General features: G+C 43.2%; 10 protein-coding genes, 1 non-coding gene and 1 pseudogene across 18 annotated transcripts; 10 read left to right on the top strand and 2 right to left on the bottom strand.

The window, feature by feature from the left end:
* Positions 1-8214: 8214 nt before the first annotated feature.
* LOC118096412 (lipase member M) lies at positions 8215-23044 on the top strand. Its single transcript, XM_035138223.1, has 10 exons — positions 8215-8355; positions 11239-11347; positions 13265-13382; positions 14446-14644; positions 17269-17378; positions 17875-18011; positions 19133-19279; positions 20196-20267; positions 21010-21075; positions 21845-23044. The coding sequence occupies exons 1-10, from the start codon at positions 8342-8344 to the stop codon at positions 22076-22078; spliced, it is 1206 nt and encodes a 401-aa protein (XP_034994114.1). The 5' UTR covers positions 8215-8341; the 3' UTR covers positions 22079-23044.
* A 14205-nt stretch (positions 23045-37249) lies between these two features.
* On the top strand, positions 37250-47981 carry LOC118096413 (lysosomal acid lipase/cholesteryl ester hydrolase-like). Its single transcript, XM_035138224.1, has 9 exons — positions 37250-37351; positions 38048-38168; positions 40335-40533; positions 42846-42955; positions 44727-44863; positions 45687-45833; positions 46514-46585; positions 47146-47211; positions 47748-47981. Exons 1-9 carry the CDS (start codon positions 37250-37252, stop codon positions 47979-47981), a joined length of 1188 nt encoding a protein of 395 aa, XP_034994115.1.
* A 9903-nt stretch (positions 47982-57884) lies between these two features.
* On the top strand, positions 57885-75769 carry LOC118096646 (lysosomal acid lipase/cholesteryl ester hydrolase). Of its 2 annotated transcripts, none has more exons than XM_035138708.1 (10): positions 57885-57978; positions 60999-61132; positions 62905-63022; positions 64138-64336; positions 66568-66677; positions 68009-68148; positions 69100-69249; positions 72166-72237; positions 72545-72610; positions 75162-75769. In XM_035138708.1, the coding sequence occupies exons 1-10, from the start codon at positions 57921-57923 to the stop codon at positions 75393-75395; spliced, it is 1281 nt and encodes a 426-aa protein (XP_034994599.1). In that variant the 5' UTR covers positions 57885-57920; the 3' UTR covers positions 75396-75769. The 2 variants fall into 2 exon arrangements, with proteins under 2 accessions (XP_034994599.1, XP_034994600.1); XM_035138709.1 differs by having other exon boundaries at positions 57912-58040.
* A 27820-nt stretch (positions 75770-103589) lies between these two features.
* Positions 103590-124282, top strand: LOC118096648 (lipase member M). 2 transcript variants are annotated; one of them, XM_035138711.2, is made up of 10 exons: positions 103590-103801; positions 104927-105034; positions 109011-109128; positions 109816-110014; positions 113651-113760; positions 114947-115086; positions 117656-117802; positions 119776-119847; positions 122641-122706; positions 124017-124282. In XM_035138711.2, exons 1-10 carry the CDS (start codon positions 103799-103801, stop codon positions 124248-124250), a joined length of 1197 nt encoding a protein of 398 aa, XP_034994602.2. In that variant the 5' UTR covers positions 103590-103798; the 3' UTR covers positions 124251-124282. The 2 variants fall into 2 exon arrangements, with proteins under 2 accessions (XP_034994602.2, XP_034994604.2); XM_035138713.2 differs by lacking the exons at positions 103590-103801; positions 104927-105034; positions 109011-109128 and adding an exon at positions 109150-109387.
* Positions 124283-139857: 15575 nt separating this feature from the next.
* On the top strand, positions 139858-154898 carry LOC118096649 (lipase member M). The gene is made up of 10 exons (XM_035138715.2): positions 139858-140016; positions 140591-140699; positions 143158-143275; positions 144222-144420; positions 146391-146500; positions 147498-147637; positions 149262-149408; positions 151051-151122; positions 151882-151947; positions 153532-154898. The coding sequence occupies exons 2-10, from the start codon at positions 140598-140600 to the stop codon at positions 153763-153765; spliced, it is 1188 nt and encodes a 395-aa protein (XP_034994606.1). The 5' UTR covers positions 139858-140016; positions 140591-140597; the 3' UTR covers positions 153766-154898.
* A 791-nt stretch (positions 154899-155689) lies between these two features.
* On the top strand, positions 155690-155937 carry LOC118096650 (ATP synthase subunit f, mitochondrial-like; annotated as a pseudogene).
* Positions 155938-169406: 13469 nt separating this feature from the next.
* On the top strand, positions 169407-185865 carry LOC118096647 (lysosomal acid lipase/cholesteryl ester hydrolase). The gene is made up of 10 exons (XM_035138710.2): positions 169407-169613; positions 170608-170734; positions 175709-175826; positions 178141-178339; positions 178490-178599; positions 179828-179964; positions 181103-181243; positions 181917-181988; positions 184256-184327; positions 185040-185865. The coding sequence occupies exons 2-10, from the start codon at positions 170615-170617 to the stop codon at positions 185271-185273; spliced, it is 1203 nt and encodes a 400-aa protein (XP_034994601.1). The 5' UTR covers positions 169407-169613; positions 170608-170614; the 3' UTR covers positions 185274-185865.
* Positions 185866-185906: 41 nt separating this feature from the next.
* ANKRD22 (ankyrin repeat domain 22) lies at positions 185907-203828 on the bottom strand. Its single transcript, XM_035138716.2, has 6 exons — positions 203650-203828; positions 193621-193812; positions 191085-191192; positions 189912-189989; positions 189109-189207; positions 185907-188450 (listed from the first exon to the last, which is right to left on the bottom strand). Exons 1-6 carry the CDS (start codon positions 203668-203670, stop codon positions 188373-188375), a joined length of 576 nt encoding a protein of 191 aa, XP_034994607.1. The 5' UTR covers positions 203671-203828; the 3' UTR covers positions 185907-188372.
* A 9740-nt stretch (positions 203829-213568) lies between these two features.
* On the top strand, positions 213569-240003 carry STAMBPL1 (STAM binding protein like 1). 4 transcript variants are annotated; one of them, XM_035137513.2, is made up of 11 exons: positions 213570-213848; positions 225309-225377; positions 226460-226677; positions 227681-227756; positions 228275-228370; positions 229346-229679; positions 231717-231841; positions 233009-233146; positions 235257-235369; positions 236856-236955; positions 238310-240003. In XM_035137513.2, the coding sequence occupies exons 1-11, from the start codon at positions 213846-213848 to the stop codon at positions 238364-238366; spliced, it is 1329 nt and encodes a 442-aa protein (XP_034993404.1). In that variant the 5' UTR covers positions 213570-213845; the 3' UTR covers positions 238367-240003. The 4 variants fall into 4 exon arrangements, with proteins under 4 accessions (XP_060130859.1, XP_034993404.1, XP_034993401.1 ...); XM_035137510.2 differs by having other exon boundaries at positions 225309-225389; XM_035137512.2 differs by lacking the exon at positions 213570-213848 and having other exon boundaries at positions 219348-225389.
* Positions 238757-257697, bottom strand: ACTA2 (actin alpha 2, smooth muscle). Its single transcript, XM_035137514.2, has 9 exons — positions 257567-257697; positions 251371-251541; positions 249313-249441; positions 248022-248132; positions 243002-243086; positions 242748-242909; positions 241386-241577; positions 239821-240002; positions 238757-239090 (listed from the first exon to the last, which is right to left on the bottom strand). Exons 2-9 carry the CDS (start codon positions 251497-251499, stop codon positions 238947-238949), a joined length of 1134 nt encoding a protein of 377 aa, XP_034993405.1. The 5' UTR covers positions 251500-251541; positions 257567-257697; the 3' UTR covers positions 238757-238946.
* Positions 257698-264611: 6914 nt separating this feature from the next.
* FAS (Fas cell surface death receptor) lies at positions 264612-281939 on the top strand. 3 transcript variants are annotated; one of them, XM_060274875.1, is made up of 10 exons: positions 264612-264967; positions 267402-267576; positions 267969-268109; positions 269556-269667; positions 271084-271148; positions 271707-271796; positions 273137-273192; positions 274811-274835; positions 277062-277237; positions 278792-279009. In XM_060274875.1, the coding sequence occupies exons 1-10, from the start codon at positions 264908-264910 to the stop codon at positions 278870-278872; spliced, it is 981 nt and encodes a 326-aa protein (XP_060130858.1). In that variant the 5' UTR covers positions 264612-264907; the 3' UTR covers positions 278873-279009. The 3 variants fall into 3 exon arrangements, with proteins under 3 accessions (XP_060130858.1, XP_034994349.1, XP_034994348.1); XM_035138458.2 differs by lacking the exon at positions 277062-277237 and adding an exon at positions 265226-265424 and having other exon boundaries at positions 264616-264967; positions 278792-281939; XM_035138457.2 differs by lacking the exon at positions 277062-277237 and having other exon boundaries at positions 264616-264967; positions 278792-281939.
* Positions 281940-285744: 3805 nt separating this feature from the next.
* Positions 285745-285817, top strand: TRNAT-UGU (transfer RNA threonine (anticodon UGU)). The gene has a single exon. It is a non-coding gene; the product is annotated as a tRNA-Thr (tRNA).
* The last annotated feature ends 1270 nt before the right edge of the window (positions 285818-287087 follow it).

Here is a 287087-nt window from a genome sequence, read left to right as displayed (position 1 = left end):
AATAAAGGTGCAGGACACCATGCTATGGGATTCAAATTGGCCACAACTTTATTAAGATTCAGATGTAGGGAGACCTTGGTTCAGGCATTGGGCGTTATCCTTCCCAGTCCCCAGCCGGGGTTCTGGGAGTCTTCGGGGTTAACCACATGTATGGGGGTTGGGGCTGGCTCTGAAGAACATATGTTCAAGCAGAGAGAGCCCGCCCCTCTGTTCGCCGCCACTGGTAGGGGGAAGTGATGACTATTGGCATGGTCAAGGCTTCCCCCAATACCCTGATCTTGTTGCTGCAAGGGGGGTGAGGTCCCCGCCTCACGCCCCTCCCTCTAGGAAAATCGCCAAAGAATTCCGCCCAAGGCCTGACACTGCCAAAGTTGTGACGTATTGCTACGGGAAAGGCGAAACCTGCCAATGCAGGAAAATTCCTTTCTGGCCCTTCACCAGCGGCCTTCACGTAGCAGTGCCTATGTACCTGTAGGGAAAAGGTTAGCCTGCAAAAGAACTTGAATGAGGGTGTGGAGGGTGGGAGAAACTCTGGAACCAACTGGTGCTTGGAGGTAAGATTCAAATTCTATTGTGTGAGCCGGACAGTCCCTCCCCTTACCTGGCCATCCCCTGGCAACACCTCCCCAGGCAGGATTGGACGCTTGGCTTGGGTAGGCAGAGACCCCTGGCATCCTACCTGGGAAGGTGGTGCCAGCCCCGAACTACCAGGGAGTCACCCTCTGGGATCAGTGGGCTGCGCGCAACCATGCAAAAGTTGCCCCCCATTGATGTGTGGAGCGGCCATTACTAGGATAGTGAACATTAAGGATTGATTTTTGAAATGATTGTATACGGGTTCCAATATCATTTACTTTTTCATTTGCAAAGTATGCAAAATATTGGTAAAAACAGATTGTATTTTTTTAAAAAAACAGATAAATATGAAAAGGTTTCAGGATAAAATAATATATTTTTACAAAACCACACACAAATTTATGAAAACAGTCTAGGAATCCATTGTAGACTACCTTGATTGGCTGCAGTCTTTAAGTGTACAAAGAAATTCACAACAGTATAGTTTATTTATATTTCAATTGCTCAAAATTTATAGCAAGATCTTTGTTGACTATATAATCATATTATACCATATAATACATTATCATCATCATCATCATCATCATCATCATCCTTCCTCTTGTAGGAACCTAGGATGGCTATGTATAGCCATGAAATGCAACCAATATAATCACAACCAATATACAGTAATCACAAGAATAAAAGTTCACATCTATCTATTTAAAGAAATGTTTTCACAATTTTGAAGGGATTGGGGACAGGGTTCTAATGTATGTGTATGTTATAAATATTCCTGCATTAAAAATTTGAAAATTCTGTACTTTCCCCTTTATTGTATAGGTTTTTAAATCAAGAGAACTGAAATATTTTGACTATGGCAGTAAGAACAAAGCTATATACAATACGGTAATTATAAGGGTTGTGGGTTAAAGCTGCATATTTATTTGGGACTAACTCACTGAAGAGTTAAAGAAAATAAAAGTTTAAGGAGTAAACCCTGCACAAATCTGGAGACGGTTGGGCGGGGCCTTGTATGCCTCCTTCCAACAACTTCTTCAGCCAAACTGGTGCCAAATGCATTGCTCTGCTTCCTTGGGACCACATCAGTGGGAACGAGAAAATGGTCTTGTTGTCTGGCCAGCCCAGGACCCCCAAACCCACCACCCAGGCCTGCACCCCAGGGAGGTCACTTTGGCACTGCTAATGCAGTGGTTGGACTTCATCTCTGGAAACGCACTCCATTCTCTCCCAAGACAGATGGATACCAACATTATAAACCTAGATCCCATCCCTCCTGGTAAACCCTTGATGCTTCCCACTATTCCTTCTGCAGCCATGCCTGGACCACATGGCTGAGGTCCCGGATTCCACAGCCCAAATGATCACCTAAAGAGCACCTGATAATGCTTGGCTACGGCAAACCTGCCTGACTCCAGCACCTCGGCCAGCACGCAGTGCTCCAACGAAGCTGATGCTGGTTCCCACAGCATCTTTCCTTGCTTATTACATTTATAAGATTTTATAGTCGGGGTGACCTCCCTGGCATTTATGTGGTTGGAGATCTTCTTTTCTTTTCTTTTACTTTGAAACCATATTACCCTTTTCTTACATCAGAATGTTGCTTATTCCCAAGGAGATATGTTTAGCCTCAGAGCAGCAGAAGCAAACTCAGGTTTATTCCTATAGTCATGGCGGTGCTATGTTTGAAGTGCTTTAAAAAATATTCAGCATGTGTGTGTGTGTGTGTGTGTGTGTGTGTGTGTGTGGTTTCAAAACTTTTATCTTGTTTGTAGAAGCATGAATGTAGAAGCAGCTGTGACGCCAAGCAATGGCAGTAGGAAAGAAGTATTCTGAGAACTTCCAAACTGAAGTCATATGGGCTGCTTTCTAAAGCCTGCTCCCTGCTCCCTGAAGGACGATTAAGTCTAGAGCCCAAATGTGCTAAGTTGAACCATTGCTCACTTTAGCAGATTAATCCTGATACAGATCCTCAATGTCATTGTACATCCCACAATATTGGTATATCCTATGCTCAATCCAGTCACACATAAATCAAGAAGGCACAGTAAACAATTAAAACATGACAGACTCATTAATACAATGGAGAAGAAAATCTGATACTAATGCTCAAGGAAGCATTTTCCAGAAAGATAGATCATACATCCCAGAGTTTTGATGGTCCTGCATATGAACCATCAGATAGCTAAGATAACAGGTAAAAGTCTAAGATTGGTAGGTGAAACCCATTTTAATCACTCTAATCTTTTCATCCACAGACCACTCCTCCATTCTATAAAATCGAAGACATGGTTGTGCCAACTGTTGTGTGGTATGCTGGACATAATATTGTAGTAAACAGAAAGGATATTCAGCTGTTGCTTCCTCGGATTGCTAATTTAGTTTTCCATAAGTATATTCCTGAATGGCAGCATGCCGATTTTTTATGGGGTCTGGATCCTCCAAAGAAACTATATACTGATATATTCTATTTTATGCAGAAGTACAAATAAAATGTTATGAAAGTCACTAACTGCTTATATTCCCTGTGACTGTAGACGCTGCATTGGGTCTGTTTGACTTGTATTCATGATCAATTTCTTAACTGATTTTTGTTTCTATTACCTATTGCTCATCATCTAATAAAATCTACCATTTGGCATTGACACAATTGGTAGTGGAATTCATTGACCTTGCATTGCAAAAGTATGCTTCTCTCTGCAAAGGCCTCATCTTTTAACCACAACATAGATGTTCCTTGTTCCTTGTAGATCAGTGGTTCTTAACCTTTGAGCACAGGTGCTCATAGGCGCTTTTTAGAATCTGATGAAAGCAGTGGAGCCCCTTTGCAGAATTCTTTTCACAAAGACAATTTTCTAAGGCACAAGAAGGAAATAAAGAGAGGGAGAATAATTTTTGATGGCTGGTTCATGGGGCCCCTGAAGTTCACACATGGAAGCCTAGGGGTCCATGGACACAAACACAATTGGTACACTTTGAGCATGAAACTATAGGTAAGCTGTCTCTGTTTGTTATAAACTGTATAATTGCCTATGTATAATTTTCTATGTAGAGATGATAAAATGTATCATAATGCTATAAGATATATGTCTAAGGTAGGATCTTTTAATATATATTCCAGCTGATGAAGAATAAACGAAACAGGGCCTTGTCCTGGATTTAAAAATAATTTCAACTGGAATTTGTCTCATTACCTTAAGCAAAAAACAGTTTGAAGAATTCATAATTTATCTCCTTCCTGGCCCGAGTTCATGAATCATTGTCCTGACAAGGAGATAATGAGGCTAGGGGTGGGAGATGGTACACAATTTTCTCCAGCAACTCTGAGATCACATCCAAAAACTTATTGTGTACCCTTGGATGCAGCTCATCAGGCCCTGGAGATCTGAATTCATTTAAAGTAGCTATGCTATTGTCCATGGAGAGTCACGAAGAGTAGGACACAACGAAATGACTAAACAACAACAAACTAGCTAGCTATTCCCTTACTACCTCTTTACCTATCTTGGGCTGTAGTTCCCGTCCTTATATCATTTATTCTGCTATCACCAGGTGGCCATGCAGGAATTCTGTGTGGAAGGGGATTGTACAAAAGGCGGGGAGGTAGGACTTGTGCGTGTAGGTGAAAATGGGTGCAGAATAGAAGACATAAGTGGCCTAAAAAAAAAAAAGTTGGGAAGGCCAGATGTGAGCTTAGAAGTTGCACAGGGTGGGAAAAGGAAGCACTAGGAGGTTAATGTGAGGGGAGGTTAATGTGGCGACTGGAGTGAGTAGGGTGAGCCGGGAAGCAGAGCCCCCTAGTTAGGCAAAATTGCATAGAAACATGTCAAGTCCAATTGAAACTTAATCACTGAAGAATGTTCAGGAGCATTTTTTTTAAAAAAATGCAAACTGATGTGAAGAATTGAAATTGAGACTTTTAAAAATGAGAAAATGAAAAACAATCTATCCCCTTGGCAAGGATTCTCTCAACCTGTGGTCTGTGAGCTTTATTTAGGTGGTCTGCAGCAGACTGGAGCACTTTATCAATTGAATTCTATGGCATACAACTGTAATATATTAAAATGTGATATAAGGAATAAACGAAGCCATCAAAATATAACGAACAACGTATCACAGCACAGTACAATTGCTATCAGAGGCAGGAAAAATATAATTAAATGGTCCACCAGAAACCTCAGCAATTTTATTTTTTATTTTTTTCCCTTTATTAAACCATTCAAAAGTAAAATATATAAAAGAAATACAAAAATTACTTCCATTTACATCACATTGCATTGAACTACACAGATTTATTTAACAAACCAAAAATAAATCAATACCGATTTCACATAAATATTTAAACACAAACTCATACAAGTAAAAAAAAAAAAGAATACTACCAACACATTTTAAAGTTTACCGTCCCATAATTATTTCCCAACTGCACAAGCCTACTAGGACTTCCTACCAAACCCAGATGTATATTCTGCTCGTTCCTATGAGCATGTTTCAACTCAGTCCGCTTTATCTTTAATTTTTTCTATATACTCTTACTTAACTGTATCTGCATCGAAGTTCAGACTTGTTTTAAATCTTACTCAAGATTATTCGAATGCTGATGTGACTAACCGATTCTTGCTATATTTTTGTACATATACTTTATATCTTGTCCATTTTTCTTGAAATTTTTGCTTCGATTCTCCTCTCAGACTGTTGGTTAGTTGGGCCATTTCAACATATTCCTGAAGCTTGCTTTGCCACTCAAGTACTGTTGGGGCTTCTACTTCTTTCCATTTTGTAGCTATTAGAGTACGTGTTGCAGCCGTTCCATAGAGAAAAATCTCTTTTAAATTTTTTGGAATTTCTTTATTAAAGATACTCAATTAGAAGATTTCTGGCTTTTAATGAAGGGTGATTCCTCATCATAAATCTGGCCCCAAAATATTTTAACCTTCTTACACACCCACCACATATGATATAGGTCACCATTGTTTTCCCCGCATCTCCAGCATACATTGGCTATATTTTTATACATTTTTTTATAATAAGATAAGATATCTTTATTGTCATTGTCCCCTTGCAGGAACAACGAAATTACTCGGTTGCTACATCCACTCCGATAAAGCATTCCGCATAATCCAAAATCTTGCTGGGGTAAGGTACCACCTATGTTGTATTTTCATCATGTTTTCTTGTATGTTATATGATGTTGTAAATTTCATATTTATCTTCCAAAGATGTTCCCACTCAAAAAAGAAAGAAAGAAAGAAAGAAAGAAAGAAAGAAAGAAAGAAAGAAAGAAACCTCAGCAATTTTCAAGCGGTCCATGGTTGGGAATTTTGAGGAACCACTGCGCTGGGATTTATGCAGATTTTGAGAGGCTTTACATTACTGGTACCAAAACAGGTGAGGATAAACTAACTATGGTCTTTGTACGAATACCTCCCCCTCCCCCTGTATTTCATAGAAAATAAGTTTTAAGTTTGACAGGTCCATTTGCCCTCCTAGGCAGGCGGTTTTGCAGATGGGCTCTGAGCCGCTCTAGGTAACAAGCAAATCAGGCCAGATCATCTGCCTGCCGCATATTGGCCTATGGTGGCAGGAGGTCTCGGGCATTCCCTTGGGCAGGGGACCAACTGACCAATAGGGGCACTTGGCCCTGTGCCCAGGGACAGGATAAATTGCCTCTTCCTTTTGGCTTTTGGTTCAAAATTTTAAAAATTCCCCCCAGGTGGCCAGGATTTCCTGCGTGTATGGCAGCCCTATTAATCACTGAAAACCACATTCTCAGTTAAAACCACATGTTGATAAACAATTTATATACCACTTAATATAAAAACAAACCTCTAAGTGGGTTACATTAAAACAACAACAAGAAGAAGGAACAAAAAACAACAACAATATACATTATAATGTTTAGTACAGACTTGTCTTATCATTAGGCAAATGTTGGGTGTGTGATAATCCTTTCTTTCTCAACTGTTTTCATTGTTTCTAGAAGCTCCTGGCTGGTTGCCCAGGAAAGTATAAAGACAAGGAAAAGTTTCTTACAGTCCTTTTTCATTTCAAAGAAACAGAGAGAGGCTATAGAACCCAGCCTCTTGGATAATGGTGTTGTCCTCAGTTAATCTGCACCTCCCCAGGATCAAAACCGGGGGGGGGGGGCAAGCCATGGTCGTTCAGGTTGTGACATTTCAGCACAGAAAAGACGAATGAAACCAAACTTTTAAGAAAATTATATATACCGTGTTTCTCTGAATATAAGACACTGTCTTATATTTCTTTTCCTCAAGGGGGATGTCTTATGGCGATTCCTGCCTAAAATAAGCAGAGCAAAAAATGCCTGACCACGCACTACGATGTACTCTTAAAGCAAACGATTTAGGCTACCACAAACAATAATACAAACGCCTCCCTCTAGAACAGAGAAATAGCCACAGATCGCAGCGAACTGCGCCAACTGCTGCCCCGGGAACAGAACACAATTATTAGATGTTATAACGGCTCCCACCAGGGAGCTAAGGACCTTCAGGTGCTTGCCCCCACGCCAACCAAACACCCCTTTTACTTACACCAAGCCCCAAAACCAGCAAATCAAAACAATGGCAATGAACAAATGTTGTACAGCAAATACCAGTAGCAAGGAGAAACTCGGGCTATGATTTAGAGCAGGGGTGGCCAACTTCCAGGAGACTGCGATCTACTCGCAGAGTTATAAACTGGAGGTGATCTACCCCGTTTTAGTGGGGTTCAGTGGGCTTTTTTTAGAGAGGGGAAATGACCTGTTTCACCACCCATTTTATTGGGGTGCAGGGTTAAAACTTCAGTTTGGGGGGCCGCCTAACTTTCAGGGGCAAGGGGGTTACTTGCTCACCAAAATATCACTGCAAAAACTCCGTTCTTCATTCCACGGAACAGGATAAAATGCAGGGAGGGGAGAGGGGGTGGGGCCAGGTGCTCTTAGACAAAATCAAAGGAAAAGGAGCCCGCAATCTAGCCAAGAGCGATGGGAAAAGATAAGGGTCGGGGAAGAGATGGAGGGGAAGGTCAGAAGGGAAGGAATGGGAAAGGCAACGGGTGGTGGGAAATTGGATCGGAAGACAAAAATAGGGCGATAGAGTGAAAGAGGAAAAGGCTAAGAGAGGCTAGAAATCAAAGCAGGGGGGACTTCGACTGCTCAGGACAGGCTAGCAGTTAAAGCCTGAAAGGATTAAGATCGGATTTAAAGATAAGGAGTGAATGAGAGGGTGGGGGAAAGAAGCGAGGAGGAGTGCATGCCTTGTTGCAGGGGAAAAAAATATTAGTCTCCTCGTTTCATCACTTTATAGCCATTTAAAAAATTTTTTGCTTTAGGGGGGGCAGCTGCCCCCCTGCCCCTCGCTGGGTATGCCCATGACCCCCCCCCTTATCTCCCACTTCCTCATTCGTCATCATCATCACCTGTTGTATGGTTGCGGCTAAGTGCCCTCTGTCTTTGAGATCGTGCTCTCCTACTTTTAAGGCTCACTGCGTTCTCGGAAATTGAAGGTCTGGAATGCTTTCTAATAACATGTCAGCAAGGTGTTCCTCCTCCTCTCCCATCTCCCATCTCTCCCATCAGCAAGGTGTTCCTCATCTGCCTCTGAGCTGCTACCTCCCTCAAAGCCCTGTTGTAAATCGATACTGCCTTCTACATCCTCCTTCCTGGAAGGGTCAGGATGCAGATGCCATCTCCACCACTCCTCTGCTCACTCCCTGACACAAAGGTCTTCTGTTGTGTCTATTCGAGATCTGGTCACTACTGATGCACAGCAACAGGTAAGCAAAAATAGTTTCTTCCATGCATCTTTTTAATTTATTTTTCGGTGGCATAATTTTGGTCTTGCATTTTAATAGCTTGCTTTCTTAAGCTGTACATTTAACAGTACTTTTTTATATAATATAATTTTTATTGGTTTTACAAAAAAACCACAACAAATACAAACAGAAATAACAAGAAAAAATAACATTACAAAAATAACAATAAAAACACAAAAATCAAAATACCATAATCCTTTTCCTTTAACATTGTAAATGGGGACTTCCTCGAGTTCCCTCTATCTGCGGTTCATTTCTCATTCATCTTTAGCAATTTCCAATTCATTATTTAAAACTCCTTCCAATTTCAGATCTCTCATACAACAATTTATTTAACATAATTCTCAAACCCGCAGTTTCTATAAACTTCTAAATCTAATCTCAATATACAAATTTACCATATTTTTTTACATAAACTTTAAAGTCTTTCCACTCTTCTTCTGTCGCTTCTTCTCCCCGGTCGCGTAGTCTCCCAGTCATCTCAGCCATCATTTTCATTTGCCAATTTTCCACTGTTGGTAATTCTTTGGTCTTCCAGTTCTTGGTTAATAATACTCTTGCTGCCATTGTAGCATACAGAATTTTTTTTACGTTTTTCTTGGGAATCTCTTTTCCAACTATACCCAATAGAAAGGATTCTGGTTTCTTAATAAATGTATTTTTCAACACTCTCTTTAGTTCGTTATAAATCTTTTCCCAGAAATCCCTTACTAGTGGCCAAGTCCACCACATATGATTAAAAGATCCTTCCTCTTTCTTACATTTCCAACATTTCTTATCATGATTATGATAGATCTTAGCTAGTTTAACTGGTGTAAGATACAATCTGTACATCATTTTCATTATATTTTCTCTTAATAGATTACACGCAGTAAATTTCAAATTCTGTTTCCATAATCTTTCCCAATCTTCCATCAAAATATTATGTCCCACATCCTTTGCCCACAATATCATAACATTCTTTGTTTGTTCATCTTTCGTATGCCACTCAAGCATTAACTTATACATTGTGGAAAATATTTTTGTTTTTGGTTCTAACAATTCTGTTTCCAACTTTGACTTCTCTGATTGAAAGCCAATTTTCCTATCCAATTTATATACTTCATTGATCTGATAATATTGGAGCCAATCATCAAACTTATTCTTTAGCTGTTCGTATGTTTTTGACTTAAATTGGTCTCCTTCTTCTATCAACATATCCCTATATTTTAACCAACTGGTTTCCGTATTCAATCTTTTATGAGCTTTAGCCTCCAGAGGTGAAATCCATTTAGGTGTTTTTCTTTCTAACAGATCTTTATATCTAATCCAAACATTATACAATGATTTTCTGATTATATGGTTCTTAAAGCCTTTGTGAACCTTCACCTTATCATACCACAAATATGCATGCCAACCAAATGCGTTATCGTAGCCTTCCAAATCTAATACATCAGTATTTTCCAACATAAACCATTCTTTCATCCAGCAAAATGTAGCCGCTTCATAATATATCTTTAGGTCCGGCAGGGAAAAACCCCCTCTATCTTTACTATCAGTTAGAATCTTATATTTAATCCTGGGTTTTTCCCCCTGCCATATAAATTTCGAGAGCACCTTTTGCCGATCTTTAAAACAATCCATCTTATCAATTATAGGCAATGATTGAAACAAAAACATTTAACAATGTTATACACTGCTGTATTGAAGTACAATCAATATATTTTTTTTAGCAGACTTGCATACGATTGTAAATAATGGTCTGTTTTACAAATTACCAAAGCAAACAGGTTACACACAGTTTAATGAGGTGTTGCAGACCCCATTTCCCAGTATCCCAGTCAGCAACAGCACCTTCTGAGCCAGTGGTCCTGGGAACAGGAATTCCCAGCATCTCCAGACTCAATATTTTAAACTGGGAGATAACTCTCTATCCCAGCTAGAATTGGTGTCTGAAGGGTGCAGCAAGAGACTTTTAAAAAGTACTGGGATTAGGAGGGCATGCTATATGAATCACTTGGCACTGTTGGGTCTAGCTCTAGCATGGCAGATACTGGAGGAAGATGAGGAGGAGGAATGAAAGAGGGAGGCTGCTCCCACCTCAACCCCACCTGGCTGTATGTGGAGATAGGACTTCCAGCTATGTTCCTTCCAGAGGGAGAGAGAGTATTCTCACAACCTGGAGAGGCCAAGCAGGCTGGGTAGGGAGGAGGTGGGTACAGCACTCTCTCCTAGAACATCAGGAGAAGGGACACCGCGTACGCCTGCAGGTTCACACAGGCTCATTAGTGAGGGTTGCGCTCAGGTTGGCTTTTAGCTGGATGAGTGGGCATGGAGAAGTGGTTGAAACAACTACTCAGCAGTCTTGAGCTTAATGTAACTGGCCCTGAACCCATGCCAACCCTTTGTCCTGTGGGAACTCTGAGACTGAAATAGCTCTTTTCCTTGTGCTTAATCTGTACCATTGCTCTCCCTTAAGGAAGAGCAACATTTTCCTTACTTACAAGAAAGAGAATCTGAGGACATGTTTTGGGATGGGAGTCAGGACATTTTGGCTCAGCTTCAAGGAGCAAAATCCCTCGGGACAGTACTTGGGAATCAATTGGAGCACATTGAGCAACAACAACCAGTGTTGTTCTTGGGTAATGCCACAAGTTCGCCACAGCAGTCCTCCCTGCTGCAAGTATAAGAAGAACACTGCTGGATCAGGCCAAATGTTCATCTAGCCCTTTTATCTCACCTTTCAACAACCATCAGGTCCCCTCAATATATTTCTTCAATATATTGAGTTTCTCCCCTGAAATCTTTTTCGTTAAGGACGCATGTTTTCAGACTAGAGACACTGTAGTTCTGTTTTATACACAGGTCCAAGATGTGGCTGTTTTGGGGAGTGGCCTGCTTAGTCCAACTGGCTCTGACATCTGAAGATTTCAAAAGCAGAAGACATCTGAATCCTCAATCATTTATGACTATTGTAAGTTAATAATTCAGATGGCCTTGAAAACAGTGGACCATGATCCTTATAATTTCATTTTTAAAACAGTTTTCAAGAGCACATGCATTTCCAGGAAGAAACTCCATGCTTGGTAGGGTTATTTCAAACTGCAAATTAATTCTGATAGTGTTTGAAACAATACTCTCTTGGGTAGATTAACTGATCTAGAATGCATAGTTAGCTTTGATAACTCCTTCTTGGAGCAGAGTTTTAGGAGCCTGGCTCCATGATGTAAATGTTGACATTTGCTGCACATGCATTAGCTGAAGCATTAGGCGGCAGATTCATTATATTTCTCATGGTGAGACATTTCTTTGTGGTGGCTTACTATACTATACTATACTATACTATACTATACTATACTATACTATACTATACTATACTATACTATACTATACTATACTATACTATACTATACTATACTTGGTGTTTTGCATCATATCAGTACAGACTTCCTTTTTCTCTTTGTTGTGGAAAGGAGAAAACCACAATCAATCTGTGGTTATGTACACTTTACACAAATATACCCAGTTGCGTGCCGAGGTACTAAGACATCCCCCCAATAACTCACACCTCACACAATATTTTAAGTTTAAAGGTTTTGGGCATTAATTTGGCCACAACTTTATTTAAATACAACTGAATGCGACTGGTTGCTTAGGCATTGGTTCTTGCCGTCTGTCCCCCGCCTGGGACAGATCTGACTCCCACTAGCCTAGTAGGGGAGCCAGTAGGTAAGCACCCTCTGGGAGAGATCGGGGCAGGGGTCCACGCCCTTGACCTCATCCCTCAGATGCTCCCCGAGGCTCATGCCTGGCCCTGGCCCCTGGCGGGGATACGCGGACTACATGTATAGCCCCAGGATTCCTTTAGAGGAATACCCCTAAAGGCAGCAGCAACCATGAGGGGCAGGCCCAACCAAATCCGTACCCCTCCACCATCCAATTTGAACCATTGCCTAACCGCCAACCTTACAAGTTGTGACTTATTGCAGCGTAGTAGGCAAAAACCACCTGGCACCAGCCAATCAGCCAAGTGGCAAAATTCCTACCAGGCCCCTGATCCAAAACAGGTGACCCCATGAGAGGCGCAGCAAGGTCAATGCAAAAAGCACCTAAAATTAGAGGGGGGGGGAGATTTGTTGCGAGCAGCAAAAGTGGAACTGAAAGCTGCTCTCTAAGCATATATAGGGTAAGGCTGTCAATCAATCACTTGCTACACGCAAATTTCCCCAGCAACAGCACACCCACCAATCACACATGTGGCTATCCAAACTGACCCACCTCTCCCACCCTGGGATGTCTTGTTAACCCTTCCGCAACCCATGCTCTCCTTAATGGGAGAACCTGCTATGGGGGAAAGGGGGAAGAAATTTGATTCATTTTGCTTTTCAAGCTGAATCTACATGATTTGCATTTTCTGGAACAATACGCAAACCGAGACAAAGCCATCCTTCAAAATTGGCACTACTCCAAACTTTGCAGTTCTGTTCTCCAGCCAAGTAATGGAAATGGAAATGAATATACCAGGGTAAAGTGTTTTTTTTTAAAATGCATATACGATCGAAAATAGCATACCAAAAATTCATTTTATTGGGCAAAAAAAGGATGTGTTTTGGGCAAACTTACATACAATCATGTGTACATTATAAGAGTTTAGGGGAGGCATGGGGAACCTAAGGCCCTCCAGATGTTGTTGGACTACAACTCCCATCATCCTTGACCATTGGCCATGTTACCTGGGACTGATAGGAGCTGGAGCCCAGCTATAGCCACAGGCTTCTCATTCCTGGTGTAGGGCTAGTAAAGTCATTGAACAATGATCCTGGCTCTGAGAATTGTCCCAGAATATTTTTTTTTATCAAGCTTTTTAATTTCCATCCCTCTCCACTCACAGCCTGAAATCATCCAGTATTGGGAATATCCCAGTGAAGAGTATACAGTCCTGACAGAGGATGGCTATTACCTGCAGGCAAACAGAATTCCACATGGAATAAACGGTTCTGGGAAGACAGGTAATTTTGAAATTTAGTAGTAAATGCAATAAAATGCCACATGCCATAACTGATGTCCAACTTTAAAAATGTTACCCTGACTTCAGTATTTTTTCTTTTATTCAACTTTATTTCGAAGCAATATTATAAATAAGGGTAGAAATTGTTGCAAGTTGGGTGAAATTACTTGAGTTGTGCTCCGTTATACCTGCGCAACAAGGTTTCCCAGGTTAACCAATAGTTCCAAATTATCAACAGTTAGAATAATTCTTCTATTCATAGCAGAACACTATGAAGTATCTTAAGTGGCGTGGAGTTTGGTTGAGTGGCTTTTTAAATGCCTTTTTGAAAATCAATGCAAATATTAAGTATCTCCTGATTCTTAGGAGAGTTGTTCAGAAATAGCCTCAGCAGTTGTGGCCAGTCTTCAGTGGCAGACGGCAGTCACCTCAGAGGCACAGTGTGCCACCCACAGGAGAGGCAAGACCCGCCCACCTTCTCACCTCACCTACTTCGGCTAACTTTTGCCAATACTTCAGCACCGCCTCTCTGGATTGCCTGGGAAAAGTAGGTGGTGACATGTTGGCAGAAGTGGAAGTGGGTGGGGAAAGAAGTCTCACGGTGTTTTATATAGGCTTACACCAGGGGTCCCCAAACTAAGGCCCGGGGGTCGGATGCGGCCCAATCGCCTTCTAAATCCGGCCCACGGATGATCTGGGAATCAGCATGTTTTTACATGAGTAGAATGTGTCCTTTTATTTAAAATGCATCTCTGGGTTATTTGTGGGGCATAGGAATTCGTTATTTTTTTTTCCAAACTATAGTCTGGCCCCCCACAAGGTCTGAGGGACAGTGGACCGGCCCCCTGCTGAAAAAGTTTGCTGACCCCTGGCTTACACAAAACATCGTTGCTAAGTCTTCACACAATCTATGAAAACATTTTCTGAGGCCCTAGGAAACCTCTGGCTCACCTCCTTTGTACCCCCTGCACCCTACTCTGCTTGGCCTTGGGCTAGATACTAGTGGGAAATTTTGGTGCTCTGTGAGTGCCCATTCTCTATCTAATGTTGTCTTTGTTTTCCAGGGCCAAAGTCAGTTGTGTTATTGGTACCTGGTGCCATTTGTGAAGGCAGGTGCTGGATTTCAAATCTTCCCAGCAATAGTCTGGGATTTGTTCTAGCAGATGCTGGTTATGATGTCTGGATAATAAATAACAGGGGGACCTCCTGGTCTAGAAGACACCAGCACTTCTCAGCAGACCAAGAAGAATTTTGGAATTTCAGGTAGGTACAAGGGACTATTGTTGCTTGGATGGAAGGGATGCTTTTCCTGAGAACTTTCCCAGGACTCAGCTAGATTGGTAAAGAAAAAGCATTTTAAATGCATTGTATATGCAATATAAGGGACCCAGGTGGCGCTGTGGGTTAAACCACTGAGCCTAGGGCTTGCTGATCAGAAGGTCAGCGGTTCGAATCCCTGCAACGGGGTGAGCTCCTGTTGCTCGGTCCCAGCTCCTGCCAACCTAGCAGTTCGAAAGCACATCAAAATGCAAGTAGATAAATAGGAACCGCTACAGCGGGAAGGTAAACGGCGTTTCCGTGTGCTGCTCTGGTTCGCCAGAAGTGGCTTTGTCATGCTGGCCACATGACCTGGAAGCTGTACGCCGGCTCCTTTGGCCAATAATGCGAGATGAGCGCGCAACCCCAGAGTCGGTCATGACTGGACCTAATGGTCAGGGGTCCCTTTACCTTTTATATGCGATATAACACTGTGACACCAGATGGCACCGTGGAGTTCTGTCGTTCCCAACTGGATTTCCCTGTATGATTTTACAATGCGTTTAAGTGCAATGCTTCATAGATGTGTTTATTTTTATCTCATTATTGAAAATTTTATTAAACAAACAATTTCTTAAAATACATACAATCCTGACAAAATAACATTCACTATGTTATAAGGATTATAAAGAATATAAATATATATAAAAAGAAAAGAGCAAAAAGAAAAAAAGAAAGAAAAGAAGAAAAAGAAACAAAGAGAAGAGAAGAGAATGAAGGTGTGAATAAAAGCAGAGACATGATGAAATCCAATATTGGAATCAGCAGAGAAAAGAAACTTCCGACTATACCTGTTGTACTGATTTACAATTAAACTATTGATTACACAGTTGCGTGAAGTTCATAGCTGTCAAGTTCGCTCTTTTTTAAAGGGAAATTCCCTTATGCTGAATAGGCTTTCTTGCGAGAAAAGGGAAAACTTGACAGCTATGGTGAAGTTGTTTTTCGTTAACTTAATTTAACTTTATCTAACATATACTTTATATTACATGGCTCATTCAATATCTGCCAGATAACTTTTATTATCACAATACCCTTTGAGATTTTCCTTAATCATTAACCATTCCTTGTTTACTTCTTGTGTTGAATTTCCTCTCACTGTCCCCGTTCTCCTTGATTTGCTTATCAATTTGGCTTGTCATTCGATTTTTGAGGGGGTGGTTTCACTTTTCACTTTTCTTGCTATTAAGATCCTTGCTGCAGTTGAGGTGTACATGAATAGTAGTCTGTGTTCCTTTTAAATTTCTGGTGTCATAAGTCCTAGTAGGAATGCCTCCGTTTTTTTAGGGAATGAAATCTTAAACATTTTTTAAAACTCATTATAAATAGTAGATGTGTTTATATCCAGCCCCAGACTGTAAGCATCCACCTTGAGTCCTTAATCATTCCTTATACACATTCCTTCATTTTATATTCTTTCTTCTCTCTCTTTTTCTTTTGTTTTCCTTTGGTGTTCTCTGTTCTGGGATTATACACACATGAAAGTGGACTGTGGGTGAGAGGCAGGGCAGGGACGGCCTCCCAGGTTGAGAGACTGGGGGAAAGAAAGAAAGGGAATCCACTACTTTCTGCGTGAGACAAGGGTTAAGAGCTATGTTTGAGAGAGGACTCTGCTCCCCCCCCCTTTTATTCTTCTGGTTTTGTTTTTATCTAAATCAGTTTCATTTATTTTATCTGAAGGAAGCTCTGTATTGGGAAGTTTTTAATTATTGATGTTTTGTTATGTTTTTATATTTTGCTGGAAGCCAGCCAGAGGAGAATTTTAATTTTGGCAAATTTAATCATGGCACCGCACTCCACATAGCATCAGAAGGTAGTGACCCCCTAAAAACATTTCCTGCTCTTGCCTCTGCACTGTGGAATGCCCTTTCCCCTTCCGTATGTAAAGCATCATCAGTGTGATTCTGTGCATCGTTCCTGATGTAGATCTTCATTCTCTACTTGGTCATAATTGAAGACATTTATTGCCACCTTGTCCCTGGTGTAGATCTTCACTCACTGCTTCCTCCCTGGAATGAAGTTCTCCAATTTTGGGGTTCACCTCCAGTGCCAGAATATCTTAGGCCAGTCCTAAAACAAATAGCATATAAGACCCTGAACAATTTGGCATTTAGATTACCTGATAAATGGCCTGCTCTTGTACAGATCTGTTAGTTCCTCCAGACATATTATGAAGACACACCATTTTGCCCAGATGTTCCAAGATGTACACCTTTTAGACTGTGTAAAGGGCCTTCTGAATTACCATTTAATTTTAACACAGTTGAGCGATTTCATATAATTTAATATTTAATTTAATAATTTAATATAATTCTTTAAGATTATCCTTTAACATGTGGGCAATGTACATATTTGAGAACCTATCCGGACTAGTTTAAGATATAAATATTTGAATAAATCATAAATATATATTTACTCTTTCTCTCCTTACTCTTTCCATGGGACAATAAATTTACAATGTAAGGTTATCATACCTAATATGGTACCTTTTGTATTTATACATTAATGTCCACAATTGTATGCAATTGCAGACAGGCAAAGTTCACCTATATTCTGTGTTTGTCTTTCAGCTTTCATGAAATGGCAATTTATGATATTCCAGCAACCATAAACTTTATTCTGCAGAAAACTAAACAAAAAAGCTTGTATTATATTGGCCATTCCCAGGGAGGTACATTGGGTAAGTTAAGAAGAAAAGAATGAAATACCTTTTATTTTCTTGTCTTCTTGCATTATCAGGGACTTACTGGGGATGTGGTCCAGTCTCAGGACTATTGGGAAGACTAGTTCAGAAAAGAAAAAGACAGGTTAAAACATAGCTTTTAAAAAGAAACAGAAAAAAGCAGAGTTCACATACGTTCCATGAGAAAGTCTTTTCAGGACTTCAGTATACAGGATCAGGCAGCATATACAGCTGTTATCAGTTCCACGGCCATGAAGAATGTCCGTTTGTGGTGCAAATAAATTCGTTGAATGACAGGCATTTCAAAAGAAGAGAGATGGGAACCTTTTGACCTTGCAGATTTTGGAACTCCAGCTTCCATCAGCCCCAGCAAGCATGGCTGATGGGCGCCAGGTCCAGCAACACCTGGAGAGCCACAGGTTTTTTTTGAATCTCTTATTTGTTTGTTTGTTTGTCTGCAAGTGCTATGTTTAGAATTGTTTCCTTTTCCCAGGTTTTATTGCCTTTTCAACCATGCCACAGCTTGCTCAAAAGGTTAAACTCTTCATGGGCCTGGCTCCTCCCTACACATTGGAAGGCTGCAAGGGACTCTTTTCTTTAATTCTACGTCTCCCTCAAGAATTGATAAGAGTAGGTATTACTCAAGACTCATAATTTTAATATATATTTTTATTTTGCATCTTTATGGAGAGTTAGCCTTCCTGCAATCCACTTTTTTTCTTTATCTCAGTGTTGAGTGTGAGATTGAAGAATTACAAGGTTTGGATCACATGGACATTTGTGGTATGATGGGGTCAGAGCCACCGTGGACTTTAAAAACAATTTCATCAAACATATTATATTGAGAATCTGGAATATATATAAATATAAGTTATATATTAAGATTGTTCTCGAAGCTACGAACATGAGTTTGACCAAACTGCGGGAGGCAGTGCAAGACAGGAGTGCCTGGCGTGCTCTGGTCCATGGGGTCACGAAGAGTCGGACACGACTAAACGACTAAACAACAACAACATATTAAGATACCCTCATGGATCTCAACACTGGAAGCATTTCATATAAAAGTGTCTATAGGCAAAGAGAAATGGTTAATGGAAATTATTATTATTATTATTATTATTATTATTATTATTATTTGGCGATCTTTAGCAGAGTAAGATTGCCTTCCAAGAACATGGTCTTAACAGTGAGTCCCTAAGTGACTCTGGAGGCCAATTCTGGATCCACACATCCTTCCACAGTGCTTATTGGTGGCTGCTCCCAGACAGGATGAAGACTCTGTCACAGTCAGGGACGCTAGAAAGGAATGATTGACATTCCAACCTGCATGCGTCACAACCAGCACCATTTGCATTCTGCTGCTGTTCATCTTCTGCCAAATACTCTGTTATTCATCTTACTGTTCACTATTGAGAATGCCCTTTGCTAGGCCACTACTCCCAAACTTTTTAGGAATTATCAAGAAGGCCCCATCTGCCAATCTTAACACATGAGAAGTTGTGTGGGAAGGAGGTGGCTGGATTGCACCCCCTTAGAAATGTCTCTTCAGCTATCCAGAGCCAGGCCTACATCAGGACCTGGAGGCAAAATTGCCTAGAAAGCCCAGGCATATCATCTTGAGCATGCTTGAAGAAAAGTGGTATATAACTGTAACATAAAGGAGATCTATTCCTAACAGGAACCTCAATGTTTCCTTCCAAGAAAGGATGATTATTTAGTAATGCTTCAGATTTTTTATTTTGTTTTTACAGCTTACATGCGGCAATAAAGAACTATGCTTTTTCTTTAACAAACTAAAAGCCAACAATGCCAAGTTGTGCAGCTATCCAGGGATTGACAAAATTTGTCTCCAGATCATGTCCTTGATTCAAGGAAACAATGAGAAAAACCTAAATGTGGTAGGTAGTTTTATTCTCTATCATTTATTCATGTATTTCTTTTTGAACGATCTTGCTGTGTACATATACAAAACAACAAAGGAAAATCAATCAAACAAAATATAGTATTTGCCATAATTTTGAGTTCCTTTATACAGTACTTCCATGGTGAAATTCTAGAGGCCTCTTTTAATATATGTTAATCTAATTTAACAACAACAACAACAACAACAACAACAACAACAACAACAACAACAACTTTTATTTATATCCCGCCCTCCCCGGCCGAAGTCAGGCTCAGGGCAGCTAACATCAGCTATATAACATTAGTATAAAATCAGACAATAATTACGTAAATTCCCTCTAAAAACAGGTGGAAAACAAATTATAGTCTAATTAGATAATTTAATAATTATCCAATTATTTATTAATAATCTAATTAATTATTATTAATAATGCAAACAATTATTTTCAAATTTGACTTCACATCGAGTTGGTAGTTGGTTACTTATGTGTTGCCGTAGAGGAGGAAATGTACTACACTTCAAAAATCCAAGAAGTCTCAGAGTTGCATATTTTTATTGATTATGCTAATTTCCAGATCCAAAGTTAGAAGGAATTACTACTGTAGGGCAGGCTGTGACCAGGTGACCTCTCTGCCTGAGCCATGTGCTGTCCAGGTCCTCCCTGTTGAGAGGCAACTTCAAGGCCCCTGTTCTTCCTTCTTATGGCTCTTTATCAGCTGGACTCACAGCTTGGGAGTTCCTATCTAGGTACCCAGACATCTTTTCATCAGAAAGCTGCTTCCTTGTGCAGCATGCAAGTGTCTGTATGCTGTACTGCCTTGAATGCCATGACCTTGTGAATGTGGGTGTTAATTGAAAACCCTTCAAGAATGTGGTTATAAAAAGCATTTTCTTTCCTATCATTCTTCCAGAGTCGAGCAGATGTGTATGCTGGAATTTACCCCGATTTTGCTTCTGGAAAAACATTAGTACATTGGAGTCAGGTACATTCTAACAAATACCTTCTCAGCATGGGAATCAAAAGTCTGACGTTTCGACTTGCCTATTTAGTTTCTCATGCTTGTGTTTTCGTACTAAGGTTTCCATTTCATTTTATAAAAGTGTAGTTTTCAAGATTACCAGACCACTCAAAAGTTATATTCTAGATACTTCAATATTCAAACATGAGCTGTAACAACTCTTCGAATTTCGTGGGAGGAACACAGGAAGCTGCCCTTTACTGAATCTGACCGTTGCTCCTTTCACTTCAGTATTGTCTACTGCAACTGGGAGCAGCTGTCCAGGGTTCCAAACTGTACTATCTTCCAGCCCTACCTGGAGTTGCCAGGAATTGAATCCAGAACCCTCTGAGTGCAAGGCACTGATCTATGGCTCTTTCAAGGAATGTACATATTCCTGAATATTTAATTTTGACATTATAATTCTTTCTTATGTTCTTTCACCAACATATGTGGGAATGGGGCTGAACCCCCTCCATCTTGAGAGGCCAAGCTCAGTTCTTTAATATTTTCTCACAAATGTTAATACCTGACTTTCTAGAGTCACCACTGTTTTAACCAGAGCTTTTGGTCCTATCATTGGCCAGGGTGGATGGGTGGGAATTCTGATAACCGAGATCCCTAGAGTTTGAATTTTTTATTGTGTTTTCCATCTTTCAATAAGATTTTGTATTTTGAACATGCAAACAAATTTCAAATTGTGTATAAGTGTTTTCCATCTTCCTAGGTTGCTAAAACCATCCAATTTAAGTATTTCGATTATGGATCAAAGAACGAAGCTGTCTACAACATGGTAAGTGTTTTGGATTCTGATGAGAGATTTTGGCGGTAGGTTAAACATTTAATGTGAACTGTGTTGTGATTTCCGAGTTCTTATCTCACTCTTTCCCAAAGTAATTATATAACACCAATGACACAGAACTGGTTGTAATTATGGGTTTATCTATGAAAGTGCATGCATTTAATGAGTAGGAGCATAGAAAATGCCTTATCCCAAGTCAGACTATTGATCCATGTATCTGTCTATACTGATTGGCAACAGCTCTGATTCCAAGCCCTGCTAGAGAACCTGAGGGACCTGTGACCTTCTACACACAAACCAGATGCTCTACCAGTGAGCTACCACTCCCCTCTAGATTTTGCCTTTTGGGATGCATTGAGAGCCTCCTTCCGGGCCGGATGTGTAGTGGGGCTTAGCTGAGGCTGCTCCGCTGATATGTGCGGAAGTGGCTGCCTCTGCTATGTTACTCCACCTGTCAGCTGTTGGGGGGGGAGGCTGAGCAACATCATCAAAGCCCTACTGCCCCTCAGGCTCACAAGGAGACCCTCCCTCTGTCCTGAAGAGCAAGTCCTCCTCATGAGCCATGAGGACTCTTATTGCTTTTGCTATTCTTACTGGTCCAGAGTAAGGAGTTGGATACTGAATAGACAGTTAAAGAATGATTTTCAAAGGAGATATGTTAGACGTTCAATATATTTGAAGATCCAAAATATGTCTTTAAAAAGAGGAAAATAAATAAAAGTGAACCTAATTTTCATATTTCTGTTCTTTTTATCAACAGAGTACGCCCCCATTTTATAAGATAGAAGATGTTATTGTACCAACAGCTGTGTGGAGTGGTGGGAATGACATTCTTGTAACCAAAAAGTCTATTGAACGGCTGCTCCCTCGAATCCCTCATTTAGTTTTCTATAAGAATATTCCTGATTGGCAACATTCAGATTTTATCTGGGGTCTTGATGCACCAGACCAGTTGTTTAAGGATGTGCTTTCTCTGATGCAAAAGTCCAAATAATGTCTTAATATGAGGGGCAAACTATATATTTAAAAAGTTTTACATTGATTTTTTTCTGTACTTATGTTCTTCCTTTCTGTCTCAAATAATATTAAAGGTTGGCTAGCAATAACAAAAGGATCTAAGGAAGAAAAACACACAACAAAACTGATGGTAAAAATATAACAACAAGCAGGGGTACAGCTTCTAGCACTACTACTACTACTACTACTAATATATATATATATTTATATTATAATGTGTAACCATGCATTATAGAATAAATTTGCTTCTGTTCTGCAGTAAATCATGTAATTCCTTACCAATACGAAGGGACCCTCAAAAGACCAAAGAATATGCAGCTCGGAATAACTGGACCTCAAAACTGGACCAACAAACACTGTCCAACTTGCCCCAGATCAGCCTCAAACTCTCAGCAGTAATAGGCTTCCTTGTGTGTCTGGCAAATCTGGGTGTACAAAATGCCAGCCAGCGATTAGCTTCTTTCATGTGGAAGGTATTACAGGGGTCAGGCAGTTTAAAACATTTGCTAAAATAAGACACAGCCGCCCTATGGGGGCTCATGGTCCTGATAGCCAAACCTGAGCAATATGTGACATTTCCCTCACTGAGTTCTGGTTGGGTGGGTTAGTCAGAATTGGATTACCTTCCGCTGGAATACAAAAACCTTCATGAAATCCCCCTCCGAGAAGCTACGAACATGAGTTTGACCAAACTGCGGGAGGCAGTGCAAGACAGGAGTGCCTGGCGTGCTCTGGTCCATGGGGTCACGAAGAGTCAGACACGACTAAACGACTAAACAACAACAACAACAATCCCCCTCCAAGTATTTTGCCGTCTCCCTTTTGGGGTATATGTGCAAAAGAGGTAACATAGCTACAAGAGAAACTGGGGAGGGAGCTAGAGAGAAAGGCGTGTTGGCTTCCGGTTCCACTCTGCCTTAATGGAGGCAGACCCCATGACAGCGGAACATCATTGGCGAAGGGGGGGGAAAAGGATGATTGAGGGCAATTATCATTGCACACCCACCCCCACCCCCCCAGGATGGGGGGGGAATGGGCTTCACTTACAGTTCATCTCGGTACCTGGCTCTTGCTCCAGCATGGAATAGGGGTGGGCGAGGAGGCCTGCCGATAACTCTCCAATGCCGCCATTAAGAAGCGGAGGCTCTCCATATACAGTGGTACCTCCGGCTGCGAACGGGATCCATTCTGGAGCTCCAGGTGCATCCTGAGAAATTAGCAACCAGAGGTGCCGCTTCTGCGCATGTGCGTGGTGCAGTTTAGTGCTTCTGTGCATGCGCACAGCACATAGAGCACTTCTGCGCATGCGCGCACAGCAAAACCCAGAAAAATACTTCTGGGTTTGCCGCATTCACATCCTGAAAGATACGCAACCAGAGGTGTGTGTATCTAGAGGTACCACTGTAATTGGATCTTAGTTGGACTAAAGTACTGGCGTGTGCTAGAAGAGATGAGATCACATACTGTGGAACAAAACCAACTAGGGCAGTGGTGGTGAACCTTTTAGAGACCGAGTGCCCAAACTGCAACCCAAAACCCACTTATTTACCACAAAGTGCCAACACGCCAATTTAACCTGTGTATCTCATTTTTTCTGTGTTTAACGTTTCTTCATGACTGCTGTTGTAATAAATAACCCTTCATAAACATTATTGCATTACACTCTTCATTAAATTATCTTTCCACCAGTGGTACCTCTGGTTAAGAACTTAATTTGTTCCAGAGGTCCGTACTTAACCTGAATCTGTTCTTAACCTGAGGTTCCACTTTAGCTAATGGGGCCTCCCTCTGCCGCCGCACCATTTCTGTTCTCATCCTGAGGTAAAGTTCTTAACCTGAGGTACTATTTCTGGGTTAGCGGAGTTTGTAACCTGGAAGCTACGGCCCTGCTGGGGCAACGGCGTACATGCCCACAAGAGGGCTCTGAGTGCCCTCTCTGGCACGCGTGCCATAGGTTCGCCACCACTGAACTAGGACATAGTATAAAAAGGCAATGCCAACAGGCCACACTTTTTCCACAATTGACTGTGCAACACTTGAAAATTAAGCAGCTCATTAGTTGAGGAGGAACAAACACATTAACTATATTATTCAAAAATTCTATGCATGTGCTTACACAAAGGTATTGCTGTTCCAAAATCGTGTGTGAGAGTGTGTGTGAACAGGGCCGGTGCTGGGGGTTTTTGCGCCCTAGGCGAAATCACATTCTGCCCCCCCCCCCCAATTTCCCAGAGTTGTTGACCTTTTTTTAGAAAAAATAAAAGTGGAATTAAAAAAAAATAGAAATAGAAAATAGAAAAAATAGAAAATAGAAAAAAAATTGAGCCCAGAAGGTAATTGGTATCTAGAGCCATCATACCATAATTGGTTTTATATGTTCAGACCATTGTTCCCTGGTCAGCAACTTGGCCACTGAATTCTGCACCACCTGCAGTTTCCAAACCATCTTCAAAGGCAGCCCCACATATAATGCACTGCAGCAATCTAACCAGAGCCTAGACAACAGATCTTAAACTGCGCTTGTCCATGCAGGGTGCCTGGTGGAAGGCACCTCACTGCAAGGCTTGAGCTTTGAGCAACAGTATTGGATCCAAAAGTCATTCAGAGGTAGTGTAACCCAATCCAGAGCAGACAAAACCCACTCCATTCACTCAGGAACCACTCCTTACAATTGCCTTAGTCATGTATGGATTAAGCTTCAGGTTATTGGCTCTCATCCAGCCCATTTACAGCAGCAATACATCTATCTGCCTTGCACATCCACTCCTACACCTGCATGTGTCAAGAAGACGAACTGCATATGACTATGCATATAAAGGTGCTTACCTTTATAAATCAAGTTATTATGGCAGCTGTGGCATAAAATCCCACAAACACCTCTCCTCCCTCCTTGGCACTAAAATAAAAATAAAAAGTTAATGAATTGCTGCTTTTCCATGACACCCTTAATCAATTGTGTGAGGTAGTGCCTCTCTGCTTGGTAGGGAAGGTCCTATCCATTAACCTGGAAGGCACTAAGGCACCCATGGACTCTATGCAGGAGCAGCAGGAGTGGCACAGGAGGAGGGGCGCAGCCGGAAGGCGCCGTGCCAGCCCCATCCCGAGCGCAAGCGAGGCTGAGGCCCACCGAGCCGCCGGGGTGTGCGTGCGCGCGCTCCTGCTTCGCACTCCGTCTCGTTGCGGCGGCGGTGGCGGCCTCTCCTGAGTTGGGGAGCCGGACACCTAACCCACCTGGGCTCATGGCGCTCGGCCGGCCGGGCGGCGCCGTCCCTGCTGCTGCTCGTTGTGAGGAAGGGGAAGGAGCTGGGCGCGCACGCGCTCAGTTTCCACCACCTCCCCGCCTGCGGGGCCCTGCACCCCCTGCAGGCATTGCAGGGCATTGCAGGGAAGCGTGTCTGCAGCCAGCAGCAAGCAGAGGGAAAGCGGCGAGCGGGCAGGCAAGTGGGTGGCAGGCTGGCAGCGCCCCTCAGATTATGGCGCTCTAGGCCGTTGCCTAGCTTGCCTTTATGGACGCGCCGGCCCTGTGTGTGAATTACGTATAACATATATGAGAATATGTATATGCATATATCTACATATATGATACAAGTGTACCATAATTCCCATGCCTTCAGCGTAAGTAACATAACTAAACAATACATATGTGTACCCGCATGTGTGTGCATGGCTATATCCCTATGTATAGAAACAGCTTAAGAAATCAGTATCCTCTCGTACTGTAATATTACCACGTTGAGGTTGGAAGGGGCCCTGGGTCATCTAGCCCAACCTCAAAATGCACAGAAACCCGCATAATAAATTCGCAGCAAACTCACATAACCAACACTATACATACATGCCTGCACACATGTACACACACACATACACCCATGTACACCCATGAAAACATACTGCAAACGTAGTGATTGACTCTCTGTACTTTCCTTAAGAATATAGTTAAAGTCGAGAGAAGCCCCTGGTCATCTAGCCCAATCTCCCAGCATATTTTATAGTTGAAGAAAACAAAGACCATTCTAGTCCAAGCCACTGCAATGCAGGAATATGCAGCTAACCCATACAGGGAAGTTAGTACCCTGCTCTAACTACTAAATTGTGCTGCCTCTAATGCCAGGTGTGCAGTTATTCCATATGTGGTCAATTTCTATACCACTTAATAGAACAATAAATATTGGGTTACAATTTTTTTAATGGAATGAAGTGCAATATAGTGGTACCTCGACTTACAAATGACTCGACAACCGGATTTTTCGACTTACGAATGGGGGTAATGGCCGCGCGCTTACGAATGTCTCGACATCCGGAAAAAACCGTGGCGGTTTTAGATAGGGATTTTTTGACTTACGAATTTTTAGATAGGGTTGCTTCGACTCACGAATTTTTTCGTTTCCAATGCATTCCTATGGGAAATCGCGTTCCCAATGGCGTTTTTCGACTTACAATTTTTTTGACTTACGAAGGTGCCTTCGGAACGGATTAAATTCGCAAGTCGAGGCATCACTGTATACAATTTCATGCTTTATACAGACCTGCCTTGCCATTAGTCATATGCTGGGTGTGTAATTCTTGCTATTTCTTAACCATTTTACTTGCTCTATATGTGTTCCAATATTTAAAATGTGTCTATATGATGTAACGTAGTATCAGTAGTATCAGTGTATGATGAAACTGATCTTATCATCTGAAGTTTATTAAAACCTATAATAACCTATATAGGTATATATAGGCAGTGTGTATTTGAGATCTGGTCACTACTGATGAACAGGAACAGGTAAGTTAAAAATATTTTCTTCCATGTATCTTTAAAATTTATTTTTGGGTGACCTGTCTTCAGTCTTGTATTTTAATAGCTTGCATTCTTCAGTTTTACATTCAACAACGTTATATGTTACTGTAATGAGGTACAATCCTGTAAAACTTAAGCAAACTTCCATCCCATTGTAAATAATAGTACACCTTGCCAATGCAAGTTGAAATTGTATTGTACCTTTTAAAAATATATTGGAAACAGTTTAGCTAAGCCCACACTGTTTCAATGGATTGAGTCATGAGGTGTTGCAGACCCCATTTCCCAGTACCAGAAGTAGGAATTCCCACATCTCCAGACTCAGTCACCTTCCTTAAAAAAATTTTTATGGTGGTTACCGATGCTTAGTTTTTTATTTTTACTTTAAAAGGTTTTTTTAAAAAAAAATTAACAGCAGAATGTTGCTTATTCCCACGTGAATGTACCGTAGTTTTATTCCTGTAGTCATGATGGCTCTATGTGTTAAGGCCATTTTATAATATGAAACCACACATGCTCAGCATATGTGTGTTTGAGAAGGTGTGTGTGTGTGTGTGTGTGTGTGTGTGTGTGTGGTTTCAAAACTTTTATTTTGTTTATAGAAGCAGGAATATAGAAGCAGTTAAGCAGTTGTGACACATATGAACCATCAGAAGGTTAAAAAAAACATGTAAAAATTTAAGACTGGTAGAGGAAATCCATTTTTTATCATTCCAATCTTCTCATCAACAGACCACTCCTCCATTATATAAAATTGAAGACATGGTTATGCCAACCACTTTGTGGTATGGTGGGCAGGATAGCATACAAAACATAAAGGACGTGGGGCCGTTCCTTCCTCAGATCTCCGATTAAGTTTTCTACAAGTATATTCCTGAGTGTCAGCATTCAGATTTTTATGGATTTTCTTCGATGCTCTGAAGAAACTATTCCATTATATTTCATCTTATAAAAAAGGTACAAATAAAGTCTTAGTAATGTCACTAACTGCATATATGCATCCATACGTCGGAGTTTTCTCGGATACATCTGGGAATTGGACTGTCAAAGTGGCGTTTGGGTGGATTTTTCCTGAATCGGCAAAATGTCAGGGAAAACCCAGCTGAATAGCAACTAGGGCAATTTATTTTTTAATGCTTTATAAATCCCCAACAACTTTGTCCGGATTTTCACTTTTGGGAATATGGGAGACCTATACAATGACTGTAGACACTGCATTTGGTCTGTATGCCTTGTATTTATGATCAATTATCTGGCGCTGTGGGTTAAACCACAGAGCCTAGGGCTTGCCGATCAGAAGGTCGGCGGTTCGAATCCCCACGACGGGATGAGCTCCCGTTGCTTGGTCCCAGCTCCTGCCAACCTAGCAGTTCAAAAGCACGTAATAGTGCAAGTAGTTAAATAGGTACCACTCCGGCGGGAAGGTAAACGGCGTTTCCATGTGCTGCTCTGGTTCGCCAGAAGCGGCTTTGTCATGCTGGCCACATGACCTGGAAGCTGTACGCCGGCTCCCTCGGCCAATAAAGCAAGATGAGCGCTGCAAAGCGCTTTATATCATCCAATATAAAGCAGATTGTGGTAGGGCTGTTAGGAAATTAACTTTAGGGTTTGGGTTCTGGCCTAGGCCACAGGTCATGCTGAGTAATGGGGGCGTGGGTATGTAAATCCCTGAGTTCTGATTGGTTGAAGGGTCCCCTTTTAAGGTCTTGCCCTCCATTTTGCAGTCACATTTTGCCTTAGCGTTTGAATCCCCTCCCACCCGCCCTTTTTTCTTGCAGGTTAGCACGACATTGCTATTGCCTTCGGGGCCGCCTGTATTCAGGGGCCAGTAGGAATTTTTCCAATTGGCTGATTGGCTTTGCCTTTGGTTTTCGCCTACTGCGCTAGCAAATTGTCACAACTTGTTAGGTTGGCGGTCAGGCTTTTGGTTGGTTAATCGGTTGGTAGAGGGGTGTGGCACCCAGATGCCTACCCCCCACCTCTGTTTGCTCCATATAGAAGTATTCCGTTAAAGGAATCTCGGGGCTTACGCTCTTGTCCTTACCATCCCGCCATTGGCGGGGATGGTGGGCCCAATTATAAGAGTAAGAGCCTTGGGGAACATTCTTGGGAAATGATAGGAGGGAATGACTGGGCTCAGCCACCTCCTCTCCCAGGTACTGTCCGAGCGGACAGTGGTGAGTCCTGTCCCATGGTGACAGCTGAAGTGAGTCCTGCCCCAACTGGGCAGATGAGGTGAGTCCTGTCCGAAGGGGACAGCTGAAATGAGTCCTGTCCTAAGTGGACAGATGGGGATAGTCCTTCTTAGGAAGGATGAGTGGATAACCAAAAGCCTAAGCCAACACTCGGATTAAAATTTGGTGTAATTAAATAAAGTTGTGGCCCTAAATTAATTGCCAAAAACCAAACCATAATTCTGGTGTCAGTTGTGAGTTATTTAAGGTAATTTCTGGTAAGCCTCGACACACAACCCCAGAGTCGGTCACTACTGGACCTAATAGTCAGGGGTCCCTTTACCTTTATCTTTACTAAAAAGTAAGCCTACCAGGATTTAGTGCTATGTAAATGACTATACGATTCCAACTTAAATCTTTAATAAAATTAATTTTGCTGGTCCAGAGAACAGAATTAGGTACTGAACAGACAGTTAAAGAATGATGTACAAGGGACAGATGTTAGACATCCAATACATTTGAAGACCCAAATGATGTCTTAAAAATGAGGGAAAGATGTGAAAGGTGAACCTCATTTTCATTTTCATGTTTCTGATCCTTTTCCTCAACAGAGTGCACCCCCATTTTATAAGATAGAAGATATTACTGTGCCAACTGCTATGTGGAGTGGTGGACATGACATTGTTGTAACCACAGAGGCTATTGAACAGCTGCTCCCTCGAATCCATCATTTAGTTTTCTATAAGAATATTCCTGATTGGCAACATTCAGATTTTATCTGGGGTCTTGATGCACCAAAGCGGTTGTATAAGGATGTGCTTTGTCTGATGCAAAAGTTCAAATAAAGTCTTAATGTGAGGTCCAAACTACGGTATATATCTGATATTAATGCAGACTATGTTCTTCCTTTCTGTCGCAAAAATATTGAAGGTGGCTATCAATAGCAAAAGGATCTAAAGAAGAAAAATACATAACAAAATGGATGGTAAAAATGTAACAACAAGCAGGAGTCCAGCCTCTAGTACTACTTATTATTATATTTCATTTTATATTTAGTGACCATGCTTTATAGAATAAACTTGCTTCTCTTCTGTATAGAATTATGGAACTCCATATCCGAAGTCCCCCCCACCCCCTTTAAAATGCAATCAGAAAATTAACTGCAAATTGAAATATACTCTGAATTTAGTGGTTGATGTTTAGCTGCTGTATTCTCATATTGAACAGGATCCTAATTCTCTAAAGTGATTTTGAGATCCGCTCTGCTTTTTCTTTGCAACACTACGTTTCATAATCAAAGAAAGTGCTGGCAGATTCTGTGAGATATAAAAAGGTAAAGGTAAAGGGGCCCCTGACCATCAGGTCCAGTCGTGTCCGACTCTGGGGTTGCGGCGCTCATCTTGCTCTATAGGCCGAGGGAGCCGGCGTTTGTCCGCCAGCATGACAAAGCTGCTTCTGGCGAACCAGAGCAGCGCACGGAAACGCCGTTTACCTTCCCGCCGGAGCGGTACCTATTTATCTACTTGCACTTTGATGTGCTTTCGAACTGCTAGGTTGGCAGGAGCTGGGACCGAGCAATGGGAGCTCACCCCGTTGCAGGGATTCAAACTGCCAATCTTCTGATCAGCAAGCCCTAGACTCTGTGGTTTAACCCACAGCGCCATCTGTGAGATATACTCCCTATAAATTCCCCATTTTTTAAATCGAGGTTGTCCAGTTCATACCATACATTACAAACTTTCAGTTTTCTTTATAGCCATCTCAGTTTCCCCCCAAGCTTGTTTGCTGTGATATTGCTTTATTTTCACAAATGGTGGCCTCTTTCACTTAGGGACTCAGCTTTAATTAAGAGTCCTTGTCAGTGTTGGTCGCTTTGAACCAGTCCTGCAACTACATTAGCTGACGGAGCATTTCCACCCACATCGTTCAGCCCAAACACTGAGGTCCAGCTCCAAGGGCCTTCTGGCAGTTCCCTCACTGTGAGAAGTGAGGTTGCAGGAAACCAGGCAGAGGGCCTTCTTGGTAGTGGCGCCCATTCTGTGGAACGCCCTCCCGTCAGATGTCAAGGAATTAAACAACTATCTCACTTTTAGAAGACATTTGAAGTCAGCCCTGTTTAGGGAAGTTTTTATTGTTTGATGTTTTATCATGTTTTTAATACTCTGTTGGGAGCCGCCCAGAGTGTCTGAGGAGACCCAGCCAGATGGGCAAGATAGATAGATAGATGATAGATAGATAGATAGATAGATAGATAGATAGATAGATAGATAGATATTAGTACCCCATGATTTGCAAACTATGTGAGCTGAACTATCTTCCAGCAGTCAGACTGGGGAGATAAGGCTAATGTTTCTACTCTCACAGGCTCAGCTACTCAGCACAGGTTGATAGAATGTGGGTGCGCTACCAGGTCAATGGGGCCTGGGGCAAAGCGTGTGTGAAGAACGCAACAGGCACGCACTTTTCTATCCCAGCCTTGTAAAGCAGCTCAGGGCTGGTGTCGCTCTGGCCTAACAAAATTATAACCTGGCACTTTATAATGGCTTTCATCCACCGCCGCAGCCCCCCACCCCCAATCACCCTGACTCATTTTTTCCATTGCAGGCATAAAATGGAGCTCACTCAGAAAAAAAGAAGCTTGTCCAGATTAGATTTATATGAAACCCAGAGAAGAAATTGCAAGAAAGCAATGTTGGTATTAACTCTTTGTGAGGATGATACTATTTATACAGTGTATACGCCACCTAATTAAAAAAAAGGTTCAGTAATGATAAACAAATTTGAAACCACAGAATTCTAAAAACAGCATCAAACCAGCATCAAAGGAAAAACCTATATATATATATATATATATATATATATATATATATATATAATGTAAAATGTTTGTGTGTGTCCACGTTTCTCTGAAACTGCTTGACCGATTGCATTGAAATTTGGACACAACATCACATGTGAATACACGAGTGTTTGCATACACTTTGCATAGACAGATTTCTCACCTGTGGCAGGTAAAACTCCATTTTTCAAAAACACAACTCCACACAGCGGCATCTATTGGGCGTCGATGTAGCAGATGCTATACTACATGCATCACACAGCGGAGGCTGCTGGGAGCAACTACTCGGCAACTCCTTCTCTGAGGGCGGGGGCTGGATCCTGATGTCAGCAAACACAGCATGCTGGAACCACCACCATGGCGACTAATGCTCCAAGGGCAATGGCCGGATCCTGCCCCTTCTCACCAGGTCCCGCTGGGACCATGAGGTATGTGAGGGAGGAAGAGGGAACTCTGATGGAGACTGGGTGGTTCCTGCTCCAAGGCCGACACCCGGATCCTACCCCATCGACCGCCGGGCCATGCAGAGAACATGAGCTATATGAGGGGGGGGGAAACGCCAGCGGATAGTGGAGGACTCCTGTTCCGAGGTCAATGGCCAGATCCTGCCCCTTCGCCTGCCTGCCCCGCCAAGAGCATGAGGTATGCAAAGGGGGGGGGGAGAAGGAACACCGACGGAGAGTGCAGGAGACCCACGGCTTTCGGGGACCCTCAATGGGTCGGGACGGGATGGGGGGATTTATCAGAACGCCCTTGGGGGACTGTGAAATGGGGGGCAGGGGTACCTTCTCTACTTTCACTACAACCCTCCTATCTGTGTCTTATCTACAGACAAAATGCACGTCCATTCTTAGCCTCAGCCACAGCAACGCGTGGCTAGTACAATAGAAAAGACTTTGGTTTTGTGCGCTTCTTTGGATGCTATGTAGCTATTTAATGAAATGAAGTAAATGACTGTAAACCACAGTCATTATATAATAATAAATCTCTGAGTTACATTTTAAAAAATACAGGGAAGTGTAATATAAATTTCAATGTTTTGTACAGACTTGCCTATGCCACTAAGCATATGATGGGAATGTGTATGATCTTAACCATTTTGCTTGCTCTGCATCTCTTCTAATATTTAAAATGTACCCGCAAGGGCACCTGATGCACCTTTATATAGTGCACCATCAAAGAGATCTTATTCTCTGCAGCTTGTTACAAACTAGGTCTTCTGCAGTGTCTATATGAGATCTTGTTGCTACTCACAAAGAGAAACAGGTAAGAAAAAACATTTTCTTTCATGTATCTTTTTAATTTATTTTGGGATGACATGTCTTTGGTCTTGCATATTAATAGCTTGCATTCTCAGATGTACATTTAACATTAGACATTACTGTCATAAAGTACAATCCAGTAATCTATTAAAAAGTGTTATGTACTGAGCTTGGATATACCTGCATCCCATTGTGAATAATAGCAAGTTTCACTCTTTACAAATGCAAGATTAAAGCATTTTTTACCATATTTTTTTTTTTAAAATGCAAAAATGTTAGCAGTTTAGCTAAGCCCACACTGTATAATGGATTGAGACATGAGCTGTTGCAGCCCAGTATTTGGTGTCACAACTCGCTTGGCAATGGCTCCAGCATTGGAGATATGATACCCTCTAATATTCTTCAAATGAAAATGGGAATGTTCTATTCTACATCACAAAGCTTCTCCCCTGTTTGATCTCGCCACACATGTATGCATCATATATTCATATACAATTGTCACTTAGGCCCACTTACAGCCTCTTAGCCTCACGGGATTTTTGTAAAGAAACAAATGTGTTGATCCCAATAAGATACACCTTCAATGGATAAATGAAATAACATTTTAGCTATAAGCTGCCTTGAGTCCCTGTCAAGGAAAAAGATTAGATACAATAATGAGAATGAGAATGAGAATGATAGAAACTGTGAGAATGATCAGGAACATATCAGAGAGTAAATCCTATTGATCTCAGTGGGACTTACTTCTAAGTAACAATGCTTAGGATTGCAGTGTACGACTGCACAGTCTTTACCCATTTACCTGGGAGCAAGCTTCAGATGCCCCAGCTTCCAAAGGAGCGAAGCTTGTGGGTTGGAACTCGTGGTCTCTGAGCCTTGATTTAGGAAGTCCCAGTTGAGTTCCAAGGCCTTTACTCATGTGACAGTGTACATAGGGGTAAAGTCTCTGCACTGATTAGGAAATGTATAGGATCTAGATAGATAGAAATGCTGTGCTATATTTTGCCTTGCCTATGAAATATAATTTAACTGAAAACGGTCGCTGTAATTAGAAAGGGAAGAAAGAAAGGAAGAATCAGGAAAGGAGAGAAAGAACAAAGGAAGGACAGAGAGAAGAAAGAAAAACAGGAAAGGGAAAATGGGGGGGGGGAGAGAATATGAAGGAAATGAAGAAGAGAGAAAGAAAGGGAGAAAGAAAGAGTAAAGAATTGGGGAGAGAAGGAAAGTGAAGCGGGAGAGGAAGTAAAGGAAGGAGGACTGGGGAAAGGGGGAAAGGAAGGAAGGAAAAGTAGGGAGAAAGTGAAGCGGGAGAAGAAGAAATGAGAGGGAAAGCAAGAGAAAAGGAAGGGAAATTGAACAGAAGGACATATTTGGAAAAGGAGGAAAGAAGAGAATATGTAGGGAAAACCTCTGCCTGACCTCTCCTTCCACCCACCCCCATGATGCCCTTCATCTCCACCACCGCCTTCTTTCTCTTGGCTGGTCACACATTCCTTGGATCTGTTTACTGACAGTGTGATCATAGCTGCCAAGTTTTCCCTTTTCTCACGAGGAAGCCTATTCAGCATAAGGGAATTTCCCTTAAAAAATGGGATAACTTGGCAGCTATGAGTGTGATGCATGTGTTTAATTGGTAGTGAGTGGGAGCCTGTGTTGGAAGGGGGCCAGCACATGCTGCTGGGGTGCAAAGAGCAGAATGGGAAGGACGAGAGACAGACAGACAGAGAGAGAGTGCAGATAGGAAAGGAAGGGGAGAGGGCAAGGGCACTTCACAGCAGAATAGACACGTATTTTGAAAGCATCCTCTCCCCTCTCCTCTCCTCCTCTGCCAGGTTCTGCAGGCTCCAAAAACATCTTCACTCACATATGACCTCCACTGCTGATGTTTGAGCCCCTCCCCCCCATTCTTTTCCTCTGCATAGGGCATCCATGGATGGGGCTGAAGACAGGGAGGCAAGCTATTCTTAAAGGGGGCGATGGGCAATATTGCAGCTACACTAAAAATGCAAGCTCGCTGCGAGCACAGTGCCCCTTTAACATTACCTCAAATTAGAACTCTCTGTGACGAAGTAAAAATCCATGATTCCCCTACGGTTTTCATGATGGTCTCGGAATTTTCGGCACAGTAGAAGGATATGCTATTGTTCTTTCTGGAGAATACCCCTGCCAGAGCCAGCGGATAACATCAAACTTATTCTTTTGAAGAACCATTTCTGTAGAACTTATAGAAGCTTTGCCAGCAACGTGAAATGATTATAACTGACCTTATTTTGCTGCGTTCAGATGGGCCTCAAGCTGCCATCAATCTTGGAACACAGTTTGATCTCTGGCATGTTCTCAGTCCTTAATTTTTCTAAGCAAACACATTTGCCTTTGGCCACTGTCAAAACAACCCCAACATACCTGGCAAGTTTCAGATCTGAGAGACAAGTATTCATGATGTGGACAAATTGCATTGCAAATTACATGGCATCCTTTTATGATCAGAATGTGTGAATAATGATATATAATGAGCAGTTGTCACCAAGAAAGAGCAATTATTTTCAGGCAAGTTGGGGTTTTTCAAACAGATGCTCCTTTGGGACGCAGAATTTAACTTTTTGAAGTCTTTCACTTTCATGCTTCAGACAAACACATGAGTTGCTGAGTGGAAGAAAAAATCTAATTAACTGCCCTTAATTACAGCTGCATAAATATGATACAATGGTACCTCGGTTTATGAACATAATCGGTTCCGGAAGTCTGTTCATAAACTGAAGCGTTCATAAACTGAAGCGAACTTTCCCATTGAAAGTAATGGAAAGTGGATTAATCTGTTCCAGACGGTCCGCGGAGTACTTAAACTGAAGCGTTCATAAACTGAAGCGAACTTTCCCATTGAAAGTGATGGAAAGTGAATTAATCCGTTCCAGATGGGTCCGCGGCGTTCATAAACCGAAAATTCGTAAATCGAGGTGTTCATAAACCAAGGTTCCACTGTAAATCACTTTATTTCATCCCACATTAATTTTTTCCATGATATCTCAAGAGATGAACTACCAATGCTGCTTGAGAAGTGAATGTTCTTATGTATAGGTCTTGTGTATCTACTGAGGTAAGGGAGCACTCAACAATAGGGTGATGACTTTTTCATTTTTTTTCTCAAAAATTATTTCCTGTAGCACAAATGGATGAACTTTTGCCTATTAATGACTAAAATGAGGTATATTCTATTGAAATATTTTAAAAGGTTACGCACAAACCGTGTTAAAAAATTTTTGTATGCCGTTTTACCATTTCATAAAATTGTATTAACAATTCTATATATATTTCGTATCAAATTTGGACACAACACCAGATTCCACAATGGGGAGTGTTCTTAGCAACATAGGGTATACAAATGTCACACCTGTGCAAGGTAAAAGCCCCTTTTTGGGACCTCAAAACTCAACCAGCAGACCCTGCCGGACACGCTGGGAAAAGAACCTACAGGAGAGGTAGCAAAACATTGTCCTCTAGCGGCGTCTATACTGTTACTGCAGCTAAAAAAAGCTTCCTTGTGTTTTTTGATGACCCTATATAATGTTGTGTACATGTGGCTCTAAAGCTTGGGTTCAATTTTATATCTGCTTACAGTGACTTCAAAAATGGTCAAAAAACTGATAAATAAATTTTTTTAAATCATCTTGTGCGTAAGGTTTTTTTAAAAATCAAATCTCTTTGAAAGTAAGATTGTATCTAATCTTTAATGAAAGCTCATCAAATTATGATACAGGGAAATGAGGTTGTAAAAAAGTCATCACCCTACTCAACAATTGTGAAGAGGATTGCATAAAGAAATTGAAAATTGTTTTTTTTGACCCATTAAAAACATTCTGAGAAATGAACACACATTTATCAGCATATCATTTGATATTCATTTGTACTTCTCATCCTCAGAATCTACTAATATCAAGGACCATCAAGGTAGCATTTAGCATTAATAATTCTGTTGCATCACAGCCTTCAACACCTATCAGATCTCCTTAAGACCTTTCTTCAATTCAGTGTTTTCCCTGAAACATTTTCTATTAAGGAGATACTGTAGTTCTGTTTTATACACAGGCCCAAGATGTGGCTGTTTTGGGGAGTGGCCTGCTTAGTCCAACAGGCTGTGATGTCTGAAGAATTCATAAGGGGAAAACATTTGAATCCTCAAGAATTCATGGAAATTGTAAGTTGATAATTCAGGTGCCCTTGAAAACAGTAGGTTGTAATCCTTACAGCTTCCCTTTTAAACCGTTTTCAAGTGTGCATGCATTCCCAAGCAGATTCTCCATGCTTGACAGGGTTATCTCGCACTGCAAATTTATCTGAAAGTGTTTTAAACAATTATCCTCCCTTGGGGAGAAATTTGATTCCGTTCACATTTCAAGCTGAATCCACTTAATTTGCATTTTCTGAAACAATTATATATATTTAAAAAATCATTCAAAATTGGCATTTCCCAAATTTTGCAATGCTGTTCTCCAATCAGGTAATGGAACTAGAAACACATATGTCAGGGTAAAGTGTGTTCTAAAATGCAAATATGGGTGAAAACAACATACAAAAAAGCATTTTGTCTGGCAAAATTGGCTTGCAGAAAGGTGTGTTTTGGGCAAACTTGCATACAATCATGTGTACATTATAAGAGTTTAGGGGAGGAATGGAGAACCTAAGGCCCTCCAGATGTTGTTGGACTACAACTCCCATCATCTTTGACCATTGTTACCTGGGACTGATAGGAGCTGGAGCCCAGCTATAGTCACAGGCTTCTCATTCCTGGTGTAGGGCTAGGGAAGTCATTGAACAATGATCCTGGCTCTGAGAATTGTCCCAGAATATTTTTTTATCAAGCTTTTTAATTTCCATCCCTCTCCACTCACAGCCTGAAATCATCCAGTATTGGGGATATCCCAGTGAAGAGTATACAGTCCTGACAGAGGATGGCTATTACCTGCAGGCAAACAGAATTCCACATGGAATAAACGGTTCTGGAATAAAGACAGGTATCTTTGGAATGGTGTTTTGTATGGTTGTTTGAGGTGCTGTTCATACCTTTTCTGCGAAAAATATTAAATAACAGCATGGACATTTCACCCAAGTGTGTCCTATGTTAACAGGTTCCACGGATCTAATGGCTTTAATTGTGCCTTTCCGAAATTTGCTTTATGTATTGGGGGTAAATGTTGTATTTCTGTTTTCAGTAGTCAGTAGGCTATTTGATAAAAATAAAGCTTTTCTCTCCACATCCCTTTTGGATATGGTGGGATATATCCACAAATATCTCTTCTTGAGTATCATCTCTGCCAAGTTTCTTCCAAATTAGCATCAGGTGTGCTGTCAACATGTGGCCCTGCCCTCTTGCACCTAACTCCATCACATCTATATCCAGTGTTGCTTTTCCAGAAAAAGAGGTGCCGGAACTCACCAAGAACACACCCCTCTTTCTCTTACAATGCCTGAAAGGTGCCGGAACTGAGTTCTCTCTGAAAAAAAGCCCATAGCTGCCAAGTTATCCCCTTTTTAAAGGGATTTTCCATTATGCTGAATAGGCTTCCTCGCGAGAAAAGGGAAAACTTGGCAGCTATGAAAAAGCCCTGTCTATTTCTGTTAGGTTTGATGCAGCCAGTTTGGATTCATTCCACAAGCATTTCCAGTTGTTTCAAAGTTTGTCAGCTCCATGAGGAGAATGTCTATGTTTGCTACTTCAGCTTCCAGTGATATATCTCTAGCTGGGGTGACCTTGTTGCAATTATCTATGCCAGCTAATATTTTGTACCACATGGCTGACGTTAACACATAGGGAAAAGATGTCATGATAAATTCCATGGGCTTCATTTCTTGCTTTGGCCAGCAAATTAAGATCTTCTAGTGCTAATTTAATTCTAGGCAAGTGAGCTGCAAAAGGCTTTGCACATTCAACATGTTCTGATCATTTAGTTTTAGACATACCATGGAGACAACAACCACACATTTTTTTTAGTTCTTCCCATTGCTTAGGACTGGAACCAAACAGGTGGTACACAGCTTGAATTGTTCCCCAAATGGTGTTTCTTCATGTATGCAGCATCATTTCCACATAAGTTGGGTGTGGGACAATTGCAAAGTGAAAAAAAATTCTGTTCTTGCTTGCGTGTTGTTGTATTTTCCAGCCATATTTGCCCCATTATTGCAAGGCTGAGCTGTACTTTCACCGAGAGGAATAGTTTGTACTTTCAATGAACAATTATCAACTGAGCAATTTCTCTCCCTCTTTTGTTGCTACAATCTGCAGACTTGAGAATTCTGTGTTTCTTTTAAAAGTATGTTTCTCAAAACAAATGTTGTTTGTTCAATATGGGAAGAATCTGGTGTGGCATCTACTATTGCGGCTAAGTAGGCCTACTTTGCAATTTGCCTCACAAGCAAAATGTGTTGTTTCACACGATTCAAGCATTCTGCAATAAATTAATTTTGTGAATCAGGGACAGATAATGAACTTGAAACTGCCCGCTCCTTTTCTGTGACTCCTATACTACTTAGCACGTGTTCCAGAAGGATGGGGTTCAAAATGGAGAGCAGTTCAAAAAAGTTCCCATTGTTTTAATCACCAACTCGATGGGATGAACCAGTATATGCTAGACTATGTTATTCTAAGAAGAGTACAACATCATACTCTCCAACATTTCTCCAGTGAAAATAGGGACATCCCATTCCATAATGTCAATTTTACTATTTATACCCCATACATCTTACTGGGTTGCCCCAGCCACTCTGGGCAGCTTCCAACATATATAAAAACATAATTAAACATTAAAGAAATTCCCTATACAGGACTGCCTTCAGACAGCTCTGGAGTTGGATAACTCCATACGTTCTAACATTTCTCCAATGAAAATAGGAACATCCTAAGGAAAAGCGGGACATTCTGAGATAAAATCAGAAACTGGGACAGCTGCTTTAAATCAGGGACACCCATTTGGAGCGTTTGCAACATTGATTAACCACTTTAAAAGGAACATTCTGGCTCCCCTTCTTTGGCTCCCAAGCCACACTTTTGACCTTGGGCAGGTGAATGGTGTACCCACTGCCCCCTGTCTCCTGGCCCCGAGTCAGATACCAAAGGGAAATGTTGATGCTCTGTGAGTGAGCATATCTGGAGTATTTGATCCAATATTCTCTTTGTTTTACAGGGCCTAGGCCAGTTGCGTTATTGGTAGTTGACCTTTTTTTGGAAGGTAGGAGCTGGATTGCAAATCTTCCTAGCAATAGTCTGGGATTTGTCCTAGCAGATGCCGGTTATGATGTCTGGATACTAAACAACAGGGGGACCACCTGGTCTAGAAGACACAAGCACTTCTCAGTAGACCAAAAAGAATTTTGGAATTTCAGGTAAGTACAAGGGACCAATGTTGCTTGGATGGAAGGGATGCTTTTCCTGAGAACTTTCCCAGGACTCAGCTAGAATGGTAAAGAAAAAGCGTGTCCCAGACTGTAACCATCTAACCTGAATGGTTAAGCATTTTACTTTGTCCTGCCTTGTAGCTTCTTCTTCTTCCTTGGTGATCATTCATAGCCGAGTAAGATTGTCTTCCATGAACACAGTTTTAACCATGGGTCCGTAAGTGACGGTGGAGGCCAATTCTGGATCCACACGTCCTTCCACAGTGGGGACATTGGTTTCCAGGTGGGAGTTGATCACGGGGTAGATTTGCCAAGCTTGCCTTCCTCTTAGCATGTTTCTCCCTTGTGTCCTGAGATCGAGTTTCTTCAAAGCCCATGACACCTTTGGACAAGCCTAAACTATCTTAAGTAAGAGTGGAAGGGCATCACCGAAACCACCAAATACTGCAGGAAATGTTTCCTTTGCTAGAAAATTAGAAGAGGGGTAGACTTGATCTGCAGAAGGAAAGGTGTGTTTAAAGTGCACATTGCATACACTGAAAGCTGAATGAAAAACAAATTGATATACATTCCAGAGAGGAATATGTGCATCATAACCACTACTATGAGGGCGTGCCATACGTGAGGCAAAGTGAGGTGGCAGGCTCCAAAGGGATAGCAGATCCATCCTCTAAGGAATAGCCGTTTACTGACTTTTTCTCCTGGTGAGCAACAATTGCGGCCCAGCGCCTTCCTCAGCTTGCCCCACTGTGCAGTGCCATTTTCTGCATCCCTCTTGGCTGCTGTGGTACCTCATGGGTTTCCACCAAACCCGGAGATTCAAACGGGCCAATCCGCAGCGGTCTGGGGGGCGTGGCTTGGCGAGCAGGCTTCACTCAGGTCCGCCTGCCAACTATTTGCCTGGCCGACCCTGTGTGCTGCAGTCCAGTCGGCCGGGAGCATCATCCACTTTGTCCCTCTCTATAATATAGTTGCTATTTCTCTAACCATTTCTTCTTCAGCTAGGAGGGCTTTGCTGTGGTCTTTTGATGGTTGCCGGGAAGGAATTTCCCCAGCGTCTCAGGTTTTGCGCCTTCCCCATAGCACTAGTCAGAACTTTGGCCTTGGGCGGAATCCTATAGTATTTCATCCAATAGGGGTGTGATGAAGTGGTGACTCACCCTCCCCCCCTTTTCACTGTGGCAGCGTTAACAGGGTACCCCATTAGAGGGGCCTGGAGGGAAGTCTCTGTCCAAAGAGCCAGTTGCCCAGGGCTGGTGGGCCATAGAGCTTCCCTCAGCATTTGGGGACCATCCACATAAACCTGTGTTTTGCGATGAATCTGCCCCCCAATAGACGCTGTCATTCCTCAGTTGTTCCACCAGTTGGGGGGGGGGTGGCTGAGAGGGATACATACCCAATGCCCATGCCAAGGCTTTGAACATCTGAAATCAATAAAGTTGTGGCAAATTTTAAATCCCAGATGGTTGTCGTGTCCATTCATTTTACCCCCCTTTTTAGATCAGGCACACTGGGGCAGGGGACTCTGCAGCTGGGCACGCAATGCATCGCCTGTTGCTGCCGCCATGGTGGCAGCAATGGCTGTGGCATGCTACTTAAGGGCCAGGATTGACAATTCCTTGGCAACCCCTCCAATGCTGCCTCCACAGCAGCCTCTTGGTGAATAGGGGGTGCTGCAGGACTCCTCTACTGCCCAGGAAAGAAACAGTGGGGGGCTGCCCTCTGGGGTTTCCTGGGCTTGGCACTTGCCCAGCATGATTCAGAGAGGGCTGCTTTCTGATTCCCACTTCAACCATAGGTAAGGTTGATTTGATTCCCTCCACAATTGCTCCTGATGTAGATCTCAATTCACTCCTTCCTCCCTGGTGGGACATGGCACAATTTTGTGATTTGACTCAGGTGCCAAAATGTCTTCGGCCTACCTTGACTACTACTGACAGATAAAGCCCTGAAAAATTAGGGATTTGGATTACTAGACGGCCTGTGGACAGTGTATATATCTGAGAACCTAACTGGGCTAGTTTAAGTGAAATAGAAATATTTAAATAAATCATAAATATATATTTACTTTTTGTTTCCTTACTATTCCCACTGGACAACTTGCAAGGTTATCCTCCAAATGTCAGGGTTACCATGTCCGATGTATTGTATTTTTTAATATTGATACATCAATGTACACAATTGTACACATTGCCAGGTGGGCGGGGTATTATTATTATTATTATTATTATTATTATTATTAATTATTATGCAAATGCAGGTGGTCAAAGTTTCACTGGTATTCTGTCTATGTCTTTCAGTTTTCATGAAACGGCAATTTATGATATTCCAGCAGCCATTAACTTTATTCTGCAGAAGACTAAGGAAAAAAGCTTGTATTATATTGGTCATTCCCAGGGATGTACATTGGGTAAGTGAAGAGCAGAATGAAATGTCTCTTACCTTCTTGCATTCTTGAGGAACCCACTAGGGATGTGGTCCAATCTCAGGACTCTTGGATAGACTAAAGAAAAGAAAAGAAAAGAAAAGAAACAAGTTAAAGCATAGTAGCTTTTTTTTTTTTTAAAAAAAAAGCAGCATTCACATATGTTCCAAGAGAAAGTCGTTTTTCAGTAGTCAAGCTGGGACTCAAAACATGGTCAGGGGAGGAGGGCTGCAGTAATGGACAGAGGCTTGGTGACCTTAAGGTATGAATGGGGAATATTTGGCACTCCAGATTTGGACTCCAACTCCCAGCAGCCTCAGCAACATGGTCAAAAGGCAGGGATTATGGAAGTCCAACAATATCTGGAGGGCTACAGCTTCCTCACTTCTGCTTTAACAGCATGAGAACACAAGCTTTGACTTATTAGATCACAGTTAGATCCATCCTCTTTAATATTCTGTGTCCCAGAATGTATCTGGAAGCTTAAAAGCTAGGCATGAAAGTGGTGGTCACCCCTGTTGCCTTGATCAGCCACATACCTGAACAAACCCACCTGTGCATGGTGGGTTCCATCACGTCCATCACTGCCTTCATCTGCCTCCTGATGTACTTCTTAGAAGCCAGGTCTTCCAATGTAGCTCAGTGCTGGGAGATTGTGGTAAGGTTACCAGACATCCCTGTTTCCCTGGGACAATCCCTGGATTTACAAATCAGTCCCCTGAAAAAATCCATCTATTTAGTAGGAAGTTGAAAAGTGTCCCCAGATTCATTGAAAAAAATATATCTGGTAACCTTAGTGATGGGAAAGAAAAGAAAGTACTTAGTCACATGGTGCATTGTATAACGATGAAATTTGCTACCACTTAAGTTGGTGATGGGCTAGCTACAAATGTAGATGTTTGCAAAATGCTTGCAAAATGGGCTTGTAAAAATCCATGAAAGTTAAAGCTATTAATGGCTACTAGTCATGATGGCTATATACTGCCATCATGGTTGGAGACACCATATCTCAGAATGCTATGCGCTAGAGAAAACATTTCCTTCATGTCCTATTTTCCTATAAGCATCTTGTTGGCCACTGCAAGGAACAGGGTGCTGGACAGGTCAGGGTCAGAGTGGCTGACTAGGACAGAGAGCTATAATTACATCCTGGACTCTCCACGTCTGCCTGCCTGTGGTTTTGGCTGTGCAGAATATACATGAATAATCTCCATTTCTGGTGCAAGTGAGCAAAGTCTGAGAGAGAGACCAGCAGGCATGAAAGAACAGGATCCTGCTCAGCACTTATATGTGACAGATTCTCTTCAAGACTCCAGTGCCTAATTTAAGACACATCCAAAGAGCAAACCAACCTGAATTCGTTGTATGACAGACATTTCAAAAGAAGAGAGATGGAAAACCTTTCACCTTCTGCCGGGGCGTAGGAAGATAGGGCAGCGCGATCCCAAGGGCGCCATCGCGGCTGCCTGCCCCACCCCCAAAATGCACGCCCTGCCCCCAAAACGTGCACTGCGCCCCGCTCCCAGAATGTGCACCATGTCCCTGGGGGCAGCGCGCCTGCTCTCCGCCCTCGGTGGCGGAGCATGAAGCTCCGCCGCTGACCCTCTGGATGCTTATGGACCCCAGTTCCCATCAGCCGCAGCAAGTATGGCTGATGGGAGTTGTAGCCCAGCAGCAACTGGAGAGCCACAGGTTTCTTATCTCTGATTTGTTTGTTTGCAGGTGCAATGTTTTTAAAAAACTTTCTTTTCTCCAGGTTTAATTGCCTTTTCTACCATGCCGCAGCTTGCTAAGAAAGTGAAACTCTCCCTGTGTTTTGCTCCTCCCTATGTATTGGTAGGCACCAAAGGGCCATTTTCATTTCTTCTACGCTGGCCTGATGCATTGTTAAGAGTAAGTATGACTCAAGCATTTGCAGATCCATAATTTTAATATCTATTTTTCTTGTGAGTCTTAACAGAGAGCTACCCTTCATGCTGTCCACTCTGTTTCTTTAATTCAACATGGAGAAGAACTCCACCCTGCTCACCCACTCAGGTCTCAGTGATGAGGTCCAGATCGGCCTCCTCATCCACAATCAAGTCATGGCTGAGGGAGGCCTCACTTCGAGCTGACCTGCATTCAGCAACAGCATCCACAGACCCAAGGGTTGGCTGATAGGACAACCACAATTCCCTAGGTTGGAGGAGGGGCTGGCATACGGCATAGTCACCAACTCTACCTGCATTGTGTGCCCCTTACATTGCCTGCCCCACCTCTCACACCACACTTACTCGTACTCTGAAATGCTGTAATTGCCCCCCATTGCACTCCCCAGCTCCTCTCCTCCCAAGCACATTTTCAGATAAAACAACACCCACCCTGTATTTTATGCCCCCAAGTTAAAAACACCATCCCCATTAAAACAAAACAAAAATTACCCCATCTTCATTCCACTAACTTACCACCTGGGAGGTTCTTTGGGAATGAGGTAATCCTTCAAGTGGTTGTAGGGCATGCCCCAAAAATCTTGCTGAAGCCATGCAGAGCCAGGCTTGCATTAGAATCTGAAGGCACAATTGCCTAGAAAGGCTAGGTATATCACCTTGATTGTGCTGGAGAAAGGTGGTATATGACTGTAACATAAAGGGGATCTATTCCTAGCTGGGGGCTTAATGTTTCCTTCCAAGAAAGGACTATTATTTAGAAATTTAGAGATTTTTATTTTATTTTACAGCTTATATTTGGAAATAAAGAAATATGCCTTCTCAGTAACGAACTAAAAGCTATCAAGGCGAAGATATGCAGCAATCCATTGATTGACAGACTTTGTCTCGAAGTCCTTTCCTTACTTCAAGGACACAATGAGAAAAACCTAAATGTGGTAGGCAGATTTATTATATATCGCTTATGCATTTACTTCTTTTTTTAAAAGAACTAGCGATGTACATAAACATAACGACAAAAGAAAAGCAATCAAACAATCTATCACTTGCCATAATTCTGATTTCCTTAGCACAATTATTCTATAGTGAAATTCTTGAGACCTCTTTCAATAGATGTTACAGTAATCAATCATCGTTTAAAATGCATTTTCAAAGTTGAGCTCAAACCTAGTAGGTAGGTGGTCACTTACACACGACCATTGAAGACAAAATGCACCACAGTCAAAAAAACCAAGAAGTCTCAGAGTTGCAAATTTCAATTGCTTATGCTAATTTCCAGATGCAAAGTTAGAAGGAATTACTACAGTAGGGCAGGCTGTGACCAGGTGACCTCTCTGCCTGAGCCATGTGCTGTCCAAGTGCTCAATGTTGAGATGCAATTTCAAGGCCCCTTTTCTTCCTTCTTATGGCTCTTTATCAGCTGGATTCACTATGGGTGGGGGATACCCATCTAGGTACCCAGACACCTCTTCATCAGAAATCTGCTTCCTTGTGCAGCATGCAAGTGTCTATATGCTGTACTGCCTTAAATGCGAAGGCCTTGTGAATGTAGCTGTTCCTTGAAAACTCTTCAAGGATGTGATTTTAAAAAGCATTTTCTTTCCTATCATTCTTCCAGAGTCGAGCAGATGTGTATACTGGAATTTTCCCCGATTATTCTTCTGTAAAAACATTCGTACATTGGGGTCAGGTACTGTATAATAAAAACCTTCTCAGCATTTCAAAATTCAGGAGTCAAAAGTTGGACATATTTACCTGAATGTTCAGTTTCACATATTCTTGTTTTTGTAACAAGGTTCTCATTTCGTTTTTTTGAAAGTGTCATTTTCAAAATTACTCCCCACCCCTGAAATTATATCCTAGATACTTTTAGAATACTTCCTGTTAGCATCTCACAGGAAGAATACGGGAAGCTCCCCTATACTGAATCAAACCATTGGTCCTTTCAGTTCAAAATTGCCTACCCTGACTGGCAGCCAGGGTTTCAGACTTCAGTATCTCCCAGAGCTTTCTCAAAATGAGGTTGATAAATACATTAATAATCTTCTACCTGACTTTCTAGAGACACCACTGTTTTAACCAGAGCTTTTGGTCCTTTTATTGGCCAGGGTGGATGGGTGGAGATTCTGAAAACCAAGATCCCTACATTTTGAATTTTCTTTGGACTATCCATCTTTCAGAAGATTTAGTACAGTATTTTGAACATGCACCAAATTTCAAATTGTGCATAAGTCTTTTTCATCTTTTTAGGTTGCTAAATCAAACCAATTTAAATATTTTGATTATGGACCAAAGAACGGGGCTATCTACAACATGGTAAGTGATTTGGATTCTAATGAGTGATTTTGCTCGCAGGTTAAACATTCAGTGTGAACCATGTTGTGATTTCTGAGTTCTTGCGTAACTGATAACATCAAAGACACAGAACTGATTGAAACTATGGGTTTGTCTTTGAAAATGCAGCCATTTAATGAGGAGGAGCATAGAAAGCTGCCTTATACCATATCAGACAATTGGTCAATCGGGTTCGACATTGTCTATCTAGATTGGCAGGAGGGTGGGATGGGTTGCAGGTGGAATGGGGCAGAACAGACTAGTGTGTGTCCCAGTGATACCTGTGGCAGTCAGGAAAGGAACCCCTGCCTAACCTAAGCGGAGATTCCCCTTTAATACCTTTTGCTATTCTTACTGGTCCAGTATAGGGAATTTGATTCTGAATGGACAGGTAAAGAATGATTTTCAAGTGACAGATGTTAGACATCCAATACATGAAGATCCAAAAGTTATATTAACAATGAGAAGAAATGTAAATGTGAACCTCATTTTCATATTTTTGATCTTTTCATCAACAGAGTTCACCCCCATTTTATAAATTAGAGGATTCTATTGTGCCAACAGCTGTGTGGAGTGGTGGACATGACAATATTGCAAGCACAAGAAATGTTGAACTGTTGCTCCCTCGAATCACCAATTTAGTGTTCCACAGGCATATTCCTGATTGGGCACATGTGGATTTTGTCTGGGGTCTTGATGCACCAAAGAGGTTGTATAAGGATGTGCTTTGTCTGATGCAAAAGTACAAATAAATGTACTTAATATGAGGGGCAAATTATATATCTGATATTAATGTGCACACTTATTTTAAAGGAATCTTACATCGATCGATTGATTTATGTATTTATATCCCTTATGTATCCTTTCTGTCACAAAGAATATTGAAGGTGGCTTACAAGAACAAAAAGATATGAAGAAGAAAAAGGCATAATAAAATTGACGGTAAAAATGTAACATCAAGTAGGGATATAGCCTCTATTACTACTTGTTATAATAATGCATTTTATTTTATATTGTGTAACGATGCTTTATAGAATAAACTTGCTTCTGCTCTGCAATGAATCATGGAACTCCCTATCTGAGATTCCCCTGCCCCCCTTTAAAATACAATAGAATAATTAACTGCAAACTGCAATGTACTCTGGGTTTAGTGGTTGTTGTTTAGCTACTGTATTCTCATATTGAATAGAATCCTAATTCTCTAAATTGTTTGGGCGAGGCTGGGATTTATGTATAAGCTAAACAAGCTATAGCTTAGAGCCCCACTCTCTTGCCCCCCCCAAATCACTGTTAATATATTTCTTCTTAATTGTATTTCAGTTCAACAATTGCTTTGATAAAATACATATTTTGTTATGTGCAAATGGCATTACCATATAGCATATATTCAATACAAAAAACAGCAACAATTTGTTGTTGACAAAGGGCAGCTGGACATATACCTTCAGTAGCTTAGGGCCTCATCAAACCTAAATCCAGCGGCAAGGTTGAGATGGGGGGGGGCGAGGAGGGTGCAACAGCCTTGCCACTCAGGGCTGGTGTCGCTCCAGTGGCAGTGGGGACTGGGCAGACCCAACACACACACACACACACACACACACACCACACACACACCCTGGGCAGGATGGAGACACCCACCACCACTGAGTTTTTCCAATCCAACCAAAACCCAGATTCACCTTTATTTCAGAATGTATGAGTCTACAATACAAGAGAACGCGATTCTCCAACTCATGATTGTTGCACCAGTTGGCAATACAGTACAAAATATGCACCCAGTACTGATAAGCAGTCGATTTAATAAAGCCCCCTCATGGGCTGTCACTCTATCACGCCCCAGTGTTGTTTTACCATTTAATTATTTTCTTTTCTGTGCGGATGGTGTAATTAGTCACCAGGTGGCAGTAGACCTGCTGATGGAAACAAGAAGGAATTGGTAAACACATTGTATCTATTCTGTTTTTGTCTGATAGAAAGACAATAAAGAGGATAATCTATTTTCCTACCTCTGATTTTTACATATTGCTTTTCTGCAGTCAAGCAGATGCATTTTTTCCCAATCTCTCCTCATTTTTCTTCTGTAAAATCAGTAGCCCACTGCGGCCAGGTAGAGTTTAATCAATGTTTCCTCTGCATTTCCAAACTTAAACATCAGTAGTTGGTTCCTTTGGTTGCTGTTGATGGTGATGGATGATGGCTTTGGATCTGATTTCATTCATTCATTCGAACCCATCACTCCATATTTATTTCTTGATATCAGAATCATAGAATTGTAGAGTTGGAAGAGAACCTGAGAGTCCTCTCATCCAAACCTCCTGCAATGTGGGAATATCAACTAAAGCATTATCTTGTGCCATTACCTATTTCGTGCTAGGCAGAAATTCAACAGTCCCCCCCCCACTATTACAGTGCTGCAACAACGAACGAAATTATGCCTGCTGTGTTTTAGCACTGGGTCTTCTGTAAAATGGCAGCAGCTAGTCTTTCTTATATTTGCTTACAATGATACTTGTGAAAAGACAGTTAATCAAATATGAGCAGTCCAAGCAATTTGATTATTACTTGCTCATTGCCTTTATAATAAGGAAGAAGAACTGGGTCAGTGAAGAACTACCACAAAACAAACGTGTCACTTTAAGGTGATGTTTATCCCCTTTGTGCTGAGGATGTGTCACACATCAGTACCGCCCTGCTCACATCTGATTGGCATTGACAGTCTCTGCTGATATGTGTCCCTGCTTGTGTGTGCCCAGTGGTACCACACATACACTCATGAAAGCTGGATGGATCCATGTGCAGGGGTCAATTTCTATGTGCAAAAACGACCCTTGCTAAATTGGGGCTTAGTCGTGGGCATAGCCAGGGGGCAGGGGGGCAGCTTCCCCCCCAAAATCAAGTAAATCAATACAAAATACTTAAATAACTGAGGTTCCCCCCCCCAACATAAAGCCTGGCTATGCCCATGGGCTTAGTATGCTCATCATCTATAGAAATGATGATGATGATAAAAATTTGTATAGTGTTTTCAAGGGCGGGAACAGCTGTCCACCAGCAAAAATAATTAATTCACTCAAATCCCCTACAGGAAAAAATATTACACCTAATCAAGGCATATATATATAGGGCTTGCTGATCAGAAGGTTGGCGGTTCGAATCCCGGTGGTTCGAATCCCCGCGACGGTCCCAGCTCCTGCCAACCTAAAAGTTCGAAAGCACATCAAAGTGCAAGTAGATACATAGGTACCGCTCCAAGCGGGAAGGTAAACAGCATTTCCGTGTGCTGCTCTGGTTCGCCAAAAGCGGCTTTGTCATGCTGGCCACATGACCTGGAAGCTGTCTGCGGACAAACACCAGCTCCCTTGGCCTATAGAGTGAGATGAGCGCGCAACCCCAGTCGTCTGCAACTGGACCTGCCAGTCAGGGGTACCTTTACCTTTACCTTAGGCCAGGGTTCCCCCAAACTATGGCCCGGGGGCCACATACGACCCGAAAGCCTCTTTTATCCGGCTTGCGATGACCGCAATGATCCCTGCCGCCCGCTCTTACCGGCGTGGGTGGCGTGGCATGGCTGCCCACTTCTGGGCCTGAAAAAGCACCAGAAATCATTTGCGTGCATGTGCTAATGTCATTTCCGGCACCCGTCGATGGGGTGAGCTCCCATTGCTCGATCCCAGCTCCTGCCAAACTTGCAGTTCGAAAGCACGTCAAAGTGCAAGTAGATAAATAGTTACCGCTCCGGTGGGAAGGTAAACACCGTTTCTGTGCACTGCTCTGGTTCGCCAGAAGCGGCTTAGTCATGCTGGCCACATGACCCGGAAGCTGTACGCCGGCTCCTTTGGCCAGTAAAGCGAGATGAGCGCCGCAACCCCAGAGTCAGTCACAACTGGACCTAATGGCCAGGGGTCCCTTTACCTTCTTATATATAACTAGCTATTGTTTCCCAGATGATTACCACCATCTGGAACTTCTGCATAATGAATAAATAAATTTGATAAGCCTGGAGCATAATTGAGTCAGGCGGCAAGATGGTAACTCTTTTTTTAAAAAAAATATATAAACAAATAAATAAATAATAATTGTATTGCATAGGTTTATATAGCCAAAGAGAGAGAGACGTTTTTAAACAAAGAATTAAATTCTGGCAGATGATCGTGTTTGCCTGCGTGACTCATGAGACTGTATATTCTGAAGAAGAAGAAGAAAAACTGGACCAAGAAGTAGGAGATGCAGCTTTTGAAACACAGCTCATTGTTATTTTATTTAGTCCATTTATATTCTGCATTTTGTCCAATAAGTTCACGGTGGTGTGGGTAGTTGGAGTGTGCACAGGCCCTAAGACTTGCCTTGTATCTATATTTCTGCATTTTTTAAATAAAAAAATTCCATCTGTTTGTGTGGCGATGCCCCGACCCCCCCCCCCCGGAATAAATAAAGACACAGGACACATTGCATAAGGTTAATGGGCATGAAAAGGCCACAACTTTATTGATTACGGATGTAGAGAGGTATTGGCTTAGGCATTGGCTCTAACCATCTGTATCCGACTCCAGCCTGCTCTGCTGGCAGTCTGTGAAGGGTTAACCACCGTTGGGTGAGTCCTGCGATGCAGATCAACTAGGAACTCACCCTGGGGCCACTGCTACGGGTCGTGCCTTAGGCCCTCGCCTACCATGGCTTCAGACTCCTTAAGGCTTCACGGCACGATCTGGGAATGCAGCGGTAGCAGTCAGCGGAGACAAGGTAGCGGTGGAAGCAAGCCCGCACTTCCCTGACCCCTGTAAGCACGGAGGTGAGGGGAACGAAGAGGAGGCCGCTGGCTCACGGAGTGCATGAACCGCTGTTCCCCGGTGCCTGATCAGCCACCCCACTCCACAGCACTGCAGACTGTAGCCGGCCAAGGACCTAGAAGGCAAGAAAGAAAAGGATTTAAAAGAAGTCTTTTCGTAGCTGAGGCTTGTCCTGAAGCGACGATCCGAGAGCAGCAAAAACGATGCAGCTGGTGGTCAGGATAAGAGAGGCAGTTTCCCGGCCGTGGGCTTGCTTAAATCAGCAAGCCGCGCCCCCTTGGAACGTCCTGATTGGACGCGTCAAGGGAGCGCCATGTCCGGGAGCCGGCCAATGGGCTGGGGGGAATGGCATCCATTCCCCCATCTCGTGGAGTGCTTGTGGCGCCCACAATCTCCCCTCCTCTCATGGCGGAAGGGACTTTCTTTGTCACTCTCTACATCTGATCTAGATGTTCCCTTGGCTGGATCCAGCAGGGCTCTTCCTACTTTCTTAAAAATAACAGTGGTTAGATGCATGGTAGGCAGCTTCCCCTCCATTCCATGCTTACAGAAAAAGGTGCCTTAGGGTTTCTGGGAACATAAGAAAATAAGAACAACATCATGTGGTTGTCATTGCCGTTATAAGAGAACAAGGGAGGTGTCATTTTAAAAGCTGTAAAGGTAGCTAAATTTCAATCTGCATCTGTTAGTGAAAATCGTGTACAAGCACATTCTATTAGGGGAAATTTCTTTGCAAAAATGTTGTATTACACAATGTTGTATAAAAAGCATACATTGGGAGAAATGAGCACCGAGATGCTGGTGAATTTTCACGAGGGCCTTTAAAAATAAATAAATCAAAACCAGATGTGGAAATGTGGAGAACTGAACTGAAGTTTGTAAAAGTTTGTAAAAATGAGAAACTGAGAAAAAACAAATTAACTCACCCCTAGCTCAGTATTGTCTGCACCACTGGTCTTCAATTGGTGGCCTGGTCCAAGGTAGGCCGCAAGGGGGACACTACCACCATGCCAATATGTGGTTAAAGGAATGGGTCCTCAAATTCATGTTTGGGTTACAAATGGGTCCTGGGTCTGAAAAGGTTGAAGACTGCTGGACTACACTGACTAGCAGTAATAGTCAGGGGACCTTTTTTGGGCCCAGTCTTACCAATCAGAGTCAAGGGCTGAACCTGGGACTCTCTGCCCTCAAAATAAGTGCTATCCCGCTGAACTACAGTCCTACCTTGGTTGTCGAACAGAATGTGTTCCAGAAGTCTGTTCGACTTCCAAAATGTTTGAAAACCAAGGCGCAGCTTCCGATTGGCTGCAGGAGCGTCCTGCAGCTAATTGGAAGCTGCGCCGGATTTTCGTCTTCTGGGGCAAAGTTCGCAAACTGGAACATCTACTTCTAGGTTTGCGGCATTCGAGTTCCAAGTTGTTTGTGAGCTAAGCTATTTGAAAGCCAAGGTACGACTACATAGTCAAAATACGACTGAAATCAAAGTGCCTGTGCCTGCAGCAAACCAAGGACATGGCGTACAGAAATGCACAGCACATGTGAGGTCACCCACCATGCAAATATTTCCACTGCTTCAGATTTTTTTACTAATAATGTGGGGCATCTCCCTTCCCTTCCCTCTTCATGTGCCCAAAGTGTTCTGCCCACACTATCTCTCCATGGGGTTGTTGTTGTTGTTTAGTCGTTTAGTCGTGTCCGACTCTTCGTGACCCCATGGACCATAGCACGCCAGGCACTCCTGTCTTGCACTGCCTCCCGCAGTTTGGTCAAACTCATGTTCGTAGCTTCGAGAACACTGTCCAACCATCTTGTCCTCTGTCGTCCCCTTCTCCTAGTGCCCTCAATCTTTCCCAACATCAGGGTCTTTTCCAAGGATTCTTCTCTTCTCATGAGGTGGCCAAAGTATTGGAGCCTCAGCTTCACGATCTGTCCTTCCAGGGAGCACTCTGGGCTGATTTCATTAAGAATGGATAGGTTTGATCTTCTAGCAGTCCATGGGACTCTCAAGAGTCTCCTCCAGCACCATGGGGTTGTATTCAAGTAAATTTTGTTTGCAGTAGACCATTGAAAGTCCCTAACTTAGCCATATTCACTCATTTCAGTGGGTCTGCTTTGGAAATACCTCCATTTCCTTTCCTCCCTCGTATGACATAGAAAAACAACTATATGGCATGGTGAAAAGGACTTTTTTAAAAAAACCTTTCCATAAAAATTTTATTCGTTTTATATCAACAATTATAAAAACACAATAATACAATAAAAAAACACACCAACAACACACCAAACAAATCAAAAACAATACAAATAAACTCTTATCTTTTCATCTTCTCTAATCATTCTTGTGTGGACTTCCCCAAGTTCTCCCTATCTGATTTTCATTGCTACTCATCTTTAGCAGTTTCATATATCATAATCTTAAACATTCCTTACCACTTAGCCATTACTATAAATTCCTCACATTATAACACTTACATATATTCATCTTAAATTCTATACTAACATCTCCTTCTAACCCTACAGCCAAAAAATTACTTCCAAAGATATCCTAAAATTTAAATACGGCAATATTTTTCTAAATAAACTTTAAACTTCTTCCAATCTTCTTCTACCGTCTCTTCCTTCTGGTGCCGGAGTCTCCCAGTCAGTTCAGCAAGTTCCATAAAGTCCATCATCTTCATTTGCCATTCTTCTATAGTTGGTAATTCTTGTTTCTTCCAATATTTTGCTATTAATATTCTCACTGCTGTTGTGGCATAGAAAAAGAAAGTAACATCCTTTGGGGGGATTTCTTCCCCCCATGAAAAGGACTTGTTTGTTGATCCTGATAATGTCTGTTTCTTCTGGTTTGCTATTCAGTTTCGTAAGTTAAGTTTGAAGTAAAGAATACATAACCTTCGTTTGGGGAAGACCACATCTTTATCTATGTACTTCAAGGATAATAAATGTAGCTTGATAGAGGTTTTATTTTTATGTGTGAGGCCTGGTTCCTGCTTACTGGATGGTGACAGTTAAGTTTTGCTGGTCAACACGGTTATTATTATGGTTTTGTGGCAATGCTGGGGGCAGGGCCAAAAATGCACATTTGACTCACACGTGCAGGAAGAATGACTGAAAAGGGCTAAGGAGTATGAGCAAACAGGAAGCTCAGATAAGAATCTAAGGGTGGCTCTCACATGCTCTGATGTTGGTGATTTTAGTGGTAGCATTCAAGATAGAACCCTGAGGCATGACAGCGGAAGCACAGAGGAGGAAGAGGTTTCTGTAGTTTAATTAGGAAATGACCTGTGCACAGGCTCACCTGTGCAATCCTGTGAAACATCCAAGCAGTAATGTTGCTGCAAGCAGCAGGAGCCACAGGACAGAATGGAGAAGGGATGTTTTGGTAAAGATGGGTGTTACCAATATATGGTTGGTGTTGAAATGAAAACCATCGGATGTGATGAAGTGATCCATATAGAAATACAGTGGTACCTCGGTTTACAAACACAATTGGTTCCGGAAGTCTGTACTTAACCTGAAACGTACTTAATCTGAAGCGAACTTTCCCATTGAAAGTAATGGAAAGTGGATTAATCCGTTCCAGACGGGTCCGCAGAGTACTTAAACTGAAAATACTCAAACCGAGGCGTACTTAAACCGAGGTATGATTGTAGAAAGGACTTGGAAATGGATCCTGGAGGAACTCCATCCAAAAGTGATTGTGTAGCTCACAAATTTAAAACACAATAAAACATCAAACATAAAAAACTTCCCTAAACAGGGCTGCCTTCAGATGTCTTCTAAAAGTCAGGTAGTTTTTTATTTCCTTGACATCTGATGGAAGGGTGTTCCACAGGACAGGCGCGAATCTAGGATGAGATTCTTTTGCATGGCATTCATACACAAACACACAGAGATCTTCATTTTACAAAACACCCTGCTTCAGAAACCAGTCAGGACAGGTTTTACAAGAGTGCATGAATGGGGAAAGGCCTTAAGTGATATGTAATGACAGTTAAAAGGTCAGAAAGGGAAGCACAGAGAGTGATCTTTGCAGCCCTGTGCATGCACAACAGTGTTCTTGTTTATAATTGTAGAATGCTACATGGTGTGAAATTAGCAACGAGGAAAAAATGGCTTTGCTGCCTCTGCACCGTTGGAGTAACCAAAGTATTCGAGCTAACTCCTTACCTGGCCAGCTGTCCTGGACTGGTGAGATACAGAAGAATGGTGGGAGGATCCAGCTGGGGAACCACCAATGAAAGAAAGCTCAGAGCTTGAGGAGGGATGGTGAGACAACAATGAGTGGTCAGAGGGAGAAGACTGGGATGAGATGGTGCCATAAGGGGTAACGGGGCTTAGTGAGCTGGGATAGTCTATGGGGAGAAAAGTCCAGAATCAGAGGCAGAAGCTGATGCAAAGGAGGAGGGAGGCCAAGAGGCAGAGACTGGTGAAGAGCCATGGGTGCCCCCCTCCTCTTGCATAACCCCCCCCCCGGTCTCCCAGAATCAGAAGAGGCATGAAAGGAGTAGATTGGCTCCATGCAGATACAGTCTCTGATTGCTTGGGTAAAGCCTTGGAGAGGAGGGGACCTTCAGTTTCAGCAACTGCTTCATGGAGGCAAGACCTACCAGGAATGAGTTGCTGTGTTAATTAGGCCTGACACTGCATCAAGTCTGCAAGGATAGCGTTTTGCTAACAAAGAGTTAAACTTCCTGTTGTCGAGAGTGAATTTCACTTCCACAGTGTGATTTATGGCCTGTTCACTCCTGACACCAGCGCTATGCCTGCAGACATGGGTGCACACTCATGTGACAATGGTGGTGCCGGAAAGTGCGAAGATGTAGGTATGATGCATTTAACTTAACTTGCAGGGATTTGATTTGCAAAGAGAATTGGCTTTCAAATAAATGCTGCTGCTGTCATGAATGTACCGTAAATATGGCACATTAAAGAAGAAGAAGAGAAAAAGAGTTTGGATTTGATATCCTGCTTTATCAGTACCCGAAGAAGTCTCAAAGCAGCTAACATTCTCCTTTCCCTTCCTCCCCCACAACAAACACTCTGTGAGGTGAGTGGGGCTGAAAGACTTCAAAGAAGTGTGACCAGCCCAAGGTCACCCAGCAGCTGCATGTGGAGGAGCAGAGACGCGAACCCGGTTCACCAGATTACGAGTCTACAGCTCTTAACCACTACACCACACTTAAACATGAGCTTAGGCTGAAGCAGAGGCAGATTTAGGGCAGCATGACCAATTCCCCCCCAAAACTGGGTGCTGAACCAAGAGGGGTGCCTCAGGGTGCCACAACTATGATGTAGCGCACACACAAAATGGAAGGTGAGGGGGTACCAAATTTTGGTCTCACACAGGGTGCCAGTGAAATTTAAAAGACCAGAGTTTGCCCTTGGCTGAAGCATATGTATTCGACATGCAGTACGTGTGGTGGTGACAAGTGTGCATGTGGTAATGGCAAAGGAACTGTGGCATAAAACTTAAGGGTTGCTAAAAGGCTAATGGCAGAGGCATGGCAAGAAATCGTTTATTAACCAGATCACTTTAACGGCGTGGGTTGTCTCTTCAGAATTTATTTCCAAAATGTTGGCTCTACACTTTATGCACATTTGTGCAGACTATTCGTACCGTAATTCGGGGAAGCATGGATTTGCATCGTGTCCTTTTCAAGGCACAAAATCCCATTGCTTGCAATGCTCCATGCAATGAAGTGGCCCCAGATTCCACAGCTGCCTTGTGGATGCATTCCCTCTGCCATGACTGTGAATGGCCATGTGCATTACTACACATCACCTGTCATGTGCATTTATTTCCTTAACATCTGATGTAATTATTAATTGGGTGTTCCCAGCAAAACGTAGAATGTTCTGCCAGTCAAGTCTTATAGCTGAAGAAGGCACAGACAATATTATATGCTGCGGAACTCATTCAAAAATCCTGCTCCTGTTGAAACACAGCAAGAGGACTCTGGTTGGTAATATGTTTCTTGACTCTGTTTTTGCTTTATGTTTGGCTCCATTTCGAGGGTTTTGGTAAGTAATAGCAAGGTATGGTGTAGTTGTTAATATTTTTTAAAAGAAAGTTTAAGCAGGGGTGGGGAACTCATGGCCACCCAAGGCCAATGGTCAGCAAGGATGGGAATTGTCTAGAGAGCCAGAAGTTAAGCATACCCAAGTTAAAACAAAGGCAGCTCCAAAGATTACAAACAGATGCACATAGAAAATGTGAGCTGCGCTGATTCTGTTCTCACTTCTTGTATCTTGCAGAGAATCCCATATGTTTTCATGTTTCATAAGCAGCTATGGGAACTAGAAATGAAAACAAAAACTGGATGCAGTAGGGCTGGCAGTTGTTAACTATATTGTATAATTTGCAACACAATTCTTACTATGCATACACAAACATGGTTTAATATGCAATGTTTAGGAAAATGAATATTAATTTGCTTATATGAATTTGTTGCCTGTCACTATGTGGCTTCATGTGGCAAAATGTCACTCTGCTGTTTCCTTCCACCAGAGAATTTTCACCTTGTGCCACGGTCTTTATAAACATGACCTGATCATTCAGAACCAGCCACACAAAATTAGTGTGTGTGTGCATGTATGAATGATGCACTGCTAGTTTCTCCAGTGTCTAGGAGTCCCTTTTGCCACCTTTGACTAGCATGCCAGCTGTGGCTGCTCTTTGAGAGAGATAGGTTGGCAACAGTGAGCCACAGAATGATGACTTTCAGATCTAATTTCTTCAGCATGCTTTACCTGGGGCTGCCCTTCACTTTGGAGCAGAAGCTGCAAAATAGTAGAAGCGCATGGTTGCTCTTTGAAGCAGCCTATTGGCAACAAGTGATTCCTTTGCTGAAAGCATTGCACTGGCTGCCAGTTTGCTTCCAGGCTAGATTCATGATTATACACTACTATAAAACCCTAAATAGTTCTGGACTAGGGTATCTGAGAAACAGAATCTCCTCCTGCAGCCTCTCCCAGTCTGTTAAATTTGTTCATGGTACCATCTACCTGTCAGGCTGCTGCCAGCAACTCCCACGGCGGGTTGCCCAGGAATGTACAAAGATAAGGAATGTTCTTACCACCCGCTTTTTATTCAGTATTTACAGACAGAGGCTCTAAAACCCATCCTCTTGGATAATGGCGCTGTCCCGAGTGAATCTCCACCCCACTGTCTTGCCCACTTCCTCAATAATCAAGCTCAACGTCTCTCCTACGGGTGCTGAGAAGTGCCCTCTGCCTTTGACCTCTTTGCTCTCCTACTTTCAAGGCTCGCCAGGTTCTGGGAGATGGTGGGTCTGGAATGCTTTCTTCTAGTGACAGCGTGTCAGCCAGCTGCTCCGGCTCTGCCTCCTCCTCTTCCATTATTTCCCAACTTTTCCCCTCATCTGCTTCTGAGCTGTGACCTCCCTCAAACCCATGTTGTAAATCTAAACTGTGGAAGGGTCAGGCTGGGGAGCTGGTCTCCACCATTCCTCCTCTGCCCAGTGGCGTAGGAAGGGGCAGGTGCGGTGGGTGTGGGCCGCCCCAGGTGTCATCACTGAGAGGGGTGACAAAATGGCAAAAAAAAAATGTGTTTTTGAAAAAATGACTGCCTACCGCCTCAACCGCCCGACAGCTGAAGGGGAGGCTGCAGAGAGGCTCCACACAGTGTGCCCTGCCTTGGCTCACCCCACCCCCATGGGCAGCTTTCTCTGTCCCCAATCGGCTAACTACGCCCCTGCCTCTGCCCAGTCCCTGTGGGTAGAACATGCTGCGACTCAGGCATGTGTTTTATTTACTTAATCTAAGTACCACTTGGTTGTATAGAATTTTTTTTTAACGGTTTGCAAAATAAAATTATCCCCCCAAAATTGCACCATAATTTTAAACACATAGAAAGTAAAAACTACAGTGAAATAGACTGAAATTCATACAAATTTTCTAAAAATCTAGGTAGGTTTGTCTGTATTCAGCAGGCGCTGAAAAGAACACATTGAAGGTACCTGGCTAATATCAAGAGGCAGGGAGTTCCAAAGTGTTGGCACTGCCACACTGAAGGATCGAGTTTCTACAGATGTGTGGGTATTATGTGGATACAGTCATACCTCAGTTTAAGTACGCCTCGGTTTGAGTATTTTCAGTTTAAGTGCTCTGCGGATCTGTCTGGAACGGATTAATCCACTTTCCATTACTTTCAATGGGAAAGTTCGCTTCAGGTTAAGTACGCTTCAGGTTAAGTAAAGACTTCCGGAACCAACTGTGTTTGTAAACCGAGGTACCACTGTATTATGTGAAGCGGTCAAGTAGGCACATGTGGTGTAAGGTGATTTCATAAGTAAAGTGGTGCTTTTAGGCACTGTGGCTCCAGATACCTGGAATCCTCTTCTCCTTGAAAGGAAGCATGCATCAACATTTCTATATACGGTGGTACCTCCGGTTGCGGACAGGATCTGTTCTGGAGCTCCAGTCGGATCCCGAGGTTTCCGCAACCGGAGGGACCACTCTGCGCATGTGCGTGGCATGGTAGAGCGCTTCTGTGCATGCGCGCGGTGAAACACTTCCGGGTTTGCTGCTTTCACAACCTGAAGTTCACATTACCCAAGGGTAACATAAGCTGAGGTGCTACTGTATTTAGACATTGGCTGAAAACTTATATCCCCAAATTAGTCTGCTCAGGTTCTGCAACGTTGGTTTCATGTTTTTAATACTGCTTTATCATTTGCACAAGATTTTAAAAAAATTGGTTGTTTTGTTTGTTTGTTTGTTTGTTTTGTATGCTGCTATACTGTACTCGAGGCTACCAACATGAGTTTGACCAAAATCCGGGAGGCAGTGGAAGACAGGAGTGCCTGGCATGCTCTGGTCCATGGGGTCACGAAGAGTCGGACACGACTAAACGATTAAACAACAACAACAACCTACTGTATTTATTTTGTCAGCATTACTTGTGAAGTGATAGCTGTGAGTTTTCCTCCCCCTTTCTTGCTTTCTCCTCTTTTACAGCACCTTTACAAACAATACATAGACAGAAGATGTGGTGGCTTTTTGCCATCACTTGCCTAATACAAGCAACTGGAGGCTCAGAAGAACTGAGTAGGAGGAGAAGAGATGTAAATCCTGAAGTTCACATGAATGTCGTAAGCTACATAATCTTTTTATAAATGTTATTACAGATGCAGGCCTGAGATGGGCCTGGAATGCAGATCTGAGGGAGCTGAAGAGCAGCACTTGTTTTCTGTCTTCCTTCCCCCAGTCTAGAACAGGGATAGCCAACAAGGTGCCCTCAAGCTGCTGTTGTGGCGCTCCAGTTCCCATGAGCCTCAGCCTGCTTGGCCAATGGTCAGAGCCTAGTGGGAGTTCTAGCCCAACAACATCCGCATGGCACGGTGTTGGCAATCCCAGATCTAGAACATCAAAAGCATAACTATTGATTATTGGGGTGGGGAGATGCAATTAAGAGCAATTACAAACAAGCCATTGAGAAATGTGGAACTTGTCCTTGCTTCCAATTTCCCTCCTACTGCCATGAGCTCTGTGCAGACTTCTTGGCAGAGTGGCTCAAAATGGGGAGGAAGAACTGGACAAGAGCGGGGGGGGGGGGATGTTGGAGGGTATGGAGGTGCTGAGCTGGATGCTGGAGAAGGGCTGAGTGGGTAATCATGAGAACGCCCTGCTTCAGTCATCCCAAATGCCCAAGAAGAGCTGCCTGACTTGGCTTCCTGCTACTGAAGCACTTCTTGCTTCTGGGGACATGCCTGAGTCCTAATCAGACAGGATTGTGATGTGGTTGAAGCAGTGTGAGCAGACCCAGCCCACTTGCTGCCCAGTTCCATAGCTCAGGCTGGCAGCTGCAGAAATGCCTCTGTCGATTCCTTCTTCAAAATGAGAGTTTGTGGACATGTCGAGTATTGGTACTGCATCTTAGCTTACACCTAGCCATGTTCGTTTGCACTCTACATTATCTGCTAAGGGTGCACCTTGTAACCTGGTGAAATTTTGGAATGAAACTTTTGGCGATACCTGAGCTGTGAATCTGAGTGATGCGTCAAAGAATGGGAATCAGGACTCTAGACTGTAATATTGAAAGCAGCTCAGAAACTTTCTGAAATCCTGGGCATCAGTAGAGTAAGTGCTGGTGCTTCTCTGTTCCACCTTAAATAGGAGCTTATTGCAAATCAAATATTAAAGCAAAGAATTGAACAAACAAGACACATTTTTCAAGCATGGCTTAAAAAGCACACCAGTGAGGAAGGTGGACAAGAACTTGGGGGGGGGGGGTTGTTTACACAGTGAACACAGGCTCAAGCGATCTCTACACATGTACAGGTGTTTTCTGTCACTGAGTCTATACTTGTTGATTTGTACAGCTCAACGCAGGTACGCAGACTGTACACTCATGGAATTATACTATGACTGTACAGCTCAAATATTTGTGTACAAATATGCATATTGTGCACTTGGTGAATGTAATGTGTAAAGACCACAGTTTATTGTGTCTCTTAAACAAGAAAAGACACAAGAAACTGCTGACTCCACCATAGCTGCCAAGTTTTTCCTTTTCTCGCGAGGAAGCCTATTCAGCATAAGGGAAAATCCCTGTAAAAAAGGGATAACTTGGCAGCTATGAGTGACTCCACATAGATAGAACTCCCTCCAGTGCTATCTGGTGACTAAACCATATAACAACACTGTTCACATACTGGCTATGCCAGAATGCGGGAGCCGAAAGACATCTGAAGTTGGGAACAGAAGCTAGGGCGGCTTCCGTCAATCCAGGCTGTCCTGGTTAAATTGAGGGGTATGGAGCCAGTCTACCAGGACTCACACCCAAGGTGGTCTCCTCTCTGGCAGACAGATTAAAACATTATGAATTAAAACATCTCAGCAATTTATTTTATTTCTTTTTCAGAGTGAGCTGATCTGTTACAGAGGATACCCCAGTGAACGCTACGAAGTCTTAACAGATGATGGCTATTATTTGACAATAAACAGAATACCTTTTGGAAGAAAAAATCTTACAGTCAGAGGTATCTGGTATATATTTATCTTTTAACAAATCCTAAGTCTATGAAAATGGTATAAGAAAAGCCTTAATCGCTATGCCAGTGCAGTGTTTTGTAAATACTAAAGCTTTACTTAAGTTATCAAAGCCTCAGTCAAGCCCGGAAGCGACTGGTCCCAGAAGGCCATTGCATGACCCCTAGAGCCCCACTGAAGCATTCAGAATCACAGGTGGGCTTAAACTGAAGGGGTGGAAGGGCAGGAAAACCCACTCCACTCCTTATGTAAAAGGCCGATTTAGGGGGGTGCCACAGGTTCGCCCGCAGTGGGTGCCAAGCCAAAAGGGTGCTGCAGGGGGCACCGCAGCTATGATGAACAACAGAAGGTGAGAGGCGGGAGGCCCCACTGAAATTTAGAAGTCCCAAATCTGCCACTGCAACTGTCCAGGGCTGTCTTAAGATCCCTCCGGCGCCCCCACCCCGCCCCGTTTCCCAGCGCGGCGGCACAGCGCGGCTGCCGGGGGTGCACCTCCGCGGCAGGTGGGCGGGCGCAGCTCCGCAGCGGGCGGGTGGGTGCAGCTGTGCAGCGCCCCCCCCTGGCGGGCGGGCGCCCTGGCGCCCTGCGCCTCCCAGCCTGGCCGTAGAGCCGGCCCTGCAACTGTCCTATGTTGAGCAGGAAGGCCTGGAGTGCTTTCTAAGTGCTTTCAGCTGAATGCCGTTCCAAGCCTCTCTGTAAGTGAGAACCAGCCTGCTTGGTCAGAATCACATGGAAGCATCCCCATAGAAGCACATGGAAAGGTACTGAGCAGAGCATGCTTTCAAGGTCACTTCAAACCTTCCAGTGAAGTCAGTGGTGGGATGTGCATGCCCAGTGCATGACGAGACTTGGGGAGCAGGGATGTTGGCTGCACACCCCTGATTCAGTGTTCACATATTCTTTTGAATGCTTGAATAGGGCTTTGCTAAGCAGTCTTTTCTACAGCCAAGGCTCCGATTCATGTGCCTAACAAACTTATTGGCATAATGTACTGAAATATAAATAATGGTTTCTGAACATGAGAGATATTTCTTAAAATCATCCTTGTTATCATGGCACGGAAATTCTCATCTGCTTTGTTTTAAAAATTTCTTTTTTAAACTAGGTCCCAAGCCTGTCGTGTTACTGCAACATGGAATACTTGCAGAAGCTAGCTTCTGGGTCAAAAATATGGCCAACAACAGCTTCGGATTCATATTAGCAGACGCCGGCTATGATGTTTGGCTGGGGAACAGCAGAGGAACAAGCTGGTCTCAGAGAAACAAGAATTTTTCAGCTGACCAAGATGAATTTTGGGATTTCAGGTAGTTTGGATAGAAAAAATTAACAATAGCATAACAATTGATGGTATTATCTCGCACATTAACTATTAAATTATGAAAATAATTAATATTCATGAAATTTGCAAACACCTATTATTCACTGAGATGACATTACAAAAGCAAGCATGGCTCATCTACCTGAGTACTGTCAACCGTGATTGGCAGTGCCTCTCCAGGGTTTCATGCAGAAGTCCTTCAAGACTGATGTCAGAGATCAAACTAGGGACCTTATCCATTTAAATAATGGACTCCTACTATTGTGCTACAGGCCCCATGCCATCACTTATTCAGATATAAACAAACTGATGATAAACATTCCATGAACTTTCAGATTATGTACCTATCAACTGCTGGTAGGTAGGATACATGCCTGAGGTGATGCTCAATGTGTGAGAAAAATTGTGTGTGTGTTGAGGAGGTGGCAGCTATTAACCAGTGTCATGATATAATTTTGCAGAAACAATTAAGATGCTCTCTGCAGTATCCAGTCTTTCTGAAAGACTTTTTGACTGCAAAGTCATGGAACTCTTCTCTCTTCTCATCCCTACCAGCAACATCTACATGTTAGGCATGGGCTTTAGCAGGGGAGATCTGCACAACAATAAGTTATATCCAGCAAAATCAGAGTGCTGTTAATGTTAATAATAGTCCTCATTAGGGATGGAAGGATCTGTCTGTAGAAGTCTACACACAGGGGTTTTTCACATCCTACAGGCCTATGTGTGATTTTCTATGTGTGATGCTTGTTAGAAGTAAAATGTGGGTCCCAAGACCTCAAAATAAATTCTGAACAAAATTGGGGAAGCAGCAAAGAGTTTGTTGAGTACAATATGTTCTTGCAAGAGTGGGTGTCCAAAGTGGGCACACCCCAAATTGGCAAGGCACAAGCTTATATTCTTTATACCCGAAGCACAGGTTCCCTCCCTTGTTTCCCCATTGGCTGGGTACATTAAGGTTTACAGCCTATCATGACCGCCTAGTTAAAATACTAAAATCCCTGCCTTTGTCGACATCTCCCATTACTTCAGTTTCGACGACCGCTACGCCTGTTTACCTTTCTCCTTATTTGGTCCATGTTTCTTATGTTTTTACACATTGACTCAAGCAATAAAGCTACACCCCAACTACTAGTGGGTGTAGCCAAGTCCCATATTAGTTGAAACGTACAGATAAACTGCAAACGGTTGCAAACGGCCCTATCTATAAGCCTCCTAACCATAAGCTGTTCTACAGATACATGTAAGCAAGTTTCTGCTGTCTGCGGTCATCTAGCCATTGCAGCCTTGTGGCCTTTTGAAAAGGCAACATTTGTATTCCTCACAATGCCCCTTCCCATGCCATGATTTGTATGTGAGGGGACCATTGTGGCTGGGTGAACCTGTTACTCCTAGTTAGGGATGGAAGAATCTGTCAGTTTTGGTTCTCTTAGTTTGTCATTGTTTTCCAAACTTAAATTTGGTTCTCCACATATCTGCAGCAATTTGAACATTTTCTTGTTAACAAGTCTTCAGGAAAATTCTTCAGTGCTTTAGTGCAAATTTCTCTTGATATATTTTGGTGTGCACATTTTATCATGTTATTTTCACTAATTTTTATTCACAGTTTTGCATAATCTATGTATTTTTGCCAACTTTTGATTGGTTGGAGAATGGCATCACAACACATGGATAAATATGAGTTTTGAAAGATGACCATGTTTCAGTTGTCATATTGTCTTAGATAGTGCGAATTTGAAAAATCCAGGTTTCAATGCAATCTGAATCAAATCCATCCCCTTCCCCCATCATATCCTGAATTTCAATAGGATTACACTGAGCAGGACAGTAACTAAAAGCTATAGATCTCTATGCAAGTTGGCTTTCCACATACGTACTGTATGTGGAATTCTGCACAATTCCAGAATGTGTGGGGAAAAGTAGAGGTCTACACAACAAACATCTTCACATCCTACAGCCTGCTTTTATGTGTGATGGTTCTTCATGAGATTAATGTGTGAAGTGAAAAAAAAGGGGGGGTGATGTTTAGTGATGTTCTGTTGCTGGAAGCCACCGCTGCAAAATTAAAGTGGAGAGTAGAGATGGTGGCTCCATCACCTGGTTCTTCACCCAAGTTTCAAGCAAAACCTTCCAGAAGACAACTCTGATTGAAACATATGGGAGTTCAGTGGAATAGGTGTCATTAATTCTGCAATAACATTTAAACCTTTGCTTCAGTTTCCATGAAATGGCCATCTATGATCTTCCAGCAATGATCAACTTCATTCTAAAGAAAACTGGACAGAAGCAACTGTATTATGTAGGCTACTCTCAAGGCGCTACCATTGGTATGCTAAAGTGGACTGGTCCATTTTTGTCTCTTTCTCTTGTTCTCTCTCTTTCCGAAAAATTGTCCTATGTTCTGCCCTTCTGGATCCTATCGCCATCTGTAAGGATTCAAGCCTTGCCCCCAACACTGGCAATGATTTGTGAATCTGTCAGCACTGATTTGCCTGCACTCCCTTCACAATCTTGCTCGACTCGCCTATAGGTTACATTGGACTCTTCAGGGAATGTGGGGTGGACATGGTTTCTAGTAGACCAGGGATCAGAAATAACCAGCCCCCAGGCTACATGCACCCCAGATCCAGTTTTCAATTGGCCTTCTGGGTCCCCCTGCCCTGCAACCATCAGTGGGAATGAAAAGAACCTTTGATGTTACAGAATGAAGCCTTACAATAAGTCCCACAGTTATCATGACAACTCTAACCCTGCTGTGCACACAGCTATGGTCCAGACCTTCCCATAGCTTTACAGTAACAAGGGAAACAGAGCTCAGTGTTTGTGCCATTTACCTTAGATTATATTACAGCTGCTGTGTAGTGATACCAAGTCTAAAATTTAAAAAATGCCTATATGACCTGAAAGTGAACTCTAGAATAGGTAGGAGCAGGGCTTTTTTCTCAGCCAGAAATCACCGGAGCTCAGTTCCAGCACCTCTCAGGTGGGCGCCATTGCCATTATAAGAGAACTCTGGTGCCTTTCCCCCCAGAAAAATAGCACTGGGTACAAGGATGTTCTTGTATGGTTTTGGGTAGTTCCAGGGGCAAAGTTCATTGTAAATCTGTTCATTCACCTAATGAGTATATCTGTAAAAGAGAACCTTATAAAGAATCACCTACTGTACATTGCCTTACTTTACTGGCAACTGACTTCAACCTAAAGCGAGGAGGGGTGATGGTTGGGTTTTTCCACTCTTTACTGCCCATCAATTTCCTAACAGCAGCTCCAGTGTCCATATAAGACAGATATAGGGAACCAGTGGCCCTCTAGATGCTGTTGGACTCCAACTCCCATCAGCCCTAGCCAGGGATGATGGGAGTTGTGTTGCGGCAACAGCAGGAGGACCATAGGTTCTCCTCTGCTACCAGGGAGCAGAGGTGAATCTTGGGGTCTCAAATTTCAGCAGCGCCCTGTGAAATACCAAAATTCAATGCAGTTAATCATAGTAGCAGCACCCCCAAGGATCTGCACCTAGTGTGACCAAGCTGGTTGTGCTACCCTAAGTCTGCCTCTGCAGGAAGTACCCTTTAAACTGGTGAATGAATTTCTTAACAAGGTTATCAACAGCTCCAAATGGCCACTGTGTTTTTCTCATTCACCCTCTTCTCCCCTTTAGGTTTCATCGCATTTTCAGTCTTACCAGAACTGTCTCAGAAAGTCAAGATGTTTTTTGCCCTGGCTCCTGTGGTTTCTCTTCAGCATGCAACAAGCCCTTGGTTAAAACTGACCTCCATATTTCCTGACTACTCATCCAAGGTACCCGTTAATCACTATTTTATGACCTTGGAAATCAAGAATTTGCAAATGGAAACTCAACCCGCCTTTCAAAATTTGCTCATCTCCAAATTATGGTTCTCCAGCCAAGTAATGTGTACCAAAAATGCATGAACCAGGGTGAAATATTCATATACAGTCATAACTCGACATCCGAAGGCTTCGACTTCCGAAGAATTCGACTTCCGAAGTCAAAGCCTCTGGAAGTCCTCCCAGTGCACGTGTTCTACACCTGCGCAGAGTGCAGTCGGCGCATGTGCAGAAGCACAAAATCGCGCTTCGTGCATGCGCCATAGCGGCGCTTCGACTACCGAAGACTTCGATTTATGAAGACGACCGCGGAATGGATCGTCTTCGTAAGTCGAGGTGCCACTGTACAGAAAAAAGTGAAAATAACATTTAAAGAAATGCATTATAGTCGGGAAATTTGCTCTGCAAAAATTGTGTGTGCTCGGAAACATTGCATTAAAAAAATGTGCATTGCTCAGAAATTTTCATGCAGACTTGGTTTTTTGTTTTTAATCACAAACTTGTTGCGGGAATTATGCAGAACTGATCTGAAGCACGTGAGAATGAGAAATAGAGAAGAATGAAATAGACAGATGAGCCTATCCATAGCCTCAACCTTCCTACGTTGAACTAGAAGGTCTGAAGGGGACTTGTAAGTAGATTTGGTTGGACAGGCTTACAAGCTTCCCTGTAACTGGATCTGGGTGTTATCAGCGAATGTGGGAAGCTTGGAGAAGGAGCAGATGCAGCTGGCACATGCAGGGACACTGAGGGCAAGATAACCACATAGTTGCCTCCCCCCTGGTCTCCGATTTAAACCTTTTAGGAGGTGCAAGCAGGGACATGGAAATCTCTAGAGGCGTGTAGCTTATTTTGTCACTTTTTGAATGCTTCATTATATGTAAGGTCCTTTTATCTTTACAGAGCACGCTTGTCAGAGGAGAATTTGTGTTATCTCGCAAGCCTGCGAGAGACTTTATTCGGAAATTATGCCGCGTTTCTTTTATGCAGAAATTATGTGTGAATCTCATGTTCACTCTTGCGGGTGGATTCAATGCAACAAATCTAAATATGGTATGTAGATGTGTGAAGAAGGCATAGTAGTTGATTACTGGTTTAGCTATATGTTCTAATTTTCACAAGCTTTCATTTTTGAGGCAAAAAACTTCCAAAGGGAGCAAAAATTCCATGGGAAATTGAAATCTTACTTAGAGTCAGATGAAAATGCTTTACACACAGGGAAAGTCCTGTTGAACAGAATAATAATTATCTATATATATATAAATGTAAAAATCTTGAAATTGCCGGCCGCTATGTTCTCCGTAACCGCTTGACCGATCGTCCTGAAATTTTGACACAACAATCCAGGCCACTCCCCGAGGGTTGTAGGGGACATGAAAAAGCTCAAATCACACACCTCGGCAAGATTTGACCCGCTTTCCCACCAAGTCAAACAGCGCCCTCAAGTGGAATTCCTCCCACAGTACACCCCTCCCTTCCTGTGAAATCTAAGCCACACCCACAAACCAAATGACATCATCATCAACCAAGCAACTTAAACACCACGGCGGCCATTATCAGACCAACCACTAGGCTTTTGTTTTATGCAGGCCCCTGACAGGCCCGGGGGGGGGGACCCACAACAACGCACTTAGGGCACGGCAAGGGTTTTTTACTTTACCATTTAGCACCACTACCCCCCCCAAAACCCACCAAAAAAACAACATTTCCAAGTGTAGGTCGGGGCCTGCCTGGGGGGGTGGTGGTGGTGGCACAGAACGCAGCACAGCCTTTGATTTATGTAGGCCCCTGCACCGCAAGGGCTTTTTACTTTACCATTTAGCAACACTACCCCCCCCCCAAAAAAAAATCCACAAGACAACAAAAATAAATACCATCCTTCAAAACCGGTCATGGAGGGGGGGGGACAAGCTGAATAGATCATGGATTGGGACACGTGGGGGCAGTCACAGGGATTAGGCACAACAACGCACCACACCCACAAACCCTGCCTCTGCCACGAGATCCTGTAAAACAGGAGGCCTTGGCTCCATTTTACAGACTAGGCCTCAGGTCTACAGCCCTTTAAATACTATCCCAAATGGAGCCCTGGGTGGGAGGTGGGGGGAGGAGGAGCCCAAATAGGTCATGGGCTGATGTAGGTTGGGGGGGTAGATAACCCACAGCAATGCACTTGGGGGCACGGCAAGGGGTTTTTACTTTACAATTTAGCACCACTACCCCCCCCACCAAATCCCCCACCAAAAAACCACAAGACAAAAATAAATACCACCCTTCAAAACGTCATGAGATACGCCGGTCACGGGGGGGGGGACAAACAGAATAGATCATGGATCGGGACACGTGGGGGCAGTCACAGGGATTAGTCACAACGTCTGACGTAGTCAAAACAAAATGAAAAAATTCCTTCCAGCAGCACCTTAGTTGGTCTTTAAGGTGCTGCTGGAAGGAATATTTTTATTTTGTTTCAACTGAAAACAGGCCTTTTCCAGCAACAAGGTCCAATGAATAGAGGGCAGGGATACGTAATGGGTCAGAACGGGGGGGGGGAGACACAGGGATGAAACCTGCCCTCTCCACAGTATTTCGCCTCGACTCAGGGGGACTCTGAGGCTCAGGGGGATCTGAAGGGGGGCTATTACCCTCTATTTCACATATACTACAACTGAATGCAACCCTCTGCGTCTTTTTTTAAAAACAACAACCATGCACTTTCTCTCCCCAGTTTAAGTCCTCAGATATTTGCAATGCCCAATTCCAACCCCATACCTTCCCCTTGCCACTTCCTGGGTTTTTTATGGAACTGACCAACTCGGTTGCTTCAGAACGCACCTTCTGTTGCCAGGCCCTTGCAGGGCCAGACGGAAGCCGGGGCCAGGTAGATAATGTGACCCTGTTTTTAACCCTTTTGTTACTTTTTTCCATGCAATGCCCAATTCCAACCCCCTCGATTTACAATCCCCTACCTTCCCCTTGCCACTTCCTGGGTTTTTTATAGAACTGAACAACTCGGTTGGTTCAGAACGCACCTTCTGTTGCCAGGCCCTTGCAGGGCCAGACAGAGGCCGGGGCCAAGTAGATAATGTGACCCTGTTTTTAACCCTTTTGTTACTTTTTTCCATTTTACTGATTGTGAATATGCTGACCGAGGCCCCCTTTGGATTCGGAGGCCCGCGCCAAGTGGTCCATATGGTCAAGTGGTCCTTCTGTCTGGGCCTGTCTGTTGCTACAGGGCTGTGGGGCTTCGCTATTTGACCCCCCCCCCCCCGGTTGGGATTCTTTAAGTAGTTCTCTTTGTCCCAGGGCGCATCATCACCCCCGATCCTTAATCTAAATATATAGAAATGTTCACGTTGCGTGTGCAGGGGCCAATGTATAGAGACACAGGGGGGAGGGGACAACAGAGGGCTCAGACAAAAGTAAATACTGGGAAATGGAACCCAGAAACTGACAGCTCCTTCTCCAAGGCTGGGGGCCAATGTAGGAAGATACCGGGGGTAGGGGCGAACACTCCCCAGGGACAACAGAGGGTTCAGACAAAAGTGCATTCTGGGAAATAGAACCCAGAACCTAACAGTTCCTTTTCGAAGGGTGGGGGCCAAGGTATGGAGATACAGGGGGGAGGGGCCAACACTCCCCAGGGACAACAGAGGGAAGGGTATCCTACCGAAACACAGGGATGAGCCGGGGTGGAGGGAGGAGGGGCAGGATACGTCATGGATCGGGACAGGGTGGGGTGGGGATCACAGGAAAGAACCACAGCAATGCGTGGCCGGGTCAGCTAGTAATAATAATAATAATAATAATTTATTACTTATACCCCACCCATGTTGTATGCTATCCTACTCAGCTTATTTCTAAACTAAATAGTTACAGATGTAGTTGCCTTTGCCTGTTCCTCAGATTATTATTTTTTTAAAATAAAATAAAATAAATGTGTTTGCTTTTCAAATCAAATGTTTCTTACAGAGCCGAGCAGATGTGTATACAGCTCAGTATCCAGATTCAACATCATCTAAAACCCTTCTACACTGGAAACAGGTAGAGTTGTGCACTTTTAAGCAGATGTGGTGGTCAAGAGGGTTCTATGGTCTGTCAAAAATTGCAAACTCATATTGATAGCATTTAACACTTAACTGTTAGGGCTTCCACCAAAGAACACTGGAATTGTTAGTGTGCTTAACATTCCCTGGGAAACCTCTAACCACAATTAAACCATTTTAAATTGGTGCTCTTGTTCTGCTTCAAGCTGTCTGCTGATAATACCAGCAGCGGCAGAGTTTTTACAATGTTCAGTAATATGTATAATGCATTATCTAATTCTATGGCTTTCCTATTATTTTGATAGATGAAAGATTCGGGTTTATTCAGATATTTTGACTATGGGAATAAGAATGGGGCAAGATATAACCAGGTAAGAGAGAACAATTTCCATGGTGAAAAAATAAGTTTCTTCACTTATTTATATGCATTCCATTTTTCCTCCACAGAGCTCAAGGTAGCATACATGGTTCTCCTCCTCCCTATCATATTCTCATAACAACACTCAAATGGGTTGTGTCCAACTAAGATCTATTCAGTGTAGACCCATTGAAATGGACAAACTTGAGTTAGCCATGTTAGCTTCAATAGGTTTACTCAGGGTAGGACTAGCTTGTCTACAACTCTCCATGTTCAGAAGCAGAATATCTCTGATTACATAGTTAGTAAGGAGAGACCATGGCAGCCACTGATCATCACAGTTTGTGGGGATAACCAGTTGGCCATTGTGGGGTCAAGAATCCTAAACTAAATGAATATGATGTGGAAGACAAGTTCTTAAACTTAATAAGAGTGCAAACTCTGTATCACTTATCATAGACTAGGTATTAATTATGCCACATTCCACAATATGTTCTTTTTAAAAAACAACAATAATTTTTAATTAATTTTCATTTATAGCAATCCAATAAAGGCCACATTAATACAATACCAAATTACAATACGATTTAAAAAACCAATTAATCCAATACCAAATTAAACAATCCGTGTTCTGGATTTCAGGGAATGATATTCGTATTTCGTCCGGCTCCAATACTCTTAGTTAGTCAAAATATGACAGTTCCGATCCTGAGTTTTATCTTTATTTTTAAATATAAGCAGGGGTGATGCAGAAGCATAGCTGCCAAGTTATCCCTTTTTTACAGGGATTTTCCCTTAAGCTGAATAGGCTTCCTCGCGAGAAAAGTGAAAACTTGGCAGCTATGTGCAGAAGCCTGGCTTGAAACAAACTCTGCAGTAAGAGAGGCCCCCACAGGAAGTGGCCTTACAGTGAGTCAGACCGTTGGTCCATCTAGCTGAGAGTTGTGTCACACTGAGGCAGCAGCTCTCCAGGAGTTCAGGCAGGGCTTTCGGCATGCAAAGCAGGCACTCTACCACTTCCTCAAAATGTGGGGTGAATCTCCCAACTCCCAAACTCCTTTTCCTCACTCAGATCAAGCTCCAAGTGCTTGGAGGGGCCCCAGACATAGGTGCCAAGTTCCGGATTGAAAAATCCGGGATCAGCAGTGCTGTGGCACCGGATGTAGCTTCTACGCACTTCCAGGCATGCGTAGAAGCGACTTCTGGCACTGCAGACATTTTGGAAATGGGCACAGCAGCATTGGAAGTTGCTTCCATGCATGTTCGGAAGTGCATAGAAGCGACTTCTGGCACCGCTCTGTCCATTTCCAAAATGTCTGCAGCACCAGAAGTCGTTTCTATGCATGTCCGGAAGTGCGTAGAAGCGACTTCTGGTGCTGCAGACATTTTGGAAATGGGCACAGTGGCATCGGAAGTCGCTTCTACGCAAGTCCGAAAGTGCGTAGAAGCAACTTCCGGTGCCGGCGTGGCACCAGAAGAACATGGCTGCCGGCAGGAGCTCCGTAATCCAGGGGAATACGGGGTATTTTGCCATTCGGGACACCTGCGGGAAATGGTAAGAAAATATGGGGGTTTCCCGGGGAAAACGGGGTACTTGGCAGCTATGGCCCCAAAGCCATTTCCACCACTTCAAACACTCCGCCCTTCCCATGCAGAGGGCATGGTGCTGGCAGCAAAGAAATGAGAACTCTCCTCTTTCTCCTGTCATCATCATTCTAGCTGCGTGATGGGCCACAGACCACAGGGGTAGCTCTTCAGGGGAGCTTGTACTGCCACTCAAATTGACCTCAGGGCTTCCCCCCACCATTGGTTGGGGTTTTTTTTTAAATTCCCTTTTTTGCAACTATATAAACCGCAAGTTCTAAAAGCAGTTAAAATCATTTATACAGAGGACAGAGGTACAATTGCTGTATTTTTATATGTGTTTTGGGTGCAAAATGCAGGGGGTGGGGTGGAGAGAGAGCAGCTAATCTGGGGAGAGCTTCAGAGGATTCACTCATCCCTATTTAAAGCATGCTAGCAGTCCATGAGTGTTCTAGTTAGGAAGAAGGAAAATCCATCCTCCATATAAACCTGTGAACAGCCCATAGGTAGTCTGAATTGTGTCAAGGTGCTGTCGCGAAGAACATGTGGGTGTTTAATGTGTTGAGATTCATTCCCCGTCTGCAGTCATAGGATTGTTGTTTATCATATGAATGTATGTGTTTTGTTCCCACAGAGTGGATGTGACGTAGACAGGATGTTTGTCTTACGTGTTCCTGAAGTGGAACTGTTGTTCCTTTGTTCATTCTCTTCACTGCCTGCTATGCTAGAAAGAGGCAGCCATGCTAAACAGCTCTGAATGTCTGAGCTGGGCAAACAGAGACAGACTCTGTATTTTGCCACAAAGTAGTTTAGCCTTTTCCATGTGTGTGTTGTTTTTCAAGTTGAGAGCAACCGCAGATAATTGCACCACTGGACTCAATAGTAGCCGGGCACTGGCTTTGTCCTTGCCCTGGGCAGTCTCACAACTGGCCCGGGCGACAAATGCTAACATAATGATCCTGTGTTTTTTTACCCTCCAGAGTGTTCCGCCTTCGTATAAAATAGAAGACATGAATGTACCAACTGCAGTGTGGTCTGGTGGGAATGACTTGATTGCAAGCCCAGGAAATACAGCCATCTTACTTCCTCGCATCTCTAACCTAGTTTACTACAAAAATATATCATACTGGAACCACTGGGATTTCATCTGGGGCCTCAATGCCCCCAAACTGGTGTACTGCAAAATCATGGAGTGGATGGGGAAGTCTCTGTAAATCAATATTTTGCTATAATAGATTTAATTCACTATCTTTTATTAACCATTCTTTCTTTTACACCTGTCACAACAAACCTTGTGCCCTGCTAACATGGGGAGGCCTTCTAGGCCAATGAAACCCACAGTTTGCTTGAGTTGCAAAACAATGAAGCTGGAATGTTGCAATGGAGAACTTAAGAAACAGCAATGGAATACTAGCTCTGCCCAAGGTATGATGGAGAACAGCAACAACTGACAAAAGATAGACATAATACAGTACAAGGACGCACACAAGAAGAGCAAAGAGAGTTTGAAGGCTTCACCTGAAAGACTGTAAATTATTTGATGTGTTAATGTGAATGGAAGTCATTAAAACTGCAGCTGTGGTATAAAGGTTTGATATTATGACTGGTGTGTCATTGGAATTTATAAGTTTTTTAAATGGAGCATTCAAGCAAATTATCAAATCATCAATTCTAGTATACAGGGAGCCAACTGTCACAGTGGCCGGAGTGGACTACTTCAGAGTAACGACGCTACGCAGCTCTGCATTTTATTCTTTTATTGGTGCTGCGTATTTACAGTGCTCAAGTCATTGCTATTTACACGGAGCGATGTTGTCAGTCGGTTTCAGAACCTCCTAATGGCTTTTGGCGCGTCTTTCTCCAACACAAAAGCTTTGGCAGACCCATCCTCTTGCCCCTCCTCTTCCTGCGTAATTCTGGAGTTGGGGGGATGGGTCTTCCCCCCTTACTTGCCCCTTCCTGTCCCACCTGGGACCCTGGCTCCTCTACCTTGCCTGAGCCTCGGACACGACTTCCTGCTTCCCCACTGGAATCGGAACTCTCCCTGCTTTCCCCTTTGCTCGGGGACGGGCTTGAACTCAGGAGGGGAGGGACTTCGCGATATCCCCTGTCCCTCACATCCACCCCCCTCCCAAGCTCTCCTTCACCCCTCCCCAGGCCCCCCCCATGTGTCGGTGACGACTGGAAGCCTAAAAACTCGGTGCTCTCCGAGCCCGTTGGTGTGAACACCTCCCCCCAGTCCTGCGAGCCCCCCCCTTCCGCCTGGGAGGACGGGAATCCCAAAAAGTCCGTGGCGTCAGAGCTGGTGGGGGTAAAAATGTTTTGCCAATCTGCTCCTTCCTCTGACTGGGTGGATCTTGGCGACACCCATACCTCATCCTCTGGTTCCTCAAACTCCGCTTCCCAGCGCCATGGTGAGCTGTTCTCCCGTGCCTCCTCCTCCTCCCCCTCCCTTTCCATGTGCCAGGGCTTGGGTCTGTGGGGAAAGAGGGCGTGAAATTCTTCCACCAAGAATTCCTCCTGTATCTGAGTGGCGGGGACCCATTCATTCTGGGACGGTGGAGCATCCTCCCATGCCATGAGGTACTCCAGGCCCCCCACCCCCCACCTTGAATCCAGGATGGCCGTGGCCTCATTGAGTTGCTCCCTGCTTTCCCTCTCCCCCCCTCCCTCGGGGGTTTGTTCGCTGTCTCTGAGCCTGCTGCTTTCCCTGTACGGCGACAGCAGCGATCTATGAAACACTGGATGCACCCTCATGTCCTCTGGCAGTGCCAGCCTGTATGCCACCGGGTTGACCTGTTGCGTGACCGTGAAGGGGCCCAGCCATTTGGGTGCCAGCTTTTTGCACCTCCCTCTGGTGGGAAGGCCCTCCGAGGACAACCACACCTTGTCCCCCACCCTGATGACCTCCCCTTGTCGCCTGTGGCGATCTGCCCCCTTTTTGTACGCTTCCTTGGCCCTCTCCAAGTGTTCTCTGAGCTGCTGGTGCACCGTCTCCAGTTCCTCTGCCCAATCCTCAGCCTGTGGGCCCTCCTCCTCCTCCTCCCTCTCCCTCTCTGGGAAAGATCTGAGGTCGCGCCCGTAATTGGCCTTAAAGGGCGACACCCCTGTGGAGACGTGCACTGCATTGTTGTAGGCAAATTCTGCTAGCGGCAAGCGATCCACCCAGTCCGTTTGCCGCTGGCTGACGTAGCATCTCAGGTACTGCTGCAGAATGGCGTTGACCCTCTCCGCTTGTCCGTTGGTCTGCGGGTGTCTAGCCGTCGACAAGCTGACCTCCACCTGCAGGAGGTTCATGAGCCGCCGCCAGAACCTGGAAACAAATTGGCGGCCACGATCCGAAATAACCCTTAAAGGTAATCCATGCAGTCTGAAAATGTGATCAACAAACAGTTTGGCTGTCTCTTCTGCCGAGACTGCCCTGGCACACGGTATAAAGTGACACATTTTGGACATGAGGTCCACCACCACCAACACTGCAGTCTTACCCCTGGACGAAGGCAGATCTGTGATGAAGTCCATGGACACCACTTCCCACGGCCTGTGTGGTGTGGCTAAGGGCTCCAGCAACCCTGGTGGCGCTGCTCTGACCACCTTCGCCCGCTGGCAGGTGGTACAGCCCCTTACATAGTCTCGAACATCTTCCCTCACCCCTGGCCACCAGAAGTGTCTCATGACTAGGTGAGTGGTCTTGTCCCTTCCAAAATGCCCCGCTGTAGGGTTGTCGTGCATCTGCTTGAGGACCGTACGTCGAAGCTGGGTGGTGGGTAGGTACAGCGCACCCTTGTAGAAAAGCAGCCCTCTGCGTTCTGCAAAGTCTTTTGCCTGCTCCCTCCCCCCTCTCAGTTCTCTGAAGATGCGGTTGGCAAATTCATCCGCTGCCGTCAGTGCTGTGAGTTCTGCCTCGCTCACCACTGCTGCTCCGCAGGACCATGCCGACGGGGGGAAAATGTGCCTTGGGGCTGGTGGCGCCTCCTCCTCCATGTACTCTGGCTTGCGGGAGAGGGCATCCGCCCTGACATTCTGCTCTCCTGGGATGTAGTGTATGGAGAAGTTGAAGTTCGAGAAGAACTCCGCCCACCGTATCTGCCGCTGGTTGAGCACCCTGGCAGTTCTCCAGAACTCCAGGTTCTTGTGGTCTGTGCACACCTGGATGGGGTGCTTGGCGCCCACCAGGAAGTGTCTCCAGTGCTGGAACGCCGCGTGGATCGCAAGAAGTTCCCGATCAAAAACTGTGTAGTTTCGCTCGGGCTGGGTCAACTTCCTGGAGAAGAAGGCACAGGGTCTCCACTCTCTGTTGGCGTCCAGTTGCAACAAAATGGCGCCCACAGCCTTATCAGAAGCATCTGTTTCAATGCGTAGGGGCGCGTCCTGAACCACGTGGAACAGGTTCTGGTCTGAGGCGAACACCCTCTTGAGGCTTTCGAACGCTGCTTGCGCCTCTGGTGTCCACCTGAACTTCTGCTTGCCTCTCAGGCAGTCAGTGATGGGAGCCGTAACTCGAGAGAAGTTCTTGATGAACTTCCTGTAGAAGTTGGCAAAGCCTAGTAGGCGTTGGGCATCTTTGCGCGTCCTGGGGCTGTGCCAGTCCAGGATGGTCTGCACCTTGTCCTTGTCCATTGCCAGCCCCTTGTCTGACAGCTTGTAGCCCAGGAAGTCCACCTCCTTGGTGTGAAACTTGCACTTCTCCAGCTTCACATACAGGTGGTTCTCCTTCAGGCGCTGTAACACCTCCCTGACGTCCTTCACGTGCTGCACCGGGTCGTTGGAGTAAATAAGGATGTCATCCAGAAAGACCAAGCATTTCCTGAAGAGTAGGGACCCCAGGACGTGGTGCATGAAGGCCTGGAAGCATGCTGAGCCCCCTTGCAACCCGAAGGGCATCACCAGATATTCAAAAGAGCCCAGAGGCGTGAACATCGTGGTTTTCCACTCATCGCCTTCCCGGATCCTGATCAAGTTGTACGCCCCCCTCAGGTCTAGCTTGGTGAAAATCTTGCCTCTGCGTGCCGCTGTCAGGAGATCATCCACTCTGGGCATGGGGAAAGCCACTGGCTCTGTCACCGAATTCAGCCGTCTAAAATCCACCACAAGACGGCGCTGTTGCGTGTCTTTCTTGTCCACCCAGAAGACCGGGCTGCCCCCTGCTGCCTTGCTTTCTCTGATGAACCCCCGCTTGAGGTTCTTGTCGATAAAAGCGCGCAGATCCTCCAGTTCCTGGTCTGACATGGCGTACAGCTTGGCTGGGGGTATAGTTGCCCCAGGCACCAGGTTGATCTGGCAGTCAAAAGGCCTGTGTGGGGGCAGGTGGTCGGACTCCGCTTCACTGAAGACCTCCTGCAGGTCCCAGTATGGTTTGGGTATCGCCTCACCCCCTTTGACGTGCATGGTGGCCACCGTGGCTATCGGAGGCCCCTCCCCTGGTTGGTGCTGCATGCAATGTTCCAGGCAAAAGTCCGATCCAAAAGTGATGCATCTCTGATGCCAACTTATGGAGGGGTCGTGGCGCGCCAGCCAGCTCATGCCCAAAACGATTGGGGGGTCTGAGATGGTGGTGACGTTGAATGCCAGTGTCTCTGAGTGCCTTCCAACCGTCATTCTCATGGGGGGGGTTTGATGAGTGATGGCCCCTCCCAGCAGCTCTCTGCCGTCAATGGTTGCCACGTGCAGAGGAAAATCCAGCTGCAGAAGCTGGATCTGGTGCTCTTCTGCAAAGTTTCTCGAGAAGAAGTTGGCTGAGGCACCACTGTCAATTAGGGCGAGGACCGTCAATGGATAGCCATTTGGGAGCGTGAGCGTCACTTCTAGAACCACTCCTGCTCTGGGAGGGGTGGGCTGGCTCTGCTCCTCTCTGTGCGGGTGGGTGGGCTGGGGCTGTTGTCTGCTGACTGTGCCTGGCTGCCGCCCCTTGTCTCCTGCAGCCAGGCTTTCCCGTTTCCCTGCTGTGGTGCTGCGTCAGTGGGGGAGGGCACAACCGTTCCCGCCTTTCCTTGCCACTCCCTGCGATGTGGGCAGTCTCTGACGAGATGCTGGGGGGAGTTGCAGAGAAAGCAATTCCCACCCCTTCCCTCCTTGCGTCTTGGCGCCGCTGGGGTTTGAAAAGCCCGCGCGCGCGCGCTATCAATCTGCATGGGTTCCTGGTCCTGACTGGCCCCAGGCGTGGCTTGAAAGGGTTGTTGAGGGAGTGGCTTCTCCTGCGACCGTGGGAACCAAGCCCGCTTTGCGCGCGTTGCTTGCTTGTCGCTCCATCTGGATTCCTGCCTCACCCCCACCGCCAGAGCCGCTTTGCTCAGTTGATCCATATTACTGGGCTTTGGACCTCTCGAGAGCTCATCCTTCACCTCCTCATGCAACCCCAAGTAAAACGCCGCTTGCATTGGGGCAGACTCCAGATCCCACCCCAATCTGTGCACCAGCATGGTGAATTTCGCCCAATACGCGCGAACTGTCATATTTCCTTGGCGTAAATTATGAAGTTCCTCCTTAGTCTGGTCCATATGACTATCGGACGAATACATCGTTTTCAAACCTTCTAGAAATAGTTTGACATTCTTCATGCAAGGATTCCTTGTTGCAATTAACGGTCTTAGCCACTCCCTGGCCGCCCCTGTAAGGTGCTCCACAATAAACGCTACTCTGTGCTCATCATCAGGGAACTCATCGTGGTGCAGCTCAAGAGCATACACAATCTCAGTCTCAAAGCCCTGAAACTCCTTCGGGTCTCCATTGAACTTGCTTACTAGGGTCCCGGCTCTCCTTCCTGGCAGCACTTGGACTTGGGGTGCCCCTCCCGCCTTGTTTTTCTCTGCATCCAGCTTGTTTTGGAGGTCTACCGCCACCGCCCTTAAATGCTGCTCTTTTTCCTGGAGCTCTCTCACCTGTTCCGCAAGTTGTAGCCGGTCGTCCTGGACCTTCTTAGTCTCCTCTTTAGCTGCCTTCAATTCTCCCTGCGCCTGCAGCGACAGCTGTTGCAGTTCTAGCTGGGCTTGCTCAGCGATCTGCCGCCACTTCTCCGCCTCTGACACGCTCATCCCGGCAACTCCAAAGTAGCCCAAAAATGATTAGGAGGTTGCTGTCACAGTGGCCGGAGTGGACTACTTCAGAGTAACGACGCTACGCAGCTCTGCATTTTATTCTTTTATTGGTGCTGCGTATTTACAGTGCTCAAGTCATTGCTATTTACACGGAGCGATGTTGTCAGTCGGTTTCAGAACCTCCTAATGGCTTTTGGCGCGTCTTTCTCCAACACAAAAGCTTTGGCAGACCCATCCTCTTGCCCCTCCTCTTCCTGCGTAATTCTGGAGTTGGGGGGATGGGTCTTCCCCCCTTACTTGCCCCTTCCTGTCCCACCTGGGACCCTGGCTCCTCTACCTTGCCTGAGCCTCGGACACGACTTCCTGCTTCCCCACTGGAATCGGAACTCTCCCTGCTTTCCCCTTTGCTCGGGGACGGGCTTGAACTCAGGAGGGGAGGGACTTCGCGATATCCCCTGTCCCTCACACCAACAAAATAATATAATTTGGCATCTGAACAATTGACATTATAATTATATAATGTATTATAATTTGTTATTATAACATCTGAAGGCAGCCCTGTTTAGGGAGGCTTTTAATGTTTAAGAAATTAGTGTATTTTAATGTTTCTGTTGTAAGCCACCCAGAGTGGCTGGGGAAACCCAGCCAGATGGGCGGGGTATAAATAAAATAATAATAATAATAATAATAATAATAATAATAATAATAATTTGGTATTGACAATGAGAATTTTATTGGGTTAATGTAATTGAAAACTAATAAAAATTATTACACAGAGAATCAATCCCTCTGCCCACATAACTGTGAGGTGAATGTTGGGGCCTGTCTTGTGACAGCTAGGGCCTGTCTTGTGACATTTCACTAAACAGAGACAACTACCATTGAATTATCACTGTAAGGACATAGCATGAGAGGCAGAGGATATCCTATGAGTGAACTAGTCCAGAGAAATCCCACTGATTTAGTAATATCTTTTGACTTTGCTCAGCAGACACCTCCCTTTCTTTGTCAGGCCTTTCAGACTGACCAGACCAACCACAGGCCTGGAATGATTCTGAAACAGACCATCTAGAAACCCTATTTGGCAACTGCTACAAACTGAGACAAGGAGGGTTGGAGGAGGGAGGACAAGGAACCATAGCTGCCAAGTCTCCCGTTTTCCACGGGAAAACCCCTTTTTTACTTACCTTTTCCCGGTGGTCCCCCATATCACTTCGTCTCCCGTTTTTCTCCATTATTTTCTCCTGCCGGCGGCCATTTTTTCTTTCCGATTTGCCCTTCTATGGGCACCCAAAATGGCCGCCGCCAGCTTCAAAAGTCGCATCTACACATATCCGGAAGTGCATAGACGTGACTTCCGGTGTTGGCAGCGGCCATTTTGGTGCCCATAGATGGGCGAAGCGACACCGGAAGTTGCGTCGACGCACTTCCTGATATGCGTACAAGTGACTTTTGAAGCCGGCGGCGGCCATTTTGGGTGCCCATCGAAGGGCAAAGCAACACCGGAAGTTACATCGACACAACTTCCAGTGTAAAATGGCTGCCGGTCCCGGATTCTGCAGTCCGGAACTTGGAAGGTAAGCGAGGAACCTGCACACTCCAAGGAAAGAGCTAAGGCCTATCCTGTGATATTTTTTTCTAAACAGAGAAAAACGAATTGTGAATTTTCACCACAAGAATTTAGTGGCGCCAGACCTTAGCAACTAGATACTTAAGGACCACATCCTCATCCTCATCATCATTTTTAATTTGTATACAGTCTTTCTACCTTACAATACTCAAGGCGGTTTACAAGCTGAAGAAAAAAAAATGTACATCTTATAACAATCTAATGCAATACAAAAATATGATAATAAAACAAAACTTTAAAATAAGCAACCTACATCAAAAAAGTAACATTCAACAATCATTAGAATAGTATAAAATAATAATATCAACATATAAAAGTTAAACAGAAATCTACTCAACAGTTACAATAAATAATTTCTAAACTATAATCAATAAAACAATGGCAAGGCACAGTACATAAAATAATACAATACAAATTGAGAAGCAGAGGGTGGAGGGTGGAGCAAGGCAGGTGGAAGGAGGCCTTGCCTGACAAAGTCTCTCCTCACAGTTCTTCCTCCAGGGCCAGCTCCCTTATGAGGACTCTCACAGAGCACTGCAACTGCTCGGGGTAGTTTTTGGCATTTGTTGCTCTGTTCTAAGAGGGGTTATGAAACAAGACCATTTAGATGTTGTATGGTCTCCATTTATCTATATATATATAAAAATGTAGGCATTGCGTGTGCGGAAGTCACAGCCTTTCTCCGTAACTGCTGAACTGTAATGTAACAAATTTGGCCACAACGTCCCATGCCCAACAGGGAGGGATCTGGCATTAATTTTTTTCCAAAAAACCACACCTTTCACACCGAAAATAATGATTAAACACAAAAAGTGGTGCCCAAATTAGACGTCACCACCAGAAGCTCTGAAAACTTCAGCAGCATCCAATAGAAAGGCAGATCGCACCCTGCTGCCTCCAAAGCTGCACCGCCAGATGACATCACAAAATTCCACAGCAACCAACTGAAAACAGTGCTTTTGCAGCAACAAGGCCCAGCTTTTTCAATAGGCCGCAGCATTGCCAAGCAAGGAAAACTGAGTAGGCTACACCATTCAGTAGGCCACAGGCAAAAACAACAAGAATACGGCCTTTCACAACGGGGGGGGGGCGGGGCACAGGGATGAGGCACAACAAAGGGAGGGGGAAAACACATAGCCATGGAGGGGAGGGAGAACCCCGAGTCAGCCAAAGCAGTGGGGGTGGGTGGGTTGGGACAGGGAAAACTGAGTAGGCCTCACCTTTGCCCAGTAGGTCACAGGCAAAACCAAACAGAATATGGGGCTTTCACAATGGGGGGGGATCACAGGGATAAGGCACAACAAAGGGGGAACACATAGCCATGGGGGGGGGAGGAAGAACCCTGAGTCAGCCAAAGCAGTGGGGGGTGGGTTGGGTCAGGGAAAACTGAGTAGGCCACAACATTGCCCAGTAGGCCACAGGCAAAAACAAACAGAATATGGGGCTTTCACAATGGGGAGTCACAGGGATGAGGCTCAACATAGGGAGGGAGGAACACATAGCCATGGGGGGAAGGAAGAACCCTGAGTTAGCCAAAGCAGTGGGGGGGGGAGTGAGTTGGGACAGGGAAAACTGAGTAGGCAGCAACTTTGCCCAGTAGGCCACAGGCAAAAACAAACAGAATATGGGCCTTTCACGGGGTGGGGGAATCACAGGGATGAGGCACAACAACGGGAGATGGGGCTCACAGGGATGAGGCACAACAAAGGGAGGGGGGACACATAACCATGGGGGGAGGTAGGACCCTGAGTCAGCCAAATCAGTGGTGGGTGGGGACATTTTCAGGAACACGCGTGGGTAGGGGAGTCTTATTTTTGAAAGTTACAGTAGGGGAGTCAGGGTTGGGACCGGGCAGGTGAGGGGACTCTGAAGATCAATTTAACAGAAAAAGGTCCAATTAACACAAAAACCCACAGCAACACGTGGCCGGGCCAGCTAGTATGCTTTATAAATTAAAACAGCACACTGCATATGTCATCAGTGTCCTCTATACGGCGAAGCTAACTTATTGTTATGTGACTCTTATTTACAAAGTGTCCCTTTGCAGGATCTATTTAATTGTGAAAAAAAGTGTACTGAACCTCGTCTATTTCATCCTAATTGCAATAACATGCTCCACACAGTTCTTATTTTATGTTTCTTCATTATTTACATCATCATCATCATCATTATCTTGTATGCATGTTGTTTTTGAAAACTCAAATACTTCTTAAGAAAGATGCATTGATGTTGGATAAGGAGATGTGATGTTGGAGAGGAACTAGAAGTGTGGTTCCTCCGTTGCTTCAACATGGAACTGCCCACAACTCAAATAACTTACAAATGGGGTTATGATGAATGAAATCCAGTTGCTTGCCATTTTTCCATAACGAGACATTCTCTTTGGTGCAATTTATAAGAAGATGCAGAAAGAGGTGTATAGGAAAGTAGAAATCGTTAAGCACCATCCTGCCTCCCCCAAACTCAGCTGGGTATTGCAAACATTCCTCGCAAGTGCTTAGCAAGATCGCAAGGATTTGTTTGTTTTTAATTAAAAATATAGTTTTTTGCAAAGATTGCTTATAAAACACACTTTACTTCCCCTACTACATTCTCAAAAATAGGTCACAAATTTCGATTCCCCTCCTGTCCCTATGAATCTCTCCTCCTCCTTCCTGAGAAAATATAATAAATTCCTCTTACAAAGGGGGCAATGCACAGAAGTGAACAATAGTGGTGTTGGTGGGGGAGCTGAACTGTGGAACCACTGAGCTAATACTGATATTACTGCTGCTCATTTATACCAGGCTGGTTGTTGTTGTTTAGTCGTTTAGTCGTGTCCGACTCTTCGTGACCCCATGGACCATAGCACGCCAGGCACTCCTGTCTTGCACTGCCTCCCGCAGTTTGGTCAGACTCATGTTCGTAGCTTCGAGAGCACTGTCCAACCATCTCGTCCTCTGTTGTCCCCTTCTCCTTGATGTCTTTCCCAACATCAGGGTCTTTTCCAGGGAGTCTTCTCTTCTCATGAGGTGGCCAAAGTATTGGAGCCTCAGCTTCAGGATCTGTCCTTCCAGTGAGCACTCAGGGCTGATTTCCTTCAGAATGGATAGGTTTGATCTTCTTGGCTGGTAATTGGGCCCAAACCTCACTGCTACCTCACCCCCGCCTGGTCCAAGAAAGCAGCAGTTACACTGGTTGGGAGGGTGGCTCTGCCCCACTATGTGTGATAAGGGATAGTGAAGCCTCCTTTAGAATTGAAATAAGTTGCATCTGATGTGGTTATGCAATGATAAAGTATGTTTAAGCCATTTAAGATTCTGTTTAAGCCATCATCTGACGCATTGCAACCTAGAAATCACTCCAACATTTGCACAACTAGACCCACTTCCCGTAACATAGAGAAATAGAGTTGGGTTGAATCAGTGTATTAACAACACATTACCCTGGGGCCCCAGATTTCAACTTTGGCTTTGTAGAGATATTATAAAGTGTGGGAAACCTGAGTTACATCACAGCATAACCGCCATGCAGCCAAACACAAGACTCCCACTGCGGTTTTCTGGAACTAGTCCTTCAGGTAGGTGTGGAAGCATTGCAGCACTTGAGTGTGTCCCACTCCCACCTTGCAGAGCATACTATAACCAAGAGTATCAAAAGCCTTTAAGGGATTAAGGATTACACTCCCCGTCCTTCTCTCAATACAGGTCTTCGGTCTGGGTGACCAAAGCTGCTTTGGCACCAAAATCCATTCTGAAGTCAAATGGAAATCCATCCAGATCAGTGGTTCCCAACCTTTTTTTGGCCATGCCCCACCAAAGAATCTCTAAAATCCTGATCTCCCCCCCCCCATGACATATAATTCTTATTATTCAAAAAGTGAACTCCTATTCACATGGAGGAAGCCTAAAGGGCCATTAGCTGTTAATAACTCATTCTCAAATTGCCCGCCTTAAAAATCAAATTGCCCCCCTGTGGTGTGTGTGCCCTATGTTGGGAACCACGGGTCTCTTTCATGAAAGTGCAGCTGATGCTACACAACCATCACTGCCTCATTTTCCAGTTCTGGTCAAGATGGAGGAGACAAGGTGAACCTGGCTACTCCCTAATTGAAGACAAGATTTCCGCTCTAAAATGATCTCTCGGCACCAGTTTTATCTGCCTCTCCGTCCTATCTCTTAATGCTCTTTTAGAGCTTTCCTCAGAGCTGTGGTTTATGTTCTACCCTGCTATTTTATCGGTCTAACAACTTATATTGCGAGGCTGCAGGAAGTTGCAGGAAGCTGAGCTCTCTTCCAGTCCCCCTCGAATGAAAGGCATTGTTAAACACTACAAGTTACAATTCAAGAATCAAGGAACAGAACAGAACATTATTATATTCATTAGTGATTCTCCGAAGTGTTTTTCCCTTGTCTCTGGCCTCGTAAAGTCAAGGATAAACATCTCGGAGTTAATTGATGCTAGTAAATCGCTGATAAGTAATTATATCTCATTCCATACCCAGCATGGTTCTCACCAGAAAGAACTGCAAGGATCTGGGAATCATGCCAATCCCGCCGTACAGTTCCTTAGAGCCTTGAAGGAGACAAAGTAAAATTACTCATTATTTTCCTCAAAAAGAAGTGAGGAAGAGGGACTTGAGTGAGTGCATTTTAGACGAGGCTGTCCCTCTGCCTTCCACTGTGCTGGATTGGTCAATACAGCTTAAAGAGCCTCGTCAAGACTCCGAAAATACAAACTACTCAATAAGCCTGGCCCAAGAACCATAGCTGCCAAGTTTTCCCTTTTCTCGCGAGGAAGCCTATTCAGCATAAAGGAAAATCCCTTTAAAAAAGGGATAACTTGGCAGCTATGCCAAGAACTTGCCCTAGCAGAGAATGCCTCCCAATCAAATATAATTGATATAATTGATACAATGTCTCAAAGGTTATCCCTGGAGCCTGAAAAAAACAACTACCAAATCTATTGACTTATCTCTAAAGGAAACCAAACAGAGGCGAAGGGCGAATACCTGTAGGATCATGTCCACCAGATACGCACAGACCTTCTCAACGTAATTTTTTATTTATTTAATGATAACAAATGGGCTTCTCTTGACCCTAGCGGAAAATTTTAAACAGCAAGAAAGAGTTCCAGAGCATAAAATAAACAACTCCCCCCCCCCCGATCAGATGCCATAAATTATCCATCAAGCACCAAAAAATCATGAAGACATTCCTATGGCCGTTGGCTAATGTGAATAAAGTTTATTACTACCATCACTGCCTCAAGCACCTTGCACCCAAATGGGATATTTGTGACTGGGCAGAAAAGTCTTTTTCTGGCTCAGGTTTCTTCTCTCTGATTCAAATCAGATGCCTGGCATGTGCACATCCAATAGCAAATCCATTGGGGCATTAAATAATCCTTAATTAAGCTACACCAGAAAATCATTAGAAGCATAATAAAACAGTTTAAAAAAAATTAATGAAACCAGGTGTTGAAGTTCAGGAGAATGCTTGCTGAAACAGCTCTGTCTTCAGGAACCAGTGGAATACCAACGCAGGTTGGAACTGCAGTATTTCAGCGGTGGGGGGGGGGGCATTCCACAACAATGGTACCACCAGTGAAAAGGTCTGCCGTCATGTTACCACAAAATCTGTGAGGAAACACAGACTTGGGGAGGAGAGAATGTTGGTATTTACTGTGATAAGTTCCTTCTCTGTAGGGAGGAAGGGGATCCTGAGTGGTTGTCATTGCCCACCTCTCCACACACGTGAAGTCAAACCTTTGAGAGATTTTACACCTGGTAGGCGGGGGAACCCTCTCAGCAGCTCAGTTCGTACTTAAGCAATAACTGCATAGCCCAAAATAAACAGCTTAACAGAACAAGAAGGGACTTTATCCCGTGCACCAGGGTGAAGTGTCTGCCCTGCCGCATCCCTTTCAGAAAGGTAAGACAGCTGGCAGTGGGTGGGTAGGCCTGGGCAGGTTGGGGGGGGCATTGCATGTGTGATGCCATGCACATGCAATGCTCCCCCCCCCAACGTTGGGCACAACTTGGCACCCCTGTTTCTCCCTGTTTGAACAGATGTAGGGGTGGATGCAAACCTAGATATTGAGGAAAGGATGACGAGAGCTTGAGGTGCTATCTGAGCTGGCTGCTCTGGGAGGGGAGAGGGTCCCTGCTTTCCTGGGTCCCCTCTGCCAGAGCCCCTTTCTCCTATGCTCAGCACCTTGCGACTCTTGTGCTGGCAATTTTGCCCTGCCCCTAGGCAGGAATGAGGAGCCGCTGAGCTTTGAGGTTGACCCAAAGGAGCAAGGAGAGGGCCCTCCTTCTCCTCCTGTGTGCCTCACCGCCACAGTGTTTCCCAGCTGTGCTAGGAGCACAGGTACTTCTGATAGCAGCCCTGGCTGCTGGGGCCCTTATGGGTCTGTGGGAAGTGGGGGGGCTCTGGGGGCTGCAGGTAGGCCCATAGCCTGTCCTAGTCATTAGCCACTGAATTACCAGTGACTCATTTGATCAGTCTGCAGTGTTCCATCCTCTCCAACAGCTCCCCTCCTGTTCCATCACGTGTTCCATCACGTTTCACCCCTTTGAATGCAAGGAAGAGGAAAATGAGAGATCTATGGAGCTGGGAGAGAGCAAAAAAAAAAAGCAGCAAGCGGAGATGCAGAGCAGGAACAGAAAGAGGAGCCAGGAAAAACAAACAGAAGAAGAAGAAGAAGAAGAAGAAGAAGAAGAAGAAGAAGAAGAAGAAGAAGAAGAAGAAGAAGAAGAAGAAGAAGAAGACCCTTTCCAAAACACCTTTTCTCTTTTGCTGTACTTGAAGCTGCCCACAAGAGTGACCTGCAGTGGAACTGGAAGGAAGTTGAACTTGCAAGGGGGGTGCCATGCCCACCAGATGTATCCTCTCAAACGTTTGACTTCCTGCCAGTGGATAAGTGGGGAGTGACAATCCACACAGGGTCCCCTTTCTCCTCTGCAAGAGAAGTTTGCTCTCTGTTATGCTGAATTCATAATGGTGATGAAACACCCAAGCAGGGATGTTTCTGCGGGCAACAGGAGCTGCAAGACTGAATGGAGATAAAGATTTAAAGGGTGCAAGAGATAAAGCTGGGTATCGCCATGATTTGGGTGCTGTTGAAATTAAAGCCGTAGGATTTGGTGAAGCAATATATGTGGAAATAGAAGAGGTTTAGAACTGGATATAGCATTAGCCTGATGCAGGAAGGCCTCTAGCTAGGACGAATAAAAGTAGGCATAGATCACTTCCTGTTTTCGGCAGTGGGAAATGGCTGACTCCCATACTATCAGACCCCAGCCATGCCAGTAATTCAGGGCTGATATGGGGGTAATTAGCCCTGGCAGACTCCCCAGAATGGGGGAGGACTGTCTCAAAGACCCGCAGATTGTTCGAGATTGCCAGTTTGCATTGTGCAAGAGGCAGGGCACTGGGTCACAGAGCACGGTACGGCTGGCACTCTCCGATGCCACTCCCATAGCCGGGAATATCTGTTCTGATAAAATAATTAGATTTGGACAATAATCAGACATAGTTTGGACCGAAGAAGTCTGAGAAAAAAACCTGCAGAATTGTACAGTCCTTGGCATTTAAGCTCTGACTTCAAAGAGATTCTCAGTCACAGAGTTTGGATTATGGAGGATGATATTTTCTTCTTCTTCTTCGCAACATTTACACTTGGTTTTTTACGCCAAGCCTCATTAAGAAACCTAATTTATTTTGAGGAATACAGATGGACTCCCGGTAGAGTGGTCTAGCAGTTAGGCTTGGATTTAGCTCTGGCGCCAGAAATAAGGAAAAGCAACAGCAAAATGCATTTAGCTATTTATTAAAGTAAAAAGGTTAAACAACCAAACATAGACAGTTCTCGACAAAAGGAAGGTTACAAAGTAAAACAACAAAACTTACTAACAGCTGGCCACATAGATGTTAGTAGATAACTTGGCTGTGAGGTCTCCATAGGCAGGACGCAGCCAAAGGCAAGGATTCACATTGTTGAGCCATAGCTGCCAAGTACCCCATTTCCCCCGGGAAACCCCTGTTTTTATTTACCTTTTCCTGGTGGTCCCCCGTATCACTTCGTCTCCCATTTTTCTCTGTTATTTTCTCATGCAGGCAGCCATTTTTTCTCTTTCCGATTTGCCCTTCTATGGGCACCAAAAGTGGCCGTCGCCAGCTTCAAAAGTCACATCTACTCATGTCCGGAAGTGCATAGACGCAACTTCCGGTGTCGGCAGCGGCCATTTTTGGTGCCCATAGATGGGCGGAGCGACACCAGAAGTTGCGTCGACGCACTTCCTGACATGCGTACAAGCGACTTTCTAAGCCAGTGGTGGCCATTTTTGGTGCCCATAGAAGGGCAAAGCGACACCGGACGTTACGTTGACGCAACTTCCGGTGTCACACAGCTGCCGGTCCCGGATTCTACAGTCCGGGACTTGGAAGGTAAGCGTTGAGCGAGCCTCTCACCTCCAAGACAGTCAGCAAGAGTACATGGCAAAAGCTAGGCAGGAGGCAACCTGCCAGAGCCAGCCTCGAACAAAAGAGTTTGCTTACTTTTATCCTTTAATCCCCCTTGAGAGCGTGAAAGTGAGCCCACGAGGGATCAAAAGCACACAGCCAATCAACAGTTGATTTTTGTTCAAATCGACCCATCGTATTTAGGCTGACCGTTTGGGTTGTCACTCAAGAGAGACAATCTCCAGGCCTCCAGGTGATTTACATTACAAATGACCCTCAGCCTTTCCCTTCCGAATGTGAAAGCAATGATCTTCTTATCAGGACACCCTCACTCTAAGCCAGCGTTTCTCAACCGCTGTTCCGCGGCACACTAGTGTGCCGCGAGACGCTGGCTGGTGTGCCGTGATGTGCGGCGACGAGAAGGGCGATTTGTATTGTCACTGACCCGCCGGAAAGCAATATTTCTCCTCCTCTTTCCCAAAGCTCAGTGCAAACGAGCCTGGCGGCCACCAATACACAGCACTGACCCGCCGGAAAGCAATATTTGCAAGTGTTTCTTACAGTCATAATTATGATATAGGGCGGCACAGAGTTAAATTTTTTAACTTTTTAAATGGTGGTGTGCCTCGTGATTTTTTTCACGGAACAAGTGTGCCGTGGCCCAAAAAAGGTTGAGAAACACTGCTCTAAGCAAACTGTTTCCCAGCTGCAGCAATCCACAATTAGCATCTACATCAAAGGGGAGAATAGGGGTGTATGAATTCCATTCTCAGGCCAGTTGGCAAATTCCCAACACAAAATCCCAGAGTTCTCCGCAGCGCCTCCCAGCTTGCATTGCGAAAGAACCAAGGTTTTGGTACTTCATGACAATATGCCTAACACCAAAGACAGATTTGTACAACAGCCCGGATGGGATTAATTTAACAACTTAATGATATGGGAGTTGCTGCGTCATAAAACTTCAAAAGAAGATTTGGATAACATGGGAATTGGACATGGGAATTAGGAAGGAGAAGCTGCACTGCTAAATAAGTTGGGAAAAGATACATTTTAAATAAAACTGTACTCGATGGATGTAAGGATATATGATTTTGGACATGATTGAGAATCGCAGAGCCAGGGATGGAGAACTTTAAAGTGATAAGATTGGAATGTGGAAAACAGGAAAACAACAAAGAGCAGGAATGAGACATTGAAAATTTGCTTCAGAGGTTCAGAATATGGGAAGTCTGAAAAAAGTAATAATTAACAATTTGGATTGCAATTCGGCTTTTTTTTAGTTTATTGTTTTTATTTGGAATATTGTATTTGGAATATTATAATTGGCTGTTTGTATTGGAAAACTAATTATATATATATTAGGGTGGGTCATAAAAAACTTTTTTTGGAAAATGTTTCCTCCCTTGATCTTATATCAGGCGTATGGTATAAACATAGTCAAATTTCAAATTTGGGACAAATCGGTTAATATTTAGACCAGGCATCCCCAAACTGCGGCCCTCCAGATGTTTTGGCCTACAACTCCCATGATCCCTAGCTAACAGGACCAGTGGTCAGGGAAGCTGGGAAATGTAGTCCAAAACATCTGGAGGGCCGAAGTTTGGGGATGCCTGATTTAGACCCTGCTCCTACAGATTGAAATTTTGCCTCACTGCGAGTGATGAAAACATAGGAATTTGACTCATTTATTCTCAGTATGTTAAATTGTGAACTAATAAACATAAATTTTAGGTTTTATGTAGAGCAATAATAGTTGCATACTATTATTTTCTGCAATATTTATTTATTTAAGATAAAACATTTTGATAATTTACATGAAAAACCAATGGTTTTGAACAAATTATATGGAACAATTAAGCAAACGGTGTACTAAACAAGTAAACATAAACAATAAACAATAAAACACCACTCATATTATGTGTTGCGTCAAAACATCACATTATACTTAATTACTTAGGTATAAATTGTACTAAATGCTTACATTTTGGGTAATTAATAAAATTATGCCTTATGCAATATTATACATTGTACATGTACACCATATTATATCATGCTTAAAATATGCTTTTATGCCTTACACCCTTGATGGCGAACCTGTGACACGTGTGCCACCAGTGACATGGCTAAGCATTTTTGCTGACACGCGAAGCCTCAGCCGGCCGCTTTAAGCATGAGGAAGCAAGGTGTGCAAAGGGAGACCACGCGCTTCCCCTTTAAGAGCAGAACCTCCAGTCTCACCCCTCACCTGGCAAAAGGTATCAAATATGGTGTGCGGGGACGGGCTGGCGCAGCACGGACCAATAGGAGCGCGTGGTTTTCCGCAGCGGGAAAGCTTGGCGCTTTTTTTTAAAAAAAGCGAGAGTAGTGCCCCAATCCAGATCCGTCCTTGCCCCTGGCGGCCCTGGCGGGTCCTCCACTCCCCCCCCCGATCTTGAGGGCAGCTGCCCACTTGCTGCTCCTGGACTGCTCAGGTAAGGACTGCGCTCTGGGGGGGGGATAATTTGCATCAAACCCTTTTTTTTAGGGGGACGGGACATGCACAGCTCTTTATGTATTGCATTTCAGGGGCATTCAAAGGGGCAATAGGGGAGTTTCTTGTCTGAAGTGGAGCCGGATCCCTTTCCAAACACCTGTTTCCCAGACTTGTTGCTTATTTTGTATGCCATCCGCGGCAGGGGCCGCTTCACTCCTTGGCTCATAGCTCAAGCAAAAAAATGAAACAAAGCTTGAAGGTGTTGGCAGGATTAATGGTGGGGAAAGTGACTCTGATGTCCCGTTCCCCTGCAGCTTCGTGTTGACTCTGGTTTGTGTTTTGTGTGTGAGAGACAGACAAATAGATACAGTAGCCTACAGTTTCTCAGCCGAGGAGGCAGCTTGCTGCTATTTTAACTTCTTTTTGCTTGCATTTAGAGGTTTGGGGTGGGAGGGTGTTTTGATAAAGTAGGATATGCGGGGCAAACATAGTCGACTAAAAAAACCTCCAAAGCAAACAAAAAACAACCCGTGCTTTTAGCCTGACTCTCCTCCGACCTTCCTGAATTGTTTGCATTTAAATTTTATTATTATTATTTCGCTCTGGGCTGGATTGTGTCGTTGGCTGGCGGTGTGGGCAGTTCAGGGCCAGGAGGAAACGGCAGCAAAAAAAAAAAAAAGCTGTTCCTCCTCCATCCCTTATTGTTGCAAACTTGAAACAGGAGAGGGAGAGGGAGGGGAGAGGGAGAGAGCGAGAGAGCACACATTTTGAATACCTTTAATTCATCTAGCTGAGCTCAGCATTATCTATTCCTATTCTAACTGGCAGCAGCTCTCCACCTTTTCAGAAAGAAGTCTTTCTTCCATTTTTTCTTTCTTCCCAGTTCAGTTTTTCTCCCACAAGCCCAATTGCAGTCATTAACAGTCGTTAACAGTCATCAACAGGTTTACCACTCCTATCAGCCCATCACCCATTCCCATCACCCCACCCCCCACCCTCTGTATATACAGAAGGGTCTGGCTTCTTCCGTTTCAGTGTATCTGAAGAAGTGTGCATGCACACGAAAGCTCATACCAAAATGAAAACTTAGTTGGTCTTTAAGGTGCTACTGAAGGAATTTTTTAATTTTGTTTCGATTCAGACCAACACAGTTACCTACCTGTAACTATTTATTCCTGTAACTGTCCCCAGTTCATGCTGGAGATTTGATTTCTCTCCCTACTCTGTGTCCTTCCCCTTCCTCCCATCCTCTCCCATCATTTCTCTTTCCCTCCTATCCCAGTTGCTCTGCTTTCCTGTTCAGCTGCTGATGTGAGCCTTGTAAAAGCTCATGGAATTGGAGGTTCTTCCAACTAACATCTTCAGTTTGACCACAGCAACCATCATCCAATCTACTGTTCTGGGGTGTTGTTGATTTCTAATTGACCATCATTACTGAGATAAGTGAGGGGGAGGCTGGGAGAGGCGAGGGCCTGTGTTATAAGTGTCGTTTCCCGTGAAATTATGTGTGTGTTTTTCTCGAAGTGACACACCACCCGAGTTATGCTCGGGTTTTTGGGCGAATTTTGACACACCAAGCTCAAAAGGTTGCCCATCACTGCCTTACACTAAATGTCTATTTTGGTGCAAAGGCCTTATTTGTCTCTTGTTTGGGGAATTTAGAGCGATTGTTCATTGTTGTTTTGATGGTAGCATCACGTCTTTTCTCTCCAATAACTATCCTAGATGCTCTAGTAACCTCCTTCACTGCACGTTCAACCATTTGTGAATGGCACTTGAATTTTGGAATTGTTAATGGAGTGGTCACAATATTGAACAGTTCATTGTTTGTCATGTTCCTGATTATTGGGGCTCAAATGTGTCAGTTTCCGACCATTTTATCATTTGTTCCATACAGCTGGCAGATACGACAGGTACTAGTGAGCCACCTGCTATGGCTGCATGGGCCAATGTTGAGCAGCTGTAAGTCACTGCTGAATTCTCCAGAGATGAGTGCAGATGTAACTTGCCACAAATACTTTTTGTCAGTAGATAGATTTTTCCAAACTACTTATGGCATTTCTGGGATTGAATCTGATCGTGCAAAGCATTTATATTCAACAACTGGCAAATCGGTGACACTGGGCAGTAATTTCCCAATATGCCCTTAAAAGGTGTTAGCCCCAGATGTGGGTCCATCTAGTTCAATGATGAGATGTTGTAGAGGCAGTTTATTGGCAGGAAGGAGGCAAATATTCCATTGCAATGGCCGGCCAATGTCTATTTCAATAAGATGGTTAATTCCTCCCGGGGCACCTATGTTTGTGTTTGTCCCATCACAAGCAACTGCTGCAAGTTGACTCACACTAGGTCTTTTTCTCTGAGAAATGAGATAAGAGAATTTGCAATAGATTTCACCTTGCTATCAATCGGTGTAACATGACCACCAATGTAATTTCCATCAGGCAATGAAACAATTGAAATATGCTCCTCTGTTAAATTTTATTAATTACCCAAAATGTAAGCATTTAGTACAATTTATACCTAAGTAATTAAGTATAATGTGATGTTTTGACACAACACATAATTTGTTGTTTAGTCGTTTAGTCGTGTCCGACTCTTCGTGACCCCATGGACCATAGCACGCCAGGCACTCCTGTCTTGCACTGCCTCCCGCAGTTTGGTCAAACTCATGTTCGTAGCTTCGAGAACACTGTCCAACCATCTTGTCCTCTGTCGTCCCCTTCTCCTAGTGCCCTCAATCTTTCCCAACATCAGGGTCTTTTCCAAGGATTCTTCTCTTCTCATGAGGTGGCCAAAGTATTGGAGCCTCAGCTTCACGATCTGTCCTTCCAGGGAGCACTCAGGGCTGATTTCCTTAAGAATAGATAGGTTTGATCTTCTAGCAGTCCATGGGACTCTCAAGAGTCTCCTCCAGCACCATAATTCAAAAGCATCAATTCTTCGACGATCAGCCTTCTTTATGGTCCAGCTCTCACTTCCATACATCACTACTGGGAAAACCATAGCTTTAACTATACGGACCTTTGTCGGCAAAGTGATGTCTCTGCTTTTTAAGATGCTGTCTAGGTTTGTCATTGCTTTTCTCCCAAGAAGCAGGCGTCTTTTAATTTCGTGACTGCTGTCACCATCTGCAGTGATCAAGGAGCCCAAGAAAGTAAAATCTCTCACTGCCTCCATTTCTTCCCCTTCTATTTGCCAGGAGGTGATGGGACCAGTGGCCATGATCTTGGTTTTTTTGATGTTGAGCTTCAGACCATATTTTGCGCTCTCCTCTTTCACCCTCATTAAAAGGTTCTTTAATTCCTCCTCGCTTTCTGCCATCAAGGTTGTGTCATCTGCATATCTGAGGTTGTTGATATTTCTTCCGGCAATCTTAATTCCGGCTTGGGATTCATCTAGTCCAGCCTTTCGCATGATGAATTCTGCATATAAGTTAAATAAGCAGGGAGACAATATACAACCTTGTCGTACTCCTTTCCCAATTTTGAACCAATCAGTTGTTCCATATCCAGTTCTAAGTGTAGCTTCTTGTCCCACATAGAGATTTCTCAGGAGACATATGAGGTGATCAGGCACTCCCATTTCTTTAAGAACTTGCCATAGTTTGCTGTGGTCGACACAGTCAAAGGCTTTTGCATAGTCAATGAAGCAGAAGTAGACGTTTTTCTGGAACTCTCTAGCTTTCTCCATAATCCAGCGCATGTTTGCTATTTGGTCTCTGGTTCCTCTGCCCTTTCGAAATCCAGCTTGCACTTCTGGGAGTTCTCGGTCCACATACTGCCTAAGCCTGCCTTGTAGAATTTTAAGCATAACCTTGCTAGCGTGTGAAATGAGCGCAATTGTGCGGTAGTTGGAGCATTCTTTGGCACTGCCCTTCTTTGGAATTGGGATGTAGACTGATCTTCTCCAATCCTCTGGCCATTGCTGAGTTTTCCAAACTTGCTGGCATATTGGGTGTAGCACCTTAACAGCATCATCTTTTAAAATCTTTTAAAATTTTAAATAGTTCAGCTGGAATATCATCACTTCCACTGGCCTTGTTATTAGCAATGCTTTCTAAGGCCAATATGAGTGGTGTTTTATTGTTTATTGTTTATGTTTACTTGTTTAGTACACCATTTGCTTAATTGTTCCATATAATTTGTTCAAAACCATTGGTTTTTCATGTAAATTATCAAAATGTTTTATCTTAAATAAATAAATATTGCAGAAAATAATAGCATGCAACTATTATTGCTCTACATAAAACCTAAAATTTATGTTTATTAGTTCACAATTTAACATACTGAGAATAAATGAGTCAAATTCCTATGTTTTCATCACTCGTAGTGAGGCAAAATTTCAATCTGTAGGAGCAGGGTCTAAATATTAACCGATTTGTCCCAAATTTGAAATTTGACTATGTTTATACCATACGCCTGATATAAGATCAAGGGAGGAAACATTTTCCCAAAAAAGTTTTTTATGACCCACCTATATATATATATATATATATATATATATATATATATATATATATATAAGGTAGGCATAGATCAGTGCCAGATTTATGTATACTAAGGATACCAGATTTTTTTTCCCCAATGAATCTGGGGACACTTTTCAACTTCCTACTAAATAGATGGATTTTGTCAGGGGACTGATTTGTAAATCCGGGGACTGTCCCCAGGAAACGGGGACGTCTGGTAACCTTAGTATCAGCTAAACAAGCTATAGTTTAGGGCCCCACTGTCTTGGAGGGCCCCCAAAAATATACTTCTTCTTAATTGTATTTCACTATTAATATAATTCTTCTTAATTGTATTTCAGTTCAACAATTAATTTGATAAAATACATATTTTGTTATGTGCAAATGGCTTTAGATAGCTATTAGGTCCATAAATTACCACATAACATATATTCAACACAAAAAAACAGTGACAATTTGTTGTTGACAAAGGACAGCTGGACATAGAAAGGGCCACATTACCTTCACCAGCTTAGGGCCTTATCAAGCCTAAATCTGGCCCTGGCATAGATACATCTGCCCCTGCTCTATTTTGTTAATTAAATGTCTGTATTGGACTCTGTAACTTATCTGATTTGTTCATACGTTTAATTTGTTCCTTATTAGGAAGTTTACAACTGGAGGATATCAGCTGGAGAACAGTTCTTCTTCTTCTTCTGGTTCTATCCAATTCCCAGGCACTGATTTGCTAGAATCTGCTATGTCTTGAGTAGAGACCTTAAGATTTTCCTAGGTGGCCCAAGTGGGTTCTGTAAGCATTGCATCCCAATGGATTAGATCACCACATTCACCTGAGCTGGTAGACAATCTGGTAGACATCCACCTGACAATTTTTTGATTTGAAAAAAAAGGGATCTATCTTTGAAATGACAATAATAAGCCCTCTTCTCTGGACTAGTCAATTTCCTGTTATTACTGCTGGAATTCTTCAGGTGTTGAAAGTTAAGAGAATTCTCATTGGTTGTCCATTGGTATCATGACTCTTAATTGGTTTTAGGTCTATGTTTCACAAAGAAGGACCCAGTATTAGATCCAGGTGTCATTTAGCTCAGAAAACGGAATCCCAATTAGATAGCAGTCCCCTGTAGGGAAATAAACCTCACACAGCCTCAATATCAAACTACTTGAGTGGGCAGACGTTTCTGCTTCTCTATCCCTCAATGGGTTACCATAAGACTCTCGCTTGGTCTCTCCCCATACTCTGCAGACATAAGTGTTGGGTGCTGCGGGGTTGCATATTGGTCATTTAGCCCTTAATCAAGATACTACATTGTCTGACTGATAAGCAACCACTCTTCCACCAGCCAGTCTGCTTTTCCAGCTGGGTTTCCCTGTTCAATCAAAATATATTGGTTTCACAGCTCAAACTCCAAAAGACCCCAAAGCTGATCCTAGCCAGCAGCTTACAGTTAGCGCAGATAAAAAACGAAAATGAGGTGAGGCAAATCTGCATATTACATATATGTTCTTTAAGTCCCATCTGTCTCCCATCCAATGATGTCCCACTATCACCATCCAATTTGGGTGGCTCATGGGTACTTTCCTCGCTGTCTGGCTCATTGCATTTTCTGGACTTCTGGTGCCACTTCCTGTGTGGCTGTCTCTTAGGTGGGTGTTCCCTGTTGCTCTTCTGAGGTGGTTCCCTGCTAGCAGAACTGGAGGAATCCTATGGCTCCACTGGATGACAAAGTCCTCTCTTGCTGGCCTAGGAGGAGCATGGAGCGGGGGACGGGGACGACACTGAAGCACATGAACTTTGAGAGTCAATGCGGTCCAGGCACAATGTTATAGCTATAGCTACAGAAGATACCACAGAGATAAAGGAGGTTAGTAGTACCTACACCAAACCATAACCAGGTGCTCACCCACACTGTTCACCTGCAGAGGTATGGGATCCCTGGTGCTGTTGGTAAGCTTGGGTACCAATCAGAACTTTGTGCAAGTCAATGTAGAGCCCTTAATGCATACAGATGAAGCCTTGCATTGATCTCCGCCCCTGAAAATAGGTGGGAGCGGCAGTGCCACTGCACCCTTATGGAGGAGGCAAGTTTCTCCCCATGCTCATAGTTCCACAGGTATGGAGGGGGAAGTGGGTGTTTTCTCCTCAGCCCTACAGAGCTGCATTGCCCAATTAGGGAGGGGGCAGAGGATATCCCTTTCCATGCACCACCCAGGTAGCTGAGCACTCCCTTGTGTGGGAGGGTGAAGCCTGTCTTCCTCACTCCAACTACACCTGGCAGTGCTGGGCTCCCCAGTGGAGGTGGGGAGCATCCGCTTCCATGCAGTGCCCCCCCATGAGGCAAAAAAGCAAGGAGCAAGGAGCAAAGTGTACCCAAGGTCTTAGAAATAATACAGGAGTTCGGACAGCTGGCAGGATTTGAACTAAATAAAATGAAAACCAAGGTATTAAGCAAAAATTTAGAGGAACTTTGGAGGAAAGTGAGAATTTACAAAAAACTACTGGTTTGACATTTGTGAAAAAGGTGAAGTACCTGGGTGTAAATATGACAGCTAGAAATATACAGTTGTTTAAAAATAACTATGAGAAATTGTGGAACGAAGTTAAAAGAGACTTGGAAACTTGGTCAAGATTGAAATTGTCCCTGTTGGGACGTATTTCAATGGTAAAGATGAATGTGTTGCCAAAAATGTTATTTTTGTTTCAAGCATTACCTATTGTAGAGAAACAGACATGTTTTCGAGACTGGCAAAAAGCATTATTAAGATTTATCTGGCAGGGGAAGAAACCGAGAATTAAATATAAGTTACTGACAGACGCTAAAGAAAGAGGAGGTTTCTCCCTGCTGGACTTAAAGTTATATTCAGACACCATGACCTTCTGCTGGTTGAAGGAATGGTTTACATTAGAGAATACTGATATTTTAGACTTAGAAGGATTTGACAATGCTTTTGGTTGGCATGCATATTTATGGTATAACAAGATCAAGTTACATAATGGTTTTAAATGTCATATTATAAGAAAATCGTTGTTTAATGTTTGGATTAGATATAAAGATCTGTTTGAAAAGAAAACACCCAGGTGGATATCACCGTTAGAGGTTAAAACTAACAAAAAGTTGAATATGGAAGAAAAATGGTTAAAATATAAGGACTTATTAATAAAAGTGGATGTACAGATAAGGTTAAAAACGTATGAACAGATTAAAGATCAATTGTGTGATTGGTTTCAGTATCATCAGATTAATGAATTGTATAAAATGGACCAAAAAAATTGGTTTTCAGTTGGAAAAATCTAAATTGGAAACAGAACTGATAGAACCTAAGGTTAAAAATCTGTCAAGAATGTATAAATTGTTGCTGGAATGGCATACGAAGGATGAACAAACAAAATCGGTCATGATTGATTGGGCAAAGGATATAGGTCATAATATTATGGTAGAAGATTGGGAAAGGTTATGGAAATGTAATATGAATTTCACTGCCTGTAATGTTTTGAAAGAGAATTTATATAAGATGATGTACAGATGGTATCTTACACCAGTGAAATTGGCAAAGATTTACCATAAAAAGGATAATAAGTGTTGGGAATGTAAAGAATCAGAAGGAACCTTTTTCCATATGTGGTGGACTTGCCCCCGAGTGAAAAGCTTCTGGGATAAGATTTATAATGAGTTGAAGAAGGTGTTGAAAAACACATTTGTTAAAAAACCAGAGGCTTTCCTACTCGGTATCATAGGGAAAGAGTTGCCAAAGAAATATATTACTTTTTTTCTGTATGCCACAACAGCTGCTAGAATGGTATTAGCAGGGTCATGGAAAACAGAAGATCTTCCGACGATTGACGAATGGCAGATGAAGTTGATAGAATATATGGAACTGTCTGAACTGACTGGGAGAATCCGCGACAGAGGAAGGGAGAAGGCAGAAGAAGACTGGAAGAAATTTAAGACATATTTGGAAAAGAATTATAAGATAAAAATGGGTAGTAAGGGAGTGGAAGTTCAAAGAAGCTATAGAAGCATTAGTTTAAAGAAGTAAGGAGAAAGATATGCGTTTTTTAAGTATATAAGATTTAATGTATAACAGTAAAGAATTATGAGAAGAATAGAGTTGATAATAATTATATGAAGTTTGGTATTAGAAAAAGTGAAGAATGTTGAAAACGAGAGTGCTGATATAGTCACTATTAGAAACGTGGAGGGAGGGAAGGAGGAAGTCACTGATACAAGAATTATATTAGTAAGGATGTAAGAAGTTTTTGTATTTTTATGTTTTTTGATGTATTTCTATCTGTATTTTTCTTTTCTTTCTAGTGTGTATTTTCTTATTTTTATTCTGTATTCTTTGTTGAAAAACTAATAAAAATGATTTTTTTAAAAAAAAAAAAAGCAAGGAGCAGTTGCTGTCTCACTCCAAGTGCACCCAAGTAGGGCAGCACCCCCTTTATAGGGGAGAGGGTGGGGTTATCTTTGTGCAACCTCCCCTGCAGCACAGTGTTCCGCTGTGAGGGAGTGGGGGAAGATTGCTTCCTTCACTGCTGGTGCAGCTGCTTCCGCTGCCCCCCTGAAGCCCCAACAGACCCCCACCCCATACAGGCTTGGCACATTAAATGCCTTTGGTTCAGCACAGGCCAAAAGGGGGGGGGGTAGAACGCATGTCTACAGCCCTCACCCCAGTGCCTGGTCTCTGCTTGCCACCATGACCTGCCACTGCTGCTCTTCGGTAGCTCCCCCGGCCTGCTGCCACTGTCAAAGAAAAACCTCTTTGGCCTTTAAATCTCCGTTTCATCTGCTTCCATGGCCCAGGATCTTCGAAGCTTTTCAGCTTCTTCAAGAGTCTCCAGCAACGCCTGTCTTCATCAGAGTCCATGCTCCAATTGAGGTTGGGGCCTGCGTGCAGCTGGCTTTTATGCCCAAGAGTGGACCAGAAGGACAACCTCCACCCTCAGTCTTCTTCCCAGTCCACCCCCCAAGCCATGTCCACAAGGTCACCCGCTACGGCTGCAACTGCAGGCAAGGCCCAGCAGTCAACATGGCCAGCCTTCCATGATCATGCCCAAGCCAGATCTGTGCCCTCCGCGGGAATCTGTGTTGGACCTCAACCGTGGCCTTGCCCCACCAGCTGAGAAGCAGCCACGACCTTTACGTGGCAGTGACTACTGATAAGCAAATAACATTTTTAAATGTCGCAACATTACAAATAAGTCTCAAAGCAAACCATGGGGATCCACGCAAAGCCTCCTCCCTTGCCGCCCACTTGATCTCATTAGTGTGTTTTCTGAGGCGTGTATGAATCGGGAGCTAAGAGGTATGTATTCATTTACTACGAACGTTGTGCCATTGTTTTCCATGAAGGTGTCTAATAGCTAAAGTAGTTGCCACAGCATTAGTGCTATGTTGCGGAGGCTGAGAATGGATGCTGAAGAGCAGGCTAGCATATAAAGAAATCCCTTCTTGTGCAACATGAAGAAGGCGTATTTCTGGTGGTTACTAAAGTTGGTGCTGCACATAAGGAAGCATTATTCGAAAACCCTGCTCCTGCCAAAGCACAGCAAGAGGACTCAGAATGGTAATATGGTCACTTATTCTATGTCTGGCAAATCTTTAGTTCTTAATGTTTGGCTCTCATCAAAGATGTTCATAGCTTTGACAGTTAAGGAAACAGTCAGCATCTCCTATAAATGGCTAAGAAGTTTGATGCTGGTCCTTCCTTAGTGCTCTCAAAGGAGACAGACTTAAATGGAAAGCAGGAACAGCAAGTGGGCTTAATGGGGTCAGAGTTTAAAAGGCAACAGCGGTCAAACAAGGTATGGTGTAGCTAGCAACTTTTTTTAAAGATGCCTTAAAGCAGGAGTGTGGAAGCTGTGACCATCCAGATGTTGCTGGACTCCAGCTTCCATCAGCCCCAACCAATGCTCAGGGACTATTGGTGCATGTGCGAATGACCCACTGATCTGTCTAGGAGTCCCCTTTCCCACCTTTGACTGAAATGCCAGGGGCTACTGTTCCTTGATAGAGAGAGCTTGCCAAAAGTGAGCCACAGAATGATAACTTCTAACCTTGATTTCTGTAACGTGCTTTATGTGCAGCTGCAACTAGTACCCCCCCAAAAAAAAGTTATTTAGGAAAACCTTTGCTGAAAGCATTGCACAGGCTCTCAGTTTGCTACATGGCTAGATTCAAGGTTTGACTACTTTTTGTATAAACTCGCAGACATTTATGGACTAAGGGGTCCGAGAAGCCATCTCTCGCAGTGCAGCCTACCTCAGTCGCTGAGATCTGTGGATGAAGATTTGTTCATGATGACACATGCTCCTGTTCCTAGAGCATGTTGTGACTTGAGCATGTCTTTCTAAGCACTGCTGCTCCAGTTCCCTGGAATTTCCTGCCCTAGAAAGGAAGCAAGTTCTATATTTTGATGTTGGTTGAAAACTTTTATTCCCAAATTAGCCTCCTTGGTTTTTGCAACTTTGGCATCATGTTTTTAAGGTTGTTTCATGATTTGTACTAGGTTTAAAATGGCCATCTATATAGTCTATTTTTGTATGCTACTCAGGCATTCTTTGAATGTAGAGCAGTTTATACATTTTGGAATATATGAATAAAGTGTATATATTTTGCTAGCATAATTGATTGATGTGAGATCCTCCCCCCTTACTTTGTTGTCTCCTCTTCCATCCCATTTATAAAATAGATGTATGGAATGAAGTGGTGGTTTCTTGCACTTGCTTGCCTATTTGGTATCCTAGAAGACTTGAGTAGGAGAGGAAGAGTTGCAAATCCTGAAGTTCACATGAATGTCGTAAGCTACGCAATCCTTTATTAATCATATTGCAGAGGCAGGCCTGAGATGGACCTGAAATGCAGAAGAGCAACGTTTGTTCCTTCTGTCTTTCCTTCCCCAGTCTAGAACAGGGGTAGCCAACAAGGTGCCCTCAAGCAACTGTTATGGGACTCCAATTCCCATGAACCTCGGCCCGCGGGACCAATGGTCAGGGCTTAATGGGAGTTCTAGTCCAACAACATCTGCAGGGCACCGTGTTGGCAATCCCAGGTCATCATGGGGTGGGGAGATGCAACTGGGAGTGATGACATACAAGATAAGATATCTTTATTGTCATCATGGGGTGGGAATCCCAGGTCACCATGGGGTGGGGAGATGCAATTGGGAGTGATGACATACAAGATAAGATATCTTTATTGTCATTGTCCCCTTGCGGGAACAAGGAAATTACTCGGTTGCTACATCCACTCAGATAAAGCATTCCGCATAATCCAAAATTACAAAACCTAATTAAAAACAGTAAATATAATACAAATAACAAATATAATAAGATGACTTCAAAGTCCAGGCTTTCCATTTAAGGCCAAAATCGCTCTAGAGAAGAAACTGTTCCTGAGACGGCTCGTTCTTGCCTGCATAGTTCTATATCTCCGTCCCGATGGCAGGAGCTGAAAGAAATGGTGACCAGGGTGCGTTGGATCTCTTGATATGTCTAGTGCTTTTCTATGGCACCTGGTGGTGTAGATTTGTTCTAAGGTGAAGAGTGAGCAGCCAATAATGCTCTCTGCTGTTTTAATAATTCTACACAGCCCTACTCTATCCTGAGAAGTACAGCTTCCGTACCACACACATAAACCGTACGTGAGCACGCTCTGTATGGCACAGTAATAGAAGGCAAGCAGCAGCTTTTGTGGAAGATGGTTTTTCCTTAAAATTCTCAAAAAATACAGACAAGCTAAGGGGAAATGCAAAACTATTCCTTGAAGTGATACCGATGAGCCTGGGGAAACAGGAGGACACAGTGTGTCCATTTTTCTTCCTAGTACAGTGGTACCTCGGTTTATGAACACAATTGGTTCCGGAAGTCTGTTCATAAACTGAAGCGTTCATAAACTGAAGCGAACTTTCCCATTGAAAGTAATGGAACGTGGATTAATCCGTTCCAGACGGTCCGAGGAGTAACCGTTCATAAACTGAAGCGAACTTTCCCATTGAAAGTAATGGAAAGTGGATTAATCCGTTCCAGACGGGTCCGTGAAGTACTTAAACTGAAGCGTTCATAAACTGAAACATGGGTGTAATTGGTTCCGGAAGTCTGTTCATAAACTGAAGCGTTCATAAACTGAAGCGAACTTTCCCATTAAAAGTAATGGAAAGTGAATTAATCCGTTCCAGATGGGTCCGTGGTGTTCATAAACCGAAAATTCATAAACCGAGGTGTTCATAAACCGAGGTTCCACTGTATCATGAGCCTCGTAGAGACTTCTTGACAAGGCTCACCAGGAGGGAGGAGGAATGGGTAACAGGGTGGGGGAGTTTGATCCTGGGCCAGTGGCCTGTGAGCAGTGGCAGAGAAAGGGGGTCGGTGGGGGTGGGCTGCACCGGGTGCCATCATGAGGGAGGTGACAAAATGCCAGCTGAAATCAATGCTGCCTGTGTAGTGGAACCGAGGGGGGTTGAGTTGCATCGTGATGCTGATGTGTCCCCTTCCCATTTCTGTGGCCGAGTGCATGCGCGGTTTGCCAGGCCCTGCTCTCCCTGCCCGTCCATGCCCCACCCTCGTTCAGGAAGCGCTCTTCTCACAGCCAACCGCCTTGCCAGCCATGTCCCACCTGCCTGCCTGCCTCTCTCTCTCTCCCAGCTCCCTTTCCTCTCCAAGCGCTCCCTCCCTCGAGGGCCTCCATCCCTGCCCGGTGTTGCCTTTCCTTCTCCAGACATGGCAAGCGTGCCCCACCCCAGCTACCATTCCACTGTCAAACAGCTCTTCCTGTTCTTACTCAATTCATCAAACGATGTGACATGAAATTTCCTCTGTCCTTCCAATCAAGGAATAAGGCAGGGGGTGGGAGACCAGCAAAATGCCCGCGTAGTGAGTGATCTGTGAGAAAGTTTTTTTTAAAAAAAAAGAAAGGAAGGGAAAGGGGAAGAAAAGAGAACCAAAGCAGATGCAGAGAGAACAACTGTGACTTCAGCTCAAACTGAACAGAAGGGTTTAGGGAAGTCATCTTCTGTGAAGGACCTCTCTTCTCCAAAGCAGGCACTGAAAAGGAGAATAGCTTCCAGTCTCAGAAGCAGGCAGCTTTCCCCAATCACTCAGTCCCCTCTTCTTCAGAACTCCTCCTCCTCGCCACCAACTTCCTGGCCAACTTCAGAGAACTCCCTGGTTGTCTCTGGCACGTGGAGACCCACAGAGATAGGATGACCCCTCCCCACTTGGAGAGCCCCCCCCCAACTCTCACCTCCACGGAGATCAGGGAGCAGAAAAGCAAGGGACGACAGGGTCGGGTCCCCCATATTATTATTATTTTGCAAAGGTGCTTCTCTACGATTCTGCCCCCACCGCCCCCCTCCCTCCGCCACTGGTTATAACATCCAGGTATCACTAACCTGCCAGTCATTTGACTGTATGGACTTCAGGCAGAGCAGCTCTCACTGCAGCTCTTTGTGAGACTGTGCAGGGCCGGCTCTAGGGAGACCCCCGGTGGCACAGTGTGCCAGGGCAACAACCATACGAGAAATACGTAAAATAACCAAACAAACATTAGAAATAGCCCCAGAATTGGCCTTACTAAACATCTTCCAAGACAATAATGCCCACTTACACCACAAAGAACTCATAACCCACTTACTCTCAGCAGCCAGAAACACCATAACCAGACACTGGAGAGACCTGTCAGGAGTAAGCATGGACCAATGGTACCAAATAGGATGGGAAACAGCCTTACTAGAAAAATTAACCAATAAGCTGAAACTGACATGGGGACAAATAGAAGACGGCTTCATCCTGGTATGGCTCCCCTTTATCACATACACAGCCCAACAAGAAAATGACAAAAATCTACCAACAGCAAATAATAATAATAATAATAATAATAATAATAATAATAATAATAATAATATATTTATACCCCGCCCATCTGGCTGGGCTTCCCCTGCCACTCTGGACGGCTTCCAGCAAACATTAAAATACATCAAATATCACAGATTAAAAACTTCCCTAAACAGGGCTGCCTTTAGGTATTTTCTAAATGTCAGGTAGTTGTTTATCTCTCTGACCTCTGATGGGAGGGTGTTCCACAGAGTGGGTGCCACTACTGAGAAGGCCCTCTGCCTGGTTCCCTGTAGCTTTGCTTCTCGCAGTGAGGGAACCACTAGAAGGCCCTCGGTTCTGGACCTCAGTGTCCGGGCAGAACGATGGGGGTGGACACGCTCCTTCAGGTATACTGGACCAAGGCCGTTTAGGGCTTTAAAGGTCAGCACCAACACTTTGAATTGTGCTCGGAAACGTCCCAATGTCGGTTTTTCAAGACCAGTGTTATGTGGTCTCGGCGGCCGCTCCCAGTCACCAGTCTAGCTGCCGCATTCTGGATTAGTTGTACAAATCAATATGTCTAACCTGATCCAAAACACCCACCCACCCCACTCACACATGAAACAAAGACCACCACAGCCAACCACAAATGAACAACCATATCCTAGGCCAACCCCAAGATCTCTCACCACCAAAGGAACACAAGCGAACAGCAGAGAACCTGCACAAGTGACGCTGACAAAAAAAACCCCACATATATTAAGTAAAATAGAAACATCGTCACCTGACCCCACCCCCACCCATCTTTCCCCCATCTACCCCTTTTCTTCCCAATGTCTCAACAAATGAAACTGATTTGTAAAAATGTTACGAGAGACATTGGACATATTTTTGCAAATCAAGAAAATCTTTAATAATAATAAAAAAGCTCTCAGCATTTTTTTCTTATTTTTTTCTTTTCAGAGTGAGCAGATTTCCTACAATGGATACCCCAGTGAAGAGTATGAAGTGTTAACAGATGATGGCTATTATTTGACAATTAACAGAATACCCTTTGGGCAAAAAAATCTTCCACTGGGAGGTACCTTGTTATGTGTGTTTAACAACAGCAGCAGCAGCAGCAGCAGCAACAAAATCCATACTCTATCAGCTGAACACACTTATAGTCCTCCCCATAAGTGAGAACCCTGACTTACCAGGACCACATGGAGGCATCTTCATGGAAGCGCATGGAAGCACATTGAGCAGCGCATGCTTCCAAGCTCCCATGAGACTTTCCAGGAAAGACAGTGAGAGGGCAGACACATCCAGTGTTGGCTGGAGCTTTGGGAGCATGGCTGGTGGGTGCCTGCCTGTCTCCCATTCCTAGTTTAATCTCTCACAAATATTTTGAATGCTTGAATGGCACTTTGCTAACAAGCCTCCTCTACAATCAAGGCTCAAATCCATGCCATTGAATGAGGCCACAGCCTGACCAACCAGGGCAGTCTCAAGCAGGTCGGCCACCCTGGCGCTGAGGGGCGGAGATCGCTCCAGCGCCCCCACCCTCACAGGGCACAGCATGGTTTCTGTGCGGCTTTGCCGCGCGGCACCCTGCCTACCAGCCCGGCGCCCTGCCTACCGGCCCTGTGACCAACTTACGGATACAATGTACTGTAATATAAAGAATGCTTTAGGAATATGGGAGATTCAACAAAAACATCTTTGTTACCAGGGCACAGAATTTCTCAACTGCTTTGTTAAAACATAGACTTTGTTTTTAAAACAGGTCCCAAGGCTGTTGTGTTGCTGCAACATGGATTGTTTTCAGAAGCTAGCTTCTGGGTTGAAAATATGGCCAACAACAGCTTCGGATTCATATTAGCAGATGCTGGCTATGATGTTTGGCTGGGGAACAGCAGAGGATCAAGCTGGTCTCAGAGACACCAGCATTTGTCAACGGACCAAGATGAATTTTGGGATTTCAGGTAGTTTGAACAAAAAAGGAACAGCTTTACAGCCATTGACAATGTTATCTCACACTTCGACTATGCTGACCTATTCGTTGGGACGTAGGTTGTTAGTCAGCTGTGATACGGCCCCAAATTATGAAGGTAAAAAGGTAAAGGTACCCCTGACCGTTAGGTCCAGTCGCGAACGACTCTGGGGTTGCATGCTCATCTCTCTCTATAGGCTGAGGGAGCTGGCGCTTGTCTGCAGACAGCTTCCAGGTCATATGACCAGCATGACTAAGCCGCTTGTGGCGAACCAGAGCAGCACACAGAAACACCGTTCACCTTCCCACAGTAGCAGTACCTATATATCTACTTGCACTTTGCCGTGCTTTTGAACTGCTAGGTTGGCAGGAGCTGGAACCGAACACGGGAGCTCATCCCGTCACGGGATTTGAACCGCCGACCTTCTGATCGGCAAGCCCTAGGCTCTGTGGTTTAGGTAATATTAATCAAATTCCCAAGTATAGTCAAACCTCGGTTCCCAAATGCCTCCGTTTTGAAATGTTTTGGCTCCTGAATGCCGAAAACCTGAAAGTAAGTGTTCCAGTTTTTGAACTTTTTTGTAAGCCGAACATCCGACGTGGCTTCCGCTTGAGTGCAGGAAGCTCCTGCAGCCAATCGGAAGCCACACCTCAGTTGTCGAACATTTCGGAAGCCAAATGGGCTTCCTAAATGGATTACGTTGTTGGACTGTATTTCTTCTGATAGCATGCTTCATGGTTCAAGTAAACATGGTTCATTTACCCGAGTACTGTCTACACTGACTGGCAGTCACTGGGGATCTTCACACTCAGCCTTTTTCTATGTGTGATTCCCTTTCATGAGATTCAGGTGGGAAGGCAACTCTTTTGCTCTCTCTCTCGCTCTCGCTCTCTCTCTCTCTCTGTGTGTGTGTGTGTGTGTGATTTTTAGTGATGTTCTGTTGCTGGTACCCACAGCTAAAAAAAAATAAAGTGAGGAGTAGAGATGGTGGCTCCATCATCTCATTCCACACACACATATCAAACAAAACTTCCCAGAAGGCAACTCTGGGGAAAACAGGGGTGCTGCATCCGGTGGGACTTCCGGTTCGTCGCGGCGGTGAGAAGGACGCAGGGACTTCGCGTGCCGAGGTCCCTGGCTTCTCGGAGGGGGGGGAAGTCCGCAGAGCGAGCGGACTCCCCGTAAAAGCATCGGATCGAGAGTTCCGATGACTCAGGCGTCCAGCGGCTGCTCCGTTTGGCGGATCCCCCGCCGCCCGAGAGCTCAATAGAGCGATCGTGAGCCGGTGGGGTTGAACCGCGGGAGCCATTTTGGGCCACATCTTACCTCCGGGAAGCGAAGCTCCGAGTCCTGACCCGGCAAGCGGCGGATTCTTCCGATTTGATACTAAAGATTCCTAAAGAAGTAAGTGGAACTTTGATCGGGATCCTAAATTTGCTGATTGGAAAATAGGAGAGACTTAAAGAAACGGAAGCCGGTCTCTTCCTAATGGGAAACTGGGAGGCGTTTGGAAAAAAAAAATCCAAAGCTGAATAACGAAAGAATTTGAAACTGTGGTCCTGAGAGGGAAAAAAGACTTTTTGGAACCATCTCAGCCCCCGAGTCCGGCACCCCTTGAGGTACAGCGGCATTAAGGGGAAGAGTGTTTTGACAGCTGTCAAAAGCTGTCAAACTGTCAAAAGACCGGGTGGATTGATTGTATTGCTGTGAACAGGAAAAATTGTTGTTAAAAGTGAAAGAACTATTTAAATTGGAAGTAAGAATGGATTTGGGACTGAGTTAAGAATCAAGAAAAAGAACAGCCAAAATGGAGTCGATCGTCTGAGAGAGGAATTTTCCAGTACCCATTGTTCCCTACCCCCTGTTTATCTGCGGTTACGAGAGGTATGAAAACAAAGCTGTCTCGAGCCTTCCAGGAGACTGTACTGAACTACTTGCTGTCATGGGAAGATTTCTACAAGGAATGGCATCATCCCAACTTACCACCAGTTGAGATTGAAGTCCAAGTTCAGGACTTAGAGGATAATTTAAATCTAAATTTGGAGACTGCTGATTCTGAGACTGTGTGTGAGGAGAAACAATTGGAAGAGGACTTGGACTGTGACAAATTTGTTTGGGATGAAGCAAAATATGACTTCCAAAAGGAAGAAAAACAACCAGAACAAGAAGATGAGAGACTAAGGGACTTAAAGTTTAATGGATTTGAAGATCCTGGAGGGGTTAAAATGTGGAGTGGGGTGTTTGAGGGATGGGAAGGACAGGGGCAGGGGGGGGGGGCAAAGGCCTGGAGATGGACTTGGGAAAGAATGGGTGTGGGGTAAAAACTTTAGTTAAAAGGTATTGTTTTGGTTTCTGAAAGACGGTCTTCGAAATCTTGGCATGACAATGGAAATGCTGAACCAATTGGGGGAAAAAGACTTAGGGAGAGGAGATGGAATGTAAAAAAGAAAGGGAAAAAAGTGTTATGTTTCCTTAAGGGAGTATAAGAATGGCTTGGAAAGAATTTTTAAGTTACTGTAAATTATTGCAGGTTAAGTGAGGTGTTTAGGCAGAAAGCTGCCTGCCCCCCTCTCCTTACTCTGAGGCACTCAGTGGCAGGGGGTGCCCAGAGGGGTGAGGAGGAAATGGAACCTTGGAAGTGCTGTACCCTGCAGGCACCTCTTGTGGCAGGAGGGGACCTGTGGGAGGGCAGCATGAAAAAGGAGGAGGATTGAGTTAATATTATAAGATTAAGATTTGAAGCTGAGTTGGAAAATTCGCCACAAGTAATTAGAATTTGCAAGGAAAACCATGAGGAAGACAACCGAGGGAGTCGCAATTAAGATGTTAAAATAATAAGAACTGGGAAGTTTGAATTCTTCCCAATTTTCTTTTTGTTTGTTTTTCTTCTTTCCTTTTTTTTCTTTCTCTTTTTTTTCTAGGTTTATTAATATGATTATGAAAGAGTTGGGGGATGCAGATCCCCATAACTCCTTCCTCCCTGTTCTCTCAGTGGCAGGGGGGGGGATATGGAGGGAGGAGGGAGGGGGGAAGCAGAACTCAACTCACAATTGGACCCCTTTGTTTCCTAAAGCACACGGGCCCTACTGGTGGCAGAAGTGGACCGGTGGGTGGAGGGAAAATGAAGGGACAGTGTTATATTATATGTCTTGTTTGTGTATTTCTTGTTTGAAAAATTAATAAAAATCTCTTTAAAAAAAGAAAAAGAAATGGGAAGTGGTGCCCCGTTCTTCCTGTGCAGCACCCCCCTACTGCCAGCACTGCCGCTGTGTACCCACCTCCACTGGCACCTCCACTACGTGCCCACTTCCACTGGTACCACCTCCGCCCACCCTCCACGCTCTCTTCGCCACTGGAGGAGAAGCTGCATTGGCACTGGTTTATGGTGCAATCTCTCCAGATCTCACTGAAATCTGGCAGAACTTCTCCCCCAGTGGTGAAGGTGGCAAGGTGTGAGGGGTACCTGCAAGGCTGCTGCCTCAGGGGCTTCCACCACCTGAGGCAGTTGCTTCACCCCACTTCATGAGCAGACCGGCGCAAAGGTGAAATATTTGTGAGCTCATAGGAGTCACTAATTTTGCAATAAAATTTAAAAAGCCCAATCCTATTTCCCAATTACTATTTCAGTTTCCATGAATTCGGCATGTATGACCTTCCAGCAGTGATCAACTTTATTTTGAAGAAAACTGGGCAGAAGCAACTGTATTATATAGGCCACTCTGAAGGCGCTACCATTGGTATGTTAAAATGGAACAATCCTCTCTCTTTCTCCCTCCTCTCCCCGCAGTCTCTGTTGCTCACTTTGTCCTGTGTTCTGCTGTTTTGGATTCTAGAGGCAGCTGTTCCACTATAAGCTGCTCACCCCCCTTTTCTGTGTTGGGGGTCAATCTTGCTCCAACCCTGGCACTGTTGTGTCTGTATTCCCTTTGTGACCTTGCTTGACTCCACTATAGAGTACATAGGGATTTTCAGGAAAAGTGGGAAGACAGTTTTTTAGGTAGAGAAAGTTGTAGGGTGTCAAGCACATTGAGTCCCATCAAAGAAAAGGTAGGATATTTAAATAAATGATTATGAAAATAGATAGATAGATAGATAGATAGATAGATAGATAGATAGATTAGATAGATGATAGATAGGGGTCAGAAATCACCAGCCTGAATGTAAGATACACCCAATGGCCTGTCTTCAACTAGTCCTCTTGTCTCCACCACCCATCAGCTTCAAAAGAGGGAAGGAAAGAAGTTCTGAAGTTAGGTGACGGAACCTTAAAATGTGCCCCATCATCTACCATAAGAACTCTGGCCGTGCTGCATACGTACGCCTAGAGATCACAATTTCTCAGAGTGAGATTGATTTAAAGGCTTTTCAGTAACAAGAAAATGTGCTTGCACCATTTACCTTAGACTATCTTTCCATTGCGGTACAGTGATGCCAGTTCTTAAATCAAGAAAGACCTACAGGATCTGAGTGCAGAGTCTAGAACAGCTACGGATATTTAGTTTTTGGTAGCTCTGGGGGCAGAGTTCATCTGCTCATTCACCTGATGAGCATATAATTAAGGGGAAAACTTATTTTGAGGACAGAATAATCACATCCACTGCCTTCCTTTCCTGGCAAGTGGCTTCAAAGTTGCAGTGGTAGAGGTGGCACTCAGGTTTCTCCATCCTTGCTAGATCTATTGCTATCCTTCAATTTCCTCCCAGCAGCTGCAGTGATCATTTAGGGTACATATGGGGAATCTGTAACCCTCCAGATTGCTGTCAGACTCCAACTTCTATCAGCCCCAGTCAATAATATCAGGCCAGCCACAGGCTCTGCATCTCTGCTTTCAGATCAGGAAATACCCTTTTGGTAAACTGGAGAATCACTTAACATGATTTTAAATGTTCACTGTGGTTTTTCTCCCTCCCTCTTCCTCCTTAGGCCTCATAGCATTTTCAGCCATACCAGAGCTGTCTCAAAAAATCAAAACATTCTTTGCCCTGGCTCCTGTGATTTCTCTTAGATATGCAACAAGCCTTCCTTTCAAATTTGATGTCCTACTTCCTGAATACTCATCCAAGGTACTGGTCAATCACTATTTCATGACTGAAATTTCATCAAGAAATGCAAAGCTAATGGGACTCTAAAAATCACTTCTCCCACAAATTCATGGCAATTATTTCTAGTTACTCACCTTTTTTTGCACTGTGTGTAAGAAAAGAAAGATTCTATAAACTGCATATATCTACAGAAGAATAAAACAGGCTATATTTTTTTGCAGAAATGTTGTGTTCCCCCGAGATCTTTTGGAATGCAGGGCAAGTTAGAAATATGCTAGTTAAAGGTAAATTTGATTCACATGCAATTCATGCACAGCAAAATTTCATCTACAAAAAATGTGTTTGATAACCAATCACATCAATTGGCTTTACTCTGAGCTGTGGATTGCACTGTCAACGAAACAAAGAAAATAAACTGAAAGACAAAGAAACTAAAGATTAAATAGATCAGTTCTTGGGGGGGGATGTGCATGTGTGTCTGCTGCACACCCAGAAAGGGATGGGGGAGAAATTTAATATCATTTATAAGCAAATGTACCAAATATTCACTTTCGAAAACAATATACAAACAAATTCAGCATCCCTGCAAAAAGTCTGCTCACCTTTTCCTAGTGGGAGGCGTTGGGCCCAGACAGCTGGGTCACAACAGGATGCCGGCTTAGGGGGTGGAAGGTTGCCACCTCTTACCTGCGTCATGCCAGCCACATTGTTGTTGCTGGGGTTCTGCCCTCGTGGGACAACCAGCCAATCAGCTCTCAATATGAGTGTGGCCTTGGCTGATTTAACCACGACGCAGCCAGCCGTTACCCTCTCTCTTGCCCCATCGCTGGATCACCCAACCCACCCACCCTCTTTTCATGCTATGCTCAGATATGACCTTGCGATGGACAATTGTCGGTTGCTATATTGTTGGGGCTGGGTAGGAATTTTTCCACTTGGCAAGTTGGCACCAGCCAATTGGTTTTCGCCCACCTAGTGGCAATCGTCACAACTTTTCTGAGGTTAGGCACTGGGTGAGCCTTTGTTTGGATGGGAGGGAGGTACTACCTGTCCCTCCTCAGTAAGGTTTTCCTGTTAAAGGGATCCGGAGTGTCAATCCTGTCCAAAGTCTGTGCATGGGCTAGGGCCATGTCACAGCCCCTACGGGGACCCCTCAGGCAGCAGCGGAGGAAGCCAATTGAGTGCTTGGGGTGGCTCGTGTGGGGGCGGGGCCAGCAGGGGCAGGATGCTCTGCGGGCCTCCAAGGAGTCTGCCTGCCTCCTCCCCCTCAGCCACCCTACAGCTGAGAGGGGAGGTGGCAGGCAAACGGTTTGGGGCAGTGCGGAGCCTGCAGGCATCCCAAGCCACAGCATCTCTCCCAGTCTTTCTCCACTGAGGGGGGTGACAAACTGGCGGGCGGCACTCACTGAGGGGCCTGCAGTGCACCGAGCCACGCATATCAGAGACCCCACATGCCAGTTTGTCACCCCCCCCCCAGTGGTGACACCCAGGGCACCCACCTTGTGACACCCCTGCCCTCGCGGTGCCCTTAATGCTAATAGTGGTTAACCTAATAGTGCTAATAGTGGACTTCCTGCAGGCGGGCAGGAGTCAAGATATAGCCCGGTTTCACCCCAGTGCCTAAGCCAAACCACTAACATCCGTAACCAATTGCGGTAAGTTGTGACCTATTTGAACTCATATATTTCATGTCAGTGTGCTTTATTGTTCTCCTGGGAACTTTGTGGCTCAGGTGCCTTGGCACACAATTGCTAATTTCTCAAAAATCCCCAATCCGAAGTAAAATGTGCAAATAAATGTGTACATTAATTAAAATAGCTTCTGGAGAAATGCTATATAAAAATTGTGTGTGCTAGGCAGAATTACGTAGAAATTAGTGTTTATCTGGGAAATGGACAATGACCATTTTCACGTGGACTTTTTTTAAAAAAAAAAACAATTATTTTTTTGGCAAACTAATGTTGAAATATGAAGAACTGAACTTTAGAGTGGGGAAATGAGAAACCGAGAGAAATGTAATTGTCAGATTCATCCACCCACACTCCCAACCTTCCTTTGTTAAGTAGACCAGGCAGATTATCCTTGCAAGCTTCCCTGCAATTAGAACCAGACATGTTCAGCTGAATGCTCTTACAATCCCCTTTCAGCTTTCTCACTGAATGTAGAAGGGTTGGAGATGGAATAGGTGCCCCGGTCCGGCATGCAGGGACATTGGGGTCACCATAGAGGTGCCCCCTCTCACTCTCCAATTTTAACCTTTTAAGAGGTGCAAACAGCAACAAGGAAATCTCTAGAGACACAGCTAATTCTGCAAACAAAAACAATGGAAGTTCAAGATGAGTAACACCTTTTGCGAGTCCACGTGCTAAACCCTGTCCCTGGAGCCTACCCCCCAGAAATGAGACATAACAACAATGCATGGGTTTGAAATTAGGCCACAACTTTGTTAAATTTCAGGTGTAGGAACCTTGGCTTAGGCCTTGGAAGGGATCCCTCTCATACCTGACAGGGGCTGAGGATGCACAAGGCAGTCAGACAAAAACAATTAAAGTTCAATACTGTATAAGTAACAACTTTCATATCTTTGCAGGGGCTGCTTGTCAGAGGAGAATTTTACGTGGTTCGAAAGGCTCTGAAATACTTGATCAACACATTATGCAGTGTTGCGCTCCTGGAGACGGGCTGTGCATATACCGTTTTCCTTCCAGGTGGAGTCAATTTAACAAATATAAATATGGTATGTAGACGTGTGAAGAAATCACAGTACTGTAAGTCATTACTGGTTTGCTGAATTTTCATGAGGTTCCATTTTTCAAGGGTGAAAAGCCCCATGAAAAATTGAAAGCTCACTTAGAGGAAGACTGAAATCAGATATGCATTGAATGTAAGTCTCACTGAGCAGAAGAGAACTTACTTCTGAGTACATGTGCCTAGCATTGCCCTATTACAGCTTACTCCTACCATGTCTATTCAGAGGCAGGTCTCATTCAGTTCAATGGGACTTATTGTCATGGAAATGGGTGTAGCATTGCAGCCACTGACTTTTACTGGTTTGGGGGTTGGGGTTGCACATGTCTGGAGCCCTGATATGATCCGATTTCAGACCAGAAAGTGTTTTTTAAAAAACAAACAAGCAAACAAACAAGCAAGCAAACCCAAACAAATATGCCTTCATTTCTACTATACTTCCAATGTTTTCTGGAATCACTTGCCCAAATTTCACTTTGTAAAATGGCTCAAGTTCCTATTCTGGTCCCTTTTTCAATTCTATATATCTCTCTCTAGTTCCCTATTACCACCATAAGGTGGTACTATCCCAGCTGCTTATTTCTGTCTTTGGCATGCGAGAGAAGTAGATGGAGCAGCTGCTGACTGATATTTCCTGTGAAACAAGACCCAGAAAATTAGCATAAATAAAACTAGAAATGTTCTGTACTGCAAAGAGGAGTGTGTGGGGTGTACGGGGAGGGGTAGTACCTCTGATGGGGGACATGTCATGTTCCTTCTGGGGTAGTTTGTCCACCTTTGGTCCCCACCCTGCACTCATCTCTTACTTGTGGCTCCTAGAAACTGTCAGCTTTGGCAGTGGCCACACTCCAGGAACAGCTTCAACTGGCTGGTTAAACCAGGTGAGGGTAGTTGATGGGTCTCAAACCCTCAGTGTGTTAGGGGCTTCCCTTGCATGTGAAGACAGGCTCCGGCAGATTGAGCGGAACATAGTGGGTCCAACAGTCAAGAAGGTATTTTTTGCACATGCTGTAGAGAGAAATGAGGGGCAGATGGGGCTCATCAACCTGGGAAAGTAGCCCCTCTAGGAAAAGAAAGACTGATCCTAAACCTCTGCTGCCATGTGGGATATCTTCAGAAGAAGAAAAGGCTGAGCAAATCCTAAGACAGTTTGGATGGTGCCTTGTGTGCCTCCTTCCAGCAACTCCTGCAGCCAAGCTGGTGCCAAACGTATTGATCTGCTTTCCTTTGAATCCCATCAGCGAGGCCGAGAGAGGGGTCTTGTTATGCACATCAGCTTCTATGCACGTTGCCCAGACTTGCACCCAAGGGAGGTGACTTTAGCAGTAGCTAACGCACTGCAGAGGTGCACTCTACCCGCTTCTCAAGACAAACAGATGCCAACATCTGCAAAGAAAACAAACATGGAGCGATCGCATACATTTGAAGCCATGCACGCCTGGTGTGTTTCACCCCAATTTTGTTCTACTTATTACAAACTCCCAAGACTATATTATCAATTGCTTTGGGATTCCTCATGGAGTTGGCATGCCTGCATCTAGTCTAGCATCCTGTTTTCATAGTGGCCAACCTGATTCCTATAGGAAATCCACAAGCAGGGCCTCAGTCTCCCCAATCCTTTTCTCCAGCAGCTGCTACTCAGGGGTATATTGCCTCTGTCACTAGAGACATTACATAGCCATGCAGTTTTGTCATCCATGAATTTGTATTAACCCCTTTTAAAGCCAATCTTGTTCTTGTAATGCAAGGGGGACCAAAATGTCCCTCTTCTCTTCATTCTTTGCAAACTGCACAATTGTATACTTTCTAGCCCACCCTTTTTTCCTCAACTAAGTTGCCCCAGCAATTATTGTAGCACTAATTTGTAGGGTAACTGATGTTTTTCTTCTTCTTCCCACTAGCTTTTCTGTTTCCTTTTCTTCTTTTTTTAAAAATGTGTTGTTTTTCAAACTTTACTTGCAGAGTCGACTGAATGTATATGCAGCTCACTTTCCAGATCGAACATCAGCTAAAAACATTGTACACTGGAAACAGGTAGAGAGTTATACACTTTGAAGAATAGAGTTCTATGCTTGCATGTACACTCAAAAATCACAAATTCATATAGGTTGTATATAACACTAAACTGCCAAAGCTCCCACCTAAGAATTACGGAAGAGTTAGTATGCTTAACATTCCCTGGGAAGCCGCTACAAAAATTAAGCCATTTTATGTTTGTACTGTTGTTCTAATAGGAGTTTAAATCCTGGTTTTCTTTATGTAGTCAGAGCTAACAGGTCTTTGCTAATGAGAATATATATATATATATATATATATATATATATATATATATATCCTCATTACCACACACACACACACACACACACACACACACACACACACCGGTATATCACAGGTTTACACCGATTGTTCTGCAAATGCCTTCATTTCAGAATGGCATTCTTCACATAAAAAGAAATTTCACCCCCCATGGATATTTACTACCATAGAGATAAATTGCAAGAGGGACAGCCACCATTCCTTATTAGGAAAATGAAGATTTTACAGAAAAGAGTTAGAGCTAGGGAAAGACAAGCAAAATAAGACCTTCCTGGACACCTTTGAATCCAAGCCGGCGTTTGTAATAGAAGTACTTGAACTGAATGGTCTTATCAGGCAGGGATGTGCAGCTTTGTGTCCTCTGGGTGTTGTTGGACTCTAATTCCCATCAGTTTTTTTCAGGTATTACAGCCAATGATAAGGGATGATGGGATATGCAGTCTAGCAACATCAGGAGGAACACAAGACTCTGCACTCTTGTTTTAGCAGTATGGCTCTACAGAGTTCACAACCTCGATCCAGGTTCTCTGTCAGGCTGACTCATGCTGGGCTAATCCACGGACCAACTGGCCCACCTCATATTTAGTTCAACAGTGGGACTAATGTTTAATTAGTGCAAAATCCCTTATTAGACATATGGCCTTGAGGGAGGCAGGGGAAGAATACCTTCAACACCCCTGTTCTGCTTGTCATTGAGTGCTCCTCACCCCACAGAACCACAGCTTTCACTCACTGTTAGGCCACCCAGTGTAATCCATAGAGAACTATGGCTGTGCCAAGCCAACTCAATCAATCCATGAATCCATCTGAGTAGGCCCAGTTTGGCTTGGGACTTGTCGAAATCTGGTGCGCAGCCCTTATAGAGACTATGTATGATGGATTTTAATTCAGGCAATTGCCCTTTTCTACTATGCAAGTGACAGTCATTGCAACCGCTCTTCTCTAAGAGTCCTCTGTGCCTTCTGGTGTGCCTACAAAACCCCAGTGTAAAAATATTACCCTGCTCATGTCTAAAACTTCCACCCTGGGGAGCAAACCCTGAAGTTGAAATTAAGCTAGTGTTTCCCATCATGAGAACCAATGCTGATGTGTGGAAAATTAGCCTCTGAAATTAGATTAACAACAGTAAACAAAAATGAAAGATCTTGTTTAATCTCAGCAATTACAAGAAAAATTATACGATTCGTGAGCGCTTTCTATTTTCTAGCAGAATTTGTGTGGGGCTTTTTGGCAATAGTAATAATAATATAATAATAATTTATTATTTATACCCCACCCATCTGGCTGGGTTTCCCCAGCCACTTTGGGCAGCTTCTAACAAAACATTAAAATACAAAATACAAAAATTCCTTCAGTAGCACCTTAAAGACCAACTAAGTTTTTATTTTGGTATGAGTTTTGGTATGAAGTTTCAGTGTATCTGAAGAAGTGTGCATGCACATGAAAGCTCATACCAAAATAAAAACTTAGTTGGTCTTTAAGGTGCTACTGAAGGATTTTTTTTTATTTTGTTTCAACTCAGACCAACACGGCTACCTACCTGTAATTAAAATACAACAATCTATTAAATATTAAAAGCTTCCCTAAACAGAGCTGCCTTCAGATGTCCCCTAAAAGTAACAATTTCTCTCCAATGCTCTTTGAAGTGTGTCATTCTGGGAAATTTAAAATGGCAGCCGCTAACTGAACAAAACTTTGAAGAATTGCACTGGGCAAGCCCACATTCATGGGATGCTGCCAGTAACCCCTTTCAATCCTGTCATGGTTTTTACACCACACTAAACCACACACCTGACCTCCCTTTGGCTGAGTTGCTGCTGCATACCAAGCCATAGGGGTGGGAGGGATGAAGCAGTGGTGAGGTTGGTGCAGTGCAAATGCAGTGGCGTACCAACCTGGTGCTCCTGGCAGCGCATTTGCACTGCACTCATCCTTCTGCCTCTCCATCCTGGGATGCTGCAGCAATTCTGCTAGTGGGTGGCCAGGTGAGCAGCTCAGCCCCACCATGACATTCACTATTGCTTTTTAATAAATTAGGTAAGTTTACCTGTGCATTAATTCTGTGTTAAGCACTGGTGTATGTTCTTCCTTTATAAGAGGCTGTTAATGCCTCGCATTAAGCTTCTAAGTATGAGTTATAGGGGCTGTATTCAATTAACCTGACACTCAGGCCAAAGTCAGGGCAATGGCTCCTGCTAGTGCAATTGGGCTCCCCCCCCTTCTTATTCTCCTCCAATGCACATTCCACATCTCCCCCACATCTGCTCAGGGGTTGGGGGAACTCCCAGAACAGTGCATGGGGAAGAGAGGAAGGCTAGGCCGACCTGGTGAGCGGAAATATTTGTCCTGACAATCCAAAAAGTGAGCCATGTACAATTATTCCCTGTAAACCACTTTGTAAGCTGCCTTCCACAATATTGTAGATTTAGTTTTCTCAACGGTAGAGTTTTCACAATCCTCAGTAATGTGTATCATATAATATTTATGGTTTCCCTATTATTTTGATAGCTAAGAGAAACGGGAATATTCAGGTGGTTTGACTACGGGAATGAGAATCAGGCAATATATAACCAGGTAAGAGAGAACAATTTTTGTTCAGTAAATATGGTGAAAATAGAAATCTGCATCAAGGGCACATATTTGCAATGGTTCTGACTATCAGCACCATTATTTTATTATTATTATTATTATTATTATTATTATTATTATTATTATTTACAGTGAAAATAGAACTCTACATCAAGGACAATTATTTAGAATGGGTCTGAAATGAGACTTTTCATGTACCAGCACAACCCAGATAATATTAACCATTTAGATTTCTTCCCAATTTCATTATGAAAGTTAAGCATAGGCCTAAGTTGCTCAAATTCTTAATGTGGGCTTGATAATGCAAAAATCTTAATTTTTTTTTAAAGATGAAAGCTCAATTATTTTATTCATTTATTTATATACACCCCACCTTTTCTTGGCAGAGCTCAAGGCGCACACATGGTTCTCCTCCCCTCACATGATTTCCTGATAACCACCCTATGGGGAAGCCTAGCGTGATTGTGGCTGACCCAGGGTCACTCCATGAACTTCATGAATGAGTGGGGATGTAAACTTTGGTCTCCAAGTCTAGTTCAACAATCTAACCACAATCATGCAATAGCGCTGACTTAATGTGAATATGATCCCTAAAGGTGTTTTCCTCCACAAGCTGAGAGCATGGTGGGCACAGGGATGTGTGTATTAGCTCCTCCTTCAACCCCACCCTTCTGCTGGATCCAACCTCAGACCTCCACACATTTGGCCAAAGTCTGAAGGGAGGGCCTGGACGTGTGTAGTTGTGTGCTTGTGGTTTCTCTCACATGACTAGAAGCTTGGAAACACAGTGGTACTTCAGTTTACAAACACAATTGGTTCCGGAAGTCTGTACTTAACCTGAAGCATACTTAACCTGAAGCGAACTTTCCCATTGAAAGTAATGGAAAGTGGATTAATCTGTTCCAGACGGGTCCACAGAGTACTCAACTTGAAGCATACTTAACCCGAGGTATTAGTGTAATTGGTTCCGGAAGTCCGTACTTAACCTGAAGCGTACTTAACCTGAAGCGAACTTTCCCACTGAAAGTAATGGAAAGTGGATTAATCCATTCCAGACGGGTCCGCGGAGTACTTAAATTGAAAATACTCAAACCAAGGTGTACTTAAACCGAGGTATGACTGTATGTGAGCTCCAACCCTATTCAAAGCATATTAGCAGACTACGAGTGTTCCAGTTAGAATGAAGAAAAACCCACCCTTCATATAAGCCTGTGAACACCCTATAGGCAGTGCTGTCACTAAGAACACTTGTGTGTTTATTGGTGTTTAATGATCCTCTGTCTTTTACTTTCCAGAGCTTTCCTCCCGAATATAAAATAGAGGACATGACTGTGCCAACTGCAGTGTGGTTTGGTGGGAATGACATAATTGCAACCCCAGGAGATATAGACTTTTTACTTCCTCGTATCACTAACCTGATTTACTATGAAAATATATCACACTGGAACCACTGGGATTTTCTCTGGGGCCTCAGTGCCCCCAGACTCATGTACAGCAAAATCATAGAGTTGATGGGGAAGTCTCTGTAAATAAATACTTTGCTAAAATGGATTTAACTTCATTTCCTTGATTGACACATCTTTCTTTAACACCTGTCACAACAAACCCTGTGCAGTAAGCTACACCGATGTGGAAAACCTTTCCAGCATTTAAAGGTGCTTCATTTTTTCCTGGATCATGTCCATTGTTTTGGTCACATTTGCCCCATACATTTGAAGCACTACGATACCGTTTTAACAGTTATCATTTCCCCAAAGAATGCTGGGAAGTGTAGTTTGTTAAGGATGCTGAGAGTTGCTAAGAGACCCCTGTTCCTCTCACAGAGCTACAGTTCTCAGAGTAGTTTAACAATCAATCCCTCTTCCCAGGGGACTGTAGCTGTGAGGCACATAGGAACTGAGGCCTGTCCTGTGGTGGTTATTATTTAACTGAGAGTGAACTATGTGGTGTAGAACCATTCACAGTACAACAAACATCATTCTGTGTTCTCCTTCTGACCTACTAACTGCCATTGCATATCACTTAAGGCATACCCTCCAAGTGTCCCTATTTTCTAGGGCCAGTCCTGGATTTACAGAAGCCATCCTGGTATCTGATTTGATTCTGGAATTTGCCTTTCCTTAGGACATCCCTATTTTGATAAGAGAAATGTTGGACGGTATGGCATTATGCAACCCTGAACAAAGGAGATAAGTAACTATATAACCTTTAGAAGACATCTGAAGGCAGCCCTGTATAGGGAAGTTTTTTTAAAAGTTTAATGTCCTGGTGGCACCCAGCTCTCTTTTCTTCAGAAATCTTCATCTGCATCCAGTCTTGCAGATCATGCTGCCTGCAGCAACATTCGGCTTGGATGTTTCATCGCCATTTAAAACTCAGCACAATACAGAGCAAACTTCTCATCTGTCACAGAAATGGGCTTTCTCAATAAAAGAGGCCCAATCTGTGTTGGTATTCCATTGGATCATGTAAACACACCTGTTAAGGCAGGCATTCTCCTGAATTGAACTCCTGAATTTATTGTTTTAGTTTTGTGCTATTAGTTTATATATATACTAGCTGGCCCTGCACGCGTTGCTGTGCGTTAGTCTGTGAAATGGATCCCCCTGAGCCTCAGAGTCCCCCTGAGTCAAGGCGAGACACTGTGGAGAGGGCAGGTTTCATCCCTGTGTCTCCCCCCCCCCCGTTCTGACCCATTACGTATCCCTGCCCTCTATTGCCCCCCCACCTCCACTTGGCCTAGTCTGGAAAGCGGCCTAGTCTGCAAAGCCGAGGGGAGATATTGTAAATGGGGTGGGGGGGGTGGCCACTGCAAATATCTGAGGACTTAAACTGGGGAGAGAAAGTACATGGTTGGTTTTTTTAATAATAATAAAAAGACACAGAGGCTTACAATCAGTTGTTTCTCCTAAAATAAGACATACCCATAAAATAAGCCATAGCAGGATTTCTAAGCATTACACAATGCCCACTAAATTATAAAGCGAAAACCCCTCGCTGTGCCCCCAAGTGTGTGTTAGGAGAAATGAGGAACGGCTGCCTAATGCTGTCAGGCGTTTATTAATGCAGCTGCCGGGAGAGGCTTTGGGCTTGGGGTGGAATGGCTGTTTCGGTGGTTGTTGGACAGTTGCTCCCCCTACCCTACGTCAGCCCATGTCCTATTTGGGCTTCTCCTCCCCCCTACCTCCCACCCAGGGCTCCATTTGGGATAGTATTTAAAGGGCTGTAGAGCTGAGGCCTAGTCTGTAAAATGGAGCCAAGGCCTCCTGTTTTACAGGATTTCGTAGCGGAGGCGGGGTTTGTGGGTTATCTTAACCCCCCCGGGCCTAGTGGAGGCCTAGCAGCCTGGCAGGGCCTAGGGGTTTGATAATGGCCGACTTTCAGTTGCTTTGTTGATGATGTCATTTGATTTGTGGGTGTGGCTTAGATTTCACAGGAAGGGAGGGAGTGTACTGTGGGAGGAATTCCACTTGAGGGCGCTGTTTGACTTGGTGGAAAAGCGGGTCAAATCCTGCCAAGGTGTGTGATTTGAGGTTTTTCATGTCCCCTACAACCCTCGGGGAGTGGCCTGGATCGCTGTGTCAAAATTTCAGGACGATCGGTCAAGCGGTTACGGAGAACATAGCGGCCGTCAATTTCAAGATTTTTACATTTTTATATATATAGATATATAATTAAGGGTGCCTTAATGCCCCAATGGATTTTCCATTGTTTCATTTAATTATGCATTGATTTTGCAGTTGCAAACCACTTTGAAGCTATTTGCTAAATACACAAATAAAATATTGCTCATTTTCATTCATGGACAGTGTCTCCATTCACCTTATTGAAGTAGGAGCATTGTGATGCATCCTTCCTTTTCTTTTTCTTGCCATATTTGATCCTGAAACAGATTGTTTGACAACTCTGGTTCACGTTATATAAAAAATAAGCTATATAAAAAAATACAAATTATTTTTAAAATGAAAACTATACCTACAAACCCTAAAAGCTATTAAAAACCATTCAAATAGGTGTACAATTGTCTTCAATATATTAGGCTCTCATCAAAGATGTTCATAGCCTTGACAGTAAAGGAATTATTCATCAGTTCCAAGAAACAGTTAATATGTTTGATCTTGGTCTTTCCTTGCTATTCCCAAAGGAGATGGAATTAAATGGAATGCAGGAAAGCTATGTTGATTTGGCTCAGTAGTGAGCTCAGAGCTCAGAAGGTAAAGGAAGACAAGTAAAATACGCTGCGGCTAGCATTAAAATACATATATATCTTAAAGCAGTGGGCAACCTGTGGCCATCTGGATGTTGTTGGACTCTGGCTCCTGTGGCGGATTAGTGCCTGCTGAGGATTCCGGTGCGTTGGGAGTTAAACTATCCCTCCAATGATAGGCAGTTCTCCAGGAGGCGGTACTAGTCTGTGTTTGAAAACAAAAGAGGGATAACGGTTAGTAGGAGTCAGTTGGTGGGAGAGGAGTTGGTTGGGGAAGGTGGAGAGTGAGATAGTGGGGAGTGGGAGGTTAGGTTTTGGAAGGATGAAATGCTCTAATAAGACTGTGTCCAATAATGAAAGGAATGCACTATAAGTTACCAGTGAAATCCATGTTCTCAAGTTAATAAATAAAGTTAAATGTGCTTAAACATTAATTGACTCCAGCAGTGTGTCAGTTCCTCTAGTTGTGTGACTAAGAAGAGAACCAAGCTTCCCTGGGGTCAGGAAAGGAAGCTAGTTCAAAGTACTTCTGACAAACTAAGGGCTGGTCAGTGAAGCCAAGAAAATCACAAAGTGGCCCAAGGGAGAGGCTAACCAGAGCAGTAGGGATCCATGAGAGGGAAAACCCCACTGGTAGTAAGGTGGTGAGAGGCTTTGGATAAAGTGCCCTGAGGTAACTTAGAGCCAAGCCCTATCTTTTGTGAAACTGGAGGTTTAATCCCATTTTTGCTGAAAGCACAGTGGGAACCACTGTCTGGGGGTTAGAGACTCGTTGTCCTTCACAACTCCCATCAACCCCAGCCAGCATGGCCAATGGTCAGGGGTAGCGGGAACCAGCAGTGGAGAGCTAACACTTAACCATCTCTGACGTAAGGTGAAGATAGCTCTAGAAACTATAAACAATGCAGATAGTGTGAGTTGTGCTTCATCTATTCACACTTCTTGTCTGCTTCCACAGGCTTCCATATATCTTTATGTTTTGTCAGGAACTATGAGGATGAGAATCCTGCGGAGGACTGGAATTTTCAGGGTTGCTTTTAGCAATGTACAAAATAGATGCAGGCATTGTCTATACCGTATAGTTTGCAACATAATTAATACTATGCATATACTAACAAGGTCTAAGTGGTTTGACATGTGATCTTGAGGGAAATGACTATTACTATATTTATATGCATTTATAGCCTAGTTATCACCATATGGTTCCCAGGCAGATTACAAACACGTAAAAGACGGCCTGCTGTTTTCCTCCATGGGAGAATTTTCACCTTGTGTTGTGGTCTTTATAAACCCATGACCTACTCATTCAGAACCTTCTACAGAAAGCCAGTTCCAATTTGTACTAGTGTAAATAATCCACTGTTCAGCTGTCTCCAGCGACCATGAGATCCTTTCCCTACCTTTAACTGATATGCCAGCTGTAAATTATCCAGGATCAAGATAGCTTGGCAACAGCGAATCACACATTGATAACTTCTAGGCTTGATTTCTGTAACCTGCTTTATGTGGGACCGCCCTTGAAGCTTCAGCTAGTGCCAAAGAGTCAAGGCGCATGGTTGCTCTTTTTGGCAACCTATCAGCAACGGAAAGCATTGCATTGGCTGCCAATTTTCTCCCAAGCTAGATTCAAGCGTTTAATACAGTATTTCTGTACAAATCCCTATATGGTTCTGGACTAGGGCATCTGAGAAGTTCTTTTTCCTACTAACAGGCTGCACGTAGTAAATCTGTGATAGAAGATTTCTATCTTCATGGTACTATCGGTCCCTGTTAGGACAGTATGCTGTGACTTGAGCATGTTTTTAGCACTGTGGCTCCAATTCGCAGCACTGCTTTATATTTTGACATTGGTTGAAAAGTTTTCTTTTCTCCCAAATTAGTCAATGTGTTTCCCCCCCCTGCTCTTACATCAGGAACAATCCACACATGAGCTGCAGAGAGGCAGTCGCTTCAGGGCAGCAGACTCCAGATAGCTGTGAGGGATGTTGGTGGGGGCATGATCCGAGAATGCCACTCCTGCTAGTCCCGTGACCTGCCTGCTTGCCTGCTGCCCAGCCTCCTTTTACTCCCTGGGCTGCCTACATGTGACCGTGCCTACAGAGGAGGGTGCGGCAATTGCAGGTGAGGGTGGGTTGGCATCTTCAGTTTTGCCTCAACTGGCAAAATGTCCCAGGCCAGTCCTGTTGGTCTACATGTCCTTAACATTGTTTTTAAGATTTGTGTGAGGTTCTATATTCTTTAGTTCTGTGTTGTAGAATGTACAACAGTTTATCATTTTGAAATAAACAAATAACAGGCACACTGAATAACCCATTAATTATAATCCAAACTAATTTATAATCCAAATTGCTTTAATCCAAATTATTATAATCCAAATTGTCCAACTTCAAACTGATATGTAATATACTTCCATACGACGAAGGTAGTCAACTTATTTCCTGGCAGGCAGGAAAATCTGAGAGATTTCTCCCCCAGTGCAGACAGAAAGTTCTCCTGCTTAGCTTCGGTTTTATGCCACCAAGTTCCAGGGTTTCTTAATTTTAATGTTCATATCTCTTTTTCCAATGCTTTTATCTTTCACTCTGCCAAATCTTGCCAGTACTTCACTGCACAGCTCAGTCTTTTTCCAACTGTCAAATTGTATCTCTTAAATTCCCCTAACAGGGCAAACAGGCTATATTGTTCCTAAAAAGTATCCAAAAGAAAGGGAATCTTTGGAGTCCTTAAGCTGATAAAAAGTTTCCACTGGCTGTCACTGTTACTCCACTCCCATTCACAAAAAAGGAGTCCTTGCAGAAACGGAAGCTGACTTCCTGTTTTGCTTCTGTTTTGCCAAATTAGTTATTTTAAAATTTAAATCTTTTTCCTCTTACCTTGCTTCATTTGGCTTTAATTTCTAATAGGAAATCCGCTGCTTGCAGTGGCAACAAAAAGGCTTCCAGCTATTGAGTGTGATGGAGCCGAGAGCGGACTCAAGCCCCTTCCCTTCCTTCCCCACAAAAACAATCGCAGAGAGATCGGAGGGGTGAGTTCCAATGCTCAACTGGACCCCTGGGGTCCCCACTCCTCCGTGTGGTGGGGGTTCTGGGGTGCGCTTAGCCCTAGCACCACCCTCGAAGCTCTAACAGCTTTACCCATGCCGTCTTCTCAGAGACCCGGCACGAAACACGTCACCATTCCTCCGCAGTGGACCGGAAGTTTCCAAAACTTTCCTAAATTCTAAGGATCAGTGGGGTAAATGCTGGCATTTCTCTGTTCCATATTAACTAGGATCTTACTACAAACCAAATATTAAAGGAAAGAAATGACAAGATAAGAGCCATTTTTCATAAATGGCTTAGATGGTACACCAGTGATGAAACTACAGAAGATCATTCATAGGCTTCTTCACACAATGAACACAGGTAGAAGCTGTCTCTTTCACATTTGTAGCCCCAACCTCATTGTAACACTGGATCCAGTTTCAGACTTATACACACTTGACCAAAGCCTGAAGGGAAAGCCTGGGCATGTACACTTCTGTGTATATCCCTTCTCTCACAGGACCAGATGTTTAGAAATCTGTGGGCTCTGACCTTATGATGACTTTTTAAATGTTAGGCAAACTCATAAAGAGGAAAAGCTCCAAACCGGAACGTCCAGATTTTTGTATTTTTTATGCTGCAAACTTCCCTGAGATCTTCCAATGAAGGAAGGTATACAAATTTAATAAATAAAATAGATAATAATATAAACAGGAAGTGTAGCTCTTTCATGGAAGCTTTCAATTGCCATTAGTTGCAACTGCCTCAGGGTTCCCCCCATTCATTGATTACTTGCTCTAGAACAAGAGGGAATGCAGAAAATACAAATTCTAAAAACAGTTAAAACCTTCCTACAAGCTCTTAGAACATTTAATGTATACTAATTTACTTGTTTTCTTTCTTTCTTTCTTTTGACCAATATTTTTTTATTGATTTCTTTTTTCAAATTTTAACAATATATACAACACATAATTGACAACTATACACTATATAGCTTTCCCCAGCTCTGACTTCCCTCCTCCCCGCAGCAGGTAAATTAATTCAATCTTCTCGTGTATTGTTCAATTTTACTTAAAAACAAAGATATAGGATTTATCTCATAACTGCCAGCGTTTTCGTTCCTTTATAATTCTCTTTAGCATAGTCTACAAATTTACTCCACTCTTTATGAAATTTCTCATCATCCTGGTCCTGGATTCTGTGGTTCAGTTTGGCCATTTCCATAAAATCAAGCAACTTCGTTCGCCACTCTGATATTGAAGGTATCTGTATCTGGATTTCTGTATTTTAATATTTTGTTGGAAGCCGCCCAGAGTGGCTGGGGGAACCTGGTCAGATGGGCGGGGTATAAATAATATATTACTACTACTACTACTACTACTACTACTATTTATTATCTCTTGTGATTTCCACTTTGGGGCAATTAGTGTTCTGGCCACCACAGTGGCATACATGAAGAACCTTTGGTCTGATTTTGCAATCTCTTTATCCATCAGCCCCAATAAGAAGGCTTCAGATTTTTGGGGGAAAGTGTACCTAAATATCCTTTTTAATTCAACAACAACAACAACAACAACAAATCCGTTTATTGTGAGGACCATGCCTGTACACAAATAACAACACAACAATAATTAAAAATATTAAATGATTAAGAAAAATAATTAAAAATATTAAAATTCATTGCATGCTATCCCAACAAAACCTTCATCCCACAAAACAGGAAGAGAAGGAAGACAAGCAACGAGTTAAACAGATGATGAAGGGGTCTTTACATTGTCATCCATAAATCTTTCCCTGGCTTTCATGGCCTTCATCACAAAAACCGCTACCGCATGGGTAATATGTGGGTTTGCATCAACTAACAAAAATTTTACTCTATCTTCAGGATTGATTATAGAGTTGGGTATAATTTGCAGCATTGCATCTCTAAAGCCTGAGTAAATGGGGCAATAGAGGAGGTAATGTGTAAGATCCTCTTTAATTTTCATAAGGCAAGGGCATAAACAATGTTCTACTGGGGTTTTTGTGAATCTACTGGTCAGATATGCAGTTGGCAATGTTTGAAACTGTGCCATAGTAAAAGCTCTCCGAAGGGTGGGATCAGTGATCTCCACCAAGTAGTTGGCACAGATTTTGACTGCTTTTACTCGGGGAAACCAGTAGAAAAACCCAGAGTTTTTTTATCTTCGTGGTGTCCAAAAAGGCGTCTTTTTCAAAAATCCATTCCCGAACTTTATCAGGGCTCCACAGTTTGAGAGTATTAAACTCAGGTAGATTGTATCTGGATAGAATATCTAATAGGTTTTGACGCCAAGTAGTATTATGTTGTAAAGATACAAAGGCTTGCTTAGCCAATAAGGTGTTTGAGGCATCTGCGAGGTTGGTGAAAAAACGCAGAAATCTTAAGTGGGCCCTGGCAGACACAGAAGGTAATCCTACTTCCACTCTTAGGAAAGCTGCCGGAGTAGTCTGAGGGAGGCCTAGAATTCTTCTGAGATAAAAAATTTGGAAGATTTCAAGCCGTTCTAGCAGCTTCTGATTCCATCCCCAGAGTTCTACCCCATATAGCATCTGGGGAATCACTTTTCCAACAAAAGCTTTTAGTGCCGGGATCACCAGTTGCCCTCCCCTCGTATAAAAGAAGCTGAGCAAAGCACCAATTGTCCTACGTGTTAGAAGGGTTACAGCCTTGACATGGGCATGCCAGCTAGATGTAGCTTGGAAAGTAATACCAAGATATTTTTAAAAAGGACACTGTTCAATTATGTGTTCATCTAAAGACCATCTAAATGTGTGGCAAGCTCTAGTAAACACCACGATTTTTGTTTTGTCATAATTTATCTTTAGAGAGTTTTGGGAACAATAAACTGCGAGCCCCTCCAGCATGCTGTGTAGGCCCCTTCGAGTAAGTGCCATGACAGCCATGTCGTCAGCATATAGCAATATATTCAGATGTTTGCCTTCCAGGGCAGGAGCTGATGACTTGTACTTCGCCATATGTTGAACAATGTCGTTTATATAAAAATTAAATAGGAACGGTGCTAACAAACAACCCTGTTTAACCCCTTTCCCCAGTGGCAGTGGGTCAGTATAGTTGCCTGACATCCCGGTTCTGATTTTGACTGTGGTATCTGTATGTAACTCTCTAAGTATTTTGAGAAGTCGTCTGTCAATGTCTGTTTCATATAGTTTTTGCCATAGTTTGTCCCTACAGATTGAATCAAAGGCAGATGTAAGATCTACAAAAGCCACGAAAAGCTTGCTCTTATGTACCTTTGTATACTTGTCTATCATTGTCTGTAGTACCATACAATGACCTGTTGTGCTGTGGCCCTTTCTAAACCCTGCCTGTTCCGGATTAAACAAGTTAGAGTGGTCAGCCCAGTCAACCAGTTTGTTTAGCAGGTAGCGAGTATAGAGTTTGTATGCGATGTCCAGGAGACTTATGGGGCGATAGTTTGACGGGTCTTGGGTGTCTCCCTTCTTATAAATGGGGGCTACCAGACTCAGTTTCCAGTTTGCCGGGATTCTGCATGATTATTTATTACAGTAAAAAGTTGGGCCAAAGTAGCGGCCCACCACTGGGCATTTAGTTTAAACACCTCCGGGGGAATCATATCCTCACCGGGAGCTTTACCATTCTTGAGTGTTTTAATTAGCTGTAAACATTCTAATTCGGTAACAAGATCCCAGTCCATTAACAGATCGGTTTTAAGAGGAGGAAACTGACTCGGCTTAACACTGTATGGAGCTGTATAGAGCTGGGGAAAATGTTGGTACCATAAGTTAGATGAGATACTGTTGGTTACAATTTTCCCTTTGGGTGAAACTCCCTGAGCAATTATTTCCCAGAATTTTTTGTCGTCCCGCAATTTAATCGCTTTGTCAAGTGCCTCCCATTGTTCCTTCCTGTAGAGGGATTTCTTAAGTTTTAGAGTATTTTTATAATGAGAACGGCACCTGTGAAGGTTCACCATGGAGTTCAGAGTCCCTTCCTGTTTTACCTTATTTTGTAGTTTCCTGAGCAAGGATCTTAAGTTCCTACAGTCTTTGTCGAACCAGGCCCTCGAATTGTTTTGTTGTTTGGGAGGATTGGAGTTCGTGAGTAGTGGGAAGAGCGACTCTGAGACCCGCTGGAATGTTGAGAAGGGGTCAGAATTAAATAAAATACACTGGTCTCTCAAGGCCAATAAATCTGATGAGTGTAAGCATTGTTTGATTTTAGATTCCAGATCGCTGTTCCATTTACGCCTACGGGGGGGCAGAATTGGAGGTAGGTCTGTGCAGTGATGGAGTTGCGGTTCCTCCAAACCAAGGGGAATTAAGGAGATTGCTATAGGGAGATGATCACTCTCAGTTCTATTGAAAGTGCTGAAGCCCTGTGACCTCTCCAAAAGTTTTGGGGAGACCAGGATATAATCAATAACACTCGCACCCCTAGGCCCAAGGAAAGAAAAGAAACCCCCTGACCTATCCATATAGGTACCATGCAGACTATACAAATTGTATTTGAAGGCAGTCTCCATTAGTGTAATGCCTGCCTTATTCAAGACCTTATCGTCAGAGGACCAGGGAATAAACCAATCTGCCTCTGGCAGGAACTGAGATTTGGAGCAGTACATGTTAATGTCATTTCCTATCCTGGCGTTGAAATCACCGGCCAGCAGGATATCCATGCCAGGGAGTTCTAGTTCGGCCTTCTCCAAGCATAGCTCTAGATCTTCCCAGGTTTGTGACGACTGGGGAGGGGTGCCTATGGGAGGGATATATATGTTAAAGCAAAGGAAATCTCCTCCTTCACTGCTAGAAATGAGTAAGATTTGTAAATTGTTACTCTTCACCCACTGCTGTTGCTGGACCTTGCACTTTAGCTTGGTTGAAACAAAAGTGACTAAACCGCCACTAGGTCGGCCCCGGATATTTGGTTTTATCGCAGGGGTAACAAAGGCTTCGTATCCCTGTAAAGAAGGGACATGGGGATCTAGACACCATGTCTCCTGTAGACATATAACCTGAAATTTTGTAAGAAAATCCAGAAGGTCGACGTCACCCTGCTTAGATAACCATCCCACCACATTCCAAGATAGAATGTGGAAATAGGGTGATGGTGGAATTAGTGGCAGTCAATCTCTTTTCCGATGGGTTGAGGCTCCTGGGTTAGGCTCATCCTCTTTCTGCTCTGCTTGGTGTTTCCAGGTTTGAGGTCGCTGGTCCCTAGGTGGGTGTGATAACTTTAACTGAGGGGCCAATAAGTTGATATGGCCCAGAGGATCTTCGATGACACTATTACAAATATCAAGATGTTCAGCTGGTTTTTCCAGAGCAAGGGCTTTGCCGACCCGTATAGGTTGCAAAGGTAACAGGTCAACAGCTGTATCTTGTGTCGATGTTGCTAACGGGTCAGAATTTGACAAATGCTGTGAATCTTGATTGCGTATTGGGCTTAGAATGATGGAAGCCTCCAATTCTGGCATCGAGGCATATGAGGACGAGAGCATTTCAGACTGGTCTTGCTTAGGTAGTCCACTGTCAGGCTCGTTGCACGTAGAGACCAGGGTACCAAGCGGGGGGTGTAGAAAATCAATTAAGTCAGATTCATTATACACCAATTCCAAAAATATTTTAATCTTAGTACACCCCCACCACATGTCTTTTACTGTCTTTTACTTTCTAGAGTGTGCCGCCTTCATATAAAATAGAAGACATGAGTGTACCAACTGCAGTGTGGTCTGGTGGAAATGACTTGATTGCAAGCCCAGGAGACATCTTAGTTCCTTACATCTCTAACATAGTTTACTACAAAAATATATCATACGGGAACCACTGGAATTTCATGTGGGGCCTCAATGCCCCAAAACTCATGTACTAAAAAATTGTGGAGTTGATGGGGAATTCTCTATAAATCAATATTTTGCCATGATGGATTTGAGTTCATTAAATTTATTGATGCTTTTTTTTCATTACGCCAAATCTGCTTTCACACCAAAATCAGATCTGAAGTCAAATAGAAAGGGGCCTAATACAGTGGTACCTCGGTTTACGAACAGCCCTGTTAATGAACTGTTCAGTTTATGAACTCCTCAAAACCGGAAGTAGTGTTCCGGTTTGTGAACTTTACCTTGGTGTACAAACAGAAGCCTAACAGTGGAAGGGTATCGGCTGTGGGAGGCCTCATTAGGGAAAGTGCGCCTGGGTTTAAGAATGGATTTGGTTTAAGAATGGACTTCAGGAACAGATGAAGTTCGTAAACTGAGGTGCCACTGTAGTCTGTTTCTTTTCTTTTTTTTAATCAATTTTTATTAAATTTTCAATTGCAAACCAATCATATCACATCAATTATTCCCAATTATACAAATACATATCTATTAAACCAAATATTATACCAAATCATAAAAATTTTGACTTCCCACGCTTCAAAGTCTGGGCGTTCTGAATAACAATACTTGCTGCCATCCTAATCCAAATTCCAAATTCTTTCCAATCATTATAGTCCATTATAGTCCCGATCTTTCCCAACAGTTCTTTCTTGTTGTTCTCTTCCTCTTGTCACAGCCTCTGAGATAAATATCAAGCGAGATTTTACACAAAGTCATTCTTCCTGTGTGGATTTTCTGTCCAGTCCAGCCTCCCCATAAATCCTTGCCTTCTTTTCCAAACTGAGATGTTTCCCAGGCCGCTCCAACAATCAAAACATAGGCAGACGCCATCTTAAAGATCCCAATAGGTCATGTCCCGGCTTCTGCTCAATAAATCCACCGATTGCAGGGTTGCAGTTTTTTCAGGCGAGGATCAGCCAGATACAAATATTAACACTCTTCTTGTGACAGATTTATGGCTTAGCAGAACAACTTCCAAAGAATAAAAAATTAAAAATCCTCTATTATATATACTCCAACATCCACACAGTTTTTTCCTAACATCTCGTTTGTTCTAAATTCATTAGACTGTCCGTCCAGGAACGGTGTTGAGTGCGTCTTAAGATATAAAAAATAAAAAGTTCACTTCCCTTTTTGTTCAGTCTGTAGCATTTTCTTTATTTAATATGGTATTTCCTCGACTCTCTCATCACTCAGAGGCTGGAATTTCTGGCAATGTCTTCCTCCCCGTCTTTTGAAGCATGTCCATAAATTTAAATCCAATTACTCCTCTTAAATCATGGAACTCGCGCTCAAACAAGATGGCCTCTAGGAGTTCTGGCCCCCTTGGGTGCTCGACCCAAGCCCCACCCCCATCCCTTGAAGGATTTGGGGGGTTAAGGGGCATTCGCAGGCCAGCGGCCCCTTCCGTCAACCCGGGAGGGTGGGGAGACTGCTTTACTCCCCTAGCAGCCGCCAAATTCCCCATGGGGGTCGGGAGAGATGTTACGGGTCAGCCATTTCTCCCGATGAGCACGAGCACGAGTCCGCCACTGTAGTCTGTTTCATGCAAGTACAGTGGAACCTTGGTTTAGAACAGCTTAGTTGACGAACAAATCGGCTCCTGAACACAGAAAACCCGGAAGTAAGTGTTCCGTTTTTCGCATGTTTTTCGGAAGCCGAACGTCTGACGCGGCTTCCGCTTGAGTTCAAGAAGCTCCTGCAGTCAATCAGAAGCCGTGCCTTGATTTTCGAATGGTTTCAGGAATTGAACGGACTTCCAGAATGGATTACGTCTGAGAACCAAGGTTCCACTGTACAGCTGAAGCTACACAGCCATCCCTGCTTCAAGCACTTTGCGCCCAAAGGGGATATTTGTAGCTGGGCAGTAAGGTCCACTTTTTCGGCTCAGGTTTGTTCTATCTTATTCAATTTGACCCCTGGCATGTGCTCAAACTATAGCAAATCTATAGGGGTATAAAAGAATCCTTTATGGCTCAGGATTTTTTTCTGAGGCAAAATGGATCCTGATATGTGCCCAGCTAGGATTGGGATGTGATTTGTTCCCTCTCCCTTGTGAGCTTCCAGCTGCCTCACTCTTGCTCCTATATTATCTGCCCTCTTGCCCTGTAGCATCTGCTCTTGTGGCAATGTTGGGGGTACCTCTGTCTCATGTGTCATAGGAATGCCTGGAAAGGGCACATGAGCAAACAGGAAGTTCATGTAAGGAACAAAGAATGGCTGTCACAGTCTCTGAGTCATGTGACACACATGGTTTTAGTCGTAACATTCAAGAAAGAGGCCTAAGGAATGAGAACGGGGGCAGAGGAGGAAGAGGTTACTGTAGTCAGAAATAAATGATTGGGCTCACATGCACACAAACATGTGAAGCAGAGTCGCCACACAATTTGGTGATGGATGAAATATGGAAACAAAAGAAGAAGAAGGCAAGATCCATCAAAATATTCAGCTCTCGAGCCTTAACAACAAGTTATATTGGGACTCTTGTCTATGAGTGAAAATGGGCAACCGTTTATTTATTTATTTAGCAAGTGGCTCCTAGGTGGTTTGCAATTGTAAAATCAATGCATAATTAAAACAAACAATAGGAAATCCATTGGGGCATTGAGGGACCCTTAAGTATAACGCACAGTAATAAATATATAATTAAAAGCACACAAACTAAAACAATAACACACCAGGAGTTCAGCGCAGGAGAATGCTTGCCTAAACAGGTGTGTTTTCGGAAGCCAGCAGAAACCCAACACAGACTGGACCTCTTGTATTTTAGCAGGGAGGGCATTCCACAACACTGGCACCAGCAGTGAAAAAGTCCATCTTTGTGTTAGCACATCATCTCCGAGGAGGCAAAGATTTGGAAGGATAGATGAAAAGTTTTCTCTCTGTTGTGCCGAGCAGGAATGTTGCTGCAGGCAGCGGGAGCTGCAAGACTGGCTAGAGATAAAGATCTCCAGGGTAGAAAGGTAAAGCTGGGTGTCACCAGGATACGGCTGGTGTTGAAATGAAAACCAATGGACTTGATGAATGATCTAGGTAGAAATAGAAGAGGCTTGAGTCCCTGAGGGACCCCATCCAAAAGCGATTGCATTGCTTACAAATAAGTGAGATTAAACCGAATCTAGGATGAGTTTCTTTCGAATGGCACTCACACACAGACACCCTCGCACACATGGATCTTGTCAATCTACTAAAACATCTTGTTCAGAAACCAGTTAGGACAGTTTTTGCAAGAGTGTATAAATGAAGCAAAGCCTCCAGTGATATGTAATGACAGTAAAGAGGTGAGAAGGGGAACATAGAGAGTGGTGGGTGTTTTTACACATAGGAGGAGTCAGAAGAACACAGTGTGGAAAGTGTGGCATGGGGGTGCCCCTGGATATAATTGTAGAATGTTGCAGGCTATGTATTTACAATGGTGAAAAAATGGCCTTGTTGCCTCTGCAGTGGTGGAGACCTGGGCACTCGTGCATATGACAGTGGTGCTGCCAGTGGTGCTGTCATCATACAGGTAGGATGAAATTGATTTAATTGATGCTGTCTCTATGAATGTACCATAAACCTATTACATTAAATAGGAGCCTAGGTGGAAACATGCCTACGTGCAGGAATGCAAAAGGAACTGTGCACTAAAATGCAGGATGGCTTTTAAATGAATGGCATAGGCATTAAAATAAAAGGTTTATTAAGTACATCACTTTAAAGTCATGGGTCGCCTATTCGGGATTCATTTCCATAACCTTGACTCCACGCTTTCTGCATATTTGTGCATCATACCCCTCGTTAGTAATTTAGGGGAGCATAGATTTACAGGGCCAAAAATGCACAGAGCTGCACATGTGTTCTGCTGTGTTGTGAGTGGCCAGGTCAAGTGCACTGCTACAGATCATCAGTCATGTGCATTTATTTCCTTTACACTGGACACAAGTATTAATTAGGCGCTCCCAGTGGAACTAACCAAGAATGTTGTGCCATTCAAGTCATATAACTAAGGAAGCCGCCCACAATATTACTGCTATGCTGCGGATACTTTGATATCAAGAAGAAAGAGAACTGATGGCAATTGTAAAACAAAGCTCTTGTGAAACATGGAAAAGGAATTTCTCTGGTAATAGATAATGCTGGCAATGTTGGAGGAGGCATCATTTGGAAATTCTGTTCCTGCCTAAACACAGCAAGAGGACTCTGAGTGGTAATATTTTCATTTACTCTGAGGTTTTTTGTATATATTTGTCTGTATTTTGAGGGGTATGGAGTATTGCTAAGCAAAAAATAAGGGGGACGGCAAGGTACAGTGTAGCCTAGATTTTTTGAAAGAATGTCTTAAAACAGAATGGAATAAAGATTTGTAGAGAAAGGTTTTTTTCATGTGCCCCTGTGGGTACAACATGCTGTGACTCAAGCATGTGTTTTTAGCATTCAGCCCCAATTCCCTGATATTCTCATCTCCTAAAAGGAAAGCAAGCCCTGTTGTTGTTATAGCATGCACATTGGTCGAAAACTCTTCTTTTCTTCCCAAATTAGTTTACTTGGTTTATGCAGCTTGGACTTCATGCATGTAACACAATTTTATGTTTTCTATTAGGTTTGATAGTTTATTTTTGTATGCTACTCATGTATTTAATTTGAATTTCAGACATTCTGGAATATTTTATTAAAATGTCTATATTTTGTCTGCAATACTTATGAAGTAATTGATGTAGGATACCCCACCTTTCCCCCCTCCCCCCCACTTTTTTCTTTTTTAAAAAAAAATTCATATATAGAAAGAAGATGTGGTGGTTTCTTGCCATCGCTTGCCTAATACAAGCAACTGGGAGCTCAGAAGAACTGAGTGGGAGCAGAGGTTCAAATCCTGAAGTTCACATGAATGTTGTAAGCTATGTACTTTGTAAAGCTATGTACTTTATAAATCTTATGGCAGTGGCAGGCCTGAGATGGGCCTGGAATGCAGATCTGAGGGAGCTGAAGAGCAGTGCTTCTTCCTTCTTCCTTCCTTCCTTCCTTCCTTCCTTCCTTCCTTCCTTCCTTCCTTCCTTCCTTCCTTCCTTCTAGAACAGGAGTAGCCAACGAGGTGCCCTGTTGTGGCACTCCAGTTCCCAAGAGCCCCAGACTGCATGACCATTTATCAGGGCCTAATGGGAGTTCTAGCCCAACAAGATCCACAGGGGCACTGTGTTGGCAATCCCAGGTCTGGAACATCAAAAGCATAACTATTGGTTAATAGGGTGGGGATATGCAATTGGGAGTGATAAGAAACAAGCCATGGGGAAATGCAAAACTTATTTCTGGTGATACAGAGGAGTATGTAGAACAGCAAGGAAAAAGGAACAGTGCTTTTCTTTCCTTCTCAGCAGTGCTTTTTTCTTTAAAAAATGTTTAGGGGTACTTTCCTTTTCCTACTCATATTGAAATACTGCCCCTCAATGAGGCCAAACTTAGATTCACAGAAAGTTTAGGTGTATGTGTCCCCCTGCGCCCCTCCCCCCAAAAACACTGCCTCTTAGTGTCATGAGCCCAAAAAAGACTTCTTGGCAGAGCTGGCCAGAGCGGGGAGGAGGAATGGGACGAGAGTGGGGAATTTGGTCCTGGGGAGGGACCCAGTGGCCTGTGCGGTGCTGTGCTGGATGCTAGTTGTCGGGAGAAAGTCACACCTCAGTACTATTGGATGTCCCAAGCACCAAGGGAGGGCTGCCTGATTTGACCCAGGTGTCTCCTCCTGCCAGCAAAATGCTCCCCACCTCTGGGGATGTGCCTGAGTCTGAATCAGACAGTAAGCCTCCCTCTCTAAGGATGCAACTTTGGTAGCACCAGCATGAACACCTCCCTTAGAATGGCAAGGGAGCCCACCTAAGAGGTGCAGGAACTGAGTTCTGGTGACTTCTGGCTGAAAGAAAGCCCTGCTTACATCTTTGAGAACAGCATTAATCTGCTAAATGGACTCATTGTAACATATTCTATGTGGTGAATTGTGGGATTGAATGTTTGGTAACAATCTGGTTGAAAATCTGAGTACGGTGTCCAAGAGTGAGAGCCAGGAATTCTACTCCATAATACAGTGGCACCTCGGATTACAGACACCCCAGGTTACAGACTCCGCTAACCCAGAAGTAGTACCTCAGGTTAAGAACTTTACCTCAGGATGAGAACAGAAATGGTGCGGCGGCAGAGGGATGCCCCATTAGCTAAAGTGGTACCTCAGATTAAGAACAGTTTCAGGTTAAGAATGGACCTCTGGAACTAATTAAGTTCTTAACCAGAGGTACCACTGTACTGAAAGCAGTTCAGGAACATTTCTCAATTCCGAGTGTAGGTTGAGTAAGTGAGTATGAAGGAGGCAGGCACAGACAACATCACAACCTTCTCCAGTCAGACTTCCTCCCCACTTTGAGATGTTTTATCATTTGTCTTAGTACTTTAAAACAGTGAACTGCTTTGGGCGCTGTTATGTACTGAGCTGAATCCTAGAACAATAGGATTCAGAATCAGCGGGAGCTACCCAATCCAACTCCAGGTGGAAGTGAATCCGCAACCTGATTGGCCTGCTGGAGCAGCCAATCAGGCGGCTGGCAGAAGTGAATCTGCTACCTGATTGGCCTGTAGGAGCAGCCAATCAGGCTGCAGGCAGAAGTCAATCCACAATATAATTGGCCCACAGGTGTAGCCCTGAAGTAGCCAATCACGCAAGGCCCATTGTGTAAATAATGTATATAAGCAGATGGTTTTGGGAAAAGAGCCATTTTCGTCTTCTCTTCTCCTCCTTGATGACTATGAGCTGAATAAAGAGCATGAAATTCACTCTCGACTCCGAGTATATTTCAGGCGCCTTTGCAGAAAGACAGTATACAAATGCAATGAAATCTGGTGGTGGTGGTGGTGGTGGTGGTGATGTGTTGGTGCAGCTTCATTTCATACTGAACAGGAGCTTATTGCAAACTGATTTTTAAAGGAAAGAGTGAAAGGGTCTTGTGTGAAAGAGTCTACACTTGTCGAAAGAGTCGACACAGCTCAACTGCTTTGTACGCAGGTTGTAAACTTGTTGAGCATTACATGTGAATAACACTATGATTGTGCTGCTCAACTATTGTTGTATGCAGATATAGGGAATGTACACTTGTGGTGACATCTGTTTATGGTGTCTTTTAAACAAACACAGAGCAGACACAGGAAAGGCCTGACTTCACGAAGAAACAACTGCCTCCATTGCCATCTAGTGACTGACCTATGTACTGACACTATCAATGTGTACAGCTGTTAGCTAAAGGTCCCCTTTGTGACAGATTAAAACATTCTGAATTAAAACTTCTGAGGAGTTGATTTCTTCTTCTTTTAGAGCGAAGTGATTCGCTACAAAGGATACCCCAGCGAAGAGCATGAAGTCTTAACAGATGATGGCTACTATTTGACAGTAAACCGAATTCCCTTTGGAAGAGAAAATCTTACCGCCGAAGGTATCTGAGAATATTTTTTTCCTTATTCACAGTCCAACCAAAACAAATTGCTGGCCTATCACAGTGGCATATTAAAAGCCTTAATACAGTGCAGAATTATGTAAATACCAGAGCTTTACATGAAGCTATCAGAACCTCAGTCAAGACCCAAAGCGACTGGGCCCAGAAGGCCATTGCATGACCCTCTGGAGCCCCATTGAAGTGTTCAGAGGAGCATATGCGGTCTTAAACTGGATGGGTGAAGGGGCAGGTACACCAGCTTCACTCCTCAACTGTCTTGTATTGAGCAGGAAGGTCAGAAAGGGACTGAACAGGGTCGGCTCTAAGGCAAGGCTGGGTGGCGCAGGGCGCCAGGGCGCCGGGGGGGGGGGGGGGTGCCGTGCGGCTGTGCCTGCCAGACAGCTGCGATGGGAAACGGGGCGGGGGGGGCGTCGGAGCAATCTTCGCACCATGGCGCCAGGGCACCCGATATGCTTAAGACGGCCCTGGGACTGAACACCCTAAAAAGCCTCTCCTCAAATGAAAGCCCTGCCTTATCAGGATCACATAGAGGCATCCTCATGGAAGCACATGGAAGTGCCTTGAGAAAGCATCCCTATAAATTCCCTTCAGACCTCCCAGGAAGGTTAATGATGGGATGGGCAAGTCCACTTCATATCAGGGCCTTGGGAGCATGGTTTGGCATGCACCTGCCTATTCCCCTTCCCCAGTTTCAGTGCCCACAGATATTTCTGAATTCTTGAATAGGGCTTTGTTGACAAGCCTCCTCTACAGGCAAAATTCAGATCCATGCCACTGAATGAGACTAGAGACGAGAAAACATACTGACATAATGCACTGTAATATAAACTATAATCTAATAATATAAACAAGGGGAAAACATCTTTGTTATCATGGCACAGAGATACTCATCTGCTTTGTTATAAAGGTTTGTTTTTTAAACCAGGTCCCAGGCCTGTTGTGTTGCTGCAGCATGGGATAGTTGCGGAAGCTAGCTTCTGGGTCGAAAATCTGGCGAACAATAGTTTTGGATTCATATTAGCGGATGCTGGCTATGATGTTTGGCTGGGGAACAGCAGAGGATCAAGTTGGTCTCGGAGACACCAGAATTTGTCAACTGACCAAGATGAATTTTGGGATTTCAGGTATTTTGAACTGTTAAATAAATAGCAATATTTAGTACAATAGTACTAAAATAGTACAATATTATTTCACACATTCACTCTGCTGATCTTCCCCATTTCAGTGCAAATTTCTCTAGATTAGAACATTTTTGTATGCAGTTTTGACTAATGTACACATTTTTGCAAGTAGTATCTCCCAATATGGTACATTTTAAATGTTATTTTCACGAATAATATACATTTTATGCACACTTTTACCAAATATACGCATTTTTGTAAAAACTGATTGGTTGCAGAACTTAATCACTCAAAAATTTTAAGGATGGCTGAGTTTTAGTTCTCATATCAACAAATTTGATAAATTCAGCTTTAAATGTAGACTGAATTGAATTTCTCCCTATCCCTATTCATATTCCTTTATGTCAATAGATTTGCACTGAGCAGGACTATGTCTACAACCTATAGGCTTCTATGCATGTTGCTATCCTAAGAAATGAACTGTAGAAACATAACCCTTTGAAATGGGGACTATAAAATTTGGGAGCTCTGCACAATTCCAGAATGTGTGGGAAAGAGTAGAAGTCTACACACAGGGTTTTTTTCACATCCTACAGGCCTATGTGTGATTTTCTATGTGTGATGCCTGTTAGAAGTAAAATGTGGGTCCCAAGACCCTCAAAATAAATTCTGAACAAAATTGGTGAAGCAGCAAAGCGTTTATTCAGTACAATATGTTCTTGCAGGACCGCCTAGTTACAATACTAAAATCCCCGCCTTTGTCGACATCTCCCATTACTCTAGTTTCGACAACCACTACTCCTGTTTACCTTTCTCCTTATTTGGTCCATGTTTCTTATGTATTTACACATTGACTCAAGCAATAAAGCCATATCCCAACCACTATTGGGTGTAACCAAGTCCCATATTACCGTAGTTGAAATGTACAGATAAACTAAACCGCAAACGGTTGCAAACGGCCCTATCTATAAGCCTCCTAACCACAAGTTGTTCTATCCTAACCATAAGCTGTTCTAAAGATACATGTAAGCAGGTTTCTGCTGTCTGCGGTCATCTAGCCATTGCAGCCTTGTGGCCTTTTGAAAAGGCAACATTTTTATTCCTCACAATGCCCCTTCCCATGCCATGATTTGTATGTGAGGGGAGCATTGTGACTGGGTGAACCTGTTACTCCTAGTTAGGGATGGAAGAATCTGGTTTTGGTTCTCTCAGTTTGTCTTTTTTTCCCCCAGTCCTAAATTTGGTTCTCCACATATCTGTAGCAATTTGAAAATTTTCTGTTTAACAAGTCTTCATTTGCAAATTTCTCTTGATATATTTTGGTGTGCAGATTTTATCATGTCATTTTCACCAATTTTATTCACAGTTTTGCATAATATATGTATTTTTTGTAAACTCTTGATTGGTTGGAGAATGGCATCACAACATATGGAGTAATATGAATTTCGAAGGATGGCTACGTTTCACTTGTCATTTCGTTTTAGAAAGTGCAAATTTGAAAAATTCAGGTTTCAATGCAAACTGAATCAAATCCCCCCCCCCCGCCTTCCCTCATCATAACCTTAATTTCAATAGGGTTACACTGAGCAGGACAGTAACTAAAAGCTATAGATCTCTATGCAAGTTGGCTTTCCACATAAGTACTGTGACCTGCACGATTCCAGAATGTGTGGAAAGAAGTAGAGGGCTACACACTGAGCATCTTCACATCCTACAGCTTGCTTTTATGTGTGATGGTTCTTCATGAGATTCATGTGTGAAGTGAAAAAGTGTGTGTGATCTTTAGTGATGTTCTGTTGCTAGAAGCCACCGTTGCAAAATTAATGTGGAGAGTAGAGATGGTGGCTCCATCACCTGGTTCTGCACCCACATTTTAATCAAAACCTTCCAGAAAGTAACACCGGATGAGCATCTAGGATTTCAGATGAAGAGGTGTCACTAATTTTGCTGTAACATTTGAATCTTTTCTTCAGTTTCCATGAAATGGCTTTGTATGACCTTCCAGCAATGATCAACTTCATTCTGAAGAAAACTGGGCAGAAGCAACTGTATTATGTAGGCTACTCTCAAGGCACAACCATTGGTATGCTAAAGTTTTTTGACTCTCTTATTCTCTTATGTTCTGCCCTTCTGGATCCTAGAGCCACCTGTAATGATTCCAGTTTCACCTTATACTGCTCATCCCTTTGTGTTGAGAGTTAGCCTTGCCCCAACACTGGTGCTGAATTGTGAACCAATCAGCATCTATGGGCCTGCATTCCCTTTGTCCCTGTGAGGGTACACAGGAGTTTTCAGGGGGGGGGGATGAGAAGATAGCTATAAGGGTGGAGAAAGTTGTAAGGTGTGCTGTTGACCAGCCCATAGGCCAGAAATCTCCAGCCCTTGGGCCAGATGAACCCCACGAACTGGTCCTCTGCCATAGCTGCCAAGTTATCCCTTTTTTAAAGGGATTTTCCCTTATGCTGAATAGGCTTCCTCGCGAGAAAAGGGAAAACTTGGCAGCTATGTCCTCTGCCCACCTCCAATCAGCAGCTGCTCATTGGGGAGAAAAAGAAGCTTTGACATTACAGAATAAAACCTTACCATGTGGCCCATGATCTATCATAAGAGTTCAGCCTTGCTTTACACACAGCTGTGACCCAGGGTTTCCCCTATTTAGATTCATTTTAGACTTTTACAGCTTATATTTAAAAGAGAAAATCATTACAAGGATAACAGAATAATCTCCATTGCCTTACTTTACTGGCAACTGGTTTCAGCTTGATGAATAGAGAGGGGAGATTGTCAGGTTTTGCCACCCATGGCAGATCTATTGCTAGTCCTCAATTTGCCATCCATTCATCGCATAGGGCAGATATAGGGAACCTGTGGCCCTACAAATGCGCTTGGACTCCAATTCCCATCGGCCCCAGCCAGTGTGGCAAATGAACAGTGATAGTGGGAGTTGTGGTCCAGCCATATCAGGAGGGCCACAGAATCCCCATCTCTGCTTTAGAGTACCCCTTTGGTAAATTGGCGAATGAATTTCGTACCATGAGCAGTCCTAAATGCTCACTGTGTTTTTCTCCCCTACCCCTTAGGCTTCATAGCATTTTCAGCCATACCAGAGCTGTCTCAAAAAATCAAACTATTCACCGCCTTGGCTCCTGTGATTTCTCTTAAGCATGTGACAAGCCCTGCTTCCAAATTTTCCTTCCTACTTCCTGACTACTCATCCAAGGTACACATCAACCTCTATTTTATTACCGGGAAATCAAAAAATACTGGGCCAGCAGGAATTTAAGAGTAACCTTTCTCTTAACTCCTTAACTAAGATAGACAATTGTACCTGCCACCCTCATTGAAATTACTCTATGCCAGGCATCCCCAAACTGCGGCCCTCCAGATGTTTTGGCCTACACCTCCCATGATCCCTAGCCAACAGGACCAGTGGTCAGGGATGATGAGAATTGTAGTCCAAAACATCTGGAGGGCCGAAGTTTGGGGGTGCCTGCTCTATGCTATAAAAGAAAAAGTCTATAAAGTGTATGATTCTATATAACAGGTTCACAGTTTACATAACTGTAATGTTGCTCTGAGAGTGTACAGGATGAAGGGCTGTTTAGAAATTTCATTTAAAAAAAAAAGTTTTGAAGAACCAACACAGGCTTTACTACCGTATACATTTCAGTGAGCTGTGGATTGCTCTTACAGTGCTGATCAACATAAAGAGAATAAACAAAAAACAAAAGCCTAAGGATTAAATATTTTAATCTAGGGGAGAGGTGCATGTGTGCTTTATGTTTCTGGTCCACAACCAACTAGGAATGGGTTTTTTTTTATAAAAAAATAAAAAAATCAGTTTGTATTATAGGAGAACCTACTTAATTTGCACAATATGCAAAAAAAAAGCTTAGCTGCCATTCAAAATTTACTCAACTCTAAAATTTGGTTCTCCAGGCAGGTTATGAATACAAAAATGCATATACTCAGGTAGAATGTGCATATCAATCCACATGTTAGCAAAAATAGCAGACAAAAATGGTTATATTAGGGGAAATTTATTTGCAAAAATGTGTGTGATAGGCAAAAATGCACCAAAAATGTATATATTAGAAAAAAATCACACTGAAGAAATTTCAAGTGGACTCGTGCTTAAAGAAAGAAAGAAAACTGATTTAGAAATGTAGAGAATTGAACTTAAGAGTGGGATATGAAAAAACTGAGAGAAATAGAGTCAACAGATTCACCAATTTGCATTTCAACCTTCCTGCACTGAGGACTGAGCTATACAGCTGCAAATATAAAGTGCATTATACAAATGTGACACTAGATGGTGATGTTGAGCTTATGGCAGATTAAACATATTTTTCAAAGCTTTTTCTTTTTAAAGCATTTTCAGAGCCTTTTTTATATGTGCCGAGATTCCACCTGAATTGGAAGATCTGAAGGGGTCTTGTAAATAGATTTGGTGGAACATGGTTACAAGCCTCCCTTTGGATGCCCTTCTAAATCTCTTTCAGGCCTTCCCACAGGAAGGTGGACCAGGTTCACCTGGCAACTGCAATGAGGATACGATCAGCATATGGGTCCCTGTTCCCACTCTCTAACTGAAACCTTTAAAACAGGCTTCCTCAAACTCGGCCCTCCAGATGTTTTGAGACTACAATTTCCATCATCCCTGACCACTGGTCCTGCTAGCTAGGGATCATGGGAGTTGTAGGCCAAAAACATCTGGAGGGCCGAGTTTGAGGAAGCCTGCTTTAAGAAGCTGCAACCAGCCACAAAAGAATTCTAGAGGAACATAGCTAATCCCGCAAATATTTCTTTAAGGTTTAATTGTAACACCTTTTATATCTTCCCAGAGCATTTTTGTCAGAGGAGAATTTGTACTGTTTCGCAAGCCCGTGGCAGACCTTTTCAGGAAATTGTGCAGCGCTACAGTGATGCAGCAATTCTGTGCTCAACTCATATTCTCGGCAGGCGGATTTAATGCAACGAATCTAAATATGGTGTGTAGATGTGTAAAGAAAACATAGTAGCTGGTGATTGGTTTGCTACATGCTCTGAATCTTCACGAAGCTTCATTTTTGCAGCAAAAGCTGAGCATCCAAAGGGTGCAAAAAGCCCTGTGAAAAACTGAAGACTCAGTGTAAGGCAGGAATCTTGTACAAACTTTAAATAAGTCTCATTGAACAGAATACTTGTGAGTAGATATGCCTAGGATTGCACTATTACAGCACAATCTTATATGTGTCTAGTCAGAAACAATTCTCATAGAGTTGAATGGGACCAGGGCTGTCTCAAGCAGGTCGGGCACCCTGGCGCTGAGGCGCGGAGATCGCTCCGGCGCCCCCACCCTCGCTGCGTGCAGCACGGCTTCGCCGCGCAGCGCCCCCCTTACCGGTCCAGCGCCCTGGCGCCCTGTGCCACCGGGACTACACCTAGAGCCGGGCCTGAATGGGACTTACTCCCAGGAAAATGGGTATAAGTGCCAGAAATTGAGTCTCCATCTGCACTATACAGCATCTTAACACTTTAAAAAGTCATGGCTTCCCTCAGAGTGGTTAAGAATCAGTGTGTGGGAAATAATATAGGTCTGTGAGGGGAATTATAGGAGTCACCAAACAACTTTCAGCACCCCTATCAAACTACAGCCCCCAGGATTCTTTGGGGGAAGCCATGCCTCTTTTAAGTGATATGATACTGCTTTAAAGTTAGGGTGCAGCTGGCACCGGAGACATGTCTCCTGAAGAAAAATGACCATTAGAATTTTGGCTCTGTCCAGCCTATGACCTTAAAGACAGAAGGCATCCACTGCCTAAGGCCTGCCGAGCAATAAGCAGGATGTGGCCAATTCATCTCAAAGGGTGGTTCCACTTTAATGCATCTTGTTGCCTTAACAATAGTTGCTACTAAAAAGCTGGAACTTAGCAACATAAGAAAAGCCCTGGGTTTCTCAAATTTGGGTCCCCTATTGTTGCTGGACTACAACTCCCATCATCCCTAGATAGCAGGACCAGTGGTCAGGGATGATGGGAGTTGTAGTCCGACAACAGCTAGGGACCCACGTTCGAGAAACGTTGGAAACCAAAGGCCCATCACGCCCAGCATCCTGTTTTCATAGTGCCAACCAGATTCCTATAGGAAATACATGAGGACAGCCTGAGCACAACCTCAGTCTCACCATTCCTGTCTCCCAGCAGCTGCTCTTCAGAAATATATTGTCTCTGACACTGGAGGTACTACAGAGCCATCATGAGTAGTAGCCACTGATAGAGCTATCATCTATTAATTTGTCTCAACCCACTTCAAAGCCACTATCACATATTGCAGAAGTGAATTCCCCAGATGAGCTATATATCACTGTGTGACAAAAATATTTGCTTGAAATTTCTTGAATCTGCCAGCTTTGGTGGCCTCAGGTTCTTTTAATGCGAAAGGGAGAAATAATATATATATATATATATATATATATATATATATATATATATATATCCCGTACAAATGCACTCTTTAAATTGTATAGTATTTTCCTCATCCCTTTTCTAAACAAAAAAGCCTTTACTTGTAGGGGAGTTTCGTGGTTTGTTTTTTTAAAAAAAAATCACGGATTTTCCAGATTTCTGTTTGTTTTTCAAACTTTTCCTGCAGAGTCGATTGGATGTGTATGCAGCTCGCTTTATAGATGGAACATCAGCTAAATCTATTGTACACTGGAAACAGGTAGGGTGCTGTATACTTTTTAGCAGCTGTGGTGGCCAAGAGAGTTCCATGCTTATATGCACACTCAAAAATTACAAAGCTTCCACCAAAGAATCCTGCAACTGTTAATGTACTTAACTGGGAAGCCACTACAATAATTAAGCCAATTTAAGATTCAGGTAGGTAGCCATGTTGGTCTGACGCAGTCAAAATAAATAAAAAAAACTTTCCAGTAGCACCTTAGAGACCAACTAAGTTTGTTCTGGGTATAAGCTTTCATGTGTATGCACACTTCTTCAGATACATCTGAAACAGTGGTCTGGTGACTTCTGTTTCAGTGTATCTGAAGAAGTGTGCATGCACATGAAAGCTTATACCCAGAACAAACTTAGTTGGTCTCTAAGGTGCCACTGGACAATTTTTTAAGCCTATATTGTTCTAGTATGAGCTTTCTGAACTGACATGGTTAAAACCTAGTTTTGTTTATTTAGGCAGAGTAGGGAACTCTTTTTGTCTTATGAAAAAATGGGCACATGAACACCAAGTGTTCTGCAAATCCCTTCATTTCAGAAAGGGATTCCTCACATAAAATATATTTTACCCCAAGGGATATTTACTGCCATAGAGATAAATTCCAAAAGGAACAGGCAACATTCATAACAAGGATTTTAAAGAAAAGAATAGGTTAGATCAAAAATAGTAATTTTATTATTTGTAATATGTATCACATAATATCTAATGCTAATATCCAATGCTATGGCTTTCCTATTATTTTGATAGATAAGAGATTCAGGATTATTCAGATACTTTGACTACGGGAATGAGAATCAGGCAAGATATAACCAGGTAAGAGAGAACAATTTTTGTTCAGTAAATATGGTGAAAATAGAAATCTGCATCAAGGGCACATATTTGCAATGGTTCTGACTATCAGCACAACCCAGATGATATTAACTGCTTGGAGTTCTCATCAGTGTCAATATAAGAGTTAAGCATTTGGCCTAGTTTTCTGATGTTCTTAACATGGACTTGCAAAATCTCATACTTTTTATCAAAAAAGTGATTTGGTGACACAAGTTTATATATATCTACATATTCCCAAATCAGGAAAAGTTGGGTTTTGTTTTGTTTTTTTGTCAAAGTTGTTGAGTTTTTTTGCTGGGGGTGTGTGGATTTTTAAAACATTTTTTTTTCTTTTAAAAAATGCTCTAGTTGCCACGTCTAGGTTTTCCAATTTGGTGAAAATTTGCCCAGACCCCATTTTGACAGTCCAATTCCTGGACGTATGGCAGCCCTATATACCGTACCTCCCGCCATTCATCCATGAAGTTTAACCTGGAATGGGTCATTGTCCCCTCATTTTATCCTCACAACAACCCTGTGAGGTAGACTAGAATGATTGTGACTGATCCAGGGTCAGTCAGTGAGCTTCATGGTTAAGGGGGAATGTAAACGTGGATCTCCAAGTACTAATTAACAATCTAACCAGTGTACCACACTAGTTCACAGTTAATGGAATGTGAATGTGATCCCATCAGGTGTTTGCCTCCACATGCTCAGAGAATGTGGGTTGTGTGTGGAGCATGGCTATGTACATTAGCCCCACCCTCACCCTAGATCCACCCCCAGACCACACATTTGACCAAAGTCTGGAGGAGCCGCCGAGATGTGTCTAGTTGTCTCCAGGGATTTCTCCTAGCCCTGCCAGGGATTTAATATGGGACCTTCTGCCTTCAAAGCAGGTTCTTTCCCACCTCCTTAAAATGTGGGGTGAATCCCCTGACTCCCAAACTCAGTTTCCTCAGACCAAGCAGCAAATAGTTGGAGGGTCCTCAAAGCCATTCCCACCACCCAAACCACTCCCCACTTTCCTTGCAGGAAAAATGGCACTGGCAGCAAAGAAATGTGGGGAGAACTCCCCTCTTCTTCCCACATCATCATATTATCTGTGTGATGAATTACAGAGAGTGTAGCTCTTTCAGGGAAGCTTTCAACTGCCAGTCGGGTTGCCTTGTGTTCTCCCTGCCCCCTGCTCCATTGTTCATTTGTTTGTTTGTTTTGTAAATGTGTAGGCCACTTCATGGGCTGAGGCCATCAAAGTAGTGTACAACAAACTAAAAAGAAATAAGTTAGAATACAAAAAAAGAAGAAGAATACAAACTCCAGAAAGCAATAAATCAGTGCCTACAATTCCTGGGCTTTTAGTGCAAAACTTCAAAAAATCAGGAGCAAATCTGTGGAGAACCTCAGAGGATCCACCCAACCATATTTAAAACATGTCAGCGGACTAAGTGTTCTAGGTGGAAAGAAGGAAAAACCACCATCTTTACAAGCCTGTGGACTGTCCATAGGTGGTCTGAATTGTGTCAAGATGCTGTCACTAACAACATTTTAAAAAATAATAATGAGTCACTGTCTTTTACTTTCTAGAGCTTTCCCCCTTCGTATAAAATAGAGGACATGACTGTGCCAACTGCAGTGTGGTCTGGCGGGAATGACCTGATTGCAACCCCCAGAGATGTAGCCGTCTTACTTCCTCGTATCACTAACCTAGTTTACTACAAAAATATGACATACTGGAACCACTGGGATTTCATCTGGGGCCTCAGTGCCCCCAAACTCATGTACCATAAAATCATGGAGTTGATGAGATGCTTTAGCTGAGATTTCTGCATTGCAGCGGGCTGGATTAGATGACTCTTGGGGCCCCTTCCAACTCTACAATTCTATGATTCTGTGAGGATGTCTCTGTAAATTGATACATTCCTATGATAAATTTCATTTCTTTCTTTTACACCAGTCACAACAAACACTATACAGTCGTACCTTGGATCTCAAACGCCTTGGCTCCCGAGCAAATCAGCTCCCAAATGATTGGAACCTGGAAGTGAGTGTTCCAGTTTTTGAACATTCTTCTGGAAGCCGAACGGCTGACAGGGCTTCCTGCAGCCAATCAGAAGCCACTGTTTGGTTTCCGAACGTTTTAGAAGTCTAGCGGACTTCTGGAACAGATTCCGTTCGACTTCCAAGGTATGACTGTACTGGCATTGACAGTCTTTGTAGGCCATTGAAATCCACAGTATTTAAAAATCCATTGACATATGTTGAAAGCACTCTTATACCAGTTTAAAAGTCATGGTTTCCCGTGGCTTCCTGGGAACTCAGAGAGCTACAATTTCCAGTTCCAGTTCCAATTCATCCCTCTACTTGTAGCTCTCTGAAGGGAATAGTGGTCTTCTAGCAGCTCTCTGCATCCTTAAGAAACTACAGTTCCCATAATTATTTGGAGTAATTAATGACTTAGTGTTTTAAGAGGGCTTAATTGTTTTTTTAAGTGTATCAGTTTCCTCACCACTGGTTTGTGTATCTTTAATCACATGGTTATGAATATAAGAATTGCCTTGAGGCATCAGACCCCAGGAAAAAAGCCAGGATACAAATGTGATAACATCTCACCACACAGTACTACACTTCCAGAGTGCTTAAAATGTATGGTGCTGAATGAATGTGGCTGCCAGGGGGGGGGGGCAGTTAAGGCTTGGACTAACTAGGCAGGGCAACTCAGTTTTGATTCCCTGAGGGGAAACTAAATGGAAGAAGATATTGAGTGGGTGTTTCTGGTTAGGAACAGTGCCAGCCATTCTAGGTGGGTAAAGTCTCCCTGATAATTGGTTTAGAAAAGAGTGTAAAATTATCTGTAAAAAGGTCCTGTCTTAAACTTTTTAGTTTTGTGTCTCACAGTTGAAACCATCATGCTTTAAACCTTCAGAGAATGTAATTAAATAAACATTGAATTTTGTTCCAGAAGTGACTCCTTATTCCTTGAACTTCGGGGGGGGGGGAGTGGGCACTGGGCAGCCTTCAGAGAAATACAATTCCTTGCTGCTGTCTTAACAATCACTACTACAGATAGTTGATTCTAGGATAACAAGGGGAGTTTTATCTATAAACATATCTACAAAATTTGTCACATTACCCACAACATCCAGGCACAGAGGGGCAGTGAAGAAAAAACTGCGACTTTCTATTTTTTTTAAATAATAACAGAATAAAATTACATACTACAATAGCTCCTGGACCTATTTGTCTGAACATTGGCAGGCACCCATGGGCACCTCACTCCAGTGTCCCCAGTTTTCAAGCTCAAACCCCCTCCCCCCCAAAAACCCCCAACCTAAGGTGATTTCTATTTCCTATTAAATATATCTTTCTGAAATTTGGCAGCTTTCATGTCCTCAAAAGGGAAAGCATAGCTGCATCCAATTCTGGGGGAAATATTATAGCTGGAGGTTTTTACTTAATTTTCTTTTATTTAAAATCTACATTTTCAAGGCTCCGTGCACCCACCCACACCCTCTGATGGACTCGTTTGAAATCTAGTTTAGTGCAAATGGTCAACAACGGTTTCCTTAGTGTGCTCCAACAATACAACATAGTATTCTGGACATTTCAGTGTGCTTTGGTGAGTTTGAAGAGTGATATTACACATTTTGAGGACTATCCACAAAGTGACTACACAACGAACCTTCAGCTCAATATGATTGAAAAGAAAATGGGGGAGGGAGGGAAACACTGTGGCAACTTCAAGATGGCAGACCAACCCGTTCCAGTAAAATATATGAGGCTGCTGGTTACAAAAGTGGGACAGTTGCCAACCTGGTTAGCAATGCGAGATTACACCCCAGTTGGGCTTGTTATAAGTGTCTGGGGAGGCTATAATAGATTTGTCAAGAAGTACATTGATGTGAAGAAAGGATGATGATTGCAAACGTGGTCATCAGCTACGTCTGGAGCTACGACCATATAAAGCATGAGTGCTGGAGGAAGTATCACTGAAGCTTGATGGGCCAGAAGAATACAAGCTGCCATACTGTGACTCGTAGTGGGAGTTTGCTTCAACTGAATGGTCTAACTGAAGGTTCTAACCTTCTAGGCATTCCAGCGTATTCTGTGACCAATACAGTGGTACCTCGGTTTACAAACACAATTGGTGCCGGAAGACGTACTTAACCTGAAGTTTACTTAAGCTGAAGCGAACTTGAAAGTAATGGAAAGTGGATTAATCCGTTCCAGGTGGTCCGTGAAGTACTTAAACTGAAGCGTACTTAACCTGAAGCGAACTTTCCCATTGAAAGTAATGGAAAGTGGATTAATCTGTTCCAGACGGTCCGTGAAGTACTTAAACTGAAGCGTACTTAACCTGAAGCGAACTTTCCCGTTGAAAGTAATGGAAAGTGGATTAATCCGTTCCAGACGGGTCCGCGGAGTACTCAACCTGAAGCGTACTTAACCCGAGGTATGAGTGTAAATGGTTCCGGAAGTCCATACTTTACCTGAAGCGTACTTAACCTGAAGTGAACTTTCCCATTGAAAGTAATGGAAAGTGGATTGATCCGTTCCAGACAGGTCCGTGGAGTACTTAAACTGAAAATACTCAAACCGAGGTGTACTTAAACCGAGGTATGATTGTAATAAAATATTTACTTTCATAGGGTTGCCATATGTCCAGAATTTTCTGGACATAGCTGGGATTCAGCCATCAGAAATAGTGTCTGGGCGGAAATCGCTGAGATGTATGGGAAACTCTGGAGGTATGGCAACTCATGTCGGGGGTGGGCGAAGCTCAACAACTTTCATGTCTGGCTTTTCACTTTCTGAAATATGGCAACCCTACTTTCAAAAGGGGGGAGGGTGAAAATGGGGAATAGCTGAAAAAGACAAACACTGTATAACAAGCAAGCAAGGGCCAGCCAGTAATTGATCTGTGTCATGGGCCATCACAACAGGTCTACTTTTAACTGTTAATCTATGTGGGATAACAATTGAAACCCACACAGTTCTAATTCTCCCCCAAAATACAACACAGCCTCAATCCTGACAGACATTTTTCATCAAATAAAACAATCCATAATAAAACATTATTGAAGAAAGTCAAACATAAAGTACACATTCAAAGCAATGTAGTTGACAGGAAAGCTGAAGTATTATCTTAAAGATTTCAAAACAAAACATCATATAAGGTATGAAAGATGATGGCAAAACAGATTGGAACTCGAACGCCTTGCGACTCAAACGTTTTGGCTCCTGAACGCTGCAAACCCGGAAGTGAGTGTTATGGTTTGCAAACGTTCTTTGGAACCCAAATGTCCAATGTGGCTTCTGATTGTCTGCAGGAGCCTCCAGCAGCCTGGTCCAGCAAGCTCTTTTTATGTCCTTATATGCTAGCCAAGCAATCATGATAATTGATATATTTACCTGAAACTCATCAGGGCATCTTAGCCAAATTATCAAAACTGAAATACAGCCTTTCTTTGACTCCAAACATAAATGGGAATGTGTTTCAGATGCCTTCCAACAACAGAATGCTTTGGCCCTTTCAGATCTTTTAGCAATGAGCCTATATCTCTGGATTGCATGCTACGAGTCTTATTTTCCTTGTAATGTACAATAGCAGAAATAACTGTCGAGCAAAAGACATTCCTCAGGTTATAGGTAAGTGGTAGCTGAAAGGCTAAGGTGATGTTCACTGCCCATGCAGCTAATGATTGCAAGGGAAATGTTGTATGTGACTGGTGTCATTTATCTATCATCTTTATCTTATGTTTCTGGTATAAAAGAGGAGCCAAGAATGTTCATCATCAAAGTGTTTGAACTTCTCAGTGGAGCAAGTGACTTTTGTGGAAGGTTAGTGTGACCTAACTTTATTTTAGAGTTTGTTTTAGGGCTACATGGAGCCACACATGGAGATGAATGCTTGTGTGAATTTTCAAGATGAATGAACTGAGATGAACGAATTGAAAAACGTTATAACCTATTTCCTTTCCGCCCTTCATTCCTCTTTAAAGTAATATGAGAAAAGAATGAGAAGGGCTTCAGAATGAATCATAGAATCATAGAGTTGGAAGAGACCACAAGGACCATCCACTCCAACCCTCTGCCAAGCAGGAAACACCATCAAAGCATTATTGACATATGGCTGTCAAGCCTCTGCTTAAAGACCTCCAAAGAAGGAGACTCCACCACACTCCTTGGTAGCAAATTCCACTGCCGAACAGCTCTTACTGTCAGGAAGTTCTTCCTAATGTTGAGGTGGAATCTTCTTTCTTGTAGTTTGAATCCATTGCTCCGTGTCCGCTTCTCTGGAGCAGCAGAAAACAATCTTTCTCCCTCCTCTATATGACATCCTTTTATATATTTGAACATGGCTATCATATCACCCCGCAACCTTCTCTTCTCCAGGCTAAACATACCCAGCTCCCTAAGACGTTCCTCATAAGGCATCGTTTTCAGGCCTTTGACCATTTTGGTTGCCCTCTTCTGGACACGTTCCAGCTCGTCAGTATCCTTCTTGAACTGTGGTGCCCAGAACTGGACACAGTACTCCAGATGAGGTCTGACCAGAGCAGAATACAGTGGTACTATTACTTCCCTTGATCTAGATGCTCTACTCCTATTGATGCAGCCCAGAATTGCATTGGCTTTTTTAGCTGCTGCATCACATTGTTGACTCATGTCAAGTTTGTGGTCTACCAAGACTCCTAGATCCTTTTCACATGTACTGCTCTCAAGCCAGGTGTCTCCCATCCTGTATTTGTGCCTTTCATTTTTTATTTTTTATTTTGCCCAAGTGTAGTACTTTACATTTCTCCTTGTTAAAATTCATCTTGTTTGCTTTGGCCCAGTTGTCTAATCTGTTAAGGTCATTTTGAAGTGTGATCCTGTCCTTTGAGGTATTAGCCACCCCTCCCAATTTGGTGTCGTTTGCAAACTTGCTCAGGATGCCCTCAAGCCCATCATCCAAGTCATTGATAAAGATGTTGAATAAGACTGGGCCCAAGACAGAACCCTGTGGCACCCCACTAGTCACTACTCTCCAGGATGAGGAAGGGACATTGATGAGCACCCTTTGGGTTCGGTCAGTCAGCCAGTTACAAATCCACCGAATGGTAGCATTGTCTAGCCCGCATTTTACCAGCTTCTTTACAAGAATATCATGGGGCACCTTGTCAAAAGCCTTGCTGAAATCAAGATAGGCTACATCCACAGCGTTCCCTTCATCTACCAGGCTTGTAATTCTGTCAAAAAATGAGATCAGATTAGTCTGACATGACTTATTTTTCAGAAATGACATGTGCTTTGGATTCAGAATAACCTTAACAACAGCTTAGAACAGGATGTGATGTGTGTGTGTATAAGTATAGCTTGAGCAAGTCACACTGAACTCAGTAGAGCAAGAACAGGAAGAAATCCTTGGAAGCTGGATCTGCTGCCCCTGTGGATTCTGCCATCTGAGGCAGCAGGTCAACTTACCTCATGGCTTGGCCAAAGCTGCCCAGACTGCCCCACTTTTGCCAATCTGGGTTCACTCTGGGTGCATCTGTGGCTGACTCCACCCAATCCAGCTAAATCCCAGGTCAATCTGAACCAGTTCAGGCACAGGAAAACTCGGCTCTCCAGATGTTTTGGACTACAACTTCCATCATCCCTGACCACTGTTCCTGTTGGGAGTTGTAGTCCCAAAACAGCTGGAGGGCCAGGTTTGCCTATGCCTGGTTCAGGATCTTGGATTCACCCTAGTTTATAGGAAGATGAGACCTCTGTTCTATACTACTGACTTTCTTTAACCTCTATTTGTCATTGACCTTGTCTCTTTGATTTCTCTCAGCCTTTATAGCATTTTCAACAATGGCAGATTCGGCTCAAAAGATCAAAATGCTTTTTTCCCTTAGCTCCTGTGACTAGAATTAAGTATTCCAAAAGCCCTGCAATAAAATTGCTTCGCCTTCCAGAAAGACTCCTCACGGTATGTCCTGTCTCTTCTTTCCAGTACCTGCTCATCCCCAGGATCATAAACCAAGCTTGCTAATCTCTGTGAACTGTACAGAGTTGGTGTAGACATCCGGCTGGCTGTGACACAGGACACTTAAAGGTTACTGAGATGATGTAGGGGAAAGTACTCTATGTAAAGGACTGTGATTATTAAGTCTGCTTCATCAGTATGGCAACAAAATTTGGAGAAGGCATTAATAGGCTAAAAGTCAAATATTTCAACAGACCATTCTTGATGTATTTTACAAGTTATACTTGGCAAAAGGCAATTTCTTGCCCGGAATGGACTGCTCAAATGGATAGTTAGTACCTTCTGTAGTTGGAGACTCTTTAATAGCATTTATGGAAATGTCTTCTTTTTCAGTGGCTATAACACAGAAAATATAAATATGGTAAGTGCCATCCAAAAAGTTGATAATAAGGTTTAAGACTGTAGTTCTGGTATGTCTTTTTATTATTCTTTCCCCTATGAAAAGGGGGGAAATTAGCCAATTTTTTCATATACATTTTTCATGTATATGAAGAAGTTTAAGAAATTAAGAAAGATCATGTACACAGGCAAAACTCAGTCATTCCGTTTGCTTCCTTGTTCACCTGCAAAACTATTTTTATGAATTCTAATAGAATTTAACCAAATCTGTGCCTTCAAGACTCATGTGCAGCCCAGAACTAATGTTTTTCGCTTTTCCAGGATGTTTCAACACAGTTTGTGGCTGAAAAGTATATGCAATTAAATAGCATTCTGAGACAAAATGCAATTAGAAATATGTATTTTTGAGAGGAAGTTCTGCACAATTCATTGGATTTGCATGCAGTAATACGTACATACTACAAGCTGTGCAAATCCTTGGATTTCACATTTATGCCGGGGGGAGATGACAATTCTCCATTGATATAAACAGTGTTAAGCTGTTCACTCTTCCTTTTCCTGGGCTGAGGTAAGTCCTGGGAGGCACTACTTTGGTTTCCTTCGGATGACACAGCACCAGAAATGTTCTCGTATCTGCTTATTTACAAATGTACAAATACAGCACAGTGGAAGCAGACTGTCAGATTCTAATTCTTAAGTCTCCACACACAGCTCCATTGGTTTCTGGGTCACCAGCAGAGCATAGGTAAATAGCACCCAGGTTGGGCGCACCCCCCCAAAGGTGCATGGAGGGAGCCCGCTGCAGCACCAGCGCAGGGGTGTGCTCACGCACCCCAGTCCAGCAGAGTGGGACTCTCCTCTCTCTGCTGGAGCTGCCGGGCCAGCTGCGAGGAATCAGGAGCTTCCTCATGTGCCATAATCTCTCTCCACCCCCAGGTCAGTCTTGACCCAGGGGAGGAGCCTCAGCTGGACACCCTATAGTCGCTGTCCTTCCTGACCCAGGGAAGGAGGAGTTGCGGCTGGGCACCACAGCCACTCTCTGCCCTTGTGTCAGGATTGGCCCTGGGAAGGGGGAGCTGCTGTTGAGTGTGCCAGGCAGGAGCGGGACACGCAGAAGGTGATCTTCATGCCCCGTGCTCTCCAGCCCCTGCCACTGTCAGGGCATGAAGGGGATCGGGGGGGGGGAAGCACCTGGTTCACGCCCCCCCTGTTTGTGCGCTCAGGGCCATGGCCCCCATGGCTATGCAACTGTGGCCCAAGGTCTCTCTGTCACATTCTCCATTTCCCTTACTTTCTCTGTAGGTCACAGGGACAACAGCAGGGACAGCTGAGGCTTTCCCCACTCCCAACTTTCTCCCCTCTATCATCCCATTTCATTGACAGAAAGTGGTGTCAAGAACCTAAAAGTACTATGCCTTTCATAGTGGACCGCACTCTGTCCTGTGTCAAAATTTTGTTGTTGCCAAAATTGGTGAAGTAGTTCAGAAAACACATTTAGTAGTTCTTTCCTGCATACTTTTAATGGACTGCAGACTATTTTTAATAGTCTTTTAACAGGCAGATTTTTAATAGAGTGCAGGAAAGTGCTTAATGGCAAAACAATCAACAATATCCAGAAACGGCTAAGCAATTCTGAGCTCTAACTTGAGAGTCAAAGGATCCTTCTCCAAACAAATTCGGGTTGACAGATACAGTCTTACTTATTTGATTTAGATAAAAATATATTTAGCAAATTAAGTTTCCTTTGTGCAAGTTTCCTTTATAGCTTCAACTTGCAAACCCAGGTAAGACTTTTACACTGCAAATCTATGCATGTCTGCTCAAAAGTTCAATGGGAATTATTCTCAGACATGTGTATCTAGAGCTGCAGTCATATTGAAAGTAGTGTGAATGTCAATTAAGTATACTTATTTATTTATCTGGACAACTTATATGCCACTTATAGTTAAACAAAGCTCTTAGTGATTTACACCTTAACTAAACAGCAAATTTTAAAAGTGTCAGAGAATTTTGGCACTCTATAAAACACAAGTAACAACTCAATTCAGCATCTCTTTTAGCCCTTAATCTAGCAATGCTTTATTTCATTCATTGTCTTTGCTACTAGGCTTCCCATTCAAGGGTTTTGACTGGGAAGATGAGACCAAGAATAAGGAAAAACTCAATCAGGTAGGGTAATTCACAATTATTGAAAAGGAAAACCTTTGGAGCAGAAAAGTAAGGAGAAAAGAAGGTTGGGCAGGATCTATTTACACAACTGCCAACAGGAATTGTAATAGGAATTCCCCTTGGCACTAAGGACAATGGATTACAATGGTGTAATTCCATATAACCAGTTTTTAATACCGAAGGAAACTCCCTCCCATTAACTGTGAGTGTTTAATTGGACTGAGTATTTTAAATTAGGAATTAGGGTAGGACGTTAAAATTTGGAAGTCCGTCCTCCCGGAAGCGCTGGTGGGAGAGCGCTGAAGACGATTACAGCCTCTACAGCTGTGAGCGAATTGGCAAAAAAACCCACTTTCCTTTTGAGAAGAAAGCCCCTGCCAATTAAGGGCAAAGGCAGGAGGTAATTTAAGTAAAGGACTGAGCCCTAAAGACTTTTAAAAGACTTGGTTTCTGCCGCTTGCTTTCCCTGAAAGCGGAGACCCCAGCCAACAGACAGGCATTGTGATGTCTGAACAAGAATATAACGTCTGCTGCAAAATTTTACTCAAGGAGGCTTTGGGAAAAATACAAAGTCTCTGAGCCTAGTCAGACAAAGTGTGACCTTGGAAACCCAGCTGTTGTTATGGCTGGGACCCAGGGAAGAAAAGGCTCAATACCAAGTTTACAGAGCACACAAACTCCTAAAGAACAAAAGAAGATGCCAGGAGCAATAGCGAAACAGGCAGCTACAATACAGACAACATTAGATCCAGCATTACAAGAGCCAAGGAAATTGACACTGCCACCACCATTAGAGCCAAGGAAACCATTAACAGCATCATTGCAACAGCCACCATCTGAAAATTCACAGATTCTGGAGGCATTGAGAGACTTTAAATTGCATATGATAGAGCGCTTGGACAGTCTTGAAACTGTGGTAAAATCCAATGCTTCAGTTATAAAAGAAATTCACCAGGATCTGTCATCTTTGAAAAAAGACGTCCAAACCAATACAACACATATACAAGGAGTGGCTGAAAGAGTATCAGAATTGGAGCAGCAAAGAGTGGCTTCAGAGAGACAGGAGGAAGCGATGCAGATTTCCTTGGCCTTCTTACAATTACGTCAGAATGAATCCTATATTTGCATCAGGAATTTTCCGGAAGTGGACAGAGCTACTTTGAGAGAAACTATCATTGAAGAGTTCGCTTTACAGTGGGAACTGGACAAGATTGTGGAATAAGCCTATAGATTTGGACCAAGAGGGGAAAAAGTTCAAGATTTCCTGGAGATTGCATGATTAAATTTCAAAACCGTGCACAGAGAGATTTCATCTTGAGTCTGCCTTTTAAGAAGAAACTGGTGATAAAACAACAACAGATAGTGCTGTTTAAAGACATTCCTAAGCTGTTTCTCAATTATAGATCCAAATATCTCGATTTGGCAAGCTCATTGACAAGATTGGGAATATCCTTTCATTGGGAATTTCCACAAGGCCTCTTCTTTGAATACAAAGGCAAGAAGTATAAGATCACAACACCAGAGGAGAAGAGGAAATTTATGCAAAAGAACGACAAGGATTTTGTATCTTCATCTGGAACAAGCAGCAGAGCAGAGACTTCGAGTGCAACTGGTGGACAAGAGCTAGAAGGTGCCACAGCGGCATTTGTGGATCTCACCCTAGGAGCTGAAGGAACATCATAGACAACATGTCTCAAAGGATTCTAAGTTGGAACATTAATGGGATAAATACAAGGCCGAAATGCAACCGAATACACCACGAATTGATAAAACAAAAATTGGATGTGATATGTTTGCAAGAAACCCATGTGACTAGAGCACATAGTGAAATTTTACAAAATAAAAGATTGGGAGTGGAATATATCTCATCGGATAAAGTCAAGAAAAGAGGAGTGGTGATCTATCTGAAAGAAAATTTTGAATCTTAATTGGCATTCAAAGATGACATTGGAAGATTTTTGGCAGTTGAGGTTAAGCTGCAGGGAGAGAAACACCTATTTGTTGGAATTTATGCACCGAACGATGCTAAATCAGACTTTTTCAAGAAACTACATGAAGAACTATTGGAATATATGGACTACACCGTGGTATTGATGGGAGATTTTAATGCAGTAGTATCAACATTGATGGACAGAGCTCAAAGACAAAAAATTACCAACGAAGGCAGATTACCTAAAACCTTCTTCGATATGACAGACAACCTGGAACTGGTGGACATTTGGAGATTGAAAAATCCACTGGAAAAAGACAGCACCTTTTTCTCAGAATCAAAACAAACCTGGTCCAGAATTGATTATATATGGATAACAAAGAATTTGGCAACCAAGGTGACCAAAATGGAGATCCGCCCCAGGACTTTTTCAGACCATAAGGCTTTGTTAATGGAATTGAGAATAAATATACAGGGTTCCTTTAGATGGAGAATGGATGATGCTTTGATGAGGAATGAAGAGATAGTGGCAAAGGCCCAAAAGACAATAAAAGACTATTTTGAGACTAATTTGACAACAGGAATGGAATTAAGAACAGCATGGGATGCAAGTAAAGCGGTGATGAGGGGATTCCTGATTCAACAAAGTGCATTGCAGAAGAGACAAAGAAATGAAAAGAGAGAGTATATTTTGCAACAATTAAAAGAGAAAGAAAAAAAGCTGAGAAAAAAACCTAAAGATAAACAAATACAGAAAGAAATAAAGCTGCTACAGGTACAGTTAACGCAAATAACAAATTCAGAGATTGAATGGAAAATAAAAATGATGAAGCAAAAAAGTTTTGAATCTGCGAACAAATGTGGAAAATTATTAGCGTGGCAATTGAAAAAAAGACAGAAACAAAGCACCATCACCAGTATAAAGATAGAGGATAAAACAATAGAGAACCCAGTGGAGATAAGAAAAGCCTTTCAAAAGTATTATAAAAAATTATACAAACAAGATAAAGAACAACAGGAAAAAATAGATCAATTACTGGGGAAATACGGATTACAGAAATTATCAAAGGAGAAAAGGGCTTCGCTGAACCACAAAATAAATAAACAAGAAGTGGAGGAGGCAATAAAGTAATTATCAATAGGTAAATCACCAGGCCCGGATGGGCTATCGGCAAAATACTATAAGATTTTGAAAGATTGGATAGTTGAACCATTGAAAGATCTATGCAACAGTATATTTAGAGGAGAGAAGGCACTAGATACATGGAAAGAGGCTTTTATAACATTGATACCAAAACCGGATACAGACGCTACAGAAATGAGAAATTACCGCCCAATATCACTCCTGAATGTGGATTACAAAATTTTTGCAAGTATTATGGCATCAAGGTTGAAAAGATTATTGAAGGATTATATTCATAAAGACCAGGCAGGGTTTTTACCCAACAGACATCTGAAAGATAATATATGAAATATTGTTGATATATTAGAGATGCTGGAAGTATTGGTCTTCATTGATGCTGAAAAAGCTTTTGACAACATTTCTTGGAGGTTTATGATAACCAATTTTGAAAGGATGGGTGTTGGGGGGGGGAGTTTATTAAGGGTTTGTCAGCCATATATACCGAACAAAAGGCCAAGATTGTGGTGAATGGAGTGATTTCAGAAGAGACTAGGATTGAAAAGGGAACAAGACAAGGATGCCCACTCTCCCCTTTGTTATTTATCACAGTTCTAGAAGTACTTTTGGAAAGGATTAGTATGGAAGAGGAGGTGATAGGGATTAAAGTTGGGAAATTGAAAGCCTTCGCTGATGACTTGGTCTTAACAATGCAAGAGCCTGAAAAAAGTGTACCTAAGGCCTTAGAAATAATACAGGAGTTCGGTGAGCTGGCAGGGTTTATATTAAATACAATGAAAACCAAGGTATTAAGTAAAAATTTAACTTTCGAGGAAAGTGAGAATTTACAAAAAGCTACTGGTCTGACATTTGTGAAAAAGGTGAAATACCTGGGGGTAAACATGACAGCTAGAAATATACAATTGTTTAAAAACAATTATGAGAAATTGTGGAATGAAGTAAAGAGAGACTTAGAAACATGGTCAAAACTGAAGCTGTCCTTGTTAGGACGTATTTCAGTGATAAAGATGAATGTGTTGCCAAAAATGTTATTTTTATTTCAAGCACTACCTATCGTAGAGAAACAGTCATGTTTTCGAGACTGGCAAAAAGCACTATCAAGATTTATCTGGCAGGGGAAGAAACCAAGAATTAAGTGTCAGAGAATTTTGGCATTCTATAAAACACAAGTAACAACTCAATTCAGCATCTCTTTTAGCCCTTAATCTAGCAATGCTTTATTTCATTCATTGTCTTTGCTACTAGGCTTCCCATTCAAGGGTTTTGACTGGGAAGATGAGACCAAGAATAAGGAAAAACTCAATCAGGTAGGGCAATTCACAATTATTGAAAAGGAAAACCTTTGGAGCAGAAAAGTAAGGAGAAAAGAAGGTTGGGCAGGATCTATTTACACAACTGTCAACAGGAATTGTAATAGGAATTCCCCTTGGCACTAAGGACAATGGATTACAATGGTGTAATTCCATATAACCAGTTTTTAATACCGAAGGAAACTCCCTCCCATTAACTCATCCTCCAAGAACTGAAAACTGGAAAGCACTTGAAGCAGGCAAGTGCTTCTTATTGACATGATAACTAATATATATCATGCAGGGAGCAGACTGTTAAGTACATAGTGGGTGAAATTAGCCAGTTTATGAAATGAAGTACATGAGCAGTAACACAGTAAAGAACATTGGACAATCAAAATACTGCTGGCAGGAAAGTTTAGAAAATTGAAGTGATGTGTCATTGGATACTAGCAGGAAGAAGAGGTGGGTGGGTGGGTTTTGCACAATAGCTAGTGACTCAGTTTTTTGCAGAGTAACAGGAGCAGTGAACCTGAGTAGGGAGAATATTTCAGCAAAGGTAGATTTTGAAGCCAACCATTCGTAGTGCATTCCCAGCTTTGCTAATCATTTCCCAAAAATATTGGTCCAAGGAGAACTGTACAGTATGTATTAGGTATTTTTTAAAAAATCCTTATCTACTAATCTGTAGGTCCCTTAGGGTAGGGTGGGAGAAAGACCCTGAGTTGTGAGAGCCTGTAATGGGTAAAGAAATGGTTACTTTGGGAACTGAACGATCTGCCAGGTAAAGGAGCTTAGAGAATGGAAACTGAAGTGCAGAAATGGGAAAGGAGTTAAATTCCATAGCATTAAAAGAGTAAGCTTCACATAGTGCAGGCTGGGCATCATTGGAAGGAAGGAAGAGACAAGAAACTCTGTGATGAGAAATTACTTGGTAAAGATGAATTATTGGTATGGACAATGAGGTGAGTCCTAAAATTGATTCAGACGAAGAGATAAAGGGCAGCAGCAGTCAGTCCAAACCTTGCCACTACCCACTCCAGCTTTTTCCTGGCAGCATGTAGTAACACTGGTATTGGGAGGAAAGCTACATGTCTCTAACCCAACACACCACCCATCACTAAGAATGATGAGAATTCAGAGGGAAGAGAATCCGTCTCATAATCATTTGTATACCCAAAGATGAAAAACGTCAGGCAATGATTCAACAGGTTTCTTTCTATTTCATCCACCCTCCTCCACCTTCCTTTATATAAAATGGAAGATAGGTCTGTGCCAACTTCAGTTTGGTCTGGAGGAAAAGACCAGCTCTCAGACCCAACAGCCAAACTAAGAACCTTGTTTCTCACCCAATTCATTCTGGAATGGTCTCATCTGGATTTCCTCTGGGGCTTGGATGCACCTCAACGCATGTATAATGAAATCATTGATCTGATGAAGCAACAGGCTTAACCCAGTGCCAAAACATGCCAGCATCGACTCAATTTTTTTAGTCATCGCAAACAAATCTGCTACCAGGTGTCCTCAATACATCTGCAGAATTGATTATTATTAAATAATCAACCTGAGCCCCATCTGCCACCCACCTAGGAGAAGGAAAACTCTGGTCCTAAAGCTCTGCTGCCTTGCAATATTTCTTTGGCAGAAGAAAAGGCTAAGGAGCAAACAAACTCTACACCAGGCATCCCCAAACTTTGGTCCTCCAGATGCTTTGGACTACAATTCCCATCATCCCTGACCGCTGGTCCTGTTAGCTAGGGATCATGGGAGCTGTAGGCCAAAACATCTGGAGGGCTGCATTTTGGGGGTGCCTGCCCTACACAAATCCAGAGTGGAGTCCCTAAGACGGTTGGATGGCACCTTCTACACTTCCTTCTGGCAACACCTGCAGCCAAGTTGGTGTCTAATGGGTTCCTCTGCTTTCCTTTGGACCACATCTGCGAGAGACTAATAGTTGGGTCTTGTGGTCTGCGCCGTAGTTCAGTGCTGCTAACCCAGTGGCTTGACTTCAGCCCCAGCGGCGCACTCCATTATTTCTCAAGGCAGATGGATGCCAACACAAAGCGGAAGAGATAGTTCACATCATTGGACAGTTTCATGTGATATTAGCATCGTGAGGTGCAAAGGGGAGAGGCAGCATTTCCATTGCCTTCGCTTTGTCCTGCTTGCCGACTGCGATCAAACGCATGTTGTATTTTTAGACAGGCATCATGAAATCCACTTAAGGCTCTCTCAGCCATATAGCGACATTCGCACGCAGTCTCTGTGGGCTGTACTGAACTCTTTACATACAGTAATGAAGGAGCTAATAATGAGTCGCTAACTGGGTGGGATTTGAAGAACTGCTTTGGGTCTCTTCAAAGGGCTTGGGTGGTAGCCGAGGGGAGTGGCCCCGGCCGCAATTTGGTGGGGGCGCCACAGCAGGCTCCTTCACCGGTGCCTGGCTCCGCGCCAGAAGGAGCGTGCCTGGTTGTAGCTCCGCTCCCGAGTCACGCCTAATCCCGGGAGCGGGGGAGTGGGCGTCGACGCTGCCCGGCGGCGGAGAGCAACCCTCCGATGTACCTTCTGGGAGGATTGCTATTCATCCAGAACTTTTAGGACACTCCCGTTCTATAAACCCTTCTGCGAAGCTCAGTCGGGTCTCTGCACTTCTTTTGAGAGAGGACGACAAACTCGCCTAATAACTTAAGGTGTCCAAATAACGTTAGCAATTGCGCTTTGGGAACTCTAGTCCAAAATAAAAAATTGCAACTGTAACAAAGAAGAGTGAGAATCCTGCTTTAGGTGAGTAGTCTCTTTGTATATATACATTTCCTTCCTTTTTAGGGACTATACTCCGGGAAATATAGTTCTAGGCTTGGAGAAAGGAAGCTACTCTGATCAACAAAAATATAGTTGGTGCTTTTGAAATATTCTTGATGATGAGGCAGTGCTCTGGGAATAGTGAACAGAAGACTTCTCCCCCTTTGGGGAGTGTGTTTTATAGAACCGCTATATGCATACAATGCATGAAAATGATTTGGAAGTTTTGTTAGTGGAACTACACAGGTCTTGAAAACAGAGACTTGTAGTGCTACATCTCTGAAATCCCAGGGGCCATAGGAACCATTGGATCTCCCTCCCCAAGAGCAGAGAGAGAGAGTCGACCTAAAAGAGCGAGATCAGATGCTGTAGCTCCCCTACACACCACCACAGAAACTTCCCTGGCCTCTGGACTACTAATTTTGGAGCTGTAAAATCAGAAGGACCTTAAAAAAAAGAGGGAGCTGGTGCCTGGTGAGAGATCTGGGACATGCTGAGGGCAAACCAGAGGAAGACTTGGATCTGAAGGATCCAAAACTTTACCAGTCCCTCAACACATCCCCCTCACCACAGATAAAGCTACCAGGAACTGGTGTGGTTTTCACCATTGTTCCCATTGTTTGAGCAAGGAAAGGAAATGCTGGGAAACAACATAATAGTCCAACTGATTATATATATATATATATATATATATATATTTCAGCATGAATCTCAGAGAGAGAGAAAATGTTTTAAATGATGCTCTGATCGCATGTTATACCAGGTCATAGTTTTCCTATCTGTTTTACATCCTCCCATTTCCAACACATTCTTACATCTTCTTTATGTCAAAAAGGGTCCACCAGGGAATTACATTGGTTTCAGAATTTTATTTAACCAAAAGCTGTGGGCACACCATTCCTGCTTTAAATCTGCAGGAACCACATATGATATTACTACTACTACTACTACTACTGTTGTTGTTGTTGTTATGCAGGTTGAAGATGTGGGGCTTTATTATAGCAGCATATTTGTGCCAAGGAATTTACAGTTCAGAAGAATTCAAAGCTTCAGAAAAACCTGTGACTGCAGATACAGTGGATCCTGAGTGTTTTATGAATGTTGTAAGTAAGACGAACTTTTGACTGCTATTTCTTTGTCCTTAAAATAAGAGAGATAAAAAGGAATCACCAGTGCTTGTGCCAAAGTACTAGGGGCTATTTCAGATACTACTACTTCTACATAGTAAGTATCTATGGGTAGCAATAAACGGGGAAGGGTGATCCCATCACACATTGGCACAGGCTTGGTTACAGACTGACCTACAAATGCAGTGCATAGCAATTAAGGGATTAACCTAGGTAGGTTTTGAGGAAAGGCTTAGTAACAGAGGAGACATCATCCAGGACTTTGGGGACACAACTCCAAGGGTATTGGGCATCAAATAAGAGATGGCTCAGTCAGTAGACCACAAGACCTTCCACAGTGGTGTGAGAAATACAGCTGCATCTGTAAAGGAACTCTGACCAAAAAGCAGAAATGCAATACCTGCTTTTATCCTGAAGCAACAGAAACCCCCTTCAGTCCTGTAGTCTAAATCCAGACTTGAATCATCAGAAGCATAGGTACCTGGTCTTTCTGTCTAAAACTCAGCTCTTAAATACACTTTGTTCTCAGCAAATCCATGTGAAAGGAGAGGTTTTTGGATATTAGATGATTCTATGCTGGGAGAATACATATACTGAGACTTTGGGGGGAAATGACTAGTTCTATCTTAAGCAGTAGGATTTTGTGCCAAGCAACAAGGAAATTTGTCAAGGATTTAAGACCATGCCTCTGTTGGGTACATAATGCCCCTTAGGGAGCTGGCAAAATTATGCAATCAGTGTCTGGATTGCTGCAGTATAGACTTATGTCCGAGTTTTTAAAATGGGGGTGGGGAGAGTAGCCTAAGTTGCCTTTTTGGTTGCCAAATCCTCAGCTTGTCTGCCACACATGCACACAATCTACAGTAATCTCAAAATCCATTTCCCTCCTGCTTCTGTACAGTAACTCCCCACAGTTCCATCACAGCTTCCAGAATCGCTAGCAACACAGCAATGGATCATTAGAAGTTACAGTTGAATTTCTGGCACAACACTGCTATTCTCATATTTTTCCAATGAAAAGGAAACCTTGCTCTTTCTTTTTAAAATTTTGTCAACCACCCTTTGGTAAATTACTCAGCTCCCAGCCACCTACCGGTAGTTATATTTACTTGGTTGCTTATTTGCTTTTCAGTTAAACCCATGAAAAAAACGTTTAACATGCATACTCAGAGATCTTCAGCTCAGACGACCTGCTGTTAGAGAGTGAGTGGAACCTGAAATGTTCCTGGCAGCTCTGGGATACTTTCCAGGGGAAAAGCTGGTGATCCAGCTTTGAAGCCCTGATCTTCTGATGGAACAGGGAGATAAAACAGGCAGTTGACATGTTAGGCTCCTGAGTGTCCTCTTCAGCACTTTAAAGCCCGAGCAGCTCCTTAGTAATCTGAGGAGCTCCAGGCCATGAAACTAGCCATACAGTAGCACAATTCTTGCTCTGCAGCCAATAAGAACACATAATCCTGCCTACTATGAGGTGATACAGGCAGCGAAAACGCTCATTTTGCAGCCTCGTATTGCATCCTCTTGTAGCTAGCTGGTGGAGTTATTTTGGATGATCTGGGGCTTACTGAGGCCCAGTGTGAGGGAGGGACCTCTGGAGCCCTCAAAGACCCACTGTGATAAACTGGCTTATGCACTTTGAGGATAAGATTTCTCAACTCCAGAGTAATGTTGACTCAGCACTTGTTGCAACCCCTGTTTTGTGAATCAGTCTCACCTGATTGCAGGTGAAATTATTCTTAGATCTCAGGGCAGTTGCATCCAACCACATGCCCCCTTGACCCCTGTCCATCCTAAATCTAGCAGAGGGGTGGGCTGATTGGTTGGTTGGGTCCAGAGTGTGGTTAATGCTACACTGCATGAGAGGGCAGTCCTTGCTGCATTGAAAGAGGTAGTGGTGTGACTTCTCCTAAGGAAACAGGGTCTACATGCTTTGGATTAGAATAGCTATCAGCCAGTGGTCAATATACCCTTTTGGGGAATAGTGGTGGAGCAACTGAAGACATTCTTGGAGGACACAGGTGAGTTCAGGACTGGCCTTGGTCACCCTGATGGGTGACCTTTGCAGAGTGTGGACAGGAGGAATGTGACCTTGCTCCTTTTTGATCTCTTGTTGGCACTTGATACCATTGACTATGGTATCCTCCTGGACCAGCTCCAAGGAACTCAAATTTGGGGCATTGCATTACAGTGGCTCCAATCCTACCTTCATGACCAAGTCCAGACAGTAGCATCTGGTGGCTATCTACATGAAGCCATTGGGAGAGGTCATTTCAGGGCAGCTCTATTTCTCCATAATATCTGAACTGGAAGAAGTCCAGCATGCAGTGGTGAAATGGATGAATTAAAACAGCTGAGCTTGAATCCTGGCAAGAAGGAGGCACTGTGGGTAAGAAGCTCCCATGTCTGAAAATGTAACCAGTTGCCTACCGTGGATGAGGCTGCACTCACCCTGAGGGAGCGGGTTCACAGTTTGGGGATGCTTCTAGTTCTAGATCTAGAACTGCCTTTTACCAACTGCAACTGGTTTGACAGTTGTGGCCATTCCTAGGCTGGGAAAGCCTTGCCACAGTGGTTCATGCAATGGTTACTTCAACACTGGATTACTGCAATGCACTCTTTGTGGGGCTTCCCTTGCGCTTGACCTGGAAGCTGCAAGTGCAACACGATTGCTGGCAGGAGTGAGGCCATATTAGCATATAATACCTGTGCTCAGAAATCTTCACTAGTCGCCAGTTTGCTACTGGGCCACGTTCAAGGTGTTACAATTAGCATATAAAGCCCAATAGAACTTGGGAACAGTTTACCTACTAGATGTGCCCACTCAACCACTTTGTTTGGTGGAATCGGCAATACTACAGTTGCCACATGATTTTCACAGTGAATCACCCTATGCTAAAAGTAAGAAATCACCAGGTGACAGTTTGTAAAGGTAAAGGTAAAGGTAAAGGTAAAGGGACCCCTGACCATTAGGTCCAGTCGTGACCGACTCCGGAGTTGCGGCACTCATCTCGCGTTATTGGCAGACGGAGCCGGCATACAGCTTCCAGGTCATGTGGCCAGCATGACAAAGCCACTTCTGGCGAACCAGAGCAGCACATGGAAATGACGTTTATCTTCCCGCTGGGAAGGCAGGTTGGCAGGAGCTGGGACCGAGCAACAGAAGCTCACCCCATCGCAAGGATTCGAACCGCCGACCTTCTGATCGGCAAGCCCTAGGCTCTGTGGTTTAACCCACAGTGCCACCCACGTGACTGTTTAGTGATATTCAGTTCCAGAAGCTTCAAAAATAATGTACTGTGTGGGCCCACTTTCAGAAAGGACTGGTAATTCAGGAACAAAGAATTATCAACTTGAATGAAATCCCAAAAAGATTCTTTTTTAAAAAAGGAGTGAATGCAAATTCTTGACAGAAGCCCTTTCATTCCGGTGGGAACATCCAGAGGAAATTCTCTTTACATACAAGGGAAAGAAAGAACAATGTGTGGAAGTAATGAAAGCCACATCATTTGTGAGAAAATATAAAAAAGACTTTGGAGAACTAGTAGAATGTCAACTTTTTAACCTCCCCCCCCTTTAAATCTTCTCTTTCCCTTTCCTTCCCTCCTCCTGCTAGCTAGGGATCATGGGAGGTGTAGGCCAAAAACATCTGGAGGGCCAAGGTTGAGGAAGCCTGTCTTAAGGGTTTTCATATGGAACAGGGAACATGCTTGTTTTCTCCTGCTCTGGAGGGTAGAACTTGAACCAATGGCTTCAAGTTGCGAGACTAAACATTCGGGGGGAAATTCTGACAGTAAGAGTTGTTCAGCAGTGGAACTCTTACGAGAAGTAGTGGACTCTCCTTCCTTGGAAAGCAGAGGTTGGATGGTCATCCAAGATTCCTGCATTGTGGGGGGTTGTACTAGATTTCCCTTGGATCACTTCCAGCTCTAAGATTCTCTGAGGATGAGCAACAGGATCTTTAGTTCTTCATTGGCAAAGCACTCGGTCACCTCAGCTACTAACCTTCAAATAAATACAAGAATGCTCCCTGCTACGCACCTGTCTTAGGCACCTACTACTGCATGCTTGTGCTCTGTCTCAAACAGCTGGAACAACAAGGCAACCCTCCCTTCCCACCTTGCCTGCTCTGGCTTCCTCAAGCACCTTCTGACTCCCCTTTTCCTCCACCACGAGGGGCACAGCACCCCACAAGTCACTGGCCCCTTCTCTTGGATCCTCCTTCTCCTTCTCTGCCCACATGTCCTCCCACACCTTGGGCTCCTGGCTGTTCCTGGCAGTTGATCCCCTGGAGGATGAATTTGACTATTAATTTGATGAACTATTAATGTTTTATTACATTTTTATATAGGTTGAAAGCTGCCCAGAGTGACTGGGGAAACCCAGTCAGATGGGTGGGATATTATTATTATTATTATTATTATTATTATTATTATTATTATTATTGAATAGGATGTCCCTATTTTAATTGGAGAAATTTTGGAGCGTATGTCATGGTTGAGGCTAAAACTTCCCTTGATGCTTTGTCGGCCAGGGCTCCCTCTAGCCAGTGGTGGAGCTTCATGCTGCAGCACCAGGGGGTGGAGAGCATGTGGGTGTGTGGCACGCATCCTGGGGCAGGGCACACCACCTGCAGGGGCGTGACGGCCAGTGCGGGCGGGGGGGGCAGCCGCGATGGCACGCTACCAGGATCACGCTGCCGGAGGTGGTGCGCTCCCCCCCCCCCGCACTCCTCGTTCTCCACCAGTGCCTCTAGCTCATGGCAGAGTTCCTTGTAGCTGCTTTCTATCTGCTTGGGTGAAGCGGGAAACTCGGCTATGGTGACTTTCCCTACTGATGGTGCTACTTGCTAACAGAGACAGGTGGGCAGAAGGAAGGACGGATGGGTGGACGGACAGCACTTAATTACAAAGGAGATGCCCTCAAGCAAACCCATTTCTGTTTTCTCCCCAGAGTGAGATCATCCATTATCATGGATACCCAAGTGAGGAACATCATGTTGAGACAGAAGACGGATATATACTTACAATCTACAGAATACCTCATGGAAGATACCGTGATGCAGACAAAGGTAATGCCATGAGAAAGGCTAACGTCATAACACTGACAAGCCACACCCCATCCCACCCTAGGTTTTGCATCCGAATCCCAACTGTGTGTGATTCAGCATGATTTAATTGAATAGGAATTAAGTGTTGAGTCCATTAATTAGTCCCTTCATTGATAATCTGGTAAGTGAAGGTTAGCAGCTCAACCACTTTGTCATAAGATCCATAATCTTGATATGCTACATACGAATATGTACAACTGACGAAGCCCAGGAGGGTGAAACAAGGCCATTATTCTGGAAGTCCTTTTCAAGATTCTGTGGAACTGTAGCAAGCTCCCATTTGGATTTTTTTTTAATGAATGTACAAAGACATTCGTGGAATCCAAACTAGCAAATATTTGGACTTTATGAATGAACTGATCTATTGGGACTTCTGTTTACTTTGTTGAACTTTATGTGTTGATTATGTACAAGAGAAATATTTGATATTGTGAGAAATATATTGAAGAGCATTATTTATGTGAATGCACAGCTGGTTATGTCTTGTGTGTTTGTTGAATGCATTTGATGTAACCCCAGGTTTGATGTTGTTTTGCAATGCTGGAATAATCCTGACGCTTGCAAACAAGTTCATACTTGATATTGTATGGCAATATTGATTGATATTGTATTGTAATATTGTATTGCAATATTGATATTGTATTGCAAGGGCAACACAGGAAAAATGCATTGTCATGCCATATGTGAAGCAAGGACTCTTGGAACACTGTGATCTACTCATTTCAAATGAAGTGTCTTGGGCTGAACAAGTAAAGCTGCAAATTGGGCTAACTTCTATTGACAGTTAATTGATTGATCAAGATCCATTTCAATCTGGTTTCAGACCTGGTTATGGGACAAAAACAGCTTTGGGCATCTTAGTTGATGACTTACGCCAGGAACTGGACAAAGTTAGTGTGTTCCTGTTGGTTCTGCTGGACCTCTCGGTGCCTTTCAATCCCATTGACCATGATATCCTTCTGGGTTGCTTTGCTAGGATGGGAGGCAATGTTTAACAATGGCTCTGTTCCTTCCTGGAGGGGCAAACCCAGGAGATGGTGCTGGGGACTCGCTATTTAAACATTTACATGAACCGCCAGGAGAGGGTGTCCGGCATTCGGAGGCTCGGTGTTACCAGTATGCTGATGACACCCAGCTCTATTTTGACTTTGCACCTAAATCTAAGGAAGCAATCTTGGTTCTAAACTAGTGCCTATCATCAGTAATAGATGAGGGTGAACAAACCGAAACTTAATCCAGACAAAACAGGGGTACTCTTGGTCAGTCCGAAGGCAGAACAGGGAATAGGGATTCAACATTTGAAGACACAGATTCGCAATTCGGGAATGCTCCTGGAAGCATGGATGCTCAGGTCTCTGTGTTGGCCAGGAGTGCATTTGCACAGTTAAAGCTAGTGTGCCAAGTGTGCCCATTCCTTGAGACATCTGATTTGGCCTCAGTGACACATGCTGGCAGAAGGACAGCAATGCAATGCAATGTACTGTATATGACCTAATAAAGCCCTACACAGCTTAGGTCCAAGCTATCTGGGAAAAAAATGGTATTCCCTTATATTAACCTGCCCAGGTTTTGCAATTTTGGGGGGAGGCCTTTCTCTCCATCCCACCACCCTCACAGGCATGTTTGGTGGTGACATGGGAGAGGGCCTTCTTGGTTTCTGCTCCCAGACTCTGGAACTCCCTAGGGAAGCTAGAGAGGCTCCATCCTTGCTGTCTCTCTACCAGATGGTGAAGTCAATCTGTTCCAACAGGCAATTGGGAATTGACTGCTTTTAATGAAAGGGCTGGTGCCATGAGGTTTTTCTTGTAATTACTGGTATGTTTTAAACAGATTTTATATATGCATATACAGTGGTACCTCAGTTTAAGTACACATTGGTTCCGGAAGTCTGTACTTAACCTGAAGTGTACTTAACCTGAAGAGAACTTTCTCATTGAAAGTAATGGAAAGTGGGTTAATCTGTTCCAGACGGGTCCGCGGAGTACTTAAACTGAAAGTACTCAAACTGAAGCATACTTAAACCGAAGTATGACTGTAGTTTATAATTGTATCAATATTTAATTGTATAGTAATGATTTATTTTTCTATGTTTTAAGCAGTTCTTGTTTTTATCTGTAAGTTGCCTTGAGACCCATCATGAAGGAAGAAGGTGGGGTATGAATAAATAAGTTAGAAAGAAGAATACGTCAAATTGTTTCCTTTCCACACTGAAAATTGGAGTCCCTTATATAGAATATAACAGGCCCTTAACAAAGCATCTCTTACTATTTTACAGGTCCACGGCCCAGTGTGCTTTTGCAACATGCTTTGGTTGGAGATGCTACCCACTGGATTTCGAACTTGCCCAGCAACAGTTTGGGTTTCATACTGGCTGACGCTGGGTATGATGTTTGGCTTGGAAACAGCAGAGGAAATCCTTGGTCTTTAAATCATAAAACAATGAGCAGAAATGAGAAGAAATTCTGGGAGTTTAGGTAAGAAAACAAAGATGGTAGATTATGTCATCACATGATCCATGTAGATATTTTTCTTTGGTTTGTGCTAATCCTTGCCTCTTGTTTATCCATTGCTAATGCTAATTACATCACAAATGCTTGCTTTATTGTGTGCATTTCTCTCTCTAGTTTTCATGAGATGGGATACTATGACCTTCCAGCTGTTATACACTTCATTCTGAATAAAACTGGGCAGGAACAACTATATTACATAGGCCATTCTGAAGGCTCCACAAGCGGTATGTTACAGAATGCAGGCTGTTTTCACATCAGCATCACAATGGGATGTGGAGCTATTGTTCTAATGACACACTGAGAAAAACCAGGTCTAGAAAGAAACAAAGCTGTCAGAGGGGGAGCACAGCATACAGCCAACTTCTGCTATGATTTGGGTGTTTGTTTGTTTTTTGAATTGGGTGCCTTTTTCTGAGGCCAAAAAGGTGCCAGATTCAAAAAAGTGCAGTGCTGGAATGGAAGAACCACTGCGCTTGGAATACACTCCCAGTTTGTCCTTTGAAGCCAGAGCCACAACTTGCTTTCAAATTGTGGCTGCAAAGAGAGAATCTTCCTCTACAGCCATGGCTTAATTTAAATGCAGGGATGTAGAGGAAGAAAGGGGAAAATCTGTGCTCCTGATTCTTCCTTTGCAGATGCAGTTTTCAACTCGACATCACTGACATCAAGTGTGCCATATCGGGGAGTGGGAATGCTGAATCTCTAACTTGACAGCAGGATCCACTTTCCCACCCCTAGTTCAGTAGGAAATTGCCTGATACAGAGACAAACCATGGATGCACATAGCTCAGGACTGTTCATACCAGGGATGGAGAACTTGTGGCCCCCATAGTGTTTGTTGTTACACTGTCACTCCCATTATACTTGGCCATTAGTCATTCAGGCTGGGGCTGATGGGGTCCAACATGTTCTGGAAGGAAACAGGTTCCCTATCCCCAATCTACATTGGATAGGAGCGTCTCTTTTCACAGTCTTGGACAGGAATCTCAGACAGCCCTCACATGGACCAATGCACATCATCCCACTTAAAAAGGGCAGAGCAACAAGTGGAACTGAGTTATCCACCCCCTTGCATTTAGCAAGGCTCCCCTTCTTTATTTAAAAGATTTATAATTTGCTTTTCAGTCAAAATGCTTCCCAAAGTGACTTACAGAAATGAACACAAATAAACCATAATACATTTTAAAAACCAGATCAAAAACAGGCATTCCATTCCATTTTAGACAGTACAAAATATTACGAAAACCAGCATAAACTAACATGTCCATTCAACACCCCCCCCCAAGACACTGACTAGCCATTAAAAAGCCCAACAGGAGTGGAATATAAAGCTAAAGGCACTCAACATGAAGGAAGACAATTACATTTTTATCAACTGCAAGGGCTATGCGTATTCTAGAAAGTTGAAGAAATTGACAACTTGCTGATTTAGGATAAATTTTATTTCCTCAGGTTTCATAGGATTCTCTACTTGGCCAAAACTGGCTGAAAGAATCAAAGTATTTTTTGCTTTGGCACCTGTAACCACAGTGACATTTTGCACAACCCCAGTCATAAAACTATCGCGTGTTCCTGATAAGATCCTGCACGTAAGTCTTTCTGGGCACTATTTATATGAGCACAGATTAGTTCATAAGTCAATCATATAGGCACAGAGTTGAGTAAAGATCTATATTCATAGTCCATATGTGTGTGTGTGTGTGTGTGTGTGTGTGTGTGTGTGTACACACACACACACACACACACACACACACACACGTGTATATGCTAGCGCCATCACCCCTGCTCTCATTTGTTTGCCAAACTCAGGGTGCCCCACTGTTCTTCCCTAAGGCACTAAGAGTGTTGTAACAGTTTCTTATAATTTACTAAGGAGTGTCCCATTAGATCTATGGTGGGAGGAGGCAAAGCAGGAAGTGGCACTGTCATGTATGAGGGACTTCTGGGGGCCCCTTCAGCACTCTGGCCACTATCCCCACCCACAGCAGTTATTCTCCTGTCCAACCCAACCTGCCATATTTGCTGGTCCTACTGCAGTTTCATTGACATTTGCAATGCAAGCAGGAAAAGGCATGCAGACTGGTTTGTGTTGTAGGTCTGGAGCTCTCCGCTACCCAGTGTGGACAGGAGAGTTTGCACAGCAAATGCTCTTCCTCCCAAGCACAGTACCACTGAGGGAATTGTGAAGCAGCTCCAGCTGAGGTGTCATCTGGAAGCAGCGGAACGGCCCTGAGAGGAACCTGAGCTGAAGAGCAGGAGGTGCTTGAAGCACATCTGGGCTCTCCTTCTAGGGCTTTGGAACTGCCTCCCTCCCTCTGCTCATTGGCAGCAGGACTGGACTTGTGGCATCAGAACTTTAAGCAGACCTCTGTCTATTTGGAAATGATGCTAATAAGAAATAGGAAGGGAGCTATGCTACATAATGACATAGGAAGTGGGTAAGGAACTTAAGTGTTATGGAATGATGCAGCTTGGCTGGCTCCTCTTCCACATCCTGGCAGCACCAGTTGCAAAATGGGCATCTGCTGGCCACCCAGACTGCTGCTGCTAGCTTGGAGGCAAAGGTGGATCTGCTGAGATTTGCAGCAGCAGCAGCCTGAGGAACCACTATAGACTTCTTTCCCTCCTGCCTCCATACACATTCCAAAACAATGGGACTCTCTGAGAATAGGATGTTGATCTTGATTTGGTTTAGTGGTAGCTAATTTCAAATATATTATTTTTCAGGCAATATTTGGACAGAAAGGTATTTTTCATTACGCTATGCGATGGAGAAAGCCAGCCGCTAGGTTTTGCACTTATCAGCCTAAATTTTGTGCCAATGTTCTTTCCTATGTGGCTGGATATAACATCCCTAATTTAAACCTGGTAAGTTATATTCTTGTCTTTGTAACACTTAATGGAAATTTTAGGGGAGCTTGTGTTTAGCCTACGTAGGTTAGGAATAAGCATAACAGACTGATGACCCTGGGAGTCGAGCTGGAACCGTGACACATACCAAAAGCAACAACAAAAGAGTTGTGGGCAGGGACAGCACCAGATTTCAGGGTGCCCTTGGCTCAGTGTTATTGATGGTCCCCAGAACACACACAAAGCACTCACACTAATTTCATAGATTTATGGGCTGGGGCATTAAAATTTAGGTAAATCAAAATGGCAGGTGGCCACTGGGTATGGGAGCAGAGCTTGGCTCCCGTTCAAACATGGTGCTACCACCCACTAACCACTAAAATAGGTTCCCAGTGAGCTGGGTAGATGCCGGACAGACAGCATGGACCTGGTCCTGGAGCTTTATGCACAGTCACTATACTGTCGTCATTGCTTATATGTTACACACCCAATCCCCTGAAGTGGCAAGGGCATGGCAAGACCATCTGCCCCTGCAGGGTGATCCTTTCTCTTGAAAACTAGCCCTGCAATCCTAGGTGAGTTTATGATGAGAAAACATGCATTTGCTTGGGCACATGTGACATGTGAGGTACTTCCTGTTGTTGGATTGGAAACAACAAGAAGAACAGCCATGTGGACTGTTTTATTTCAGAGCCGAATGGACATGTATCCAGCCCATTCTCCTGCTGGAACATCTGTGCAAAATATGTTTCATTGGAAACAGGTAAATTGAATTTTCAAATATTATGCTTGTTCAATTATGCTAATTCAAATATTATGCTTATTCAATTTTTCATTGAAGGAATTCATCATAGTGCTATGTCAATTGATCTGCAAGACAAGCATTTTGGCTTACCAGACAAAATGATCCCCATTCTCTCCCCCCCCCCAGCTGTTCCATGGGTTCCATTCTCTTGACACACACACACACCCTGAGCCAACTTGAGACGAAGTGGGAGGCATGCAGGGGGGAAATGCACCTGTTTGGGGATTTCCTCCCCATATGTGATTGAAATTTCAGGTGGTAGCTCCATGCAAGGACTTTTGTGCTAGCCAGCTTTACAATTCCCCCCCCCCCAATTTTTTTTAAAATGACTGAAGCCCTCACACATGCACACAACTATGGGGTTGCAGTGCTCATCTTGCTTTCAGGCCAAGGGAGCAGGCATTTATCCACAGACAGCTTTCCGGGTCATGTGGCCAGCATGACTAAGACTGCTTCTGGTGCAACGGAACACTGTGACGGAAGCCAGAAGGCACAGAAAGACCGTTTAGCTTCCGGCCACAGCGGTACCCATTTATCTACTTGCACTGGCGTGCTTTCAAACTGCTAGGTAGGCAGGAGCTGGGAAAGAGCAACGGGAGCTCACCCCGTCGCGGAAATTTGAACCGCCGACCTTCCAATTGGCAAGCCCAAAAAGGCACAGTGGTTTAGAACACAGTACCACCTCCATCCCTGTTCTGTTGTGTATATGTATTGGACTGTGTGCAGTTTGCTCACAAGACTTACTCACACATGCACAGTAACGGAGGAAGGGGGACACCACCCCGGGTGTCATCACTGAGGGGGTGTGTGTGACAAAATGAGGTGGGGTTTTTTTTTTAATGGCCTCGCGAAACTTTTTAGGAGTGACGTGGTGGCTTATGCACCTGCAGGTTCCACGTTGCCTGAAATGGCAGCGTGGGACTTGCTTCTGCCTACCACCTCTCCCTCAGCCGCCCTACAGCTGAGGGGGAGGCAGCAAAGAGGCTCCACGTGGTGGAGAGGCTCGCCCCACCCTCATGGGTGGATGACATGCATACATACATGCATACATACAAGGTAGAAGTACTAATAAGGAGAAGTACATGAAGCAGAATGCAGCTATAAATAAACCTTACCTTAAAAAGTAGGACCAATAAGAGGGATGGGCATAAGGAAAGTGTGACACTACTACCTATGTAACCATAAGACTAAGACACGCACATCAAACATCATATACACACAGACACAGGAATCTGGGATTAATTGGGAATGGGGGAGGAGAGAGAGAGAAATCAAAGGCTGGACAAAACAGAGTCTGGACAAATGCCCCCAACTTTTTCTAAGAAGCAGTGTGAGCCCTGCAACTGGAGAGTGTTGCTAAGATTCTAGCCCTGCGGCTCTGAATTAGCCAAGTCCAGCTCCCCTCCTCCCACTCTTCCCACTATGGCATTTTCTTTATCTGGTTGTCTTTTGCAACATTTTGGAGATAAGGCTGTGTAGGGTCTTATGAACCAAACCAGCACCTTGAACTTAGCCTGGTAGCTAATTTGGCAGGTCAGTTCTTTGAAATCTGGTTTTCTTATCTAACCTGTCTATTCTATGTTTTGAATCAGCCAACCCAACTCTTCCCCATTCACTTTCTGTAGTTCTCCCATCTCACTTTCACTTGGGCTCTGACTTTCCCCCACACAACCAGATTCACTTATCTCCGTCATTTTCCAACCCACACTTTCTACTTGCTTTAAACTGTGCCAAACATCCTGCCAATCCTGCCAAACATCCTGCCATCCATGCTGCCAATCATTCTAGCTCTTCTGTCACAGCATGATGTTTATTATTTGTGTATTATCTACACATATTATCTACAGAATGGCTGGAAGCAGCTTCCTCCGATGTTTGGAATCAGGGAAAGGTTCATGTGGGGCATGAAATCTGACTCTATCTAGTACTTCCCAGAAAAGAATGCAATGGGATTCCATCCATGTACTCATGTGGAAATAAAGCAACATTTTAAAGAAGCAGTGTATTAATCCATAGTTGCTTTAAGAAATGTTTTCTGGAACTATGAAATGATTATAGATGGATATTAATAATGAGACCATTATAGCAATCTATCTAAAGAATAGGGATAAATAACAGCAGTCTGTTTTACAGGGCTGTTGTCAAGATTGCTAAAATCCTACATATCACACTTTTTGCATCTTTGGAAATTATACATTTTAACGAAATGCACAATTTATTTCTAGATGCATCTGAAAAAACGATTTGAAGGATATGACCATGGTTCAGAGGAAAAGAATATGGAGAAGTACAATCAGGTAGGGCAGTGTTTGAAATCAGAATAACATCTCTGATAGGTATATTGCACGTGGAAACTTTTTTGACACTATTTCCCACCCACTTAATACAGATTAGAGAGGGACCACATTAGTTTTATGTCCATGCCTATGTCAGGGAGCTAAGTTCAGCCCCCATCCTCGCGTATTTTTGGCTGCTCTCTAAAGTCCATTTCTTTCTCTCAGGTATGTTCAAATTTATACACTATTTTAGTAAACATTCTGTTGTATGCAACTGGGGGTATTTTGCAGTTTTTTGTATTTTGCTTGCTAGTTGACTGAATGTTTTTAAAAATAGTTTAAAATAGGTTTTATTTCCCTAGTTTTTACACTACTACCGTATACATAATGTGGAATAACGTTTGGCGGGAGTTGCAATTTACAAGTGTAATAATTGAGAGGTAGATTATGAAAAACTATATATGTTTCCAGAAATACAGTGTGCTGAGACACAGTTTATACGCCACTAACAATTGAGTTTTGGTTGTGAAAATGGTTCAGTTACATATATAATACCCCAATAATCTTGATTCTGGATATATCATACTATATTGCTTCAAGTTGCCTGGCCAGAGGGAAGTTACAAGCAACCTGTGTATAGTCATACTTTGTTTTATGGGTTGCCTTGTTTTTTACATCATCTGCTTGAAAGGAAGTCTTTAGCGGTCATTACTGTTGCTGTTTTATCCCCCAGGCAACACCTCCTGTATACAGGATAGAAGATATTCAAATACCAATCGCAATGTGGACTGGAGGGCAAGACTTGTTTGCACAGCCAAATGATGTAAAGCTATTACGCCCACGGATTACTAACCTCATTTATGAAAAGCATATTCCCGAATGGAGCCACCTAGATTTTATCTGGGGAATTGATGCACCTGAGCGCATGTTTATGGAGATCATAGAGATAATGAAGAAGTATCCATAGTGCATCACTGATGTTCGGAAGTCTTAGTGAAGGAGGGCATGTACACAGAGATCATGGATAAAGCAATTAGAACTGCTGTAATTGAGTTGACAATTGAGGTGGTGCTAAAATATTCATATTCTTGTTCAGGGGATATCCATAATCTTTGATGCAACTGTACATAGAAATAACTGAGATGGTGATGAAGAAAAATCTATATACCACACTCAATGCTGCTTTGGAGATCCCTCTCTCACAACCTCTTTTCTTTGCAATACCTTTGTAATTTGGCAAGTGTTTAATAAGGCTGGGAGCTAAGAGATATTTAGTTAGATGTTTTCCTTTGGTGCAACTATGTTGTTGCTACATGTTACATATATAGCAAAACAGCACAGTGCTTCCCAAACTTGGGTTGCCTGCTGTTTTTTTGGACTACAGTTCCCCTCATCCCTGACCACTGGGTTCTGCTAGCAGGGACGGAGCAAGTGGGGGCAGGGGGGCGATACGCCCCGGACACCGCCCTGGAGGGGGTGTCACACGGGGCCGTGCCCCTGCCCCACAATCGACGCCTCCAAAGCCACGCGCCTCACTCCAGGTAAAATGCCCGCTCAGTGCGACGGGTGTGCCGCGCTGAGCGGGCTTTTTACCTGCAGTTTGTAGCTGGAGCGAGGCGCGTGGCTTTGGGGGTGCGAGGGGGTGGCAATACCCCACCACGTAACGACCCATGCGACGCCACGCCCACCCGGGTGCATGGCAATTTGCTGCCCCGGGTGTCACCATGCCTCGCTACGCCCCTGTCTGCTAGCTAGGGATGATGGGAGTGTTGGGTTTATATTCCTCCACTGTACAGTCACAATGCAGTCACAATGCAGATTCTGTTATGCATTCTAGCAAAAGACTGTTGGATCATGGGAACGGATGTGATGCTATATTCTGTTTCCATTTTTTGTTTTTCTTCTTCGGACTTCTCTCAGCGAGAGAAGACATGCTTTCCTTTGTTCTGACTTTTACGTAGTAATAAAAGTAGCTTAATAGCACAAACCTCTGTCTCACTCCATTGTGTTTACTCTGCAAGATTTATTTATATGTGCCCGGTGTCAACAACAAGGCATGGGTCATCAAGACGTCTGGGAGAGAGAAAGGCTGTTTTCATTCCTGTGTGATGCCTGGGGGGTCGTTCCTGCCCCACGCCTGGTTCCCGACAGGGAGTTGTAGTCCAAAATCAGCTGGAGACCCAAGTTTGGGAAACACTGACATAAATCATCTTGGGATTTCTTTTTCTTAGTGCTTTTCTTCTAGTTAAAAGGTTCTGGTACTACGTACCCTTGAGTACCCCCAAGGGGGGGAACCCACTGCTTTCTACCTTACTCTTGTGTTGTCGGTCAGAGGAGAAAACAAATTTAATTAGTTGTTTCCTGGGTTTCTTCAATCTTCTGCAGGAAAAAATGGCTGATCACACACCAGGCAGCAAATATTTCTCAGGTTACCTTTCTAATAAATATCAGGAAATACGATTTATTCTGTCAATAATGTTGCAAATCTCTGTTGTTCAGTCTTCTGTCTGTCCTGGCTCCCTTGGAGAAATTTCTATATTCTTTTGAAAACCTGGCATCATCACATGTTTTATCCCTAGACAACATTCCCTGCCTATAAGATAGAAGATATACAAATACCAATTACATTATGGACTAGAAGGCAAGACTTGCTTGCACACCCATCGGGTGTAGAATTATTGTGCTCATTATTTAGTAACATCATTTATGCAAAGCATATTCCCGAATGGAACCACCTAGATTTTATCTGGGAAATTGATGCAACTGAGCGCATGTTTATGGAGATCATAGAGATAATGAGGAAGTATCCATAGTGCTCATCACTGATGTTCGGAAGTCTTAGTGAAGGAGGACATGTACACAGAGATCATGGATAAATCAATTAGAACTGCTGTAATTGAGTTGACAATTGAGGTGGTGCTAAAATATTCATATTCTTATTCAGCCTCTTTCGCAACCTCTTTTCTTTGCAATACCTTTGTAATTTGGCAAGCGTTTAATAAGACTGTGAGCTGAGAGATATTTAGTTAGATGTTTTCCATTGGCGCAACTAAGTTGTTGTAACATGTTACATATATGGCAAAACAGCACAGTGCTTCCCAAACTTGGGTTGCCTGCTGTTTTTTGGACTACAGTTCCCCTCATCCCTGATCACTGGGTTCTGCTAGCTAGGGATAATGGGAGTTGTAGTACAGCTATAGATGGGAAGATGTATCTGTTTGACATTTGAAATGCACTGGGAGGGGAAAAAATCCAAACAGCACAATCTAAATCTCTGGGCATCTAAAATTGCTCACTTATTGGCTCTTTCAGTCTTCCGGAGAAAAGAATGCCCTGTCAACACAGCTAGCAGCAAATACTTCCCAGATTATCTTTTAATAAATATTGAAAAGAAAATGATAGGTACTATTATCATCTTGTATGTAGATCTCTGCTGTTCAGTCTTCTGTCTACTTTCAACCTATCAACCACCCTGTCTGAATTCCCTCTTCCTTTTTCACCCTACTTCCCGGGTCCCTAGTGTGGCTTTGCTTCTACTGGGAGCGGGAACAGCACAATGTAGAAGAGACAGGGATACCCTGGTTCCCAAGCTTTCTGCTCCTGCCAAGGCGTGCCCACACAGCCCTTTGCTCTGCCACTTATGATGCCCATGTCATAAATTGGCAGCTCTTTTCTAATTCTATGTAGTTGAGAATGTACACCTTGTGTAATAATAATAATAATACAAAACAGATCTTTACTGATTAATCTGTTTCCAGTTGCAACTGCTACAGATAGTATACATCAAATAAATAGTATTGTTCATACTCTTTACAAACATACTTTGGTACAGGGGAATGAAAATAATGAATAGCTCTTAATGTTCATAATGTTAACCGTGTGCTTCTGGTCAAGTCACATTAGCTATTCATACGGAGTGGCAGATTTTAACACAGTCCATCTATGCTGTATAAACTTGGTAGCTGCTATAAACATGAGGTTACTATAACATGTCGGTGCTGTGGGACTTATTATTGCCCTCATAGATTCCTCCCCTGACCAGGGCTTGACAACATCACATTATGGCCTAAGTATCCTTCCTTAACATGTTTTCTATGTTGGTGAACTTTAATCTTCTTGCTATGTCAAGTGGAGTCTCTCCTTCCTGAAAAAAAGAGAGGTAAAATAAGCAATGATAAAGATAATTCAAGACCCTACTCTCTCTCTCTCTCTCTCTCTCTCTCTCTCTCTCTTTGTGTGTGTGTGTGTGTGTGTGTGTGTGTGTGTTAATAGATATTGCTGGGCAACAGGGCTAATCTTTGAATATGGCTTCTTGTGTGCAATACAATTCCTTCAGATTAGGGATGGAAATATCTGCCCGTTTCAGTTGAATGCTTTTAGATGGTATAAATTAAATTAGAATGCCCAAGGGTTGAGATTGTTTGCAAGATGTAAATCAGGGATGAGAAACATAAAGCTCTCCAGATATTGTTGGACGTCAAGCTGCATGGCCAATAGATAGGACTCAGGCGTGATGGGAGTCCAACAACAAGCGATAGGCCGTAGCTCCCCATACCTGATGTATGGGGAACTATACAAACATCAAGGCTTCCCTCAATCAATTAGATGAGAAACAAATGATGAACAGCCTAGGTCTTCCAGACGGACAAAACACTGCTGGCCTTCTTTCTAGAAATGGACAACTGCTTGGTAGAACAGGTTCTCCCTCAACAATAGTTGACACCATCCAGAAGAGAGGATGAACCAGAAGCCAAGTCAAAGTCAGTCAAAACAATAGCTGTTTTAAGCTCTGACTTTCTTACCTTGTCCTTTATAGAGAGATCAGAACCTGCTCCTACAAGTAGAGGAACGATGGATGGGTTCTTCATTTCACAGGCATAGTGGAGTGCTGTCCTTCCTGACTGAAAAGAACCAAACAATTTCCCTTGGAAAGATATGCATTATTATAGAAGCAGAAGTTTCAGGCATGTCCTAATGCTTCACTGTTAATGCATCCTTTATTTCTAGCGGAAAGGGGAGCTGTGAGCCTTGTAACTTCGTAGCTGTGTCATGCTTCTAATAATTTGCTCTCTCTCCCCCACCCACCCACAATAAACCCCAAACAGTTTACTCCTACCTCTGCAGTTTCCCCCTGTGTCAAAGTTTAACCATCAGCTTTCTTAGGACATGGGCCTGTCCTCTTACACTTTCTAAAACAACTTGCACCCTGATGGAACGCTGGTGATGATTAGGAATGGATGTTGCTGTCCTACAACTAGTAAGTGAGGGCTGCTGAAACAGAGTACTGTGCCACAAGTGCTATGGAAAACAAATGATTTATATTAACAGCCTCTGTGAGTCCAAACTACACATTTGCAGAGGATGCCCCATGTTTGTTTTCTGGATATCCCCCCTCTTCCTCTTCCTTGGGTATGGTTATACTTTTGGCCTCCACAGTTGCTTATGGACACACTGTTAAGACCATATCCATGGAAGGCAATCTTACTCAGCTACAAGTGATTGCCAAAAAAGAAGATGATTTTTTTGACCACTCCCAATGCAAAAAGCTGGGGATCCCACTATATCATTGTCCTAGAACCTTCCAAGCATAAATATGTCCACTTACATCATCTGTAGCATTAACATCAACACCAGCTCTAAGTAGCATCTTGATAAGATTTTCATTCTGCTTACTTCTGGATACCTGTTCAACAGATGGGCAATGGGACATTGTTAGAATAACAGTTTATATTCACAATGAGAAAACTCTCATACTGAGTTGTCCAACAATGAAAACTTACTTCTATTCATGATGTGGAACTTTTTAAATATTTTATCGGCAAGATTGTATCAAAATGTTTGTTTTCCCCTAGCCTTCACCATTGAAATAAGCACTTACTTAGTGAATGCAGTCTGTAGCGCGCAATGTAAATTAGTCTGATGCTAAATTCACATGCCACCATTCTATGCATGTGGGCTCCATTCATTTCTATGTAATTTACTTGCAGTTACAAGAACACACTACATCACAAGAACACACTACTTCTGTGTGAGAAGCATGTACATTTCTTTTCTTCTTTTTTTAATGTCATGTGCATACCTATTTGCTAGGAAGCTGTAATTGGCTTTGTGGCTTTCTAGTATGCATAGTCAACTATAGAAAACAAGAAGTTCTATTGTCACATGTGACAATCACTCAAGGGCTATGGGTGCATACTGGCTTTTGGAAATATTTGAAGGGGCCCTGGTATGCCAAGGATGAGGGTCACTTATATCAAGGTTGGTATCTTTGGCACACAAGCCAAGGTTGATATCTAATGGCTACAAAAAAAATACTTTCTGTTCTCAGAGTGAGACAATGGGATTACCCAGTTGAGTTGAGTTGATTTGCTTTTTAGAGTAAGGCAGCACAAGTAATAGATGGGCCCATAAAGTATGTTGTGAAAGAAAATATGTCCAGAAAATGGGGTGTGGGGCCAGTGAGGAACTTTGGCACCTCAAGTTTCAGTGGCACCATGTGTGATGCCACAATCCAGCGTCCTGCCTCTCACCTTCTATTGGATGTCATAATTGTGGCAGCCCAGAAGGTCTGTGCCTGGTGCGACCAAACCAGTCATGCTGCCCTAAATTTGCCAATATATTCCAGCTTTTACCAACCTGCTGTCCTCTAGATATTTTGGACTACAACTCTCATCAATCCCAGACAGGGTGGCCATGCTGTTTGAATGTCATCAGGTTGGTGAAGCTTTGTGAAGGCTGGTATATAAAGATGCTATTTTCATTCTTTTGCTGAACTTACCATGAGCAGATACCCAAGAAGCATAACAGGCATTAAGATGATAATGAGCAGGTAGTCAAGGAAGCCGAACCGTTTTTTGACAGCGTAATGTAAACATGTTCGTTCTTTCTAGAGAGAAACAGAAGAACTCGTATTATATTGGGCAAAGAGCTCCAATTCCCTTCCACTTTATACACAGAGCATGTTAGACATATTTGGGGCACATTTTCCTTCTTTTTCTCTATTAGAAATTGCCTATGAGATTAAGAGTCTCATACTCTCCATGTGAAAATAAAGGACAATATTCATATATTATGCAGCAATCAGTGAGCAAATGGAGCCTAGTTGGTGATGCTTAACAAATGTTCACTTATGCCTCATGGTTGTTAAACACTGGGGCAGAGGAGGGAGATACTTCCCCAAGTTCTGGGCTCCATTTTTGTATAAGACTTCCCTCCAAAAAGAATTCTGATGAATCTTTAGATACATCCATCTGCCAGGTCCCCACCACCCACCCCGCCTTCTGTTATAGGGGGAAAGCACACAAAGAGAGGAAGTTTCGGTTTTCTTTTTCCAAACACAGAGGACACATAATTTCTCAAACAATTTGGAATATCCTTAGAACACAAGGTAAAGATAAGGAGGTGATCAGTGCCTCTTTGTGAGAGGGGTGGTCCCTGCCTGTTTGAAGGAGGCAGTAGTAAAACCACTCCTTCAGAAACCTTCCCAGGATTCAGAAAACCTAACTAACTACCAGCCAGTTGCTAATCTCCCATTCCTGAGCAAGGTTCTGGAGTGAGTGGTCGCAGACACTTTGGGAAGTAACTGATTTTCTAGATCCATTTCAGTTGGGGTTTAGGCCCAGTTTTGGCACAGAAACTGCTTTGGTTGCCCTGTATGATGACCTCTGTTGAGAAAGAGACAAGGGAAACATGTCCCTGTTAATTCTTCTCAATCGCTCAGCGGCTTTCGCTACCATCAACCATGATATCCTTCTGGAGCAACTCTCCAAACTAGGGGTGGGTGGCACCGCTTTGCAGTGGTTCCAGTCCTACTTGGATGGTCAATCCCAGAGGGTGTTGCTTGGGGAATGCTTTTCAGCCCCATGGAACCTTCAATGTGGGGTTCTACAAGGCTCAATCCTATCCCCTATGTTGTTTAACATCTTCATGAAACCGCTGGGTGGGGTTATCCAGAGGTTTGAAGTATGTTGTCAGCAGTATGCTGATGACACTCAGCTCTATTTTCCCTTTACATCTGCAGGTGAGGCAGTGGAAGTTCTGGACCAGTGTCTTGCCTCTGTACTGGACTGAATGAGAGCCAACAAACTGAAACTCAATCCAGATAAGACTGAGGCACTCTTAGTGGGTGGTCCCCTAGACAAGGTGGGTGGGAGGTCGCCTGCTCTTGATGGGGTTACACTTCCTCTGAAGGAGCAGGTTCATAGCTTGGGGGTACTTCTGGATCCTTTGTTGTCGCTCGAGGCTCAGGTGGCCTCAGTGGCCTGGACTGCCTTCCATCAGCTTCGGCTGGTGGCCCAGCTATGCCCCTATCTGGCCAGGGGTAGCCTAACTACTGTTGTCTATGCTCTGGTAACCTCAAGGTTAGATTACTGCAATGCATTATACGTGGGACTCCCTCTGAAGACAGTTCAGAAACTAGTGCCGAATTCAGAGGCCACGTTGCTCACCAGAGCAAGATGGTTTGAACATATTACACGGATCCTGGTCTGACTGCACTGGCTACCAATTAGTTTCCAGGCCCAATTCATTGTGCTGGTTTTGACCTATAAAGCCTTAAACCAGGCATCCCCAAACTGCAGCCCTCCAGATGTTTTGGCCTACAACTCCCATGATCCCTAGCAAACAGAACCAGTGGTCAGGGATGATGGGAATTGTAGTCCAAAAACATCTGGAGGGCCGAAGTTTGGGGGTGCCTGCCTTAAACGGTACAGGACTGCAATACTTCAAGGACTGCCTCTTTCCATATGAACCTACCTGGACTCTGAGATCGTCTTCTGAGACCCTTCTTCATGTGCCTCCTACTTGAGAGGTCCGGAGGGTGGCAACACAAGAATGGGCCTTCTCTGCAGTGGCTCCCCATCTGCAGAATGCTCTCTCCAGGGAAGTTCGCCTGGTGCCTTCATTATACACCTTTAGGCGCCAGGCCTTTGGTTGATTTAATTGACATCCTATGCCCTTTTAAAATGTAGCTCTTTTTGGGGGGGGGGTGTTATTGGGTTGCTTTTGTTATTTTGATGATATATTTTGCGGGTTTATATTTGATATTTTATACATGAATAAGAACTGTGCACGTGGGAAAGATTTTGCTGAGATATACCTTCTTAAAACCAAATGTCTAAGCTGTGTCTGAGCATAAAAAAATTATTTATGGGAAAAGTGAATAACAGCATCTATCTTTTCTGGATATTTGAGGATGTTAAGCTAATCAAATAATGAGTGAGAAACATACCCCCTCCACTTCAAGGTATAGATCCCATTATGACTTTAGTAACATAAAAGAAGACCTCATTGGGTATACATCTGCTGAGACTTGCCTTATTTTTTATGTTTACATCAGCATTCATTTTCAGAAGATAACTGACAATTCTGTTGTGTCCCTTTTTGCAGGCACAAATCAATGGTGTGTCTCCTCCAAAGCTGTCCTGGATGTTCAAATAATTGCTGTCTTGTTCCAGAAGGAGCTGCAGTTCACTGAAGTCATTATTATAAGCTGCCTGACAGATGGGCTGCAGAAGAAGAAGAGGTGGGAAATGAAGACAGTTCAACAAAGTGTCTTAGGTTAACAAACTTTTCTGATAGCCTTAGACTTGGGGTGTTTGGCTGACTAGACATGAGCATGCAGAGAGCTTTCCATCTACCCTGACCAGATTACCACATAACCGCACACCTAGATCCTTCATAGAATTGTAGGCTTGGAAGGAACCCTGAGGGTCCAGCCCCTTGCAATGCAGGAACCTCAACTAGATCACCCATGACAAATGATCATCCAGCCTCCTCTTAAAAATCTCCGAGGAAGGAGAGTCCATCATCGTGGATGTAGCTGTGTAAGATTTCCAACATGGCCAAGCTTAAAAGGAGTCTGGGTGTGCAGCAGAGTAGACAAATGAACACTTCACTGGCAGCTTCACTACAGTGTGACAAAAATGGTAAAAGATCCCTGGATGGTTAAGTTCAGTCAAAGGTGACTGTGGGCTGCAACGCTGATCTCGCCTTCAGGCCAAGGGAGCCAGTGTTTGTCTAGAGACAGCTTTCTGAGTCATGTGACCAGCATGAGGTAACCACTTCTGGTGCAATGGAACACCGTGATGGGAACCAGAGCCCATGGAAATGCAGTTTACCTTCCCACTGCAGCGATACCTATTTATCTACTTGCACGGGCATACTTTTGAACTACTACGGTAGGTTGGCAGGAGCTGGGACAGAGCAATGGGAGCTCTCCCCATCACGTGGATTCTAACCTCCGACCTTCTGGTCTGATCGGCAAGCTCAAGAGGCTCAGTGGTTTAGATCACAGTGCCACAGTGTAAACTGCCCCACATGAAAGAAAATTGTTACAGAGCATACACCCTTACCACTAAATACCCTTACCACCACATAAGTTTTCGGAATGGAAGAAAACTTAAATATAGCAGAGTTGAGAGCAAAACCAGATGGGAAACTGCTACCTTGGATTGCATAATCAACGCAAGTAAAGCAAAAACACAAATGCAACCCCACTACCACTTCTTGATAGAAATGTTTGGGCTAGATCTGCCCACATAGTTTAACTTGCAGTTGCAATTGAAATCCACAGAGTGGGGCCAGCAGATTACTCTTTATAGCCTCCGTTCAAAGGAAAACTGCCATAGTCGCAGCTCATTTGTGGAGAATGTGTCAGACTTGTTTCCTTCTGAATTCCTGTTTCAACAGCAATGCCTAACTCAAAAACAAATTGAGTTTTGCTTTTTGTGTCTGCCAAGGTTGTACACTGTACATTTAAAGCACATGTGCATATATTTTGTACATTCTCTGGTCTTTAGACATAATCCTCAACAGTGTTAACGGAAATCTGAGGGCTCCCTTGGACAAAACAAGACTCCAGCCAAGAATATCAGAGCAAAACAGCAGCCAGTAAGCTTGGTCTTCATTAAAGAAAAATACTGTCACGACAGGACCCCCACCTGCAACAAGGTGAAGCAAGATGGAGACCCAGAACAAAAGAGAACCTCCACTTTTATCAGTTTTCCCATCACCAAGAAACACCCCCAAAATACATCATTCCTACATCACAGCTACGTAATCAATACCTCACAAAAAGGGAGGGTTCAAGGTAGAAATCTGACCACCTTTGACATCTCTCCTATTCTCACCCCTCCCAGGTGTGAATTCCTAAACACAAAGAGAAACTGACGGTTTCCTAAGAGTTGATCATTGTCTTTTGTCCGGAGGAGTCTTCCATTGTGAATGAGATGGCTAGCAGTCTGGCACCATTGATGGGGAAATGTCCAGTTGGCAGAGCCTCCTGCCTACTTGTCATAAGGTTTAGAGGATTATGGCTCCCAAGTCCCCCTTTCGATAGTCATGTGGAAATGTGTGTGTCTGATTCAGTGGGGTGGGGGTGGGGAATTCCTACAACAACAGTTAATAGTAATAAACAAACAAACAACAACAATTTTGTTATTTATACCCCTTCAATCTGGCTGGGTTTCCCCAGCCACTCTGGGCTGCTTCCCGCACATATAAAAACATAATAAAACTCAAAACGTCAAAAACTTCCCAATACAGGAGTGCTTTCAGATGTCTTCTAAAAGTTGTATAGTTCTTTATCTCCTTGACATCTGGTGGGAGGGCATTCCACATGAGGTACACAGTAATATTTATCCTTTGTTCCTGTTGCTTAGCATGGAGGAGTCTGTGGTGTCTTTATGAAATATGGCTTATTTTGTAAAGACTCCACATTTACATGTATTTACACCTGAGTTTTGAGGGAGGAAGTGCAGGATAATCTGAGTACCATAAAATCAGGTGATACTGTATACTCAACTCCTATAAAGCAAAATATAAAGCAAAATCCTCCCACCCTGCCTAATGTTTCTAAGTGAGGAGAAGCTAAAGGGAGAGAGTCATGTGGCATTCAAAACTGCAGTCACCGTTTAAATCCACAGAGTGGTGCTAGCAGATTCGTCACCATTGGCTCAATCCAAAGGAAACCTGCAGGAATCACAGCTGAAACACCCGACACTGAAACATCCCACCTGCTTCCTTGTTCACCTTGCAGACAAGAATTCTGGCACCCATGTGGCACCTGAAACAGACCTTTGTATTTAGCAGCAGGAAGAGGAGGAGTGCTGTGGCATCTTACAGACAAACTAGTTTATCATTAACTTCCAGAAGCAGTAAGCAGACTGGGAAAGTAGTGAGAGAATGCATACTATATACTGAATTCAGATGGACTGGATTCAAAAGCCACCTGAGCTCACCATGCAAGCACAAAAACCATACATGTGGAAGTCTGGAGAAAGAAGAATTGAGAGTAGCTCAGGGACTGGGGGCTGCAGTAGCAGAATCAGTCTATTTTTTGTCTCTCTCGCTTTTTATTATTATTTATTATTTATACCCTGCCCATCTGGCTGGGTTTCCCCCGCCACTCTGGGCGGCTCCCAACAAATACCAAAATACATTAAAATATCACAGATTAAAAACTTCCCTAAACAGGGCTGCCTTTAGGTGTTTTCTAAATGTCAGGTAGTTGTTTATCTCCTTGTCCTCCAATGGAAGGGCATTCCACAGGGCGGGCGCCACTACCGAGAAGGCCCCCTGCCTGGTTCCCTGTAGCTTTGCTTCTCTCAGTGAGGGAACCACCAGAAGGCCCTCGGCACTGGACCTCAGTGTCTGGGCTGAACAATGGGGGTGGAGATGCTCCTTCAGGTATACAGGACCGAGGCCGTTTAGGGCTTTAAAGGTCAGCACCAACACTTTGAATTGTGCTCAGAAACATACTGGGAGCCAATGTAGGTCTCTTAGGACCGGTGTTATGTGGTCTCGGCGGCCGCTCCCAGTCACCAGTCTAGCTGCCGCATTCTGGATTAATTGCAGTTTCCGGGTCACCTTCAAAGGTAGCCTGACATAGAGCACATTGCAGTAGTCCAAGCGGGAGATAACTAGAGCATGCACCACTCTGGTGAGACAGTCTGTGGGCAGGTAGGGACTCAGCCTGCATACCAGATGGAGCTGGTAGACAGCCGCCCTGGACACAGAATTGACCTGAGCCTCCATGGACAGCTGTGAGTCCAAAATGACTCCTAGGCTGTGCACCTGGTCCTTCAAGGGCACAATTACCCCATTCAGGACCAGGGAGTCCCCCACCCCCGCCCACCCCCTGTCCCCCCCAAAACAGTACTTCTGTCTTGTCAGAATTCAGCCTCCATCCTCCAACTGCCTCCAGAAACTCACACAGGACATTCACTGCCTTCACTGGTTCTGATTTAAAAGAGAGCCTCTGCCCTGCCCTGTATTAAGCTGTGACATATTTTTACAAATACATTAAAGTGTTTATTTAAATCATTGTTCATTTGCAAATGTCTTTTATCTCAAAGCACACATTTCAAAAGAAATTTTGAGATGAAAACTCTATGGGAGACATTTGGTAACTGCAGAACCTCGTGGGGGGGGGCATTCCTGGCTCATTAGTCTGTGACAAGGGTAGACAATGTAGTGCCCCTCCAAATGTAGTGAACTACAACTCCCATCATGCCTTATCATTGGGGCTTCCAGCTGGGGTTGATGGGAGCTGAAGTTCCAAGACAGCAGCAGAGCACTACACTGTCTCAGACTGGAATCAACTGGAAGTCATTTATTCGCTGGCTTTCACAGATCCCACATGTTCCAAATGGGCTAGGAGCTGGGACTCAGGCTTCCTTTCAGAATTTGCAAAGATCAGATTCCCCGATCATCCCTCATCTCCCAAGGTGCTGTTCAGTAACAGCAACAGCAGCACATGTGCAATACAAATTACCCTCAGGTCCAAATCTGGAAGGGCAGCAGGGTTACATCAGAGAAGCAGTAAGGCCTGTGAACCAAAAAGTAGAACAAGACCTTGGGCAACTCAACAAGGCTTGACTGCTGGTCACTGACAAACTATGGAGTCATCTGTCTTCAATCTTATTTGAAGGGAATTTATTAAAAGAGCATTTTTAAAGGATATTTATTACACTACTCTAGGACACGGGTGGCGCTGTGGGTTAAACCACAGAGCCTAGGGCTTACTGATCAGAAGGTCGGCGGTTTGAATCCCCGCAACGGGGTGGGCTCCTGTTGCTTGGTCCCAGCTCCTGCCAACCAAGCAGTTCAAAAGCATGGCAAAGTGCAAGTAGATAAACAGCAGGAAGGTAAACAGTGTTTCCGTGTGCTGCTCTGGTTCGCCAGAAGCGGCTTTGTCATGCTGGCCACATGACCTGGAAGCTGTACACCTGCTCCCTCGGCCAATAACGCAAGGTGAGCACTATTAACCACATGACCTAGCTCAAGGGTGGCTAACCATTTTTTCTTTTTTTCAGTCAAGGGCCACTTTCACTCTTGACAAATCCCCTGGAGCAGGTGTTGCTGCTCCACACAGTTGTATGCACATCTATATGCACACTGCCTCCCTCCTCAGTTGATCCATGGAGTCTGATGATGAGGTGGCTTCCATCCCCCCCACCATCCCCCCCCACAGTCACCAAAATCAGTAGAGTCTTGGTGGGGGTCAGCAACGTTTTCTTGGAGGACCTGGATTACACTAGTCAGAGCTCATACTCTCAAAGTGTCCCTTTTTTCCAGGGACAGTCCCAGATTACAGAAAGCATCCTGGTTTCTAACTGATCCTGGAATGTCCCACTTTTCCTTCAGACATCCCTATTTTCATTAGAGAATTGTTGGAGGGTATATGGCTACGCGAACCCCAAGCCAAGGAGATAAGTAACTATACAACCTTTAGAAGGCATCTGAAGACAGCCCTGTTTGGGGAAGTTTGTTGTTGTTTTTAATAAAAAAATGTTTTCTTATGTTTTTATATATGTTGGAAGCCACCCAGAATGGCTAGGACCACATAGTCAGATGGGTGGGGTATAAGTAATAATAATTTTAATATTTATTATTATTATTATTATTATGGAATGGTATGTCCCTATTTTCATTGGAAAAATGTTGGAGGGTATGAGAGCCAACTTGCAGCTCACTTGGAATCATTTAGCTGCCAGCACTATTCTGCTCTTGGATAGGTTTAAGATTAAAATACAAAAAAGGCCATTCTTATGAACATTTGTCATGGTCACTACTTTATATGCTATAGCAATAGCATGTGATTTAAACACTTTATGTGGGGATGTCCCTACAGAGGCTTCCCAAAATGGCAGTCCATTCGAATGTGACATTGTAGGGCACTGAGGATGCACAACCACTCAGCCTGATAAAGGATAAAGGTGGGGTGGAATATGCAGAGATGGCAAGAATGACTGGGAAAATTAGAAACCAGGAGGACCAAAACTTCAACAAAGAATGGGAGAAAATTATATTATATTTGACAGATCATTGCAAACACTTGAACTCTTTGTCAGGTCTTAAATAACTCTTGTAACGTTAGATAGACTTTGGATATAATGGAGGACAGGAAAATTAGGAGGGCTTATAGTATGCAGTTGAAAAAGTTAACCAAAGAACCCACGAAGGGGCGGAGGGAAGTCTAGAGATTCAAAAGAATCTTGTGTAATTTGTATTATTTGTGATTTTGAGTGTGAATGAATTTGTAAAATCAAATAAAAATTATTATTAAAAAAAAGTGGGGTGAAAAACACAACAGGTGAAGGTCCCAACTACCAAGGAAGAAAAGGGGAAACAGGATGTGGTGAACCAAAATACAGGCAAGGATGAGTCAGCAAAAGATTCGAGAGAATGAGGATGAATGGAAGCTCATGAGAGAGAAGGAGAGCAAAAGGCAGCATGTGAATGAAGTAGGGAAGTCAGACCATTCTGGTGAAAATGGAAAAGGGAGCTGAAATTGCTGCAGTTTGCATGTTCATCTGTGGTCATGAATGGAAATCAGCCAAACAAATTATTTCTAGAAGATGTAATTCTTTTACACACCGTTTTGACATTTCCTTTACATTGAAATCAATGTAAGTTACGTAAGAGGTTATGTAACTTACATTGAATTTCAGGTGGCGAGATGTTGTTGCTGGCATGCATCTGTCTCGAGAGACAATGGAGCGCACCTCCAGGGGTGAAGTCAAACCGCTGTGTTATATAGCAGCACCAAAGTGGACTCCCTGTGACACAAGCCTGGGCAGTGTGTGTGGAGATCCTGGGCTTCCCAGACAAGACCCCCCCCCTCTCAGGCTTGCTGATGTGGTCCAAAGGAAAGCAGAGCAATACATTTGGCACCAGTTTGGCTGCAGGAGTTGCCGGAAGGAGGCATATGAGGTGGCATCCAACTCTGTTAGGACTCCACAAGAAATTTGTATAGGCTTTACTCCTTAGCTTTTTCTTCTCCCAAAGATATCCGGCAAGGCAGCAGAGATTTAGAATCAGAATTTTCCTTCTCCTAGAGGGGCTACCTCCCCAGGTTCAGGAGCCCCATCTGCCCCTCACTTCCCTCTCTAGCACATGCAGAAACTGCCTTCTTGGTTGTTAGTCTTGTCCACTCAATCTGCCAGAACCTGTCTTCACATGCAGGGGAAGTCCCTAGCTCATTGAGTGCTCATTGGCTACCCTCACCTGGTTTAGCTGGCCAGTCAAAGCAGTTTCTTAGATAGTAGATGCTGTCACATGCTGACAGCTTCTAGAATTAATAATAATAAATAATAATAATTTTGTATTATTTATACCCTGCCCATCTGACTGGGTTTCCCCATCCACTCTGGGTGGCGTACAGAATATATAAAACATCAAACATTAAAAACTTCCTAATACAGGGTTTTCCCATCCACTCTGGGTGGCGTACAGAATATATAAAACATCAAACATTAAAAACTTCCTAATACAGGGTTGCCTTCAGATGTCTAGGAGTCACAGGTGAGAGCCGAGTTCAGAGTGGGAACCAAAGGTGGACAAACTACCCAAGAAGGAGCAGGACATGCCCCCCCCCACCAGAGGTACTACCCCTCCCCTAACACTCCATGCACACTGTGAGATGAATAATGTAGTATTTTGTGGAAGCTGAACTGCAGTAGAAAACAGACGGTGCTGACTGTGACAAATACAGGTCAGAATGGAAACTACCTCACATCCCTAGTGTGAAGGTAGAGTCAGAGGCATACATAGGTTCCCTTGCACCCTTGGCAAGCAACTGTATTGGCACAGTCCCCCCCCCCCCCGGGGGGGGATCACTTCACCACAATAGCCACATTAGAAATTCCTACATCTTACATGGCCCAAGTACTCAAAGCATCCAGAGTGAGAGACAGGCAAGGAGGAAGAATGAAAACATTCATATGCCTTTGGGCCATGGTGCAAGAAGGATGGGAAATCTCTCTCGTGTTTGATCTCACTGCAACAGTGGCAGCCCATCACCCAACTCCTATATGTCAAACACTCCATAGTCTCCAGTGGTCTACCTTGCCATTTCAACCACTGCTTAGCTCCTAGCTCTTGTCTAAACTCACAACCTTGCACAGACAACTGGAGACAGATTTCTGGGGTGATTTTTGCACCCTTGCTGAGCCTTCACCCCCAGCAGGGACTAATTTCACCAATCCCTAGGTATGTCTCTGGGTAGAGTGGGAGTCTGACATGAAGGAGAGAATGAATACGAGAGAGCAGAAGTGGGGGAATGGAGGACAGAAAGGGAATGTGTATGTGTGTGTGAGTGTGAAATGGAGAAGGTGGGGTGACAAGCAGAGGCAACAACAACAACAACAACAACAACAACAACAACCCTAGAAAATTAACAAGAAACAGGCCCAAGGCATTGACTAAAAGCACGAATAAGGAGAAATACCATCAGCTGCAATGTATTTAGAGGGGCAAGATTGTAGCTGAACAAAAGTGAAGGGCAAGCATGATCAAAGACGGAGGAAACAGATATGGGAGGAAGGAGTTTTGTAAAGTTGGGAGCAGGAGTCTAAACAAACAGTAAGAGTGGATCTACTGATCAGAAGAGCCCTAACCTCACCAGGTGATTCTGAACATAAGAGACCCACACTGGGGTTCTGAAGGCAGTTGTGACCCACAAGGAAGTAAGGCAGTAATGCCTTATACAGGAACGCATGCATTATTCACCTCCAGTAAAAACAAACCTGGCCTTCTGCCTTTTGCATTGCAATAAAATGTGTGAGTAAAACAAAGAACACAGAGGCTAGATTAAAAAGACCCAGATCACATCCTGAAATGGAATGCTATCCAACCAGACACGACAACTGGCTCACCTGTGTGTAAGACAGAATTCACATTTAACAAGCATTCACATTTTCCCCATGTGCTGTACATTTAGATAATGATCCTTTATAATGTAGAAACAGGTTTTTCTTGAGCAGTGCAGTAGTGCTACACCCCAAAATCACAAACACCAATAAGTTTTTCTCAAATCTGGGATTAAATTTATACGGCTGGGATCTGCAATGAAATATTGCAGTGTATTCTCACGCCCTCTAACAGGAATGCTTCTGTTCAGGGTCCCAGGCAGACAGGCATGTTCTCCTTTAGTATATTACAAGCTGAACGAGGTTCAAGCAAGTCATTTCATTGCTGCTGCTCCCCAGTTTTCTGGTTTTCTTTTCCAAATGATACTCAACATTCCAGGGCTCCTGGACGTCATGGAGTTTACTCAATCCCTGTCACTGAGTTTACTATCTGGGAGGGTTTCCCTCCTCTGATTTTTGTTTTAAACATTTAATGTCCCTTGCATATTTTGGGGTTCTCCAAAGAATGCTGATGCACCATCTGTTGTTTTTCTAATGACTCTCTGTCTATCAGCACTCAACTGTGTAAGTTCATTAATAAGGGGAAAGATTTCTACAAATGTATACAGATAGTTGACGCAAAATTACACGATTGTTTAAATATATAGTTTGGGTTTTTTAAAACCACACTGGATATTTTTTTCTCCTGGTCAAGCGTTATATACATGTTATGAAATAAAATAACTATAATTTATTACAGTTTTTTCTTCTTTTTAAAATGAGGGCAAATTTTGTGTATGTGTGGCTTGTTTCACTAAGGTTCACAGACCAGGACTTGAACTAAGCTACAGGATGGGTCTAATGTGAAGTGGACATGAGGAAAAAGCATTGCCTTTCACCATTTTTTGCACCTCTCATTAACAAACATCTACAGAAATATCCATGTTGAGGACTCTAGGAAAGAATGCCCAGTTCATGCTGTTTTGCTGCCATAAACCACAATAATCCTTCAAATACTTGCCCTTGATATCTGTAATCTAATTTACTGTATGAAAAACTGGTTATTACACTTACTATGATTATGCCTTACGCCTTCAGGTCACTTTTAAAGCTACACTTGAGGAGGTACTTAAATAAGATTTTATAAATCCTTTGAAACAGACCTGCTAGACTTCTGTTGTATTCTAGAAGACTAGGAAACAGCTTACATACCTGCGAGTATAATATCCCCATGGCTTTTTTATATGTTGGGATTCTGGATGGAATCCTCTGCTCCTTAGCAAGCTCTTGACTTTGTATTATCCTTCGATTTGATGAAAATGTAACCTGCAAAGTTCTTCAGCCGAGCACTCTGAGCAAGCAAACAGGCTCAACTATTGTACTCAACTCCCAAGCGCTTCCCACTGTTGGCTGCAAGTTGGTTTTCTTAATCAGTCACACCGAGAGCCAATAGTGTGCTTAGAGGCCCTGCCCAGTGAGGCAGAGGTGAGTGTTGCTTTGCAGAAAGACTCCCACATCTCCGTAGTACAAGTTACAACAGAGAGAAAGTTGGCTCACTCTATCAGTTTGGAAACATGAATTGGAGGTTTCCTTAAAGGAAGCTGTTGAAATAAAAGCAACAGAAACATTGAAAGCGCTTCCAGTTTGTACAATGTGTCTTTAAAGAGGACCAAACTGGCAAAAGAGAATGAAATTGTAAAACCAGAAATGGCAGAATGATTACATTGTTATTTGAGGAGATACAAGCAGCTGCAGACAAAACGTAATGCACATGAATGCCAAACACAAATACACACACACACACACACACACCTGCCCAGGCACTCATTCCAGGATTGTGACTTCTGCAGGAAAATTACCATATTTTTCCATGTATAAGACTAGGTTTTTTCCCTTTTAAAAAAAGTCAAAAATCAGGGGCCATCTTATACATGGATACATCTCTCCCCATTTTCTTAAATCTGAGCCCCCCAAAATAGGGGACGTCTTATACATGGGGGCGTCTTACAGATGGAAAAATACGATATTCAGTGTACTGTGCTAACAGGCATTTTACTTTTAGCCACCTCCATCCTCTCAATATTGTACGTCAGGAATAGCCAATATAGTTCCCTCCAGGTGTTGCTGGAATACAAATCCATCAGCCCCATCCAACATTGATGATGGTTGGGAATTATGGGAGTTGTAGTCTACATCTAGAGGGTACCATCCTGACTATACTTGCTGAAAGTAACTTCAGCTTGACATTTCTGCATTGCAGGGGGCTAAACTAGATGACACTTGGGGTCCCGTCCAACTCTACAATTCAATGGTGCGATGATTTCTTGGTGAGTTTGGCAAACGTTCTGGTTGCTCATTTTCACTGTGGAGTGAGCACGGATCAATCAGTGCTACAACAAAGCACTTTTTAGGTCTTGCAAAACATGTTCAGCAGTCCCACCCTGGTACGCTTGCATATTTATCTTTACAAGATCATCTCTTGAATGTGAGCCCAGTGAGGAGGAGCCGAACTGCCCCAAGGCTGCACTGATCAAAGCCCTTCCCACCTTCTCCTAGGGAACTACTATATGGAACTAAAAAGGTCTTGTTGGGTTTTTTCAGCATAGCAAAAAGGAGTTGGTTGCTACTGCTTATATGGAAGGTGAGAAATGACACCTCCAGTCTAACCAAGCCAGTCTACAATTATGACTTTTGTTCAGTACGCAAGATTGACAGATAGCAAGTAGTTCTGGCTTAAATTCCATTTACTGTTTTGGAACTTTGAAAGCACGTTTCAAACTTTATGGCCTTATGTAAGTTTTCTTAGTAGTTCATCCTATTGATTTCAGACACATTAACATACAATAAATATTCTTAGGCTTGCATCATATTCCTAACCAGGTTTATTCTGTAATAAATTTCCCTGCTGCTAAGGTGACTTGCTATCCCCAAAATGATGGACTTTCTTTCCTTGGAGATTGGACGGCCATCTGCCATGAATGTGTGAGTCGAGATTCCTGCATTGCAGGGGGTTGGACTAGATAACCCCTGGGGTACCTTCCAACTGTACAATTCTATGATTCTAAATAGCACCCCGATCTAATACAGACTTGTGTGCATGTAAGTTCAATTCTTTCAGCTCCATCTATGAGCAAAATGTAGATCTATTCCTGCAGCTTTAATGTTTAAAAGGTGACTAGGATCAGCTCTTCAGCTGCAGAACATGTGGCTGAAATCACTGGCCTCAGTCCAGATGTGTGCAAATATAAAAATAACAACTGCTCACACATTGTCCTTTAATGGAAGCTGCCTGCAGACTAGGAAAACCAGAGCCAGCCTCCCTCTCTAATATTACTGACTCCAAGAATTCCAGCTTTCTTTTTTAGCTATTCATTTTGGTTGGCGATTTACATGTGCTGCACTCTTTTAATTCCACCCAGATAGCTACATTCAGATAGCAATGATCCTTCTTTACATGCTTGGAGCATAGTGACTGGCAAAGCAACTGTGAGTGGTGTATTTTACTTCTAACTCAATTTATTCCACATCTAAAGCAGTCTGTTGACATCTGTTTCTCTTTAGATTTAAAGAGTCCTGCTAAGCATCTTTCATGTTCGCAACTGACAAACACCTGCTTCACCATTCATTTAGAAGCCGGCCCATAATACAGTACTTGATGCCACAGGAAGTTCTAGGAAAGCTAGCTAAATCAGTTTTATTTGCCTTTTTCTCCAGTGTGGAGAACAAAAGGCTCTGCAGACAAGTGACATTGGCATGTGGAGTTTTGAAAGTCAGCAATCATATTTTCCTCGAAAGATGAGCAACACCCAAGGTATGTATAGACTCATAGCAATTTCTGCTTATCAGTAGAAGCGGCATAAACATGCAATAAAATATTTTGTATTTGCTGATGTGGAGAACTGAATTCTATAAAAGAAGGGTATGCTAGCAAGTAGGGCCATAAAATTTCAGCTACTGTATCTAATTTTCCTATGCATATGTTCTAGGTGTTTGATCTAGGTTCTGCTAACCCATAAGCATTCATTGCATTGTATTATTTTCCTAATGTGGAAAAATACAATTCAATAGTTAATAGTTTCATAGAATCATAGAACTGTAGAGTTGGAAGGGACCACAAGGTTAGAAGATCCCATGGACTGCTAGAAGATCAAACCCATCAATTCTTAAGGAAATCAGCCCTGAGTGCTCCCTGGAAGGACAGATCGTGAAGCTGAGGCTCCAATACTTTGGCCACCTCATGAGAAGAGAAGAATCCTTGGAAAAGACTCTGATGTTGGGAAAGATTGAGGGCACTAGGAGAAGGGGACGACAGAGGACGAGATGGTTGGACAGTGTTCTCGAAGCTACGAACATGAGTTTGACCAAACTACGGGAGGCAGTGCAAGACAGGAGTGCCTGGCGTGCTATGGTCCATGGGGTCACGAAGAGTCGGACACGACTAAACGACTAAACAACAACAACAACAAGGGTCATGTGAGGTTTCGAGTAACTGAGCTCATAGTATATCATTTTATTTTCACCAACACTGCAAATAAGATGATGTATGGCTCAAAAATGCTGTCCTGCAAGGCTTTCAGAAAGCCAGAAATTGCATTTTTGTTCACTAGACCTAGGGAGTCTGGTTATGCTGCAAATGGGTAATCTGTCTTACATACTTGTTGTTCCCATTATTGTGTCACAAGGTCAATAAGCATTATTTCATTTTGTCTGACATGGAGAACAAGAGGGAACATGATAGGACTGGTGTTGGCAGAAAGGGCTTTTGGAAATCAGTTGTTATCATCCTGCAAGATTCCAGAATGGAATTTCTTCTTGGGTTCCAGGAAGGTGGGACTCAAGGCATGTGATGTAGAATACAGCAATTGCTACCTCCCTGTAACAGTACCAAAAGCATACAACAAATCATCTCTAGAGTTGTCACTGAATCAGAAACAAAATCAAAGCTTTCTTTGATGCTCTAAAGCAGAGACATCACCTTGCCGACAAAGGTCCATACTGTATAGTTAAAGCTATGGTTTTCCCAGTAGTGATGTATGGAAGTGAGAGCTGGACCATAAAGAAGGCTGATCGCCGAAGAATTGATGCTTTTGAATTATGGTGCTGGAGGAGACTCTTGAGAGTCCCATGGACTGCAAGAAGATCAAACCTATCCATTCTTAAGGAAATCAGCCCTGAGTGCTCACTGGGAGGACAGATCCTGAAGCTGAGGCTCCAATACTTTGGCCACCTCATGAGAAGAGAAGACTCCCTGGTAAGACCCTGATGTTGGGAAAGATGAAGGGCACAAGGAGAAGGGGATGGCAGAGGACGAGATGGTTGGACAGTAGAAGCTACCAACATGAGTTTGACCAAACTGCGGGAGACAGTGGAAGACAGGAGTGCCTGGTGTGCTCTGGTCCATGGGGTCACGAAGAGTCAGACATGACTAAATGACTAAACAACAGGAGGAGGAGGAGGAGTGGGTAAGCATCCTCCCTCCTCACCTGGCTGGATGTCATGTCATCCTATGGGTGTTAAAACATTAGGGAGCTAGGTGTGGTTTTGTTTTACTTTAGTCTGGACTGAAGCTGGGAGCTGAAAAGAGACAGTGGTTTGACTTGTTCTCTGTGCTGAATCCAAAGCTATGGGTTTGGGACCCTCCTAGAAACCTAATGGGGAAGCAAGATCTGTTGGAGTGTTAATACTGTGAGCCTTTCTATCTTGTGCTCGGGTTGTATAGATGTCTAAGTAAAACCATATATCCTAAAGAAATTGCAGTCCCCAATGACCTTCATTCCAAAGAAAGTGAACCCTGGGTAAGTGCTGGCACTCCTGGAGTCTCTCACTGCTCAGAGATTAGTGTGAACACAATGGTATTAGAGGCAGGTCCAATAAAAATATATAGTAAAGCTACTGAAATTCACATCATATAATATTGTTGGGAAGACCTTTGAAAAGAGGTCTGTAGGCTTAGGCTGCAGCCCTGGGCATATTTTCATGGGAGAAGATCCCAGGAAGCTTAATGGGGCTTACTTCTGAAAAGACATGTATAGGGTTGCACTGATAAAGGTTTCTTTGTATGAATCTGTTCATTTAAAAGTGTGCAAGTAGAGCAGGCATTATGGGGGTGCAGCAGCAGCAACAGAACATGCCTCCCTGGGCACCTCGGTTCCCAAAGCAAGATCAGCTTGCTTCTCTCAATCTCAGGGAAACCTAGAGTGGCCAAGCTCATAAATTCATGAGCAAATTTTGTTTTCAGCACCACCTATATCTTCTGATACATTTGGGCAATTTCAAGTAGCTTAGGAAAGGGGTTTAGCTATAGTTTAATGGTCGGGGCTGCTGACGTCATTAGAGTATGAACTACAACCAAAGTGTGAAGGCCCGGCAGGGCCAGGTCCCAAGTGGTCCATTTTCAAGCCGTGTCTAGGGGTGCTGGGTGTGAGTCCATAAAAGGGGCCCCATGAAAAGCATGAAGGGAAGTCCCAAAGAAAGAAAGCAAAGGCCCAGAGGCAGGTGACATAAAATTTTCCAGGTAGGCAGCGAGGTTTGGAAAGGCAGCAATGCTAGGAAATAAAAGCTGCTGCTGCTATTTAGTAATTGTCCTTTACTTATCTGTTCCATGTTTTAAAGGATGGTGAGTTTTTTTGTTTTTTTAATCTGTTGTAAACCACCCTGTGGCTTGTGCAAAGAATGGTATATAAATCATCTAAATGCAGAGAGTAAGGACAGAGCTTCAGGCGTCATTAGTCAGCTAGTCTGACTGCCAAATTGCTCAGACTGGCAAGTCAGCCTGAAGGATGGCTGTTATATTAACCTAGCTAGCTAGTCTTTTTTCATCAGGGTAGTACTGCAGAGTAGCAATGATTGGGATCCTGTGAACAGGAACCTGTGGGTTGCACTGGAAGCACATAGATTGAGGTGTGTGGGGTCCCGCTATCAGATTTTTTTGGTCTGAGCACACTAGCGTATTACAAAAACAGAGCTCCGAGAGAAACAGAGACCTATCACAGTGTTTTCTCAGGGAGAATGCACCCCCTCCCCCTTTGCACAACTGCACAAAATGCATTTCCCCCCCCCCCAAAAAAAAAATCCCCAAAAACCTTATTTCCCTTTTCTTGTCTGTGGTGTCACAAGCAGGAAGGGAGACAGCAGGCAAAGAATTCTCCAACCCTTCTCTTAATTTCAAGTGGAGAAAGGTTGAACACCACCACCTGGTGTGAAGCTGAGAAATGACCATTTGTAATTTGTGAATGTTTAGATTTGAAATAGGAATGGAAAGCATACTGCCACATCTTTTCCCCCCAAGGGATGGATCAGGGCATATGTGGTGTGTCCTTTTATCGTGCAACAAACTCATGAATGATCTGGGGTTAAGAATGAGCAGTCAGATGGCCAGGTTTGTTGATGGCTCCCAATTATTCAGGGTGGTAAGGATGAAAGAGGATGGCAAAGAGCTCCATATTGGGAGAATGGGCATTAAAATGGCAGGTGCAGTTAAATGTAAGAGTAATGGACATGAGGGCAAAACGTAACTTCACGCATGGGGTCTTAATTGGTGGTGACAGACAACAAAAGGGATCATGAGGCTGTGGTGGATATAGCACAGGCATAGGCAAACTTGGCCCTCCAGATGTTTTGGGACTACAACTCCCATCATCCCTATCTAACAGGACCAGTGGTCAGGGATGATGGGAGTTGTAATCCTATAACATCTGGAGGGCTGAGTTTGCCTATACCTGATATAGCACATTGAAAATGCTGGCCAACAGTGTGGCAGCTATAAAAATAAATAAATGTTGAGTTCTATGTTACAGATCTTAAAGAGAATAAAACTGCCAATCATTGCCCTGCCTTCCTTTAAATTTACTGTGTGACTACACCTACAATGCTATGTACAGCTCTGGTTATCGCACCTGTAAAGAGATGGTGCAAAAAACAGCAACCAAAATGATTGGCAGGCTGGAGCAACCCCCTGCAAACAAAAATTGTGGTGTTTGAGGCTGTGGAGAAACATGTAAGTTATGTAAGAGTAGAGTGTTGACTCGGATTTTTCGGAAGAGAAGTGGTTTCCTGCTTCGGGGTGGATGTCCCTATGATAGTTCAGCACCAACTTCTGCAGAGTAGAATCATTGAATTGGAAGGGACCCTGAGGAGCTTCTAGGAACATCAACTGTAGAAATATGCATTTGTCCCATAATGGGATCAAACCTGCCACCTTGGCATTATCAGCACCACACCCTAACCATCTGAGCTATCCAACAGAGTGTACTATTACTATTAGATTGATCTATTATATTCATTAGTTGCTTTCCTTACAAAAGTGACCCAAAGCAACTTATATTAAAACATTTTCTGTTGACATAAAAACCCGGCCTTTTCTCCACAGAAATAGAGATTTCTTAATAGAGGGAGAAAATGTGGCATAGGTGTGCTCAGTAGTGTCATTATTTGTTGAGACAAAGTTTTATGAAGTTGGTGTGATAGAAGGTCAGGTTGTTCTTTTCCGTAAAAAGATACATCATGGGGTTTAATGGCTTAATAAACATGACTACAAGGAACTAAGTAAAAAACCAACATTTCAATAAACCCAGTCCTTCCGCAGTGAAAGGAAAAAAGAGGGCAGTTAAATTTTAACCTATGGGAAAGAAAAAGAAATTGTAGGAAATGAGCATGGAAAAGCAGAAGTTAAAAACCATCCAGGTGAACTGGAACTAGAACAGGGTTTTGATTTGGGTTGGGGTTTTTTAAGTACCAACAAAAGTGTTTAAAAGATCTTGGTTCATGCTATCCCAGACAAGATGCTGCTGATTCAGAAACATCAAGTTCTTTTTTAAAAAGCTATTGTTATTAAAGCTTGAAAACAAAAAGAGAATATATATATATATATAGAAATATCAAGTTCTGAAGGAACCAAACAGTCATTTCTGGGAGGAAAAGTTACTTATTATCAAACCAAAATAACCCACTCAGAAGTGTCATATACTTTAGAGGAAGGATAGTATGGTAAAGGGAATAATAACAAAAAAAAATGCGCCTCTAAACTCATTGATGTTTATAGGACACCAATCTATCAAATAGAGGCATATATCTAGATATATTCATATAGATGTTCTTCTCCAAACTCACTAGGAAGCAGAAAGAGTTTATACTGGCCCTTGTAAGGTATGCAACTAGATAACCAGAAGCAGTTGCTTTAGTTTTCACAGATATATTGGCAAAAAGGCTTGTTAAATAACATTTTTCATATTAGAAGCAATTGTATGGACACTGAACCAATTAAGACTGTGCACATGGGAACATAAGCTTCTTTCTCTCACTGTTCATAGTGCATTAAAGTGTATTAATATGCAGCATGAAAAACTAATTAAGAACTGTCTTCAACACATGCCAGTGCTTTTATTCTAGAAAAAAAAAGGTGCCAGTACTGCGCACCCAGGAAAAAAAGCACGGAACATTTCTATCAAGTACCTTCTGTCTACCTGAAACATCTGCATGGGATACATTTCAAGGAGCCATGTCTGATTGATCAGAATCTAAATATGGCCAAAAGACTGAGCCAGTCAATTATAAAATGAAGCCTGGAAACAGGCTAGTGAGTCACATAGTCTCCTCCGCCTGATCCCTGAATATTCCACTGTTTAGAACACAGACTTGGTAAAAGGTTTCACAGGAGACAGCAGAAGAAGTGTGCTGGAGGCAAACAGCATGTGATAAAAAAGGTCATTCATTGCACCCATACATATGAGTCAGACTCTTCACTGCTACAGCTATGGTTTACTTTATTGTGTCGGTAAAAGTAAAGGAACCCCTGACCATTAGGCATAGCTGCCAAGTTATCCCGTTTTTAAGGGATTTTCCCTTATGCTGAATAGGCTTCCTCGCGAGAAAAGGGAAAACTTGGCAGCTATGCCATTAGGTCCAGTCGCGGACGACTCTGGGGCTGCGGCGCTCATCTCGCTTTACTGGCCGAGGGAGCCAGTGTACAGCTTCCAGGTCATGTGGCCAGCATGACTAAGCTGCTTCTGGCGAACCAGAGTAGCACACGGAAACACAGTTTACCTTCCCGAAAGAGCGGTACCTATTTATCTACTTGCAGTTTGTGCTGCTAGGTTAGCAGGAGCAGGGACTGAGCAACGGGAGCTCACCCCGTCGCGGGGATTCGAACCGCCAACCTTCTGATTGGCTCTGTGACTGTAGCTGACAATGATTTCCACGGTAGTTCTTGCACCTATTCAACCTGCCTTGACACATAAATTACTAGGTTCTGCCCTCCCCTACTTCCTCCTCTGACTTCTGAGCCACACTAGAAACAGAATCACAGAATTGTAGAGTTGGAAGGCACCATGAGGGTCATCTAGCCCACCCCCCTGCACTTTAGGAATCTTTCATGGGTCTCGAACCCATGACTCTAAGATTAAGGATTCTCCTGCTCTTAACCCTAAACTTTTTTTCATTACTGCTGCTATTGTGAATTGACATGGTTGCAGACTGATTACTCTGTTCCTTGAAAATAACAATAGAAATACATGCATCGGTTGGATAGCTCAGTTGGTTAGAGCATGGTGCTGATCATAACGCCAAGGTTGTGGGTTCGATTCCATATAGGGCAGCTGCATATTCCTGCATTGCAGGCGGTTGGACTCAGGCTTCCCCAAACTTGGCCCCCCCAGCTGTTTTGGGACTACAACTCCCACCATCCCTAGCTAACAGGACCAGTGGTGAGGGATGATGGGAATTGTAGTCTCAAAACATCTGTAGGGCGGAGTCTGGGGATGCCTGGGCTGGACTAGATGATGCTCAGGGTCGCTTCCAACTCTATGATTCTATGATTCTACATCTTAAAAAACAACAACTGTGCGCAGATGTCAGGCGGCAGGCTCAGGCCAGTCTCACCAGGGTCCTAATTGCTGCTCATACTACCAACCCGCCTCTCAACTACTCCCATTCCAGCCTGAGGCAGACTCGAGAGAGCTAAGCGAAGTCGGGGGCGGAGAGCCGGGGGGATCGCTCTTTCGCGGGCTGCCGCTCGGCTTTACCGCGCCTTTCATTTGCGCCCCGCCCAACCGCTGTCCCTGTGAGTGCGCGCGCGCGTGGCGCCAGCCGGCTGTCTCCGCGGAGGGGAGCAACGGGCCCTTGGCTCAGCGACGGCAGCAGGAGCCCGCGAGGCGCTGCTGCTGCTGCAGGCGGCATTTCACTCGAGAGCGGCGTTCGCGGCGAGAGATTGGGGCGCGCACCGCCCCCGGCGCCGTGTCACGGATTAGGCGAGGCGAGCGGCGGGTGGCGGCAGCAGCAGCGGCGGCTGGGCTCGGCCCCGCTCATTGTTGGGCTATTGTGGCGGCGGCGACCGGCAGCAGCTGCCGCTCCTCTCTAGCGAAAGCCCTCAGGCGAGGCGGACTTGACGCGACTCTCCGGGCAGCCATGGCTTTATGGTAAACTGGCGCGCTTTCTCCTCTTCGGAGGAGAGGTATTGAAACGGGGGTGGTTTTGCTGCAGAGAGATGGAGGGCTGGGACTGGGGATGCGGGTCGGAAGACAGCCGGAGGGGGTGGGTGCCGCCCTCCCCGTGCCCAACGGCGTTTGCCTGGCGCATCTGGCCGGCCCCTAGCGGAGGCGCAGGGCTGGGCTGCGGACACCTTGCGGTCCCATTCAGAAAGCGCCCGCTCTGACGTGTTGACAAGGCGCCGACCCTCCGCCAGACAAACATGTGTGCCTCGAGGGGCGGGGAAAGCCTCGAAGCCCTTTTCTTCCGAGCTCCGCCTCTTGCTGCCACAGCCGGATCGCCAACGGCGAGGAATCTCGAGCTTAGGGAATCGGGATAGACGCGCCCTCTGCCTGAGGGTGATCTGACAGATCCCTTTCCCTTGCCATTACTGTATTATATACACCGTGTTTCCCCCTAGAGCATCGCCGCTCGGGAACATGCTGTGCTGGAAAGGGTGCTCGTTGGTTGTATTATCAGGGGTGGAGTTGATCTGGACAACGGGGCGGGCGGCAGTTCCCGCCCCCTTTGAAATGTGACGGAAACGAAGCAGCTTCAGTCGTTTCCAGATGTCATTTGTTTTAAAAGGGACACTTGGAAGGGAGTGCACATTTCAGAAACAACATTATAGATCCTCCCCACTCTTCTCTTTTTAAAAACAGACTCCACAAATCCCTTAACAGGCCCACTGGGGTTTGCTACCCCATCCCCACCTCCAAGCACCCCCTTTTCTGGTAAGTGGTGCTTGCCCTAGGGATTTTATTGCATCTGTACCTCAGACTCATTCTTCACTTCAGAGTTGCAGTTTTCTCTTTGCCTGCCCTCAGCACTTTAGTTATTGATTCCCCAAGGACTTGCAGGTTGCATCAAGATGGCCTTGAATGAAATACAAATACCTTCTGGGGGTGGGGAGAAGAAAGCAATCAAGACAATAAGGTGGAACTGAGAAGATGCTCAGGGAGAATTTTCACCCTCTCTCTATCATAAATGGCTTTCCTTCTTTCCTTTTCCCTTTTTATTGTGAGTGCAGTATATGACCTTTATAATTTACCATGCCATTATATATATTAGACTAACTAATGTCAGGATTAACACAAGATTCTGTTCCTAATTGGGTTCAACTGTAAATTGAACAGCAATTAGCACTCTACCAGGTTTTCGGCCTGGTAATTGCTCTTGTTCTAACAGGCAGTTTCTCCAGGGACATGTTGAAATATTGCCTGTAAATAGCGTTGCCAGAATATGAAAAATAAATGTCTGAAGAAAGTGAGGAAGGAGTAACAACTGTGAAATTGCGCTGTCTAGAATCTTGTACTGTATTGCTTTTCAATAGATAAAGGCTTGGCATAACCGTAACCTAGCTTGCTGTAATATATTTTAGTAGGCCAACTAAATGTAAAATTGATTGTATTTTAAAATATTGCATAATGATGTCACATTTCTGGACTGGATCTCCAGACAAAGGATAATTCATAAGATTAGCAATTACTAGGACTGATACGACTGTAAGAATAGTTTAGGTCTTGAGAAATTCAGAAGTCCAAGTTGAAAAGTGTTGTCAAATTCTAAATTGCTAGGAATGTGACTGGACAGCTACAGTTAGAAATGTCATAAACTGGGATTCTAGTGATAGAAGCTTTTTTTCTTTTTCTTTTTTTAAGAAAACATATACTGTATCTAAATTTGGAGTTTTTGTTGTTGGGGCTGTTGGTGTTTGGGCTATATAAAGCTGAAAGATTTACCAATATTTGCTTATTTTTAGCAGCTATGCTAATGTTCAGTGTCAGTAAACATTTTAAGATCATAACAAATTATATTCAATTGCTAAATGTGCTCACTCAAAAATGACCTATCTCAGTAGAGGCTAGGAGCAGTTTACACAGTGAATCAGTGCACTGAAATCATGAGTTTAGTGAATTCTGATGGGGTTTTGAATGTGTCTGAAAGTTGAGTCACACAACCCTCTCAGCATGTTACCATCCTCAGAGAATACTCAGCCTACAACGAGTTGACTTGGGAGAGCAGTGGGACTGCTGCTGGCAAGCTCTGAGTTTGGCACAGTCATTTTAGAGAGTTGGTAGCAGTCATTTTCCTCCCTCTGGCCTAGTAACTTGTCCTCTTGTTTCGAAGTGGAACTTAATGCAGCTAGCTTTGTCAGTTTTCTAACTGGAAGTAGAAAGTTTTTATTTTATTAAATGGTAACGGTAAAGGGGCCATTTAACAAGGGTGGTGCATGTACAGAAGGAAACTTCATGTACACATTCCTTGCATGGGTTGAAATTAAGCACTCAAAAGTATACAGTGGGCATCCATCTGTTTAGATTCTGTGTAACTCCGGATGTGGGATTGGTTACTGTACAAAGCACTTAACATTCATTTGGAGGAAGTGAGCATAATTCATTTGCTACTTCCTGTGGTACCAATTGTGAAGAACAGGATCTGTGATTTAGGCCTCCCCTCCAAACCTGAGCAGGAGATCTGAGGCTTTGCAAAGTGGCCATCTGTTGGGTGGTTAGATACATACAAAAGTGGACAAAAGTACATGGGAAACATACTGCTGGGCATGCATATGTCTAGACAGGGATCTGGAGAGGGGATAGGACCTGGTGGGCACCAGGGAAGACCTTTGTGGCTGCATGGGCACCCATGGGCACAACATTGATGGTTCCTGGTTTCACATGACATCCTGATGTACCCAAAATGTCAGTAACTGTTGACAGCCGGTGTATACCAGTGGTCAGAATTTTAGATTTTGATTAGGGAAATTTCCGGGTTCAATTTTCTGCTGACCCATGCATTTCACTAGGTGACCTTGAGCTCTCCATCTAGCCTACATCACAAGGTTGTTGTGAGGGTGATATAGTTAAGTCTTCGGCATATTGCCTTGGGCTCCTTAGAAGAAGGATGGAATACAATCTAATAAATAAATTAGATGTGTTTTTTTATGGACTAGTACGCGGGTGGCACTGTGGTCTAAACCACAGAGCCTAGGGCTTGCCAATTGGAAGGTCAGTGGTTCGAATCCCCACGACGTTGCTCGGTCCCTGCTCCTGCCAATCTAGCAGTTCGAAAGCATGTCAAAGTGCAAGTAGATAAATAGGTGCCACTCCGGCGGGAAGGTAAACGGCGTTTCCGTGCGCTGCTCTGATTCGCCAGAAGTGGCTTTGTCATGCCGGCCACATGACCTGGAAGCTGTCTGCGGGCTCCCTCGGCCAGTAAAGGGAGATGAGCACCGCAACCCCAGAGTCGTCCGCGACTGGACCTAACAGTCAGGGGTCCCTTGACCTTTCACCTACTGCATATATATATTTGTTTCACAAACCAGAACTGAATATAAGCTGTTTATTTTTAAAATGGGGGGAACTTCCCCTACCTCCCAAACGACATGCTACTTTTGTGTTGTAATAAGGGTATTGCCTACCAACAGGTCATTGGTTAAAATCCCATTGCTCACATGAATGTTATTAGAGGATACACCAGTCTGCTAGCTATGAGCGGATTAGGAGCGTACTGAAGTAATGGAATGCTTAGAATAATCATGCCAGTTGACCTTAAAGAAGTTTGTAGCAAACAAGCATATGGAATTAACTCTTCTCCATGAGCTGAAGGTCACCTTCTTTTGATACCTTTGCTCTGAGTCAAGTTTAAAAATCAATGGAATGGTTTACCTTGATACAGAGGCAGAATTCGTCAGTATCTTTTCTACACACAATAAACAACCAGGGTAACCTTAGATCTAACTACTTCCCTCTTGAAACTTCTATATGATCTGTTTTATTATGATTTTGCTACACTAATTTGTCCATCCTTTATGTCCAGTTGACACTTGGAAGAAGACAGAAAAAACAAGCCTATCGTACACTCTTTGCAGGGCAATACAAGAGCACTACACAGTAAACAGCCCATAGTCACTTCTGAATAAGTATGCAGAGCATTGCATTGTAAAATCAACTAAACTGTTGTAAAAAAGCAGACATATTAAATGATTGCAATAAGATTTTACAGTACTTTCAAGTGACAGAAGTGCTTATATATCTTAATCAGGTTGTCATCTATAATGTAACTGCTTAAGCTTTCATGGAGCTAATCTTAGAGCTCACTGTGTACATTCAAATTTGCTGTCATTTTAATGTTTGAAATTTCTGCATAATTTGATGTGAATATGTATCAGTTGAATGTTTGCATGCCTCTGTTTGCTTTGTGTTATTGATTTGGCTTGACATGTAGTCTACTTTCTTCAGTTACTAAGTTGCTGTTATTGTTATTATTATTAGCCAACCTTCCTACGCACGCACCGTATAAGAAATTTGCTGTGCCCTGGCAGCATAAAAGGAAATAATTACTGTATCTCTCTTAGTCATTTGCCTAGTCATCAATGGGACTATTTACAAACTCAGAAGCTGCAACAGTGTGTGTGTGTGTGTGTGTGTGTGTGTGTGTGTGTGTGATCCCCAGTTCTGAACTACTTATATAGATACTTATATATAGTTACTTATATAGATAACCAGCAGCCACCTTGTTGACATTGCTTAGGAATTCTAAGAAACCAACAAATTGGTGCAGTTTTCAAAGGTTCAGTCTGCCAAAATGGCATCCATTTACAGTATATCCAAACGCAGATAAAAGCCTGCTACTTGATCGCAGGAACCATCATGCAAAATTTGCTTATAACATTCATAGCAAGCAGATAAAATTTTTTCCACAATATAGGTTGAAAGATGAGGGATAGGCACTTGATCGAATATATTAACTATGTTAAGACATTAACTGTTAAAACAATAAAGTCATGAGCAGATAGGAAACTTATGCTAATTACAAAAACAAATTAGTTAACATTGTGATACAATTAAATTCACTTTTAAAAAAGTATTTATTCTGTATGTTTATATCCCTCTTTTTCTCTGTGATGGAACTCAAGGCAGCATATATGGGCTTCCCAGGTAGACACTGACCAGGCACAGACCTGCTTAGCACAACCAAGGCAGCTGTCTCATGTGCCCTCAAATCACGCCTGGAGTCATTAGACAACTTGCTATAAATTTAAACAGCACTAGGTAGGGTTTCTATAAACCAGAGCTTTCCAAACACTTCATGTTGGTGGCACACTTTTTAGATGTGCATCATTTTGCGATGTAGTAGTTCAGTTTTACTAGCAAACCAGAGGTTAAACCAGGCACAGGCAGACTCGCCCCTCCAGATGTTTTGGGACTACAACTCCCATCATCCCTAGCTAACAGGACCAATGGTCAGGGATGATGGGAGTTGTAGTCCCAAAACATCTGGAGAGCCAAGTTTGTCTATGCCTGGGTTAAACTAACCCCTTTACAGCTCCGGGAGGAGCTTAGGGAGTGTTCGCGCGGCACAGTAACGTGTCGCGACACATGGTTTGGAAGGCTCTACTATAAATGCTAACTATTCTGCAAACAAAAAAATTCCTTCAGTAGCACCTTAAAGACCAACTACTGTTGCTACTGAAGGAATTTTTTTTATTTTGTTTCGACTCAGACCAACACGGCTACCTACCTGTAACTATTCTGCAAACATTTCTTCTTTTACTTTTATCCTGAAGCATCAGGGCCAGCCTTTATTTAAAATAAAGTAAATTAACAACAGCTATCACAGAGGTAATGATCATCCCTGCAGCAAGCAAAATAGAATAATAGGTATTCTTTGGCAGTGGTATTTGCCACTGATAACTGGCTGCTTTCCTGTTCAGATACACCAGTGGTTTTCAACCAGTGTTCTCTGGCACCCTGGGGTGCCTTGAGGGATGGCAGGGGCAACACTGGCCTCTGTCCCTCTTTCCTTCCCTCTGATGCCCTCTCACATCTCTACCACCCAAAGGCTTCACAGCTGTTTGTTGCAGCAGCCTTGGCTACAAGCTTCCCAGGCCACTCTGGGGCAGTGTTAGGAGGCACCTCTTTTTGGGGTGGTGGCAGCAGCTGCCTGGAGGAGTCCCAAGGAGAGGGGAGAGGAGGCTAAGGGAACACTCCACAAGGTAGGGTGTTCGAAAGAGGGTAAGAGGCTTCCAGCTCTGCAGGCAAGGGGAGACATAACTGGGCTCTTGAGCCCCACAGGGGTGCCGCAGAAAGAATGTAGTTGGTCAAGGGAACTGTGGACTCAAAAAGGCTGAAAACCACCTACAATTACTCTAGGTGGCCAGTTGGAAAAAAACTTTGCTTTTCTTCAAGTTTGTCCCTAATTGCTGCAGGGCCAGGAGGCAGCATCTCCATTCCTGCAATTTCTAAAACTTCTTTAATTTCATTTTGGCATTAAGCTGACACCTGTGTGGTGGCATCCCTAACTTCATGGAATATTTGATCATATTTGACTGCATCTTCATCTTCTTCTTTGGTGATCACTTGTAGCCAAGTAAGATTGTCTTCTATAATCACAGTTTTAAAAGTGAGTCCGTAAGTGACTGTGGAGGCCATTTCTGGATCCACATGTCCTTCCACAGGGGACATACCGGTAGGTTTCTGGGCAGGAGTTGATCATGGTGAGGGTTTGCCAAGCGTGCCTTCCTCTTAGCATGTTTCTCTCTTTTGTCCTGAGTTCAAGCATCTTCAAAACCCATGACACCTTTGGTAAAGGCTGTTCTCCAATTGGTGCGCTAGCAGGCCAGTGTTTCCCAGTTGGCTGCATTTAATGGACAGTCAGTTGACAATATTTGATCAGTCAATTGACCCAAGTGGCAATTCTATAAGTACGCAAGGCTCATCAGATTTGTGGTGCTTGGGATGTCTGGGCTTCCTCAATGCATAAATCAGACAGATTAGGAAGATAAAATGGCCACTCTGAGTAATGACAGCTGTTGCAGGCAAAATTTGCAATGGGGCAAAGCAGAATAAAACTGGAGAAGGTAATAGAAACGGGGCCAAGAGTGCAGGGGACATTCAGCTTCGATAAAGACAGTTGAGAAAAATAATATGCTGGGACAGTAAATTTGTCCATTGCCAAGGGAACTCTCCCAAACCAGAATGCCAGAGCTAATTTGTGTATTCTGCTTAGGACAGGTGTGGGGGACAATTGATTGATCAAACAGTGCCTGTTGAGCAGTCAATTAACTTCAATCAGTTACTTCATGCATGAAAATAATGCCTACCTTTTTTTATTGTAGGGACGCAGGTGGCACTGTGGGTTAAACCACAGAGCCTAGGGCTTGCTGATCAGAAGGTCGGCTGTTTGAATCCCTGCGATGGGGTGAGCTCCCGTTGCTCGGTCCCAGCTCCTGCCAACCTAGCAGTTCGAAAGCACGTCAAAGTGCAAGTAGATAAATAGGCGGGAAGATAAACGGTATTTCCGTGCGTTGCTGTGGTTCGCCAGAAGCGGCTTAGTCATGCTGGCCACATGACCTGGAAGCTGTACGCCGGCTCCCTCGGCCAATAATGCAAGATGAGCGCCGCAACCCCAGAGTCGGTCATGACTGGACCTAATGGTCAGAGATCCCTTTACCTTTACGGGATTGTTTTGTAACAATAAAGTCTCTATTTCTGAGCCCTGCAAATGCCAAGTTACAACTTGCCCTGTAATTCCTAAAAGCATTCCACTCTCTTACCTTCCTATTAACCACATGACCTAGCTCAAGGGTGGCTAACCATTTTTTCTTTTTTTCAGTCAAGGGCCACTTTCACTCTTGACAAATCCCCTGGAGCAGGTGTTGCTGCTCCACACAGTTGTATGCACATCCATATGCACACTCCCTCCCTCCTCAGTTGATCCATGGAGTCTGATGATGAGGTGGCTTCCATCCCCCACACCAGGGGTTCCCAACAAAATTTTCTCGAGGACCCCTCATCGAGCCGCAATTGTGACAAGGACCCCCATTAATTCCTAATCCTAAAATTAAAAAGTGAGAGCCAAATTAAGAGTCTTTTTATATTTTATATTTATACGTTTTTACAGTTACAACAGAGTACTCCATCAGTATACAGTTAGTTTTAATTTTCAGTTCTTAATGAGATGAGTTAAATCTGTCCTTTGAGTCCATTATTTCTGAAATATTAGGTTCCAAACTTGAAACTTTCACTCTGAAATCCGACTGCATGTTGAGCCGATTCCTATATTTGTTTTTCATGAAACACATGCAAGAAAATGCTTGCTCACACCAATATGTGGTTGCAAATGGAAGGATCTTTTTCATTGCCTTATCTCCAAGTTTCTTGTAGTCCTTGCGGCATACAGCAGAACTACTGCCTCTATCTAATTCTAGTTTTGCGCTAGACTCTGCTCATGCAGGAAGCGGCCAAAACAAAAAATCTGTTATCATACAAAATATATTTAATATATTTTTTATTCTAATAGGATCTTGAGGACCCCTCTGGCATAGCTCGCGGACCCCTGGGGGTCCCCGGACCACCTGTTGGGAACCACTGCCCCACACCATTCCCCCCCCCACAGTCGCCAAAATCAGTAGAGTCTTGGTGGGGGTCAGCAACGTTTTCTTAGAGGACCTGGATTAGACTGCCAAGGGGACAGTTAGCCACCCCAGTAGCTTCACCTACTAGCTGGATGCTGCACTGCCAGCTCTGAACAGTACAGGTTTACAGTTCAGTAGGGAGCAACACACACAAGCAATTTCACCTAAGTCACAAGTTCCCGTTCATCAGTAGACGATCACTAAATCCATTGCATTTGATATGGTGAGGCTTTATCAAGTGCTCTGAAACTGTCATGATTATGGGAGCAAATTGTGGAATGTTCTTATAATAAGCTGTGTTCTTATAATAAGCATAATTGCCATTATTCTTTTATTACTGTTCTTAAGATAAAATGCTCTAAATTTGTCCAATATTTTGACCAGTCAAATGGCAAACCAAATTCTTGTTTCCCTCTAAATGGTGGTAATATAGTCAGCCCTCCTGCAGGCTCTGTAGGCTCTGAGAGAACTTCAGTTTTCAGAATAGGCGATGAAATAATTAAGAGAGATCTTTGTGGGGCACTCTTTACCTACTCAGCTTTTTCTCTGCTATCAGATTATTTGGACACTGAGTGTTCAGGATTCTTATTATTTTGGAGGAAGATGGCACACAATGAGATAATTGGATAATGCCAGCGTTGTGATAGCAGAATGACTTGAATTGTTATTTGGTTTTGAAAATAATGTGTCGATTTATAGACACAGATGTCTTCTGTTTAGAAGAGAAAGATGATGTAAATACATTCTACTGAAATTATTGTTTGAACAACCTATAAATAGCCTATCCTTCAACTCAGTTTGCTAAAGCCAGTTAGGCAGCCAGAGCAAGTTTTTTTGAAATGAAAGGGGCTGAGTGCTGGAGTTAGATACTCCGTTTCTATTAAAAGATGATAGAAGATGAATGCTTATTAAAAAAAGATTTTTCAGATACCTTGCAGAGCTATTTCTGCACAGTCTACAGTTCCACCTTAGCCTGATCCTGTCAGATGCTATTTTGGAAAATAAGAATATAAGGTTCATGTGCCAGGATTTCTGTGGCTCCTCAGAGTGAAGAGTATGGCACTGAGATTGCATCACAAGAATTCCAAAGCATGATAATACAGCAGCACGGCTCGATAGTACTGTGCTGATAACCAGTAAGTACCACTGCAAACAACAAAGCAAAATAATTTTCAAGCCCACCCTCCAAAATTTTGGGAAGATTATTGAAGTACATATGAATTGCTCAGTTGGAATAAACCCTTACTTTCACCTTGGGATAATCAAGTGATAATGCTGTTTATGGCTGCAAGGCGAAATTACTGCTTATTGGTCCAGGACGGTTGATAGATTTTTCATTAATGGGAGCTAATTGTTAGGAAGTAGTTAGAGAACTCTGAGTGTTTTGAGTAAGAGTTAGCAGAGCTGGGAACGTTATGCCTACCATGCTAAGGGGGAAGACAGCTGATGTAAGAGGGGTACCAGTATGTGCTGCTGTGTGTGCATGTGAATAAAAAAAAGAAACCACTTTTGGAACCGGGCAGGATACAAAGAGGGAAGCTGTGAATGGAAGCATCTTGAAGTGCCAGTGCCTTTCCAGGGATCTGGTGTGGCATAGTAGATATTGCCTCTTATGGTAGAACAATCACTGCTTTCATGTATGCTCTGCTTGCATATTTGTACATACTGTAAGCCAAACATGATAAAAATGTCGGTCTCCAGCACTCAAAGGAAAGCAAAACCTGGGAGGTGATTTTCCTGGAACTTTTCACCTCTTAAAGAATATGGAACGATATCAGCATGTCGCTCACAGTCCTAGTAAATTTGAGTTAGCATTTTGCATTTGCTTATTTTTACTGGCTAAGATATCTATAGATAGAATTTCACCCCCTTCAGCTTACCACTCACATCTTCTGTTGCTTTGATTTCCGATGTCTGGTTTTGTCACTTCTCTAAATCTACCAGGGTGCAGGTGGCAGAACCATTGAGGCTTGCAAACTTGCCTGTTGATATTACTAATCACATTGTTCCTTTTTCAAACCCTGCATTTTGTTTCTTTGCCTTCAAAGGGTTTATGCGGGGGGACGGGGGTTTGCTGAGCTCGCAGGGCTTATTTGCAGAATCAGGCTCCAACGTGCTTGACATTTCCATGCTTGACATTCTGAGATAATGACCTTGGTTTATATGAAGAGAGATCTCAAGGGCTTTTCTGCTGAGTTAAGGTTATGTGAATCAGGGACAGGTATATTTCAGTAGAGCTGCGAATTGCGCCCCCAAAAGTAGTTAGTCCTACTATTATTTATATGGTGAAAGGGATATATCAGGGGTTGCCAACTTCCAAGAGACTGCGATCTACTCACAGAGTTAAAAACTGGCAGTGATCTACCCCCTTTTGGGGGTTCAGGTTGAGGTTGAGCTTTTTTTTTAGGAAGGAAAGCCCTGTTTTGGGGGATTCAGGGCAAACATGTAGAGTTTTTTTAGGGGAGCCAAAGTTGCTGAGCTTCTTTGGGGGGAGCCAGTGATCTACCACAGACGTCCAGTGATCTACCAGTAGATCATGATCTACCTGTTGGACATGCCTGGGATATATCAGCAGACCTAAGGTATGGTGTATTAAAGGCTGTTACCAGTCTACTCATGCATGATAACAGTGTTTGTCTTGCCTGGAAAAATAGTAGTGAAGGAACAAATGCTTTCTTACACTTTACATAATTACTTTGTGCAGTAAAACAGAGAACTTGGCTCTTGGTGCATGTGCATTTCCACATAGTGATATGTTGCTAGGAAGGAGCCTACCATGAAAGTATAGTTGTTTTCTTTGTTTAAGGTGCAATCTTATGGCCCTTGGGGCTGTGATTCATATTTCAGGAGACAAATACTGGTTAGTTACAGCTGTTGACGAGATAGGAGCATCATCAGTATATTTCCTTAGAACTTTGTCATGGGTGTGAGATGTTGGATGAGACTGCTATTGAGCACTGTATCTTTCCCCATTCTGTTTTTTTGTGGCTAGATGGAAGGACTGGAGAGGAACAAAAAGCTTGGGCTGCCAGCACAAAGTAACATGGAACAACCATTCACTGTAAGTTCATTGGTAAGTGCTAAGGGCGGATGCTTCATGATGCATGAAAAGCTGCTTATCAGACATGTCTGCTTGAATGGTGTGGATATTGCTTTTTTTGTGAAGCAAGCATCCCACTCAAGCTCAAAATACACCCTGGAACATGTTGTCCATCTTTCCAAAATGTATTGAGTTGGCATAAAATAAAAAAAGTTTATGAATGCTACTTCTTACTCTCCATCTGGTCCATAACTTTTTACTTTTACTGAGCTCCTCTGATAATCATATTATTGTTGATAAGTTATCCCAAACCACTCCTTTAAAGCCTTTAAAGCCAGACATAATTAAAAAATCACAACTTTTAAGGCTTGAGGTAGACATGACAGAAGATGTGGGGCTGCTGCTAAAAATAGGACCACCCTCTCCTCTTTTCTCCCCCTCCATAAAGTCTACCAATACATAATGTATGGTGAGACATCATCACAGTGAGAGAATATCTTTGCTACATTTAAGTGGCTGCCCCTTGGGGGCACAAGGAAACTCTCAGCATGGTGGCATGATGCCATGTGCTTAAATTGCCAGGAGGAGGCAGAGATACAGGACTGCTGTTTTCTTCAGCAGTCTTCCTTTCTCACTATGTCTTTGCTTAAGCCTGAATCATGTCTCAAACTTCCCATATTACATTCCTGTTTATGAAAGGGGCCGAACAGAGTGGCTATGGTTGGTTTAAAAAGTGACGACTGAAAGCTTTATGATTCTGGCAATATGCAGATGTGAAAGACAACATTTCAGAACAACAGCAGCTGTGAAAAATATAGCATAATGGGCATAAAGTGCACCTCTCTTGCATCATTAAGCAAAATGATTTTTGGAAAGTTGTGTGGTTTTGAAAGTGTGGTTGTGTGCATGTGCATGGAGTAGCTGGGGGTTGGTTTAATGGCATTTCCCCTCCACTATTTTGCAACAGCTTTGATGGAGCAAAATCAAACCTTGCTGAAACCGTAGGTTGCAACTGCTAATTGTGGCTCGAGATTTCAGCTCGAGTTCCTTGGATAAGTTCAGTAACCAAAGCGAAATGCAATTTGTGCTGTCTGTTTTAACAGAAAAGGCTAGCAGCTATACCTGACCACACAGATGTTTCACTGAGCCCAGAGGAGCGTGTACGTGCCTTAAGCAAACTTGGTTGTAACATCACAATAAATGAAGACATTACTCCACGGCGCTACTTCAGATCTGGAGTGGAGATGGAGCGCATGGCATCTGTATATCTGGAAGAAGGAAATCTTGAAAATGCCTTTGTTCTCTATAATAAGTTTATAACGTAAGGATTGGTCTGGAGTTATGGATATCATCCTGATCTTAATTTTTAGAAACTGCAATTTTAAGCTGGTGGAGTGCTAGCAAATGATTCCAAACGTGTCTGAAAACACGGGCTTTGCTAGGCAGTGACTTTAGAGCTCAACAAATATGTCCTCATTTGTTACAGGGCACACATAAGGCTTTCCTAACTTCTGCTTCCAAAATACTGTATTTTCCAAGCATGTGAACAGTAATTACTTTTATACCTGGAAAATACATCTTTCTCCCAGCTAGCATGTTAGTTGTGACGTGAACACTGCATGCAATGCAACTGCACTAGTGCCACAGAGCCTGGTAGAAAGTGTATGTTAACATTGGTAGTGATAAACAACACAACCCTCACCTGGTGCTAGGGATTTTCACAGTTTTTGTTCACTCCATGTTTTTAAGTGATCCAACCTGATTCACACTTTTGGATTAATACGCAAATCAGAAGACAGTAGGCCAAAACATCTGGAGGGCCGCAGTTTGGGGGTGCCTGGTCTAAATGTTCACAACTATTCAGACTGGGACACCTGCCTAAGTTTTGAGAAGTTGTTTTCAGTTGAAGTATTTAAATGTTCAGTGCTGGGCTAGTACCCCCGAGGAAAGAGGCAAGAAGAATTGAAATGGAGGGAAGAGAAGGATTGAAAAATTACATTGTCAATTGCAACAAACAAATATATTCTAAACATAGGATTGACTGCAATTGAGAAACATTATTTTTCTGGAAGAGCTGCATGAGAATGAGTGGCACTACAGCATAGTAAATAGTAAACCAATTGTGCACTGAGAACCGACTGTAGAACTGCAGTGTTGTAATTTAAAATCCAAAGGTATAGAAAGCTGCTGTGAATCAAAAAAGGAACACTGGGTCCAGCCTCATATGATTTATGCAGCCAGCTTTTGTCTCTGCAGGAAAACAATGGTGTTGTGGATATTTCTCAGACATGCAAGGTGGAAAATGTGTGTGTCTCGTTTTCTAGTTTGTTTGTAGAAAAGCTGCCCTGTCATCGAGACTACCAGCAATGTGCAGTTCCAGAAAAACAGGATATCATGAAGGTAGAGTTGCTTTTTTTAAAAAAAATCTATAAAAAAAATCAGGACTTCTTTTTCTTTTCATGAACCAATAACAACAGCACCACCAGCTCTGCTAAGGCATTTGGGCTCTAGAAGCTGCCCAAGGGCCAGATGTTTCCATCGGTGCAGAGTGCTACAGTATGAACTCTGGGTTTGGAAGCCATGTTCTCCTATGGAGACCAGACTTTATACATTTTCTCATGATTAAATTATGTTAGCCATTTTACCAAGGCAGCAGTGCCATCATGACCTTTGACATCTATCAGTAGCAAACACAAGGGCAGTTAAGGCCATTGAACAGCCATGTCAATAGAGGCATTAATCACAGATAAAGCTGGTTCATAACTCTGAGCCTTAATTTTTTTTGTATTTAATTTTATACTAATAGATGAATTGGTTATGAGATCAAGATGGTGATCTGGAAAGGGAGGAAAGCAAGTATTTATACGCATGCATGCACATATTAATTTATTTATTTATTTTAATTCTCTCTAACAAAGAAACTGAAGGACATAGCCTTTCCAAGAACTGATGAATTGAAGAAGGAGTTGTTAAAGAAATATAATGCAGAATATCGGGAATATATGCAAGACAAGGTAAATTCCACCAGAACATTTTATATTGTATATGTTTTTAATTATATGTGCACTCCATCATCAATATTCTGTATAACAAAGCTGGGAAATATGTAAACCTTTAGTAAGGAACCCTATATGTGAATTACATAATTTATTTAGCCTTTAAACCTTTTGTGATAGTGGTGGTAAGTAACACTGTTACTATTGATGATAATAATAATATTATTAATGATATTAATGTGAGCGGAATAGTGTTTATATGAGATACTTTTTTTACATTGCAATGTAGTCGAAGCAAAATTACAAGTATGCTTGGTACTTGGCCAATAAATTATTCCTATTCCTGTTCCTAATAATAATGATGTTTAAAATGAACAAAAAGTGAAAGAGAACACTAACATATAAGCTATCTATTGAGAAACCAAAGTCCTTTGTTACCTTTTGATCCACGAAAGTGTTCCACTGGATTGATGCTAACCCTTCCTCCATCCCCCGGCAACACAGATACACACAAGTAGGCAGCCATGCCCAAACAACATGGGTGCCAAGAACTGTACGGCCCACAGGCAATCCAGCCATATTCTGCCTTGCTCTTGGCCTTGCTCTTGGCCTTGGCCTTGGCCAAAAAGTTTGGCCAAGAATCATAGCCAGCAATAAAAGTGTGTCAGCTCCCTGGCATTATTTATTTTTGCCAGTATTCACTGCCTATGTTTGTGCTCATAGAGGAAAGGATCCTTTCCAAAGCCCAAAATATGCATGATGGTGGGAAACCTACTAAATGAAAAGTTCTCATTTTCACTTGCAAAATAAGTGTGGGTGGTGCAACTGAAAGGGTCAGAGAGCTATGCAGCCATACACTCCTGGCCTTTAAATAGTACTCCATTTTATGTATGAAAGGGACAAGTATTTAAACAATTGGATCTGCCATGTCTAATGTGGTTTGAACCACTGTGGGCTCTACATTGGATTTTTTCATGTAATGCATTTTTTCAGGGCAAATGCAAAGCTGAATTACTCAAGAAGCTAGAGCAACAGAAACTGATAGAAGCAGAGAAGAAGCGGATTGCACAGATTCGTCAGCAGCAGCTGGAAACAGAACAGTTTCAGTTTTTTGAAGATCAACTGAAGAAGCAAGAAAGAGCCCGTGATGAGAAAACTAAGGATAATTCAATTACATCTGAGCAGACTGATGGCAGCACGTTATCATCGTGCACTGCAACACATCTGAATAATTCTTTCCCCACAACAATTGCAAACAAGAGCGATGGACAGTCTCCTCCTATAAGTCGGGCCTTAAAGCCAGCTGCTACTCTAAGTGCTGTTCAGAGTAAGGGAGCAATTTTGTTGTTGTTGTTGTCTTCTTCCCATGTTATTGAACTGTTAGACCATAGTCAACTGTGTGGCTAAGGTTCACAACAGGTGGCATCCAATATAAATCGGAATATATGAAAGATTTCACCTAATAATCTACACAATGCCAATGATTAAAATTCCAAACAGTTGAAATGTTACAGCATAGAGCATTTTCTGAAACTTTGATACATACATAGGTATCTTTTATGTGTTTCCATGTGTTTCCATGGAGCTCTGTAAAGGTTGCCCAGTTACTTTTCAGACCTCCATTTGAATTGAGTGGTTTTTCCCTAAAAAGGAAAAGCCATGAATAAATATTTGGTAGTTCAACCTAATGAAGGTATCCAAGACAATTATTCTTTGGCGATCACTCGTAGCCGAGTAAAATTGTCTTCCATAAATACGATTTTAACAATGGGTCCGTAAGTGACTGTGGAGGCCAATTCTGGATCCACACGTCCTTCCACAGTGGGGACATTGGTTTCCAGGCAGGAGTTGATCATGGTGTGGATTTGCCAAGCATGCCTTCCTCTTAGCAAGTTTCTCCCTTGCGTCCTGAGATCGAGTTTCTTCAAAGCCCATGACACCTTTGGTAAAGGCTCTTCTCCAACTGGAGTGCTCGCAGGCCAGTGTTTCCCAGTTGTCAGTGTTTATACTACATTTTTTTAAAGATTTGCCTTGAGACAGTCTTTAAACCTCTTTTGTTGACCACCAGCATTACACTTACCATTTTTAAGTTCGGAATAGAGTAGTTGCTTTGGAAGACGATCATCAGGCATCCGCACAACATGACCAGTCCAACGAAGTTGATGTTGAAGAATCATTGCTTCAACACTGGTGATCTTTGCTTCTTTCAGTACACTGATATTAGAATATCAGTGTACTGGAAGAAGCAAAGAACAGCTTTATGAAGGTGAACTAGGGGTATGGAAGAATGCAAGCTATGTGAATGGAAGTCTCAAAGAAGGGAGTTCTGAGATCCAAATATTTCCCTTGAGCAAACCAACAAATAGGGTATACTAGAAGTCAGTCACAAACACACAATATTTCTCTGTATTCCTCATCACTCCTTTCCCTTTGACTTTAGCTTTTTAAGTCACTCGAACCTCTTTGAAACCCTGATTCTGGAACGATGCTTCCAAAAGTTCAATAAATTCTGTTTAATAACTGCTCATTCATCCTGGAATGTTGGCCAATGGCCCAAGGTCAGCTAATGACCTTCATGGTTGAGCAGGGATCCCAAACCAGCTTTTCCACTACATCACACTGACACTCAAATCCTAAAATGCACACACCAAATAAGTGAGAGTGCAGCAACTCTAGTAGCTGTCCAACCTATATAGCTTGTGATATTTTATAGAAATTTCAGCCTCTGTTTGTTGCACAAGCCATTTGCCATAAGTAGAGGGCAACTGAAACAGACACAGAAGAAAATCATCATTAGGAGCTGGACAGTCACTTGCAGTGTCTATATCTACCCTGGATTCTGACTGTAGCTAGATAGTGTATAAATTTCCAAAATAAATGAATAAATACAAAATAAATTATTCAAAAAATTAGCCTCCCAATTTGAACATGTACTCAAGTCAGTCAAGCGCTTTTTAAATTGTGTTGTATAAGAGCATTTTAATACTGTAGACTTCTGCATTAATGTAAAAAGGTAAAGGACCCCTGGACGGTTAAGTCCAGTCAAAGATGACAATGGGGTTGTGGCACTCATCTCGCTTTCAGGCCGAGGGAGCTGGTGTTTTTCCATAGACAGCTTTCTGGGTCATGTGGCCAGCATGACTAAACCGCTAGTGGCACAGTGGAACACCGTGACAGAAACTGCTAGGTTGGCAGGAGCTGGGACCGAGCAATGGGAGCTCACCCCGTTGCAGGGATTCGAACTGCCGACCTTCCGATCAGCAAACCCAAGAGGCTCAGTGGTTTAGACCACAGCACCATCCTCATCCCTTACCTTACCTTTACCTCTGCATAAATGACACTCTTTCTCTCTCTCTCTCTTTAGACAATGTGGCTGAAGGGCTGCGAAGTGTGGTTCTGCCCAAGGATCTTTGCCACAACTTTCTGCTGCTAGCAGAGGCAAATACAGTAAGAGGAATAGAGACATGTGGAATTCTCTGTGGAAAACTGGTACAGTTGAACCTTCACATTTGTATGGGGAAGGCACTTTTGATAGTACTGTATTTTCCTGTAATGAACTGATATCAGAGCAAAAGCAAATGTGGAGTGTAAGTGTGCTACATAATTGACTTTACTTCTCAGAAATTCTTACTTAACTGTGGTCTGCTGTTTGCCTTTTGGGGGAGGAGCATAAATCATTGATCGTAGGCAATGGGAAGCATGTAATGCTATTAAATCATTCTGCTGTGAAGTTAGACTCCACTAAGGGATTTTTGTTAAATGGTTTTCATGAAACACAAATGAGAATTTGTTGCAGGAAAACCAATATTAAAGATAGTGGGAGCTAATGCTGTGGCATATCAGATTCTGAATATCAGATTTTGTGTGTATGTATGAGTGGAGAGAAATTATAGCAAATATTGCTTAACCATTATTGCTTGGATTTTGCTTCCTAGGTAGATAATGCACACTGTTGCCTAATGTTCACTTTACACCAATATTTAACTGTGAAATGGTATCTGAAACATGGCTGATATATAAAGTACTCAGCCTGGCTCACAGGGGAAAACATACACAAATATTAAAATAATATATATTCTGGCCAATAAGAAGATTTTAAAAAAATACTGCATTGTGAAACCCAACCCTATCTATGTTTACTGAGAATTAAATTCCATTCGCAAGTGAGTGTGAATAAGATTACATACTAAGAAAAGGTAGCATTTCCCGCTGTATCTTTATATAAGCGTGGCACACACTGGCTGTAGCTCAGTGGTAAACCATGTGCTTTTAATGCAGAAGGTCCCATGTTCAGTACCAGGCATTTGCTGGTAAGGGTTGAGGGAAAGTGCTATCTGTATCCTTGGAGTCACTTCCGGTCAGTGTAGAAAATACCGAACTGGATGGACTAAAGCTTTGACTCAGTTAATACGGCAACTTTCGATCTTCCTTTTAAATGCTTGTCCAGGTATATAATATTTTAATATATCAATGTTGACCTCCGTCATTGCTGCTTTGTCTGTTACTCTGATGAACCTGAGTATCACTTGGTGTAAATCAGCACAGCGACTATGATAAGAGTACTAAAAACTGATCCAGTTGGTGACGGTGATGGTTTTGGGGGTCGACGTTCGGTACTTGTTCCCAAAGCTATCTTGCCACACTTTTATTTTACAGACCCATAACGAATTCACTATTACTCATGTGATAGTGCCAAAACAGTCTGCGGGGCCAGATTATTGCGACATGGAGAATGTGGAAGAGCTGTTCAGTGTTCAAGACCAACACGATCTCCTCACTCTGGGCTGGATCCATGTACGTATATACATAAATATGCTGTGGATCTCAGTGAAGAAATAGGCAGAAGCCATTCCTTACAGAAACAATATTTTTGGTAAACTATTCTAAGGGTGTGCAATTGGGGGAGGGGGGTTGTTTTGTTTTTAAGCCTACATCCTTTTTACTTCATCTTCATTTTAGTAGCATTGGTTTATTTCCATTTTACTTTGGTTTAATTTTTCCATGGATTTCAACGGAGACCCATCTTGTCTGCTACTGCCTGTAACATGACACATGCACTGACATTTGTTTTTCCCATTCGTTATTGTTTTATGCTTGTCTTAATGGAAAGTGAAAGGTAGTGTATTCAGTTTGTTTTCAAAATGAAAGCACTATTCCTCCTTAACCTTCCTGCTACCCACATGTACCAAGTGTTCTGTAGCCCCTTAGGGCACTGCAAATCTTTCAACAAGTACAGGTCTGTCTACTTTTGTTGACTAGATCTTCATATTTGTTATGCCTACACAGAAGTGCTTATGATAGTAGGGCATATTGTCATCCCATTTAAAAATAAAATCTACTATTACTACTACTACTAATAATAATAATAATTAATAAAGATGCATTAAATATATATATATATTCTACCAGTTTAATTAGGATACCATAAATGAGGACACATTTTGAGCTTTAATTCATTTAATTAAAACATTTGCTTACAATATTTTTGCTTAGGAAACTCTATCCAGACACGGAGGTGGTTATGTGTTTAAATCTTTCTTACTGTTAATTGTCATTATTTTAAACTGTTTTACTGATGGACCTTGAAACCTTTTAGATGTTTTATTATAAATAAGTGGTATCCAACTGTTGTTAAATACACAGATTAACAAATAAGTCATTAAATGCTGCAGCCATACAAAACAAAAACAAAAAAACAAAGGCATTGCAAGAATATATATAGTAACTTTAGGTAGGTATAGACACTGATCTTTTGAAAATTAAAAAAGCAGTCACAGTGGAACATTGACCAGGACTGTAGGGAGAGAAGACATTAACTTTTTTCCCCAACACAGCATTCCTGATTAAAATGCTGGTTTTATTTTGCAAATTTATCCCCTCCCCCAATTGGCTCTGGTAAATATGACTAACTGGCATATTCTTCCAATGTGCATTCCATATGTCTCACTTTCCTTTGGTAGAGGTGGGCACACATTCTCCCAGACCTGTCACTCAGCATTTTGGGGGGTTTTTTTTATCATGCTATCAGTGTTCATACCTGCCCTTAGAGTTGCTGGCAAGTGTTAGGCCCATATTGGAGTGCTGTGTGCTGCCTGAATGGATCCATACAGAACAGAGCACATGCAGAAATCAAACTGTGACCGCTGAAGTATGTTCAGCTCATGCCACGTTCAACTTCAAAGCCAAAGAAATGTCCCGAACAGTGGCGCAGGTGAGCTTGCCAGTTGGACATATGCCAACACAATTAAATAATCACTTCAGTTATGTGCCAGGCATTGCCTCCCCCGTCCCCCAAGTGCCTTGAAAAGTTTTGCAAGAAAACATTTGCTTGGGGACTTCCCATCCCATTTTTGGGGTGAAGTTTAAACTTCAGTCAGTCAGGGCGGAAATTACTCTGGGGAGGCTGTCAGGCAATTAGCAATGTGCACTGTTTTTTCAGTTGCAAACAACAAAGACAGATTCCATCCCCGTCCCCTATACATCAGTCGTTTGTATGTCTGACCAAAACGATGCAAATTCTATATCTATACCTGCCAGTTGAATTAAATTTTCCATGTAGTAGTTTGTCATTTTCTGCCCCTGTTTCTTTGACATAGTTTCATGGTCAAAGGCTTTAGTTTTCTATTCCTTTCTGTGATTTCCCTCTCCTTACCAGCCCATCTATGGTGCAGTGAGTAACTTACAACAGGTACCTTTGCTATGACTGTGAAGCACCCTCTTTGCTGATGAGAATTGTCATGCTGTCTGTTTGGGTGAAGGAAATAACATAAACAGTTGCTAGAAAATCACACAAGCCTTCACATTAACAAATGCAATTTCTCCTTGATTGCATTTGACCTTGATCTGTTAAAAAATAATAATCCAACCACTTAGTAGACATTTTCTTTTCTTTCTTTCTTTGTAGACACATCCAACGCAGACGGCATTCTTATCCAGTGTTGATCTTCATACACATTGTTCTTATCAGCTAATGCTACCGGAGGCTATTGCAATTGTTTGTTCACCAAAACATAACGAGTAAGTTATTTCTCCCTTTCTCTCTGACTCCATCCACCAGTAATGTTCAGAAAGATGTCTCTGTATTCTGCAAACTACAGGACTACAGAGAAAGTGAAGGATTGAAGTACAGCATTGAAGTATAGGTTTGGACTGGAACTTGGACGGGAACTTGGACTTAATTCTTATTGTTAATTCATATTGGCAACTTTAAGTGGCAATTTAATTTCAGGGTCCCTCTTTTCTTTTAAAGATTTTAATTAACCTATTTGTGTTATTTGCATTTTACAAACTTTTGATACTTACGCTATTATAATAGAATACAGCAAGATCAAAGTTTGTAAAATGTGAAAGTATGAAAACGGATAATTGTGGCTGGCTCACTTTCAATGCAAATTGCAAGCCCTTTTTTACCAATAATAGTAGGAGACTTACTCCTATCTCCCAAGATGCACAATGCAGTGCAGTGAGTCACCGCTGGAAGCCAGAAGTCCGCATGCACTTTGCATATCCTCATCCACTCCCCACTTGAGGCAAGTTACTGTGTTGGGAAATTTTGTGCTATAGGGTTTTTGTTTTTTGTTTTTTACTCAGTTTATTTGGTGGGAATGCTAATTTGTAGGCATATTTATTTTGTGGTGCAGTTTTGCTTTATTGTCGTGGGGAATGGAAAAAAGGAAATAAGGAGATGAACTTTATTTCAAGTGCTGAGCATAAAACTTGAACATACAAAATACGGCATTGGACCATGTAGCCCAGTGTGATCTTGTGTGATTGGCAGTGGCTTCTCTAGGGATAGATTCCAAAGAAAGCATCTCTCCCAGCCTTGCTACTTGATATCCTTCTAATTGGAGATTAAATCTGAGTCTTTTTTTTTCATGTAATGTGCAGGTGCAGTCAACCTTGATTAAGTTAAAAATTAAATGCTTAATCAACTGCAATTATTTTTGTCTGGTTTAGGCAAGTCCAGAATTTTCCACAGCAGGATCTCTTTTTGGGATATTACTCTACTCACGATGTCACACTGGCTGCAGTGTGGCATCATTTGCATCATATGTGTCCAATCCGTGAGGCAGAAGTTACAATCCTACATATGTGATGCAAGTGTGCTACAGAAATGACGCATTTCATCACTAGGAGAGAGAGATTACCCCTTGGAAAGTATCCTCTTCTTTGGTGAAGCAACTCTCTCTCCTAGCACCTGCTGGTGCATCATTTATAAATACAATTGGGCAGAGCTGGATGAATCTTAAGCAACTTTTCTTTCATAGGAAGCTGTTACAGTTGCTGTATACACTTACCTCTTCTGCTACTGCTGCTGCATAGAATTGAGCTATCCATGTCTTAGTCCTCAGGCATGAGCTTAAATTGAAATTCTCCTCTGGCAAACTTCCTAAAGTTGCTCATGCATCTGATTTTTCACACATTATTGAGAAGTACATTTTTTATTTATTTATTGCTATGTTCTGTTTGCTTCCTTGGACATAATACTTTCTTTGCTTTCTAGCACGGGAGTCTTCAGACTTACTAATGCTGGCATGTTGGAAGTTTCTGCTTGTAAAAAGAAGGGCTTTCATCCCCATACCAAGGATCCTAGACTATTTAATGTAAGCGTTCCTTCTCAACAGTTTGGCTGAGTATTTCTGTCTGTCTGTCTGTCTGTCTGTCTGTCTGTCTGTCTGTCTGTCTGTCTGTCCAGCACGTTGTCTTGCAGGAGTGAATTCCATAATTGTGTGAGGAAGCACTTCCTTTTGTCTTCCTTGAATCTCCGAGAGGGAGAGAATCTTCTCCCTATCCACTCTCTCCTATCATGCCCCTGTAACTCTTTTTCTAATTTAACAAGCCCCCAATACTGTAACCTTTCCTCAGAAGAGAGTTGTGCTCTATCATTCTGGGTGTTATCTTTGTCTGCTTCTGGAGTACGCAGAACTCATCTAGAAAGTGGGAGAGAGGAAATGTGAATTCTCTTTCTCCTTCCCCTTCACTGGAAAGGGTTATTCTTGCCTGGTGAGGAAGAAGTGTAAATTGCATAGATTTATATATGTATGTAGATTCTCAGCCCAGATTCTCAGCTCAGATACTAATTTTAAATTCAACTAATAAGTTAAAAGTGTACTCTCTTCCACCCCCACCCCCCATTGTTCCTGCTTTTCGGTCACAGTTAAAGCACTGATTTTCCGTCATCACAGACACCAAACACCCGCTTTTATAAGACTGCAGAAAAAAATGTGGCTAGTCTTACATTGACCAAGAAGTGACTTAGGCTGTATACACACCATTCAAAGCATATGAAATGCCCCCCTGCCCCCACCAAAAAAACATTCCCGGAAACCGTAGTTATTTAAGGGTGCTGGGCATTGTGCGCTGTGGGGGTTAAACTGCATTTCCCATAATGCTTTGGGGGAAATCGTGTGCTTTAAATGTATGGAGTGTGGGCAGCCTGAGACTGGGGAACTACTGCCTCCAATTTGATGTGCGAGTTACAAGAGACGGCAAGGCAAGGATGAGGAAGGAGCATGCTGCTTCATGGGCACCATGGTTCTTTTCCTCTGAGCCAGCACTAACCTCCAGGATAAGTACCATATTTTCAAAGGGAAACACTTTCATAATCTGCTGTCTCTTAAATAGCATGTTCTCAATGGACTTCAGAGGCAATTTGCCTCTTGCAGCAGATTCCTCACCGATGTACTGTGTTTCTCCAAAAATAAGACACCGTCTTATATTTATTTTTCCTCAAAAAAACACACTATGGCTTATTTTCAGGGGGTGTCTTGTTTTTTTTTCCTCCTCCTGCTGCCGCAGCCGGCATTGCTGCTGCGCCTATCACTATGTCTTATTTTCGGGGTATGGCTTATATTCCTTGAATGCTTAAAAATCCTGCTATGGCTTATTTTATGGGTATGTCTTAAAATATGAGAAACAGGGTATATCCATGATTGATTTTGGCAATTTCTTTTGCAGATATGTAAACACGTCATTGTGAAAGATGTAAAAATAACTGTATTGGACCTGAGGTGATGTGGATGGGAAAACAAACCACCTCAAAAACCGCTGCCCAAAGGAGAACATGGCTGCCAGATTTTCCTACAGTGTTTTCCAAAAGTTACTGACATTTTATATTTGTACATTTTAGATTTAATAATTTGATATTTATTGCCCTTTCCCATTTTGAGGTTATTTTGTTGTTCTGTCATGATAGAGTTCATGGTGGCATTCAATCAGGATATGTTATTATGCTGAAATACTATGAAAATAAAGTGGACTTGAAATGGTGACAGTGGTGGAACATTTGCAGCGCATCTGAATTTTCTGTCTTGGATTCCATGACTTTTGTGAACTGCAGTTTTTCAGCTGAGTAAGAACAACTGGAGGTGTTTTTATTAAGAAAAATTGCAAGCACCCAACTGGTAGCATGTTTACAATTTATTCTATCCCCACCCACCCAAAATACACAGCATCTAATTGGAAACATAGCCAGAGCCGTTGTTATTAAGATATGTGGAATGGAGTTATAAAAACATTGCTATTCCTGAATATATTCACAGTAATGTGCTCGGGGAGAGAGGAAGGGAGGGGGAGGAGGAAAGAGAGAAGCAGTTTAAAAGCATTTGCGGTGAACAATGGATGGACCAGCTTCATCATATTCTTGTTTGCTGATCCACATTTGCTGGAAGGTGGAAAGAGAGGCAAGGATAGAGCCACCGATCCAAACGGAGTACTTGCGTTCAGGGGGAGCAATAATCTGTACAAAAGAGAAATGGAAGGATGCAGCTAAAATGCTGTAGGCAATGATAAAATGAACTGCATGAAGAAATTTAATTCAGTGGAGTGATGCAAGCCATTCCTATGGCAAAAATGGGTAAACAAAGGAGTTGTATCTGTCCATACTTGTGTATCTGACACAGGCAGGTAAGAGCTGCTTCTAAGTCTTCCTATCTAAAGGAGTGCTTATGCAATCATTTTTGACAGGAGAAAAGTAAACACGGGGATATCTTTCACCTGGGGCAATTCAGTATTCTTGCAAAAGCACTCTTATGTGATCATTTTATATTTTGCCCTGTTTTTAAAGGCAGTTTAAATTGGGTGGGTTATTTCCTGCAAAACCTTGGGGAAGATCACCTCCTTACAGGAGCTTAACCATGGTATCATCAGGAAATAATCTAATTATATTTTCTTGCAAGATTTTTTTTTTAATGGTGTAAACTCGCCCTAGAATCACTGTGCTGCTGGGAATCCCCTCTGCTCAGTCTTCTACTTTCTTCAGTTCCTGTCTTTCCCTATATTGGCTTGGGAGTGGGATAAGTTGTTTTGTTAGCTTTAATCTTTTCTGCATTGAGATTTTATTCAGGGCTTTACATATCCGTTTCTGGCTTATTTTAGTTGCATTAAAATATGTAAGCCAGCTAGTCACCTTAAAATATGCTGGCCTACTTTGCCACCATAAATTACATAATAATCAAATAATGCATTACCTTGATTTTCATAGTGCTGGGTGCAAGGGCAGTGATCTCCTTTTGCATTCGGTCTGCAATGCCAGGGTACATCGTGGTTCCACCAGAGAGTACATTGTTTGCATAGAGGTCTTTTCTGATATCAATGTCACACTTCATGATGCTGTTATAGGTGGTTTCATGAATGCCAGCAGATTCCATGCCTGTGATGGTTGGGAAATTATTTATTTAAAGTATATTTGCCTTGGCTTTCCAACTTTTGAGCTGCCTCTCCCAAGTGTGGGTTATAGTCAAGTGTTAAAATACATCCATTATAATAATTAGGAAAATGGCAACCAGAATGAAAACAAGACCAGAAACAATCGATAAAGTTAAATACATGCAACAACAAAGAATCATAAATTCAAAATGCACCCGCTGTCAAGGCCTCGGAGGATGAAATAGTTTTGAATTGGTGCCATATATGTTAAGTGGCAGGTGGATCTGCCTGGGGAGGGCATCCTAAAATTCTAACCGTGCCTTAGGATAGTATCCGAAAGCAGAATTGTGGGTGCCAACTGAGAAGACTGAACCCAGTAGCCACCAACCTGTGAAGGTGTGGACAAGATATTAGAATGTATCAAGTTTATGGCTTATAGCCAAAGGCTGCTGCAATGGATGCAATGTCATTCAATAAAATATATACAAATTTGGTACAAAACTTAGAACGATATTAGAATGAACCTTAATGAAATACAGTAGAACCTCGGTTCTCGAATGTCTCCATTGACAAATGTTTCGGAACCTGAATGCCAAAAACCCGGAAGTAGCTGCTTCGGTTTTTGAACAATTTTCGGAAGCCGAACGTGCTACACAGCTTCCATTTTGAGTTTCCCTATTGAATTGAGGCTTCCGCTTTCAGTTTTTGGTTTTCGAACATTTCTGAAGTTGAACAGTCTTCCAGAACAGATTACGTTCGAAAACTGAGGTTCCACTGTAGCCTTAAATTAATTCAAGGCTGAGAGAAATTGTTGTTCAAAGCCTAGCATATAGAAGTCAGGTAATTGTGTGCACACTTAACTAGAAAAAAACAACAATATCTGGTGGCAGGTGGAAGTCAGGCAAAAGTTATTTGAAGTGAAACAATTGGTTTCTTAAAACGTCTTATAAAGGGAATGACAGAGCTGAAAGAAGAATAGAGGCACCTTTACAATTTTCGATGCAGGCTAAGAATTCCTAATATGGTTATTGAAAATTTACAAATCCAGTTGGAGTTGGGATTTTCAAAACATAGGCATATGAATTGACATTCAGAGACCTGGTCTGAATAGAGATATTGGATGTTCAAGGATCATTCGTTGTGTTGGCATAGAAGCAGGTATGGAAACCTATAGCCCTTGAGAAGAAGTTGGACTCCAACTTTCATCAGCTCAGTCTACATTATCATTACCGGGGATGATGGGAGTTGTAGTCTAATGACACCCTGAAGACCACTTGTTCTCCATTTTTAATAGCCAGGTAGGTATAGCCATTGAGAGAGAGGTGACTGAATTTCTTGCAGGAGTATAATAATATAATTGGCCAATAAACAGTGTAAGTTATCTTACCAATGAAAGAGGGCTGGAAGAGTGTCTCTGGGCAGCGGAAACGTTCGTTCCCTATTGTGATCACCTGACCATCAGGCAGCTCATAGCTTTTTTCCAAGGATGATGAAGAAGCAGCCGTGGCCATCTCATTTTCAAAGTCCAGGGCAACATAGCAAAGCTTCTCCTTGATGTCACGGACAATTTCACGTTCAGCTGCAGATGGGATTCAAAGCAAAGATTTGTGTTTAAATTAGAAACAGTACTGTGTAAATCACACTATTTCAGCAATCAAAGAAAGGAACTGTATTGCTTATCTTTAGTTCAGTATTATTCATGATAACGAAACAGGACTCTTGCTTTGCTTTTAAAATTGCGTTAATAATAATATTATAATAATAATAATTTATTATTTATACCCTGCCCATCTGGCTGGGTTTCCGCAGCCACTCTGGGTGGCTTCCAACAGAAGAATAAAATAATTGATTGAAGATTAAAAGCCTCTCTAAACAGGGCTGCCTTCAGATGTCTTCTAAAAATCTGGTAGCTGTTTTTCACTTTGACATCTGATGGGAGGGCGTTCCATAGGCCAGGTACCACTACCGAGAAGGCCCCCTGCCTGGTTCCTTGCAACTTGGCTTCTCACAACGAGGGAACCACCAGAAGGCCCTCGGCACTGGATCTCAGTGTCCGGGCAGAATGATGGGGGTGGAGACGCTCCTTCAGGTATACTGGACCGAGGCCATTTAGGGCTTTAAAGGTCAGCACCAACCTTATTGTGCTCACCAACCTGAATTGTGCTCAGAAACGTACTGGGAGCCAATGTAGGTCTTTCAAGACCGGTGTTATGTGGTCTCGGCAGCCACTCCCAGTCACCAGTCTAGCTGCAGCATTCTGGATTAATTGTAGTTTCCGGGTCACCTTCAAAGGTAGCCCCACGTAGAGCGCATTGCAGTAGTCCTAGCAGGAGATAACTAAAGCATGCACCACTCTGTTGAGACAGTCTGCAGGCAGGTAGGGTCTCGGCCTGCGTACCAGATGGAGCTGATAGCTGCCCTGGACACAGAATTGACCTGCGCCTCCATGGACAGCTGTGAGTCCAGAATGTTCTGCATTCAAAATAAATAAATACACATTCCAGCAGGAAGCCCTCAAATGTTACAAATTTGCAAAACATTTTGGGCCAGATTGAACTAGCAGGAGCCAGCACTAGCAGAATAGGGCTTTCACCCGCCTCCTCACATCACATCCAGGGGGTTGGGAGACATAGTGCTAGGCAAGACGTGTTAATAGAAAAACCTGCTCACCATTACTGAAAGCAACCACGTGTCTGTAAAGCTCCTAAAAGTATGTTCAGCGAATCTCAATCCTAAGTATTTCTCTTACCAGTAGTAACGAATGAGTAGCCACGTTCTGTCAGGATTTTCATGAGGTAGTCGGTAAGGTCACGGCCGGCTAAGTCCAGGCGCATGATGGCATGAGGCAGTGCATAGCCTTCATAGATTGGCACATTGTGGGTGACACCATCCCCAGAGTCGAGCACAATCCCTAGATACAACACAAAACAGGCAGAATTTATCCTGATATCTATGCACTCTTCTTCCTTTTCACAAACCCCAAAGCTCCCATCACTTTCTTACCTGTTGTACGTCCAGAAGCATAGAGGGACAAAACTGCCTGAATAGCAACGTACATGGCTGGGACGTTGAAAGTCTCAAACATAATCTGAAAAGTAATTAAAAACAAACAAGCAAAATGAAAGTATTGGGTTAGTGCTATTGTCTTGGTTACTCCGTGCAATAGGGTCGTAACCATTAAAACCATTAAAAAGCCAGTGTGGTGTAGTGGTTAAGAGCGGTAGGCTCGTAATCTGGGGAACCGGGTTCGCGTCTCTGCTCCTCCACATGCAGCTGCTGGGTGACCTTGGGCTAGTCACACTTCTTTGAAGTCTCTCAGCCCCACTCACCTCACAGAGTGTTTGTTGTGGGGGAGGAAGGGAAAGGAGATTGTTAGCTGCCTTGATACTCCTTTGGGTAGTGATAAAGCGGGATATCAAATCCAAACTCTTCTTCTTCTTCTAATTACCAACAGCACATAATTTAAATGATTTCCACAGTCCTAATCAATGCATCCAGAACCTGCAATGAGCCTCCCCCCCCCAACACTCAATCTCTTATCAAACAACCTACCTCGCAAGTCAGTTTCGCTATGTTATTTTCCGCTCAACAACCTAACAGCCCACGGATAGAAGCTGTCATCTAGCGGACTCAAGAGACAGCCCATGATACCATGTGCTATATTCACCACCCTCTTTCTGTCCGTGGCTGTCAGGCCAGCATACCACACTGTGATACAATATGAAAGGACACCTTTTATTGTGGACCGGTAAAAGGAGTTCAATTGTTGTTTAATGTTATTCTTTTTTTTTTAAAACATACTTTTTATTAATTTTACAAAATACAAAAAAAAAAACGGTACATACATAAACACCTTTTCCACCTCCTTCCTACCCACCCACATGGGTCCTCCCCTGCCACAGAAGTATCCCATGTATGTGAACAGTCAGAGATGGTCCATTTTATGCTTGGATTTCTGTCCTCCTCCCCCTCCCCTGACCCCAAAGCCCCCCCCTGCCACCAGGGAGCTCCAGCAAACCAGGGCAGTACGCAGGAGGCCATCCATCCAACCATCTATTGTCATACCAAAAAAAGAGAAAAATAGAAATAGGAAAAAAGAGAAAAAAGAAAGGGCAAAAAAACAAAAAAAAAACAATACAAAACAGAAAAAAATTCTTACATTCATAATTGTAAAACCATATTTTGTGGGCTTCCCCTCCCCCCCTTCCCCGGTTTTCATCCCTTTTTTATCATCTGCAACAGTTTCTTACTTTATAAAAATACACCTTTGTATCTTATACAACTTATAAATCAATTGTTAACATTTTCATCTAATATTCAACTCACTGAAAAATCAAACTCCCATTTTATCTTCCCGTGCCTAATTTTTTCTCCCTCTATAAGCCTCCATATTTTTACATTTTTCCAAAATCCATTCACTTTTAAAACTATAACTATTCTCAATTTAACCTTACATCCCCGATTACCGGCTCCACCCCCCCAATCCAGCAAATTCCATAATCAGCAGACCAGTTATAAACCTGTTAATCCATCCTTATAATCACAACATCACTTTCCCTTCACCCCACCCCCTGTTTACAGTCTTTTGCCATCCAGGCCACCATACAGGACCCCTGAATTTCTTCTCTTCTCTGCATATTTTTTCCTTCTTCCCTGTGGGCGTTCTGGAGTTCCAATAATACCAATCGTGCCCCCCCTCAAAGGCAGGGCACTCCATCCAACTTTTTGTAGAGTAAAGTCATCATTTTTTTCGTGGTGTGCTTCATTTTGTGTTGAATCATCACAGTCCTCATCTTCATCTTTTCCTTCCAAATCACAGTCACCATCATTGTCATTCTCACATTCATCTTTTTCAGTGTCAAAAGCTTCATCTTCTAAAAAATCATATTCTGCCATCACCATCTGAAATTTTTGCTGTAACTCTTGCCGTCGTGTCTCCTCCTGACATAGCTCTATTCTTGTTTCCCACATTAAGGTCAAAACAGACCGCTGGAACTCAGGGGAACACTTTTTTGTTGACATAGTTCAATCCTGCCAAGGTCAAAACTTGTCACGTGGGGTGGAATATGATCACAGTTTATTTTCTCGACTCCATTTTAACGAGCTGGCTGCATTCTTCAAGTCTTATTAACAATAAAGTTCGAACTCACATTTCACAAACATTTAAACCAAAAAAGAAATTCCACAAAGTCCAGAAATACAAAGTGAAATAAAAATTGACTTATAAATCCTGATCAACTCACTGGGTTGTCTGGGCTGCCGGCTCCCGAGGAAAAGAACGGTTTTTCTTAGTCTTTACCTCTTGCTGCAGGGCACTCACGACCACAGTCTCTCTCTCTCCCCTTTCACCCTGCATCAAAGGGGAGATTCTCTTTGATGCCTTTGAGGGATCCTTTTGAATTGCAAATCTTCTGTTTACGGCTTCGGGTTTCTATTTACTGTCTCTTTTGTTGCCGTGGGGGGGGGGGTGGCTTCCTCTTTTCTCCCCTCTCTCCCAGATCCAAATTGTTTTATAATCCAAATCGTGAGGTTACTTACAGTCTTTTCCAATCGTTTTATTTTCGGAAGAATCCAGCGCTCTCCGCCTTCGGCTTGAAGCTTCTCCTTGCTAGAATAACGTTGCCGCTCAAAATGGCCCCCGCGACTTCTACCCTCCTCGCTCCGGAGCTCTTATTAGAGCTAGCCGAAGGGTTGGGGAGTCCGGATTGGGGCTGTGCCGAGCAAATTTGCCCCCGGGACGCCCTTCCCGAGGTTCTAAGGGGCGCAGCGTCGCTCTCGCTGCCCTCCCCACTCCTAGCAGGGACGGGCCGTCTCAGAGACGAGACGAAACCCCGCCGATCGGCGCTGGCGCTGAACCCGGAAGCCTTAATGTTATTCTTTTTGCAAGACCCTGAGGAGTCTCTGTTGGGCCTTTCTGACCACCTGAGTTATGTTGATCTTCTAAGTGAGGTCCTCACTAAGGTAAACTCCCAGGAGTTTAAAGGAGGAGACTCTCTCCACACAGCCCCCCCCCCCGATATACAACGGGGCAGGTTCCCTCTCTTCCTCCGGAAGTCCACCACCATCTCCTTTGTCTTACTAATATTTAGGTGCAAGTTATTCTCTAAGCACCATGTAGATACTTTTTGAACCTTCCCCCTGTACACTGTTTCATCTCCGCCTGCATTTAGGCCAGGCATCCCCAAACTGCGGCCCTCCAAATGTTTTGGCCTACAACTCCCATGATCCCTAGCTAACAGGACCAGTGGTCGGGGAAGATGGGAATTGTAGTCCAAAACATCTGGAGGGCCGAAGTTTGGGGGTGCCTGATTTAGGCCCATTATGGTAGTATCATCTGCAAACATAATAATTACTGTGGATGGATCAGCTGATATGCAGTCATATGTGTACAATGAGTACAGGTAGGGACTTAGCAAACATCCCTGTGGGGTGCCAGTACTGATTTTTAAGGAATTAGATATTACTTGTCCAATCCTCACTGTTTGTGTCTGATCCCTCAAAAAGTCTTTAATCCAGTCACTGATGGTAGAAGAAAGGTCCAGATCTGTCAGCTTTTTAATAAGAATGCCTGGGAGGATGGTATTAAAAGCCGAGCTATAATCAATAAACAACATGCTGACATAATTCCCCAGTCTCTCCAGATGACTCGCTGCAAGGTGAAAGGCCGTAGCCATGGCATCATCTGTTGACCTGTTTCTCCTCTAGGCGAACTGATGTTTATCAAAGTCCGGTGGGAAGCACGACCTAAGATGTTGAAGGACCGATCTCTCAAAGCATTTCATCACTACAGATGTTAATGCAATAGGTCTGTAGTCATTTAGGCAGTTAGTTGCTGTTTTCTTGGGGACTGGGACAATGGTAACTGCCTTCTAGCATGATGGAACACAAGCCGTTTTCAGAGATGTGTTAAAAATCCTTATCAGAACCCCTGCTAGTTGATCAGCACAGTTTTTTTACCACTATCCCCAGCACCCCATCTGGACCAGCAGCTTTACTGGGATGCGCTGCCCTCAATGCAGCTTTCACTTGATGGTCATATAGAAGGAATGGCTGAGAGTTTATAGGCTGGCAGGCAGGAGCTACTATACCTGATCTTTTAACCTTATAATGGGCGAGAAGAGAAGGTTAAGGGGTGATATGATAGCCATGTTCAAATATATAAAAGGATGTCATATAGAAGAGGGTGAAAGGTTGTTTTCTGCTGCTCCAGAGAAGCAGACACGGAGCAATGGATTCAAGCTACAAGAAAGAAGATTCTACCTAAACATTAGGAAGAACTTCCTGACAGTAAGAGCTGTTCGACAGTGGAATTTGCTGCCAAGGAGTGTGGTGGAGTCTCCTTCTTTGGAGGTCTTTAAGCGGAGGCTTGACAGCAATCTGTCAGGAATGCTTTGATGGTGTTTCCTGCTTGGCAGGGAGTTGGACTGGATGGCCCTTGTGGTCTCTTCCAACTCTATGATTCTATGATTCTAAGATATTCAGCTCCTCTGCTAACAAGTCATCAGCCTTAACCGTGTTCCTCATATTGCCCTTATAGATCAATAGAACTCATGACTAGCAACAGAAGTTTCCATTAATTTAGAGAGGGTTAATGTATAACATGACAACAACTTTTCTAAGTAAATAAAAATTAGTACTACACAGTTAGGGTATGTTTACAAACTTAAGCTGGATTAATGGTCACTTCCTTTCCTCATAAAATTACAATTCTCAGGAAACCAGGATAGTTGAAATGGGTTTCACACCAATATGTATGTGGTGCCATAAAATATTAACGTCATGAGCTGAAATCCCAACCAATCAATGAAAAGTAAGGGTTAATCCTTTTATTGTCCTGAAGTACAAAGTCTAATACAGATAAGGGTCACCTACAAACTCAGAAGAAAGGACCACCAAAACCAGTGTGTAACCCACATCAACAATCAGAAATACATCTGGCATCTACACTGTATAGAACTTTAACAAAGAAATACATAAATACATAGTAATTCAAAGACCTTAATCCTAAGAAGAGGCTGTTTACCTGTGTCATTTTCTCTCGGTTAGCTTTGGGGTTCAAAGGTGCCTCTGTAAGCAGAGTTGGATGCTCTTCGGGGGCAACACGCAGCTCATTGTAGAAAGAGTGGTGCCAAATCTGTATTAATAAAATGCAAAGTGATTTTTTTATTATAATAAACACTGCCACCACAGCTACAGGCCACTCCGCTCGCCTTGACAATGTTTCTGAAGCTACAGTAGCTACAGAACTCTTATGAGACATTAGAACTGAATGTTTTAGACTGCAAGTGCTACATCTCTATAGTTTCACCCACGGCAACCTCTTCTACATCAAGGGTAGGCAGATTTTAGGCTTGGATAATTTACTGGACCCTCATGGCTCAAGAAGGCAGACATAGCATTGTGGACCAAGGTATTCCTGGGCACACGCTTTCAGTAACAGAACTGGAGCTTGCACACAAATCTGTTCTCAAGCAAATGATCCTGTTTTCCCCCCAAAGCTTTCAGCAGCATAATGTAAGACAGGCATCCCCAAACTTTGGCCCTCCAGATGTTTTGGACTACAATTCCCATCATCCCTGACCACTGGTCCTGTTAGCTAGGGATCATGGGAGTTGTAGGCCAAAACATCTGGAGGGCCGCAGTTTGGGGATGCCTGATGTAGGAGGTGGGGAAAAAACTTTAATCGTCACAATTTTCAAACCGTTGCAAATCCCAATCTACTACTCCTGCCCACTCTTGATCTATATCTTCTGCCCATGTGGCTAAGTGGACCGCATAATTCCATCCCAAACTAGCAATGTCTGATTCAGAACTATGAGAGGGGATGGTGTCGCCTATGTCATTGCAATATTCATGGCAGCTGCACACATGGGAACAATGAGAAAAAGCTCCCAGTCAGCACACAGTGAGTAAAGATAACCTCCATGGGCCGAAGATGTATATATTACCAGCAGTGGTGGAGAAGCAACCCCACCCACTCCAGATAAAGTAGAAAGGAAGCCCTAGCCACCACTTTCCAGAACTTGTTAATTCCATTTTCCTTTCTGTGCCTTCTTAATTAGTCTCGACGTAGTTCCAAATCATAGCAGCAAATATGCATTCTTGAGAAGTCCTTACTAGAACACGAAACACCATGAACTTATTAGATGGGGGGAATTAAAAATCCCAATAGCAGAAGAAATGCAGATTGTTCTCACCAAAAAGACACAGGCAAATCACAACCTTCCCCCCCCTCCCAAAAAAGAGCAAAAATCCCTGCTTCTGCTTATCATTCATTTTGCATTACATTCTATTTAAATTTGTGGTTTAATTACCTTCTCCATATCATCCCAGTTTGTGATGATTCCATGCTCTATTGGGTATTTCAAGGTCAGGATCCCTCTCTTGCTTTGGGCTTCGTCTCCTACATAGCTATCTTTCTGGCCCATCCCTACCATCACACCCTAAGTAAGAGAGGAAGAAAAGGTGACGATGACAACAGGCTCATAAGAAAGCACTGTAACAAAGCAGACAAGATGACCCATACCTTCTATCTCATTTTTAAATAAAAGGTTGAGAGAACAGCCTTTATTGTTTCCCCACCAAGCATAACTATAACAAACGTAATAGGGAAAAGTGGCCAATGGGATAGAAACATAGGAAAGCTGTTTTTATTTTGGCTCAGATCATTGGTCCCTTTGGCTCAGGATCACCTACACAGATGGAGTGCAGCTTGCCAGAGTCTTGGGCAGGGATCTGACCCAATAATAGTTCCTCAAACTCTTGCATCCAGAGACTTCTCCATGCAAAGAATATGCCCCTCTGGTTCTGCATCTTGTTCTCACCGTGGCCAGCCAGATATCTCTGAGAAGCCCATAAGCAGGACCCAAGCTTAACAGCACTCTTCCCTCTTGTGATTTGCAGCAGCCAGTATTCAAAGACATACCACCTCTGACAGTAGAGGCAGAACATAGCCATTGTGGCTAGTAGCTACTGACAGACTTATCCTCCATGAATTGGTCTAATCTTCTTTTGAAGTCACCCAAGTTGATGGCCATCTTTACTTCTGGTACATGCTATAAATATGAGTGAACAGCCATCTAGTGGCAAATAAAGGACACCACACTCTTCTCAAGTGCTCCGCTTCCATGCCTCGTATTTACAGCCTGATCCTCAACCATGTTTACTTGGAAGTAAGCCTCAGGTATTTCAATTGGATTTGCTTCCAGATAAACAGTATTGCAGCCTTAACAGGGGAAGAAAAAGAGTTGTTGTTTTTAAAGCGTGTTACAATAGCTGTCTTGATGGATTTGAATACGTGCATTTTCCATTCTTGTTGGGTCACAATAATTATTTGATACAAGCCACAGTTCCATTGATCTGACACGCAGAGACTGGACACACAAGGGCTCCGCAAGTCAGGTCTATAGCTTATGGATATCTCAGCAGTTTCAGGATCATCTTAGGCTGTGAATTTGAAGTTTAATGGCATGGCTATTTAAAGTGCATTACTGATGGATGTATTCTGTTTAGCTTGTTCTGTGATGAGCTTCCCCAGTGCTATCACGTTATTGCTGTCCGGAGAGGCTATAGCGGAACAGAAGTGAAACAAAAGAAGCCAGAACATTTGCGGTACAAAAAGTGACTAGATTTCAGCAGGAAGTTGTGGGGTGTGCACTGACTGAAAAGGAAGAACGGTGGTTACCCCAAAGCATGTAAAGTTAGAAACAGTTTTAAAAGCAGGACTGTAGATTATTGCCCTGATAGAACCATGAGCACAAATAATCATATATGTGCAATCAAAATGACATGTTGAGGGGCCCTTAGTAAGAGGTATCTGATTAATGATATTTGATTTGCTATGGTTACTTGATATTTGTTTTCCCTCCCCTGAGATTCTTAAAACTCATCTCTACAACAATCTATGGTTAGTCTAACAACCTACAAGATGTTCTAAATTAGTAAACTGATTAGTCAATTTTATTAGTCAGTTCTACTTGTTGATCCAAGTTCTCCCATTCTACCCCAGCAAACACAAAACCAAAAAGCACTGCTGAATGCACATTGAGAAATTATTCTTTTTCCAAATTATAGAAACTGGCTGAGGAAATAGGGTTGCCAACCTCTGGTGAAACCTTACTCTCTTCCAATATGGCTGCTCAAGAGTTTAAACTGCATTTTAAATCAGACCACAACATGCTACATGGCAAAACTCTATTTACATCAACAGGACCGATCTAAAAGAAATTGCATAAGGACTGTGGCATTGTAAAGGGAGTGCGTGTGGGGGGGACGGGACAAAACTCTTCCTTTCAAGGTCCATGTTATTATTGCTAATGAATCCTTTGGCTTCTGTACCAAGCAGAGTTTCAGTAGCTGAACCAGTTATTCACCTGGTGCCTTGGACGTCCCACAATAGATGGAAAAACTGCTCTCGGAGCATCATCCCCAGCAAATCCAGCCTTACAAAGTCCTGAGCCATTGTCACAAACCAGCGCGGTGCTGTCCTCTTCCTCACACATCTTCTATAGCAACTTTCTCAGACCTTTCACACAAGTACAGACCTATAAAGAGAACAGAGAAGTCTCAATGTAATAAAAGAAAACATTCCCAGGAGCGGTGGTGGTGTCTGGGGGCAGAGGGAGGCTAGCTGTGAGAGTTAACGGGGTCTGGCTCCAATTAGAAGAGACTTTGTAACAGTAGCAAAAAGTGAATCCCTGTCGCCTCTCTCAATTGTCCTGACACGCAGAAGAGCAGCAATTCATGACTTAAAAAGTGGTGGCCTTTGGGACTTGTGGGCTTCTGAAGGGCCACTGCCATTGTAATTGCCTTGAAAGTAGCCCCAATGGCCACACTCTTCTGCCCTGCAATGCTTCTGGATGACAAAGGGGTGGGAGGGACTCTTCATCCTCTCTGCTACCATATCCATCCTTGACAGTGAGAAAAGAAAGGTGCTTTTGGAGACAAAGAGGCTTGGTAGGGATATGGGGACATGGATTTTGACCTGAGCTAGAGAACAGCGGGAACTTAAATGTTTTCCCCTTGTTTGAGGCTTAATAAGCTGTTGCTCATAGCTCAAATCCTGCTCGCGAGCTCATCGTACTATAATATTTCTTTAAATAGTCCAAAAAAGGCATCCATTCTTGTTTGACCAACGAATTTATCATAATATGGCCTGAGTTCAATATCACGGAGGCTATTATATTAAGAGCTCCGTCCCCACATACCGGTACTGATCTAAGCATACATTTGTTGCTCCATTTTCTTTCCTTGCTAGGCATATAGAATCCTGATCAGGAGCCTCACTCTCTATTAAATTGCAGTATAGTGGGAAAACTCAGCGGTTTAGTGATGCTGTGATGTAAATTCAGGTATTTAAATGGATTGTAATATTACCAGGTTATTAGGCGATTTGTATTTAGCTTGTAAGTCCTTGAAAGATAATAGCAGGACTCGAGAGTCAGTAATGCTTTAATTAATCCAGACTTGTAATAGAGAAGGACAGCCTTCAGTTCTGAGCTCCAGACTGAGCCAAAATTGTGATTTGCAGTGTATGTAAGGGTCTAATATCAGATTATCAGCTATTGTTTGGTCTTTGGATCAACATTGGCTGAAAAGAGGTTCTGGTGCATCCATTTAAATACACAGAACTTAAACCAGTTTCAGGTATTCATGGGTGCACAAATATATCTTGTTAAATAAACTTAAATGTTAGCTCTTTTGCCAACACCCAGAAAGGTGTTTGGTACCTGTTTGAGTTGGAGAAACACAGCATATATAACTAATCTGTAGAGTTGTGGTCCCCCCCCCCCTCCTGTAAATAGCATTTCTGTGCAGTCTAGCTTCCATCACAGTGTCCCGTTGCCAGTGCCAAAGGAACCCTCTCTGGCCTGGGCCGTACGGAGTGCGCATATGCGGCATCCCATATGGAGTATGCACACGCAGCAGCCTATACGGTTGCCGTGCGAGAGGCAGCCCATACAGATGCCGCGAAAGCGGCGCCCATACTGACCATGCGCACCCTCGGCCGCTCTACAGCTGGGGGGAGGCAGGGGCCAGTTTACCACACACCCCCGAGTGGCACCTGGGGCAACCCACCCCCTCCACACCCCACTTCATACTCCCCTTGTCCGTTGCGCCAAAAGCGGTTTAGTCATGCTGGCCATATGACCCAGAAAGCAGCCTGTGGACAAATGCTGGCTCCCTTGGCCTAAAGCGAGATGAGTGCCACAATCCCATAGTCGCCTTTGACTGGACTTAACTGTCCAGGGGTCCTGTACCTTTACCTTTTTAAACCCCCCCCCCCATGATGCAATGGGAGTGAAGATATAGACACAGAATGTGGCTGTTAGGTACTGAATTCACCCTCCTAAGAATCTGAGCTTACTTTTCTTAAAAAGCAAATGTTTCTTATCGTAATAGTGACAATATAATTCTTACTTACATTTTTATCCCATCATTTCTCCAAGGGTTTCAGAAGGTGTGTGTGTGTGTGTGTGTGTGTGTGTGTGTGTGTGTGTGTGTGCAGGGTTTGGGTTCAAGATTTCAGTTTGATTTAGTTCAGGGTACAAGCAGTTCTGCTAGTCATGGGGAAACTCAAGTGTAACTTAACCCTACCTAATACTGTTATCCAGTTTCTTAATTAAGGCCTGCAGTGCTGGATTTTAACAAGGCAGATAAAATCCAGCACTGCAGGTCTTAATTAAGAAACTGGAAGTACTTGATGTTCTCATCATGAGACCAGCAGCATGAAAGCTCAAACTGGTGAAGGTAAAAATGAATACACAGCAGCATGAATACAAAGTACATAGGCTCTAAATGCCCCTTAGAAACAAAGAATGGCATTTCCTATGCCTTTCCATTGGTATCTGCTGTCACTAATTAGTTCATTTTCTTCCAACGTGGAACTCAAAGTGAAGCATTTGGAATTCTCAGGTGGTCTCCCATCAAGTCCCAAACATACAAGATGGCGCCCTTGTGTGCCCTCAGAACACACCCTGGGACTCAGGAATGGGAACTGTGAGGCAGTGTTCAAAGGAATGCTTTGTGAGCCAGTGAGACTTTGCTTTGGGTGTGAGAGGGAACCGGATTCAAATGCCTTCTCAACCTGGGATAAGAGATCTTTAAGGAAATGTTTATACCAAAATATAAAAACAGAGGGAGGCCACTTTTATACAGACCGCACAGGGGAAACCTGGGATTGTCCCAAAATGAGTGAGCTCAGCAAACAGCTCCTGCTAATCTTAGCTCCTCCCTGGGTGGTAATAAACCCACATTTGCAAATATATATCTGTCACATATACACTTTGCATTTTCAAAGGTCCACCTCAAAGAACGTGATGTGTCAAATCACTCTTTGCCTCATCAGTCCAGGTTACTTCACATAAAGAGTGGATGAGAGTATAATATAGTTCATCTGAAACGCTCAAGGAGGGGTGGGAATTAAACCTTAAATTTAAAACAACAACAAGTAGTAGAAGAAGACTTTCTATATTTTGTTTTACTGAAAAGAAATGTTTAATAGCACATATTTTGGGGAGCTAGTGGCTATATATACTCGAGCATTTTACTCCAAAGCACAGAGGAAACCTTACCTAACTTGAGTGCCTCTAGCCAGCTTGTTTGGTACAAACGATTTCCTAATTAGGAAACAAAGTCTTTCAAAAGTCTGTTTTTGGAACGGAGCTGGAGAGGTCAAGGGTGGCTTGCTCAAACTCAAGCCAACTGAGCCAAAAATCCTAAGAGGGAGGGGGGAAGGTGGAATGCTGCATTTCTGCCTGAGCAGGGTGAACTCTAAATGAAAACCATATTTAGTAACTAGGATAAATTCAAGGAGATTTTAACATGTGTTTTCTAGTGACAGAGAAGCAAGCAGTGCTCTAAGGCCCCTGGGATGCTCCAGAGTGCTAAGATGATAACTGTAGCTGCTAATGTAACCCAGAACCCAGCAACAAACCTATTATGTGCATCTCTCATGAGCAATCCTATGCATGTTTACTAAGAAATTAAGCCCCAGTACATCTAATGGGGTTTATAAATAGGATTGTCTTTTAATAGTTTAATCCTATGGATGTCTATTGAGAAGTAAGCCCTACTGAGTTTAAAGGGACTGCCTGCCAGCAAAAACGTGACCAGGATTGCAGCCTGAGGCTGCCTTCCCCATCCTGGTGCTCTCCAGCTGCTGTTGGACTACAACTCCCATCATCCCTGACCATTGGTGATGCTAAGTGGGGCTGATATGGAGGGCAGCAGCACTTTGGGGAAGACCGTCCTAAGATGTGCAATTGTCTGCTAATTCTTGCTTCTGAGCTAAAAGGCATCCCAGCATACCAGGTATGCTACAGGAAAAGCAAATCTCATTGAAATATATTGTCTGCAAATTGTGGCTTATTTAGATATTAGGAGGAGGAGGAGGATCCTTCTATTTCCCCCCACTTTCCAAACAAACAGGCTCACAATATGTCAAAGCTGTGCAAGTGAATATCTACAATAATTTTAAGTTGAAATGACAGAAATCAGCACAAGAAGAATTTAAACAACACAACTCCGAGTGAAGATTTACTATTGCTGTCCCTCGCAGGTGCTAGGCTGGACTATAAAGATGAGTTCCCCTCCAGAAAACCCTGGAAGGAAAAAATGGGCTTTCCTCAATGTGTGAGTGGTGTGTGTGTGTGTGTGTGTCCTAATAATTAAATGTCCAAATATATTATCATAGGCAGAGTTCAGCAAGTACATTATATACACAAGAAGAATGGCAACTGTATACTGAGGAAATGCTACAGTAAATATTGTGGTATGTCCACAAATGTTGGCCACTCCAGTTTGGATAGCTATGTGTTTGAGGCATGGTGATACAGAGGAGCTGAGCTTAATATGGATCTCTTTGCTCCTTATGTGGGAGTGGGTAGCTAAGGGGGTTTCCTTTGCATTTCTGCTGAAAGGTGATGGAGAGGACCATGCTCAGAGCCAGTGTGACTGGAGGGATTCTAGTGCATGTACCCTCCACTGGCCCACAGGTCTACATTTGAGCATTGGACTACCCACAAGCCCCAACTGGGTATAGGGCATCCATGAGAACCTAGCCTGCAGCTATTATTAGGAGAATAAGATGCAAAATGGGAAAGAGAACAGAAAGAAGATAGGATTTCAGCAGTTGCTTATTGCATGACAAGCCACACCTATTGAATATCCCACTATCCCACTTCTAATGCAACTTGTAGAACCACTGTCCTCTTTTTTTGCATCTAACCACCCTAGATTGTGCTTTTTTGCAGCATTTACGCTCTGGAATTTATTTTACCCTTGTTCGTTTAACACTTACACCGAACAGGAGACAGAGTGAAGTTCTGACCCACTAGAGTTTTAAATTTGTGCTTGCTTCTAAGGAATTTCCTCTAGGCACTACTTAGGAGTAATAGCAGTAAGTGAAGTAATAATAGTAATTTTATTTATGCAGCACTATCAATGTATATACACGGCACTTTACATCATGACATAACCAAAACACAAGTTTCTGCTACATATCTCCTCTTGCTCCGAACTTAAGGCCATGACTAGAAGTGAATGCATATGATCTCCATTTGGCAAAAGAACCGAAGGGGTTCCATGTGAAAATGCACAGACAGACAGACAGACAGACAGACAGACACACACACACAGAGAGAGAGAGAGAGAGAGAGAGAGAGAGAGAGAGAGAGAGAGAGAGAGAGAGAGAGAGAGACTCACTTAGGTCTCAATCCACCAGTTCATTCCAGGCTTGAGAATCCCAGTGAGGGTGTGAAAAGAACCTGTCAAAAACCTGAAGTGGGAAATCCTTTTCAGGTTCACAATGTACAGCTTCATGCAAGCCTAATATCCACACAGCTTCTAAAGAGCAAGAACACACTAGGAACAAATCTGAATCATAACTGAGAGAGAGAGACCTTTTCCCAGCAAGTCTGGTGCTTAAAGAGCAATGCAGCAGGAGAAATAAATACTCTGGCAGAAAGGCTTACAGAGGCTTATCTACAAATGACATTGCTTATAAACATCATACCAGCTTCATCTTAGAAATGGAAATGCAAAAGTGGGGGTCAGAGAATAAGACAATGGCTCAATCAAGACAAAGTTATCCTTCTTTAAGCCCCACCAATTTCACTGGAAGAGTGAAGCATGTGCTTAAATCCTCTCATAAAAATAAATACTTAACTGGATCAGGCCAAACAGCACAATCCAGTGCTTCTTTACTCAGAAATAAGTCCCACATCCAGGAATGTTTCCTTAGAATTGCAGCACAGTTACTTAGGATTAAACTCCCCTGAGTTCAGACTGACTTACTTCCAGATAAATGTGCAGTGTATCAGACAGCAGGAGCATAACCTAAGGGTACATGGAACATCCCACTGAAGTTAAATAGCAAACACCAATTAAGCTCAGTGGGCGTGGATTATTGCACATGTACTCATTTATTGTGTGGTGAGCTCTCCTAGGCACCACCGATATACTGAATCAAAACGGCAAAAAAGTCTCCACCCCCCCCCTTTCTTTCTTTCTTTATCTAAACTGATCAGGCAAATCCTGAAATCACTTCTTTGGTTCCCTGCCTCTTACCTGTCAGCGCTTGGCTGGGGAGAGCTGTTCTGGGGTGGTGCACTGGCAAAGTGAACCCTTTTGGCTTATATAGCTCCTTGGCTTGTTCCCCTCCCACCAGCTTCCCAAACAAGGAGCAGAGCAGAGCTCCATCTCCATCTCTCTGTCAAACAGAGCCATATAGGGGCTTCTGCACAAAACTCTCTGATCTGGGTGGCCTCGCAGGGCCCTGGGTCTCCTCCAGTCTGCATTCCTTTCTGCTGTCCGCAAAGCAGGAGGGAGGTTTCAGCAGCACGGTAATATAAACACAGCTAAATTTCAGGATAGCCACTGAAAGACTACTGGGGTAGCACACAAGTGACAGGCAGCTTCTGGCAAGGAGCGCATGTTTCAGTCATGCAGCCCACAGAGTCCTTGTTAGAAAGCAGGCAGCTGACAAACAGGGCGTGAGGAGGGCTGCTGCTGCCTGGACAGGAAAACGCCCTGCCGAGTTCCCTTTTGTTGTGGGATTTGGATCAAGAAATTCTCAGCTTGAAGAAGCTGAGTGTATAGGACTGCACCCCAAAAAGAATACATTTCAGCATTTCAGGGTCTGCATGCCTAACGTTACACGAACTGCAGCTACCAAATGCTGCTTAGCTGCACGTATATTTATTAACTTAGTCTAACCCACCTCACAGGGTTGTTGCAAAGATAAAAGGAAAGGTGAGGATGGGAAAGTATACAGCATCTACAAACCGTATAGAGCAGGCAGCCCCAAACGTCGGCCCTCCAGATGTTTTGGACTACAATTCCCATCATCCCTGACCACTGGGCCTGTTAGCTAGGGATCATGGGAGTTGTAGGCCAAAACATCTGGAGGGCCGCAGTTTGGGGATGCCTGGTGTAGAGAGAAATAAACATGTGCAAAGCCAAGGAAATACCCCAACTCCAATTTCTTTAAATGCTTCATCAAATGCAGGTGTGTGCCCTCTTTCGCCACGATGTCATAAAATGACTTCCAGACTGAATGTGAACTGGTGAAGCTTTCCCCAGAGTTGTATTTCCATAGTAGATGTCACCTGCTGACATCTTCTAGGAGCCACAGGTGAGAACTGAGTGCAGGGTGGGGAACTGAAGGTGAGCAATCCATCCCAGAAGGAGCACAATCAGAATTCCTACCCATCCCCCAGCACCCCACACAGCCCAGTGTGCAGTGTTATATCCTTCATCTTCATCATCGTCATACTGCGGCACTTTATATGGCTAAAATAATAGGCTTTTGTAGTAAATAAAACTTTCTTTAAAAAAAATGGCCCCCAGCTTTATGAAGCAAAAAACAGCTGCACTCCTCCAAAGGAAAATGCACACATGCTTTTGCTTTATAAGGCAAGGAAGCCAGCTGTGTGCATGCAAGGATCATTGTGCTGAAATTGGGTGGTCCTCTTAAAAATGTATTTGTCTCCCTTCTGATTTAGAAAGTGCCGTGTCATTTTGCTAGCTGGCAGGATTTCCAAATGCAGCTGCCTCACCGTAAGTCACTGAGGTTCCTATTAAAACACGGTTAGAAGAGACACAGAACAGTTTGGGAGGGAGGAAGAGACTCTCCTAACAGCTTGATTTATTGCAGCTGTCATATAGTTTAGCGTGTCTGCAAAGCACAAACGCAAGGTGCATAAACAGGAAATGTAGACTCTCTGACAAAAAGGAAGAAAGCCCAAGCTGCACTGCAGACTAGATACACATCCAGAGGAAGAGACAACAGAAGTTTGTCTCAGACTTCCTCACTCCTGTACCCTCCAGCATTTCTCTGATGAAAATAGGGACGTCCCATTCTATAATGATAATTTCACTATTTCTAACCCACACATCTTATTGGGTTTCCCCAGCACTCTGGGCAGCTTCCAACATATATAATAAACATAATAAAACATTAAACTTTTTTTAAAACAAAAAATTCCCTATACAGGACTTCCTTCAGACTGCTTAGGAGTTGGATAACTCCATACCCTCCAACATTTCTCCAATAAAAATAGGGACGTCCTAAGGAAACAGTCCAGGATCAAATCACAAACTTCTCTAAATGAAGGACATCCCTGGAAAATAGGGACACTTGGAGAGTCTGCATTTCACATACAGTAAATGCTCTTGCTTTATAGCAACTGGGAGGGGGGGGGGCTTTTCAGTTGTTTTTCCCTACTAGGTGCTACAAAGAGAGCACAATCCATACCAAATTAAAAAATTTTTTGTCCAGAAGCACCTTGGAGACCAACTAAGTTAGTTCTGGGTATAAGCTTTCATGTGCATGCACACTTCTTCAGATACCTCTGCATGCACACGAAAGCTTATACCCAGAACTAACTTAGTTGGTCTCTAAGGTGCTACTGGACAATTGTTTAATTTAATTTATTTTTTCGTCTGCGTCAGACCAACACGGCTAGCTACCTGAATCTATTAATATCTCATAAGAGATAATACAGAAAGCCTGACTCATTTTTGGAAATTTAGCCTGCAATCCTATGCAAACTTACTTGGGAGCAAGTACCATTGAATTCAATGAGTCTTCTTGCTGAGTAGACATACATAGGACTGTGCTGTTAGGCTGTTTTGTTTTGTTTTGTTGTTCTTGATGTTGTGCTTTTACAAATGATGCAAACTACCCCAAGGATTAATGGAGGGTTCAAAAAGCAGGAAAAGGAAATGTTCCTTTGCTGTTATTGTTAAGCTCCAATACTGTACACGAGAAGCAGCAGTAGCTTCTCAGCCCTGCAACTTGCAAGCAGAATCTGCTTTTTCTTCTTCTTTTTTTTAGAACTTTGTGCATTTCTTTCCGTCTCTCAACTGCACATCCTGTGATGAATTAGAAAAACAAGAGCATGATTTCAAAACTCAGCACCTGCGTAGTTCAGTCATGTGGAAAACTGCAGCTGGATTTTGAAATACTGCTCTCAGACATAACTGCAACACGTCTGCCAGCTATAGATAGTGACACTGGCTGCCATTTTATTACTCCCAACTGCCATCTTCTAAAAACTGTGGTTTGCCAAGTTCATGAAAGTGGTAAAGGACACATATTTCACGATGCCTTTTAAGTGATGGGATATGAGCCATTTGGAAATCTAGATCAGTCAGATGTCTAGGATGAGTATTCCCCTCGTGTCACGTAGGATACAAAGCAAGAACCAGCAAGGGAAGGTCACACTGGCCTGAGGTAGCTCAGAAGTCGGTCATCTGCTTTATGTGCAGGAAGCCCCATGTTAAATCTCCAAGTAGGGTCGGGAGAGACCCTCTGCCTGACAAGGGTCACTGCCCATCACTGTAGACCAGGCATCCCCAAACTGCGGCCCTCCAGATGTTTTGGCCTACAACTCCCATGATCCCTAGTTAACAGGACCAGTGGTCAGGGATGATGGGAATTGTAGTCCAAAACATCTGGAGGGCCGAAGTTTGGGGATGCCTGCTGTAGACAATACTGAGCTTGATGGACCAGTGGTCTGACTCAGTACAAGGCAGGGTCCTATGTTCCTAAATGTCCTCTTATTATATCCCTCTACTTTATCTTATTTATTTATTTCATAAACTTTATATCTCCTTATTGAAAGAAGAAGTAAAAAACACCTCAAAGTGGTTTACAAAAAAAGATAAAACAATAAAATTATCACTAGGAAAAATTAACAAGACTAATTTAAAATTTGCGGAATGCTAAAATAACAATAGACTAAGAACAGATGAAAACTGTTCGTGTTTTCTTTTCTAATTATGTATGTCTTTCTGGTCTCACATAAACCCTGTTCCAAAGCATCTGCCAGTTCATCCCAGGGCCCAATTCAAAGCAAACATTAGTGTTTAAAGCCCTCAACAGCTGAGACTCCTGATAATACCTGATAAATCCCACTCCTTCCTTACAGACCCCCCCTCAGATGCCAAGATCAGCATAGGGAGCCCCTTTTGGTTGTTCCACAGTCCTCAGAAGCTCAGCATGGTGGTGGCCTAGGACACAGCATTCTCTGGGGCAGCTCTTAAGTTGTGGAACTCCCTCTCTACAACGGTGTGCCTGGCATCTTCTTAAATAGTTCTCAGTTAAAAACATACCTCTTTACCCTGCTTTTGACACTTGAGCTGTATATCTTCAAGACCCATCTTTTTTCTGTTAATGGAATTTTTTTTTTAACTATTGTGCTTTAAATCTTGTAATCTGCCCTGGAGTTTAAGGATGAAGGGTGGGGAAATTAATGATGATGATGATGATGTTTCAAATAAGTAAATAAACAACATATAAAACATTACATTCCTGATAGAAAATTACCTCAGAACTTACAACTGTGTAGTACAAAGCTCACACTGGGAAAAACCAGGAGGGGATTCTTTCTGTAAAGTTGAACATTCGTGGGAGCCTTGATGCTAAAATAAAGACTCTAGATACTCTGAGATGGAAAGGCATTTACATTTAAGGCTAACGTTGCGGTGATTGGCTGTGAGCACACTGAGGCATCAAGCCAAGTTGTTGTTGCTTTTCCAGCCTAAGGGAATGCTTGGGCTATTTGAGGGGAAATGTTAGTTCTGCTGTGAACAATGCAATGACAATTTTCAACATATGGTTTTATGGCTAAAACAAGATACGTACAGTGGTACCTCGGTTTACAAGCACAATTGGTTCCGGAAGTTGTACATTGTAAAGACAACACTGTTTTCCATACTTCAATTGGCAGAGATCCAACAGATAGCCTCCGCAGAACAAATACAGTGGTACCTCGGTTTAAGTACACAATTGGTTCCGGAAGTCTGTACTTAACCTGAAGCGAACTTTCCCATTGAAAGTAATGGAAAGTGGATTAATCTGTTCCAGACAGGTCCGCGTAGTACTTAAACTGAAAATACTCAAACCGAGGTGTACTTAAACTGAGGTATGACTGAAATAATCTGTGAAACACATATTCCATTTAGTTTCTCTCCAGCTGCTACAGTGTCATCGTGAGCAGGAGTCTTTCAACCTAATCACCTAGTACTTAGCCCCCCAAAGGAACCATTTAAGGGCAAAATGTTTTTTTTTCACGGTTTCTCAGCTGTGCTGGCTGCTTGGGTACTCAAACTGAGTGGCTTCAGATTACAGGAAGAGACTGAAGCTGTGTAGCTGAAGCCCAACTTACCTTAGAGACTTTGGATGGTGTCTAGGACTCATAGCTGCCAAGTTATCCCTTTTTTAAAGGGATTTTCCCTTATGCTGAATAGGCTTCCTCGCGAGAAAAGGGAAAACTTGGCAGCTATGCTAGGACTGAGCAATGTCTGGTTTTCAATGTTGTGATGTATCACCAGCTAAACATTGCAATATACTGATCTATCACAATATCTGAAATAAGGATGGAACTATGGAGAGGTGAACTGGGTGATGTTCTGGCAACTGCTACTACTTAGGGGGCTAAAACCGATACATTTTTACTTACCTTTAACATATTGTTACAACTGTTATTTTCTAGCACAGAGCAACTGGGGTGGCAGAAATCACGAGAGAAGCGATGACCGACTTCACAATTGTTTTTTTCATAGCACATGCAAACATTGTTAGCAAGAAACAATGAATCCAAAGAGAGATGTAACACTTACCAAACAAAAAGGCTGCTTGGTCAGATGATCTAGTCTTATATGGTAGATCACAAAAATCAACAAGAGTTTTATTAAGGCTAAGGGGTTAACATTGAAGCACTTTTGTGCAGGTCTAGTCTCCCAAACCAACTCAGTCGGCCCTCACTCTGACTGATGGGCAGAATCATACTGTCACCTGCCATCCTTATCTCCAAGTGGTGAGAGATTCCAAGGGTTTCAGTCAATTAGCCAGGGTTCAATTCCCTTGTAATGAAAGTCAACGGAGACTGTGGTGTCCTTAGGATATATGGTTTTATTGACAAGAATCCAAGGCAATAGTAAACGATAGCAAAATCTGTGCAGCTTGATAATATATTGTTGCATGCCACTCCAATCTCTGAGAGATTCCATGGTTTCCGTGCTCTTTCTCAGGGTTCATGTTTCCTTTTGGAAATGACATACAGTGAATACTGCAACCTCTTTATTATTTATTTACACTTGTAGAATCATAGAATCTGCTCAAAGACCTCCAAAGAAGGACACTCCACCACACTCCTTGGTAGCAAATTCCACTGCCGAACAGCTCCCACTGTCAGGAAGTTCCTCCCAACGTTCAGGTGGAATCTTCCTTCTTGTAGTCCGAATCCATTGCTCCGTGTCCGCTTCTCCGGAGCAGCAGGAGAACAACCTGAGCCTGCGATGGAGGGGTGCACAGCATTAACACCCCCCAAAATTCTCAGTTCTTGTTTCTCCCATAGCCACAACCTTTGATTCAAACAGTCACTAAACATCCTCTCCAATGTTGCTTTCCAGCTTGCTGCTTTACTTCTAAGTCACATCACTACAAACTCAACTTTCTGGATTTATCTGTTGAGGGAGCCCCCCCCCCATTTGATGTCTTTCACCAAGCCTCTTAAACCGCCCCCCCCAATGGCTCATCACCCTGGTTCTCACCTCATCAGAAGGCTGGCCTGGCTATTCCATTAATTCGAAGCCACCCCAAACACACATGGGATCACAGTTTTGGAAGGGTATAAGGAATCATCCAGGATGACCCCTCCCCCAAACTCATAACAGTATTTTGCATTCTGAACCAGAGAGAATCTTTGTGGGGGAAAGATGCTCAGCGTGCACTGCATCTGGAGCTGTACAAATTCTTACTCCTAAACAGGAAACCTTTGAAGGCCTTTGTACCCATTTGCAATCTGGAGACACTATTTTGTGCACCTTGCGCACAGTGCAACCGCACACCCAGAGCAAAGGCTTTCAAAAAGCCTCGTTCTTTCTACCATAATGCTCACTTGTTCGAGAGCTGAGGTGTATGGACACCTAGTGGCAAGGACACAAGTAGCAGCAAATGATTTAAGGATTCCTTTGGCTCACCGCAAAAGGGACGCAGGTGGCGCTGTGGGTTAAACCACAGAGCCTAGGGCTTGCTGATCAGAAGGTCAGTGGTTTGAAGCGGCTTTGTCATGCTGGCCACATGACCTGGAAGCTGTATGCCGGTTCCCTCGGCCAATAACGCGAGATGAGCGCTGAAACCCCAGAGTCGGTCACGACTGGACCTAATGGTCAGGGGTCCCTTTACCTTTACCTTGGCTCACTGCAAGAATGACCAGACAAAGTCAGTTTGACTTGAGTCGATTGAATTGATTCGGCTGCAGAGCTGTCCACGGAAGGGTGTTTCCTTATCTTAAAATAGCACAAGCTGTCCAAAGTAGAGAGTGTCAAGCCGTGTTTACATTGCTGACTATAAGGGGGAGGGAGTTTCTCAGAAGCGCTCTCCTTTCGTTTTCTTTTTACATGCACCGGCAAAACAACATGGTCAAGAAACTTGTTCTCTGCCTCGTAACCCTGTGTCTGGTAAGTATTTTTTTTCCACATTTCGCCTCCCTGTAAGCATAGAAATACCTGTTATTAGACCACAACCTTCTTATTCAGAGGCATTTTGTCAGTCTGTTGTTTTGAGAGTTTTTGCCAACAGTTCTGAAGGAAGGCTGAGTGAGAAACGGTAGTCAGATAGTGGCAGGGTTTGAAACTGAATCCCAAATGGTTGGGGTTTTTTGTTTTGAACAGCGAGGTTAGCTGACCCAGAAACTGTTTGGTTTTTTTCTTGTGTAGGGAAAAGAAGGTACTTTGAGAAGCTTGCACCTCAATAAAGATTATTAAAGCCTTTTTAAAAAAAAACCCACAAATTAAAAACATTAATTCATAAACTATTGGATGCGGCCTGCACAGTAAATTCCTTTTCTTATTTGGCTATGCAACTATCACCGGAACAACATGGTGGTTCTTTCCTTCCCTCAAACGACTACGTTAGGTAAGTTAAAATCTTTGCATACTTAGTTTATTATAACGCAAGGCTGAGTTGTGTCAATAGGAAGTTGGTCATTGCTGTCAACCGGGTGGGATTTCAGCTTTCTTCCTGAATGTATTATTCACAAATATATTTCAGAGAAGCAACAAATCTCTCGCTCTTAGCGCGATGCACTTTAATGGTTGACTGAGTTATTTTACTTTAGAAATTACTCAAAGGGAAGTCCCAAGAAAAACTTGAAGGAAAGAGGGAGATGGTACGTGGTAACTGTCAAGTCTGGGCATGTACCGTTGAGCTCAAGTCAGTAAGAAAGTACCTATGAGTCATTAAGTGTTATTGTATTCATGCAATAGTATAATGTAACAGAATTTTCCATCCCGTGGACCACCACCTCTTGCTAGATATGGGATTTTTGTGTGCTCTGTTCTGTAGAAAAAGTCCCTGCCCTTAAAAAAAAAAAAAGTAGTGCAATAGGGACAAGATTCTAGATCTTCCTGTCATGCTAACTTTCTAGACATGTGAACACATTTCACTTGAGGAACCATTTAAAGATGCAAATTTCTCATCTTCAGCAATTTGTAGGAAGATGGTCTCAGCTGGACTCTATCGTGTGAATTTGCCCTGAACAAGATGAAGATAAGAAATTATGTGGTTTCACTCACCTTAGTACACTGCAGCAGTGCAGCATATTATCAGTTTCTTATTATTGTAGTAAGCATTGTGTAGTAGTTTTACTGCAGATAAGCTAAAAAGATAACAGAAACAGGAAATCTTGTTTTGGGGGGAGGCATGGAAGCATGGCAGGTGCACTAGATTTCTAATATTGTATCTGGCAGAATTTGAACTGCAGTGGCGCAGAAGCTGCACTGATTGTGACAAGGACAGGCTGGAACAGAAATTCCTGCCTTCTTAACTGCGTAATCGGGGATGATTGTAAAAGGTGCAGGATTCCTTCACTACTCTGCTCAGGAGGGGAGAACTCCCATAATCCTTGGTCATTGGTCATGTTGCCTGGGGCTGATGGGAGATAGATTTTTAATGAAATGGCAACATTAACTTGCAAAGCAACTACACTCAGTATGATACCAGACAGGTTACTATGCTATAACATAACATTTAAGACACAGCATGCCCTTAAAAACACCAAAGGAGCCACAGCTGAGTGTACTCTGGTTTCCAGATGGGGAAGGGCTTGCAACATAGGTCAGAAACGTCCGGCCCATGGGCCAGATGCAGCCCACGGAGGCCGTTTATCCGGCCCACGGACCGCCCATGAACCAAGCTGCCCGCTTGGCGAGTCCCCCGTGCGCTGTGCTAAACCGGCACAGCGTGGCTCGGGGACTCGCTGAGCGCCGCCTAAAATGACGTCTGCGCCTGTGCACCCGCGGACATGCGCAGAAGCCATTTCCGGCGTCCCGGACATGGGCAGCGCCATGCCGGAAATCGCTTCTGCGCAGCCACGGACACACGCAGAAGCCATTTCCAGTGCCGCGCTGCCCATGTCTGGGACGCCGGTAATGGCTTCTGTGCATGTCCTGCCCATGTCTGGCCCATGGGCAATAGTCCGTTTGAATCCTCTTACCCACAGCCGGAAAACGTTGCCGACGCCTGGCTTGCAACATCCAACCAACTTCTTCTTCTATTTTTCCTCACAGGAAGGAAAACTTAAGCTATAATCTTGGGGTGCTTATATCTTCCTTGGGGTCACACCAGTAGCCAAGAGTGATTCTCTGAATTATCCACAAGGAAGCCTTCCCCCACAAACTCAGAACTTGCAATCTCTTCTGTGCAGCCTTCTGTCATCAGAGTATATCTGCTTTTGCTTGCTTTGTTTTTTTATTTTCATATGAATAAAACTTGGTAAGGAGTAATTTGGCTGTCTTTATTGCCTATCAGAATCCAAGGAGAACTATTATCTTTTGGGAAAACGCCATAATGCATTGAAATGCAATATTTATATATTCTCTCTCTCTTATATAGGCATTTGATTTTATTACTCCTGGACCACTGCATGAGGATGTTTCTATGCCTATGATGCCCAGAGCACATAAGAAACCTGGGCCAGTGAAAAGTATTTTTAAGCGGAATGTTATCGGGTGTCAGAATGACACACAATATCCATTTCAAGGTCGTTGCTGTGATAGTTGTAAGCCCGGTAGGTATAATTGTATTATTATTATTATTATTATTATTATTATTATTATTATTATTATTATTAATTGTTACAGCAGAGATAAGTGTGCTAGCTCTGGCCTCTGTCACCATCGCCATAACATTTCATATGTCATTCTCATCAGGCTACCTAAAAGGAAAGCATTTGAATATTGCTCTGTCAAGCTCCACTTAAGTCACATTATTAAATAGTTTGGAAATGGATACCTGTTTAACCTCATCACTGTCTGGTTAGCATTGTTCCTGCAATTATTTGGCACTTAGGTGGTGCTGAACAAGACAAAGTGATTCAGGAAATCTGAGACATTCAAGTGGATCACACCATCTTAATGTTTAAACTGGTTTTTGTTTTTTGTTTTGTTTGTTTTTAAATAGGTTCCTTTGCTAAACGGAAAGGTTGCACAAAGGACAACCGTACAACTTCTTGTGAAAAATGCATAGATGGGGAAGAGTATATGGATAACTACAATTATCACCCTAAATGCCTGCGATGTAGTCACTGTGACTCTGAACATGGTATGTTTGCAATCGAGAACTATTGATTGTGATGTATATTGCATTAGAGAGAAATGTTTTAAGTGCATGTCTTTGCAGAAAGCCGAGCATGTGCATGATCCACCTGCAACACAGAGAAAAGGCTTCTTGTCTCCCTGCATGTGTTTCTACGTACAGTGGTACCTCGGTTTATGAACACAATTGGTTCCGGAAGTCTGTTCATAAACTGAAGCGTTCATAAACTGAAGCAAACTTTCCCATTGAAAGTAATGGAAAGTGAATTAATCCGTTCCAGACGGTCTGCGGAGTAAGCGTTCATAAACTGAAGCAAACTTTCCCATTGAAAGTAATGGAAAGTGGATTAATCCGTTCCAGACGGGTCCGCGGAGTACTTAAACTGAAGCGTTCATAAACTGAAGCATGGGTGTAATTGGTTCCGGAAGTCTGTTCATAAACTGAAGCGTTCATAAACTGAAGCAAACTTTCCCATTGAAAGTAATGGAAAATGAATTAATCCGTTCCAGATGGGTCTGCAGCGTTCATAAACTGAAAATTCATAAACCGAGGTGTTCATAAACCGAGGTTCCACTGTATATGCATCAGACTGCATGCTGGGTAGGGTGGTGGCGGCAGCCATTGCACACACTGGCCTCTAGGGGATGGGAACCAAATAACAGAACAGGACTCTTATTTATTAAAACAGCTAAATATTATGTGCTGCTGTGATGTGAAGACATGTAGACACATGGAACAAAACAGAACAAAATGGGTGCAATATAGAAGTTAAAACATGCTTATATCCTGATTTTCATCAACTGAAGACTCTTAAATATATGATCAAGTCTTTGGGTTTTCATTGAACCTCAGGAACACTTAGACTCACAGAGCTGAAGGGGCCTTGCAGATCATCTGTTTCCTTGCAGGGAATACAGGGCTACAGCAGCCCCTAACAGATGGCTGCCCAGCCTCTTCTTGAAGACCACCAGTGAGGCAAAGCCCACCACCACTCTAGTTACTTGGTTGCATTGCTGACTTGCCCTTACCATTAAGAAGTGTCTCCTAATGTTCTCCAGAAAATCATCGGGTGGTAAGCCAGCATGCAGTTATTCCCTGGGGAACAGAAGCACACATGCACATGAAAGGTGGGAGGGTAGCAGCAAGTCTGATAAAGTCCACTGGTGTGAATGAAATTTAGCACACCTTTGTGGCACCACACAATAGGTAATGCAGTTTAAACAGAACATTAGAAACTGGGGAAGAAGTACTAGCATTATAACCAGGAAACCTAACACAACAATCCCAATGGACCTCTTTTTTTGTGACAGTCCTTTGGGAATCAGCATCGTTTCTCTTCAGATTCCTGTGGAATTCATCTGAATCTTCAAAACCTGCCCACTATAAAAAGAACCAGTTCCTTAATATACTGGTTTATATAATAATTTAACAAAATGTTTCTATTTATTTTAGGTTTTGAAGTTGAAAAGAATTGTACCATCCACCAGAACGTAAAATGTAGATGTAAGTCTGGCTACTTCTGCAATTCTTCTGAACCATGCCGCCACTGTGCTCCATGTGATGAGTAAGTCTCCTGCACAGTTACTGACTAAAGGGCGATTTGAGTGAAAAACGGGGACTGGAGACAGGATCTAAAGCATTTTTGAATTGTAGATCTTGTATTTGATCCTCTGAACCTGCTCCCAGTATATGTGGTCTCGGGAATATATCCACCCCATAGTTCCAAACACCTGTTACTTTGATGAGATAGGGTTGACTAGGGATGCACGAATCCTTTAAATTGAACACAGTTTTGTATGTGATCTTCCCTGCAGTGCACATTTTGTACAGTTTACAACACACTGCCCCTTAAATATGCATTTTTGTATGATTTTCTAGGCACTGCTCTTAAAACACACCTTTTGCACATACCTGTATTTTCCCCTGCAAAATAGTTGTTTTTATGCATTTCCCCCATAAAATTTGCATTTTTTGGTATGTACTTCCCCATAAAAGATACTGATCCCCGAATTTGAAGAATGCACAATCATCAGCCTCTAGGGAGCCACAATTTTGCACCCTTGCTCTGTATTCATATGAATGCAACCCTTGATGGTCTGATTTGAAACTTTGTCCAAATCGCAGGCTACTCCTTATGGGACTACCATAAAATAAGTAAATCCAGAAGGAAGAGACTGCACAATAGTTTCCAAACACTAGGTGGCATCTTCGCTCTTCTTCCATGTATTTCCAACCATTCTCTGGGCGTGTTTTGGAGTGGAGCATAATCTGAATCTGAAGTACATCTCTCACCATTCCCCACTAGCTTGGCCAATGGTGAGGGATGATGTACAACCATGACCACACTTTCCAGCTTCTCCGTAATGGACTCTAAGTTTCACCTAAACAGGGATCTGAACCTAGCCTAGAGAGCTACTGAGGAGTGCATGTGCTTACGCTTCAAAGTCGTTTTCTGGAGCAGAATGGAATAAGGGTGTGCATCATCAGCAATAAGTATTGGATACTCCAGGCATGGTATATAAATACCAGGAGCCCGCTCTTTTGCTTCTGCATAGTCCAAGGATGGGAAATCAGTGGCTCTCCAGATGTTGGACTTCAACTCTCATCATTCCTGGCTATTGTCTATGCTGGCAGGGGCTGATGGGAGTTGGAGTCCCGACAACAGTTGGAGAGCTACTGATTCCATATCTTTGGCCTAGCCAGTGTAACAGTGCCTTCTATTTGTTTCACATGAGGTTCTAGCTTCCAGCTCTGGCCATTGACTTCAGAGACTCTGAGCTGGAGAGTCAAAAGATCTAGATTGCAGCTTCTGGGAGGTCCAGCTTGTCAATGTCATTGGAGAATACATTCCTCCAAAAGGAACTTCAAAATTCCTATATCATAATCAGAAACTCAAAAACTTGAGGAAATTGACTATTTTGCTCTGTTCCCTTGACAGATGACCTAATCTTTCCATTATTTTCAAATAATTTATTCACAGGTGTAAAGGTGGTAAAATTCTAGAAAGTTGCACCCAAACCAATAACACCAGATGTGACAGAACAGGTAATTGTGGGGATCTTTGACTTAGCTCTAAAATATACCTTAAACAAGGGAATGATTCCAAGAGAAGAGTTGGCGTTCAGTTCGCTCTTTCAGATGCATGACAACTTCAGTTTTCAGTCAGCCAAACTTTTGGCCATCCTATCACTGGTCACATGTGGTGCATTTGTATATGATGGGGCTCGTAAATCAAAATGTCGGGGTGGGGTTGAGACCTCTCCTACATACAGCACTCACCACTCAGCCTTGGGGTGGGTGGGAAGTGAAAGTCGGCATGGATTGACTCAAAAACTTAGCAGCCACAGAGTGAAACAAACAGCTGTGTGAATGGGCTGTCAGTTGTTTTCAATCTGACTATATTTAAGGGAATGTTATGTATTTTTGTACTGAGCGTGGTGGGGCTGGGTTTCATTTGTTCATTCTACCCATAAAATGGTTTTGTGTCCAAGTTGAACCTCATGAAGCAGAGACCTGCCATGTGAGCCATTAAAGTCTAAAATGCTTATTGGTGAAAAGTATCTGCATATTCTGTATGAAACTTTGCAATGTTCTTCTTAACAGAGATTGTGCAAGATAAAAAAGCTGAAATCATTGCACCCGTTGTAGTCGTTCTGGGGATTTCCATTACAGGTATTGGGATAATGTGTTATGGTAAGTTGATGCACCTTTAAACTTCATTATTTATGTTCTAAAATATGCAGCAACCTGCAATGCATGCTTGAGGGTTGTGCTTATGGCTTACAGTATGTAACATAGACATGGGTCTTTTCATGCCCAGATACATTTAAGAAAAGTTTAAAAGATGGTCTCAAGGTTCATGTGAAAGTACTTCTAGAGAACTAAGGTAGCAAGTCTAACCCCTCTTACCTAGGAGTAAAGGTAAAGGTAAAGGGACCCCTGACCATTAGGTCCAGTCGTGACCGACTCTGGGGTTGTGGCACTCATTTTGCTTTATTGGCCAAGGGAGCCAGCATACAGCTTCCAGGTCATGTGGCCAGCATGACAAAGCCGCTTCTGGCGAACCAGAGCAGCGCATGGAAACGCCGTTTACCTTCCCACTTGGAGCGGTACCTATTTATCTACTTGCACTTTGACATGCTTTCGAACTGCTAGGTTGGCAGGAGCTGGGACCGAACAACAGGAGCTCACCCTATTGCGGGGATTTGAACTACCAACCTTCTGATCGGCAAGCCCTAGGCTCTGTGGTTTAACCCATAGCGCCACCCACGTCCCTTACCTGGGAGTAAGCACTTTAAAATTCTATATGGTTTAGTTCTGAGCTGGTATTCCATCAATCTGTTTTTTTGTCTTCAGCTTTAATCCAAAATTGGATGGGGTAGCAGAAAGTGTAGTCTTTGTACTTCAGGAAATGGGCTTCTAAACTCCACCCAACAACTTGTTTAATCGTGGTTTTAAAACCCTGATTAAGCATACAGTCAGAAGGGGGTGCGAGAAGGGGGTGCTGTGTCACCTCACCTCTCACCCTGTCCCCACATGACTACAGACCTCTGCAGCAATCAGGATCCAACCACCGACTCATCTGGTGAGCAGAAGGTTCAGTACTGCTCAATTTGGCTGCACGGACCCGTTCACCCGATGGAAGCAGGCTACTGGGAACAGCGCAGGGCAGGGCTGTTTGAAAGCCCTTTTGCAGACAGCCTCATGCTGATGTTTTCAGGGGTTGCCTATCTCTCCTGCTTTCCCCCTGTATCCCGCCCCCTCACCTCACCTTTTGACCATCTCGGATCACTGCAGGTGGGCCAACCCAACTCGAGACAATCGGACACTGTCTCATTGCAATCCAGCCAAAACCTTGATCCACCCAAATAAGACCGATACAATTTTGGATATGGACTTTGGCCCAATCTGGTTCACAGCCCTAATGGGCCAGGGTTGTAGAATTCTAGGTCCCTTCCTATTGCTACTCCTGTTGTTTTATGAATGTAGCAAAACAAACAAACAAACCATAGTTCTTTTTTGCGTGGCTGCAGTGTGCAAAAAGAAGAAAACCGCAAAGTACAACGTCAAAGAGCCGCCAAACGGAATGGTGAGTATCCTTTCTTACTTTGAATACAGTGCATGGCATTTACAATAAAAATGGTATATAAATTTTATGAAATAAATATATAAACATAACCTGAGGAATATTGTAAGAAAGAAAATGGGGAAATAACGTTTTTTTCTTAGACAAAAAGTAGTTTTCCTTATCTTTGGGACACCTATTATGTGCTGGCAATGAACTGGCCTAGACCAAAATCAGATCCCTGGTTATATAGTAAATTCAAAGCACATTACAGCTGGCCACATAACAAAGTCCGTAGATCTAGACAGTGTCTTCCTGTGTTTTAATTTATTGGAAGCCACACTGAGGTAACCCAGCCAGATGGGTGGCATTTAAATAAAATTATTATTATTATTATTATTATTATTATTATTATTATTATTATCCCTCCCCCCACTTTTATCCAACCTGAAGGCATACATAATGATAGTTCAGATCTAAATAGTTATAGTAAAGTTCATACAAGCACTGAAATGGAGAGAGTCTGAAAGCTGCTGACGTCAATATAAAAGAAGATATTAATATAACCATATACAGTCATACTTCATGATACGTTTGCTTCATGTTGCGTCTTTTCAGGTTACGGAGGCGCCGAACCTGGAAGTCCCAGAACAGGTTACTTCCGGGTTTGATGTGTCTGTAACCTGCTCGCATGCACAGAAGTGCTAAGTCGCACTTTGCACATGCGCAGGAGCACCACATTGCGTCACGCACGTGCACAGATGTGGTGCTTCATGTTGCGGCCTTTTCATGTTGTGAATGGGCCGCCGGAACGGATCCCATTCGCAACATGAGGTACCACTGTATTCCATAACGCGGCAGGTACAGTTTGTCCTGTAATAATCCTTGTTCTTGGGCTAGATAAGCATGCATGCCTTTTTGCAAACCTTATCACAAACTGACTATTAATCTAGTCAGAAGATGGAACAATCAGATGGACCCCTGTGCATCATTTGGCCATCTGTAACACATCGTAGATGTATTTAAATGCTTCTTTAGATCACATTGAAGTCAATGGTATTTAAATGCCACGAGTAACCTTGTGTTAGTTAGATGAGGGTTTGCCAATGTGGTGTTCCCCAGGTGTTCCTGAACTACAATTCCCTGACCATTTTCTTATGTTTGCTGGGGCTGAAAGCAGGGCACTACATTGGCTATTTCCGTGTTAGTTGATGCATCCATATTAAGACACAAGGTGCCTGGTCTTGTGTCCCTGCTGCAAGGGGCCTTGCACCTCCCTAGGGGGTGAGGCCCAGGCTCACCTTGAACAGCTCAAAGAGGCTCCTGGGACATTGCTGGAACAACTCCTGGGTTGGGACAACTGGCTAAAATGTTTTTAAATGTTTAAAACAGTTCTCATTTTGGTTCCTCTGTTTCATTTTTGTCAGGTTGGTGTTGGTTAAATGTTTAGTTGGGGTTGGTGGTTACATTAATTTGGGTATATCTGTAAACTTGTTGTTGTTGTTGTTGTTGTTGTTGTTGTTGTTGTTGTTGTTGTTGTTAGTGGTTTCTATTGATTTATTGGTTTGTTGCTTGTATAGGATATATTTTGTTTTTAATGTTTGATGTTTATATATATATATGTTGTAATCTGCCCTTACAGGAAATGGAGCCTCTTCATTATCCAGGTATGAAAAATATAAGGATATTATTATTATTATTATTATTATTATTATTATTATTATTATTATTATTATACTGCACTATACCCGGAGGTCTCAGAGTGGTTCACAGAATAAAATCAAAATATAAAAGCACAGAATACATAATCAAAATAAAAACAACCCAATACCCCCCCCCAAAAAACCCCCCACCACATTTTAAAAGGGCATAGGCATGTCGGCCTGTATACAGGGGCGGAGGTGGGGTCAGTCCAACCTGGGTGTCACCACTGAGGGGGGTGACAAAATGCCAGGCAGCACTCACCGTGGGGCCTGCAGCATGCCCGAGCCATGCGTCTCTCCTGGGAGTGACACGGCAGCTTGGGCATCCGCAGGCTCCACGCTGCCCCAAACGGTCCGCCCGCTGCCTCCCCCCAGCTGTAGGGTGACAGACTGAGTGGGAGGAGGCAGGCAGATTCCGGAGGCCCCACAGAGCATCCTGCCATGGCTCGCCCCGCCTTGTGGGCGGCGCACAGCCCCAGGCGTCCGATCGGCTTGCTCCACCGCTGCCTGTATAGCACAGATTTGGCTGTAGTATCATCTTAGTTACAGCACAGACTTGAGCCTGGAAACTTCAGCTGGTCCCGAATGTGGCAGCTAAATTATAAACTGGAGCTGCCTTCTTAGGAGCATGTTAGGAGCTGCACAGGTTTCCAATTGTTTCTGGACCTAATTCAAAGTGCTGTGGCAATCTTTAAAGCTCTTTATCATTTGTTACAAGTTTATCTGAAGGACCACTTACAGGCAAACCTGCAACAAGGCCTCCTATGTGTTCCATCTACCTTGTCAGGAATAGGTAGAGGACCTTATTGGTAGTCATCATTTATGGAACTCCAGAGAGAAGAGGAAAGCAGGGGTCTCTCTAATGGTCTTCCACTACATGGAGAAGACCATTCTTTTTTTAATGGTTCAGTGGTTGTCAGGGACTGGACTGAGGAGGAATGCTGGAGACCGCCTCCCCCTCCTTCTGAACCTTCCAGAGAAGAGGAAGACAGTATAGATTTACAACAGTGATTTGCAGAAGGTCACGGCTCAGAGACAGAAGAGGGACAAAACTGAGAGGGGGGGGGAGAGCCAGAGCAGCTGGCTGACACGTATCATTAGAAAACATTCCAGACCCCCCTTCTCCCAGAACCTGGCGAGCAGTGAAAGTGGGAGAGCAGAAATCTAAGAGGCAAATGGCCTTAAGCAGCCACCGTAAAGGGGGTGGTGCTGTTGACGATTGAGAAGGGGGGGGGGAGGTTACTCAGAGCAACACTATTACCCCAAGAGGCAACATTTCCAAGCTTCTCTCTGTGAAAAATGAATAAAATACATAGGTAAGAACTTATTGTCTATCTGTTACTGGCAGACTGCCGTGAGGGGGAGGGATCAGATTCCCTGAAACCTGATGGGTGGAGTGGAATAGGGCCAGCAATAGACCCTGTCCAGACTCTGTTGCCATCACATGATAGGAAGTGGCCCAATCTGGGAAGTGGGGTAGCCAATGGCATTTTTCCAACCCTCTTTACACCTTCTACCGATCAGCACAAGTGCCAGGATTCAGGATTACATCTTTAGATATGGATTTTAGTGAGACAGGTTTACATGTGTGGCTATTTTTTTTTTTTGGTCATTTGATTGCTTTCTTTTTCATTTGTAAAGCTGTGAGTTCCTATGGAATTTTGTATCGTATCCTTGTCAGCTTTTCTCTCATCTAACTTTGATTAAATTTGAATAATAAAAGTCATGTAAAATTTAAATAAGTGAGCTAGATGTCACATAGTAGACATATGCAACCATCTCTCCCCCCCTTTTCTTTTCAATGGACAGGCGGAGTCCCCTAAACCCCATGCAACCCCTGAGCAGAATAATGATGCAAGACAACGTGCTATGGGATTAAAAATTGGCCACAACTTTATTGAGATTCAGATGTAGGGAGACCTTGGCTCAGGCATTGGCTGTTATCCTCTCCCAGGCCCCAGCTGGGGTTCTGGGAGACTTCAGGGTTATCCAGAATGTATGGGGGGTAGGGCTGGCTCCAGAGAACATATGTTCAAGCAGAGAGAGCCAGCCCCCTGTTCGCCGCCACTGGAAGAGGGGGAGCAATGACAACCTCTTGGCATGGACAATGCTTTCCCCCAATACCCCTTAAGGAGGGACCCCGATCTTGTCGCCGCACAGGGGGTGACCGCCTCATGCTCCTCCCTTTAGGAAGAAAGCCTAAAGAATTCCGCCCAAGGCCTGACAAAGTCCAAGTTGTGACGTATTGCTACGGGAAAGGCGAAACCTCCCAATGCAGGGAAATTCCTTTCTGGCCCTTCAACAGCGACCTTGACATAGCAGCACCTGCGTACCTGTGGAAAAAGGGGGTTAATCTGCAACAGAAAGTCAGTGAACTGCAACGAAATGGTCAATGTGGGCGTGGAGGGTGGGAGAAGCTCTGGAGCCGAGTGGTGCCTGTAGGTAGGATTCAGCTTCTATTGTGTGAGCTGTAAGACCCCTGGCAAACACCTCCCCCAGGCAGGATTGGGCAGTTGGCTGGGGTAGGCGGAGACCCCCTGCATCCTGCCTGGCGAGGTGGTGCCAGATCCAAACTTCCAGGGGGTTGCCTGAAATATACTCGGATCCTATTGTTCTATGATTCAGCTAAGTACATAACATTGCCTTTTGGGGGTCAAGAGGCACGCGACCATGCAAAATGTGCCCCCCATTTTATGTGGGGAGTGGTCATTTTGAAATGAAAAGCATTGCTGAATCAACCCAGGCTTTAGAAAGGTAGTTGTTTGTTTTGAAAGCACACACTCCCACAAGGGGGTGGGGGGTGGGGAAGCACCCTCTGTTAAAATGTATCACCTCAGAGAAAGCAATCTTGTTATAGGGATACTTTTAAACAAGTGTAACTCACTACCAGCTTTGTAAAAATGGAGGTGGAGCAGTCGCATGAGAAGACTATACCTATGAACCCATTTTAAAGTGTTGCCAGACCTTGAGAGAGCTTTTCCCTGCCTTTAAGTCTTTTTTCATAACAATGTGATAATGGGAGGTGGGGGAATAGAACTCGCAAAATTTTGTCTACCATAAAATCCCTGGAGCCTTCTCCATGTGTGAACCCTCCTTGGAATGACATATTTATGGTTTTGCATAGGCCTCATATAAATGATTGTAAAATTGAGAAAAGTGTTATACAGGCAACTCTCGACTTATGTAGGGGCTACATTCAGGGGTTCAATGGCAGGTGGAATTGACAAAGTCTTTTTTTTCCTGCCCCCTTTCTCCCTCCTTTTTTAAAAAACAAAACAAAACAAAAAATTTTTTGTAAACACTTAAAGTTTAATGAGTTTAAGTTAGACGTGCATAAGTTGTGAGTTATCTGTTTATGCAGATAATATTTTGTTGTGGGTTTAAGTCTGGATGATGTCTGAGACCCTTCCAATTCTTTGGGTCCCACACCCAGTGAAGATGAAAATCTGTCGCTGAACTCATTCGACAAGGTTTTTTTTGCAAGACAATGAGCTTCTCTGGCCAATTGAATGTCTTCAACAGCAACCCAAAAGAATGAGCTAGGTTGCAAGAACAAAAAAATGCTGTGGTGCCCTCCTGACTAATGCACAGGCCTTTCTTCCACCCCACCCACCTCACCTAGCTGCTATGTAGGAGAGAGATAGGGGGACAGTTGGGTGTGAGAAGCAGGTTAGGAGCTAGACACAGAAACATGCTTGCTCTGTGCTGGATCCAAATCTGTGATGAATGAAGAAGTAATCATGCTGTGAGCCCCTCCATATTATGCTGAGGTTGTATATATACATAAATAAAACCATATATTCTAAAGACACTTGACCTTCATTCCAAGGACGCCAACCCCGGGAAGCACTTGGAACCCCTAGATTCTCTCACTGCTTAGAGATGGCATGTAACATTTCCCCCCATTTTTTCCTTTCTAGATCTCGATCTGTTGCCTCACATTCCTGTTATTGCAGAGGAGATGTTGCTGTCACAGGTCATGTCTTTTGTTCGGAGACTGAATATGACGCCAAATCGCATAGACGTGATCATGAATGATAATCCAAATAATGCTGCTGAGCAGAAAATAAAGCTGTTAGAATGTTGGTACCAAGAACATGGGACAAAAGATGCTTACAAGACATTGATCACCACACTGAAAGACCTTCGCTTATGTGCCACTGCTGATAAGATTCAAGAAAAAATAGATGGTGCAAGAAAATAGCAATCAGGCTCCTTCCTGATCACTGGTTTATATACCTTCTGTTGATCTTCTGCTCACTTCATGCTTTCATTGGTGTCATCAAATAGCAGATTGGCTACAAAGTATATTAGTTCATTCTGTTCTCTTAATCCAATGAGGTTTCTCAGTGAGGGGTGTATGAGGATCTAAAGGGAAGGAAGGTATGAGTGCTTCCATGATTTTTAAATTCTTTAGAAGTTCAAATGAAATAAAGGAGCCTCGTTTGAAGAGGAGCATGAGATTGTATAGCAGAGAAAAGGAGGCATGGATTAAAAAAAGACTGAGAAACATTGAGTTAATTCTTCATCGAATGCGATCACACTAATTCAGGAAAATAAAACAAATATTCATGAAATCTTTCTTTTGCTGGGGGAAAAAGAAAATTGATTTGTCAACCCAAAATTCAAAATTCGGGAATATTCAGCACAGCTCTCTTTCTAAAGTGCTGAAATGATACAGCTTGCAGACCAGCACTGTTTATGTGTTGGTTGATCACTGCAGGAGTGGGTCTTTTCAGTGGTGGCACCTTGGCTGTGTAATGCCCTGCCCAGACAGGCTTGGCTGGTTGGTGCCTGCCTTGGGGTGAACTTAGTGCTAGTCAAAAACCTTATTATTGTTATTTTCTAGACCCTTTTAATCTGTTCTAGCTTTAAGCTACTTTTGCTTTATGTGACTGCACTAATACTTCTTTATTTTTATTGTTATCGAATTTCACATGGTTTTATTTCTCCTTGCAAGTCACTTGAGAATGCTGTTGCAGCCTATAAAATCTGTTCAGACTGTAAATATGTAAATGAACAATTTATTACAAAAGCTATCACAATTCTCCGGTATTCTCTCCTCATGAAAAGATGGATCCTATATAAATTGCCTGTGAAATTTCTTACCATTTGTCATGGGGGTGTCAGAGAACGCACCTGAGCCAAGGCAGGGGGGAGAGCATAGTGAACAGGAAATGCAGGAAGAGACAGAAGAGGGAGGGGGGGGCAAGCGGAAGGAACTCAGTCGGAGAGGACGCTCCTTGATGCTTGCCAGGAGCATCAACACCACTCCAGTTCCGGCACCGAGGTAGAAGGAATGCCTGTTCGCTCAGCGCAGGAACGGAGAGGGTTAAAATGCAGAGAGCAGAGGAGGCGCTTGGGTCTTCCCAAGCTTTTATGCTAGAGGAGGAGTCATAAATCTCCACTCCCGAAATCAGCTACCGAGGATTCAGACGCATGGGATTATGCCCTGTACTTTGTAAATATGTACAGTACATGAATAAAGACTGCAAATATATATTGGAGTGAGCCGAGGTATTTCTTGTGAAGGCTTCCAGACCCAGTACACCATTCAAAGAATACTATGATTTGTTCCACCACCTTCATCTGAAACCCACCTACATTCTGAACATGCTCCAAAGGCCAATTAGGCTTGGCAACAGAGATGTTTGAATGCAACTCACCCTTTTTTACATGTTTGCAAGTAACAGCTGGGTGTGTGTGGTCCATATTAGGACATGATGCAAGAAGACTGATGCTTTGCTGCTGTGCTATTTTCCAAAATGCAAATTGCAACCCCCCAAGTATATTTTTCCCCATTAAGAGGAGAGCAAGTGAGAGAGCGAGAGATATACATACAGGATATACAATTTTTTTTCCTAACAGGGGAAATAGTATGTTTTACCCTAGCGTATGCATTTTTGTACCCATTATATGGCTGGAGAACTGCAATGCAAAATTTGGAGAAGCATGCATTTTGAATGAGGTCTGCATGTTTTGGTTCGCTGATTGTTTTGGAAAGTGCAAATGCTAACTGAATCTAATTTCTCCCCCATCCCTACTATGGGGCCAAACAAAAGTTCCCTGCCACTACTTTCTAGAAATGGCCCTGTGGATGGGGGTCTCTAACTCCCAACCTACAGGGTCTAAGACTGGATGTTTTGGGTCAAGCAGAAGGAAGGAAATGGGGAGAAGGAGAAAATGACTCAAACATTTCAGGAGCCAGGCCAAGCTCTCCTGCTCACAAAGTGCACAGAGCTTGCATTTCCGTTTTTTGGCAAACTTTAGATGAAAATGGAATTTCCCCAGCAGCTGTGGCTATTCAAACCTTTCTTCTCTTCTTCTTTATTTTTATTTTAAGAAAAGCACCTCAGGAATGAGTCATTCCCTCCCAAGAGAAATGTGTGGGCCTGGCCTATATATTAAAAGAGGGCTGTAACAGTGGTTTCAACCTTTCCTCCATAATCCAAGAGGCAAAAGTCATTCCAATTCCCCACCCCACCCCAAAAAAACACCCAAAGGGGGAAGGAAGAGAAATTAAAACATTTGCACAAATAATAGCAAAGCATGTGCTTATTAGGAGAAAGTCACACCCAAACACTGATGATGAGGATTTTAAAAAAGAAATTTATCACAAATTGCTATAAAAATGTGGAGAGCCAAATTTGACATTGGCAAGATGAGAAACAGAACAAACATTGACAGGTCCTTCCATGGCTTTTGAGACTATTCTCAGTGAAACCAGCAGGGCTTACATCTAAGCAGACCCCATCAACTTGGGGAGTCTGCGATAGCCATGGTGAAAGTTGAAGCAGGGCTGTCTTTTATTTCAGATGCATTAAATCTGAACTCTTTTTCCATATTGGCTTCACTGACTGCTAATCTGTGGTCTCTGAGAGTAAGGTTACCAGATTTTTTTCAATGAATCTGGAGACACTTTGATTGATTGATTGATTACTACACATTCGGGACATTGATGCTGCAGCGATGGTGATGGCAGAGGGGTGACCACCGCCTTGACCTCAACTGCCATGTTTCCCCTTCCTCTGAGGCTTCTATCTCCTTTCTCCATGAGCCTAGGCAGCCCCTGAGTTGTTGGTTCTTTGGTGGTGGTGGGGGGAAGCAATGTGTGGTGGGTTAGGCATGGAAGGCGGAGAAGGCGGGCTGAGAGCAGCGGCGGCAGCAAGGTTCGGGCAGTGCGATGCCTCCCTTCCCATTGGAGCAGCCCCAATCCCATGCATGTAAGCAGCAGGGGGCAGCGATCCCTCAGCTGGGAAGGGAGGCTTCCCCTTGCCTAACTGAGAAATCCCTCCCCCCTCCTGCTTGCACACAAGCTCTGATAGGCAGCATGAGCAATTACAGAACAATTAAATCAAGAACAAATAGATTACAAAACAGTTTTTATCCAAGAGCTATAACCATCTTAAATGCTGCAACTAAATAATATGATCTTGGGGAGTTGCGATGTGTGTGTATGTGTGGCTGTAATTGTGTTTTTGTTTTTGTTTTTATGGAATGGCATTCAATTTTGTTGTACTATGTACAATGACAATAAAGTATCTGTCTGTCTGTCTGTCTGTCTGTCTGTCTGTCTGTCTGTCTGTTTGTCTGTCTCTCTATCTAGCCTCCCTTCACAGCTGAGAGATCCCCGCCCTGCTCCTGCTTGCACGCAAGTAGGAGTCGGGAGGCTGCTCCGATAGGCAGCATGAAGCCTCCCTTCACAGCTTAGTTGCTGGGGTCAGGGAAGGTGGAGGCAACCCGGAAGCTGCATCTTAGAGCCATAGCTGTCAAGTTTTTTAAAGGCAAATTCCCTTATGCTGAATAGGCTTCCTCGCGAGAAAAGGGACAACTTGACAGCTATGCTTAGAGCCCCTGCACCACCATCATATGGGGACTTCCAAGCAGCTCCTGAAGCCAACCAGAGCCAACTGCTCTGGGCTGCTGAGACTGCCGCTGCTGCGTTTCCCAGCAGCGTGATGGAATCCAGGGACATTCCGGGGATGGAATTTGTCCGGGAATTTATTTGCAAATCCGGGATTGTCCCCAGGAAACGGGGGTGTCTGGTAATCCTACTCTGAAGTACTCCTGTCCTCCAAGTTAATGCAGCCTTCAGCAGGAAAAGAGGTTGCCTACCACTGCTTTAAAAGAACATAGAGCTGTTGTGTGATATTTGTATGAGGGGGGGGGGAGTCACACATCCTTAACATAATCGATCTACTGAATGTGTTTTCCCTTTGTGGAAGTATCCACCAGATGACAGTAATCTAATAAGAAATAAATCCAGGAAGTTGATGTCTTTTTTCCAGTACAGAAAACCAACTTCCAATTTTTTAAAATGTTTTTTTCTACTTCTACTTTTTTTTATAAAAAAATAATGAGATTGAGCCCCCAAATCCTCCCAGCCCCCAATTCTTGTCTGCCAGTTACAGAACTAATGGTGTTGAAAGTCCTCTATGCTGACTGCCCTAAGATCTTCCAGAGTGTGGAGCCAAACAACCACCATTACGAGGAATGAGTCAGTCTGCAAGGTCTGCCATGGTGCTGGCAGCCGTTTTCCCCCCAAGAGGGAAATGAATGAATTGGATTGCTTAAAAAAAAAAAAAACTGCCAAACTTATCTCTGGAAATCACTGCCTGCCACACAGCCTGCCACAATTATTTTAGCATTATTAAGAGATACGGTATATAGCCATAGAATGATCTGTGCAAGTTATGTTGCTCAAATTTCAGTTACACATGAAACCTTAAATTCAGGGCTGCAACTTTAACTAATTTTCGGTTAGATTAATCTCTGAAATCTACTGGTGGACCATAAAATTTCCCCAATTAATTGTCAAGCAGTTTTAAAAGAACTGCCTTTAATACAGGTAGGTAGCCGTGTTGGTCTGACGCAGTCGAAAATAAATAAAAAAAATTAAAAATTGTCTAGTAGCACCTTAGCGACCAACAAAGTTTGTTCTGGGTATAAGCTTTTATGTGCATGCACACAAAAGTTTATACCCAGAACAAATTTAGTTGGTCTCTAAGTTAGTTGGTCTCTTTATTTATTAATGCTTTTAATACACAGGTGAGAATGCCTCTTTTAAGATCGTTACTTGTATATGAATAAAAAAACAGAGGGGGTTTTTTGCTATGGGAATATTCTTTTTATTTGTATGCAAGAGTAATTGCTTAACCTACTAACAATGCAATCCCATACATGTCTACTCAGAAATAAGTCTTTGAGTTCAATGGCACTTGCTTTTAGGTTAATGCGTGTTTGACTGCAACCTATGCACATGTGATTATTTGACTTTTCCAATCTCAACCATGTCTACTCAGAATTAAAATGAGCTTACTTCCAAGTAAGTGGCCATAGCATTGCAGCCGGCAGATTTTTAAATGCAAAAACAGCTCTACTTAAACTCTAGTGCTGCACACCTGTAGATTATAGTAAAAGATCATATTATCAAGAATGGAGGGAGCATATATTTTAAAATATGACAGGTTGTTCCAAAATTGAAATTGGAAGCAGCAATGCAGACTTTTCTCTTTTTTTGTTATTATTGGAAGTCATTAAAAAAATCATTATGGCTATCCATCAGGATAACACACACCAATTCACCCATGCTATTTAGAAGTTTCTTTGTCATTGCATCGTCCCAAGGAATCTGTTTTCCAAAAAATTCACAGGAGGGTGAGACTGAGGGGTGGTTGCAAGTAGCCACAAACGGAAATCATTTGGTGCCAGAGGTTCTCCATAAACTGAAATAAACTGTTCCTCACCAACCACAGATTACATGAAGCGGATAAGCATGGTTTGCTAGCCTCAATTTTAATTGCTGGTAGGAGAGCAGTGAGCAAGCACAACATCTCAGATGCACTTGGGGAAGTGGCTTTGGGGTTCATAAATAATACTTTAATTGCCACCGATGTATTTATGTTTCAGGCAAAGGTCTGGCTTTCTTCCACAATTGCAAGCTACTCCTATGGGCTACGTGACTCAAAACACGGGACAGAAATGGCCTCTTCATTGTACAGTGGTACCTTGGTTCTCAAACTTAATCCATTCTGCAAGTCTGTTCCAAAACCAAGCACACTTTCCCATAGAAAGTAATGCAAAATGGATTCATCCGTTCCAGAATTTTAAAAACAACCCCTAAAGCAGCAATTTAACATGAATTTTACTATCTAACGATACCATTGATCCATAAAATGAAAGCAATAAACAATGCACTGCAGTCACACACACAATCAATCAATCAATCAATCAGTAGCTGAACTGGGTTCCGCACAGTCACAAAAGCAAAACAAAAAGCTGCAAAAACAAAAATAAAAAATAGCAAAAACAGACAGACTTCAGCGTAACACTCAAATCGAAAGTGTAGCACTCAAAACGGAGCACGTTTGGCTTCCGAAAAAAGTTTGCAAACCGGGACACTTACTTCTGGGTTTGCAATGTTTGGGTTCCAAGTTGTTTGAGTACCAAGGCGTTTGAGAACCAAGGTACCACTGTACTTGTTTGGACTGTATAGTCAGCCCTCTACTCCACTCCACTCGAATCTGTTTACCTTGAGACGTTTCAAATCTCGCCTGCATGTAGAAGCACAGGGCTGCTCTTCTCTTCTTCTTCTTCTTCTTCTTCTTCTTCTTCTTCTTCTTCTTCTTCTTCTTCTTCTTCTTCTTCTTCTCCTCCTCCTCCTCCTCCTTCTCCTCCTCCTCCTCCTCCTCCTCCTCCTCTTGAAGAAAGAGGAACTACACGAATTTAGTTAGTTATTTTGTATAAAAGTATTGGGACAGTGCACAACAGTAAAGCATAAAACACAAACTATACAGTAATCATTAAAGTGCCTGCAATTTAAACAGCTGCAGACATCAGTCCACATGAAACAGATGCTTGAAAGTCAAGGCCAGCCCAAGTAGCTCAGTTGGTAGAGCATGAGACTTGTCATCTCAGGGTTGTGGGTTTGAGCCTCATGTTGGGCAGAACATTCCTGCTGCCTTGCATAGAGCTGGACTAGATGACCCTGGCAGTCCCTTCCAACTCTACAATTCTATGATTCTAAGACATGAGACAAACAACATAATGCATTTTCCCTTCAGGGAAAAAGCGATGAGTGAAGGTCTTGCTGCCTGAAGCATTTGCCTCAACCTTGCCTCATGGGTGGGGTGGACTGGCCTGACTGAAAGTCAAATGTGAGCATACCTGCTGAATCTCTGCTGGAACAATATCCCACAGCATGGAACCTTTGGCATAAAATGCCCAACTTCTAGTGGAGGCCATGCGGGACAACTAACAACTAATATATAAGGGCTCAGGCAGTTCTTAAGGTATCATGGAAACCAAGTTATTCAGGGCTTTCTATATCAGCCTGAGAATCTTCATCCTGGCATGGTGGCATATGGGCAGCCATTGTAGATATTTTAGCAGAGATCTCTCCCCACCAGCTGGAGCTTCTGGCCCAGGCCCAAATGTAGTCCCACATAGAGAATGTTACAGTAATCCATTCTCAATGTTACCAGTGCACGGAGTACAGTGGTCAAGTGATACCAAACCCGATAGGACCATGTTGTTGTTGTTGTTTAGTCGTTTAGTCGTGTCCGACTCTTCGTGACCCCATGGACCATAGCACGCCAGGCACTCCTGTCTTGCACTGCCTCCCGCAGTTTGGTCAAACTCATGTTCGTAGCTTCGAGAACACTGTCCAACCATCTTGTCCTCTGTCGTCCCCTTCTCCTAGTGCCCTCAATCTTTCCCAACATCAGGGTCTTTTCCAAGGATTCTTCTCTTCTCATGAGGTGGCCAAAGTATTGGAGCCTCAGCTTCACGATCTGTCCTTCCAGGGAGCACTCAGGGCTGATTTCCTTAAGAATGGATAGGTTTGATCTTCTTGCAGTCCATGGGACTCTCAAGAGTCTCCTCCAGCACCATAATTCAAAAGCATCAATTCTTCGGCGATCAGCCTTCTTTATGGTCCAGCTCTCACTTCCATACATCACTACTGGGAAAACCATAGCTTTAACTATACGGACCTTTGTCGGCAAGGTGATGTCTCTGCTTTTTAAGATGCTGTCTAGGTTTGTCATTGCTTTTCTCCCAAGAAGCAGGCGTCTTTTAATTTCGTGACTGCTGTCACCATCTGCAGTGATCAAGGAGCCCAAGAAAGTAAAATCTCTCACTGCCTCCATTTCTTCCCCTTCTATTTGCCAGGAGGTGATGGGACCAGTGGCCATGATCTTGGTTTTTTTTGATGTT

The sequence above is a fragment of the Zootoca vivipara genome, chromosome 5 (assembly GCF_963506605.1).
Source record: "Zootoca vivipara chromosome 5, rZooViv1.1, whole genome shotgun sequence".
Taxonomy (NCBI): Eukaryota; Metazoa; Chordata; class Lepidosauria; order Squamata; family Lacertidae; genus Zootoca; species Zootoca vivipara.
This window is presented reverse-complemented; position numbering and strand designations above follow the sequence as displayed.

What these genes read in the sequence shown, in the direction of transcription:
- LOC118096412 (XM_035138223.1), top strand. An exon ending in GAAGAATTTTGGAATTTCAG is followed by an intron (nt 14,645 to 17,268) that starts GTAGGTACAAGG and finishes TTTGTCTTTCAG; the next exon opens with CTTTCATGAAATGGCAATTT. An exon ending in ACGAAGCTGTCTACAACATG is followed by an intron (nt 21,076 to 21,844) that starts GTAAGTGTTTTG and finishes TTTTATCAACAG; the next exon opens with AGTACGCCCCCATTTTATAA.
- LOC118096413 (XM_035138224.1), top strand. Translation starts at nt 37,250, where the DNA reads ATGTGGCTGTTTTGGGGAGTGGCCTGCTTAGTCCAACAGGCTGTGATG. An exon ending in GGCCTGATGCATTGTTAAGA is followed by an intron (nt 44,864 to 45,686) that starts GTAAGTATGACT and finishes TTTATTTTACAG; the next exon opens with CTTATATTTGGAAATAAAGA. An exon ending in CATTCGTACATTGGGGTCAG is followed by an intron (nt 46,586 to 47,145) that starts GTACTGTATAAT and finishes TCATCTTTTTAG; the next exon opens with GTTGCTAAATCAAACCAATT.
- LOC118096646 (XM_035138708.1), top strand. Translation starts at nt 57,921, where the DNA reads ATGCTGCGGAACTCATTCAAAAATCCTGCTCCTGTTGAAACACAGCAA. An exon ending in CTCTCAAGGCGCTACCATTG is followed by an intron (nt 66,678 to 68,008) that starts GTATGCTAAAGT and finishes TCTCCCCTTTAG; the next exon opens with GTTTCATCGCATTTTCAGTC. An exon ending in CCCTTCTACACTGGAAACAG is followed by an intron (nt 72,238 to 72,544) that starts GTAGAGTTGTGC and finishes TTATTTTGATAG; the next exon opens with ATGAAAGATTCGGGTTTATT.
- LOC118096648 (XM_035138711.2), top strand. An exon ending in AAAAAATCTTCCACTGGGAG is followed by an intron (nt 109,129 to 109,815) that starts GTACCTTGTTAT and finishes TTTTTAAAACAG; the next exon opens with GTCCCAAGGCTGTTGTGTTG. An exon ending in ACATTGTACACTGGAAACAG is followed by an intron (nt 119,848 to 122,640) that starts GTAGAGAGTTAT and finishes TTATTTTGATAG; the next exon opens with CTAAGAGAAACGGGAATATT.
- LOC118096649 (XM_035138715.2), top strand. Translation starts at nt 140,598, where the DNA reads ATGTGGTGGTTTCTTGCCATCGCTTGCCTAATACAAGCAACTGGGAGC. An exon ending in AGAAAATCTTACCGCCGAAG is followed by an intron (nt 143,276 to 144,221) that starts GTATCTGAGAAT and finishes TTTTTAAACCAG; the next exon opens with GTCCCAGGCCTGTTGTGTTG. An exon ending in CTCTCAAGGCACAACCATTG is followed by an intron (nt 146,501 to 147,497) that starts GTATGCTAAAGT and finishes CCTACCCCTTAG; the next exon opens with GCTTCATAGCATTTTCAGCC.
- LOC118096647 (XM_035138710.2), top strand. Translation starts at nt 170,615, where the DNA reads ATGTGGGGCTTTATTATAGCAGCATATTTGTGCCAAGGAATTTACAGT. An exon ending in CTGAGTGTTTTATGAATGTT is followed by an intron (nt 170,735 to 175,708) that starts GTAAGTAAGACG and finishes TTTTCTCCCCAG; the next exon opens with AGTGAGATCATCCATTATCA. An exon ending in TTCCTGATAAGATCCTGCAC is followed by an intron (nt 179,965 to 181,102) that starts GTAAGTCTTTCT and finishes ATTATTTTTCAG; the next exon opens with GCAATATTTGGACAGAAAGG.
- ANKRD22 (XM_035138716.2), bottom strand. Translation starts at nt 203,670, where the DNA reads ATGGGGATATTATACTCGCAG. An exon ending in TTCTTGGGTATCTGCTCATG is followed by an intron (nt 189,990 to 191,084) that starts GTAAGTTCAGCA and finishes TCTGTTGAACAG; the next exon opens with GTATCCAGAAGTAAGCAGAA. An exon ending in ATGTTAATGCTACAGATGAT is followed by an intron (nt 189,208 to 189,911) that starts GTAAGTGGACAT and finishes GGTTCTTTTCAG; the next exon opens with TCAGGAAGGACAGCACTCCA.
- STAMBPL1 (XM_035137510.2), top strand. An exon ending in CATTCACTGTAAGTTCATTG is followed by an intron (nt 225,390 to 226,459) that starts GTAAGTGCTAAG and finishes CTGTTTTAACAG; the next exon opens with AAAAGGCTAGCAGCTATACC. An exon ending in TGTTCACCAAAACATAACGA is followed by an intron (nt 235,370 to 236,855) that starts GTAAGTTATTTC and finishes TTTGCTTTCTAG; the next exon opens with CACGGGAGTCTTCAGACTTA.
- ACTA2 (XM_035137514.2), bottom strand. Translation starts at nt 251,499, where the DNA reads ATGTGTGAGGAAGAGGACAGCACCGCGCTGGTTTGTGACAATGGCTCA. An exon ending in TGCTTCTGGACGTACAACAG is followed by an intron (nt 242,910 to 243,001) that starts GTAAGAAAGTGA and finishes TGTTGTATCTAG; the next exon opens with GGATTGTGCTCGACTCTGGG. An exon ending in CTACTCATTCGTTACTACTG is followed by an intron (nt 241,578 to 242,747) that starts GTAAGAGAAATA and finishes TCCCATCTGCAG; the next exon opens with CTGAACGTGAAATTGTCCGT.
- FAS (XM_035138457.2), top strand. Translation starts at nt 264,908, where the DNA reads ATGCACCGGCAAAACAACATGGTCAAGAAACTTGTTCTCTGCCTCGTA. An exon ending in TCACTGTGACTCTGAACATG is followed by an intron (nt 268,110 to 269,555) that starts GTATGTTTGCAA and finishes TATTTATTTTAG; the next exon opens with GTTTTGAAGTTGAAAAGAAT. An exon ending in CACTGTGCTCCATGTGATGA is followed by an intron (nt 269,668 to 271,083) that starts GTAAGTCTCCTG and finishes ATTTATTCACAG; the next exon opens with GTGTAAAGGTGGTAAAATTC.